This window comes from Saccopteryx leptura, chromosome 1 (assembly GCF_036850995.1).
Source record: "Saccopteryx leptura isolate mSacLep1 chromosome 1, mSacLep1_pri_phased_curated, whole genome shotgun sequence".
Classification (NCBI taxonomy): Eukaryota; Metazoa; Chordata; class Mammalia; order Chiroptera; family Emballonuridae; genus Saccopteryx; species Saccopteryx leptura.
The window spans coordinates 284,043,245-284,331,602 of NC_089503.1; the positions used below are offsets into that span (position 1 = coordinate 284,043,245).

General features: G+C 40.3%; 2 protein-coding genes, 2 non-coding genes and 2 pseudogenes across 4 annotated transcripts; 3 read left to right on the forward strand and 3 right to left on the reverse strand.

Annotated features, from left to right (window-relative positions):
* Positions 1–52,096: 52,096 nt before the first annotated feature.
* Positions 52,097–206,363, reverse strand: DERA (deoxyribose-phosphate aldolase). Its single transcript, XM_066355140.1, has 9 exons — positions 206,085–206,363; positions 135,698–135,795; positions 134,419–134,566; positions 132,483–132,578; positions 120,737–120,871; positions 106,627–106,755; positions 57,205–57,317; positions 53,085–53,234; positions 52,097–52,768 (listed from the first exon to the last, which is right to left on the reverse strand). Exons 1-9 carry the CDS (start codon positions 206,113–206,115, stop codon positions 52,712–52,714), a joined length of 957 nt encoding a protein of 318 aa, XP_066211237.1. The 5' UTR covers positions 206,116–206,363; the 3' UTR covers positions 52,097–52,711.
* On the forward strand, positions 101,929–102,004 carry TRNAP-GGG (transfer RNA proline (anticodon GGG)). The gene has a single exon. It is a non-coding gene; the product is annotated as a tRNA-Pro (tRNA).
* Positions 177,415–177,521, reverse strand: LOC136390207 (U6 spliceosomal RNA). Its single transcript, XR_010748639.1, has one exon. It is a non-coding gene; the product is annotated as a U6 spliceosomal RNA (small nuclear RNA).
* LOC136384669 (60 kDa heat shock protein, mitochondrial-like) lies at positions 187,163–189,307 on the forward strand (annotated as a pseudogene).
* On the forward strand, positions 194,929–195,086 carry LOC136390085 (U2 spliceosomal RNA; annotated as a pseudogene).
* Positions 206,364–217,361: 10,998 nt separating the features above from the next.
* On the reverse strand, positions 217,362–237,611 carry STRAP (serine/threonine kinase receptor associated protein). The gene is made up of 10 exons (XM_066355150.1): positions 237,181–237,611; positions 236,310–236,445; positions 227,935–228,016; positions 226,996–227,068; positions 225,858–225,954; positions 225,113–225,250; positions 221,812–221,948; positions 219,590–219,739; positions 218,407–218,472; positions 217,362–217,454 (listed from the first exon to the last, which is right to left on the reverse strand). Exons 1-10 carry the CDS (start codon positions 237,290–237,292, stop codon positions 217,393–217,395), a joined length of 1,053 nt encoding a protein of 350 aa, XP_066211247.1. The 5' UTR covers positions 237,293–237,611; the 3' UTR covers positions 217,362–217,392.
* Between the last annotated feature and the right edge of the window lie 50,747 nt (positions 237,612–288,358).

The following is a 288,358-nucleotide window of genomic DNA, read 5'->3' on the forward strand; positions in this document are numbered from 1 at the left end:
ATCTAAACTCAAACGGGGTTCCCTAAATGCGGGGTGCCCCACCAAAGTTTCCGAACCTCGCGTCCGAGGGGAAACCGGCCACCGGCTCCTTCCCGGCTCGTCAGCCAGAGCGCACGTGGCAACCAAACGGTCACGACCTTGTTTCCACTTACCCGGGGTTGGACAATAAAGCTCCAATGTGCAGTCCGACGGCTCCTTCCCGGCCAACGCACCAAATGTTAATCCAAATTCGGATGGACCCGAATTATGGAAGACAGAAGAAAGGTCCGTCGTTTACACATTAAAGCTTTATTGTCTAGCTTGGCCAAGCAGCGGGAACTCCGACAGAAATCTGACGGAGAGCGCGCCGGCCCTTTGTTCTACTTAGTTTTTATAGTTTTGTAAGTGGGAAGTACAGAAGCAAAAATTGCAATTAGGAGCCCCTTACCGCTATTGGTTATAGTCATATGTCCTTTAACATGATAGGACCACGTTCAATTTGCAAACCATACATCATTTTGGAGAGAACAAAATTTACAAGTCAACACAATGGTAGAAAGATATCTCTTTACATATTAAAAGGCCTTCCTATATTTTCTAGTGTTCATCCACCATCTCTCTGTCCAGAGTCAGATGTATTAACCACATGCATTTACATAAGAGAGGTAGTTTCCGTGGGGACAAATGCCCACAAATGGCTCATTGCTATAAGAAAAGGTTTATTTTGGCTTTTCCCTTCCTGCACCTGGCTAGCCATTCACTCCTTTCCCCACAGGTGTGGTGGAATGTCAGGGAATCTATGCTTCCTTCCCTTTTCATTTACAATACAATGGCAAGAGCCATCCTAGTTATGCTAATCACACAGCACAGAGACTATTCTCACAATTTCTCTTAACCCAAATTAATAAAATGTTCACCAAGCCTCCTAAAATATTAATATTAATTCTGTAGCCTTTGGTACTTTACAACACCTGTGGGTGAAATGGCTCAGTGGCTCCTCAGAAGCCAGTTTGAACAGAGTTTGTGCAGGGAGAAGGAAGGAGATGGGGAACAGAGGTGAATAAGTCTGGTGAGCTAGAAACCTTTGATTCTAGGAAACTCGGATAAGTCAGTAGCTTTATGAGCACTGAATGTGAATGGGTTTTGGAGCCCAGTGTGTGTTTTTACTTGCCCGCTGGGTGCAAGCTAGGATTAAAGATGATGGCCCATCAGTTTTTGGCTCCGTTGTTTCTTTACTGACTGTCTGAATCCAATGCGAACCTGCATGGGCCAGGCTGTTGTGATAGTGGCCGTGGCAACTGGCCATACACAGATCAAACAAAAAAGTACAAATGATGACAATCTCTGAACAATATTCAATGAATGGGTAAATGTAGTTAGTGCTCAAGAGTTTAAAAAATCCATCAAGACACCTCACATCCATTGAGTACCCCCTTGATTCTAACTCAAGCATTAAAACAAGCTTTTAGTAACCAGAAAGCCAGAAAATACTGGGTCCTGCATCCTAGGGTCATTTCAAGAATTAACCGTATAAACCAGTTTATGCTAAACTGCTTGCTTTCCCAAAGTGAAAGTAAGGACTTCATCAATTGTTTGGGGTTGCTGGGCAAATGAGTTTGTAAAATTTGTATTTTTTTTAAGCTTGCACACGTTTAATGTTAAAAGGTCGTGCTGGGTAGCGCCAGGTATGTGATTTGTGAAATTGCAAATTACCTTCCTGCTTGGGAAGGGCCACTGTCTTGCTAATGTTTGCTGGAGGAGGGGTTTTCATGCCAGAAAGTATTGAAAAGAGAAGGGAGGAAGCTGTGTTTTTGCAGAGTTTGTGCAGAGAGAGAAGGAAGAAAATATGCAGATGAAGAACCAGAGGTGCAGGGCTTTTGGGAGTGCCGCTGAGACTGGTGGGGCCTTTGATTCTAGGAGGAACCGGAGAAGATTCTCCTGGTTGAGGAACCAGATAATACATCAGTGGCTTTGGGAGCCCTGAGAGAAAGAGAAGAGTTTTACCTGTTTGTGTTTGCTCATCAGCCGGTGCGAGACTTTAATAAAGGAATAGCCCACCATTTTTTGGCTCCGCTGTTTCTTTACCGTCTGCCTGAATCTAATGGGAACCTGTATGTGAATGGTGACAACGGCCATGACTGCTGGCCATACAGGGGTCAAAGAAGGACATGTACTCTAAAATCATCAGCACTAAATCAAATTCAAGAACATTTATTAAACAGGATTGCAACATACTTAGAAGTCCACATATAGGAAAGATTCTTCAGTTATCAAAGATTGTATAGGCAACTACAACTTAATTATGGCAACTCTACACAGTCAGGATACTGACTACATTAGGAAACACAGATGCACCATCTGTTAAGGAAACACAATTGAACTGATTTTTTTTTTTTAGAGACAGAGACAGAGAGAGGGACAGATAGGAACAAATAGGGACAGATAGACAGGAAGGGAGAGAGATAAGAAGCATCAATTCTTCGTTGTGGCACCTTAGTTGTTCATTGATTGCTTTCTCATATATGCCTTGATGGGGGAGGGGGGTTGGCTACAGCAGACTGAGCGACCCCTTGCTCAAGCCAGTGACCTTGCGCTCAAGCTGGTGAGCCTTGCTCAAACCAGATGAACCCGCATTCAAGCTGGCTACCTTGGGGTCTCGAACCTGGGTCCTCTGAGTCCCAGTCCAACTCTCTATCCACTGTCCCACTACCTGGTCAGGCTAACTGCTTTTTTTTTTCCACTAGACTTTAATCTTGTAAACATTAACTCTACATTGTTTAGTTCTGATGAGAGTCTCCATGAAAAACACTGCTGATGGGGCATCTATAAATTCTATCCTCTATATCCAATTCAATTCAATTTTAGGAGCATTTACTGAATGTCTCCAAAGTGTCAGACACAGTAAAATAATCTCTGCCTTCAGGGAGTTTATACTGTTAAGAATAAAACATTTATAAGTAAGATGCATGGCAAAATTTGGTGTAGGAAAGGGTTTAATATTACATGGATTCGAAAGAAAAGAAACTCTGGAGAAAGAAGGGAGGTCTTACGAAGAAGAGGACCAGGAGAAGTTTCAGAGTGAATTGACAGGAAAAGAGAGAAGACAGCTGTCCTGGCCCATGACCTAGCGTGAACAAGGAGACTGGGACAAAACTGAATGGAGGGATAGGGGCTTAGGAGGCCAAGTTCGCCACAGGGGTTAAAACTAGGAGTCCATGGATAAGATTCAGCCTGGAAAGTTCATTTTCTTTTTGAGTTTACATGGCATTTTTAAAAATTTGAATCAATTTCTACATTCAAAAGTTGGAAATTTCACTTAAGAGTTATATTTCTAGCTCCTCTTAAAGAATTTTAAGAGCTAGTAACCAAAGGCATCATGACTGCATGCCAATCAATATCAGAGCTACATAGAAGCTGACTCTCAGACGGGGCCCCTCCCGCTTGTCTGATCCCCTCCAGATCCACGGTAGCTATTGATGTTCCCGCCACACCCTCGATAGGCATTTGAATCTGCACCAACCAGTCCAGAAGAAACACATGAGCTATCTTCTAAGAACTTGAAACAATTTCAATATGATTAGAAAGGTGCTTAAAGTTATTCTGTTCTCTTCAAAAAGAAGTGATCAACTATTAAGCTATAAGCCAGGAATTAAATGGAATAGGAAAAGTAAATTGAGTAATCTGTACTGTATAAAAGATTGGAAAAGATAATTGAGTTACCTATAAGCTGAAAATTGTTCATTTGATTCAATAAACAACAGTGAGCAAGTGAAGGTTTTTGTTCAGAGGAATGATATGATTGTGGCTAATTCTGGCTTTTTCAAAAGATGTTAATTCTGACTAAAGTAAATTTAAAATTTTATATGCTTTGTTTCCACAAGTAAATAGGTTATTTTATGAATTATGTTGAAAATAAATGTACTGTGAAGTACATTTATATTTTGATTTATAACTTGGTTAACCCCAATATGAATCATTTGTCCTGTCACTGTTTTTCAGTACACTCCATGAATTTCAAAACATTTTTTATAAACTCAAGCATAAATATCTGTGGAACCAAATCATTAAGATATTTTAGTTTTACAAGTTCTGTGCTTGCCTATAACTTTCCTTTCCTTTATAGCCCCTCTAGCCAATTATTTCCAGATGAAAAATAATTCATCCTGAATTTATTCTAAAGCCTGTTTATAAATAAAATGTAATCATTTCTGAGATATATGTATTTTAAAATTATTTACATTTGCTGTTGACTTTTTCTGCAGTTCACTATATAAAATGCCAAAATGTCAGTTGATTACATAAGGAATTTAAAGTTATTTCTTCCATAATGTTTATATATGCATAGTCAGACTTTTAAGTAAATAGCACCTGCAACAAGGACTATTTTTCCCTACATTTAAAATATTTATGTTTTCTTTATATGTCCATATAATAAACTCAGTAATTTTTAAAATAATACAGTTATTTCTTTAATGAATAAAGGTCATTTTAAGCACCTTTCTGATCATTATTAAATTAATTCAAGCTCTCACTTTTCCTAAAACTATGTCACTGAGGGCACATCTCATTTTTCAGCCTTTTTCTTTTCATTTCTTTTTTCCATTCTATTACTTCTTCTCTCCTAAGGTTATTAGTCACCTCTCCCTTTAAGATTATATTTATAAAATTTTAAACTCTGCACTTGGACTATTGGCCAAGAATTAATCCAGCAGCAACTACTAGTTATCTGTCAGCTTGAATATTTCTCATTTCTATTGCCTGTAGAGCCATTTGTTTTTAGATCTACTGTCTCTAGTTTATTACAAATGAGCTTGAATTTTACAACTGTATGGGAGTTTCACATAATTTTATTTCTTGAATAGGGCCTGCCTGATGACAAAGTTTAAAATAATCACCTCTTCAAGGCAAAGGATCTTACTTAAGCCAACAAATGCTTATCCCTGACAAGAGAACTGCAAAAGAAGATTATCATGATTTCGATAACCATTTAGTGTCTCTAAGAGATGCACACATATATGCACATATTTAGGTGATTGTTGTGCCTTTCATACCTCATAAATCAATCTGGCAGGTCCTTCTAATCATGTGTGCTTTTCGCATCTGAATCTCTTTTGTTTTCAATGTCTTCCTCATGCTGCAATCCTGAGATCGTGTGTATTATTACAAGAGTGCTTCGCAAAGGAGATATAAGCAGGCTTGCCTATATTTTTCTTGATCTATAATGTGATTTCTTTGCTTAGTCTACCGAAAGTCATATTGCCTTTTTTTTCTGCACCTCCTTGCATTACATGTTCATATGAATTTGCTACGAGTTATCACCCCAGGCCATTTACCATTACTACGTTCCAAGTTTTTCCTCCTTTATGAGCCTCTGTGTTTCATACCACATTTTCCAAATACATTAGCTCCATTTATTGAAACATCACTATTTAAAATAATTCTGTGTATATCATTAGTCAGCAAATTTTCTATTCACATTTTATGCTCATACAAACCCTGTAGAAATTTGGTAATTTTAAGAGCCCTTCTAACAAATAATTGCATCAATTTCCAGAAATATAATTGATACCGAATTTCCTTCATGTAGATTTCTAACTTACTCTTGCATAAGGTATTATGTTCATTTTGCATCACTAGAATTAGGTAATTTTCACCTCTTCATGATCTATAGGGTAAAGCTATCTCTATGTGAAAGAAAAGATCAAAAGCTCTAAATTACTAACAGCAGAGATTGAATGTGTAAAATGCTAAATTTATAAGGAATATCATTGCTCACATATCAAAAACAGTACATCTTACAATAGTGTCTTGTATAGACATTCAACTCATATATTTAAGATTTTATACCTGTCTCTTCAGATAGATTCATAAATACTTGAGAAAATGGAGTGCGCATGTGTGTGTGTGCATGCACACACCACTCAAGATTTCCACAGCTTCTCACACTATACAGAGGCTTAAAAATATGTGAAGAAGGAAAGAAAGCAGGAAAAGAGGAGGAAGTGAGCAGTGAGAATAAATGCCCTTGAATAACCTGCCCAAGATGGGAAAGGCAGGTGATCCAGAGCTTACTGGTCATCCTGCCAACACACTTACCAATAAAATGTCTACAGGCAAGGGGAGCAATAGATTGGAAGAGGTACCCCAATCATACAGTGTTTTTGCTTTTTGGAAGAAAAAGTCATTGCTATTGTAGAGAAAAAGAAAACTATCAGCTTTTAAAAAGGGTGAAATAAAAAATATATAAAGTATTGTTACAGAGTTCTAGCTGGATACTCAGCAGATTATCAATAGTCACTCAATCCATAGCAGGGACTCAGCACATGTTTGCAAGATCCATTAATAAGAAAGTTCTCGAGATGACGTCAGAGTAATGGCGGGGTAGGAAGCGATACCGATAAATCTCCCCCAAAACTCAACAAGATCTTCAACCAGAAACAGAAAAACCTATACTTGGAGCTTCCAGATGCTTCGCAATACACCCAAAGATATGATTGAGTGAAAAATTGGCTAAATATATAACCAAACCCCGAAGGAAATAGGGAGTAAGAAATGCTCCGCCTTCCTCACTAACCTAAACAGGGCGACTTTCTCTGGTAACTGAGAATATAGAAACTGAGGCGGGCAAAGGGGGTGAATACATCAGGGCCGCGACACAAACGGCCGAACCAGGCTGTGGCACGGAGATCCAAGCCGAGGAAAATCTGATCCTGTGGCAACCCGGGCAATACAAGCTAACACTCGCGCCAAACCCAAACAAAGAAAGACAAGCGGGGCAGCCATTTTACCCGGTCTCCTGGTCGGTGCGCAGTTAGTGGGCGAGAATTTCTTCCTAGGCCCCGAGAGCGGGTGCCCGTGTTGCCCCACGGAGAGGCAGGGTCAGAGGCCTTTCTGTGGGCCGAGGGCAGAGTCTCTGGGCAGCCCCAGCGCCCTGGGAAAGCCACGCACGGGAGGGAGTGAGAACTAATTCCAACGGTGGAAATTTTCTGTGCTGCTGGGGGTTTCACTCAGAGGGAAACGCGGCCGGCCTCATATCCGGGTTTGCGCGCGCAGATAGTGAATGAGAGATTCCTCTGAGTGCCTCGGCAGTGCGCGCCCGTGTTATCGCACAGAGGGGCAGAGTCAGGGGCCTTTGTGTGGGCCAAAGCAGAATCTCGGGCCGCCCCAGCGCCTTGCAAAAGCCGCACACGGGGACGGAGCGAGACTCAATTCCAACGCTGCAACTTTTCCCTGCGGTTGGGGGTTTCACTCAGAGCGTGAGACTGCTGGCCGGATATCCTGGTCGCAGACAGTGAGTGAGAGTTTCCTCCAAGCGCCCCGGAAGTGGGCACCCGCTTGTGTTACCGGACAGAGTGGCAGAGCCAGAGGTCTTTGAGTGGGCGGAAAGCCCGCCTGATTATGCTAGCAGCTCTGACTGACTGAGCCTTACCCAGAGCCCTGTGCTGAGTGGAAATAGAGTGGGGAGTTGCCAGCTCTTTGAGCCTCTTACTATCCAGGCAGAGGCAGCAGCAACCCCATAGCTGGATTATCAGGCTACTAATTGAGGAAGGAAAGACTAGGAGAAAGGCTCCAGAAACACGGACTCTCTCACTGTCGGAGCCTATAAATGCTAATGAGCTTCGACTGCCAACGAGACTAAAGCACAATACATGACATTGCCATAGAGACTTATCAACTGCAAACCTCCACCTGAGAGTGCCAAACGGGCAAAACCCGGGGTACAGAGTCACCGACCAGGAAGAGGGAGAGAAAAGAAAAAGCAAGAAGATAACCTCTCAAAATCAAGAATAATCTGCAGACTTTATAACCTATCCCATTTTATTATATTTGTTCGTTTGTTTCTCTTATCTTCATTCTTGATACTTTTTTTTCCTCCTCCAATTTGGCCGATTAACTCTCTATTGGTCTTACTCTCTCCTCTCCTTGAACTACACTACCCATAAGTGTTACATCTCCCATTATCTTTTCTCTTCTCTTCCTTTCTCTCTATGAGGGTTGCACGCCAAAACCCTTAACTCTCTCTCTCTCTCTCTCCTTTCTTTTTTCTTCTTTTAGTGGTTCCCTCTTTTTTTCTCTCTCTCTCTTTCTTTTCTCCCTCTATATTAGTTTCTTCCTTTCTCCTTTACATCTCCTCTCATTCAAACCTCAATAACAAACAAATTATCTTATCTGGGACTCAAACTTATGTTTGTGGCATTTTGGGGGGTTTTTACTTCACCTTTTTAACTCACTAGCAGTGCTCCCATCCCTGGCTCTCCATATTATCTAGTTCTTGTTCCACTAAATACAATAGTAATTTTTTAATTTGTCCCCCCATTTTTCCATTTTCCTCTTAATCCTCTCATCATAACTCTTAGACAACCAACACCTAAAAGCAAATCATTTTATTCTTGACCCAAATTTTTTCCTTATTTGCTTTTTGTGGGTCCATACACTCTTTTTTTTTCTTTTTTCTCTTTTTTTCTATTTTTTTTTCTTTTTTTTTTTTTGCCCCTTTATTACTTTTCCCCAATTCAGGCCCTCAATCACAGGCATTGTTTGTTATAATTCACAGTCCACCACAAGATTTTCTCAAGAAAGAGGGGAGAGGAGAGGAGAGGAAAAAAGGAGGGGGGGAATAATTTCCTTTTTTTTTTAATTTTTATTTTATTTTATTTTTCTTTATTTCATTATTAATTTTTTTTAAAAAAACAACTCTTTTCTATTTTTTATTTTTTTATTATTTTTTTAAACTTTTTATTCTTTATTAAATCTCATTAATACTATCAACAAAACCACCCTCAGATACCATTAAGGAAGAGAAAATCGAATATCATGGATACAAAAGAAAGAGAGGTAACACAGCTAGATGAGGAAAAATCTATGGAGAAAAAATTTAATATATTGGAAACCTTGGAGCTAAATGACAGAGAATTCAAGATAGAAATCCTAAAAATCCTCCGAGATATACAAGAAAACACAGAAAGGCAATTTAGGGAGCTCAGAAAACAACTCAATGAACACAAAGAATATATGTCCAAGGAAATTGAAACTATAAAAACAAATCAAACAGAGATGAAAAACTCAATTCACGAGCTGAAAAACGAAGTAACAAGCTTAGCTAATAGAACAGGTCAGATAGAAGAGAGGATTAGTGAAATAGAAGACAAGCAACTTGAGGCACAACAGAGAGAAGAAGAAAGAGACTCAAAAATTAAAAAAAATGAGATAGCCCTACAAGAATTATCTGACTCCATCAAAAAGAATAACATAAGAATAATAGGTATATCAGAGGGAGAAGAGAGAGAAAATGGAATGGAGAACATACTCAAACAAATAATAGATGAGAACTTCCCAAGCCTGTGGAAAGAACTAAAGCCTCAAGTTCAAGAAGCAAACAGAACTCCGAGTTTTCTTAACCCCAACAAACCTACTCCAAGGCATATCATAATGAAATTGACACAAACCAACAGCAAAGAAAAAATTCTCAAGGCAGCCAGGGAAAAGAAGAATACAACATATAAAGGAAGGCCCATTAGATTATCATCAGATTTCTCAGCAGAAACTCTACAAGCTAGAAGAGAGTGGACCCCAATATTTAAAGTCCTGAAAGAGAGGAACTTTCAGCCATGAATACTATACCCATCAAAGCTATCCTTCAAATATGAAGGAGAAATAAAAACATTCACAGATACAGAAAAGATGAGGAAATTTATCATCAGAAAACCTCCACTCCAGGAATTACTAAAGGGGGTTCTCCAATCAGATACAAAGAACAAAAAAAATAACAGAGCCACAAGTAAAAGCTCCAAGAAGAACACAATAAAACCAAATTTAAACTGTGAAAACAACAAAAAGAAAGAGGGGGAGAAGATGGAGATTAACAGTAGCAAAGGACAATGGAGTGAAAAAGTACTCACAAAATAGTTTGCTACAATGAATAGGGTAGGGACCCTTTTCATTACTCAAAGGTAACCACCATTGAAAAAACCACCACAGAAGCACATGAGATAAAAAAGATAGCAACAGAGGAAAGATGTATGGAATACAACCAAATAAAAACAAAAGATAGAAAAACAAAAGAGAAGGATCAAACAAGACACAAAACTAACAGAAAGCAAGATATAAAATGGCAATAGGGAACTCACAAGTATCAATAATTACACTAAATGTAAACGGATTAAACTCACCAATAAAAAGGCACAGAGTAGCAGAATGGATTAAAAAAGAAAATCCAACTGTATGCTGCCTACAGGAAACTCATCTAAGTAACAAGGATAAAAACAAATTCAAAGTGAAAGGCTGGAAAACAATACTCCAAGCAAATAACATCCAAAAAAAAGCAGGTGTAGCAATACTCATATCGGATAATGCTGACTACAAGACAGGAAAAGTACTCAGAGACAAAAATGGCCATTTCATAATGGCTAAGGGGACACTGAATCAAGAAGACATAACAATTCTTAATATATATGCACCAAACCAAGGAGCACCAAAATATATAAGATAGCTACTTATTGATCTTAAAACAAAAACTGACAAAAACACAATCATACTTGGAGACCTCAAAACACCGTTGACGGCTCTAGATCGGTCATCCAAACAGAGAATCAACAAAGATATAGTGGCCTTAAACAAAACACTAGAGCACCTGGATATGATAGACATCTACAGGACATTTCATCCCAAAGTGACTGAGTATACATTTTTCTCCAGTGTACATGGATCATTCTCAAGAATTGACCATATGTTGGGCCACAAAAACAACATCAGCAAATTCAGAAAAATTGAAGTTGTACCAAGCATATTTTCTGATCATAAAGCCTTGAAACTAGAATTCAACTGCAAAAAAGAGGAAAAAAATACCACAAAAATGTGGAAACTAAACAACATACTTTTAAAAAAATGAATGGGTCAAAGAAGAAATAAGTGCAGAGATCAAAAGATATATACAGACTAATGAAAATGACAATACAACATATCAGAATCTATGGGATGCAGCAAAAGCAGTGATAAGAGGGAAGTTCATATCACTTCAGGCATATATGAACAAACAAGAGAGAGCCCAAGTGAACCACTTAACTTCCCACCTTAAGGAACTAGAAAAAGAAGAACAAAGACAACCCAAAACCAGCCGAAGAAAGGAGATAATAAAAATCAGAGCAGAAATAAATGAATTAGAGAACAGAAAAACTATAGAAAAAATTAATAGAACAAGGAGCTGGTTCTTTGAAAAGATCAACAAAATTGACAAACCCTTGGCAAGACTTACCAAGGAAAAAAGAGAAAGGACTCATATAAACAAAATCCAAAATGAAAGAGGAGAAATCACCACGGACACCGTAGATATACAAAGAATTATTGTAGAATACTATGAAAAACTTTATGCCACTAAATTCAACAACCTAGAAGAAATGGATAAATTCCTAGAAAAATACAACCTTCCTAGACTGAGTCAAGAAGAAGCAGAAAGCCTAAACAGACCTATCAGTAGAGAAGAAATAGAAAAAACCATTAAAAACCTCCCCAAAAATAAAAGTCCAGGCCCTGACGGCTATACCAGCGAATTTTATCAAACATTCAAAGAAGACTTGGTTCCTATTCTACTCAAAGTCTTCCAAAAAATTGAAGAAGCAATACTTCCAAACACATTTTATGACACCAACATAACCCTCATACCAAAACCAGGCAAGGATGGCACAAAAAAAGAAAACTACACACCAATATCTCTAATGAATACAGATGCTAAAATATAAACAAAATACTAGCAAATCGAATACAACAACATATTAAAAAAATAATACATCATGATCAAGTGGGATTCATCCCAGAATCTCAAGGATGGTTCAACATACGTAAAACGGTTAACGTAATACACCATATCAACAAAACAAAGAACAAAAACCACATGATCTTATCAATAGACGCAGAAAAGGCTTTCGATAAAATACAACACAATTTTATGTTTAAGACTCTCAACAAAATGGGTATAGAAGGAAAATATCTCAACATGATAAAGGCCATATATGATAAACCATCAGCTAACATCATATTAAATGGCACAAAACTGAAGGCTTTTCCCCTTAAATCAGGAACAAGACAGGGTTGTCCACTCTCTCCACTCTTATTTAATGTGGTACTAGAGGTTCTAGCCAGAGCAATCAGACAAGACAAAGAAATAAAAGGCATCCATATCGGAAAAGAAGAAGTAAAGGTATCACTTTTTGCAGATGATATGATCCTATACATCGAAAACCCCAAAGAATCCACAAAAAGACTAGTAGAAACAATAAGCCAATACAGTAAGGTCGCAGGATACAAAATTAACATACAGAAGTCAATAGCCTTTCTATATGCCAACAATGAAACAATTGAGAACGAACTCAAAAGAATAATCCCCTTCACGATTGCAACAAAAAAAATAAAATACTTAGGAATAAACATAACAAAGAATGTAAAGGACTTATATAATGAAAACTATAAACCATTGTTAAGGGAAATCGAAAAAGATATAATGAGATGGAAGAATATACCTTGTTCTTGGCTAGGAAGAATAAATATAATCAAGATGGCTATATTACCCAAAGCAATATACAAATTTAATCCAATTCCCATCAAACTTCCAATGACGTTTTTTAAAGAAATAGAGCAAAAAATCATCAGATTTATATGGAACTATAAAAAACCCCGAATAGCCAAAGCAATCCTAAAGAAAAAGAATGAAGCTGGGGGCATTTCAATACCTGACTTCAAACTCTATTATAGGGCCACGACAATCAAAACAGCATGGTATTGGCAGAAAAATAGACACTCAGACCAATGGAACAGAATAGAAAGTCCAGAAATAAAACCACATATATATAGTCAAATAATTTTTGATAAAGGGGCCAACAACACACAATGGAGAAAAGAAAGCCTCTTCAATAAATGGTGCTGGGAAAACTGGAAAGCCACATGCAAAAGAATGAAACTGGACTACAGTCTCTCCCCCTGTACAAAAATTAACTCAAAATGGATCAAAGATCTAAACATAAGACCTGAAACAATTAAGTACATAGAAGAAGACATAGGTACTCAACTCATGGACCTGGGTTTTAAAGAGCATTTTATGAATTTGACTCCAATGGCAAGAGAAGTGAAGGCAAAAATTAATGAATGGGACTACATCAGACTAAGAAGTTTTTGCTCAGCAAGAGAAACTGATAACAAAATAAACAGAAAGCCAACTAAATGGAAAATGATTTTTTCAAACAACAGCTCAGATAAGGGCCTAATATCCAAAATATACAAAGAACTCATAAAACTCAACAACAAACAAACAATCCAATAAAAAAATGGGAAGAGGATATGAATAGACACTTCTCCCAGGAAGAAATACAAATGGCCAACAGATATATGAAAAGATGCTCATCTTCTTTAGCTATTAGAGAAATGCAAATCAAAATGGCAATGAGATACCACCTCACACCTGTTCGATTAGCTGTTATTAGCAAGTCAGGTAATAGCAAATGTTGGAGAGGATGTGGAGAAAAAGGAACCCTCATACACTGTTGGTGGGAATGTAAAGTAGTACAACCATTATGGAAGAAAGTATGGTGGTTCCTCAAAAAACTGAAAATAGAACTACCTTATGACCCAGCAATCCCTCTACTGGGTATATATCCCAAAAACTCAGAAACATTGATACGTAAAGACACATGCAGCCCCATGTTTATTGCAGCATTGTTCACAGTGGCCAGGACATGGAAACAACCAAAAAGCCCATCAATAGATGACTGGATAAAGAAGATGTGGCACATATACACTATGGAATACTACTCGGCCATAAGAAATGATGACATCGGAACATTTACAGCAAAATGGTGGGATCTTGATAACATGATACGAAGCGAAATAAGTAAATCAGAAAAAAACAGGAACTGTATTATTCCATACGTAGGTGGGACATAATAGTGAAACTAAGAGACATTGATAAGAGTGTGGTGGTTACCGGGGGGAGGGGGGAATGGGAGAGGGATAGGGGGTGGGGAGGGGCACAAAGAAAACAAGATAGAAGGTGACAGAGGACAATCTGACTTTGGGTGGTGGGTATGCAACATAATTGAACGACAAGATAACCTGGACTTGTTATCTTTGAATACATGTATCCTGATTTATTGATGTCACCCCATTAAAAAAATAAAATTATAAAAAAAAAAAAAAAAAGAAAAAGAAAGTTCACCATTTGTATGAACTCTGTCATATGCCAGTCACTGTGCAAAGGGCTTTATGTGAATTTTCTGTTTGAAAAAAACCTCATTAAATTTATATTAAAGGTAATCAATTTCTTTTATATAAGTACTTATTTGATGTATATGGCTCACCTGATTGAATTCTTGCTACAGCTCTATTATGGAAGTACTATTATAATTCCTACTTGTACATGTATACAGATAAGAAAACTGAAGCTAAAAAGGATGACTAGCTGACCATCCAAAGGGTTGGGAACCCTTTTGGCTGAGAGAGCCATGAACGCCACATATTTTAAAATGTAATTCCATGAGAGCCATACAACAACCTGTGTACATTATGCATTATCCAATAAAAATTTGGTGTTGTCCCGGAGGACAGCTGTGATTGGCACCAGCCACCTGCAACCATGAACATGAGCGGTAGGAAATGAACGAACTGTAATACATGAAAATATTTTATATTTTAATGTTATTTTTTTTAATTAAAGATTTGACTGCGAGCCAAATGCAGTCATCAAAAGAGCCACATCTTGCCCGCAAGCCATAGGTTCTCACCCCTGACCTACACTTTTACAGCCAGCTACTAAATGACCGGATGAATTTCAAACTCAGGTCGTCTCACTCCAGAGTCTGCATTTAGGTACTATTCTAGAACTCCAGGGACTTTGATACTTAAGTAATATGCCCTACTAAGACAGAATTATGCAATTCTGTTGACCTGTTCTTACCCATGCTTTGTACCATACGTTAATTCTAACAGATGAGTCCTACATATAACAATATCCAAAAGAATGATATAGCCTCAGGACATCATTAAAAGATTTCTGTAGAATGCCTGAATCCATATACGTGTCCATTTGGCTATTCCTGGGCCTACTTATAGACAACAAATTTTAAAATCTGTACAGTGAAGATGACATACCAATTTCTCTGAGGAACATTAAGTTATTGTGAGCAAAAGAATGGCATATTTCTGCTTTGTTCTAGTCTTGTCTCTTCTCTGTGTGGTGTCCCCATTCTTCTACATTATTTTTTTTATTATTGATTTTAGGGGGGAGAGAAACAAACAGAAACACCAGTCTGTTGTTTCCTTATTGATGCATTCATTGGTTGATTCTTGTATGTGCCTTGACTGAGGATCCAACCCTTGACATTTAGGAACGACGATGCTCTAACCAACTGAGCTACCTGACCAGGGCTCTTCTACAATTCTTTGTTCTGGGAATGTCTTTATGGATTTTGAGATCTCTGGTACAAACTCTTGATATTTTTATTTGTAAATGCCTACAGTTTTCTTTAACTAACCCCTTTACGAGAGGTTTCTTCCCCTCCAAGTTGCAGAGTTCTAAATGCCTATCTTCCTCAATATTTTTTGTCCTGCTAGAGCCCTCTCTGCCATAGTCTCTTAGGCAGGTATGTTCAAACTGTAAATTTCAAAGTCCACTCTCCTTGGCAACAAGAACGGCTTTCTGTTTTGAACACGTATTTCCCAGCGTCCCACGCATGATCCTCTCTGGCAGTCTACACATCCTGTTGGAAGCGTGGCTCAGAGACATTACTCTCCAATCATTTCAGAACCCTGTGTCACACGAGCTCCCTTTCTAGTTTGTGATCCACTTTTCACATCCCCAAATCCTTCCCTTGTGTTCCTTAGGAATAGGTTTTACCACTGGTCACATCAGGGCTCTTTGTTTCTTTTTTTTTTTTTTTTTTTTTCTTCATTTTTCTGAAGCTGGAAACGGGGAGAGACAGTCAGACAGACTCCCGCATGCGCCCGACCGGGATCCACCCGGCACGCCCACCATGGGGCGACGCTCTGCCCACCAGGGGGCGATGCTTTGCCCATCCTGGGCGTCGCCATATTGCGACCAGAGCCACTCTAGCGCCTGGGGCAGAGGCCACAGAGCCATCCCCAGCGCCCGGGCCATCTTTGCTCCAATGGAGCCTTGGCTGCGGGAGGGGAAGAGAGAGACAGAGAGGAAAGTGCGGCAGAGGGGTGAAGAAGCAAATGGGCGCCTCTCCTGTGTGCCCTGGCCGGGAATCGAACCTGGTTCCTCCGCACGCTAGGCCGACGCTCTACCGCTGAGCCAACCGGCCAGGGCTGTTTCTTTTCTATCCTTTGAGATTTCCCAGTTCTCTGATAGTGGGTCAGAGAATAAGCCTTATTTAGATAAACCTAAATTCTAATCTGTTCTCTCATTTACGTTTTAGGTATCACAAAAATAGGAAGTCCCCCCAATGCTTTATTCTGAAAGGTGAGTGAGAATATTTGTGATCTGAACTAGAGAACTTTCAGTCACTCAACAAAAAATTCTTTAATACTTTCTGTGCAATAGAGAAATAGCAGTGAACAAGATAGGCAAAGGCCCATTTTTGTGGAATTTACATTCTGTGACTTTGTCATTAGTTAATATTTATCAACTACATTTTCTATGGAAAATATATGTTAGGGGGTTGGTGGTGGCCGATATATAAAATCTCTTTCCCAATTGAATTCAGAAACAATTTTGAGATAGAAGAGGTAGACACATGGAGATCAAACAAACAGCTTTATTATTGTTAAAGCTAATTGGAGAATGTGATTTTAGATCTTCCTCTACTGCTGAATTTAAAACACTTATTCACTGGTATCGTTTGACAACTGCAGGCCATTTTTCCCTAAAAAAGAGCTCTTACTACAGAAGGCTGACAAGAATGCATAAATCCTGTGGACATGTTCACTCTGCAAAAAGTCCAGAAGAGGCTGAGTCTAGCATGTTCGGTTTCTTCTTTTGAGCTCAACAAATCAGAGTAGCTGAAGGAAGAGGCTAGTTCAGAGTTTTGCTCTAGTAGAAATCCTATCACACGGTGAGACCAAAGTGATTGTTTATACAAATAATAAATGAGACTCAGAAAACAAGTAGACTTGACTCAGGGAAAACTTATTTGTCCTTGGAACACTGAAGATTTATTGAGACTTACCAAAAACTCTCTGAGAGTTGTGGGTCCACAGGTTAACTAACACTGATTTTGAGAGTTTGTACCATGTAATGGTTTCAGTAAGTGGTCATAATACTAACAGTAACTTTTATTCTGAAAGCAAATTTTGCAGGCAAGGTAAAGATACATAGATCAGAAGTTGCAAGCTTTCCATTCACATCTGAATTCAAAAAAACAGCAATGTAAAATACAGCCTATATAACAGTGAAGACTAATTATGACAGTAATTGGAGGAGATATTTTTTTAAAAAGCATTACAAGTTGTTTGAATAAGCCTATCATTGAAAGTTTAGTATCACCTTCTTGCAGGTTTGGACTTATTAAACTCTTTCCCAACATAATACAAAAAGAAACAAATGCTTTTCAAGCAGAACAACTAGAGTAACCGGAAATAAGACCTCAAATAACTGAATGATAACTCTCACTCCAGAGGCTGCTGCAAACACAAGACTCGGTCGGTCGGTCGTATTACAAAGCTGTTGCTTGTTCCTAAGAGATCAGGTCACACTGTAGAGTCCTCCAATTTACTTCAATCTGTTATTTTATTTCAAATGCTAATTGTCTCTCACAACAAACAGAGACTCCTCTCAGTTGCATTATTGGTATTATAATAGATAATCAACAGGAAAGCCTGAACACTGGAGGGAGGTGTTGCCTTGGTTACAAACCTGAGATGCTTTTGGTATTACAGTTTAGCCATGTTTTAACATTTCCTAAAACACCTCAAGAACAGTGTTGCATTTTTTCTTTGTGGTCCATCCAAGAAGTTTCTAATATGGAGTCCTCGCCTTATACAGATATTTGTACAAGGTCTCTTCAAAACAGGGCTTTCATTGAGAACACTTATATATACAAGTTTGTGCACTTCAAAAATAATGAGAAAGAATCACTGTTTTATGCAAGAGAAGCCTATTATTATATTTTCTCTATCCAAAGTCATACAATGTAGAGATTACTCTACATTATACTCTCATCTCTTTTTTAAAAAAACAAACAGAAAAATAAATCACCTTATAGCCCATTACTATCCGAATCCCAAAATTATATTTCCCTCTCTTCTTAAAATTAAAAAAATATTTTTTTAGTTAGCAAGCGAGGGGGGAGAGAGAGAGAAAGAGGGACAGACAGACAAGAAGGGAGAGAGATGAGAAGCATCAACTCATTGTTGTGGCACCTTAGTTGTTCATTGAATGCTTTCTCATATGTGCCTTCACAGGGGGTTGGGGGGTGCTCCAGCCAAGCCAGTGACCCCTTGCTCAAGCCAGCAACCTTGGGCTCAAGGCAGTGACCTTGGGATTCAAGCCAGCGACCTTTGGGCTCAAGCCAGCAACCACTAGGTCATGTCTATGATCCCAAGCTCAAGCCAGCAAATCTACGCTCAAGCCGGATGAGCCTGAGCTCAAGCTGGCGACATCAGGGTTTCGAACCTGGGTCCTCGGAGTCCCAGGCTGACACTCTATCCACTGCACCTCTACCTGGTCAGGCTATTTTCTCTCCTGAGTGCAGATTGAGTATGGCTAGTAGGGCAACCAAAAGGTAGCCACCTATCAAGGCTCTGTTAGTAATTTTTTGGTGTTTTTTTCCTTCCTCATTTATTTGGGAAATTGAAGTTTTAAAAGTTAAGATGGTTATTCAGATAGTGATCTATTAGTATAACTAGCCATATAGAAAGCACATAGAGAAATCCATGCTATCCTTCACAGTACATCTTGTTCATCTGGCTGTATTAGTTATGATCTTTCCTTTTACTCGTTAATCCTGATTATAGGAGATAAATATTTTTGTTATTTCTAAAATATCATGTGTACCCCCAGATGATTTACATTTCACCTGTCTCAATAAAGATATTCAGAAGTATAAATGACAGCTATCATTTTTAAAAGAATTTATACCTGCCAAATTCTGTACTAGAACTTTTAACAAATACTCTACTATCTAAACCTTACAGAAATCCCATCATGCAAAAATTATCATCATGACTTATCGTAAGAAAATTAAGGATTACAATATGACAAGGGATATTTTTTAATCTAAAAATGTTTTTACTAAGGATTAGCATGAAATGCTTAAGAGTCAGAATACTGGATTAAAATCCCAGGTCTGCTACTTAGGGCTGTGTGATTACCAGCAAGTTACTTAACTTCTCTCTGTCATAGTCATTTTATCAATAAGATGGGGAAAATAAGAGAAAATTACAGTGAAAACTAAGTGAATTAATACACACAAAGCATTTAAATATTGCCAGGCAATGTAATGGTAATTATCTAATGTTAACTCTTTAAGTATTTTGAATATTATAAAATTACCCAAAGTTCTAATGTTCTAATGTTTCAGTTATATCACTATCATTATTTCCTATATTTATAATAAGTTTAATTTTTTTATCAGTCATTGAAGATTACAAAGTATCAGTGTGGGTATAAAGTATTTTTATACTGTGCTTAGCAGAGTTAGACAGCAATACAAATTTTAAATATAAATGTATATTATTATTTTGCTATTTATATATTTACTAATATTTACAACTAGCCTAAACCCTTCTTTGTTACCATTACCTAGAGACATCCTATATGTATGTCAGTCAAAGCTGACCCTGCGCAAAACTGTCACAAGGATACCTTCTATTCTGTCTACCTTCTTAGTGATTTCATTTATGTTCCCCTTCATTTCTATTAGATCTTATTCCCCCAGGTTTTCTTATATATCAAAACCAGTTTTCAAATCTTTCCATTAAAAATAAGTGTGCTGGTGGCCCTGGCTGGGTAGCTCACTTGGTTGGAGTGTCATCTGGATGCACCAGGGTTGTGGGTTCGATCTCCAGTCAGGGCACTTGTAAGAATCAACCAATAAGTGCATAAGCAGGTGGAACAACAGACTGATGTTTCTTTCGCTCTCTCCCTCTCTTTCTAAGTTCAGTAAGTAAAGTAAAATAAAATGAAATAAGTGTGCTGGCTATTAAACTACTGTCTTTCAGACTAAAATGTATCCCTCTGTCCTGTATGATGCTAGGGCGAGGACTTGGCAAAAACTTATTTTTCCTTTGAACTAATAAAGGGCGGTAGAGAGAGAGGGATCGAAGGCTTGATATTTTGCAGGCTGTTCTGTCTTGCCAGCAGTTGCCTGGTGGTAGCAGCGGTCCCAGTCTCCAGCTGGTTTCATCATTCCCAGATACCTTACAGGCGCCAGCTGGGAAGTACCTCCCCTCAGGCTTCTCTGTACTAAATTCATGGGGCCACTCTTCTTACTTCCTGAGGTACCGGAAGCTGCTAAACAGCTCCCCCTACTGAGAGGGTAAATCCCAACTCTGCCAGGCCTCCTCCCTAAGCTTCTAGATTTAGATAAATCCAACCTCTTCCCTTTGTTTCTGGGTGCTGAGTGTACTTACAGAGATATCTTTACTTAATATTTCTGTGTTACTTAAATGTTCACTTTTTAATTTTTTTCATTTTTCCAATGTTTGCTTAAGTAATTCTTTATTTTAAATTCCCTCTACTGAAATACCTAACATTGTTTTTAATTTGCTGTCTGGACCCTAAATGATCCAAAAAGTGATATAAATAACTTTTGAATGCTATATTATTGGAAGTCTTGGAAGCACACCAAGAAAAAAAAAAAGATGAAGAAGAATTTTAGGTACCTTTCAGTAGACAGAGAAGACTTTTATGGGGGCAGAGAAAAGTTTCCCATAGCCTAACCCCCCAAATAATTATATTTTACTTAGGTAGCTAGTTCTGCCCACAGGAAGGAAGAATTCTCTCTTACCTGAGGGAGAGTCAGCCTTTTTGGTCTAGTCAAGTCATCAACTGATTAGATGTGGCCCACCAATTACAGAGAGCATCTGCTCTACTCAGTCTATCAATTGAAATGTTAACTTTATCCAAAACATCCTCAATGTAATACCCAAAATGTTTGACCAAATATTTCGGCAGGTCCAGTCACATGACCCAGTCATATTGACACATAAAATTAACTATCACACTTGCCAGCAACCAGTTGAAATTTGGTCCATGGTCAACTCAAATGCTCTAATTAAGGAAGGAAACTTTGGGGTGATTCAGTAATCTATCATAGCTTTTCCTTTCCACCCTGCCCCTGCCTTGTGACCTCCATTTGTCTTCCCTACTTGGGACTTTTGTTCCTGTCAGCCAGGCCTCCTGTATCTTTCTTGGCTGTAGAATAGTTCCTCAGTCTGGGGCATCTGCAGATCGTGAGCAGTTTGTATCAGTAGCAAAGCACTAAGAAAACATATAAGGAACCAAGAAATACCTTGGGGAGAGTGGACTGAATGGAAAGTGCAATACCCAAAGATAATCTTTAAAAGCAATTATATATATATATATATATATTAATGGCCAGTGAATTTTTTTTTTTTTTTTGTGAGAGAGAGAGAGAGAGAGAGAGAGAGAGAGAAGGACAGACAGGAATAGACAGACAGGAAGGGAAAGAGATGAGAAGCATCAGTTTCTTGTTGTGGAGTTTTAGTTGTTCCTAGATTGCTTTCTCATATGTGCCTTGACCGGGGGACTCCAGCTGTGCCAGTGACCCCTTGCTCAAGCCAGCAACCTTTGTGCTCAAGCCAGCAACCATGGGGTAATGTCTGTGATCTCATGCTCAAGCCAGTGACCCCACACCCAAGCTGGTGAGCCCACGCTCAAGCTGGCAATCTCAGGGTTTCGAACCTAGGTGTTCAGTGTCCCAGGTCAATGCTCTATCCACTGTGCCGCTGCCTGGTTAGGCTAATGTACGGTGAATTTCAAATGTGTATAAATTTTCCTAAGAGCTATACTAATACTGCAGGAGTACTTCTGGAAAAAAATTAAACCAAGAATAAATAATATGGATTTTCTCTTCACTAAGAGTTTTCTGATGATACTTGTCTTTGTTTTCTGACTTATGTCAATAGCAAGTAAAATGCTGGGTCTGGTAGTACATGTAATTTTAAATTATTCAGAGACTGATTATACGGCTTGTGGGTTACTGTATCTCTTTTCATATCTCACACTTCCCACACCCACTTGTACCTCCAATAAGAGTGTGGCTTTGAAATATGAAATTCATAAAATGGGATCTTCATAATCTGGAAGAAACTTAAAGGCTAACCATGCCTATTCCTTAACTTTGTGTGTTAGCCAATTGTCTTAAGAAGGGCAAATAAATTATCGAGGCATGTGAATGAGTTAGTGAAAGGGACTAAATTAGGCAGTTGGTTACTTGTAAACTGACTTGCTTACACCTCTAAGGTGCTTCGAGAGAAAAATATGACAATTTTAATGAAAGTAAGATTGGGGAATTATGTAAGGATTTTAATTTTCCTTCTTACTCCTTTTCCTTCTTTGGAAAATTAGAAATTAATTTTAATGAATTGCTTATGTTCCTGGAAGAGACAGGTAATGTTTCTCAATCCTGAGTTCTAGACCTAACACACACACATATCTATATGTATGTATATGGGCATATATATATGTTTTTCACCTTTCAAATGTTAATGCTGACAGCATTATTTTTCTGGTTTATAATTACAGCTGAAAAGACTGAAGCATCCCAGCTGATCTGTCACACTGACACATGTATAAAATGTCCTTTCAGAGTGATGATGTCCCTTAACCCAAACACTGTCACTGACTAAGGCTGACATCACTTAGTCTGTTTTTTGTTTGTTTGTTTGTTTGTTTGTTTGTTTAGTGAGAGGAGGGGGGACAGAGACAGACTCTCGCATGCAGGCAGACTGGGATCCACCTGGCAAGCCCACTAGGGGGCGATGCTCTGCCCATCTGGGGCCCTTGCTCCATTGCAACCAGAGCCATATTTTTTTAGTGCCTGAGGTGGAGGCCATGGAGCCATCCTCAGCACCTGGGGCCAACTCGCTCCAATTGAGCCATGGCTGCAGGAGGGGAGGAGAGAGAGAGAGAGAGGGAGAGATGGAGGGGCAGAGAAGCAGAAGGGTGCTTCTCCTGTGTGCCCTGAACGGAAATCAAACCCACGTGCTGGGCAGATGCTCTACTGCTGAGCCAGCTGGCCAGGGACCACTTAGTCTGTTTTCAATCAGAGTCCCTGCAGCACCCCACAGCAAGCCTGCAGGCCTGTAAAGGGGACTTCCCAGGAAGATTGGAAAAAACGGGAACATAACTTGGCAGTTCACCCAGCCATGCCTCTAACATTTCAGAGGCCTTTAATGAGCAGAAAACTGGAGAAGGCAGGAGGTGCACACCGAGGGCATTGGACTGCTTCTACGAAGTGTTGGAAATAAACAGTGCAACAGGTGCACTGAATCTGGATGGCTTCCTTTTGAGACACAAGTATTGTATTAAGAATCATTATTCTGATCAAAATTTTTCTATGGCTACCCATTTCCTCTAAGTGAAACGCCAGACAAGGTTCTTGATGATTATACCTTTGAGAGTTTATCCAGCCTCATTTCTCGCTGCATTCACCCAGCACCACCCTCCTACCTCAAAGCCCTGAGTCTTACAGCTGAGTGAAACATAAACACTCCCCTTGCCCTTTTATCTTCCCAGGCCTTTTCACATGCTGATACCTTGTCTGGGAACATTCTGCTACCCTTTACCTTCCAATGCAACCTACCAGCCTCCCTCCAATGGTCGCTCCTGCAGGAAACTGTCTTCCTTCTAGTCTGTCCTAGGGGGGCTGTGGTAGCCTGCCTTATAGTGGCCCCCTATGAGTTTACCTCTAGGTGTTTGCATTCTTTTGGTCTCATCCCACATTGAATAAAGTTGACCAGCGTAACCTATAGGAGCTTGTCGGATATGTGACTTTTGAGGCAACGTCATAATAAAAATAGTAAATCCTACCTGTTCTTTCTTTTATCACTTACTCTGGAAAAAGCCCACTGCTGTATCTTGAAATCATTCAGTCAGCCCTATGGAGAGGTCAATGTGGTGAAGCCTTGAGCCAGCAGCCAATATCAACTCTCCAGCTACATGGATGAGCCCTCCTAACAGCAGATTCTCTGCCCCGTTAAGCCTTCAAATGACTGCAGTCTTGATTGACACCTTGGCTGTAATGTCATGAGAGACCTCAAGCCAGTAACATTCAGCTTAGCTACACCCAAATTACTGATGCATAAAAGCTACATAAGTATTTATTGTTGTTTTAAGCCTCTCTGTTTTGGAGCAATGTGTTGTGCAGCATTAGATACAGGGTCTCTCTCATCTATTTTTCCATAGCACTCTCTGTTTCCCTCCATTGAAACCTACTTCCCATTGTGTATTTACTAGTGTGCCACTTCCACTAGCCTGAGGTCATCTTGAAAGCAAAGACACAGCAAGTTATCTTTTAATTTAATGTACAGAGCTTTAGTGGTCCAGAGAAGGACTACACCTCGTGACTGTACAGGGTGCACAACTGCTCCAAAGTGCCTACCCAATGTGCAGAAGCAACGAAGCCCTAGCCCTTGCTCACCCAACAATTTGAATGTTCTGGTCAAGGCTGCTGCTACTGGAAGAGAGAAGCACTTTTTCCTTTGTACAAAGAAAAGCCCCTTTAGTCGCAAAACCTTGTCAAAGGGCTACTATTCTTATTAGCCCCCTATGTCAGTCGGGGTTCAGTCAAGAGACAGAAACCATACAGGGAAAGCCCTGGCCAGTTGGCTCAGTGATAAAGCGTCAGCCTGGCGTGTGGATGTCCTGGGTTCGATTCCCAGTCAGGACACACAAGAGAGGCAGCCATCTGCTTCTCTACCCATCCCCCTCTCGCTTCTCTCTCTTTCTCTAGTGCTCTCCCCTTCCTGCAGCCATAGCTCGACTGGAGCGAGTTGGCCCCCAAGAGCTGAGCATAGCTCCATGGCATCTGCCTCAGGAGCTAAGAAGATCTCGGTTACTGAGCAACAGAGCAATGCCCTAGGCAGAGCATTGCCCCCTAGTGGGCTTGCCAGGTGGATCCTGGTCAGGATGCATGTGGGAGTCTGTCTCTGCCTCCTCTCTTCTCACTGAAAATAAATAAATAAAAAAAATAAAAAAACATACAGGGAAAGTTTAATGTAAAGAATGATTATCTGCAAAAGTGGATTGTAGTATTAGGAAGTTAGCTATTTAAGGTAAAGAGAAATCTCAACGACACGAAGATAATTGATAAAGGGATCAGCCACTACCTCTACAACTGAGGCAAAGTACCCTAGTAAGGAATAAATTTAAAAGAAAGACCGCTGTCCACCAGGGCCAAAAGATAGGTTTTGCTGGAGATGCTGGAGACAGCTCGTTGGGGTCCATTAAGTGGCAGGGAAGTTTGTAGAGGTTTAGCCAGAGCAGAACTTGCTAGGAAGCAATCCTGTGGCAAACTGGAGGAAGACCCTAATGGGGAGGGCCCCTCATGCCACAAGAGCATATTTTGGAATTAGGAGAAGTCACTTATCCCTCCTGCGTCCCTCTGGCACCCTCTGTTGATCTCATTGAAGGCACTCTATAGCCTCAGTAGTTTTTTAAAAAGTCAAGAAAACATAGTTTAGAGCAGTGGACCCTAAACCCCGGGCCGCAGACTGGTACTGGTCCATGGGCCATTTGGTACCAGTCCACAGAGAAAGAATAAATAACTTACATTATTCCCGTTTTACTTATATTTAAGTCTGAACAATGTTTTATTTTTAAAAAATGACCAGATTCCCTCTGTTACATTCATCTAAGACTCACTCTTGATGCTTGTCTAGTAAGTTCGACAATTATATTTAAAAATACCACAGTTTTTATGCCGGTCGCATAATTTTATGTTGTGCATTTATCCGTCCCACCCTAAAGGCTGGTCCGTGAAAATATTTTCTGACATTAAACTGGTCCTTGGCCCAATAAAGGTTGGGGACCACTGGTTTAGAGTACTTGGTGTCTCAGGGTTGTTCTTAGTCTGTTTTGCTCTCAGCAGCTGTTTGGCTTAGAGGGCTGCTTCTCAGAGACAATGTGTGCTAGTGTCATCTCTTAGTTATTTCGGTTGACCATGCCTTCAAACGGGACTTAGGAGCCTCTTGCCACTCCTTCATGTCTCAAGACTGACTGAGTTCATCTACATGGCAATTGATTCCCGAACTTAGTGGCTTCATTTCCAACGACATAGCAGCCCATACTGTCTGAGCATTGATGTCAACAGAACACCTGGACCTGTGGTTATTACGAATGTGGGCCTTGCTGCTGAGGTTACATATACCGAGTAAATGTGATGAATGAAAGATGAAACCTTTCCCAATGCTGAATCTAATGAGGATACAAGACTTCTATCATTTTAAAGCTGACTGGCTCTTAAAAGCATTTTGGTTTACAATATCTTTACAGTATCTGTCATCTGTCATAGAGGGGTAATGTTTTGTGGCATCAAATCACAATTGTATCTTTACTAAGAGTCATGCAATAGTATTATAATAGATATTGCATGGAGTTACACAGCATGAAACTATGGCTTGTCATTTCCATTTGTGTTATTTTTCTATAAAATGATAAACCATCAATATAAATATCTAGCAGTCTCTGTTTATTTTTTTTCTCTAAAGAAATATTCTAATTACATGTTGGGAGAAAAAAAAGTTCTGTTTCTAATGTATTAAGGGCAGAATCAATGTCAGTTCAGTCAACATTTTTTGAGTTACATTTTTTTGAAGTTACATTTTTTGAGTCTGGTGAAGTTACTGGCCCTAAAGTACCATACAAATTATTTCCTGCCATGATTTCTCTAGGATTCTATGTATTACAGTTTTTTTAATAGTATTTCTTCTCCTTTTCATGATACTTTAATATTAAATGAAAGCAGCAAACTGGAGAGCTGTACCATATGACTGTCTGAATGTTGTTGAGCATTATTGCAAACGCCATCTCCTTAATCCTGAGATGCACAGCCTCATTTACTGAAGAATCTTGGAAAACATAAACAGTGGGAAAGTAAATTCAAACCTAGTTCTATTAACATACTTTTGGTAATCAATTTTTATATGTTAGAGAAGTGTCACAAAAAACAAAAATCTGCACCACAGCTGTGAATGTTCCACAGTAGTTCTGGGAGACTTAAAGAAAAAAGTGAGATTTGCAAGCAATAAAACATAGTGGGCCTAATAACCATTACTTTTTAAAAAGAAACAGACAGCTACTGTAAATCAAACTCATTCTGCATGATGTCTTTCTACAGAATTTAGAGAATAAGCTTGATTAGTATTAATTCAAAGAATGTAAGGAATGATGCTGTTGGGAAAAAAGAAGGGTCAGAGGTACAATGATGATAATAAAAATGATAATTATAATGCTAACTAGCTCTCCCTGAACTCTATCAATGAGTCAGCCTCTATCACTGTTCTCAGTCTCTAGGTAGTATATTAGTCAGGGGTCTCCAGAAAAATAGAACCAAACCGTGTTTCATATGTGTGTGAGTGTGTGTATACATATACATACACACACATATATAACATATATGTTATATATAACATATATGTGTGTATACATATATGTGTATATATGAAGATAGAGAAAGACAGAGAAACTTATTTGTAAGAATCGGTTCAAGCAATTATGGAGGCTGAAAAGTCCCATGTTCTGCTGTCTGCAAGTTGAAACCCAGGAAAACTGGGGTGTAATTCAGTCCAAGTCTAAATATCTGAGAACCAGCAGAGCTGTTGTCCAAGGGCAGGAGAAGACAGACATCTCAGCTCAAACACAGAGAGTGAATGTGTCCTTCTTCCATCTTTTTCTTATATCGAGGCACTCAACGGATTGGATGATGCCCACTCACATTTGTGAGGTTTTTCTTCTGTAGTCAGTCTACCAGTTTCAATACTAATTTTTTCTGGAAACACCCCACAGACACACTCAGAAATATATTTTACCAGTTTCCTGGGCATCTCAGCCCAATCAAATTGACATAAAATTAACCATCGCAGGATACTGTTATTATCAACCAGTCTGACTCTGCTTTTAACCACACTGCTTCACTGCCTATTTCCCCAGCTGAAAACTGAGACACACACTTTAACATGTGTTAACATATTTATGGAAGAGATGAGATTTCCACTGGTATTAAACTATAAAATATAGAACCCTTAGTTGCTATAATTTTTACTAAATAAGAACAAAAAAAACAAATATTTAAGAGACTGATTTGCCAAGCACCATGGTAGGTGATTCGATATATACAACCTTATTAAAATGCATTCCCAATGTGGGTGGTAAGCAGCACTGGGTGTCAATGCATTCCCAATGTGGGTGGTAAGCAGCACTGGGTGTCTTTATTTCTACCTTATGTCAGTCTTGCCCTCTGATGACAGGATCAATGCTAGAGGAATGAAACAGATGTCTTGGAAGCCTGGGAATAAACATGTGTTGTGATGTAGCAGCTCAGGGTGGTGTTGATAAAGCAGAACATAAGCCCCTCAAAGAAGAATAATAGTTTTCTTAAGAATCCTTTGGTTCTGTATAACAGAAACTCATTCAAGGACAGTTAAAAAAAATAAAAAGGTTTTTCGTAGAATGTTCCTCCCATTGAACTCAATGGCAAGAAGTGCACCCAACTCTCCTGTAGATAAGAACCAGGGAAGAAAATGTTCATGGTTTACTCTTTCCTTCTCACCAATGGTCTGTCTCTCCCACTGCTCTCTATAGTGATTCTTCTCTGTGTCAGCCTACTGGCCTGTTCTCTTTGCTCAGATGCTTCTGGGACAGCCAACACAAGATGCTTTCAGAAGCTTAGGGACAAAGCCAGTGATTGGCCCAATCCAGCCTTTGGATGATTCACTCTTATATCCAATTATCTGTGACCTGAGAGGGAGGGTCACAATCATAAAATATGAATGTGTGGCTGTAATGGCTCAACCTAGGGCTGAGGAATAATGTATAGGAGAAAGGGGGCATTGAAGGCCATTGAACCAATATTTATTCCACATCAATACTAGAAGAAGGTTACTGCTACACCACTTCCCTTGGGAACTTGAGTAAGCTTGACTTCCGTGTGCCTCAATTTTCTCAACTGTAAAATGGGGGTAGAAAATTTTTTGCAAAGATGATGTGATTTAATTCACATGACATGCTTAGAATGCAATACATTTTACCTATTATTATTGTTGTTGTGGTTTGTTGTTATTATCTGGGGTCCTAATACCTCTAAGGTCAATAACCTAGAGATTAAATACCATTCAACACACTCCTTTATTAACTGGGATAATCTCTCTTTTCCCACATGAAAATTTTAATATTCTGTAGATTTGGGCATAAAAATATTGAAAGATTTCAGAATAAGAAGAATGGGAGGCTTAACTCTTTTAGAAATACATAATTTTAAGTCATTCACACTTCAGCATTCTTTAGGCATAAATAAAACAATTTTTGTTCTTGATAAACGATGGAAATATTTTGGATTCCAAAGAGGAACATATAGAAAAATGAGTCTAGGGCAGTGGTCCTTAGGGCAATTGGCTGAGCTACTGTAATGGAACTGTCCAGTCAATTAGTTCCAGCAACCAATTTCACTGGCTTTTCTATTTAATTGGCTGGTAGCTTGACCACTGTATAGAAATGCTCTGGAATGTGGGCGTTATTGAACAAAGCAAAACAAAGTGACTCATTAAAGAGGTTGCAATAAAGAAACAAGGCTCTGTTGGGAGCTGGTTTTAAATAAGTCCATTTTGTATAACAGAAACTTTCTTTTCAAATCTTCATTATTTGGAGTCATTTTGTGATTTCTGGTGTAGATATAATTTTGGGACCAATTTCCATCCCTTGAAACAATCTCCCTTCCATGTCTAGGCTTCTGTGTAACACTGTTGATGATTATTCTAATTCTAGTCAGTATCTTAATTCTTGTTCTTTCTCTGAAATCTAAAATTATACACTTCGTTTAAAGAATTTAGATAATTTCCTGGTTTGTCCTATAAAAGAGAAAACTGTTTCATTTTTTTCTTTTTTTTTTTCTTCTTTTTTTTCTGCTAGATTGGTGCCCCTATCCCTCCACCACCTTACATTAATGTATCATTTGTTCTGCCTTCGCACTGTCAAAAAAAAGAGCTATTTTTTAGTTCTTTCCCTCTGGACTGTCACTTCAGATTCGCAGTTGCAAAGTGTTTCAGGAACCTACCAAAGGGACTTGCTCACGGTGTGATTTGCAAACTTTGAAATAACACCCACCAGCCAAAGCACCATATGCCATAAAGTTACACAGTAAACTGACAGGAGCATCTCATTTGTCATTTGAAATTCAGAAAAATGTCAGCAATTTTCATACCCGGCAATTGCCTAAATGCCTCTCTGGTTAGCAAGGAGTAACACTGACTATAACTGCACATGAAAATATGAAATTTTATATTCTGATTCTAGAGGAACAGTAGTAGCAATACCAATATTAAGACCCACATGACTTGATGAGCATATGGACAGACATACCAAATTTCTATACTCATTTTATATTCTATGTGTGTATCTCTAGATGAATGATTTTATCTGTAAGGTTTATGGCATTTGCACTATTCACATTTTATAACATTGCCAATTCAAATGTGCTTTTTTATGATAAAATATAATATCACAGAATATTTTTAATCCATTAAAGGAAAATTTGATATAAAACACAAGCCATTCCCTTTGTGATTAAGCTGAACCTTCATCCAGCTGCATTTAGCTACAACAGAGCCAAGGGAGAAAGTAACTTGGCAATTCTTTCTAATTAAAGGATGTTAATTACTGCTAAATACCATACACTTTCCAAGTAATAAAGGTTCCTTTAAATCAATGTTATTACAATACTAAAGAAATTAGTAATACTTTCAAATCTAGTAAGTATGGCCAAAGTACCCATTAGTTCATAATTTTAAGACTGCACAATGAAATTTCTGTCTCAGTATTGTATCAAGACTGGAATGGCCTCACACATTCAGCTCATCTTTTACATATTAATCATGGTACCTGGTGGTGTCTCTTCTTTTGCAGAAGCTGAGGATGTGTGAAAATGAAGCATGGAACACAATAAGGCTCTAAATGTTTCCTGCCTGTGAATTTGCTTTTGGCCAGCATGGCCTCTCTGAAACAGAGAATGTAAGAGTAAGCACTCCACTATCTGTGTGACCAGTAGATCATGACAGGCAGGAACAGGGAAATGAACATATACTGAGTCTTGGAAGCTTTTCCTTTGATACAATGGTCCTTCAGGGTAAATATAAACACCCTTGTAGCATCTGAGGATTTGAGAGCAAGAAGTGAAATCTGCCAAGTGCACTCAGTTAACAGGTGGCATAGTCGTACTTACAACCCTTTCTCTCTGACTCAAGTCACAGGGTCTTCCCATTTGTTTCCTGTTACATGAGGGAAATCTGAAAACATTTTGCTTTATAAGCCAATATTCTTTCTTCCTTTATCATTTGGACACAAGTCCTGCTATACATATTTGAATTGTAGCTCAAGAGGTGACTTGTAAAAATAACTCCAGACTTGCTCTACCGTTGATGGAAAGCATGACCTAGAAAAGTCACTTCATGCCTTTGAGCCTCAATTTTCTCACCTACAGAATGAGTAATGACCCTAAGTCTCTCCTAAGATTGTGATGATGATCAAATAAGGTAATTAGTGGGAAAGAAGGTATCTATAAAACTATAAATTGTGATACAAGACAAGGTACTTTGTGTACAGAGGAAAAGTATTTTGGACTCTTCAAAACCCACAGTTGATAATTATATCTATTTATTTTTTGATAATCATTTTTAAATTATTAAAATCCACTAATGGTTATAAGCAGTTGTATAGCTGAATTATTATAGTACTAAATACTTAAAGTATCAGCTCTTGGATCCCACAGATAGACCTGAGTTCAAAACTACGCTTCTCCAATTTGTTTGCTTGAGCTTCAGTATGTTACTCAACGTCTCCTACCATCAGTGTCTCATCTGAAAAGACAAATGATAAGGTACTATATTATAGCCAGGGCTGACTTTATAGACATGCAACCTCAGTACTTACTCACGCCCAGAAGGGCTCCACACATGGTTTAAAAGTTCTACCGTTACTCAGTTAATATTCTCAACAGTTTTATCTTTGAACTTGTGTTTTGTATGTGAAGTCTGATGAGATAGTGGAGCATGCATGTGATAAGAGGAGATATGCACAATATGTGTGTTTACCTGCATTCCTAGCTACTCCATTAGCATATAACACTGAGGATGTCCCATGAGCACAGAATCCCAGGGACCCTTCATGCATGGGAGTTCAGTGAGATTCAAAGCAAGTACAAGATAAGCATGTCAGGTCTATGAGTGAGTAAACGGGAGCAATGACCACTCGAGAGCCTATTCTTGCCCTTTGGACCAGACAGCCTTAGAAATAAAGAAGGCAAGTGCATTCAAACAAACAAAAGCAACTGAAGAAGCCTATCATACGCTTTCTCATGTGAATCCTACTTCCTGTATAAACCAACCACTTATTCTGAAAATGATGACACTGAGGGAAGGAAAAGACAAGGCAACCCACAGGGTCTCTTTTTTTGAGTCCTTCCTTACTCATCAATAAACCAAAGGTAGAGATGTGAAAGAACGTGCATATCTCAAGAAGTGACATAAAAACACTCTACTTAGTTTTGCACAGAATTCTGTTTTCTAATAAAAACAAAACAAAATACATAGACATGTGTGAAATACACAACACAAACTGTATAAATTTCGTAATAAATGTTTATATTTGCATTTTGAAAAGCTTATAAATATGAAGATGAACGCAAAATGTGTTAATAATTAATAAAAAAATTTAGAATGACATGAAGTAGCAAATAAAAAATACCATGCCCAAGTCAAGAGACCATGGAACAAAAGAAAAAGCTTTATATTTCAGTACTTTTCTGAATAAAGGTCTCTGTATTTTCATATCCCCACAAACTATGTACCCATCTCTGCTCTTGGCATTTGTGATTGTGAAATCATTTGGCTGCTATTGTTAGAATTGTTCCTAAAGTTTATGCTGTTAAAAGTGTAGAACAAATGCAGTTGAAAGTAGAAGTTAAAATGCATGCACTTGGCTCACCAGCTTGAGCCCAAGGTCGCTGGCTCCAGCAAGGGGTTACTCAGTCTGCTGAAGGCCCGTGGTCAAGGCACATATGAGAAAGCAATCAATGAACAACTAAGGTGTTACAATGCGCAACAAAAAACTAATGATTAATGCTTCTCATCTCTCAGTTCTTGTCTGTCTGTCCCTATCTATCCCTCTCTCTGACACTCTCTCTGTCTCTGTAAAAAAAAAAAAAAAAATGCATGCACTTGGGCCTGACCGGGCAGTGGTGAAGTGAATAGAGCATCAGACTGGGATGCAGAGGACCCAGAGTCTAGACCCTGAGGTTGCCAGCTTGAGCACAGCCTCATCTGGCTTGAGCAGAAAAGCTCACCAGTTTGGATCCAAGGTCGCTGGCTTGAGCAAGGGGTTACTTGGTCTGCTGTAGCCCCATGGTCAAGACACATATGAGAAAGCAATCAATGAACAACTAAGGTGTCGCAACATAAAACTGATGATTGGCCTGACCTGTGGTGTTGCAGTGGGATAAAGCGTCGACCTGGAACACTGAGGTCACCGGTTCGAAATATTGGATTTGCCTGGTCAAGGCACATATGGGAGTTGATGTTTCCTGCTCCTCCCCCTTCTCTCTCCTCTCTCTCTAAAAATCAATCAATAAAATATTTTTAAAAAAGAAATAATAAAAAAATAATAAATAAATAAATAAATAAATAAAAACTGATGATTGATGCTTCTCATCTCTCTCCATTCCTGTCTGTCCCTATCTATCCCTCTCTCTGACTCTGTAAAAATAAATAAATAAATAAATAAATAAATAAATAAATAAATAAATAAATAAAATACATGCACTTGGCCTTGGCCCTGGATGGATGGCTCAGTGGTAGAGCATTGGCCCCGCATATAGATGTTCTGGGTTCAATTTCTGGCCAGGGCACACAGGAGAAGCGCCCATCTGCTTTTCCACCCTTCCTCCTCTCTTCTCTCTCTATTTCTCTTGTCCCCTTTCACAAGCAAGGCTCCATTGGAGCACAGTTGGCCTGGGTACTGAGGATGGCTCCATGGCCATCTGCCTCAGGGCTAGAATGGCTCCTGTTGCAACAGAGCAATGCCCCAGATAGGCAGAGCATCGCCCCCTGGTGGGCATGCCAGGGCAGGGGCAGAGAGGGATCCAGGTCGGTGGCATGCAGGAGTCTGTCTCTCTGCCTCCCTGCTTCTCATTTCATAAAAATACTAAATAAAATTTAAAAATGCATGGGCTGGACAGGCATTCTCTAGGTTAAAATCCATGTTCTTTACTGTGTAGCTATGTGATCTTAAATCTTCTGAGCCTCAGAAAATGACAGTGCAGACATCACAGGGTTTTTATAAACATTCAGTGAGTGGCCCTGGACGGTTGGTTTAGTGGTAGAGCATCAGCCCGATATGTGGGTGTACCGGGTTCTATTCCCAGTCAGGGCACACAAGAGAAGCAACCATCTGCTTCTCCACCCTCCCCTACCCCTTCTATCTCTCACTTTCTCTCTTCTCCTCCTGCAGCAATGGCTCTATTGGTTCAAGCACATTGTCCAGGGATGGCTTCATGGAGCCTCCACCTCAAGAGCTAAAAATAGCTCGGCAGCAAGCTTGGCCCAAGATGGGCAGAACATTGGCCCCAGATAGGGGCTTCTAGGTGAATCCAGTTGGGGCGTATGTGAGAGTCTGTCTCTCTATCTCCCCTCCTTTCACTTGAAAGGAGAGAAAAAGAAAATAAAAAAAGAACCAGTGAGTCAATATGTCTGGAGTAACGCCTATAGAACACATACATTATATTTTTGCAACTATTAATTTTGCTATTATTTTTGTTATTAGAATACAGAAGAGGGAGAAATTAATTCAATTTTGGAGAAATCAGGTAAGGCCTTACAGAGGAGATAACATCTAAGAAGTCCCTTATGAACTTCACATTCATAAATAAAGAGTAGAAATAAAAAAGCCAGCCTCACAGAAAGGGCCTACATCATTTACTGACTCTGAGGGCTGGGCCGCATTAATCAGAGGCTCTCCAAACTTTCCAATAACTTTTGTAAAACTTATTTAGGCCAGCATGCTATTCTCTTTACATGTTGATTTATGTTCTTAGGAAGACCATTATAAGAAAAAATAAAACTTTTTAAAAACACATAGTTGTCAGAAACAATCCAAGATTCCCTCACTGGAAGACTGCATAAGAGAACCTCTTAGCAGAATAAAATTGCTCCTAATGTGTCGGCACACACAGAAATCAATCAGACTTTCCCGCAGCTCTTGTCTGTTCATTTTATATAGTTGCCCCGTTTGACAAGAAATCCAGAGAAGGCCTGAGAAGTGTTGTCAGCATAAAGATGGGAGAGAAGTGATGTACTAGGCTAATAAAAGGACTCACAAAGGTCCCTGAAGTCATAAATCCTTCTTGCGGCTTTTAAAATCTGTTTCCTTTGTAGTATTGCCATGATGGAGCTTTGACAGAATGCCCTTTCTGTCCCCTCCCCTGCATGTCGGGAACCCTGAGCTAAGCGTGTGGAAAGAAGACAGAATGCAACATAACGTCCTGCCTTAACTGTTCTCCTTTCCGTACAGGCAGCCGGCTGCAGCCTGGCTGATGGAGTCAGGGCTGCACAGGCCTCCCTGGTTTTCTCCTGCCCGGGCCGCGCAGCCTTCCCCATTACTTCTTACAGTGGCCTCTTCCCCGCACGGCACTGGAGAACTACCTGCTTCTCTTATGCTTCAGTCCAGTAGATCTTGGCACTAATCCTTAGCATTTTTAAGTAGGTGCATTTCTTTGGGGTTTTAAGTCGGGTTCTCTGGGTGAATCTGGCATGGGAAATATTGCAAGTCATGCACTGGATTTTGACTTACCACAACATAGGAACAGGATCCAGGAATTCCACAAATAGGTCATCTTTGAGCATAAGCAACGATTCACGTATTGAAAGAAATCATGGAGAACATGTGACCCCCAGCTGACCTGAGAACTGGCCCCGGCAACAGGAGGCTCCTGACTCCCGCCCTGTGCTTGAAACATAGGTTCCTTCCTCGGTTTTTGGTTTTGATCTCCTGGGGCCGTTTCAAGGATGCAACCTTGAGAGAGTAATGTGTTGTTGATAAGACATCCTACATCACTGAACCCAGTTAAGGCCTCTGTGTAAACCTTTAAGATTCTGGCCTGTGGGTGGCAGATTGACTCGTTTTGCAGGCACCCAAGACAAGCCTCTCTTGTTAATATCTTTGTTTATTAAAACTGTCACCTACCAGCCCTGGCCGGTTGGCTCAGTGGTAGAGCGTCGGCCTAGCGTGCAAGGGGTCCCGGGTTCGATTCCCAGCCAGGGCACACAGGAGAAGCGCCCATTTGCTTCTCCACCCCTCCGTCTCTCCTTCCTCTCTGTCTCTCTCTTCCCCTCCCGCAGCGAGGCTCCATTGGAGCAAAGATGGCCCAGGCGCTGGGGATGGCTCCTTGGCCTCTGCCTCAGGCGCTAGAGTGGCTCTGGTCGCAACAGAGCGACGCCCCAGAGGGGCAGAGCATCGCCCCCTGGTGGGCGTGCCGGGTGGATCCCGGTCGGGAGCATGCCAGAGTCTGTCTAACTGTCTCTCCCCATTTCCAGCTTCGGAAAAAAAAAAAAAAAAATTGTCACCTACCAATCAGAAGGGGTCTGCCTCTTTCTTCTGTCTCTCCCTGCCCTCTGTGTCTGGGATATTGTATTTCCCCCAGGGGAACTTGGGAGATTTCAAACCAACACACAGATATACTCAGCTGCTACATTTCTATACTGTATTTGGGATAATCTGCTTTCCCTGACTTATAAAATACAAGCGGTGTTTGTATTAATTCAGGTAAAATGCAATAAAAAAAATTGATAAGTGCCACTATAAAAATGTACTAGCCAAAAGAAAATACTAATGTCTTTTTATTGTTGGTGTTTTTATTTACTTATATATTACTTTTTCTTATGCAATGTAAATATTTCAAAGCTGCTGAAAATTTAAGTGTCCTTCCTCCACTAAGGATATTTAAAACAAAGCAAAAAGAAAAATCTACCATTTTTAAATAACTCTAGATTAGTTTTTCCTTAAACCATCTATGGCAACCAGTGTGTTCATTCCAACTCGACTGCCGGTGCCCTGAATGTCTGTGAGTATGTGGTTCCTTCATCAGGACCCAAGTCCCAGAGTGACAGACCACGTGGAGCAGAACTGCAGCTGACCCAAATGTAGTGAGAGCAAGATCTGAGCCCACTGCATGGGAAGGCACATTCCCTGGTCTATGGTGAGCAATTCAATACAGCATTCAGTGCTAGAGAGAAATCCAGGCTCGCTAGTTTATAGCCACTTTCTCATCCTGTATTTTCCTCAGACAGCTTGAGCCTACATGCCATTTACTACATGTCAGTCATAGGTAAAAGACTTCAGGCTGTTTTAACAAATTAATTTGGTTCTTAGAGGATGAGAATCATTGTCACCCAGTCTTTAGCCACTGCTCATGAAGATGATGGGTAGGTGCATTGGGTGTGTATTCATGTATCTAAGGTCTGGCTGGGATCATGGTTCCCACAGTCAAGCTAGACCAGGAGAGTTTTTGCCTGCGCTGCCTGTAGCACTTTAGGCAAGAGAAAAATAGGATCATGATCAAGCAGAGAAGTGAAGATTAAAGCTAAAATTGTGAAGCTAATTGTCATGTCTGAATTATGAGTTGCAAAAAGAAAATTAAGAAATGAACTCAAAAACTAGGATGATCAGAAGAGAACGAGGATATGGGTAAACAGAGACCCAGGATAAGCAGTCTAAGACTTAGGGTGAGATAAAAGGTGAGAAAACATTTGAAGCACACTTTTTCTTTTATGGAGGCACAGAATCCTGAAGGTATTTCAAAGAAAGTTCCCAAGACTCTATAGACAATATCAATATAGTAATTCCAAAAATGTTTTTATCAGTGACAAGGTGACATCGAAGTGTATAAACATCCCAAGATGCCTACTTTGAGGGGAAAAAAAACACCCGTTTGGGTGTATGAACTCTGGCATATTTGTTAAACATCAGACATACTACTTTAGAGTGACTCTTTAAATATGCAACACTTTCAGATGCAGGAAAACCAACCTGAAACACTAGTGTGTTTTATTTCTGTATTGCTACAGATCCTACACTTTTCTTTGTTGTTTTTCTCAAAACACAGAGTCTTCTTACTTGAAAATATTTATGTGTATATGAGAAGAGAGGTTTTTGTGCATTGTTCTTTGAAACTTCTTTTTCTACATTACTGCATTCTCACACATCTTTTTCCGTGGGGCAGAATGACTCTGTTTTTCTTTATAACCATCAGCTCAGAAATCCACAGGGACCCTCCATGGCACAGCTCATGATGACTTTCTAGTTCTAAAGGATTGGGGGTGGGGGGAGAACTATATTAACTTTATATCAGTAGATGAAATGAGTCAACTTTACTTGAAACCTTTATCAGCCTAACCCCATAAGAAAAAATACCTTAGTTTGCTAGGTCGCAGGAGGTCTAGTCACATGTCTGATGACTATGACTCAACCTATGGTCTGAATTTCAACTGTTTGCTTTGAGATTTGGGCTAAGTCACTCCATCTTCTGGAATTTGTCTCTTTTCTTGGTGTTCCCCACTCTCTTCACAAAGACCTTGTGAATATTAGCATCACAGGCTTTGAGCACTCCCGAACAAAGGCATGCCTTCAAATACGAGGCAGTAAGTAATCTCAAAGTTTCCACTTCATGATCATCATATAAGTAATCAAGAGGATTTTGCCAAGAGAGAAGTTCATTTGTACTAAATCCAGATAAATAACAACAAAAAAAAATTCATGGAAGAGACAGAAACTAACATACATCCTAAAGATGTATATATAACCATACTTAAATCGAGGTGAGGATAAGGGTCAATCCATAAACAAACTGTTTGGAGAAGGCACTTTTTACTGTTGAGGTGCTTGGTTTTAAGTTATTGTCCTTTCTGTTTGATCAAGGACATAGAATTCAGTTCAAGGGACAAAAATCTGACAAAATGCTCAACATCAGTGGTCCCCAACCTTTTTTGGGCCACGGACCGGTTTAATATCAGAAAATATTTTCACAGACCGGCCTTTAGGGTGGGACGGATAAATATATCACATGACCGAGACAAGCATCAAGTGTGAGTCTTAGATGGATGTAAGAGAGGGAATCTGGTCATTTTTAAAAAATAAAACATCGTTCAGACTTAAATATAAATAAAACGGAAATAATGTAAGCTATTTATTCTTTCTCTGTGAACTGGTACCACATGGCCCACGGACTGGTATCAGTCCACGGCCCGGGGGTTGGGGACCACTGCTCAACATCATTAGTCATCAGAGAAAATGCAAATTAAACCATACTGAGATAACTACACACCCAGTTGATAATGGATAAAAGTAAAAAAAACTGACATCCCCAAAGTTGGTGATGATGTTAGGCAGTCAAAAAAATAAATAAATTGCTGGCCTGACCCGGCAGTGGTGCAGTTGATAGAGAGTCGGACTGGGATGCCGAGGACCCAGGTTTGAGACCCTGAGGTTGCCAGCTTGAGCATGGGCTCATCTGGTTTGAGCAAAGCTTACCAGCTTGGACCCAAGGTCGCTGGCTTGAGCAAGAGGTTATTTGGTCTGCTGTAGCCCCACGGTCAAGGCACATATGAGAAAGCAATCAATGAACAACTAAGGTGTCACAATGAAAAACTGATGATTGATGCTTCTCATCTCTCTTCGTTCCTGTCTGTCTGTCCCTACCTATCCCTCTCTCTGACTCTCACTCTGTTTCTGTAAAAAAATAAATAAATAAATAAAAATAATAAATTGCTTTTGGGAGTAACTGGGACTTTTATATAAAGTTAGACAAAACCTACACAGTGGCCCCACAACTGTATTTCTAGGTACTTATCTGAAAAAAAAAATGAAAATATATATCCACAAAAAAGACTTTTGCAAGAATGTTCATAGCAAATTTATTCATAATAACCCTAAACTGGTAATAACCCAAATGTCCATCAACAGGTAAATAAAAAAATGTGATATGGCCATACAATCAAATACTCCGTAATAAAAAGAAGAAAAGTTTTGATACAGCAAGAACATGGCTATAGCTCACAGTATCTGCCTTGTGGGAAGGAAACCACACAACAATGTATCAGGTTGGCATTAACTATTCTGTTCTTACATCCACCAAGAACTACTGTCCATTTCTAGTCATAATACATATCTACTCTCTCTCTCTCTACACACACACACACACACACACACACACACACACAATTTGTAGCATATTAGAATGTTAAATCATTACATTAAGATTAAATCAGTGATAATAATTTTAAATTATTGAGTGATTTCTATATGACAGGCACAATGGTAGGTGTTTAATATGCATTGTATCACTTAATAGGTAAGATACTATTCTTATCCCCATTTTATAGAGATGAAAACTGAGGCTTAGAGAGGGTGATTGCAGTCAAACAGCTAAATATAGAATTGGACTCCAACTCACATTTGAGTCCAAAGCCAATAGGAAAAATCAGTGCCCTCATCTGGTCCTCACTGTTTAGTGCTATCAGCCCTTATTAACCTATGTGATTTATCACATTGTTATAGAGAAGAAATGCATCATGGAGAGATTAAGTGCTGATAAACATCTACATTTATCAGGACCTAGTAGTCAAGAAGGAAGAGAAAGCCCTATTCAATCTGGAAAAAATACAAAACAAAACACAGGTCTTTTGCACGAAAATTTCTGGATGTTGGTGGCACATGAGAATTTATTCTAGTAGTCAAATACATGAGCTGGATTCAATCCATGTGCTGCCAGTTGTGAGGTTTCTTCTACTTACTTAAGTTCCTCACTTCCTGCCTCCCCCAGAAGCTCATAGCTCAGTCCACTCATCTTCATCCTCACACCACACACCTAAGCCAAAGGATCTTTGCTCCCACGTAAGGTACAAAGACTCAGACTTCAGTTCTTCCAGGAATTAAGGCAAGATGTAGTAAGTATTTAAATAGTCTTAACTTCTTTCCTCTGACAACATACATAAACATGTAGGCATACATCCATATGTATGTACACACATATGTACATATATACATGAATATTTAAGTGGGCTTAATATCAGTCATTTTCCCATGTACTCTGATGCTGAACAATGGGACATCCTGTGTCCTTTGCTAACCCTAAGTTCTGGGATCTGGTGGCCACAGGGCAACCACTGGCACCCCTATACTGCCTTGTTTGAAGCTCTCATTGCCCACATGTGTCAGTTTTCAGGAGTGAATTGCCACTTTGATTCTTCTTTCCCCATCCTGCTCTTCCTGGTCCCCTTCTTTGGAGACTAAAGCCTTGCCTCTTAGCCTCATAAAGTGGCTCTTGCTCTGCTATACTATGAAGACACCCTAGTTAGCCACGTTTTCTGCCTACCTGGCCCTGAAACACCACTAACCAGATTCCCGCCATGTCTCTACTCATGGTAAGGTGCTCTGGTTTGGAGAGCAGCAGTGTTCTGGTAACATGTAAAAATGAATTATCCTGGGAAAATGCCCTGATTCATGACATTTATCAATTTCTGTGATATAAATACTTCCATAATAAATAAATTCTAAATTAATTAATTAGTTAATTAATTAAAGCTACCAACATAACACCATTTATCATGAAGTTGGGAAGAGATGAGCAGCTGTGATTATATCATCTACTATATACTATGTAGATACAACAGAATTAAAGAACCTCAAAAAGCACTGGTAAGAGTAAAATGTCATAAATGAATTGAGAATAAGTTTTGAGTGTATATTTTTTCCAAACTTTCCAAGACATACTTCTTTTATTACCACAACTCCCTTTAGTGAAGGAAACTAGCAATTATTGAACATATTCTGTATACTAGCCATTTCTGTACCTTATTTCATTTTATTCTTATTATGACTCAGATGGTGTGGGCATTATTTTCCTCATCCTTAGGTGAGAAAACTGAACTTCTTTTAAATCAGTAAAGGTAGTATTTAAAGCCAGATCTGTCTGACTGCCAAGTTCACATTCTTTTCTTCACACAGACTTCCTCTTAGCTCTCCTATTCAGCTTTACTTGATTACATGTGTGTTTAGCTGTGCCTACCATTTTTATATTAGCGGATCTTTTAGATTATAAGCATTAAAAGTAAAAAAGAGTACTATTCCTGTACCATCTAGAATAATGAGAGTTTAATAAATTTGGCTGCCAGACTTTATACAATTCATTTTATTCATTGCTTTGGTTATTAGAATAATACATTTAAAAACAAACAAAAAAACCTGAAACAGTCACACAAAAAAGAAAGAAAAAGAAATGATAGCTTGACCAGGCAGTGGCATAGTGGATAGAGCATCAGACCAGGATGCAGAGGACACAGGTCAGAAACCCCAAGGTCGCCAGCTTGAGTGCAGGCTCATCTGGTTTGAGCAAGGCTCACCAGATTGAGCCCAAGGTTGCTGGCTTGAGCAAGAGGTCACCCAGTCTGCTGTAGCCCCCCAATCAAGGCACACATGAGAAAGCAATCGATGAGCAACTAAGGTGCCACAATGAAGAATTGATGCTTCTCATCTCTCTCCTTTCCTTCCTGTCTGTCCCTATCTGTCCCTATCTCTCTCTCTCTCTGTCTGTTACACACACACACACACACACACACACACACACACACACACACACACACACACAGATACATGATACCACTACCTCAGGATATCTAATTATTGCTATTTTGTTATTTCCATATTTTTCTCTTTGGCATCGTACTGTACATATTTTTCCATATTTTTTTTACTTTGATTTTTTTATACTCGATACCATTTTTCCCTGGCATTTAATATTCTTCTTCAGTGCTATCTCTTGTGTTTATTTAACCATTTTTCTATTGTTATTCATTAAGATCTCATTATAAATAATGCTTCATTAACATTCTTTTAGATATAGTGGTGCACATCCTTACTTCCTAAAATAAATTCTTGTGCATGAAATTGCAACTTTTGTGTCTTCTTTGGCCTCCTACCAAATTTTGCCAAATTACCCTTCTACTAGAAGTAGATGGAGTGCCTAATTATCCACTCACTTGGCAACATTTGGTATTATTATGTCCATGGTTAATTACTGCAGACTGATAAATAGAAACTGGTTCCTTCTCTTTGCTGTTTCTTTACTGTCCTTGAGTTTGAACAACTTTTCATAAGTTTAGTTACTTGTGTTATACAAAATACCTATTTGTTTTCTGCCCACTTTTCTACTACAATGTTTTATTGATTGGTAAGCATGTTATGCTTGATTTTTTTTCCTTCTTGTATTGTAAATGTTTTTTGTCTGAATTCTTTTACTTTAAAAAACTTTATTTTAAAATATAGATTCACAAGTTGCAGAAAACAGCACCCTTCAACAGGTTCCTGCATTGAGACATCTTACATTAACTGTAGTACTTTATCAAAACCAAGAAATTGACATTGGTACAAACTAGTTATAGACTACAGACCTATATGAATTTCTTCATTTATTTTTAAATCTACTCATGGAGACTTTAGACAAATTTTAAAGCACTCATTTCTTAAAAAACAAAAACAAAAGTCCTCCTCATTTCTGGTTACTGTTTCCACATGTAAGAAGCTTGGAAGTGGCCACTCCATCTTAACGAGTAAAAAGCTAAAGAGACTGAAAAAATCAAAACTGTTAGATCCATAAGAAACAGTAGGACCAAGGGCAAACCAATGCCCCTAAGATTGGAGAGATGGACGAATCGAGTCTTTGCTTACGAGAGCAAAGACTCACAAAGCAGAAACCAGTGGGAACCAGTGCTGGGCTAGGAAAATCTGAATTATAATTGATGAACTGCTGGAGGTTGAATGAAGACAAGTCTGAGAGTTACAAAATCCAGCATTTTCTACCTATAAAACCCCTAGTCATCCTCCAACATTTCCTGTGTATGAAGCTTTAATTTCCTGACATATTTTTCCCTTTGCTTACATAACATCTTTGTACATATAAATAAATTCAACAAGTGATATTAAGACTATTACATGCAAGGTGCAATGGATACGAACACAAATAAGGTACTCTTTCTGCCTTCAGAAACTGGGGGTAATGATATTTTGGGGGGGTAATGATATTTACAACAGCATTTCTGATATAGTTCTTAGATTTTTAGCCTCTGCACTTATTCTGTCAACAAATTTGGAAGCACTTAGTACACAGGCACTCGTTTTCCATGAAACAATTTGCCCGTCATTGCACCATCTGAAATCTGCCTACATCGTTTAACCGTCACAAACCTGTACTTGACTTTCAAGATGTCCCTGAAATCTTTACAAACTACTGTCAAGATCTAAACTAGACCAATGCCACCAGAAACCATCCGTCAAACCTAACAATTTATTTTATCCTTCCCACTTACCTAGTAATTTTATAGTTGGGTGGATGTCTTTGTGCATTTGTGTGTTTCGTATTTATAGCTATAATGGTAGAAACCTACAGTAGTAGCACAGCTCATTATATAAGGATTTGGAAATAAAATGGGCCAAATCCCAGATCCTAAGACCCAGCAGTAAATATAATAAAAGCCTAATATAACATGTTTAACCTATGAGGAGGGCACTGTTTCTGTCCCTGAACAGCTCATTACAGAGATTCCACTGCACTGCGTGGCTATTTCCCCCATATCCACGCAGCCTGCAGACTGCTGGAGAGCAGGACCATTGGCAGGATGGTTAAATGACCACTGGGGATCTGTTTTTACCCGCTGAGATTCTATGAGTTTCCTTTTCTTGGAATTATGGCACAAAGGCTGCCTTTTACCAAGTGCCTGAAACATCATCTGCCTCAGTAGTTATAAGTACAAATACTGAAGCCACAACTAACTAGCCTCAAATCTCAGCTGTTTGTGTGGCCTTAAATCACTTCATGTGTTTCTGCCTCCATTGACTCATCTGTAAAATGTCAATAATTATAGTAACTGTGCCTATCTCATAGGGATGTTGTGAGAATTAAATAGTTAATACATATAAATCACTTTAACACAGTGCCTGCCACATACTCAGGGTACAGTAAACTATAAATTACTAGGTAGTACCAGAAAGTATGTGTTCAAAAATTCTATAATTCCATGAATTCCCAGTAACTTAAAATAAACATTTATTAAAAAAAACAAAACACTGAAGACTAGTCTTGAATCTGAAATTTATACTTATCCAAATCCTTTTAAATACCTTGACTCATTAAATTACAAAGATTTTTAAATTAGAAAAGCAGTCTTTTTTGAAAACTAATTCTCAGCATATATACTAAGCATATATATATATGAAATCCTTTATAAGACCATGCCTGTATACTTTTATTATATTAAAAAATATATCCACTTTTTAGAGCTCAAATCAAGCATTTACAGAACTAGGATATCTCTTCTTTGCAAAAACTTGTTGTAGGTGTGTCAAATGTTCTAATCACTCAACCAGATACGACACTGACTGCAGTCTAAAAGATATAATCAGGCAACACATTAAATATTGCCAAAAGCTTCAAAAATGAAGCTAACTTTCACCCAAGCAATGGCTTAAGCAGCGGGTAAATTTGGCACATTTGCTCTTTAGTCATTTAAAAAGCATTAAACATATTTCAAAGATTTCAAACATGTAATTATTTTTGCTGCCACTCAAACATAAAATAAACATTGCCTTAAAAAGTTGTGCTTTTTTTTTATCTATCAAAACAAAAACCTAATGAATAAAAATTGTTTTCCCAAAACATTTCTCATACATTTGCAACTCACCTGGCAAGTTTCAAGTCTGAAATTATAGAAACCGTCGGTAAAATGCATCATTGTCCTCCCAAATTAAAATGCATTAAAATCAAGATGTGGTTACTTTATTGAAAATTCCTCTGAAAATATGTATCATGCATTTATTTAGAAATTTCCACTCACAGGCAGAGCAGTATTTTGTCCACATGGGTGTCACTGATTTTTTTGTGCTTATCTGGTGACTCAGTCTTATTTTATAATCATACCTTCCTTAAATTCATCTAGAGTAGTATCTTTTAAATTGACTTAATAAATTAATCTGGAGCATCTATTCTCTTCAAGGTATTTTACTGGATATTTTAGGGGTAGAAAGCAGTTACTCCAACAGACTTACCTATTGGAGTTCCCACTCAGGGTGGACATAAAGGCAATACATAGAAGACTATATGCTCTGTCCTCATGTTACAAGCTCTGGGCATAGTGTCATCATGACGAAGGGAGAATACTCAGGCCAACCAGAGCTCTGTCCCAGACCACCTGTTTGCCACCTGCTCCCAATTTCTTATTCTGTGATCTCCTAGTTTAAAATCTGTTTCCCCACACCCACTCCAGGCTGGCACATTTGTTAAAACACACTTAGAGCCTCTTTGCTGACTCAGATTTCTCTCCACTTGCAAAGCCCCATGTAAGAAATCTGTCCGCCAGTCCTGCTTTGTAAGACTGGCATTACCCTGTGAAGACCCCTTCCCCATCCTTGGCCCCTGCCCAGAAAAAACTGACCTGAATCAGAAAAAGGCACAGGGCAATATCATTTTATTATAAGAATAATTTAAAGAATGATAGAAACCAGTCATTACTATGTACTAAGTCAGAAGAGAAAAATTGCCTCCGACTTTGAATCTTCTTTTCTGATGCTGTTTAGTGATAGAGGGGCTCTGAGGGTGCCCAGTCGGACGAACGGGAGCAGGGCAAGCATATTTATACTCATGCAAAGATTATACTTGAATTACCAAAATAGTATATTTTTAGTTGGCTGATTTTCCACCTTTTTTTTTTTGTAATATCATCATGGTAATAGAAAAAAATAACTGGAACTTTTTGAACAGCTTCTGTGTGCCAGACATTTTCCAAGTTCACTGTCACTTATTATTCCCTCCAGACTCCAATGGGGAAGGCTTCATATCGGAGGGCAGGTTTGAATCACACCAGATATCTCAGGCACAACAGCTTCAACCCTCATTTCTTCCACTTTCAGTTTTAGAGTTGCTCTTGTTTCTACTACTAATCCGAAAGTGAATCAGAATTTATCTTTATCCCAAATGCAATGAACAATTCTTTGTATTCAAATCTAACATTTATACAACCTCCAAATCCTTGGCCTTAGAAAAAGTCAGCAGATCAAAGCAGGTGTTACACCCTAGGAAGGCAGACCCATAACTTCGATGGATCCATAGGGACAGGTGAATAGATTGACAGCAGTAGTTTCCCTGGACCCAGTTAGGCACCAAAGAGAAGCAGAAGAGTTAGAGCTAAAAGAAAAATTACACAATGACCCCATATTTGCAGGAAGCAGTGTGTTATTGAGTCAGGGCCAGAGAACAGAACTCCATGTGAGTAGCCCTCAAGCTATTGCTCTCTGGTAACTAAGGATAATTAAAGCCAAAATAATTCACTCAAACACACAATCTGTGTCACAAAGGACTATGTGTTTGTCTGTGGACAGTAAGAATTCCTCTGGCCTAGGTTATGGGCTCTCACACACAAATCTCCTACCAGTAGCTGATTGAGAAAAAAACTCCTATCATCTACACAAAGCTACTACAATAAAATAAGAGAGGAAATAAAAAGAGATAAACTAGAAGACAAGGAATACTTGCCAGAAAAAAACCCTAATCCTAACCCTAACCATGCCTTGCAGAACATATTTAAAAAGCAAAAAAAGTAAATAAATAAAAACAAACTTAAAACATTCTTTTGTGTTAAAAAGAACAAGGACTTAATGTTTTTATTACCCCCAATCTATAGATCACTTATACAGTAATTTCAATTTAAGAAGCCAAGTATCTGTGAAATGTCCCTTTCCTAGAATATTTCATCTATTTCAAATATAAGTTAAAGAAAGGGCTCTGTTAAAATAGGTCTGGTTTTAAGTGTGATTACACTAGAATCACTGTTAAGGCATTCCAAATAGGTAAAAATCACAGATAGCCAAATCTTACTATCTCGGCTTGCTTGAAATCCCTTGGAAGAAGATTTTGTAGATAACGATTCTAACCTCATCTAAAATGTTTATTCGAGGCTCCAAAGCTTGCTTTTAAACCCAAAGTGTAATCAAGTTCACTGTCTACTGTAAGAGGATTAAGGGATAATGTCATCTCCATTGTTCTGTCTCTTGTTCTTGGCTATGAAAAGTAACAAAATATACACATTCATCCTGGAGTCTCTCAACTATGAAGTGCTACAGCTGCCGGGTTTTACAACTGAAAGATGCCTTGACTTAGAATCCAAGTGTTGAGTGAGGCTTTTTAGGCGAGTGGTTCTCCAAGTGTGATTCCCTGGGTCATGGCATTAACATCACCGGAACTTCTTGGAAACTCAAATTCTGGGGCCACAGCTGATTGACTGACTGAATTGGAACATTTGGGGTGGGGCCAGAGTTTTGCATTTTATAAACTTCCTCAGTATTTATTTACAGTTAAGGAACTGCTTTCTTTGGCAGCATTACTAACCATGCCAAGCAAAGGAGAATCTACTTCTGAGAGGGGTATGACAAATGCACCTTCTTTTAACACATTTCAGAGTATTAAAGGAATTCTTTCCTAGAACTAACCTAACTTCATGTGTAGCATAAACTCATTTCTTCTTCCTGAGAGGAAATACAGGGCTCTTGGTTATTAAGATCTAATACAGAAGTGCCTGTTCCAGGGACTGTTAGACATCAAGCACCCTTCAGTCCTCTCCCAGGTCCTTTTACCTTTATTTATAAAGACTCTTTAAAACTCTTCATCATCCTTGTCAAGCTCCAGAATAAAGTATAACCTCATTTAACTGTTCAAATGAATCAAAACACATTTTCTGTCATTGAACTATAGAAAATAATGCCACAAAACCTCAGCTTCCTCTATTCTACCCACATTTCACAGTACAAGATGTACTTCTAAAAATAAAAAATCAAACTTTGTGCTTCTTAGATATTCTGATTCCTCCTCTTCACCCCAGGTCTTCCTATTAAAGAATTTTAGTTCCTCATAAGGTCAGTGAGTATTTCACATATATTACATTAACCATTCTGATCCTCTTTTGTCCTATTAAACAACAATTGACCAGGTGGATATTCCTCTGACTCTCTTTCCTAAGCAAGCTTTAGTTGATTTAAAAATGATTATTTTTACTACATATTTTATATATCAGCCAGATGTTACCTGTGGTCATTTCTGGAAGGGGTTATTTGGTGGTGGTTATAAAATATATGTTCCTTTGGGAAGTAAGACTCTTATGCATGATCAGGAAAACAATTGTAGGAATTGATTTCACCTCATACCTCTTTCATAGTGCCAAAACGGCATGACATTTCATTTCCTTAAGAAAGTACAATCTACTCAAATTCTTTCTTCTTCTTTTTATATCTGCACCCTGGCTCTCTTTATGTTGTGTAAGAAAAATTACAAAGTTCTTGGAAGAGAAAATAATATTGGTCTCCTTCTGTATGAGAAGAGCAAGTTGATTTTTTTTGAAGGAACTGACTGCTTTTTTGTATGGGGCTTAAGGCACATCTGTATGACCTAGCAAACTGTTCTGCTCCATCAGGACAGGCGCTATCTTATGCTACCGTGAGGAGGCCCTTCCAGGTAGATATCTGAAACAGCTCCCACTTTGCATAAATCTCCTCAGATTAGTTTGTATGCAATTTGCCTAAATTTCCCATTAGTGCTAAAATAATCCACAATGAGGCAATAATACTGTAATTATAAAATTGGTTTGTGATTATATTAGTCATTTTCTCTCATTTGTAGGCAAACTAGAATCCAAACAAGCCCTGCTTTGTATTCTTCTTAAGAAAAAAGGAAAAAAGGCTTCATTTAACTTCCTTTAAAAAAAAATTCAGTTCTTGAGGTGACAAAAATTCTGAAAGTCACAGAGAATCTCTGGGACTAGATTTAGATGGTTGGTCTTCTCCAAAACATCATTTGGAAGACTCCTAGAGGTAAAAGTGAGTCTTTCAAAAGTCTAAATTTCACATACTGACAAATATAGTATTAGGCATGGCAGGATTTATAAACAAGAAATTTTCCATTCCAAAGCCCTAGCTGTGTCTTATAGAATATCTCATAGCGTAGTGTGGATTATGTTCTGGGCTCAGCTCTCTCTATGCGACCTTGCATAAATGACTTCCCACCTGGAGTTTCTTTTCTTATGTAAAAGATGATGGCTAGAACTAGGTATTCCCTAAAGTCATTTTTGGCCTGTAAACTTTATGACGGGTTGTTTAAAACCTAATATGCTTTACTGAACAATTGTGACAATTTTTGGAGAGGTTGCTTTCATTAACTTAGAAGCTTTAAACATAAGACAGTACAACTCATTTTCTGATTATACAATGCATCTGCTCCCAGGGTTCTCAAGTAGACAAATCTGCTTGTTATACATCAGTCACCTCACAAATGAGCTCTTCCTCTTATGTTTTCACAGCAATCAACATTTTACTGAGGTCTTCCTATTAAAGTCATCTATGTTACATTTGATTTCAAGAGCTAGGTAAGGTGCAGACATTCCTGATGAAGAGGACAATAGTCCTTGGAATAAACTGTCCCCCTCAAATACAAGATTATTTACCTTGCAATCAGGCCATGCTCATCAGCTTCTAAGAGGTTTGAGGGACTCACCAGTCTTAATTTCCTGTGTGAATCTATAATTGTCTGCAGAGGTCAATTTAAGTGGTTGCCTCATATAAATTAGAATTGAAGATAATGATGTCTGTTCACTTGATCTACTCAAATGACCAGCTAGGTTTAATGGGAGGAAAACAGAAACCCCTGTGAAATTGGAATAGCTTCAAAGGTGATAGAGTATAATTATTTTCTGCAAAGTTTCTTCTCCAAAGCTGACTGACCATTGTGCTGGTGGGCACCTGGGCCAGCATGTTATGGAGGTGGATGTGGCATTCAGGGCCATGGACCACATCCAAAGGCATATGTCAAAAGTCAGCTTTCTGCTAAGGTGTTGGAGGATAGCAGGATTACTTTTCCCTTCTTATTTTAGTAATTTCATCTGCAGTTAGAGATGTGCTTTGGGGGAACTTGCCTAATTAACTCCTGAGGCAAATTCTAATTTTGATTGCAACAATAAATTTTACTCTTTACAGCCATAAAATATTTTCATGGATTTGTTATAATTTTCTTTGGGGTGTTCTACTTTTAGGGCTGAAAGAAGCTTGATATCACCTTCCTCAATCCTTTCTTTTTTCAGATGAAGACACTGAGGTCCAGCCAGAGATGTGAACTCACTAAACCAAGGTCACAAAGCTTGAAAGAGGAAGAGGCCGGACCAGAACTCGTCAGATGAGGAATGCAACCACAACTGATTCCCAGTCCGGGGTTTCTCCTTTATGAGTACCCGGAGATTCATTCCGGAAGGAAAAGACTCCATAAAAACTACCATTTAAAAAAATTGGTTCTTTAATGTGGTAAAGGTGCTAGCAAGCACCTCAGCGGGCAAAGGAAGTCAGCAGCAGACTGCACGCAGACTGTCATCTGCGTAGCTGACAGTGAGCCCGCTTCAGGGTCTGTGCGCGCGAGGGACGGGGGCTCACAGGAGGGACTGCACACACGTAGGAGCCAGGCTCCACCTGGCCCTGGTTCTGGACTGCATCTTGAGCTCTCTGACCTTTGGCAAGTTACTCAAGCTCTCTGTGCCTCAGTCCCTCATCTGTATAAAAAGATGATTTTGTTGTAAGGTTTTAAAACCTCAATGCGCTTACATAATAACGATGAAATAATCTGATATATGTAAAGAGTTTATCACTTACTAATTGCTCTGTAGGTATCTGCTCTTTTACCCTTAGTCACTATACCAGAAAATCTTCAAAGTTTCAGAATATATACACAAGTTGTAGTCATTACTAATGTACTAGAATGCTTTATCTGAGACAGCTAGAGAGATTCAGGATTTAGAAAATCACTGATAAAACCTCTTTATATGTCACACGGTTTAATTTTTCAGTATGTACTGTTACAATTTCAAGTTAATAAAATACACAACTACAGAGATTCTTTTATTTAAAAAATCAGTGATATCCATAGTTTCATATAATAATGACAGAAATTTCATTAACAAGCCAATTAATAAAAGAGCATATCTGTGGCAAAGGAAGGGTGGGTTTTCACGGTAGGAGATTGGAGCCGAGCCAGCGACTCCCACCGGGCGAGCTCCGAGGCAGGTCAAGGACACCGCACTGCCTTTTGCTAGAACACGTTTCCTGGGCAGTTTAACATTTTTGTCCTTAGAATTTACTGTTGTCAAAGCTATCATTAACATTTTACTCAAGAGTTTTTAAGAGAAAATCTTCACAAAATAAACAGTGCAGATCAAGTAATTAAGATCATTTCAGATATACCTGTAAAGTACCAGGTGTGGATTAGCTGGTATTTTTCTTTCATTCTTTGATTTAAATTCAATGGAAATTTTAAGGGAAAAAAGTCAGTTACCTATTCCTTCATTTTTAAATTAAATAATTTTAGTAATTATGTAGAAAAATAATTTTTAAATGTTGTAAAAAACAAAAACTGTCCTAGACTTCGTTGCTGATTCAAGCCATTGGAAGATCATGATAAGCTGCATATCTTCCAGTCACGTGATGATAAATCTGCGAGGAAAGCAGTTTTGTTAATAATTATTAGGTCATTACACATATCAATTAATAATTATACCATTATAGAGTCATTTATAATTTTAATTAACATTTCATTATAAAGTCCCCACTATTCCACACTTCAGCAAAATCTCCAATCGATGTATTTATTTCAGGTGCAAGCTTGCTTAAAAGAAGGCAGAGGTTTGGGGATGATGGCATAAATCAGATGAGTTTTCATCTCTAGTTCTCATAGCCCTAGAGGTGACTTTTCACTTCTTTCTCCCAAACACCCTTTAGTTTGCCCCAAGGACAATGGTCCACCACTCACCTGTCTCTCGATGTCCGAAAGCAGAGCGCTGGCACCTATTCGAAAGAGTTCTGGCTTGAGCCACTCGTCTCCTAGTTCCTCCTTTATGAGAGAGAGCCAAGCCAGGGAATCCTTCGCACTGCGGATGCCTCCTGCTGGTTTAAAGCCTACCTAAAAGAGGAAGGTGGGACAGAGAACAAGGTTTATTGTTCCTGGATGACTTTTCACAATGGTACTGCACAAATACAGGTCTTGATTCTTTCACTTTCTTTTTTTTTGGTCTATTTTAGTTCACCCTGCAAAAGAACTTAGATCACAGACTCACATCCATTAATACTATAAAATGACTTTTCTAAGATTAATGGGAGGAATGTCACTGCTTCTGAGGAGATACTAATGAGAGTTAATAACCCTCATTAACATTGCACTTATTGGAAAGTCATAAACCTCAACCATCTACACTACAGCTGTGAACCTGGAATAAACAAAAGAAGTGTCAATAAACAGGAAAATCAATCACGAAAGCTCCTTCATTCATTTCTACAAGTAAGCCTGTATAGACACCTTTCAGCCCTTGATCTCGAGGTGCAAAAGACACATATCTGTGTATTTAAAACAAGAGGAGCAAATCAGCGAGGTCACAGTAGCCAAACTGGCAGCAATCAGCAAGGAGAGTTGACCGTTGTTTTAATCAGCATAACTGCAGGGACCTTTTCCCCCTAAGTTGTAAGTAGACAGAGTTATATAAAGCAGCCAGACCAGTTAAATGAGCATGGTAAGAAAAGACAGTGTAGGGGCTCTTCACACTTTAGTAGCCTTTGAAGGTGACCATAAAACAGCATGATTCAGCCAATATCTGATGTTTACAAATTATGTCCCCAAGTCCATTAGAAAGTGATAAATGTGATCTATATATAGTAAAACCTGCTTATCTGGATTCACTTGTCTCAGGAACTTGACTATCCAGGAGACTAGAGACTCTAGAGATGGCAGCAATCATGAAAACGCCCCATGGCCCAAGTACAAAAGCTCATGCACTGGACCACTCAGAGCTGTGGGTTCCATAGGCAGCACCAGCAAGGGGTGACTGCTAACAGAACACTAGACAAGGAAGACCATAATAAATGAATGGCCCCGTTATCAAGCCAAGCTAGAAACCTCACAGTGAACCTCACTAACACACCCAATCGATCAACAGTCAAGTCCAACCCATCCTACCTTCTTCGTGTCTCTATGTCCACCCCTCACTTTCCCATCTACTCTCATGTTCACTGTTTTAGTTTAAACCAGGGGTCTCAAACTCGCGGCCCGCGGGCCGCATGCGGCCTGCCGAACAATTTTGTGCGGCCCGCAGACTAATCCACGAAGTTCAAAATATTTTGGATAAAATTAAGTAAGCCTAGGGGCCTACTTGTATTTTTCATTTCTCTAGCATCCTAGCTAGATATTAGCTTAGTTAACAGCAGTTGTGATGCGAACTACAGTTTCTGGTCGTTTAGTGACACTGAGTAAACTACATGTACGATTGTGCTTGTTGTACTGATTATTTTTTGTTTTCAACTGCAGTGAGAAAAGTGTTGCATAACAGTTGCCTTTTGTAGACCTAGTGCGGCCCACCGAAAGGCTGTGATCTTGCTCTGGGGCCCACATGCTGAGTTGAGTTTGAGACCCCTGGTTTAGACCCTTGTCAGTTCTCACAAGGATTATCAGTAAAGGTCTCCCAACTGGTTCCCCTGCCTCAGTCACATGACGTCACACAGCTAAGCAGCAGCTGTGTAGGGATTCTTACCACATCTGCCTATTGCTTTGGGACCCCAGTGACTCTGTAAGAGTGAGGGGAGTTGAGGGAGGAGGGGAGATAAGTGGAATGAGGTTATTTATTGAGAAGAGGCAAAAAAAAAAAAAAATCAATTAGCTGATATTAGCATATATGTTAATCATAGGAGCACATCTATCAATTAGGCAGCGCTACATATAGATTTTCCTATATAACTCAGTTGTGTCAGCAAGTCTGTTTGGCAATGCTTCTGATGACAGTTTCTAGTCTAAGTCTGTACTTTTTTCTTAAGGGAGAGAATATGGAAAACATAAATCTGCAATGAAATCCGTTATGAAATATTAAACCTCTGCTTCTCAGGAGTGACACTAATCACGATCTGGAAGGGGGCTGATCACATTTTAAAACGCCCCTTAAATCAAGAAACTTTACAGTCTATGGGCTGCCCGGGCAACCTGTCAACAACATGAAAGGACGTGGGAGATACCCACACAGCGCCTCACTGTGTGAAATCACACGCGATGACAACGAGTGCAGTTTGACTGGTATCTGTTCGTAGCCTGATAAAACTGGGATGAACTTTGTTGATGAGCTGAGGAGTCAACACAATTAAAAAAAGAAAGTGTTGAAAGACAACAAAATGTCCCTCGCTCTCTCCTCTGGTCTAGAACCACTGAGCACTTCAGACTTTTATTGGAATTCTTTGCTGGCTGTCGAAAGGATCTCCTGGGAAGGGGCTTGTTTGTTTCTGTATCCCTGTCAGGTCACCTAGATTACCACGGCACACATTTAACAACTCCATGAATGTTTGTTGACGCTAGAACAGGATTGAGTTCCCAGTGGAGAGTTTTAGTCCCAACTATGGAGCTTACGAAACGTGGAGATGACTGAGGACTACCCCTGGTAACAATGCAGAGATGAGGGCCCCGGCTTCGACAAGTGTAAAAAGCTTCATATCTATCTGGATGTTCTTGGGCTGAGAATAAGAAGGGCTGGTCTAGTATGTGCTAGTAGGTGGTGGGCCCACTCACTCAAAGGGGTGGGGGCAGGCAAAGATAGAGTTCTCTCATTTTTTTTATAGCTTTACTTAATTTTTTAAAACTTGGATCACTGCGCAAAGGCTACCAAGTAGAGGCTGTTCAAGCTGGGTCAACTTTCATATGTAGTTCACAACAGTTACTTAACTTATTTGTACTTTTTTAAGATATGAAGTTATTCTGAAGGAGAAAATTCTGGAGGGAGTTCATTTCCTCTCACACTCAGTACATTCTAAAAAAGGTCTCCGATTCCAAAATAAACTAAAGCTACAGTCACATATAACATCATCACGTCCAGATGGTAAAAGATTAAAAATCTTCTGGGGGGTTTCTATTCAGCAGAAATCAAGAGATTGGTTTTAAAAGATGTCTTCTGAGGAAGAGAAAGCTTCATTTAAAAAAAAATTACCTTTCCCTCCAATGATATAAAAAAAAAAATCCTTTGAGATAATTTGCAACTAAACAAGCAACTTGAAATGAAAAGGAAAATCCAAACTCATTTTAAAAAACACCTTATACGCATTTTCCTTTTAACTTCATGTTTCAAAAAATATGTATTATTTTTCGAAAAGCTGACAAAAGCTAGCATATACCCTCCTCAGCTTAACAGTCTTCCAAAGAGCACATCTAACTGCCATAAAACGCAAAAATGGATATTTAATTCAAGAGCTATATAACGTCTAGCTACCTTTTCCCTGCTGTTTCACAGCATTTCATTATTTTGTTTAATAAGTTCATCTCCTCAAGAATTTTCTCTTCACCTCATATTATTAAAAGTAATAAGTTTTTCTGGACCGGGGGTTTCCCAACAGAAAAACCAATTTATGTGTGTCCTTCAATAATGACAGGAAAAGATTATTTCCCATTATATTGCATACTTTTCATATCACCACCACAGCTTATCATTCAATAAATGTTACTCTGCAATTCTTTCCATTCCTCAAGGAAGTTTAATTTCTGCATTAACCTGTTTTTGCTGGCCAACGCCTGACCAGAAAGCCTTTGCGTTGCCGCAGAATTAGTTTGTTAAAGAACCCATTTAGCAATTTCTTGTCAGTGATAAAATTGTCTTCAGTTAATAAAAGGACATAGAGTAAGTTTACATCTTGATCACACATACTTGCTCCCACACTCACACTCACTTTCTGCTAACTGCACATTTTTCTCCAGGAATGTGTCCTTTTGTAATGAAGGGTAAATTAAACATTTATCTTAATAAGGGGAACTCATTCACACTTCTGCATGTAAAGACAGTTACGTGGCTGGAACTAGTCTTATAAATAACATTATCTTTACTCTGAAGAAAGATTTGCTGGCAATAATATACCTTGTTTCCAGTTTTCCAGAAGAAATCTCTAATGGACCGTAGCATTACTATGGCTACCGGGAAGGTGGCATTGACCGTTTCTTTTCCAGTAGACGTCTTAATAAAATCTGATCCTAAAACAAAAGAAAGAAACACCACATGTTAATTTTCAAACATTCTTTTTACATTTTTGAGTCAGTGGAAGAAATGAGTTGTGTAAATTGTTTTTCCTGAGGAACACCTTATTTTTCATGAATTAGTTGAAAAAAAAATTCTCCCTTTAAAATAATTCTTTCTATACTTTTTCTTCTCCTTATTATAAGATGAATTAAATTAAGCAACAAATGGATTCTCACAGACCCCTGGGGTTCTTCCCTTATATTTTCATATCACCAATTTAAATCAAGTTGGTTTATTTAATACATAACTGAGATGAATAAAACAATTGTATTCCTTGTGCTTAACATATCATATAACACTTTACTACAAAATTGGAATGCCAACTCCTTTTTCCCCTCATTTCCTTATGTTTAGAGGAAGTACTGTACACGGTCCAGCTATGACAACATAAGATGAATCACCATGAACTGATCTCTACTGAGGTTGTTTGGTAATGAAAGCAGTCTTCCAACTAGATTAGGATTTTCATGAAAGACACCATGCTATCTCATAACTTACAAGTATTTTAAACAACTTCCTGTCTCTCAAAGATATCTTGTATCTATTGATGTGGTTTAAGAGATTAACCCAGAGGAGACAAAGGAATGATGATAGGAACAGTTGAGATTCACTGGGGGCAATGTACCATGCATTCTGCTAGGTGCGCTGAGAGTATTAAGGCAGTCAATCCTCGTGACAACTGTAAAAGTTAAGTACTGAAATGATCCCCATTTTTAAAGAGGGAATTGAGGCACAAAAAGTTAAGTCACTTGCTTGAAATCACATAGTAAGCAGAGGAGGTAGGATTTTAACCAAAGCAATATAGCTTACCCAATATGCTATCGTGTCTACAGAAATTTATCTAGGGTCACGGAGTGAGATAGCCAAATAGAGATTCTTTCATGTGGTTACCTATTCCCAAAACACACCAAGTGTGAACCACAGACCAGCAGCATGGGCACCGCCAGGCAGCTTGGTAAAAATGCAGGTTTCTCAGCCCTACACTAGACCAACTGAATCTGAATGTCTCAACAGGGCTCCTGGGTGATTCCTATGCAAATTTATGGCCCTAGCCCACTGAATCTGTAGATCCAGAGATATGGCAAATCTCTGAGATCCTCTCCACATATCAAAAAAGGGGTCGATGGAAGTCAAGGAAAAGAGTGGCCAAAACTCTCCGCTCTAGTTTTAATTGGGAAAGATACTTCCACGACTATTCTGTGGATCGAAAGGTTCAAATCAATACACCTTTAGTAAGTGCACTGTGTGTAAAGCATCATGAAAAATAATAAAAAAAAACAAATCATTCAAACACTTGCCCTCAAAACCACATACATTCTACATGCAAGTGGAGATGAAACACAATCCTGGATAATCACCCAATGAGCCAGAAGTCAGCAGATCTGGATTCTGGCTCTGGCTCTGGCTCTGGCTCTGAAACGAACCTTGCAAATCCCATCTCCTATTCTCTCTCATTTGTAAAACAGATCACAAATTCTTACTGGCTTCATAGTGTTATTCAAGAAACCAAAAAGAGACATTTTATGTAAAAATGTCAAGTGTCATACAAGTATGAATGGAGCGAAGAGAGTAGGGTTGCAATCTGTAGAAATACCATAGGAATTCTGGCATATAGGAACAGGCGATTGGAAGCCTTCTATTCTTTGGGTCTGTAGGTAGGCCCATGTAGGAGAAAGAGACATACTTGGCACACACACACATTCATTCAACAAATACTCGCTAAGTGTTTACTACGTCTAGAGTGTTCTAGATGCTGGGAATAGACCACTAAACAAAATAGACAAAGTTCCTGTCCTTGTGAAAATTTCCAAAGAGAAAGACAATAAACAAGTTAATATATAACAAAAGCCAGGGGGAGATAAGTGCTATGAGATAAAATAAGCAAAGTAATGAGAGAGAATGATGGATTTGGGGAGAGGTAGCTATATTTATTTAAATAGAGTTCTCATAAAAGCATCTCTGATGAGTGACATTCTGAGACTGAATAAAGGGAATCTGTGAAAAGAGCCTCAAAAGCCAGGAAAAAGCAAGTGCAAAAGCCCTGAAGTGGGCATGCGCCAGGTTGATTAATAAGTGAATGAATGACTATAGAACCTGACTCCTACAGCATCAGAAGACAATCAAAGAGAATAGATCAAAGCCTCCAAACAGATTTAAGAAGGTGAGGGGAACATCCCAAAAGAATTCACGAGACCAAGACATGTTTTCTAATATGTGACACTGTCTTTGGATTCACTAGAAGACTTTTAGATACAGTGCTATGTATCACCTGAATTCTTTTAAGCATCTTGGAGAAGATTATTAATATAAAAGACAGAAACCACATTTGTTGGACTAAAAAAAAAAAAAAAAGGTATGGTCACTTAAAAAGCACACCTTCTAAAGTTAACCAAAAGAGCCAAATTCTGTTCGAGGTTTCTGGAGGCATGGTAAGGAGGAGCCTCTCCTAATACACCTGAGAGGAGCCCAGTAGAACACCTACCAAGGTAGCAACAATAATCCGGGAGAAGCAACAGTGGCCTACACATTATTTGTCTGTCTGCCCCCCATTGTTGACTGTATTGTAAGCATTTCTGGGGGCAGGTCCTATATCCTTCTTATGCCAGTCCCTAGGGTTTAACATATATGAGAAGCTTAATAAATAAATTTTAGATGGATGGATGGATGGACGGCCGGCCAGCCAAAACTACCAAGAAAAAGCAGATTATTTTCCACCTTTAACTGATTAATGGGGAAGGGAAGACAGTTTGGGGTTTCTTTCTAGGTCCACTATCAAAGACTGGCAGGTGACTCAGAAGAAAATATTGTTTTATTTATTTTTAAATATACTTTTAATTTTAGACCAGATTTAATTTATTTATTTATTTATTCATTTTATAGAGAAGAGGGAGAGACAGAGAGAGGAGAGACAGAGAAAGAAGGGGGGAGGAGCTGGAAGCATCAACTCCCATATGTGCCTTGACCAGGCAAGCCCAGGGTTTCGAACTGGCGACCTCAGCATTTCCAGGTCGACGCTTTATCCACTATGCCACCACAGGTCAGGCCAATTTTAGACCAGATTTAGATGTAGAGAAATATTGTGAAGATAGTACAGAGAGTTTCCCCATATATCTCATACCCATTTTCTCCTATTATTAACAACTTACACTACTATGGTACATTACTTACAATTGAGTCAATAGTTATAATTATTAACCAAAATCTATACTTTAGATTTCCTTAATTTTTTACTCAGAATTCAATCTAATTCAGGATACTAAATATAATACACTTGTCATGTCTCCATAGGCTCCTTTTAGATGTAACATTTTCTGACCAGGTGGTGGAGCAGTGGATAGAGCAATACACTGGGACGCAGAGGACCCACGTTCAAAACCCCGAGGTTGCCAGCTTGAGCACGGGCTCATTTGGTTTGAGCAAGGCTCACCAGCTTAAGCCCAAGGTCATTGGCTTGAGCAAGGGGTCACTCAGTCTGCTGTAGCCCCTGGTCAAGGCACATATGAGAAAGCAATCAATGAACAACGAAGATGCGCAACAAAGAATTGGTGCTTCTCATCTCTCTCCCTTCCTCTTTGTCTGTTCCTATCTGCCCCCCCTCCGTTTCTGTCACAAAATATATTTATTAGATAGATGTGACATTTTCTTAACTTTTCTTATTTTGATGACTTTAACAGTTTTGAGGCGTACTGGTTGGGTATTTTGTAAAATTTTCCTCATTTGGGATTTGTCTGATGCTTTTCACATAATTATACTGGGGTTATGGGTTCCTGGGGAGGAATGTTATAGAGCTAATGTGCCATTTCCACAACATCACATCAAAGGTATATACTGTCAACTTGACTTACCACTGGCTGATACTGACCTTGACCACTTGGTAGAGGCAGTATTTGCCAGGTTTCTCCACTGTAAAGTGTGCCCCTCTTCCTATTTCCAGTATTGTACTCTTTGGAAAGAAGTCCTTATGTGTATCTAACACTTAAGAAATAGAGAGTTATAATCCACCTCCTTTACAGGAGAATCATTACATAAACTATTCAGACTGTTTGTATGAGAGATTGGTTTCTTCATTAATTCATCATTCACTTAGAATCATTTATTTATATTAGTATAGACTCAAAAGGTATTTGTTTTATACTTGGGTTTATAATCCAAATTTACTTTATTCTGTTGCTCAAGTGGTTTAACTTCAGCCGTTGAGAGCTCTTTATGTTGCTTCCTGCATTCTTTTGCACATCCCCACCATGTAGACTTTTTGTTTCTCAAGCATTTTCTGTTAACAAACGTTCTAGGCCACCTTGTATGTTTTCTGCCCCTGTCCGGGAATAAGCTACTTCTCCAAAAAGTCCTGGTTTCTTTTATTAGAGAATGGTATTGGAAACCAAGATCTTGGTGCTAGGTGTACTCATTGTTATTCTGAATCTTGATTTTAGGCCCTCTCAGCTGACTCAGCAAAAAAAAAAAATGCATGTATACTAACCCATTTATATGCACATATCTATCAATAATTCCATATCTACATCTCTACTCAACTAAACACGAGTTATGCTGATGTCTCTAATTCTTGACTCCTTACCACATGGACCATTCTAGCCCTCTCACCTGAGTATTTGTAAACTTCCACTCCAACAGTGAGAAACCTGGCACCTGCCATCTGCCATTCATTTATTTGATTTTTCACACCCAGTAACCACGTACAGTGCTATCAGAATTGTTAACCATACCATCAATGGAAACAACTTTATCAGCTCCAGTGCAGTGCTAATGTGCAGTTAACTTGCCTTTAGCTTTATAGACTATACTCATTTATGAAGTCACTTAGGTCAGCAGTATTTTCCCCCAGCTCCTGAATTCAGTGAGGTTGTTTCACAGTCTGCATTCTATCCTGGAATCCCGCGACCTTCTTAATGTTTTTTGTTTGTTCGTTTGTTTTCGTGTATATACATTAAGGTTCACTCTCAAGGGAAACTTCAAGTTGTATGTTTGTTTGTTTTCCATTGATTTGAGAGAGCCAGACAGATAGGAGGAGGGGGAAATAAGAAGTGGGAAGAGGGAGAGAGGGAAAGGCATCAACTCGTTCCACTTATTTGTTCCACTTGGCTGTACACTCACTGACCGCCTGTCGTATGTGCCCTGACTGGAGATCGGACCTGAGACATCTGCACACCAGGATGCCTCTCTATCCACCGAGCCAGCTGGTCAGGGCCAAAACTTCTTTTAACAAATGAATAATGTTTCGTGTATCCATCATTACAGTATCATGTGGAATATTTTAACCACTCTAGAAAATTCTCCTGTACTTCACATTTTCATCTCCCCTTCCCATAGGCAACCACAGATCTTTTTACTATCTCAATAGTTTTGTTTTCTTCAGAGTGTCATATAATGGGACTCAAACAGCCTTTCAGACTTGCTTCTTTCACTGGCAATATGCATTTAAGGTTCACTCATGTCATTTCAATATTTCTTAGTTCATTTCTTTTTATTACTTAATATTATTCCAGTATATAGATGTACCACTGTTTGTTTATCCATTCACCTATTAAAGAATAAAAAGAAAAAGAATAATTGGTTGCTTCTAGTTTGGGGCAACTATCATAAAGCTGCTATAAACATTCACATGCAGTTTTTTGTGTGGACAAAGTTTTCAAATCAGTTGGAAAAATGTTGAGAGGACAATTGCCAGACTGTATGGAAAAACCATATTTAGTTTGACAGAAACTGCTATACTGTCTCCCAAAGCAGTTGTAACATTCTGCACTCCCAACAGCAATGAATGAGTGTTCCTGTTACTCTACGTTCTCACCAGCAATTTGTATTGTCAATTTTCGGATCGTAGCCAACCAAATAGATGTGCATATAGATCTTGTACATATTTTTGTTAGATTATACTTGTTTTCACTTATGAATTGCTATTGTACGTGGTAGATTATGAAATTTCAAATTCCAGTTTATTGCTGGTAAATAGAAAAGCAATAGACTTTTGTATCTTAACCTTATATCAGGAAACCTTAGTAAACTCAGTAGTTGCAGGAGTTTATTAGTTTGGGAGGGGTGGGATTTCCTCCATAGACAATCATGTCATCTATGAACAAAGACAGTTTTATACCTTTCTTCCTGTAGTAATTTCTTATGGGTGTTATAATAAATTATAACACATTTGGTAGCTTAAAGCAACAGAATTTTATTTTCACAATTCTGGAGGCCAAGGAGTACAAAATCAAAATGCCAGCAGAGCAGCACTTGCTGCAGAGGCTCTAGGGAAAATCTGCTTCTTGACTCTTCCAACTTCCTATGGCTGCCAGCACCTCCGGCTGCATCGCTCTAATCTCTGCCTCCATTTTCATACAGCCTTCTCTTCTATGTGTGACTTAATCTTCCTCTGCCTCTCTCTTACAAGAATATTTGTGATGGTATTTAGGACCCACTTGGATAATCCAGAAGGATCACTTCATCTCAAGAGCCTTAATATAACCACATCTGCAAAACCCCTTTTTTCCAAAAAAAGGCAATACTAACAGGTTCTGGGAATTAGAACATGGACATATGTTTGGGAGCCATTATTAGCCTACCACATTTCTCAAATGTATACATTTTATTTCCTTTTCTTGTCTTATTGCACCAGCTAGGATTTCCAGTACAATGTTGAACAGGAGTTGTGAGAAACATCCTTCCTGTTCTTAAGGGGAACTTCAAGGAAAAGCATCATTTCTCATCAAAAGTATGCTAGATTGTTTACAGACGTTCTTTATCAAGCTGAGGATGTTCTCCTCTATTCCATGTTTGCTGAGAATTTTTATTATGAATTGATGTTGAAATTGTCAAATGCCTAATCTATATCAACTGATATGAACACATGAGTTTTCTTTTTTAGGGTATTGATACAGTGGATTATATTACATTGAACCAGCCTTGAATCTCTAAAGTGAATTCTACTTGGTTGTGATATACAATTATTTTTATACATTGTTGGCCTCATTTTGCTAATATGTTGTTGAAGATCTGTGTTCCTGAGTGATACTGATCTACAGTTTTCCTTTCTTTTAATGTCCTTATCTAGATTTGGTATTAGGGTAATGCTGGTCTCACAGAGTCTATTATTTTCTGGAAGAGACTAGAGAACTGGTATTATTTCTTCCTTAAATGTTTGGTAGAATTCTGGTGAACACACAACACAATATACAGATGATGTATTATAGAATTGCCAACTGAAACTTATATAATTTTATGCAATGTTACCCTAAAAATTCAATTTAAAAAAAGAAAAAATGGCCTGACCAGGTGGTGGCGCAGTGGATAGAGCGTCGGACTGGGATGCGGAAGACCCAGGTTTGAGACCCCGAGGTCCCCAGCTTGAGCGTGGGTTCATCTGGTTTGAGCAAAAGCCCACCAACTTGAACCCAAGGTCACTGGACCCAGCAAGGGGTTACTTGGTCTGCTGAAGGCCCGCGGTCAAGGCACATATGAGAAAGCAATCAATGAACAACTAAGGTGTTGCAACGCTCAACAAAAAACTAATGATTGATGCTTCTCATCTCTCTCCATTCCTGTCTGTCTGTCCCTCTCTATCCCTTTCTCTGACTCACTGTCTCTGTAAAAAATAAAATAAAAAAAAAATAAAAAAAAAAAGAAAAAATGTTAGACTTCATCAGTGAAATCATCTAGAGCTGAATCTCCTTTTTAGAAGGTTATGAGTGTGTTTAATTAACAATTTTTAAATAAATAATGATTATTTTATAACATTCTATAATAAAATATTTCATAAAATAAATTAAATTAAAATAATTTCTTCACTGGTTTTAGAACAAAGAAGACCTTTCTTTCTTATGTGAGTTTCAGTTGATTGTATCTTTCACAGAACTGATCTATTTAAGTTATCAAATTGTGGGCATACAGTAGTGTGTATTCCTTTACTATCATTTTAATGTTCATAAAAATGATTCCCCTCTTTCATTTATGACAGTTAATTTGTCTTTTTTTATTTTTTAGATTTTATTTATTGATTTTTACAGAGAGGGGGGAAAAGGCAAAAGAGAGAGAAAGAGAAGGGGGGAAGAGCAGGAAGCGTCAACTCCCATATGTGCCTTGACCAGGCAAGCCCAGGGATTTTTTTGAACTAGCTACCTCAGCGATCCAGGTCAATACTTTATACACTGCGCCACCACAGGTCAGGCTAATTTATGTCTTTTATCTTTTATTCTTGGTTAGTCTGTCTAGAGGTTTATCAATTTTATTGATTTTTACAAATAAAAAAAAAGCAGCTTTCAGGGTTTTTCCATTTCTCCGTTGCTTTGTTTCCAATTTCATTGATTTCTGCTCTGATTTTTGCTGTTGTTGTTATTCTGCTTACCTTAGGCTTGAATTGTTCTTCTTTCTCTACCTTCCTAAAGTAGAAGCTGAGATGATTAATTTTAGATAATTCTCCTTTTCTAATATACACATCTAATGTTATAAATTTCCCTCTAGGCAATGTTTTTGCCTCATCCTACAAATTCTGTAAGTTTATTTTAATTTTCATTTAGTTTAAAATATTTTTCAGTAACTTTCCTTGGGAATTCTTTAAACCATGTGTTATTTAGGAGTACACTGTTTAATTTCCAACTATTTTTGGATTTTTAACTATTGATTATTGATTGTTACCGATTTCTACTTTAGTTCTGTGGTCTGAAAACATACTTTGTATGACTTATATTCTTTTAAGTTTCTTAAGGTGTGTTTTGGATGCCAAAATGTGTCTAATTTTAATGAATGTTCCATGTGAACTTAAGCATATGTATTCTGCTGTTACTGCATGAAATTTCTACAAAAGTCAATTTGATCATGGTGATTGACAATACTATACAGGTATTAATAGTATTATAGTATTGACAATACTATACAGGTTAACTATATCCTTATTAATATTCTGCCTGTTTGAGCTATCAACTGCTGAAAGAAGGATTTTTAAGTCTCCATCCAAAATAAATTTGTCTCTCTTTTTAGTTCCATCAGATTTTGCCTCACATATTTTGATGTTTTGTTGTTAGGACATATATGTTTAGGATTGTTATGTCTTCTTGGAGAAATAAACCCTTTATTATTACAGAATCCCCATTTTATCTCTGATAATGTTACATTTTCTGAAGTCTGCTTTGCTAAATTTAAGAGCTACTTCTGCTTTACTTTGATTATTGTTACCATAGTATGTTTTTCCATCCCTTTACTTTGAACCTACTAAATCTTTATATTTAAGGTAGATTTCTTATAAACAACCTATTGTAGTCTTCTTTCTTGACAATCACTTTTAATTGATATTTCAGACCATTATCATTTATTATTGATTTAGTTGAATTAATATCTACAATGTTTATAACATTTTTGTTGTATTTTTTCTTTATTGGATTTTACACCTCTTTTTCTGCTTTCTCTGGCTTAACTGAACATTTTATATGATCCTATTTTATGTACTTTTGGCGTATTATTTATATTTTTTTATTGGTTGTCCTGGAGTTTTCAATATATATTTTTAAAAATTTAAGTCTACCTTCAAATAACATTATACTACCACACAGGTACTACAAGTACCTTTTAACAAAGTATTCCTAATTCTTACCTCCTGTCCCTTATAACAGTGGTCCCCCACCCCCGGGCCATGGGCCGGTACCGGTCTGTGGGCCATTTGGTACCAGTCTGCAGAAAAAGAATAAATAATTTACATTATTTCCATTTAAGTCTGAATGATGTTTTATTTTTTAAAAATGACCAGATTCCCTCTGTTACATCCATCTAAGACTCATTCTTGATGCTTGTCTCGGTCATGTGATACATTTATCCGTCCCACCCTAAAGGCCTGTCCATGAAAATATTTTCTGACATTAAACCGGTCCATGGCCCAAAAAAGGTTGAAGACCACTGCCTTACAACACTACTGTCATTCATTTCATTTATAAATTTGGTATAACCACCCAAAACATTGTTATTATTATTTGTTATCTTTTAGATCAATTAAAAGAAAAAATTATTTTTATTCTTCATTTATTCTTTCTCTGACATTCTTTTTTTTTTTTTTAATGTAGATCAGAGTTTCTGACATATATCATTTTCCTACTCCCTAACATTTCTCTTAACATTTATTACAGGGCATATCTGTTTGGCAATAAACCTCTCAGTTTTTGGAAGTCTGAGCTCTTTTACTTTTAAAAGATAATCTCACTGAATATATATTTCTAGGTTGGTGGGGTTTTTTCCCTCTCTCAACATTTTAAGTATTTCACTCTATTCACTTCTTGTTGACATGGTTTCTAATGAGAAGACCACAGTAATTATTTCGTTTTCTTCTATAGGTAAGGTATTTTCTTTCTGTTTTTTTATTCAAGATTTTTATTTGCCCTTGGTTTCCTTCAATTTGAATATGATATATCTAGGTGTAATTTTTAAAATATACTACTATTTGTGTGCTAAACTTTCTGGATTGGTGTTTTGGCACCTTTTATTAATTTTGGAAAATTCTTGGCTATACTACTTTAAATGTGTGGTCTGCTCCATTTTCTTTTTTTCTTCTTGTATTCTAATTACATATATGTCACACCTTTTGAAATAGTTACACAATTTTTAGCTATTCTACTGTTTTTTGTTTTCCCAGCCTTTTTTTTTTTCTCTTTATTGTTCACATTAGGGGGTTTCCCTTGACTTATATTTTTAATGTTTTATTTATTTTATTTATTTATTTTTTTTTTACAGAGACAGAGAGTAAATCAGAGAGAGGGATAGACAAGGACAGACAGACAGGAACAGAGAGAGATGAGAAGCATCAATCATTAGTTTTTCATTGCGTGTTGCAACACCTTAGTTGTTCATTGATTGCTTTCTCATATGTGCCTTGACCACAGGCCTTCAGCAGACCGAGTAACCCCTTGCTGGAGCCAGCGACCTTGGGTTCAAGCTGGTGGGCTTTTGCTCAAACCAGATGAGCCCGCGCTCAGGTTGGCAACCTTGGGGTCTCGAACCTGGGTCCTCTGCATCCCAGTCCGACGCTCTATCCACTGCACCACCACCTGGTCAGGCCCCTTAACTTATTTTTATGGTCGCTGATTCTTTCTACAATCCACTCATAAGCCTCTCTACCAATGGGCTCAATCCTGTCTGCTGATGAGCCCATAACACATTCTTCATTTCTGTTCCAGTATTTTTTATTTCCAGCATTTCCTTTTGATTATTTCTTAGAGTTTCCATCACTCTGCTTACATTACCTATTAATTTATCATGCTGGCTATTTTTAATATTAGTCATAGCTATTTTAAATTTCTCCTTCTGATACTGCCAACATCTCTGTTTTATTGGAACCTGATTCTAGTGCTTGTTTTGTCTCTGGAGACTACAGGGGGTCCTCAGGTTACAACAGTCTCAACATATGATGTTTTAAGTTTATGACACTCACTCCATCAAAACTTAAAAAAAATCAAGACGTGAGTGTAATCGTACTTATGGACTATGTGGGCAAACTAGTTTGGTTGCGTGTGGCAAAAGAATATGCAGTACAGTATACAGTACAAAATATTTATGTCTTTTTCCTTTTTCTGTGGCTTAGTTGTGTTTTATGTTCTAAACAACTGTGTTAAGATAGGTAAGTGACTTAGGCTAGTGTGTGTTTCGACTTACACCAAAATTCGGGTTATGTCACTGTCATAGGAATGGAACTGTGTTGTAACCTGAGGACCCCCTGAATGTTTTTTTCTTGTCTTTTAGCATCTCTTATAATTTTAGTTGAAAGCCAGACATGATATAATGGGTAACAGGATATAACTATTATATAAACAGTCCTTTAGTGTGAGATTTTATGTTAATCTCTCTAGAAGTTGGGCTATGCTTAAGGTATGCTATAGCCACAGGTACCAGAGTCTTCAAAGTCTATAGTATTTTTGTTTTTTTTCTTTCTTGCTTACTTTGAGCTTCCTAAATATTCCTCCTCAGAAAATCTATGTCTAATCCACAGGATTACTGGAGCCCTATTAGTGTAGTGGTAATGCATGGGAGAGAGAAAGTATTTTATAATCTTATAATTAAATTTCAGACATTTAGTGGCCTGTATTTTTGGGCTATAACTTTCATAAGTATGTCTTAGCTTTTCTCTCTCACTTTATTGTAGTAGGAAGACTAGAAGACAAATGTCTTTCCAGCTGAGATGACTTCAGTAAAGTTTTTAGGCCTTTGTTAAGAAAAAAGCTTTGGACATATTTCACAATAATTATCTTCCCCTTCCCCTGCCAATGCTAAGAGGGGATCTTTCTTGGTTTTTTACTTTAAGAATCTGGGACTCCTGGGGATAAAACCTACAAAAGTATTGGGGTCACACTCAGCTTCCAACAATTTGTCAAATTTATCATTTAAGTATTCCTAACATTTTATGGCTCTAGCAGGTAAGCAGATCTTGATTGTGACTCTCAGGATTTGCCTGTCTCTCCAGATTTCAAGGTGGCAGTTGCCCTGCTACCTAAGTTATTTGATGGGTCTTAGAAAAGTCATTGGTTTTCTGTTTATTCAGCTTCTCTATGTTTTAAAAGACAGGAATAACAACTTCCAAACTCTTCACATGTTGAAGCTGAAACCAGAAGTCCTTAAATATAAAGACCAGCCTTTATTATCTAGAAATCAGGTATGGATGGAGATACAAATTACATATGGTATTTAAGGTATTTTAGACATAGGTGAAGAAACTATTATGGTCAACTAGGACTGGAAGGATTCAGAGAGATTCACTTTAGCTAGAATGATATGAGAGAGGTATAATTTTGTACAAACCTTGAAGGAGAAATCAAATGTAAAGAAGAGTGGGCAGACAGAGAGACAATACCATTAAAAAGGAACATGACAAGCATTAAAAACATAAGAAACATTTAAAAAGCCTGACCAAGAGGTGGAGCAGTGGATAGAGCATCAGACTGGGACACAGAGGACCCAAGTTCAAAACCTTGAAGTCACCAACTTGAGTGCAGGCTCGTCCACCTTCAGCAAGGGCTCACCAGCTTGAGCACGGGATTGCTGGCTTGAGCGTGGGATCATAGATGTGACCCCATGGTCCCTAGCTTGAGCCTAAGGGTCGCTGGCTTGAAGCCCAAGGTCGCTTGCTTGAGCAAGGGGTCACTCACTTTGCTATAGCCCCCCGGTCAAGGCACATATGAGAAAGCAATCAGTAAACAACTAAGGTGCTACAATGAAGAACTGATGCTTCTTATCTCTCTCCCTTCCTGTCTGTCTGTCCCTACCTGTCCCTTTCTCTGATTATCTTTCTGTCTCTGTCAAAAAAAAAAAAAAAAAAGACATCCAAAGAATAACAAATGGTTCCATCTAAGAAATCTCTATGGGGGCAGGGAGTATAGGGGTAGAGGAACGGCGATACTTGGAATGTGTGTGTCAATGTGTGTTTTCAAACATGTGACTGTAAAAGTCCCTTAGGAAACATGAGGCCTAATCACCTCAAATTAGTGTTTAAGATGCTAAATTTGGTATCTTGCTATATAAGTGAAGAAAGACAACTGTGAGTTAGAGACTACACGGAAGATTGAAATAGCAGCTCAGGCATGAAGGCACCACTGGCTATTTCTTTAAATCTACAAATAAGATCTAGCTTTAATTATATAAAATACTTTAGAAAGGACATTAGTATTTTACTGCTGTCGAAAGAACAACAGATTTTCCAATGGGACTAACTAGGTGCACACTTTAGTTTTACTTACTATTTTAATATTGCTTCTTTTGCCCCTCTGCAAAAACCATAGAGAAATAAATGCTAGATCTCAAATACCCAACACCACAGAACACCACAGACTCTCCTCAGAGTTTATGTAAATCCAACCTTAACCAAGCTCACTTTTGCTCAGCTTGGGGGAAAAAAACCAAAAGCCTTATGAGAAAATATCTCACAATTAAAATAGCTATCCATATAAATATTCTTCCATCAGTGTCCACAATTTTAATGAAATTATTAACTTAGGAGATAAAAGGCCTGGAAAGTCAAAAGTAACACATGAAACAGACTAGTATTCAACTGTAATTAGTTGAAATTAAAATTAATAATAAATTTATAGCATTATATTACATTGTATTTTTTTAATTTTCCTAATTTGAAATCTCTAGCACAATACTTTTTTGTGGTCTAAAGCAACTCAAAGCTTTTCTAAGGCCCATAATTACAAGTCTCCACAGTACAGTTTCATTAAAAACTTTCATTAAACAACAGCTGCCCTTGTATATGGTCTTCTAATCAATTTGGTCAAACAGAATGACTTCTAATCAGCTGTTGATAAAAATAGAAGATGAAATTTTAATTCTAATAGATTAACCACAAACTCAAGACAGTCTTCAAAATCCATCTAGCTCTATTCTCCAGTGGATTTAATGACTATTCAGCAACTCATTACTAAATAGAACAAGATGAACATTTTCCAGTTCATTAAAGAAATGTACTATGTATTTTTGCATTGTCCTCATGATTCGTTACAGGGAGTCTTAATTACAAGATAATGGATAATGGTTATTAAATGCAGGCTGCAGTAATGAAGCTCTATTCATTTGCGAACCTCAGAGACTGCAAAGAGGAAAATAAAATTACTAGCTTCAAAAGATTAACGGATCAAATTATTATTCAATTTTGAAAATCTCATTCAGACTTCATAGAAACAAGAAGAGATTAAAAACTAGTATTAAGACCAAAGTAGTACATTTAAAAAAAATAATATCTTAAGGCTATTATGCATAATAAGCTTCAGATGTGATTATTAGAAAAACATATAGCTAACAATGGGAAAACATACATTTTTATTTCCCGAACAACTCTTATTTATGAGATGGGAGGTTACTCGTAGGACCTTAAACAGAGTGTTGGTGGACATGGAAGAGATATGCTATCATGGAGAAAAGAACAGCACAATGGAAGGTATTATTAACATTTTATACTTTACTAATGAAACAGTATTAAAATCAACTGCTGTTGAGAAAGCCTGTCATGAAGTGAAATTCATGCCAACCCAATAATAAGTGCTCCTGGGCACGTTACTCATTAGCACCATGTTTGCTATCAGTCTCTAAAAACTTACTGATTAAAGTTAGCAAGAGAGTTTTGTATGGTGAATTCTGATACTAATTTACACTTGCAATCTGCAGTGGGACACCTTTTTTAAAAAACAAATATACTGTACAAAAATATGAAGCCCCAAATTAAAACATATTTTCGATACTCTATTCTTTCACTCCACATAGGTCTGAGGATAATTAGAGAAGAGATAAGGAACCAGTGTTGTAGTTGAAGAACTGGCCAGAGTCAAGATGAAAGGAAAAGGCCCCTGTGAAGGTATCAATATGGTGTAGTGCTAATAATACTCAATCTGGAGATGAATTATACCACAAAGACATCCTTCCATGATCCAGAGATAATAGCTAACCGTGTGGAAAAAAACGGGGATGTGTTTTCTGAAAGAGAGATTAAAAAAATATAATAAGGAAAGAAAAAGATAAAAACACCTGCTGTGTCCATTCTTCACTCTGAATAGTGAGCTCTAGCAAAACTTCTCAGTTGGTCTAGTCCATCACATTGAGAAGGCAACAGCGCATCATAATTAAGCTGGAAGGCACAGACAAGCTCAATGGCAATCAGAAAGCAATCACAATCTCAGAGCTAGAAAATATCTCAAATACCCCTAGGGTAAGATTAGCTCCTGATAACCACATTCCTTGTAATTGCCTTCCCTTCAATAAAAATAAAAATGTGGTCATTTAAAATAATGCAAAACAGTATGATTCAAATGGAATACAAGGTGGGGACTCTGACTATATAATACTTGGTAATTGACAGTAATGTCCCTGGGAGAATATTTTAAACAATTATGTTAACCATACAAAACTATGTGGTAGAATCGCTTGACACAAACAAGAGTCGTTCAGTTATGTCTAATATGTCAGAAGTTCCCTTTCACTTCTACAACTTAGATTATTTGAAATGAGCTCCAGAACTGTGATAATGCTGGAGATGATTACCAATCAATGCAAATGTCTATTTTAGAGTGGATTCAAATTGTTTAATTTTTCTAACAACTCTAAGTGTTTATTTCTTTGTTTTTCTACAAATTTGGAAAAAGAAAAGCATTATTTAACTCAAATGTTTACAAGGCTATCTTGTCAGCATTTTGGATCAAAAGTCAAACTGGGCAACAACAGACTCTCTCTCCTAAACAAAGCTCGATGTTGCCTCTAATTTGTAATATTGTGTTGCTGCTCCTGAGGATGTTTGCAAATATCTATTAGAGGTAACAGTTCAGAAATGGGTTCCCAAAATGTCATGCTATACTCTTAGTTCTCACCTTTCCCCTCCCTCCTCCTCCTTTTGAGTAAGGTTATCAAGGAAGAAGAGTTAGGGGTAGTGAGCCCTAGAAGAACTGTAATTAAAACAAAGTTCTGACATTAGCTAGTAAGAAGGTTGCTCAATGTTGTGAATATATTAATGTAAAGCCAGTAGCCACAGCCACTATCACAGCCGCCTGGCCCATGCAGGTTGGCATTGGATTCGGACAGTTAGTAAAGAAACAATGGAGCCAAGAACTGGTAGGCCATCATCTTTCATCCTAGCTTGCACCTGGCGGGCAAGTAAAAACACACAGTGGGCTCCAAAACCCACTCATTCAGGGCTCACAAAGCTACTGAATTATCCCAGTTTTCCTAGAATCAAAGGTTTCTAGCTCACCAGACTTATTCACCTCTGTACCCCATCTCCTTCCTTCTCTCTGCACAAACTGGCTTCTCACTCAGCACTCCACCATCTTGGCTGCTTCTCCTGGCCTCCTCCACATGGCCTCTCTCTGCTCTCCTCTCTAATGCTAATCTCAGGGACCAAGAGAGTAAGCTCCCAGTCTGCCCCACTTTATAGTGTAGAAATCAAAACCTTTAATCCAATATACAAAATAGGGAAGTCTCTAATACAAAGTCACTTATCTGAGGCATGATGGGATTGCACCACCCCACATCAAAAAGGGTGGGAAAGGCTTAGTCCTAAAACCAAGCCCCAGGCTACAAGGATCCTGCCTGCCCACAGCCCGCCCCCAACACGCATTAATATCACCTTGGTGACTGGCTTCCATGTGGGCAGCGCCATCTTTAACAAAGTGAGCATAATATATTTTATCTGCTCAACAACTAATAACCCCAGAATTGTACATTTTCAAGAGTGAGTTTTACTTCATGGTAATTATAGCTCAATTTAAAATTTTAAAAATGGAGTGTGTTCATGAGGGAAAAAGGAGATAAAAACGAAGTAAAACTAATTTTAAGTAAAGTTATCAACTAGTTGACAAACCAAGTATATACAATCACGTGGACCTTCACTTGTTTTCCTGAACTCATGTCTAAAAGCTACTCCTAGTTTTGATTTGAATTTCCCTAATAGCTAGTGAAACATCTTTTTATGTATCTGTTGGCTGTTTGTATGTCTTTTTTTTATAAATGACATCATTTTTTAAATTATTTTTATTTATTTATTCATTTTAGAGAAGAGAGACAGAGAGAGATAGAGAGGAGAGAGAGAGAGAGAGAGAGAGAGAAGGGGGAAGGAGGAGGAACATCAACTCCCATATGTGCCTTGACCAGGCAAGCCCAGGGTTTTGAACTGGCGACCTCAGTATTCCAGGTCGATGATTGATCCACTGCGCCACCACAGGTCAGGCCTGTATGTCTTCTTGAAAGGGGTGTCTTTAAGGTTGTCCACCTTTTATTATTTATTTATTTATTTATTTATTTATTTATTTATTTATTTATTTATTTAATTTTTTGACAAAAACAGAGAGAGAGCCAGAGAGAGGGACAGGTAGGGACAGATAGACTGGAAGGAAGAGAGATGAGAAGCATCAGTTCTTTGTTGTGGCACCTTAGTTGTTCACTGATTGCATTCTCATATGTGCCTTAACCAGGAGGGTTCCAGCAGAGTGAGTGATCCCTTGCTCAAGCCAGCGACCTTGGGTTTAAGCCAGCAACCTTGGGTTTAAGCCAGCAACCTCCGGGCTCAAACCAGCGACCATGGGGTCATGTCTATGATCCCATGCTCAAGCCGGCAACTCTGGACTCAAGCTGGTGAGCGCACACTCAAGCCAGATGAGATCGCACTCAAGCCGGTGACCTCGAGGTTTTAAACCCAAGTCCTCCACATCGCAGTTCAACACTCTATCCTAGGGATCCCTAAACTTTTTAGATAGGGGGCCAGTTCACTGTCCCTCAGACCATTGGAGGGCTGGACTATAAAATAAAACTATGAACAAATCCCTATGCACACTGCACATACCTTATTTTAAAGTAAAAAAACAAAACAGGAACAAATACAATATTTAAAATAAAGAACAAGTAAATTTAAATCAACAAACTGACCAGTATTCCAATGGGAACTATGGGCCTGCTTTTGGCTAATGAATGGTCAATGTCTGGTTCCATATTTGTCACTGCTAGCCGTAACAAGTGATATGATGCACTTCCGGAGCCATGACGTGTGCATCCTGCATCACCGGAAGTAGTACTGTACATGAGCAATGCCGTGCTTTGCGGCGTCTCACTGACCACCAATGAAAGAGGTGCCCCTTCTGGAAGTGCGGTGGGGCACATAAATGGCCTCAGGGGCCACATGCGGCCCATAGGCCATAGTTTGGGGACCCCTGCTCTATCCACTGCGTCACCACCTGGTTAGGCTCGCCCATTTTTTAATTAGACTGATTGTTTAGTGTTGAGTTGTATAAGTTCTTTATATATATATATGTATTTGGGATAGCCTCTTTTCAGAGTTGTTTGCAAATATCATCTCCCATTCAGATGGCTGCCTTTTTTTTTTTTTTTTTTTTTTTTTTTTTTTTAGAGACAGAGTGAGAGTCAGAGAGAGGGATAGATAGGGACAGACAGACAGGAATGAAGATGAGAAGCATCAAGCATTAGTTTTTCGTTGCAACACCTTAGCTGTTTATTGATTAGTTTCTCATATGTGCCTTGACCGTGGGGCTACAGCAGACCGAGTAACCCCTTGCTCAAGCCAGCGACCTGGGGCTCAAGCCAGTGAGCCTTGCTCAAACCAGATGAGCCAATGCTCAAGTTGGCGACCTCGGGGTCTCGAACCTGGGTCCTTGGCATCCCAGTCCGATGCTCTATCCACTGCGCCACCGCCTGGTCAGGCTGCCTTTTTGTTTTGTTGGTGGTTTCTTTTGCTGTGCAGAAGCTTTTTAGTTTGATACACTCCCATTCATTTATTTTTCCCTTTACTTCCCTTGCCTTTGAGGTCATATTCATAAAATGTTCTCTAAGACTAAGGACCACAAGTTGAATACCCATGCTTTCTTCTATGTAATTTATTGTTTCAGGTCTATTTAGGTCTTTGATCCATTTTGAATTAATTCCTGTACATAGAGACAAACTGTAGTCTAGTTTCACTCATATAAATTTTCTAGTATTATATAATACTTTTATTATTTGTCATTACATGTATTTGTCACAGCAGTCAAGAGGGTCATAATACATGATTGTATACTTAAAAGTTACTGAGAGTAGATCTTAAGCATTCTAAACACACACACACACATACACAGTTAACTATGTGAAGTGATGGATGTATCCATTATCTTGATCTTGATAATTATTTCACAATGTATATGTTTGTGTGTGTGTGTATGTGTGTATATTAAATTGGTAACTTGTACACTTTAAACACAGAAAGTTGTATTTGTCAATCATTCCTAATTATTACTTAATAATAAAAAAGAGGATGGTAAGAATAGGGGCTACTTTATAGTATGTATTTAAAAAAATGAATCAATATTTTAAATACAAATATACCCACATATACATATATGTTTTTATAAGATAAACTGTTCTCAAGAAAAGTGTTTCCAGGGAGAGTCCGTGGTTTGTATCAGAGTACGTTAGACATGAGGTAGATAGAGAGAGAACAAGGTGATAAAAACCAAGGACATGATCATTTGACAGATTATGGAGAAATTTATTTCAGTATTTTGGTTTCTGTCAGCTTTTCAGTTCTCAATGACTATTTCTTAAAGTACTATGATCTCATAAACAGATGTTATTGAAGAGCATACAGATCTACATTCTTTTGTCACTTATGTATGATTTTGCAGGACTCTGCTTTTTATTTGTTAATTTATATTTATTCCATGTTTTCTTCCAGAGAATGTTCAAGGCAAAATCTAAATGTATACATGGTCGACACAATAATTGTAAGAGTAGCAATAACCTGTTCAGTGATATGCACAATATATTTTAAACAATAAATAAATTTACTAATTTAAAATAGTACTTTAAATAGAGACAGAGTCTCAAAAGGTAATTCTTCATAGTATGTTGCAAATCTAACTCTATCTAATGAATGTAATCAATAATGCTTTCAAAATATTTTTAAAGGCCAATTATGTAGTGATACTTTAAGATGCTGTAGAAAATTATAGGACACATGCACCCCTACCCATACCTTTCCTCGATTCCATATCTACTGTCACCTTTTTCCACTCCCCACACGAGCTTTCCCAAATGGCTTTTACAGTTCTTAAAACCTGTATACTAACTCTGTAAAAAAAATAATAAAGGCTACCCTTACTCTCCCTTCTGAGTGGTTTCCCAAGTACGACATCCATAATCCATGCCTCCTCTCTAATTGGCATTGATGATTATAACATAACATTTAGCCTTCGCTGGTCTAAACAAACAGGGTTATTTATCCATAATGTTGTCCTCTATAGATAAGGTTAACCAAATGAAGAGCATTCATATTCAAGCATTAAACTACTTAAAGCATTACTTTTTAAGAAAAATACTTCAACAAACTCATCATTATATTTTTTAAAAAAGATTTTTAAAGGGTGGTATCAACACAAAATTTCATGCTGTCCAAAGAGAGAATTCTGGTTAAAGTGTCTTTTAGGACCAGCTCAACGATGCCAGCTAGGAGTCACTGACTCTGCCTCGTGTCTAATGTGGCACTCACCCACTGGTGTGGCCACAGAGCCCTTGAAAAGTGGTATGTCCAAACTAGACTGGACTGTAAGTATAAAATTCACAAAGGGTTTTTGAAAACTTAGTCCAAAAAAGTGAATGTAAAATATCTCACTAATAATTTTATATGGATTACACACAGAATTCAATATTGTGGATTTATTGGGCTAAAGTTTATTATTAAATTACTTTCACCTCTTTTATTTATTTATTTAGTATTTTTCCAAAGTTAGAAGAAGGGAGGCAGTCAGACAGACTCCCGCATGTGCCCGACTGGGATCCACCTGGCATGCCCACCAGGGGGCGATGCTCTGCCCCTCTTGGGCATTGCTCCATTGTGGTCGGAGCCATTCTAGCATCTGAGGCAGAGGCCATGCAACCATCCTCAGTGCCTGGGCCAACTTTGCTCCAATGTAGCCTTGGCTGCAGGAGGGGAAGAAAGAGAGAAAAAGGAAAGGGGGAAGGGTGGAGAAGCAGATGGGTGCTTCTCCTGTGTGCCCTGACCAGTAATTGAACCTGGGACTTCCACACTCTTGGCTGACACTCTACTGCTGAGCCAACTGGCCAGGGCACCTGTTTCTTTTTTACTTTACAATTGTGGTTATTAAAAATTGTTTAATTATACATCTGTACTAGACAAGACCATTCCAGGGCTTTAATGAGACACCAAAATCTGTATTTGCCCTGCCTAAGCTACAATCTGATGTCCGTTTAAACAAATAGCCTTTGAATGTTGGTTTTAATTTGTTTAGAAAAATAAAAGGCGCAAATCTATCCAGAGATGGAGTAAGAAGTTCCCTGGTGACAGTATTTAACTTCTCTCTCACCCAAACAATTCGGTTCTATCCCCATACTTGAACATTTCATTCAGCAAACAAAAGGTCTGTAATTACTGGGCCCGCCCTCCTCAGAGAGCAGTGACTGTCCCTTTGGAGAACAGAAGAACATGTCCCTGTGTCACATGCCCAATTGCAACCACATACAATAGAGGAATTCTAGTAAACACAATTTTCTCTGTAGTGAACATTTTCAGTGGATTAGCACCCTGGGAAACTGGCCAGGTGGCCAGCCCCTTAATCCTGTCTGGACTTGGCCTTGCCTTCCGTTTTCAAACACACGGAAATAACTCTAAAGCACACTTACACACCATGACTGCCTTTGACTTGTGCGCACTCACAGCTCTGTGCCCATGCCAAACACTCTCTTTCCCAATCCTTCAACATCCATTCCACTAATATGCACTGAGCACCTACTATGTGCTAGTACTGGTGTACAAACTGGGGACACAGTAGCGCACAAGACACGGCTTCCTCAACGGGCCACTGCACTGTTAAAGGCAACCCTGACTCAGGTATGGAAGTTATCTGTTTTCTCTCTGTCTGGCTTTCTTAAAAAAAAAAAAAAAAAATCTTTATCTGCCGCTATCACCTTGCCCCCTGGTCTTCAGAGAGCTGGTGGCATGGCTGAAAAGGAAAAAAACGAGATCCATAACATTGCGCTGGTACCCAATAATCAAAAGAAAATGCCAGAAATGCCCCCTTTCCAGGAATTGTTATTGTACAGGTATAATGGCTTGGATAAAACAGCAAAGTGTTTTAGAGTCAACATAAAATGAAAACATCAACCTGTAAATCAAGTTACTGCCACCAAAGGCCTCCAAATCAAAACCACCTTCCTTTTCTGGGCAGCCTGTACGCTGAGCATCCTTGTGCAGAGACTTGTGATGTTAGGCAAATGTCCTCTATTGAAATGGTAGTTTTAAGCCATCTTATCTCAAAACGACACAACCATATCTAACATATTCTCTTTTTTCCTTCTCATTTGCTGGGATAAAGGAGGGAGATGGGACCCCAATATGAGGTAAAATGTGATTTGGTATCACTATACTTCGGCAAAGAAGAGTAAAATAAAGAAGTGTTTTAACAAAATAACAAGCTAGATATGCTTTAAACAACCAAATTTCATTTTGATTGTGCCTCCCATTGTCACAAGCAAGTTTGGCATATATAGTATATATTAACATTAAAAGTCAGGTGTGCTGGTGTGGAATCTATTAACTCTAGAGAAAATTACTCAAATTGAAGAAATAGCTGCTTAAAGTGGATTTAGAAATATGTTTTACTGAACAAAGCAAGCTAGAAAATTAGGCTACTTTATCAGGATTAGAAAGTGCTATAAATTTTAAACACAAAGCTTTTAAAAACAATGCAGAACATACTGAAGATTATCCTACCTCAATGTCATCATAAATCTTCTTTCTTCAACAATTGATGCTGTCTGTAGAGTTACTATTTACAGTGACCTCTCTTTCATTAAAAAAACTGCGTTAATTTTTCTGTAGGGAGTTTGATCTACAGATTCTAGGTGATTCTTTCACTGTGTGCTTTCCAATGGCAGATGTATAGACAGGTGAAACTTGACAAGGCTCTGAACGGAAACTATTCACCGCGTGGAGCGCTCAGGTTGACCATGTGGGTTACTGCAGTTACCACTTACCAACCACTTAGAAAGACAATGCTGCCTCTCTCCTACTGTGCACATTTTAAAGTTAAAATCCTGTCTCTTATTTTTCAACTAGTCATGCCGTCATTTTTATCTGTATTCCTTCTCACTCGGCCACCACCGCAGACCTTGATTTCTCAACAAACTGGTAAAGGAGACCCAGCAACTCTGTACAGGAAAGGCCTAATCAGGAAGATCACCTCAAACTTCTGTCATATCAGGGACGTCATCAGGATATGAGAACCATTCGCAAATTCCCGAATACACATGAGGGCAAGGAAAACGAATGGAAAACTAAGTTTGAGAACTGGGCAGGAAGAGTAGACCTGGACTGAAAAAGTTATGAATTACCACAACATGCCTGCAAGCTAGATCCATTTCTGCATATTCACTAGAAATCATCTAGGGTTTTCCTGGCTACCATACTTTATTTTTCAAGGCACTACCTCATAGCAGATGGGCTATGGGTTCCTTTTCCAAAAGTCTTAAATAGAAATCGGGTATAACTATATGCTAATGATGTATATTTCAGACAAATAGTTGACACAACATACGTAATAGAGAGGTTTTATCTGCCTCTCACAGAACTTCTTATTATAAGATTTATAGGTTTAATTAAAGGCTATTCACTTTTAGGAGATTTCTCTCATCAGAAAACAGACTAAAAACAGTTAATATGTATAGTTAGGTATTTACCTACTTTCCTTTTAAACTCTCATTTAAATTTTTTGATACATATTTACAGTCTTTAATACCACTTGCATAATTGCTTTGAGTGTGGCATTTATTTCCTCCCCTTAAAGTACATGTTATATCACAGACATAATTTCTTCCAGGTATTTCAGGGGAGTTACTAAATGTCAAAATCCAAAGCGAATACATAGGTAACTTAAAAATGTGAAACCTCAGTGAAGAAAATATTACAGCTGTTAAGTTTATTACCAAAAATGAGAAATGGAATTCACAATGATAACCCGTAAGGTAAAAGGCATTTAGAAAATGGAGTTAGAGACAGTGAACAGTGTCAACTTAGGCTGGACATCCATTTACTTATGGCTCTGACACAAATATTATAAATTTACTCTTGAGAAAGAGGTTTTTCTGGGTTGAGTTGGCCCAGCTTTTATATTTAATACATGAAAACTAAAGAGCACAAAAATATGTAAGTATGAAGGGCTAAGAAATGTTGAAATATGGAATTGGACGGATAAGATGGGCTTGCTAATGGCATTTGTTCACCTGAAAACCTTCAACTGCTTACAGGATAAAAGTCTAGAATTCCTACCCTCCAGGGTCTGAAGTTAGCTTAGTGCTCCATTGGTGCCTTCTGCCACTGACCCTAAAGTATCTTGGGCTCTAGCGAATTCTAATGATGATGACGATGATAATGAAAAAACAATAACAACATTAATAGTAGTAGAATGCGTCTCCTTTTTGAGAACTCACTAGGTGCTAGGCTTCAGCTAAACACTTTATATGTCTACTTTCATTTCATCTTCACAGTAACTTAAAAGGCAGGTACTCCATTAACTCCTTTTTTCAAATGAAGAAACCAGGAGTTACAGATACTAAGGAACTCATCTACAATAGCTCATAAGCATCATGTATGGACTTTAAACACAGCTTTTCTAACTCGAAGTCCAGGCTTTTAATTATACCTGCTAAACCAGCGTAGTTAATATTTTGAGGAAACATCCTCTACCTTATCGAATTTGTCCTCTTCATCATTTCTTTCCCTGTTAAAATCCTACCTAGCCCAGTTCAGCTGTTTCCTTCAATATGAAGCAGCACAGACATTGCTTTCTCCCTAGTTTGAATGTAAACATGATGAGTGGAGCTGTGGCAGCCATCCTTCAACCATGAGGAAAATGCCAAGAGAGTAACAGAAGTACCAAACCCGACACTGATGATGAATCAACAGCAGTGACTGACTGTACCTCCAAACATTTTTTATGAGAAAAATAATTCCTTATTTATTTAAGTCACTGTTGTTAAGTCCGGAGCTACTTGTTTGGTGCTATTTGTAGCCGCACTCAATCCTAACTGATGAGGTCCTTGGATTATTTACTTTTGTTCTGTTAAGCTAGAAATCCAGTGGTGCACTACATCTATTAATTTTCCTTGGGCACCACTCTCTGCAATCATGGACACAGAGTATCACCCCCACCCACCCTCTGCTCTGCCTCACTGAGACCCCTGATTCCACCAGCTATGCCTATCCAGGCCCCCAACTCTCCACTCCATCTACATTGGTGTTCAGACAGGAGTCAGAAGACACAATGTGGATGGAAAACAGCAGGTGGGAGGGGATTCTAGTAAGCTGTAGGTGTTATCAGGGAAAGCTAAAAGAGAAAAGCCACAGAAAAAGAGATTTCTGTTGCAGAAGCAACCATTTGAAATAGTGAATGAAGCATCTATACACCAATCTCTTCTAGAAGAAATAGGGGCACTGTTTTACCAACAAACAAAGAATATAAGGAGTTCCAGCAATAGCAGAAAATGGAGGAATAAACTAAGGTATAAGGCCTCAGAAGCTAATTGGAGAATATTCTGGGCCTGAATAAGCTAAGTCTACAGTGGTCGGCAAACTCATTAGTCAACAGAGCCAAATGTCAACAGTACAACGATTGAACTTTCTTTTGAGAGCCAAATTTTTTAAACTTAAGCTATATAGGTAGGTACATTCCTTATTGAGGTGGTGCCCACATGTGGTATTTTGTGGAAGAGCCACACTCAAGGGGTCAAAGAGCCACATGTGGCTCACGAGCCACAGTTGGCCGACCAGGGGCCATTTTTCAGTGCGTATGCCCATCCCAGTGAACTACACACTCATTCAGGGCCACGGCCATCTCATTCATTGGCATTATGTTGACCATATATAGCTAACACAGTGGTTACAATAAAAAATAAATACAAAATCTAGGCCCTGGCCGTGTAGCTCAGTTGGTTAGAGCATCCTCCCAAAATGCTGAGGTTGTGGGTTTGATTCTGGGTCAGGGCACCTACAAGAATCAGCCAATGACAGCATGAATAACTGAATAACTGCAACAACAAATCAATTTTTTTTCTCTCTCTCTCACTCTCCCTCTCTCCACCTCTTCCTCTCTCTTTAAAAATCAATAAATAAAAAAATACAAAATCTAAATAAATTCAGTATTAAGTAAGTTTCAGTGAAGCGTAATGTGTGTACTGAACACAACTAAACTCAATTATTCCACAGCAGTCTACTTTTATAAATAAATGGGTTTTTATTTAATTAATCTTTTTAATTAACACTTATATAGCACTTAGCCTGTGCTGGGGTATTGTTAAGAGAGCTTTATAAATAATCTGACAAATAGGGAAAAATAAAGCAGTCATCTGACACTTCAGGCTCCAACTGAAGCTATCTTGCTGAAACAGTCTGGTGGTAACACGGGGAGTAGACCTGCGTTCAGGATAAGGATTCAAGGAGTAATCTTGAGAAGTCCTGGTGGACAGCACAGGTTTATTTAGGATGGCCGGCTCTAGGGACCTTTCCTCAACCTCGTCTGTCCCACCACAAGTATCTGTGAAGGACTACTGTGTTCTAGGCTGTGTGCTTGGCAGTGATTAATAAGCTCTCCTGATTCCAAAATGCTCCATTCTGAGGGAGAGGCAGACATAGCGCTCAGTGCTGGAGGGGAGAGGGACAGTTAGGAGGTACAATCAGGGCACAGTGACAGTGCTGCAGGCCACAAGGGGGTAGGTGTGAGGAAGTGAAGGGCTGAGCTTTCTTTCTTCAGCTGGGCAGTCACAGGAGCAGTGCATGGAGAGAGGGCAATTTACACAGCACACTCTAAATGAGTAAATCAATTGGTAAAGTTTGGGCTTTGTTTCTCTGATCTTAGTCCTAGTGTCAGTTTGACTGAGTAAATTTATATTAAATTTCCTCAGCTCTCCTTCTCTAAACTGTTGATTTAGTCAGAGCATTAAAACAAAATATCTTGAGGCCCTGGCCGGTTGGCTCAGCGGTAGAGTGTCGGCCTGGCGTGCGGGGGACTCGGGTTCGATTCCCGGCCAGGGCAAATGGGAGAAGCACCCATTTGCTTCTCCAACCCCCCCCCCCTTCCTCTCTGTCTCTCTCTTCCCCTCCCGCAGCCAAGGCTCCATTGGAGCAAGGATGGCCCGGGCGCTGGGGATGGCTCCTTGGCCTCTGCCCCAGGCGCTAGAGTGGCTCTGGTCGTGGCAGAGCGACACCCCGGAGGGGCAGAGCATCGCCCCCTGGTGGGCAGAGCTTCACCCCTGGTGGGCGTGCCGGGTGGATCCCAGTCGGGCGCATGCGGGAGTCTGTCTGACTGTCTCTCCCCGTTTCCAGCTTCAGAAAAATACAAAAAACCAAAAACAAACAAACAAACAAAAAAATATCTTGATGGGCAACAGTTTTTCAGCCGAAAGAGAGGTTTTTCTTTTCTTGAAGAGTTTCTGATTTTGGTGGCACAAATGTCCTGACTTCTTTTCAAGTGGTGGGGGCCAGGGAGGAGTTATAGGGGGAGGAAGAGATTCTAACCTTATGGTTTCAATTCAATGGATATTTTTTATCAAATATTTTCACAAAGTCCACATCTACTTATCATCTGTAAACTAGTTTTGCTTAAGTAATGTTACACAGTCACTGAAACAGTTACTTCTTTTAAATGGATTTAAATGTTAACAGGCTTAAACTGAAGAGCGAAGAGCGAGGATCTAAGAGTGGAATTTCAGGTGTTAGCCACAGGAACAACAGGAAGGGGGCGGTGTTCAAAGAGATTGCAAGGGAGGTTTTCTAAAATTGGACCACTTACACCGACCGGCATGCTTATGCTCCTATAGTTATGCGTTCATTGTAATCTTGTCTGCTTAAAAATTTATATTCCCACAGAGCATAATCTTCTATGTCTACGGGACCTGACAGAACCTAATAATATTCACTCAGTCTATTCTTTGGTTCAATATTAATAATGACACATGAGACACTCTTTGCCATATGTAAAAATAAGTGTGGTATGATAACTTAAAAATACACCATCTTCCTTTCTGTAAACTTGCGGGTCCTTTCCTTAGTGCATGTGCACTGTAAATGGCTTACAGGGGTATACGTTACACAGCGTCCTCAAAGTTGTATGGCCACGTGACCTCTTTTTCAGAGAAGTTTTCACTGAAATATTGTGTCACAGAACATGGTTCATTGTTTTAGCTGAAAACTGTCCAAAAACACACAATGTTTCTTCATTCATTTGGCTAGAGGCGAGCTGGTCTTTGGAATAACCTTTTCAATTCTGACCGCTACTTTTCTAGAACGCCAAATCATCCGAGGGCAAGAGTTGGCAAGTTCATTGTATCGGCTAGCTAATGAAAATGTGTTTTGAAGTAGAGTGAATGAAAAGAAAGACCACAACCTTTTAAACTCCTAAAACTGTTTTTTTTTTTTTTTAGCAAAACATAATTTGAACTCTACAGGGCATAAAACCATATCCTCAGTTGCTATTTTATTTCTTCTTTATCTGGTTATTCATAATCTCTAATTCTTAAAATAGGTTCATAAATCCCATTAAATTATCAAAAGATTTCCAACCCCTTGTACTAAGAAACACACACAGATGATCTTTGTAATTTATAAATTAATGCTTCCTAACCTTGACTTCGGAAACTCCCAAGGTATTTCTATCTTAAATGTATAATAAGATTTCCCTTAAGTCTCAAAAAATTAATAAATGTAATCCATATTAATTTTTGAAAAAAGAAATGTAACAAAAAGCCAAAGCCCCATTAAGTCATTTGTTGCCATTGTACAAAGAAAACATTTGCAAATACTCTTTTGTCTTAAGAAGGGAGCATACAATTAATACACTAAAGAGATTACTAATAAAAATTTAAGAAGATGACAGATTCTTTTCTTTCTCCTTATGTTAGAAAATACTGCCTCCCCCCTTTCCATATTCACTTCACTTTTATTTCAATGCATTAATAAAAATTGAGAATTGTTGCATTTAAAATCAGTCTTTTATTAAAGCTATGAAATGGCTAGATTCACAAATCAAGGTAAAAAACAGGATTTGGTGGGGGAACAGAGTTGTTAGGCAGCAATTAGGTTTTTTTAGTTCAGTTTTGTTTTATTTTGCCTTCTGCAGTCCTTCCTTTGCCGTATGTAAGGTCTCTGGAGGAATTATGTGTGCTTTTTATTTTTTTCTCTGTATCTACATATTTTGAATACTTAGTTTTAGATTCAGATTTAAACGATATGCCTATATGAAATTGCTAATTTAATTAATTGCTACCTTTAATTATTACATCGAGCAGGTTAATACACAATTCTCCAACCTAGAAATAGAATGCATTCCAAAAGGTTGTAAATTCACAGCTGGCAGGAAGTTCAAATGCTCCTCTACAGATAAACAATAATTCACCTGACAGTAAGTCCCAGGTCAGCCCAGGTAAGCATGTTTACCTTCCTTGCACCTAGGTCTTACCAATCCCTCCTAAGTGTTCTGCATAACCATGTTTTCTTAGGAAACAGAGGAAGGCCAGGTGATATAGCTGACTGTCAGTCTCCATAACCCTCAGCTCTATCGTCTGCCAGGTTGGGGAGGGGGTCACTCTGATTCTCTGCCAAAGTTCTGGTTAGTTCCTGGTCACGTGTAAGAGCCACATTTTAAGTCAAGGTGATGTACATTGGCTTTGACATCTGTAATTTCTAGAGCAAACATTAGAGTTATAACACAGTGCCTGGCAACCATTACCTTAATTTTATTTAAATGAACCTATCAGGGGCACTAAAGAAAAGAATCGTTTGACTGGAATTTCCTTTTGAAACACCCAAAGCACCTGAACTGTCAACAAGTTTCCAGCCAAATGCCTCCTCTTCCAACATGCCAGCCATCTCCGACACTGGGAGGAGATACAGCATTCAGTCTTAATATGCTTCCAAGTCATGACCTCGCCCTCCTCAGAAAATTCCTCCTCCAATAACCTTACTCTACTAACATTGCTATCACCATGTAATGGACATAAATTCAGGCAGATCCTGCGGAAATTGGTGCAGTCCAGTATTCCATGTATGTCTAGAGTTACTCAAATACTGCCCACCTTTAATAGCATCAAATACAACATCACGGAAGATCATGAGCCTGTGGCTTCCTAAGCGTCAGTCTATCTCTCTCTGTTTCTGAGCATGAATCTGTTTCCCATCCCAGTGGGAGTCGCTTCTCCTCTGAATCACTTGTCTCGAATAAAAACCCTGAACTTTTCCAGCCTGCTGAAGCAGCCAAAGGAAACAATGGAAAGGGGCGGATTTAACGTAAAAGTATGTTCAATTATAAAGAAATGCCTGGTCACCTCATGGGAGTATGGGCGCTACAACGCAGAGCAGGTAGAAAGAAAATCAGCTATGCCCAGGTGTGTGCTCATGGACAGGAGATGAAAATGAGAAATGTACTTCAAAAATAATTTCAGCAGAAAGGTATATTTAAAAACCACTCAATTTAGGAAATACCATATCTAATAAAAATGCTTCAAGTCATTATAAAGAGTTTTATTTATTTTATATTTTTGAATGGCATTATACTAATAAATCCTATAAAATGAGAACTCTGAGAAAGGCAGAAGAAAATGTGCTTTCTAGTTGTCTTAAATGATCTAATCTGCAATCCCAGATGCCTCCATGTCTGTGAATGCAAATATAGGTAACATCATAAACTCTGAGGTAATTTATGTGCTTTTTCTTTTTATTAAAAAATAAACAGGAATATTTTAATTATTCACTAGAATGTTAATAGCAAACCAGTGTGATAGCAGCTAACATTCTACGAACAGCCTTTCGCTGGCTTTGTGTGACACGGATGATCTAAATTCTTTCCAATCTCATTGCCTATTCAGTGTCTCCTCTGCTGTCCCTGCCCAATTTAGCAGCTTTGCAGCATAGGAAACATACTTGCGAGTGCCCTAGTTGATGACAAATTTTTTACAAAATGCGTACTATCACACTCATTCTTGGGTCATAGCAAAACGAAGCATCACCCCAATAATTCAAGTCAAAGCACGAATTTCCTTTTCCTCTGGAATCACTAAAACAACTGTACTAGTTCTCCATTTTGCTTTGCATGCCGTGTCTTGCTAATGTTCTCTAAATAGAAAGATAGCCTCCTTTCTTCTGTCTTCAGAGCCCAAATCAGAGATTTCTTTAACAATGTTGGATTTTTTTCCTGGTTACAAGAACAAAGAGGGAAAGGGAAGGTGGTGAGACTGATGCCTTCTTCAGTAAGCCAACAACAGTCCGAACAGATGGAGGAGGTGTTAGAAAGGGAAGCAGAGACGGGATTCCTGGCCTGGGAAAAGCCTTGCTTCTCTTGAATTCCCTATCCTGACAAATGGCATCATCAGGAGCTGTTTTGTCCTGTCCCTCCCTGCTCAGGACACACTCGCTGAATTCTGTTCTGCTCCCTACATACCTCCCCCAGGTGTCCACTCCTCTCCATCCTCACGGCACTCACTGCCACAATTCAGCTCCTAATCATGGTCAGCTGGACTGTTTCAACAGCTTCCTCATGGGGTGCCCTGTCACCAGTCTACAATCATGCCCAAAGGTATTGTTTCCAAAATGAAAATCTGATCACTGCTGCACTACACACAGGGTCAGAGTCAGGGTGCTTTGTGGATGACCTTTATCCCCAGTGTCTGGCACAAAGCAGACTTCACTAAATCCTAGTAGAGAAACGGAGGGAGGAATTACAGCAAATCTTCACTTAACATCACCAGTAGGTTTTTTGTTTGTTTTATTCAGTGAGAGGAGAGGAAGCAGATAGTCAGCCTCCCACAAGCACCCTGACGTGGATCCACCCAGTAAGCCCCCTATGGGGCAATGCTCTGCCCATCTTGGGCGTTGCTTCGTTGCTTGGCAACCAAGCAATTCTTAGCACCTAGTAGTGGGGGCCATGAACCATCCTCAGCTCCTGGGGCCAATTTGCTGGAGCCATGGCTGTGCGACAGGGGACAGAGAGAGAGAGAGAAAGAGAGAGAGGCGAGAGGGGCAGGAGTGGAGAAGCAGATGGGCGCTTCCCCTGTGTGCCCTGACCGGGAATCAAACTCTGGACATCCACATGCCACTGAAGCTCTACCACTGAGCCAATGGCCAGGGCCATCAATATGTTTTTGAAAAATGTGACTTTTAGCAAAATGACACAGAATGAAACCAATTTTACCACAGGCTATCTGACATAATTAAGAGTTGGGTTCATATGACATATTTCACAAATGCTACTTCCTTTGAGAATCCTTCAAAGACTTCTCCAAAGAGGGCAAGCCTGGTAATGTAGCATAAGTGTCCCTATGGCTTCTGTCTTTCCAAGAGGGCACATCATAAACCCTAGTTCTCACTGCCTCACCACACGAGGAGTTACTGTCAGTGTCGAAAGGCAGGGGCTATGTCTTACTTCCCCTCCCCCCCTTTTCCCTTTTCTGATCCTTTTCCAATGCCCAGGATAGTGTCTGATAAACATTAGATGTTAATTAAATACTTGCTGGATAAGACTATTCAAGGGAAAGAAATGTCCCTAGGCATGAAGCTGACAGATAGTCTTAGCCCTCCTCTTCTTGACTCACCCCAGGCCTCAGTCTTCACTGCGGTCCTTACCACCTGCCAGTCCGTTGTTTCCTTCCATTCCCAGGCACTGCTTAAAACTGGGGAAGTTCCCATTCGAATCCTAAACCTACTATGTTAAAGATGGAAGAAAAAAAAGCCTCGATCTTACTATCAAGATGGTGGAAGGACAAAAAATGTCCTGAGACCTAGTTAGAAATATAAATTCATGTCCATGAACACCGTTCTGTGCATTGGTTGGGACCTGCAGAGTGATGGATGAAGAGCTCAATTTCAGTTATCCTATATGCCAGGGGTCCCCAAACTTTTTACACAGGGGGCCAGTTCACTGTCCCTCAGACCATTGGAGGGCCAGACTATAAAAAAAACTATGAACAAATCCCTATGCACACTGCACATATCTTATTTTAAAGTAAAAAAACAAAACGGGAACAAATGCAATATTTACAATAAAGAAAAGTAAATTTAAGTCAACAAACTGACCAGTATTTCAATGGGAACTATGGGCCTGCTTTTGGCTAATGAGATGGTCAATGTGCTCCTCTCACTGACCACCAATGAAAGAGGTGCTCCTTCCGGAAGTGTGGCGGGGGGCAGATAAATGGCCTCAGGGGGCCGCATGTGGCCCGTGGGCCGTAGTTTGGGGACCCCTGCTATATGCTAAATTCTGGACTGGCCTAGAGACTAAATATAAACGTATAATCTTGTTTCCAAGGGAATACAGGTTCAGAGTTCCAAACAATCACTCTGCAAAGTAACTACCAGGACACTCGGTTTGTTAATTGTGGCTTGTCTCTACTAAAGGTTTTCCCCCCACTGGAATTTGAAATTCTATCTCTAATTTCTAAACTCCCAGTGTGAGAGGAAAGAACACTTGTCTGAATATCAAGGAACTGAGATTCCAGACCAGAGGTTCCCTCACCCCTGCCTACACAATAGAAGCAGCTGGGGAAGTTTTAAAAAACCAATTCTCTGGGCTTCATTCAAAACCAAGTAAAATCAGAACCTCTGGCCATAGGATCTCCTCAGTCGTTTATTTAAGAAGCTCTTCAGGAAACTCTAATGTGCAGCCCGGGTTGAGAACCTCATTCTAGACTGTGTTTTGACTTTAGCTACTTGTCCCTGAGCAAATTCCTTGTGACTCTGACCTCTCTGGATCTTGGTTTTCCCACCTATAAAATGAAAGATTTGCAATTAATGAGACTTCTTTATACTTTATAATCCTTTTTGGTTTTCAAAGTATTTACAACTTTTCTGAGTTAACTTTTGAATGTTTAGTTGCTCCATTTCTCCTGGCTTGTCTGACAATGTACAAACCAAGGAAAAACGGACACAACTTTGTAAAAACTTTTTAGTGACTTAGACAAAAGGAGTGACAGGCTAAATTCCAATATGAAAAGTATATTTTCCATGTACAAATAGTTCCTGGGAGGACAAAAGTAACATACACAATCACCAAATTTTATGGATTTTTTTTTTGAGGACCATTATGTTTAATTTTTTAAAAAGGAAAAGAAAAAAGTTCCATTCTAGAACATTTCACTCCCTCAAATGTGTCGTTTCATCATTCTAACAATGACTTTTTTGTATATAACTCCATTAAAGTCATGATGCAGAATAAGTTGATCATTTCAATAACGCCCCCTCGCTTCTCAGTCTTTCCACTGCATAGCTTGCTGAGCAATTGAACATACGGGTCCCTAATTTCTTTATGCTGGGGATGGCAATATAACCTTTGTCTTGCTTCACCAATTTTTCCCTCGGTTAACACATCTTTCCAAGTTTAAAAAAATGGTTTTTTCATTTATTTGGCTTATAAAATAAACCCAGAAACCTGAAAATATTTTTTTTTAAAAAAAGCAAATAAAGAAATATTCATGAATGCAGAAGAAAAGAAAACACGGGAGAATCACTGGCTCCGTTGTATAATATTATGGTACATTGTGTAGTTTTCCATCAGTATTTATTATCAGTCATTTAGTTTATGATAGAGAATAACTTTTGATTACTGATGCTTGTAGTATTACTCACTCTGTCTTGGACTGTTTGAAGATCTGTATTTTTATTACAAAGTCTAATAAAAATAAAGTGAAAAACCCACAGGTCCCCAAACGGATTCCTGGCTTGTGCTGTATGTCACTCCTTTCCAATCTAAAAAGTATTTTTTTCTACTGTTAGTCTCTGTCTCTTGCTCATAAGCAAATTTATTTCCTAATGCCTCATTCTTTATTTTAGCCATTAATCTCCCATTGAGAACCTTACCAAATGCTTTTTACAGATAAAAATATTTAATATCTACTAGATTTCCCTTACCCACAACATTGCTTACAGGGGAAAAATATCAATCTTGTGTGCCTGAATTTCAGTTTGCTGGTTTGACTCACAAAGTGTTTTTCTTTAACTTCTTCAGGTCTTTACAGGAAATAATAGAACCACAGTACATGAACCCCATTTCTCTCTGTTATAAGTTCATATGTGCCCCCTCAAAAGACATGTTTAATTTCCAACCCCAATACCTCAGAAAGTGACCTATTTGGAAATAGGGACATTGCTGATATAATTAGTTAAGTAAAGGTTAGTTAGGTCTTACTAAGTAAGGTGGTGCATGAAACAATTGGTGTCCTCAAAAGAAGTGACACAGACACACACAGGGAGAAGATGGCCACATGATGAGAAAGGCTGATACATCCACAGACAAGGAATGCCGTTTTGCGAGCAAACACCAGGAGCTAGAAAAGGCAAAGAAGGAGTCTCCCCTACAGATACCTGGATTTCAGTTACCCTCCAGAACCATGAGAATGAATTCTGTTGTTTTAAGCCACTCAGTTGAAAGCACTTTGCTATACAGTAGCCCTAGAAAACCAATGTACTCCTCTTTTCCATTATTTCCACATTTGGGGGCTTTATTTCACACACGCATGTGTACGCACACAAATAGAAACAAACAGAAAAAGCATCTCTAATGGTCACTGGGTATCACTTAACCTAATAGTAGCTCCATCAGGTGATATCCAGCTCGTGATTTGATCATCTGCCTCCTGATGGAGCCCATCTGATTTCTTATACCAGGCTAAAATTGATCCCTCCTACCTTAGGATAATAAAGAGTAATGACCCTTTTTATCGTGTGTGCTTGTGTGTGTGTGTGTGTGTGTGTGTGTGCGCGCGCGCACATGTGCGTGTACAAGTATTTGAACACAACATCACAGCCCCAATGATTGCTCTCTTCCTATATAAGACATCTGCTTTCCTTTCCAGCACTCTTCAAGGGAAGGTTTCCATTTTCCCCACTCTATGCTGAGAAGTTCCTGTGCACATGCTCCGATACCATTTCCTCTGTCCCACACCATTCATCTCACCCCTTCGCTTCTGCATCCTCAGACTGCCCTCAGCTTGGACATTGCTCCTCCTCCTTCTTCAGATGGACAAGAGAAAGAAAAGTTCACTTTGACCGTCATTCCCGAGCTGTTCTCAGTAACCCAGGTGGGGAAATCCAGAAATAAACAAGAACTTCAGTGCAGAATTCAAGGGCAGTTGTTAAGTTGTGACCCTGCTAGTGTGCCCACTGCATCATCACATCACCATCAGCACCAACAAACACATAAAGAAAATTAAAAAAATAATAATTAAAAAAATAGTGGAAGTTGCCAGAGGTAAGGGTGCTCTTGGCAATCTTTCTGTTCATTTCAACAAGGATTTACTGTGGGCCTGTCATGAGCTCGTTTTTATTTTCTCTTTATGTTTACTGAAGTGTGGAACTTGGAGTCAAGGGTCCTTCAGAATTCTGCCACCTATTCAATGTATGGCCTTGTTCTAGTCACTTGTCTTCAGAGCTTCAAGGTTCTCATCTACTAAAAGATAATGCACTTACCTTATTTCCCTCTTAGGACAAATGCAAAAAAGAATATGTAAACTACTAACTTCACATGATTTATTAACCTTTGTTTATTTCATTATTCAACAAATATGTGTAGCGTGTATACCTATATTCAAGAATTCTAATTCCCCAGCATTTACGAGTTTGCTAGTACAAAAGTAACTACCTGGCATAGACATTAAAGAATAATAACAATAGTTAATGTGTTAAGAATTAAACACAATCTTAGAGACAAGAGCAAATGTCTAGCATCTTTGTTATGTACCAAAATTTCATTAAGAAAATAATTGCTTAAGGTAGTGGGAAAGTACAGATTTAATAAAAAATAAAATTGTATCATGTCATTTACAAATGCGTCTATTGATGCCTTTTACTTGATAACTGAACCTACCAACAAACATTTCCTAGGCACTTACTATATGTTAGCCTGTGTGTCCATGAATTAGGCAAGCTAGGTCTGGAGAACGCAATTATGTGACTTTGAAATAAGGAAGATTACATTTTTTTTTAATTAATATCAGCACATAAAAAAATAAATGAAGCTTACAAGCTTTTCTTTTCTACCTCAGGAGCTCAAGCAAAAAAAGCACTTTAATATTTTTATTAATTTTAGAGAGAGAGGAAGGGAGAGAGAGCGAGAAACATCAATTTGTTGTTCTACTTATTTATGCTTTCATTGGTTGATACTTGTGTGTGCCCTGATCAGGGATCAAACCCACAACCTTGGTTACTAAGATGATGCTCTAACCAACTGAGCTATCCAGACAGGGCAATGCTTTATGATTAAATATATAGGCTTACTCTTTTCTTTCAAATGGTATGCATATACCAAACTCATCATCAATAGTTCCTGCTCTGCCTGCTCTGGTGGTACAGTGGATAGAGCATCGGACTGGGATGCGGAGGACCCAGGTTCGAGACCCTGAGGTCACCAGCTTGAGCGCAGGCTCATCTGGTTTGAGCAAAAGCTCACCAGCTTGGACCCAAGGTTGCTGGCTTGAGCAAGGGGTTACTCAGTCTGCTGAAGGCCCACGGTCAAGGCACATATGAGAAAGCAATCAATGAACAACTAAGGTGTCACAACGCGCAATGAAAAACTAATGATTGATGCTTCTCATTTCTCCGTTCCTGTCTGTCTGTCCCTGTCTATCCCTCTCCTCTGACTGTCTCTCTGTCTCTGAAAAAAAAAAAAAGTTCCTGCTCTGCTGGGAGGCCAGAAAATAGAACCTCTTTTCCACAGAGCTCTTTATTTTAACTCAACAAAGGATGAGAAGGGCGAGAGTGTATGGGGGTAAACTTTCTGAAATTTTTTGCTTGAGGGTCTGTATTTAAATCTACTCTCTGAATAAGATGTCAAAGTAATTAGTTTTTACCTAATAAGTGCTGTAATTTTCAGGGCTAGTTTAAGAAACTGCAAAATAAGGCCCTGGCCAGTGCCTCAGTGGATAGAATGTCAGCCCAGCGTATGGATGCCTTGGGTTCAATTCTCAGCCAGGGAACACAAGAGAAGCTGCCATCTGCTTCTCCCCTCTTCCCTCTCTCCTTTCTCTTCTTCTTCTCCTCCCACAGCCAGTGACTTGATTGGTTTAAGCATTGGTCTCAGGCACTGAGGATAGCTTCTTTTGAAGTGCATCAGCCTCAAGTACTAAAAATAACTCAGCACTTGAGCAACATCCCAAATGGGGTTGCTGGGTAGATCCCAGTCAGGGCACAGGTGGGAGTCTGCCTCACTATCTCTCCTCCTCTCACCTAAAAAGAAAGAAACTGCAAATAAATTTACATTTTTAAATCCTTGAACTCTTAACCTAACACATGTCTGTAAGTTCTGCTTTCCCCAGTGATGAACTTTCAATTGCAGCACAAGTTTTTATAAATTAAAATGCTTTTCCTATAAAAAGCAAATCTTATTTAAAAAAAAAAAAAAGCTGAAACACAGCAGGAGTTTGGATGTGCCATCTGGATCGATATCCCTTGAGTACACAAAGATCTGCAGCCTAAGACAAGGACTTGGTGTGACTTGTAATAGTCTTTAGAAATATAAAGCTACAATGTCATTTAATCTATTATTTGATTCATATTTAAATTTTTTAATTCTTTTTTATCTTAGATGTTAACTTGCCATTAATCACAGCATCTTTTTAGGGTTTGGTTTCCTTTACTCATAGCAAGTTTCCTAATATTTTTTCCCCAGTATTTTTTTTAATGGCTTCCCTTAAATTTTCTTTTACTTCTCTGCTTCATCTCATTGTTTTTGTATTATTTTGATCTTATTGGGTTGAATTTCAAATAGTTCCTCCACTGGTTCCTAGTGAGTTGGGTTTTTTTTTTATTATATTATCATTATTTCCTGCATATAACAAAATCCCAGCCAAGTTCCAAACTCATTTTGCATTCTTTCAAAGTCTGCTGTTCTCAGGTCCTATATTTTTGTGTTAGCACCCTTCCTACAGATCTTCATCAGCAATTCAAACCAGACAACATTATGATTGCATCTTTAGTGTTTTTCTACTCCAACTTTATTTATCAGGCCCGCATTATTTCCAAAGATAAGGTCTAGAATAACTTCAGAGTGGAGCTTGGTAACTGCTGCGTGTGTGCCAACAGCCCACCATTGCCGAAAGATAAAGTCCCTTTTCTATACGTTGGCATTACTCTCAATGTATGCATTTGCCAGGCTGAAATCCCGCAGCTGGAGACTGATCTGCTTTTAGATTTCTCTTTTCTATAAACATGTTTCCCTTTCTATCTCACTTCTTATCACCTTGTTCTTGCATAGTTCAATGAAAAAAATATGGTTCTCCTTTCTCCTCCTTGATTATAGTCCTTTCAAATTGTTCATTCCTGCCTCACCTCCTCCTTTATTTGTGTCTCTCTCACCACATATCCACTAATGGAAATGGAAGATCCATTTTTCTTTGACTGAAAGCCAAAGCAGAATGTTTTCCTTGGTACCTCCATAACTACTTAAAAATTCTCACAGGCCCTGGTCAGTTAGTTGGCTCAGTGGTACAGTATCCGCCCGGCGTGTGGAAGTCCAAAGGTTCGATTTCCAGTCAGGGCACACAGAAGAAGAGCCCATCTGATTCTCCACCCCTCCCCCTCTCCTGTCTATCTCTCTCTTCCCCTCCCGCAGCCGAGGCTCCATTAGAGCAAAGTTGGCCTGGCCTCTGAGGATGGCTCCATGGCCTCTGCCTCAGGCTCTAGAATGGCTCTGATCACAGTGAAGCAATGCCCCAGAGGGGCAGAGCATTGCCCCTGGTGGGCATGCCAGGTGGATCCCAGTCTGGCACATGTGGAAGTCTGTCTCTCTGCCTCCCCAGCTTCTCACTTTGGAAAAATACAAAAATAAATAAATAAAAAATCCTCACAAACCTTTAATATCCCATACCACTTCTTGGATTGCCTAAACAATGCTGGGGATATATAATCTCCTTGTAGAGCTTTGCTCTCAAAATAACATGTCCAAACTCTGCAAAGTGGCATATCTGGAAAGATGAACCTAGATCTTCATATTTCACTTCTCACTTTTCTTTATATCGCTATCATTCTTTCTCATTCATTCATTTGTATAGTCTAAAGTATTTTCTTGGGCTCGCTGAAATGCCACATACATAATAACCACAGGGACTACAGGTAAGTAGGATTTATTCCTTGGTCTCAGGGAGATTCACAGTTATGCAAAAGATCTAAGAGGTAGAACCATCAGTGATAACCCTATGTGACAAATGCTGCTGGTATTTACAACTGTGCTAGGAGCAGGGCAGTATGACAGTGTTAATTAATTCCACCTTTAGAGGGCCGTGGAGAAAAGTGACAGAGTATGGAATTTAAGTTTTTCAAAACAGCTAAGGGGAGTGGAAAAGGTTATAACAGATGGAGAAAATAGTATATAATAAAAGAAGTACCTGGAATATTTCCAAATATCAATAATGACCAATACGTAATAGAAGCAAAAACATTCTTTGAACTGATGTTCTTATTTTATCATAAGAGAGCACCTACCTCACAGAGTTGTTATGAAGAGTCAACATAAATACACACAAATCCCTTTAGTTCCTAGCATGTGGTAAATGCTCAAAATACGTTAGCTGTTATTATTTTATTATAGATGACATCCCATGTACTTCATCTTCTTTTCTTTTTTCCCCATGGTTCATAGCTTGGTTTTGAATCACTGTGGCTGATGAGTAAGTAATCTGCAGCCAAATGACATTTTATTTGGATATATATCTAAAGAGATGAGGTAGCTGCTATAGCTTCCAGTGTAAAAGGATTAGGAGAAATAGCAAATAAACAAACATAGCTGAGAAGTATACCATAAAAAATACTAGCAGGACCACACCTAATTGTTACTCCCAATGAATCTGACTCTGTTTTACACCTTTCTTTTTTTTAAACAGAGTCAAGACTTAACAAAACAATTTCACATCTAAGATTCTACCAATATAGTATGCTTTGGTATAAGTTCAGAATAAAACCAGCTCAATATCTTTTATTTTCTAAAGCTACAGCAAATGGTTTTGAAAATTGATGTTCTGAATAATGCCTTGTAATAGTCTGTGGGATAAAGATTCAATTATGTTCCTTATTGAGGTGGGATGGGGTAGGAAAGTATACTAACTTGCAAAGTCTTTATTTATAGTTTATAATGCAGTCATACATATTACTTTATTTGAATTGATGACCAGGTAAATTTATTTACTCAAGGTCACTAAATGGGAAAGATAAAACAAGAGTGCTGGTCTTCTTACTCCAATGATTATGCTTCTTCTCCTAAGACATTTTAAAGATTCCCAAAGATGCCTGACCAGGCGCTGGTACAGTGGATAGAGCACTGGACTGGGACCCAGAGGACCCAGGTTCAAAACGTCAAGATCACTGGCTTGAGCACAGGCCCACCCCATTTGAGCACGGGCTCACCAGCTTGAGTGAGGGGTTGCTGGCTTGAGCATGGGATCATAGACATGACCCCATGGCATGGTCGCTGCCTTGAGCCCAAAGGTTGCTGGCTTGAAGTCCAAGGCCACTGGCTTGAGCCCAAGGTCACTGGCTTGAGCAAGGGGTCACTCGATCTACTGTAGCCCCCCAGTCTAGGCACATATGAGAAAGCAATCAATGAACAACTAAGGGACCACAATGAAGAGTTGATGCTTCTCATCTCTCTCTCCCTTCCTGTCTGTCCCTATCTGTCCCTCTCTTTGTCTCTATCTCTCTGTCTCTGTTACAAAAAAAAAAAAAAATTCCCAACAGAAATTAAACCAAAAGTAGGCTACTAATCATTTAGTTAATCAAAATTAGCATGGTTAACTAAGTCTTTATACTTAAATGATGTATACCAGACTAAAATAATTATATATTTCTACCTTTCTATTTCTAGAGAGAATTATTTTTGCAATAATCTAAATGGCTATCAAAATTATAAAATAAATTATTAATGTAAATGATAAATTCCTTTTCTTTCAAGATTTTGAGCTAAATTAACAGGAAAACAAAAGCAATGAAGAATTCCAGACATGGTAGAGCATGTTTTACCTTTGTGCTATAAATAACCTTACAACTGAACTAAATATATAAGAGCAACTATTTTTAGGCACTGAAAAATTGGCAGCATAAGCTACATTCCAAAATAATCCAGCTATACATTAGCAGATAAGGTTCAGGATGTAAAGGAAAATCAGCTGTTATAAGTGGTTCAGGACATAAAGGAAAATATAATCTCAGTAAGTGAAAAATGGGAGAGCTTGCCTGACCAGGCAGTGGTGCAGTGGATGGAGCGTCGGACTGGGATGCGGAGGACCCAGGTTCGAGACTCCGAGGTCGCCAGCTTGAGTGCGGGCTCATCTGGCTTGAGCAAAGCTCACCAGCTTGGACCCAAGGTCGCTGGCTCCAGCAAGGGGTTCCTCAGTCTGCTGAAGGCCCACGGTCAAGGCACATATGAGAGAGCAATCAATGAACAACTAAGGTGTTGCAATTAAAAACTGAAGATTGATGCTTCTCATCTCTCTCCATTCCTGTTTGTCTGTCCCTATCTGTCCCTCTCTCTGATTCTCTCTGTCCCTGTAAATAAATACATAAATAAATAAAAATGGGAGAGCTCAGCAGAGAAATGGAAATTATATAAATAATCAAACAGAAATTCTAAAACTAAAAAACATACAATCGCATCTACTAAACTTAATGGGCTTAAAATTTGAGATGGGAAATGAATGTCAATGAACTTAAAGATCCATGTAAATTAGCCAATGGGAAAAACAAAGGGGCAAAAAGATTAAAAATAAACAGGACCTCAGTAACCTGTGGAACAATAGCTAACCTTAATGCACTTGGGGTCCTAGAAGGAAAAGAGAGATAGAATGGGGTAAAAAATATATTTGAAAAATAATTTTTAAAAATTCCTTAATTCAGGTTTGATTTGCCAGTCAGGGCACATACGGGAGCAGCTCTCTCTCTCCCTGCCTCTCTCAAAAAATGAAAGTAAAAAATAAAAAGAAGTCCTAAATTGGATATAAAACATCAATCTACAGACCCAAGAAGCCCAACAAACTACAAGTAGAACAAATACAAAGAAAACCATACTTAGGCACTTCATGATCAAATTAGTGAAAAACAAAGATAAAGAGAAAATACTGATTGACCGTAGTCAGAGTAAAATATTACTTACAAGAAAAAACAAACAAAACAACAAAATACTACCACCACCAACAAAAAGCCAAGAAGGAATAGAATTCCAAGAAATGGAATAAAAGTGCTGAAATAAAATAAAACAGTCAATCCAGAACTCTTTTTTTTTTTTTTTTTTGTATTTTTCTGAAGCTGGAAATGGGGAGAGACAGACAGACTCCCGCATGCGCCCGACCGGGATCCACCCGGCACGCCCACCAGGGGCGATGCTCTGCCCACCAGGGGGCGATGTTCTGCCCCTCCGGGGCGTCGCTCTGCCGTGACCAGAGCCACTCTAGCGTCTGGGGCAGAGGCCAAGGAGCCATCCCCAGCACCCGGGCCATCTTTGCTCCAATGGAGCCTTGGCTGCGGGAGGGGAAGAGAGAGAGAGGAAGGAGGAGGGGGGGTGTGGAGAAGCAAATGGGCGCTTCTCCTATGTGCCCTGGCCAGGAATCAAACCCGGGTCCCCCGCACGCCAGGCCGACGCTCTACCGCTGAGCCAACTGGCCAGGGAAATCCAGAACTCTTTATACAGCAAACTATCCTTGAGACATGAGGGTGAAATAAACACATTTTTGAATGAACAAACCCTGCAAGAATTAATCACCAGCAGACTCACCGGAAGTAATAAAGATGGAAATGACATAGGTGTGGGAAAATATTAAAGACTAGCTTCACTAAGCTTTTTCTTTTAATTTCCTTAAAACACAAAGATTGTTAAAACAAAAATCACATCGTATGGAGGAGTTGATAACATAGGTGGAAGAAAAACATGAAACTGATCCAAAGGACTAGGAGGGTGTAAAGGAAAGTGTAAAATAGAACAATGTTCATTTTAGGTAGCCAGTGATAAGTTATGATTGCATTGTCTAATAGCTAGAGCAATCCCTAAAAAAATTAAAGCAGTTGCATATAAAAAAAACAATAGAAAAGAATAAAATGCCCTGGCCGGTTGGCTCAGCGGTAGAGCATCGGCCTGGGGTGCGGGGGACCCGGGTTCGATTCCCGGCCAGGGCACATAGGAGAAGCGCCCATTTGCTTCTCCACCCCCACCCCCTCCTTCCTTTCTGTCTCTCTCTTCCCCTCCCGCAGCCAAGGCTCCATTGGAGCAAAGATGGCCCGGGAGCTGGGGATGGCTCCTTGGCCTCTGCCCCAGGCGCTAGAGTGGCTCTGGTCATGGCAGAGCGTCACCCCCCCGGTGGGCAGAGCTTCGCCCCGGTGGGCATGCCGGGTGGATCCCGGTCGGGCGCATGCGGGAGTCTGTCTGACTGTCTCTCCCCATTTCCAGCTTCAGAAAAATACAAAAAAAAAATAATAATAATAAAAAATAAAATACTATAAATTATTTAATAAACCCTAAGGTGGCAGGAAAAATGGAACAAAAACCAGGTCACAAGAGGAAATAAATTTCAAGATGACAGAAATAATTCCTACCATATCAATAATATGTCAAATATAAAATGGATAAAGCATTTCAATTAAAAAGTAAATATTACACAATAGATTAAAAGAAGACTGCTTAAAAAATAAACTTTAAATATATAGCCATAGCTGAGTTGGAAATAAAAGGATGGAAAAAAGATATACTATTCAAACAAAAAGCACAAGCAAGTTGGTATGACTAGGTTAATATCAGACAAAGTAGACCTTCAGACAAGGACTGTACCAGAAATAAAGAAGGACACATCATAGTGATGAATGTGCTAATTCACATTTTTAAAAGTACATATACTGTACCTAAAAAGAGTTCCAAAATACATTTAGAAAAGTGTATTTGTATACTCCCAATTGACAAGGAAAAGTAAACAAATCCACAGTCATATTTGTAGATTTTAACACCTCTCACAGTAATGAATAGAACAAGTACACCAAAACAAAATAAAAAGCAGATTTAAAAAATGCTATCAACCAACTTGACCTAGTTGACAGAATTTTAATATCTGCAAAAACACAAATCTTTTCAAGTGCCCTTTAAGCATATACCTAAATATATCTTCAAATGGGCTATTTATAAGTCTCATTGTTTACAAGACAAAAGATTCCTACAATAGATATTCTCTGAACATAACAATTTAAAAATTTAAGCCAACAATCAGATATCCAGAAAATATTATAAATAACATTTTAACATTCTAACTAATAAGAGAAATCCACAGGAAATTAGGAAATATTTTTAGCTAAGAATTTTTTTAATGAAGAAAAAAAGGCTATTTGAAAAGATTAATACAATCAGCAGACCCCTAGCAAGACTGTTTTTCTACCAAAAATAATAATAATAATAACATTAATGACCACTATGAGGAATAAAAAAAGGAGATATAACTACAGACCCTATAGACATCAAACTAATAAAATAATATTACAAACAACTTCATACCAATAAACTTATCAACTCAGTATTATCTGGACAACAGAATACTTCTAAGCAAATTCATACACAGAACAACATAGATTTCATAGCTATTATCTTTGTGGTGGGGGGACAGGGTGTTAAGCACAAAACCTCATGGAATTCTAAACTAGCAAAGCTAATCTGTGATGGGTGACAAAATCAAATCAGTAGTTGCACGTGAGGCAGAAGGTGAGACAGGTGGAATTCACTGGAAGGGCACACATATGATATGTCTGGGATGATGGAATATAGACATAGTCAGAACTCATCACATTGTACACTTTGCACACCTAAACTTTATTGAATAAAAATTTACTTCAATGAAACTGATTTTTAAGACAAAATTTAAAAATACCACAAAATAGGAAGCAATGTAAATTTTGTTCAAAATTTCAAAAACACTCCATTTCTATTATATACTTTCTTAACAGAATAGCAAGAATAAACTGTGGGCCAGGAGATGTGTTAGATGCTTTCACATATGATACCTCACAAAGATTGTGTCTTTAATTCATGAGGAGATCTAGCACAATGCCTTGGGAGGCAGAAGAAGCAATAAAGCTGGAGCCAGAAGACCTGGGTTTATATAATGACTATATGTGATCTCTTAGTTTTGTGACCTTAGGCAGTTCACTTAATTTTAAATTTCATCAACTACAGGTCTGACATGAAGATTAAGCAATATTCTTTTTGGGCCTGATCTGTGGTGGCGCAGTGGATAAAGTGTGGACCCGAAACGCTGAAGTTGCTGGTTTGAAACCCTGCACTTGCCTGGTCAAGGCACATGTGAGAGTCGATGCTTCCTGCTCCTCCCCCACTTTCTCTCTCTCTCCTCTTTAAAATGAATAAATAAAAAAATTTTTTTTAAAGAAATATTATTTTTAGCCCTGGCCAGTTGGCACAGTGGATAGAGCGTCTGCCTGGCGTATGGACATCCTAGGTTTGATTTCCGGTCAGGGCACACAGGAGAAGCAATCATCTGCTTCTCCCTCTCCCTCTTTCCTTTCTCTCCCTCTGCCCCTCCCGCAGCAGGTGACACAATTAGTTCAAGCATCAGCCAGGTACTGATGATATAGCTCAGTTGGTCCAAGCACGTCAGACTCAGGAGTTAAAAATAGCTCAGTTGATTCAGTATCGGCCCCAGAAGGAGGTTGCTGGGTGGATCCCCGTTGGGGCGCATACAAAAGTCTGTCTCACTATTCCCCCTCCTCTCACTTAAAAAAAAAAGAAATATTATTTTAAAGTAGACATTGATGACTGACTTGGGGTGGTGAACACACAATACATTGTACAGATGATGCATTGTGGAATTGTGCACCTGAAACCTGTATAATTTTGTGGTTTTGTCAACCCAATAAATTCAATAAAAAGGAAAAAAAGGAAAGTAGACACTGATTAAATGAAGTAGATGAACAACAATATGGACAGGGATACAGTACACAGGAAGACACAGGGGAGAGCCTGTTTTGAGTCACATGTTTGTCTGTGGATAGGTAGAGTAGAAGGTAGAGTAGAGGTGTCTAAGCACAATGACTTAATACTATGTTTCTGTCATGAGCAGTAGGTACAGCAATTAGGATAGGGTTGACTGATGTTACAGAATGAATATACTTTCACTGTGACCTGAATGACAGCATTCAAGGCTAACAATCCCTTGTCCTGGATAGGGCCATAAAAAGAGAGGCCCCTCGTCCACTTAAGATTCCAAGGGGCTTTAGACAAGTTCCTGAGTTGCAGAGAGTCTTCTATTACTACAGATCTTTGAAGTGCCAACATGACCTATGACTATCCATTCCTTCTTATCCTTAGGTTTTCAGAGATTTTGCTCTAAATAAGACAACCAGAGCAGAGAGCTTCTGGATACAGCAGCAGTAACCAGAGCAATAGCATCATTAGTGCCTACTAGGCTGATCTCCAGGAGAGTTCTAGGTACCACTGTTAGGTCTGACAGAGTATTCTAAAAGTACATGAGTATAAACATCCAGAGGTTGACTACAATAGGGCCCAGTATAAGAACTGAGAAGTCTTGGATTTTCACCCAAATATGGAGCCACTAGTAGGGCACCTAGAAATTCAATACTCAGTCATAGTACACAGTGTGGTAACTTAGGGGCTGGAGGTTTCAACAGAATGCTACCGGGCACACAGTGGAGATGGCGAATCAAGTGGTGGAGGAGGGAGCAGTGCTGAGAAGAAGTGAGAAGAGTGACACCGGTGCAGAATCCAAAGAGGTTAAGTTGTTATTTGGGCAAAAGCTATTTCAAGGCAGGAGACAAAGCACAAAAACTCAAAAAGGTTGGATGGTGCCACGCACAGAAAGCTGCCAGTAATTTCACAGAGGTGGAGGCTGCGGTGCGAAGGGAGAAGGAGGAGACGGCAGAGGGCAGAGGCACGGCCGGGGCTTGGGTAAAACCATTTTTAAAAGCCAGCTGAAGGAATCTGCAGTTTGCCTTGAAGATGAAGGAAAGCCACTGAAGGATTTTAAGCAGGGAGCACCGCAATCAAATTAGCATTTTCTAGAGATCAGTCCGGCAACAGCGTGGAGGACAGACTGGCAGGGAACAAAAGCAGAGACAGGGAAACTAGTTAGGAGACTGTGGAGAGTCCCTGTGGGGAGTGACAGCGGCCCAACACAGCGGCATTCGGAATGGAGAGGAGACGTGTCCGATACAGTAAAGAGGTTGCACTCTCCAGTTTTGTTCACTGGTTTATGTGAAGGTGAGAAAAAGAGAGAGTCAAGCATGACTCCCAGATTTCAACCTGGATGAATAATAAAATAATAAATAAGTCAACCCACATTCAAAAGGATCAAAAAACAGCAGTGCGGCAATAAGTTCAAGAAGAAAGAATTAACACAAAAGCACCGGTTTCCTTAGTGCGAATATGCCATCACTAAGAAAAATCAAACACTTAAATTCACAGAGAGGAGTAAGTCAGAGTTAAAGAAATCCCTGTCTAACATGCTGATGAATGAATAATCAACAACACAGAAAGCAATTCACTAACAAGGGAGCCATCTACTGCCTTCCAAGGATAGTGCAGCAATAAAATGCCATCAAATAATGTGGCAGAAAGCCAAGCGTTTGAACATTTCACATTGTACATGGAGTCACAAAATATCTGACCCCTCCCTCCAAAAAATCCAAGTGGTTAGCACCTTTAGCTAATAGCCAAATGTTTTCACTTACTTGTTTCATCTGAAAACTTCAATTCAATATATACCATCATTTGAATATAATATGCTTACCTGCCATCATTGCTATCATACTGGCTTTATAGACATTAGTAAGAGATCCAAGTTCTCCCGTTGCTAAGATGGTTTTGAGATGAGCCTTCCCACAGGCCTTGCGAAACTGACGAATCTCATCATACAGGGCTGGGAAGGAAATAATTGAGGCAGTTACAAAGAAGGCAAGTGATAACATGACTGGCAGCCGTTTAGAGCTGGTAGAACCCATCTCAGATTTAGGAAACATAAAACATTTGTCACTTTCTAAAAATCACCCCAATTTAATATCGCCTAGAGCATTCTATTGCTGTTCACATCCTGTTACAAGGAATGCTTAGTTTGCTACCAAACAGTCTCCAAGCCCTGGCCCGAGGTCGAGAGCCACGAAGCTTTTAAAATATCATTATAGTGACATGCAAATTACAAATAATTTCTATCTATTCCAGATGATGGTTACGAACAAGAAGAAATTTACCTATCATGCATACAAGGGTATACTACTTTGCAAACTAAAGAAAAAAAATCCTCAGGTTCTTATTAATTCTTCCATTTGCACATAAATAAGTTCTCTTGTTGGAATATAAATCAGGCCTTTCCTGAGAGCTCTGCTAATGACAATAAAGACACAATACCTTGTCCCACTATCTGCCAGGGTGTACGTCTATACATCTGATTAAACAAGCTGCAAGTAGTATTGGATGTATGTGTGCAGAACCAGCTATAGAAGGAGTTATAAATGCAGCCTGGACTCTGTTAACCCCTGACCCTAGAACTACATCTGGCTTTCTCGGGCTCCATATAGCATACTGAAAGCAGCTTGATTATATACATATAAAACAATACACAACCAAAGAAAATCAAGGGGAAAACATTTCATATTCAAAGTAAAAGGATTTTAGTAAACAAAATCAGTATAATAAGTATAAAATTTTTGAAAAATTATTTTACAGTCTTTTGTCCTGACACCAGTGAATTCGGGCTCTCCTTCTGCATCAGGTTGGCCATATTCATTTCTTGAACTTATGCTATTGCAAATTGTCGGGACTAAAACCAGGGTGTTTTCTTTCTTCTGCATGTGTGTTTCCTAAGACACAGTTTCATAAGCACCACAGACTAAACTGAGCAGGAAAGAAACATTCATAATCAGGGTTAGGGTCAGGGTAAGCATTTTTTTCATAAAAAATGAGAGTACTGTAGGCCCTGGCCGGTTGGCTCAGCGGTAGAGCGTCGGCCTAGCGTGCGGAGGACCCGGGTTCGATTCCCGACCAGGGCACACAGGAGAAGCACCCATTTGCTTCTCCACCCCTCCGCCGCGCCTTACTCTCTGTCTCTCTCTTCCCCTCCAGCAGCCAAGGCTCCATTGGAGCAAAGATGGCCCGGGCGCTGGGGATGGCTCTGTGGCCTCTGCCTCAGGTGCTAGAGTGGCTCTGGTCGCAACATGGCGACGCCCAGGATGGGCAGAGCATCGCCCCCTGGTGGGCAGAGCATCGCCCCATGGTGGGCATGCCGGGTGGATCCCGGTCGGGCGCATGCGGGAGTCTGTCTGACTGTCTCTCCCTGTTTCCAGCTTCAGAAAAAAAAAAAAAAAAATGAGAGTACTGTAATTCCTTGAGTTCTGTAATTTATTCTCTTTTTAACTCAGAGACTGAATCTTGGATGGAATGATATTTCCTAAATTAGGAATCTATAAAGAGAAAGTTGTTCTCTAAGAAGTAGTGATAAGGAGGCCCTGGCCAGTTGGCACAGCGGTAGAGCATCAGCCTGGCATGTGGATGTCCTGGGTTCAATTCCCAGTCAGGACACACAGGAGAAGCAACAATCTGCTTTTCTCCCCCTCTCCCTCCCCTTCTCTCTCTCTCTCTCTCTCTCTCTCTCTCTCTCTCTTTTCTTTTCCCATCACTAAAGCTCAATTGGTTCCAGTGCATCAGCCCCAGCCTGGAGCTAAAAATAGTTCGGTTGCAAGCATGGCCCCAAATGAACAAAGCATCAGCCTCAGACAAGAGTTGCCAGGTGGATCCCAATAAAGGTGCATGCAGGAATCTGTCTCTCTATCTCTCCTTCTCTCACTTGGAAAAGAAGAAAAAAAGTACTTATAAGGAAATCTCTTAATCTAAAAATTTAAAAATGCTAATCCAGAGTTAATTTGTGATTTAATCAATGGCTTTTCTTCCACCATATAGTGTTGTCATCAAAAGTAAGCTGGAGAAGGCCCTGGCCGGTTGGCTCAGTGGTAGAGTGTCGGCCTGGCATGCAGGAGTCCCGGGTTTGATTCCTGGCCAGGGCACACAGGAGAAGCACCCATCTGCTTCTCCACCCCTCCCCCTCTCCTTCCTCTCTGTCTCTCTCTTCCCCTCCCGCAGCCAAGGCTCCACTGGAGCAAAGTTGGCCCGGGCGCTGAAGATGGCTCTGTGGCCTCTGTCTCGGGCACTAGAATGGCTCTGGTTGCAACAGAGTGATGCCCCAGATGGGCAGAGCATCGCCCCCTGGTGGGTGTGCCGGATGGATCCCAGTCGGGCGCATGCGGGAGTCTGTCTGACTGCCTCCCTGTTTCCAACTTCAGAAAAATACAAAAAAAAAAAAAAAAAGTAAGCCAGAGAATCAGGCAAACATGGATTTAAAACCCACCTCCACCACTTACTATGTAACCTTGGGAAAGTTATTTCTCTTAGCCTTCGCACCATCCTAAAAGTGTCAATAATAACATTTATTTTATAGGGTTATTATGAGGATTAAAAGAGAAGATATATATATATATATATATATATATATATATATATATATATATATATAAAGTACTCTGTACATTGCCTGGCTTATTATAAGCACTCAAAATGTATCATCGTTATTAAGTTCAGAATTCTAGTAAAATGAGTTTCCATTAAGTGCTATGTGATGGAAGTCAAATCTTATTTCCTGGCCTGATCTGACTCCTTGTACTGCACTGAAAATTTTTTTAATGGATTAGTGCTTACAAACAGTGAGCCATCAGATAAGGCCTGAAAATATTTTTAGTACAGCATTTGTTAAAGTGAACTTTGGCCTATACAACAAAATCTTAAAACACTGATTCCGATCATATTTATAGACAAAACTACCATCCTTTTTCTAAAGATCACTTCGAAATCCAGTGAATTTCTTCACTTACAGTTAGAATCAACCAGAAAACCCAGATGTCTTTCATGGCTCGATTATCAGCCACCTGGAAGTTAGGCTCTTTAATCCACGATCCAAACAGAATGAGCCAAAAAAGATCACTCAGAGCTTAACTGGATTTAGCAAATACACAACAACCAGTACCTTTTCAGTCTTTAACTGCCAACTCCAAAAAGTCACTTTACTGATCTATTTCAGGATATCAAGGGGGTTGAGTTTTTCTGAGCAAATATCTTAAAGTTCAATATGAAGAAAGTTGTTTCTTTCTGTTACCATTCCGCCCAGAGTATACCAGAACAATTAAAGAAAAAGAAAAGCCTATCAAATCTGGCCCTTTTAAAATATGGCATGGGCTCCATCGAGTAAATGCTTCAACCTGAGCCTTCAAATCTTACTGGGCAATACGAAGTTGAAAGTGGAGTTAGAGATTTTATTAGTACTGCACCACCAGCAGTGTTAGCAGACGCAACAGTTCAGCAGCCAGCAGCCAGCAGCATGGTACTGTCCTGGCCAGTGGCAGCAGCCCCAGCAGTGGCCCTGTGACCAACCTCTTCCCATGGCTCAGTCTGGCTCTATCCCCTTCCTCCCAGGCTTTCACGGTCTACTCGTTTTCCAAGCCTGGTTTTCCTGGCTTCCTACTGCTGCAGTGGCTTATGTATATCTTTCTAATAAATCCCTTTCAGTTTAACTTAATCAGAATTGGTTTTATTTGTTTTCAACTCATAAATCTATATAAAATATTTTCTGAGGAAGGATGGTAGAGCGGACAATAGTAGGTACCCTGACTGCCTACCTGTAAAACTAATTTGTTGTTTGATTTGGGCAAGTTTTTAAAACTTTGCCTCAGTTTCCTCATCTATGAAATGGGGATCATCTATAACTCATGGAGTTATTTCAAGCATCAAATAGGTTAGTACATATAAAGTGCTAAGGACAGTATTTGTCACATCGTTAACACTCGAGGAATGGCAGCTACTTGTCTGCCTATGCTGGTGGCGGTGGTGGTGCTGACACTCTACTGCTGAGTGCTTATTAGGGACAGCACAGAGGAACTGATAAAATCAGAGGACACTGATCGGCATATACAACCTCTCTGGGGCACTCGAACAGTAGTCTGGGGGAAGGAGGTTACTATATCACAGAGCCCAGGCTCCTTTGGAGCACACACTCCTAAAATAATAAGACACTTTGTGCTACGTACCAGATTTGTAAACTTGTAAGAATTATTCAATTTTTCTAAGCCTAATTACTTAGGGAGCTGCAGTTTGCTCGCCTATTTTTGTGAAGATTAAATAAAACAGTTTATATGACTAGAACAGCACCAGTCATAAAGTAAGAATTTAATCATTCAATACTACATAGTTTCCCATTATTTTCCTTATGTACGTCCAGGAGTTGAAAAATAACTGTAAAAAGCAAAACAAAGAAACATTGCTCTAATACTTATGGAAGCATAATTAGAACTTACTGACCTTACATATAAGAAAAATAAACCATCTCACTCCAACACAAGCCACTGAAGCCACGGGAAGCATTTTTAGAAGTGTTTATATAGCTTTGAGTACCTTGGCATCACAGTGATAGTCCCCCTGGAACTAGATAGATGATAAATGTAAATCAAATGACTTGGCTGAAATGTAACCCAGTAAATCTCAACTTGTAATGTCCTCTAACATACTCAACTGTCACTTTCTTCTTAATATAAACCAACAGAACAGTGGAAAACCTAATGGGTGGGTTTTCCCCTACATTAGCCAGAATAGACAGCAACAGGATGTGGATTTATATAATTGCTACCGAACTACACATGGGAAGGAGATTACAAGTGAAAGAATAAGTGCAAGCGATTCCCTTTCCAAAAAATTCTTCATGTGGAGAAATTATTCAAAAGAATAAAATATACCCTAAGTTTTCAAAGCATCTTCCTTTAAAAATTCTTAAACTGTTTCCTATGCATCATCTCACCAGTGAGGACTGGGAATTCTGGAAGACTCGGTGAGCGTAACCAGCCTGGGTACACGGTACACGGCCAGGAGACGGCCCACAGGAAGAAGAGATGTGAGGTACAAGGAAATCAATCAAATAAGTAAATACACTGAGAATAACAGGAGCAAGATTTCTTACTGACAAGAAAGAGGGACATAAATATAGAAAGCGAAAGGCGAAAATAAACCCTGTGATGTTGGCTTGTAATAAAAGTTGTCACTACAAACTCATGGGTTCTAGAAAAGATAGATAGAGAGAGGAAGGGAGGGACGGAGGGAGAGGGAGAGAGAAAGAGAGAGAGAGAGAGAGAGAGACGGACAGACAGACATAGATATATATTTTTTTATATGGGTGCATTGCGTATATGTGAACATTCATGTATTTCCTAGACTTGTCCACTGAGAAAGTCTAGAAATAATAAGACTCCTACATAATCTTCCACTGCATGGTCATACACAACTTATTCAATCATTTTTCTATTACTGGATATTTAAGGTTTCAGAATTTTTCGCTCTTATAAACAATACTTGAGTAGTCACCTTATTGTTAAATCTGTGCATACATCATGACCTGATTCCCTAGAGTCCTTATTAACTTTTCTGCTCACATACTCACACATAATCCATATTCATTGTTAAAATTTCAAACATTATAGAAACTAAAATTTCCCCATTAAAAAAAGAAAGAAAGAAAGAAAATACAATTTTTGCTCATACCAGAGAAATAATCATTTGGAAGGCTGTTATAAAAGATGACTGACAAATGAAAATGGAATTCAAACACCACGACTGCAAATTAGTGAGAATAATGTAAAATTTAACAAAACACATACGCCAGGGAAGTGGCTGGCATAGTGATGTCACATTAAAAACCTGATAATAAATGTTTTGGCTTATAATGAGGTTTTCAGGAATAGTGAAAGTGGGTGTACCAGACACTCAGGATATATTACATTATAGATGCTTAATCAATAGTGTCTCAACTAGGAGAAGGGGTTGTCTCCTGTCTGTCCCCCCTCATCCCTCCTACAACTGCCACACTGATGAGAAGAAAGGGAAGTCATAGCCTGACCTGCTCATGACCCCCAGCTGAAAAACAAGTGAGGACGGTGCGTTTGCTGACAGGAGTCAGAGAGCTTGGCCACAAGGAAAGGTCTACGAGCATGACAACACAGATCCGAGGAGCCCAGGGGGACACTCTGCACCTGTTTTAAAACAGCATCCACAACAGTGGAAACTGGCTCTGCCTTCTGCCTCCCTGTGTCAGCAGGAACTTGCATCTATAGCATTTTACTTTTCCCTATTTAAAACTATCTTGAGCCCTAGATGGGTAGCTCAGTTGGTTAGAGCGTCATCCTGACATGCCAAGGTGGAGGACTTGATCCCTGGACAGGGCACATAAGGAACAGCCAATGAATGCATAAATAAGTGGAACAACAAATAGATGTTTCTCTCTCTCTCTCTCTCTCAAAAAAAAACACAAAACATTAAAAAATACTTTTAATTTAAAGAAGTAATAAAATAAAATTATCTGGTTTCTCTCCAGCTTTCACCTTAAAGGAAAATATATACTTTTAATCTTCAGGCCGCTGTCTGTTAAGGTTTCTGAAAAAGCACCTCTGCAGACATAGAAAACTGTGTTAGCAAAGCTTTCATGGATAGAAATTACGACTTAAATAAGAGTCCAAGTGTTTAAAGACTGTATTTCCTATCTAAAAGTCACAAAGTAGATTTCCTTTTATAATTCATGCTAGTCAAAGGCACTTAAAAAAGAACTATTAATGAACATATCTAAGCAATTATTTTTTGAGTACCGGAAAGATGTTCAACACTGCACAAGAATGGCTTGAAAATTAACTCTTAAGATTATTATATGTACAATAAAACACTTAATATAACATTGTACAGCAACCTTTGAAACTAAAAAGTCACAAAATGTTCAAGAACAGTGTTCCTCCACCAAGACATCTAATTAATTTTGTATGAGTAACACTGAGATGAGCTAAAACACCAGGTAGTAAAATAACCTACAAGACATAAAACACACCTTTTCGTCAATAGTATCTGAAGGTTTGAAGAATCAGGGCATAAAAACAAAAACCATAAACATGTACAGATGCCATTAAATATCTCCAGAACTTTTCTGTCATAAACATCCCTAAGACTGCGAACACACAGAACACAGATGATGTGATTCTTCCCCCAAAAGTGTCTCTAGATGTAAAGATGGCTTTTCTCATGTGATATTATGATTAACAGCTCTATAAAATGAAGGAAAACATCAATTTTTCTCAAGGGATTTTTTTCTACCATCCCTCTTATGTTAAAAAAAAAAAAAAAGCAAATAAAAAAAATTGTTGCCCAGATTCAAGATTTTCAGGATCCACTTTCATAAGACACAACAATGGACACTGTAGCTTTGGCCCTAATATTTCACTCTCTCACTCTAAAACTGTTGATAGCCATGAGGCGTGTAACTCCACAAACCAAGTTTAGAAGAGCAACTCAGGGCTGCAGACTGAAGGGAAGTGAGAGGCACATGAGACTCTGGAGCTAGGAGACAAACAATAGTCCCAGTTGCTACGGTGAACATGCTATTCTGGAAAAACGTCACAGATGAAGTCACCTGAGGTCATGTCTGCTGGCGCTGCAGAGTTAAAGGGGTTTCTAAACACTAGTAAAGTCAGATGTAGGTCCTGAGCTCACGGAACTAGAAAACTGTTGAAAGAAGCAGAATCTGATAGGATTTTTGTCACTGGCAATGTAGTAGGTAAATGGATGCAGCAGAGAGAGGTCACAGAAAGGTAAAAAATGAACACTTCTGTACAGTTACAGAGCATGGAATGCAGTTAAATTTCAAAACCTGCTTAGTAAGATTTATGAGATGAAGAATCCCTTCTGCTGAATGCTTTCTTCAAACAACTGTTTAAGGATGCAACTTAGATGTCAACTTCAATATCATCATTAAAAAATACAGTATTACAAGCACTTACCATGGGAATAATACCCACAGACAATGAAAGCCAAATATAAAATCACAGGCCATTATACAGCTCTAAAGAGCTGCAAAAATCCCTATGACTTATCCCCCCATTGGTAGCTTATTTAAACACAGGCAGAGAGAAGTGAAGTGTTTGCCCCAAAATTATGTATAAATTAGCAAAATTACGAAGACTAAAACCAAAGCCCTTCGAGTTCCACTTCACTGACTCCATACGTGTGCTATATGATGGTTCCTTCCCTTGACAACGTCCTATCATCAGCAGGAGGGGGGGGGAAAGAAGAAAATGCCGCAGCCCGGAGGGAGGCATCTGGGCTAAGCAACAAGACGATCAATTTACACACATTACAGAATTTAATTGCTATTCTAACCCTGTGAGGTAGATGTCATTATTGCTACTTTACAGGAGGAACAGAAGGCACAAAGAAGTAACTTGCCCTAGAGAAAAGAGCTACTAATGGTAGTGCCAGGATTTCACCCAAGGTCTGTGTAATGCGGACTCTGCCCTCAACCCTTCCTGTCTCCCAGCACTACCCCGCCCCCTTCCTGCTCCAGAGTGTATGCTCCAGGTCAGTCTGGGTCTGACTGACTCCAGTGATGAGTCAGCCTACCTGCCTGGCTGACTGGGTGCCCCCGCATCACAGTCTAGCACAGCTCCTCTCTATCCCACCACAAGCTGCCATCTTCATCCCAAAGCACAGCCTTCCCAGGGAGAAGAGAGCTGCCTTTAGGAGAATAAATGCACTTTCTGGCTAAACTCACCAAAGTAACACTTTTTTCCTTAAGCCACCTGTTTATAGCTAACTGCACAGCCAGGCAAAATGAATACAAATACATGGAAAATATGATTGTACTAGGTAGTCAGTATGTACCTTCAACAATGCTTCAATCACCCTGCATCTAAAGTATGTGGAACCAAGAACTAGAAGTGAAAAAAAATGTACCAAGTTAGTGCTTATCCACGGAACTATGGGATGGTGCAGGCAGCAATGGCTTACGTATGTTTAGATGCTGATGGGAATGGGCAAGTGGTGAGAAGCTAAAGAGAGGAAGGCCACTGAGAAAGTGGAAGAAAATGAGGCCATGGCAGAACAGGGGGACTGGACTCGGAGGGAGAAAAGGAAGAGGCCTATTGATGTGAGGCTCTCAAGGGAGTCCTGTCTAATGCTTTCTATCTTCTCTAAGAATTAACAGGTAGGTCATTTGCTAACAGTAAAGGAACCTCAAGGTGGGCGGAAGAGTTAAAAGTTTGAGAAAGGTGGAGATTTTACGTCATCACCATGGAGAACCCAAGAGGGAGAATATGAGTCCCCTCCAGTTTCCTCTTTGAGTCCACACCCTAAACGATGGGTCCCTGGGACGATGAGAAGTGGCTAAGGTGCACTTTGAATGCCAGATTTTAAAAATGGGATTCCTTCTTTCTTTAACCAGTATCCTAGAAGCCTCAGCGCACAGAGAAAGACCTAGATTAGAATGTGTAATAGCCCAACAGACATTTCCATCAGCAAATTTTAAGAAATCAATTTTAGACTCATATTTTAATAAACAGCTAATATTAAAACATGACACTGAAAAACACAATATGTACTCAAATTGAGAAAATACGGTAAGACAAGATACTGCCGTGGAAAAAGTTCTAAGTCTTTACTGATTTCTGCTTAGAATTAAATTTTGAACATTAAATGTTCCTTTTTTATTTGTTTTGGGTCAAGAGGTTATTAACACCATAAAAAAGGGTTAATAGAAAAGTATGGTCTAGGACAAAGATGTGTTATTATTATTTTATTTTATTTTTTTAATGGAATGAGGTGACATCTTTTTTTTTTATTTTTTTATTTATTCATTTTTTTTAGAGAGGAGAGGAAGAGAGAGAGAGAGAGACAGAGAGGAGAGACAGAGAAAGAGAAGGGGGGAGGAGCTGGAAGCATCAACTCCCATATGTGCCTTGACCAGGCAAGCCCAGGGTTTCAAACCGGCAACCTCAGCATTTCCAGGTCGACGCTTTATCCACTGCGTCACCACAGGTCAGGCCAAAGATGTGTTATTATATTTTGCATGAATGCCTGCTAATGGGAAATTGACAGTTCTTAAACACAACTATGCTTAGTTCATTAAGGGACTGCCAATTACATCAAAACCCATCCTCTACTGTATTTGATTTTCCAATTAGTAATATTCTAAGGGCAAAAGCACAGGTTACAATATAAACTGTGCTTTTATATCTACAACATTTTTTAACTTTAAGAAACATATTAATTAGCAAGTATTCCATCCATAAAACAAGAGGATGCAATACAAAAAGAATAAAAAATAAACAAGAAAAATCTTGTGCAAATTACAAATATAAAAGTAGAAATTTAAATCAATAAAATAATTGGAAAGTAAAACTGGGAAAATTTCCAGCAAGTAGTACAAAACCATAATGATGAAAAATAAAAAAGTAAAATATTCACACCACGCCATACCACTGTGAAATGTCCGAATACGCAGGATAGAGAAATCCTAAACACTTTCAAAGAGAAAAAACAGAGAATCACAATGGCGGTAGATTTCTTAAAAGTAACACTGGACGCTAAAAGACAATAGAGAAATGACTTCAAGATTCCAAAGAAAATAATTAATTTCTACCTAGAATTTAACAGCTGGACAAACTTTCATTTCCATATGACACTAGAACAGAGGTACTGCCAGGGAAGTGAAGTGTGGAAGACATTACTTACACCACTATTTGTTTTTCCATTCCTTCCTAGGACCCAGAAGACTATTTCCCAGATTTCTCCAAGTTAGGCGAGGCACATGTTCTGATCAAGTGTCTGTACGCAGAAGAGCCATGTGCCACTTCCTGGCCAAAGCGGTAAAGGGAGAGGTGTGAGCTCCACGCTTTCTGAAGAGGCCACATGTTGAGACATGTTGAGATGGTAGAACCACAGGAATGAAGCGGTTTGGATCACTGAGTAGCCAGAGGAAAGACAGCTACCCTAGAGAGTTACCTGACCTCCAGCAGACATGTTTGAGATATAAGAGACTTGATCAATTAAGCCATAAGTTATGAGGCTTAGTTGTAGCATAGTCGGGCCTAACCAATATATAATCTACCAAAAATATTTCTAACAGCACTGGTTCTCAAAAAGTTAATGGCTACGCTGTGACTCAGCAATTCCACTCCTAGGTGATACACCTAAGAGAAATGAATGTATGTGTCCAACAAAAGACAGGTACAAGTCTGTTATTAGTAGCTGCAGTTATAATATCCAAATAGTTTACATTTATAGCACACACCATAGTAAAAAAACAAACAAAAGACTTTATGAAAGACATAAAAGGTATATAGTTTTTTTATGCAACTGAATCAACATAGTTTATTTCCAGATTTGTCTTACATATTATGCTTATTCATTTTTTTCTCTTCCTCGAGCCTTAAATCTTAACTGAAATCTGTCACTAGAAGCAGAAAAGCAAAATTAATATATAGAAACCAGGAGTATCTATTTCAAATAGACCTTTTAAGAATTACTACAATTGGCCAAAACACAGATGGACCATAAAAAGGAGACAAATCAAAAGCACAAAAAGATATTTGTGGACAGTCAAGAATTAAACCTGGCAAATACTGATGAGTATAGAGGAGCGAGTAAGGCAATGAGAATGGCCTGACATTTTTTTCTTGAACACAGTTGTATCCCTGATTATATTATCCTGGAACACAATTACGATCTTAGGGCCTGACATCTCTGAGATGACTTGGCCCATAACTATTGGTCAAGAGGGTTGTGCCTTTTGACTTCATATATCTTTTTATTTAAATATTTCTGTTTTGTTTTGGCCCCTTTGCTTTTAAGCTTTTCGTTGTCATGTCCCTTTTAGCTCATTATCGTGCACTCTCCTTCCCTGCTAGGACTTCTCTTGCTCCTTCCATCTGGGCAGAGAAATGTACACCAGGTAACTTATTAAAAATGTACAGGAATGTAGTTAATATTCCAAGCTAAAAACTACAGAGAATATAAAAAGAATAAAAGAAAAAAAAAAAAGACTACATTTCCTGGCTCACTTGCAGCCATACGTGGCCATGTAGCTCAGTCTGGGCCAATGAGGTATAAGCAAAAGTGTGTAAGATTTGGGGATAGAACAATCCCTTCTTTCCTGTCCTCTAGCAGATGAGTGGAAAGGCCAGCTATGTTCAGAAGCTGTTTTAGACAATGAAGTGCACTTGAGCATGAAAGTAGAAGCCACAGGCTTTGGAAGTGGAAGATAAAAGCAGCAGCCACAAGGGGCAGCCACAAGGCCCCTGAAATAACCTCCAGACTTTACATAGCAGAATAAATCCTCAAGTGTTTAAATCACTGACCAAATCTTTGCCACTCAGTAACCAAAAGCAATTCTTAATGGATAAACAATTTAATTAGGATTTACAGACAATAAGATAGATAGGTTGATAGATAGAAAGAGTCACAGAAAGATAGCCATAAGATATGGGCAAGTCCAATAAGTAGATTAAGGAAGAATACATTAAATGTAATCCTACTTTTTATTTAAACTTTTTAAAAGAGTGGGAGTTGCATGTATAAACATGAAGAGGAAAAAGTCTGGAAAGTCATACATTGCAAGGGTTATTCTTAGGGGATGAGACTGTGTAGAAGATCCACTTTATTACTGGTTGGAATTATTTTTTTAACAGTGAGCAGGAATAATCTCCATATTTAGAATAAAATATACCTTTTATTTGGTATTCACATATCTAAAGAGACAATATGTCATTCTGGCTTTATCTTATGACAGCATTAAAAATTTCTAGTTAAACTACATATTATAATGATTTTTTTAAACAGAGAATTGTACTTATTTTAGCTATTCATGATCTCTACTATACAAAATATATTTAAGCAGAGGTAAAATCTATTTCTTTATTATATAACTATAAAAAACAATAGCATGTTACTGGAATGGGCAACAGCTTATTGTAATCAGTTATAGTAAATCATAAATCTCAAAGGTAAATATGAAATAATATTCATAGGAGCTATGTGCAAGAATAGAAGTAAAAACTTAGCAGACTTATCAGTAATTACACATCTTAAAAATCCACAAAGATTAACATAAAAAAGGGAAATTTCCTCTATCATATTAACATAAACTTTGCATAAAAGACTTGCCTGGAGTGATTATTGCATTGAGTAGCAAAACAATACAGAACAGAATAAAAGTTAATCATCTGTTGCATGAAAATAACTATTCATCTCAAAAGAATCTAAAAAGCTCATGCAGGTAGGTGATTTCCAAGATTTATGAGAGGTGCAAGGATGAGTAACCTTAGCAATGATTTCTTAGATTCACCCTCTGATTCAATGACTTGTGATCTGGATCAATGATTTCCAAAACATGCTGTCTCTTACCAGATCCCCACCATTTCATTCACCAGGTGTTGGGCAGATAAAATATATTATGCTCACTTTGTTAAAGATGACGCGGCCCACATGGAAGCCCCTCGACCAGGTGATTGCTTGGGATGGGTGTGATTTTATTAATGTGTGTTGGGGGAGGGCTTTCACACCAAAAGGTTTTAAAAAAAAAGAGAGATCACGTTGTTCCGGAGAAGAGTGATTGCGTTCTAGGAGGAGGGCAGAGAGCAGGGAGGAGAGCAGAGTAAGGCCACGTGGAGGAGAGGAGACGCAGCCACGGTGGAGGAATGCTGAAGAAGCCAGTTTGTGCAGAGAGAAGGAGATGGGGAACAGAGGTGAAACTCAGATAAGTCAGTGGCTTTGGGAGCCTTGAATGGAAAGGGAAGTGTTTTCCCGCTGTGTGTATTGCTTGCCCATCAGGTGCAAGCTAGGATTAAAGGTAAAGGCCCAACAGTTATTGGCTCCATTGTTTCAATACCCACTGTCCGAATCTAATGCAAACCTGCTTGGGCCAGCCGGTTGTGATGGTGGCTGTGGCCACTGGCTTTACACCAGGGAAGACCTGTGTCTCCTTTGTAAGGACATGCACCTACCTTCCCACTGGCCTGTCAGCACCAAGGTCCTGTTAATTACCACATCAATTTCTGTAGCTCCATCTTCCAAAGCCAATCTGATCTCTTCTAGTCGTGTTTTCAAATGAGTCTGTCCTGCTGGAAAGCCAGTGGCCACTAACAGAGGATGAAGAAAAAAGAAAAGGAAGGAATTTTATTTGGTATCTCAACAAAGATTTCAGACAAAAAAAAAAAGAAAAAAAGTCATCATTATCAGCATTTAGAGACCAAAGTATTAATAATACTTAAGAACTTCATGCATACCCTGAAAAGTTAAGTGTGAAGAAACAGAACGTTATTTCATATAGTATTGGCATTAGGGCAAACATTAGATTATATCCTCTAGAACAGTGGTCCCTAACCTTTTTTGGGCCATGGACCAGTTTAATGTCAGAAAATATTTTCACGAACCAGCCTTTAGGATGGGATGGATAAATGTATCACGTGACCGGCCCTGGCCGGTTGGCTCAGCGGTAGAGCGTCGGCCTGGCGTATGGGGAACCCAGGTTCGATTCCCGGCCAGGGCACATAGGAGAAGCGCCCATTTGCTTCTCCACCCCGCCCCCCTCCTTCCTCTCTGTCTCTCTCTTCCCCTCCCGCAGCCAAGGCTCCATTGGAGCAAAGATGGCCCGGGCGCTGGGGATGGCTCCTTGGCCTCTGCCCCAGGCGCTAGAGTGGCTCTGGTCACGGCAGAGCGACGCCCCAGAGGGGCAGAGCATCGCCCCTTGGTGGGCAGAGCGTAGCCCCTGGTGGGCGTGCCGGGTGGATCCCGGTCGGGCGCATGTGGGAGTCTATCTCTCCCCGTTTCTAGCTTCAGAAAAATACAAAAAAAAAAAAAAAAAATGTATCACGTGACCAAGACAAGCGTCAAGAGTGAGTCTTAGACGGATGTAAGAGAGGGAACCTGGTCATTTTTTTAAAAATAAAACATTGTTCAGACTTAAATATAAATAAAACGGAAATAATGTAAGCTATTTATTCTTTCTCTGCGGACCGGTACCAAATGGCCTACAGACCTGTACCGGTCTGGGGGTTGAAGACCACTGCTCTAAAAGACCTGAAATTAAATTGCTTCAGAGATGCTCATGAGGGTGCTATGAGTAAATAGCAATTTTAAAATACATTATTATTGTTCTGGCTGGTTGGCTCAGTGGATAGAGCTTTGGCCTAGCATGCGGACATCCTGGTTTCTATCTATGGTCAGGGCACACAGGAGAAAAGACCATCTGCTTCTCTCACCCTCCCTCTACCCCAGGGGTCCCCAAACTTTTTACACAGGGGGCCAGTTCACTGTCCCTCAGACTGTTGGAGGGCCAGACTATAAAAAAAAACTATGAACAAATCCCTATGCACACTGCACATATCTTATTTTAAAGTAAAAAAACAAAACGGGAACAAATACAATATTTAAAATAAAGAATAAGTAAATTTAAATCAACAAACTGACCAACATTTCAATGGGAACTATGCTCCTCTCACTGACAACCAATGAAAGAAGTGCTCCTTCTGGAAGTGCGGCGGGGGCCGGATAAATGGTCTCAGGGGGCCGCATGCGGCCCGCAGGCCGTAGTTTGGGGACCCCTGCTCTACCCCTTTCTTCCCTCTTCTCCTGAAGCCAGTGGCTCTATTGGTTCAAACATCAGCCCCAGGCACTGAGGATAATGGGATGATTGGAGCATCAGCCTCAGGCGGGGGTTATCAGTAGGAGAACACTAGGGCATCTGCCTCACTATCTCCCCTCCTCAAACTTAAAAAAATAAAAATATGTTATCATCACACTGATGCTCATAAAATAGTAGCTGTACCCTATCTTAATAAACACTAATTTTGGGTCTTACGCTTGATCAGTTGGCCATCAATGCATTCTTGACTTACCATTCATATTTTTATTTGTGGCAACCGGATTGTAATGTAGGTTCCTCCCACTGCCTCACTTAAAACAACCAACCATGTGAATAGGAATAAAGAAAAGAGAATAAAGGAAAAGTACCTGGTCAGTCTACAAAACTGGGGCAGGAAAACAGCTGGGAAGAGCAGGGCCAAATATAAATAAAAGGAAAATGAAAATACAACTACACTTTTGAAAATGTATTAACAATTTTTACATCTGCATTATTAACTCCATTCTGGTGTCTAAAGATAATCTTTTGTGTTACCTTGAAGGTACCTTGGGTCTGCTACCTTAACGGAAAGCATGTTTCTCTGCTGTATAAAGAGGAAAAGCTGAACAGACTGAGGGTGCTGAAAAATTAATGTTGATGAAGGTGTAGCTGCCGAATACTTTGGGAATCTTCACCAATGGGTTTATATAAATACTATATTGTTGGGCAGATAAAATATATTATGCTCACTTTGTTAAAGATGGCGCTGCCCACGTGGAAGCTGTTGCACAGGTAATGTTAATAATGTGTGTTGGGGGCGGGCTGTGGGCAGGCGGGATCCTTGTAGCCTGGGGCTTGGTTTTAGGACTAAGTCTTTTCCACCCTTTTTGATGTGGGGTGGTACAATCCCTTCATGTCTCTGATAAGTGACTTTGTATTAGAGACTTCCCTATTTTGTAAATTGGATTAAAGGTTTTGATTTCTACACTATAAAATAGGGGCAGAACAGGGGCTTGCTCTCTTAGTTCCTGAGATTAGCATTAGAGAGGAGAGAGCAGAGAGGAGAGCAGAGAAAGGTCACATGGAGGAGGCCAGGAGAAGCAGCCAATATGGCAGAGTGTTAAGTGAGAAGCCAGTTTGTGCAGAGTTTGTGCAGGGAGAAGGAAGGAGATGGGGAACAGAGGTGAATAAATCTGGTGAGCTAGAAACCTTTGATTCTAGGAAACTCGGATAAGTCAGTAGCTTTGTGAGCACTGAATGTGTGCGTTTTGGAGCCCAGTGTGTGTTTTTACTTGCCCACCGGGTGCAAGCTAGGATTAAAGATGATGGCCCACCAGTTTTTGGCTCTGTTGTTTCTTTACCGACTGTCCGAATCCAATGCGAACCTGCATGGGCCAGGCGGCTGTGATAGTGGCCCTGGCTACTGGCTTTACATATATATTATGTATTTTTTTATGTATTTCTAATAAAATAAATTAATAATCTTTATAGACTTCTTTTATATATTTTTATTTATTTATTGTGTTTTATAGATTCTAGTGTTGCCCCAAATGCATCCCCCCTCTCCTGTATTCCCCTCAACATCTTCCTTTCTCCCCTCACCGTAATGCCCTCCCCCTTCCCTTAAGGTTTATCCCAACCTATCATCCCTTTTCCCTCTGTTCTCTTTTCCTCTAGTCTCTTTGATCCTTCTTTTGTCTCTATTCTGTTCCTCAGTTCACATTGTTCATTGGATTCCTCAAATGAGTGAGGTCATATGATATTTTTCTTCCTCTGCCTGGCTTATTTCACTTAACATAATAGTTTCCAGACTTCTTTTTTAAAGCACCAAGATATTCTTCTTTTAAAAGTAGAACCTAATTTTAAAACACCTTATAAAAGCTGAATCTAATTTTCTGTGCCAAATGCCACAGCCTGGCATGGTCTCCCAGTAAGACCTCCAGCTTCAACTCCCACAGCTCCTATTTGGTGCCGCCTTATGCTCTGTTGGTCAAATAAGTTTGTAAATATGATATATATGTTTGCTCGCTTGTGATTTGTATTGGGTGTGGGGGACAGGCTGTAGGCAGGCCAGGTCGTTGTAGCCTAAGGCTTAGTTTTAGGACTGAGCTTTTCCCCACACCCTTGACTGATTGCATGATCTGGGTGGTGCACTCTCATGAGGAATCCAATTATGCCTCAGATAAGTGACCTTGTATTGGAGACTTCCTTGTTTGTATATTGGATTAAAGGTTTTGGTTTCTATACTATAAAGTGGGGCAGACCAGGAGCTTGCTCTCTCTGTTCCTGCTATCACGATTGCAGAGGCTTCCCTGATCCCTTGCCCTTCATGGGAAAAGCTGGTTTTCTGCTTTTCCCTTGTCTTCTTTTGTGGTTTGCCTGTCTCAGTGAGACACCAATAAACAGGATGGGCCACCATCCTCCCACTCCGCCATTTCTTTACCGTCTGCCCGAATTCAATGGGAATCTGCATGTGAATGGCCACTATGGCGGCTCCTGGCCTTACACGCTCTAACACTGCAAACCAGTTGCACCCCTGAACATGCTTCTGCGCCCTCATCTGCACTTGTTCCTCTGTCTAAAATGCCTTTCCCTATCTTATCAACACTGTAACCTTCTCCATACCCTTTATGACCCAGAGCAATTTCTTTTTATTTTTTTTTATTTATTTATTTATTTATTTATTTATTTATTTATTTATTCATTTTAGAGAAGAGACAGAGAGAGACAGAAGGGGGGGAGGAGCAGGAAGCATCAACTCCCATATGTGTCTTAACCGGGCAAGCTCAGATTTTGAACCGGTGACCTGAGTGTTCCAGGTTGATGCTTGATCCACTGTGCTACCACAGGTCAGGCCTAGAGCAGTTATTATTGTCTCTGTGAAGCACTCCCTTGCTCTGTCACCAACCTCTGCAGAGTAATCAGTCCCTGCTCAGAGTTACAACTGTACCATCTGCATATCATTATCATATTTTACATATATATAATTGTTGGTCAAATAAGTTTGTAAATGTGATATATATGTTTGCTCACTTCTGACTTATATTGGGTGTGGGGGACAGGCTATAAGCAGGCCAGGTCGTTGTAGCCTGGGGTTTGGTTTTGGGACTAAGCTTTTCCCCACACCCTTGAATGATTGTATTATCTGGGTGGTGCACTCTCATGAGGAATCCAATTATGCCTTGGATGGGTGACTTTGTATCAGAGACTTCCTTGTTTGTATATTGGATTAAGGGATTTTGGTTTTCTACACTATAAAGTGGGACAGACCAGGAGCTTGGACACACAGTTCCTGCTATCACAATTGCAGGGGCTTCCCTGATCCCTTGCCCTTCATGGGAAGAGCTGGTTTTCTGCTTTTCCCTTGTCTTCTTTTGTGGTTTGCCTGTCTTGGTGAGACACCAATAAATAGGATGGCCCCCCGTCCTCTGACTCCGCCATTTCTTTATCGTCTGCCCGAATCCAATGGGAACCTGCATGTGAATGGCCACGATGGCGGCTCCTGGCCTTACAACTGGCGTAGTCGGCAGGATTCAGAGATTGGTATGGAGCCACCACCCTTGATGGGTGGGATAGAGTACTGGTTGCTGCTCTGGCTCCCCATGGCTGTCCTTTTAGGGGCCATGGGCTACATGTTTTTTACTCAAGAGGAAACTGCCCGAGGTCAAAAGCTTCAGTATGAATTGAAAATAGAACGGCAGAAAAGGCTGGAATTGGAGCGAGCACTGGAGAAGGAATTATGGGTTCGCGAGTTGCAGTTTACCCTGGAAGTTGAACGTGTTCACCGGCAGTTGTTGGAGAAACAACTGCGGATTCAAGAGCTCGAGTCTCAGCTTCTGGCCAAAAGCCAGCAGCCACAGGAGCCTAAACGGTCACCAAAGGAGCAGCAGCATCCGTGCCGGTGGATTGGCTTTGAGTCAGCGGGAGCAGGCGCTTGCGACTCCTCTTCTAAGGATGAGAAGGCTCAGGCTGAAGCTGCCATACGCACACTGAGAGCCTGACCAGTTGTCGCCAAGAAGGTAAAAACCCAGCAACAAAGAGTCCCTCAGGGGCAGCCACAGCCTCCAGCCCAGGTAATGGAACACTCTGTGGTCCGGCCCTATACCCAGGCAGAGCTGATGGAGTTGGGGGCACAATTTAGGCAGAAACCTACTGAATCCCTGGTAGCCTGGTTACTACGATTATGGGATATAGGGGTGGATGGCATCATGCTCTCCGGAACAGAGATGGAGAAATTGGCCGCCATTACCACACACTCTTCCTTGAGGCAGCGTCTTCAGAACTGCCATGGCAACCCAGGAGACCATACCCTATTAGAATGGGTGATGGCTGCCATTCGTATGGTCTGGCAGAATGCTGGAGAACTGCCGGGGGCAATGAGTCGGTGGCAGTGCTACAGTGAGTTAGTAAAGGTCCTTCGAGAACTAGGTATGAAGAATGCTGTTTTCAACCCTGGGTCTCGTGGGCCAGACAAGGAAGTGTTTACGGCCAAAATGAGGGAATTTGTCCTTGCTAGCGCCCCGTCAGCCCTTTTTGGGTCACTTGTGGCTATCTTGGGCCCCTATGTGGGGGAGCCCATCAATGCAGTTACACAGATGGTAGCAGATTTGGGAGAGCTGGAGGCCGCTCGGGATCATAAAGCAGTGAGGGCTGCTGCCTATGTTTCCCCCCCAACTAACAAGGGAAACGGGCCTGTAAAGGTTACCCGAACACAGATGTGGGTAGACTTGATTGCGGCTGGAGCAGATAAGGGGAAATTGGATGGCCAGTCTAATAAAATTCTTTTGGAGCTTTGGCGGCAGCTTAAACCAGAACAGAAGTTCCAGCCACTGAGACGAAAGGCCCCAGCAGCTACCAATAAAACGTTTGGTGCGCGCACAGCTCGGTTACAAGATTATATGATAGAGACGGCCGAGGGAGAGGGGAACTCCCAAGACCCACTGTACCAGTTTGAATAGGAAAAAGGCCGAGGGACCCGTCTAACGGGGATGGGCGGGGACCGGAGGCCACATGTGGAACTGGCTATCCACTGGTCCCCTTCCAATGTACAACAGGTGTTGGCCTTGGTGGATACAGGTGCAGAATGTTCCCTTCTCTATGGAAACCCAGAGCGGTTTGCTGGGACCCCAGTGGCCATTGACGGTTATGGGGGCCAAACTGTTCAAGTGAAGCCAATAACTATTCCATTGGGGATAGGGAGACTGCCTCCTAAGCCATATAAGGTGTATGTATCTCCTATTCCTGAATATATTTTGGGGGTAGATGTCTTGCAAGGACTGTGGTTGGAAACTACAGCTGGGGAGTTCCGGCTGCGGATCAGGGTTGTGAAGGCAGTATTGCGGGGACATGCATCACATTCCCCTTTGCAATTACCCGTCCCTCGGCGTGTGACTAACACCAAGCAGTACCGCCTGCCAGGTGGTTATGAAGAAGTCACAGGGACAATCCTTGAACTAGAAAAGGTGGGGATCATCCGGCCAGCACACAGTCCTTACAACTCCCCAGTATGGCCTGTGCGCAAAGCAGATGGAACCTGGAGAATGACAGTAGATTACAGGGAACTTAATAAAGTTGTTCCCCCTTTGCACGCTGCTGTTCCTTCGATAGCTAACATGATGGATCGGCTAAGCCATGAGTTGGGGACATACCACTTTGTGGCAGACTTGGCCAATGCTTTTTTCTCTATTGATATAGCCGCAGAGAGTCAAGACCAATTTGCCTTCAGTTGGGAAGGGAGACAATGGACCTTTACAGTGTTACCCCAGGGCTATTTGCATAGCCCCACCTTGTGCCATGGGCTGGTGGCTGCTGACCTGGCTAAATGGAAACAGCCAGAGGTAGTCCGCATGTACCATTATATTGATGATATTATGCTAACTAGTGATTCTCTTTCAGAATTGGAGCAAGCAGTCCCTACCCTGCTATCCCATTTGAAAGCATGTGGCTGGGCAGTTAACAAGAACAAATTACAAGGACCTGGGTTATCTGTTAAATTCTTGGGAGTTGTCTGGTCGGGTAAGACAAAAGTTATCCCTGACGCAGTTATAGATAAGATTCAAGCCTACCCCGTGCCCACTACGGTAAAACAGTTACAGGAATTCTTAGGTTTGTTGGGGTATTGGCGAGCATTTATACCGCATTTGGCTCAGTTACTACGCCCCTTGTACAACCTTATTCGAAAGGGGGTTCGCTGGGATTGGACTGAGCAGGCGCAAGGTTCATTTGCAGCTGCTAAGAGAGCTGTCAAGGTGGCACAGGCCTTGAATGTGTTTGATCCTGCCAGGCCCTGTGAGCTGGATGTTCATGTAACCTCGGAGGGGTTTGGATGGGGCTTGTGGCAGCGGACAGAGCGCCTACGGCAACCTATTGGATTGTGGTCCCAATTGTGGAAAGGTGCTGAAGTTCGTTACTCATTAGTAGAGAAGCAGCTGGCAGCTGTGTATGCTGCCCTCCTGGCAACTGAGAGTATTACAACCACAACACCAGTTACAGTCAAAACAACATACTCTATAGCTGGATGGGTGAGAGATTGGGCAACTAAACCACGTAGTGGTATGGCCCAAATGTCTACCCTGGCCAAGTGGGGTGCCTATCTGCAACAACGCTGTGCTCTTAGCACCAGCCCATTGAGGGCAGAACTGCAGGAAGTCTTGGGTCCAGTCACCTATGCGACTTTAGAGTCAGGTGCAACTGGGGCTCAGGAGGCAGAACCTGAGGTCAGTCCCTACCAGGAGGGGCGGGTGCCCATCCCCGAAGATGCCTGGTATACTGATGGTTCCAGCAGGGGCCAACCTGCCAAATGGATGGCTATCGCCTTCCATCCGGCCACTGAGACTATTTGGATGGACACGGGTACAGGCCAAAGCAGCCAATGGGCAGAATTAAGAGCTGTTTGGCTAGTTGCCCATAATGAACCTTCACCTCTGGTGATCTGTACTGACAGTTGGGCTGTCTATCGTGGACTGACCCTTTGGATTGCTACTTGGCACATTAACCAGTGGATGGTAATGCACCGTCCATTATGGGGTCAGGCCATGTGGCAGGACTTATGGGAAATAGGACACCAGAAGCAGGTGACAGTATATCATGTCACAGGGCATGCCCCTCTAGCCCATCCTGGGAATGATGAGGCAGATACGTTGGCAAGGGTGCGATGGTTGGAGACTGCACCTGCAGGTGATGTGGCACAGTGGCTCCACCGGCGCCTGCTCCATGCAGGACAGAAAACTATGTGGGCTACGGTTAAGGCTTGGATCTTGCCTGTGTCCTATGCAGAGGTACTTGCAGCCTGTGAGCAATGTGCAGTATGTTCCAAGGAACACCCTCGGAGACCACTGGTGTCACCTGGACAGATCCAGAGGGGTCATGTCCCACTGACACGATGGCAGATAGACATCATTGGACCCTTACCAAAGTCAGAAGGGTACCAGTATGCAGTCACTTGTGTAGATACTGCCACCGGGCTGCTTGCTGCTTACCCCGCTCGTAACCCTGACCAGAGGGCAGTCATACAGGCTCTGGACCGCCTGAGTGCTGCATACGGGCGACCGCTGGTCCTTGAAAGTGACAATGGTACCCACTTCACTGGTTCAACGGTGAGGCAATGGGCTCAAAAGCTGGGGGTGGACTGGAAGTACCATGTTCCCTACCACCCCCAGGCTGCTGGTATCATTGAGCGTTATAATGGACTCTTAAAGCAGGGACTGCGACAGGAGGGGGGCACCGGCTCTCTTACTGGATGGACACGCCGCTTATGGACAGTACTTCGGATTTTGAATGAGCGACCTCGACGGGGAAGCCCAGCTCCAGTAGAGGCCCTCCTGCATCGGACAGCTGCCCCTATTCAGTTGCAGATACGCACCAAGGACATTTTACTCAAGCCAGGTTTCGGACAGCAGGGCAACGTGCTCTTGCCTGCTCCAACAGCCCTTCTTAAAGGACAACGGCTTCAATGGACTTGGCCCTGGACTGTACAGGCCCCCCATCTGAGATGGGTGGCCTTGTTGGCACCATGGGGAAAGGGATTAGAGGTGGACCTCCAGTTAACTCCTTGGGCAACCAGCACCTGGCCACCTAAGGTAGAAGTGTATTATCCCTTGAGTGCTCAAGGGGACAGCATTTTGAAGGGCACCTTTGTAATTTCTTTATGGCCAATAATGAGTTCCCCTATTTTACTACACATAGAACCAGCAGATGCTGGTGTATTGGCCAATAAGGTTTGGTATGCCCGCTCAGGGCGGCCTCTGGTGCCAGCTACGGTGCTGTCTGCAGACAAAACTCTGGCCTGTATTCTGCCAGAGGGAAAAGATTTGCCTCTCTTGGTGCCACTGACAGCTCTCTCATTTCGCCCATAGTTTTTGATCTGTTAATCCTATTGCTGTAGTTGGTACTATTTCTGTTTATGCAATGTATCCTACTCCTTGCACAGTGACCATCATGGAAGATGCCTGTGGTTTAGATTGTAAAGCGAGCAAAAGGGGTGGAATGTTGGTCAAATAAGTTTGTAAATGTGATATATATGTTTGCTCGCTTGTGACTTATATTGGGTGTGGGGGACAGGCTATAAGCAGGCCAGGTCGTTGTAGCCTGGGGTTTGGTTTTGGGACTAAGCTTTTCCCCACACCCTTGAATGATTGTATGATATGGGTGGTGCACTCTCATGAGGAATCCAATTATGCCTTGGATGGGTGACTTTGTATCGGAGACTTCCTTGTTTGTATATTGGATTAAGGGATTTTGGTTTTCTACACTATAAAGTGGGACAGACCAGGAGCTTGGACACACAGTTCCTGCTATCACAATTGCAGGGGCTTCCCTGATCCCTTGCCCTTCATGGGAAGAGCTGGTTTTCTGCTTTTCCCTTGTCTTCTTTTGTGGTTTGCCTGTCTTGGTGAGACACCAATAAATAGGATGGCCCCCCGTCCTCTGACTCCGCCATTTCTTTATCGTCTGCCCGAATCCAATGGGAACCTGCATGTGAATGGCCACGATGGCGGCTCCTGGCCTTACAATAATATACTACATATTTGCCATTATAATTTTTTAATGTGACTGTTCTTCCAAAACAACTAAGTTTCCCTAAGAACAGGGATGCAGTTCTATATTTTTTTTTTTCTTTTTTCTTTCTTTCTTTTCTTTTTTTTGGTGAGAGAGGGGGAAAGACAGGAGGGAGAGAGATGAGAAGCATAAACTCATAGTTGCAGCACCTTAGTTATTCATTGATTGCTTTCTCATACGTGGCTTGACAGAGGCTGTAGCCAAGCCAGTGACCTCTTGCTCGAGCCAGCATCCTTGGGCTCCAGCCAGGGACTGAAACAAGGCTCTTAGCATAAGTATCTTCATTTAAGCTTCTGACTACCATCTTGAACTCAATATGACCCTGGAACTTGTTTTTCTTAAGGATTCTCTACCCCTGAACTCAGAGCTTATTTGCAAGACTATAGAAATATCCGGAGGAGTCGTTAATAACTAGCATTCCTCCCCAAATTGTTCCTATAGATAAACCTTGCAAAAGGTCAGCAAGAATAACTAACTTGTTTTTCTGCCTTTGTAACTTGCTTTGCTAGGAATCTTTCCCTTCCCCATAGCTCAACCAGGATGTGGTTTATGCCTTTAAAAGCTTGCCCCTGAGGGGCCGCAAGTTCTTTGAAACACTAGTCTACCCCTTGTAGCCAGCTTCTGTTATAAAGACTCCTTAATTTGATTACTTAATTATGTGGCAAACATCTGTTTCTTACTGTTCAAATATAACATGACCTTGGGCTTTAAGCCAGTGATTATGGCGTCATGTATGTGATCCCATGCTCAAGCCAGCGACCTCGGGGTTTTGAACCTGGGTCCTCAGTATCCCAGGTGGATGCTCTATTCACTGTGCCACTGCCTGGTCAGGCTAGTTTTATATTCTTGGGAATTAATATAATTCTCTTTGATTTAGGGAATTAATTAATCAATTTATGTTAATTGCTACTTAGAAGGCAATCAATAAATACTAAAAGAATAAATGCAACCAATCCAACACATAAAACTAATTAAAATCATAGTATAAAACTATATATAATACCCGAGGTGTCTGAGCTGAAGAACTGGAAACACACTGGGAAATAACAACAAAGGCCCACGAGCTTTACCTGACGCCACCGGGATAGTGCAGCCCGTGGCCTTGAGCGCTTTCACCGCGTCACACACGCGGGCAGGGTAGACACAGACGGCAGCTGTCGTAATGCCTAGGAAGAAAGAAGCCACAGCAGCCTTTTGTATGTGAACCTCAATCTGCACACTACGCCTTTAATGATTATTTATACCACAAGATTGGCAGAAATCAAAATGAGAGAAAAAAATAATTCCCCTACTATGCTGCAAAAAAATTAAGAGGTTTTCATTTTCCGCATTCCCTTCCAGTTCTTGACAACATGGATCATTTTCTCAACGTCACAGTCATAGATTAAAACAACTGTGATACATTTGAAGTATCACAAATACTTTGAAGTTAACAAACATAACATTTTTTTAAACTCTTAAACAATAAACTTGGGGGTCTTGGCTCAATTAAAATATCTTCTTTCATGTAATTAACAAAATCCAGATTTGTACAGTTTTCAGACAGTGAACAAAAAAATATATAAGGGAACCTTATAGGGTAGTATAGCAAAATGACATTTAACTAATCCTATCCCTTCTTTTATAAAAAATAGTAAAAAATATATCTGGAATCCCTATTTTAAGAAATAAACCAAAATCAAAAATCAAATAGCCTCTATAAAACAAAATAACATAGGGTCCTGGCTGGTTGGCTCAGCATTAGAGCGTTGGCCTGGCATGTGGAAGTCCCAGGTTCGATTCCCAGTCAGGGAACGCAGGAGAAGTGCCCATCTGCGTCTCCACCCTTCCCCCTCTCCTTCCTCTCTATCTCTCCCTCCTCCCTTCCTGCAGCCCAGGCTCCATTGGAGCAAAGTTGGCCCAGGCACTGAGGATGGATCCATGGCCTCCGCCTCAGGCGCTAGAATGGCTCTGGCCACAATGGAGCAATGCCCCAGGTGGGCAGAGCATCACCACCTGGTGGGCATACTGGGTGGATCCCAGTTGGGTGCATGCGGGAGTCTGCCTCCCCACTTCTAACTTCAGAAAAATACAAAAAAACCCCCCACATAATAACATAAGGCTCATATAAAATTGTTACTCTTTTCATACCCTCTCCCCCAAAGTTGGTACCATTGAGTGCTATTAATAGGTGCCGTTTTATTGCCAACTGAAAAGAAACATCATAAATATTTTTAAAAAGCTGTAGAGTTTTTTAGGTCTATAACATATCTACAATACAAACAGCTGGGCCAATGCAGCGTCCCCATTGCACTCATCACAGACAGTGCTCGGGGTCTGGGAAGCACCCCTGCACTGAAACACCTGGCCCTAAAAGCAGCCCAGCGGAAACAGGGCACATGTTCTTGGAAAGAGCACTTCACCTTCTAGGTCTTGGTTTCCTCATTTAGAAATAAGGAGACCAACTCTCAAAGGTCTCCTCCATTTCTAAAATGTTAAGGTTTTATACTTAGAATAACTTTCTAAAGTTGCTCTAAGTTCTTTCATGTATGCTAAGAGGAGTGAATATAACTTTTTTCAAAAGTTATACACAAGCATGCAATATTTCCCATTTTCATTTTACTTTCAAAAGTATTTCATTTACTCACAGAAAATACTTTATGTATGAGACATGATTATTAAGTAATAAGACTGGCTTTTTCACATATGGCTAGGGAATGTGAATCAGTATTTTAGAGTCACTAGATAGAAAATTTCCAAAACTGAAGAAATGAAAAAAAAAAAAATCAAGAAACTATCAGAAACTTTAATCCAGCATGGAAAGAACTGACCTAAACATGAGACTCAGATGCTCTCCCTGCTGTTTTTAAAAGAAGCGTGTCAATTATTTGTCTAGCTATACAATTTTACCATGCATTATATTGCTGCTCTCATTGTAGCAGCTGAACTTGTCTTAAGTCCTCTTAGATTCAATCATCAGTATTGTAAAGAGGTAAATATCAGAGAGATTATACACAACAACATTACCTTTATCGTGCATATTTAAAGCCTTTAAGAGATCTTCCCGGATTGGATACTTGGCTTTATAACAGAGCCTTTGAATGTTGGAATATGAATCATCACCTGAAAGTGTAGTAAGATCTATAAAGGTAACAGCTTTCAGGAGCCAAGCAGCCTGGTTTGAAGAAAAACAAAAATAAGGTTAAAAGAAAAAAGGCTAACAACCTAGATAACTAGTAGACAATCACTAGACAACCATGCATGCTAACATCTGACATGGATACTATTCTAAGGCTTATCATTCTGTTATGATTTAAACATTGCTCAACAATGACCAACATGAACGTTACATAGAAAAAAATAAAAGGGGGGAAGAGTAGCCTTATATTATTTTTCTCCTATAGATACTGCAATTTGAAATCCCTAGTAGATCAAGTCACCCCCCATCTGACTTCTCTACCTCATTCACCAGGAGTCCCCAGGGCTACCCCAATAGAAGAGAGCACGGGAACAAGAGCGTTTCTACCTTACACTTTACCTCCAGCCCTGGGATGTGGGATGAGACATTATAAAAAGACTCCTTAACTTCTTTGTTTGTTTCAATCTAATCCAATTCTGTTTTTTTAATAATATTCTTATTTTACAATTCATTCAATGAATTTTCTTTCAACTTGTCAATCAGAATATTTCCAAGGAGGAATAAAATGTGAGACGTTACCCAAAAGGATTCAATCACAACTTTTTGCCTCCCTTGTGAAATAAACTCTCAATTGCTCTTAATCCCGAAATGCCTAGCATATCTTCGGTTGGTATCCATGGCAGGACATGCATACCACAAGTACTCCACAAAACATCATTTTTTGAATTTTTAAAAATGATTTATGAAAATTAATGATAAAGGAAACACATTGGTCAAAGGAGGTCACCTAAAGGCCTCAACCGTGGGCGCACCAGGATTAGATGTTATGGTTTGAAAACTAAAATAGAAGACATCCAAAGAAGGTATGTCTAAGAAACTGAATAAATGTGTTGACAAAATATGCCATTTCATCCACTCATGAATAAAGATGACTCAAAATCATTGCAGCTTTGCCACTCAAGAGTAATAACATTTTAACTTGTTCAGATAAATGTGTTATCGTTCTCCAACCCATCATCATCATATATGAATTATTAAAATAAGTCATGGACAGCTGCAATCTTTTAAATTTAGATGCATCTTGAGCAGAATTCAATAGCGTGGCCTTGAGGGAAGAGGCCAGGCGTTGTAAACCACAGGAACAGAACGCTCGAGAAGAACCCTTACCTGCCACTCTTTCTTCACGGTTCTGCGCGCCTGGATTTGCGCTGCCCGCCTTAGAACTGCCGGTTGATTCACTTGTATTTTGGAGATCCAGCTGAGGTCTAAAGGGGAATGAAGAACACTTTTTAAAATGTTAAAGTTTTATTAAATATATTTACCCAGTTTTTTTCACACGGTCCTTGAAAGGATATATAATATTTATCATATGACATCCAAGCTCTTTTAAAGCTTATGTTTCTTTTTCACACAACTGCAGATAAATAACCCTGTTGAAAGTAGCCCAGTCGTGAAAAGGCATACTTCATGTAAAGGTAAGTACATTTGGAAGTAGGAGAACCTGCGCTGATTCATTACACAGACATGTCTAACAGTGGGCGGAAATGCCGTGTTACCCAGGCCTCACTTCTGATAGCAAAGACTTATGTGTGAGCACCCAGTCTGGGAGAACAAATGACTAATACGTACTTAAGTGAATTAATGTTGAGGCTTAAAGGAATCCTTGAGCACTACCCCTTTGTTGACAAGATTAATATCTACTATATGCTGACATGATACAACCCATGCCTTCCTAAAAGGAGAATTTTTCAAAATGTATTAGAAATGACAACATTGATGTAACAGAAGTTAAAAAAGGAAAAGAAACAGGCCACTCAAAGTTCCCGGGGACACCTATCTGTTGCTTTGGTTTTGAAACGCTCTCTCCGACCTCCGTCCCACCTTCCATTCTCTTCTGGTTGACTGAAATCTCTATCTTCAGTCCCAGCCTAAATGTTTTTCTTTGTGTAAACACTGCCAGTTCCCCAGACAGAGCCAACATTTAGATATGCCTCTACCATGGAACTTGTATTTAGTTCATGAGGGAGTTGTGGTAAAACTGTCTCTTGTACTTCCTATAGTGTGAATCAGGACCTTATTCATTTTTTTGAAGTATCTAAACCAACCACACTGTCTGGTGTGCCTGTATTTCAACTGCATCCACCAGCACTCTCTAACATAGCTGGCCTCACAGTAAATTGAGCATGTACCCATTTTACCTCTCATTTATCTTCTAGAAGTAACCTGCCTTCAATATTCACCTAACAACCTCATGTTGTTAAAGAATCTTCTTAGAGCCTTAAAGGATTACGGTGGAAAAGGCTACTCATTAGGAAATATGTCACAATTCAATAATTATATTATTTATAGCCTGACTAGGTGGTGGCACAGTGGATAAAGCATCAAACTAGGATGCTGAGGACTCAGGTTCGAAACCGTAAGGTCGCTGACTTGAGTGCAGGCTCACCAACTGAGGGGCAGGGTTGCTGGCTTGACTGTGGGATCATAGACATGACCCCATGGTCACTGGCTTGAGACAAAGGTTTCTGGCTTGAATTCCAAGGTTGCTGGCTTGAGCCCAAGGTCACTGGCTTGAGCAAGGGGTCATTTTATCTGCTGTAGTGCCCCAGTCAAGGCACATATGAGAAGCAATCAATGAACAACTAAGGTGCCACAATGAAGAGTTGATGCTTCTCATCTCTCCCTTCCTGTATGTCTATTCCTATCAGTCTGTCTCTCAATCTTCTCTTTTGCTAAAAAATAAAATAATAATGATCATTATTATTATTATTTATAATGCGATGGGGAGAACTGCTGCTTGCATGCTGCACTATATAACAATACAAATAATGAAATATTTGCATTCACCACAAAGAAAAACCTCAAAGAAAACCAGTTTCTGTAAGACATTCTTATTTCCATTTGATTCTTCCTGTCAATTTTAATCGTGTAGTAATTCCAAGTTAGCATTTGAGTGATTAGTAATGATATTCTTAGTTAAATATCACTGAAGAAGGAACATAGTCTGGGTGCTTTTTATCCTAATTAAATTATTTTGTTAGCCAAAATTGTTTAACAAACAGATTTTTAACATTTAAATCCATCTGCTCCTCAAAGACATTGTATGTTTTCCTGCTTGTCTGCTGAGCCAACTTTACAAAGAATTGAGAGGCCAAGGTCAGGCATATGAAAGCTGCCTCTTCTTCCCACCCAAAGATGGATTTGGTTCTTGGTAGAGCTCAAGGCAATAACACCAGATAGACACACTGGATTCACCCCAACTTATCTGAGACCTATAAGAACCTACGTCCAACCAAAGGTAGGGGGTTCTTTTTTTTTCTTTTCTTTATTTTTTTTTAATTACAATTATGGTGAACAGGATCATGGTAGAGACAGTTTCAGGCAGATAGTAAAAATGAGTGAAACAAGCAGATGGGTAAAATACAGTGTTCACCACCAGTTGACAGTGATCAAGAGGAAAGCTTATGCTGGTGTGGCAGGTTTTGAGGGGCTGCCCTTTATTTCATATGACTCTTCCTGGAAGCTTCTCCACACAGCTACTCCCCCTCAAATAAAGGCAGATTTAACAGTGGGCCCACTGGGCATGTGCCCTGGGCCCCAAATTCTGAAGGGCCCCGTAAAATCCCAACTTTACACTTTTTTTCTAATGTAAGGGGCCCAATATTTTCTACTGTGCCCGGGGCCTCAATCAACCTTAATCCACCCACGTGGTCCTGCCCCACCCCAACTACTGCTACTGCTGCCAGAGAGAGGTCTCAGGCAATCCCAGCCTTCCCGGTCTGGCTTCCTCGCCTTCTCATGCCCCATCTTCTCCCTCTCTGCCAAATGAACACTCTGCCTTTCCAAGGTACTGGGAGTTCATTAACACACTTCATTATGTTCTATCTCTGGACCTGTGCACGCTGTTGGTTCCCTTTTTATACAATGCTTTTCCTTATTTTGCCTGTAGAGTAAACCTCTAAGACTCAGTTCAAGGAGGTGAATAGACATTTTCACAAAGAGGATGCACAAATGGCCAACAGTTACATGAAAAGTGCTCAACATCACTAATCATTTGGGAAATACACATCAAAATCACAATGTGAGGCCCTGGACAGTTGGCTCAGTGGTAGAGTGTTGGCCCGGAGTGTGGAAGTCCCAGGTTCAATTCCCGGTCAGGGCACACAGGAGAAGCACCCATCTGCTTCTCCACCCTTCCCCCTCTCTTTCCTCTCTCTCTCTCTTCCCCTCCTGCAACCAAGGCTCCATTGGAGCAAAATTGGCCCAGGCACTGAGGACAGTTCCATAGCCTCCACCTCAGGTGCTAGAGTGGCTCCTGCGGAGACACAGCAACACCTCAGATGGGCAGAGCATCGCCCCCTGGTGGGCATGCCAGGTGGATCCTAGTCGGGTGCGTGCAGGAGTCTATCTGACTGTCTCCCCACTTCTAACTTTGGAAAAATACAAAACAAAAAACAATACAAAAAAAAAAAAACCCAACCCCACAATATGATATCACCTTACACCTGGCGGAATGGTTATTATCAAAAAGATGAGAAGTAGTGTTGGGAAGGTTGTGGAGGAAAGAGAACCCTTGTCAACTGTTGGTGGGAATGTAAATTGGTGCAGGCATTATGGAAAACAGAATAAGGTTTACTCAAAAATTTGAAAAACAGAACTAGCAAATGATCCAGCAATTCCACTTGGATTTTTAGCCAAAGGAAACAAAATCACCAAATCAAAAAGGCAGCAGCACCCCCATGTTCACTGCATTATTTACAGTAGCCAAGATATGGAAACAACCTAACTATCCACTGACAAATAAGTTAATAAAGAAAATATGCCTTATATATATACAGTGGTACCTTGAGATACGAGCAGACCAACATACGAATATTTTTAAGATACAAGCTGCAACTTGGTCTGTATTTTTGTTCAAGATCCGAGTGAAATTCTGAGATACGAGTAGTGATTCAGGAAGCTGCCGCTAGTTGGCGTGCTGGCACACAGGTCCAGTATCGGCAGCACAACACCAGCATCTCATTCTTTCTCACGTGTTACCCGCAGAATCAAGTCGAATCTCATACACTGTGCTCATTCTTGCATCATTTTTGCATTTTTGATTAACTTTTTTTGTGTGCTATCATGGGGCTGAAGAAAGTGAGTGTAAAGGACAGTGGTGAGAAGAGAATGATGTTGATAGAAATAAAGTAAGAAGTAATAGAAAAACATGAGCGTGGTGTACAAGTGATTGAACTGGCAAAGCTGTACAACCGCAATACATCTACAATTTGTACCATCCTTAAACAAAAGGATGCCATCAAAAGTGCAAATCCAGCAAAAGGAACTACAATTCTGTCCCAATTAAGGACAAATATCCATGAAGAAATGACGAAGCTTCTGCTGGTGTGGGTGAAAGAGAAGGAGCTGGCAGGAGATACAGTGATGGAGACTGTAATAGGTGAAAAGGCACGTATTATTTATGACGACTTGAAGAAGAAAGAACCATCAACCTCAAAAGAGGCAGCAGAAGATACGTTTAAGGCAAGTCACGACTGGTTTAAAAATTTCAAGAAGACATCTGGCATCCACTCAGTGGTGAAGCATGGTGAAGCTGCAAGTGCTGACGTTAAGGCAGCTGAGGAGTATATCGCATGTTTTGCTGCGCTTATCGCAAAGGAAGCTACATCCCCCAACAAGTGTTCAACTGTGACAAAACAGGATTGTTTTGGGAAAAAAATGCGCCAGAGGATTTTCATCTCCACAGAGGAGAAGCAGCTGCCAGGCCATAAACACATGAAGGACCATCTGACCCTTGTATTGTGTGCAAATGCTAGTGGTGACTGTAAAGTAAAGCCACTGCTAGTGTATCATTCTGAAAATCCTCGAGCCTTTAAGACTCACAAGATTCTTAAAGAAAAACTGCAGGTTATGTGGCGTGCCAATACTAGGGCATGGGTTACGCGGCAATTTTTTATTAAATGCGTAAATCTCATCTTTAGACCTGCAGTGAAGAAATATCTTCAAGAAAATAAACTCCCGATGAAAGCATTACTAATCCTAATGCTCCAGCTCACCCACCTGGTCTTGAAGATGACATTCTCGATGAGTTCAAATTCATGAAAGTCCTCTACCTCCCACCCAACACGACTTCAATCTTGCAACCTATGGATCGGCAGGTCATTTCCAACTTTAAAAAGCTTTACACAAGCCCTGGCCAGTTGGCTCAGTGGTAGAGCGTTGGCCTGGTGTGCAGAAGTCCCAGGTTCGATTCCCGGCCAGGGCACACAGGAGAAGTGCCCATCTGCTTCTCCACCCCTCCCCCTCTCCTTCCTCTCTGTCTCTCTCTTCCCCTCCCACAGCCCAGGCTCCATTGGAGCAAAGATGGTCCAGGCGCTGGGGATGACTCCTTGGCCTCGGCCCCAGGCACTAGAGTGGCTCTGGTCGCGGTAGAGCGACGCTCCGGAGGGGCAGAGCATCGCCCCCTGGTGGGCGTGCCAGGGGGATCCCAGTCAGGCGCATGCGGGAGTCTGTCTGACTGTCTCTCCCCATTTCTAGCTTCAGGAAAAAAAAAAAAAAGGCTTTACACAAACCACTTGTTCCACCACTTCTTTGAGGTGACTGAGAATACAAATTTAACCATTTGAGAGTTTTGGAAAGATCACTACAACATCGTGATATGTTTACGCATTATTGACTTCGCATAGCAAGAGGTTACAAGAAGAACTTTGAACTCGGCATGGAAAAAGTTATGGTCTTATGTTGCAGACAGGGACTTCAAAGAATTTGAACCAGAGACTGAGACCAAGGTAGAAGCATTGGAGGAGATTGTGTCCCTTGGAAAGTCGATGGGTCTGGAGGTAGATGAGGGTGACATAAACAAGCTTGTCAAGGAACACGAGGAGGAACTCTCAACTGAGGAGTTGAAGGAACTACAGATGATGCAACATATGGAGCTTCTGCAAGAGATTAGTAGTGAGGAGGAGGTAGAGTGGGAGGAAGTGATTTCTACACGCTGGCAATGTGGGAGAAGTGAAAGTTTCATTGAAAAGAAACACCCAGAAAAAGTTTCAACAGGTAGTGCTTCAGCACTTTTTAATGACACTTGTTTGTCACATTTCCATAACATTTTAACAGGCAGGCAAAAGCAAACCTCTTTGGATAGATTTTTATTCAAAAGTCCTGCAAGTGGAAGTGCAGCCAAAAAGGCAAAAACAGGTGATAATTAAATAAAAAATACTTAACGTTAACCTTAGGTTTAGTGCATTTTTTACAATTAAATTTTTGTGGTTTCATTTTAAGTAAAGAAAGTGCAGTTTTAGTTTTGCTTAAAGTAAAGAAAATGCAGTTTTAGTTTACATTTAGTGTTAAGAAAGTGCAGTTTTAGTTTACGTGTCTACAGTGCCTGCATCCCTTCCTCCCTCTCTCCTCCTCCGCCATTCACCTTCGTTAGCCGCACTCGTCTGTCTCCAAGGTAAGAATACAGTACTAAATAACACTTTTTTCTTCTATTTCATATATTTTGTTATGCATTGGTAAAATATACATGTGTGTTTCTTAATTAAAAACATGTCTTTCTTCATGATTTAGGATGGTTTGGGGATTTTTCACAGGGCTGGAACGGATTAAAACTATTTCAGTTATTTTAAATGGGAGAGATTTGATATTCAAATTGACTGACTTACGAGCTCGGTTATAGAATGAATTAAACTCAGATCTCAAGGTACCACTGTATATGAAATGGAATATTAGCCATGGAAAAGAAAATCTTGCCATTTGTAACAATATGAAAGGTCCTTAAGGGCATTATACTAAGTAAAATAATTCATTCAAAGAAAGACAAATATTGCATGATCTCACTTATAGGTAGAAGCTAAAAAAATATAAAAAATAAGAAACCCTGAACTCATAGATACATAGAACAGATTGGTGGCTGCCATAGGTGGGGGGCAGGGGCCAGTGAAATGGGCAAAGGGGGACAAAAGGTACAAACTTGTAGTTACAAAATAAATAAGAATGTAATGTACAGCACGGTGACTATAGTTAATAGTGCTGTACTGTATATTTAAAAGTCACTTAAAAGTTCTCATCACAAGAAAAAAATTATAAATGTGTGGTGAAGAAAGTTAAATTTATTGTGGTAATTATTCAATTACATCTCAATTAAGGAAAAGACTCAGTTCAAATGTCACCCTCTCTGTGAACCTTCCCTGAACCACAGAGGTGGAGCTATTTTTGCCTCCACTTCTTCCATGCTCCTTTACAGTCTACCTTTAGGACAGCCTCCTTCATTCTGAATGGCACTAATTTCTCTAAACGTTTATCCTACCCATACCACAGATTTTTTTAAAATTAATTTTAATGGGGTGACATTGATAAATCAGGGTACATATGTTCAGAGAAAACATCTCTAGGTTTTTTTGACATTTGATTATGCTGCATTCTCATCACCCAAAGTCCAATTGTATTCAGTCACCTTCTAACTGGTTTTCTTTGTGTCCCTCCCCTCCCCTAACCCCATCCCTCTCCTCCCCCCCCACCCCTAACCCCCACACTCTTGTCCATGTCTCTGAGTCTCATTTTTATGTCCCACCTTTGTATGAAATCATATAGCTCTCCCATACCGCAGATTTTTAAAGCCAAGCAAAGTGCATAATGCATGGATGGCATTCAATTAGTCAGTTAAATGGTTCCCAAAGTCAAGAAATGGCCCTGGCCGGTTGGCTCAGTGGTAGAGCATTGGCCTGGCATGCGGAAGTCCCGGGTTTGATTCCCGGCCAGGGCACACAGGACAAGCGCCCATCTGCTTCTCCACCCCTCCCCCTCTCCTTCCTCTCTGTCTCTCTCTTCCCCTCCCACAGCCGAGGCTCCATTGGAGCAAAGATGGCCCGGGCGCTGGGGATGGCTCCTGGCCTCTGCCCCAGGCGCTAGAGTGGCTCTGGTCGCAACAGAGCAACGCCCTGGAGGGGCAGAGCATCGCCCCCTGGTGGGCAGAGTGTCGCCCCCTGGTAGGCGTGCCGGGTGGATCCCGGTCGGGCGCATGCGGGAGTCTGTTTGACTGTCTCTCCCCGTTTCCAGCTTCAGAAAAATACAAAAAAAAAAAAGAATTGATCAAATTTTGGCAGTCTTTCCCAGCTGCTTCCTTTGGGGGGGGGGAGTTGAAGTGTTTAATCTTTTTTCCCCCAGCTTTACTGAGGTATAATTGACAAATAAAAATGATATATATATTAAAGGTATAAAGGATAATGTTTTGATATACATTTGAGATATGCTCTAAATTAATCACCACAATCAAGGTAATTAGCATATCCATCACCTTGCACATCTACCTTTCATATGTGTGTGATCAGCACATGTAAAATGTATCCGAGAGCACATTTCCAGTATACAATATAGTATGGTTAACTCTAGTCATGTTACTGCGCAATAGATCTCCAGAATTCATTCACCTGTGTAACAAAATTCTGTACCCCAGCACCTCTGATTAGAAAGGACTATTGGATCTCCACAAGAGAGACGGGGACGGAAACATGAATGGGATACCTGAAGACATTCACCTTGAAAACTAATTTTTTGTACAATTCCCCACCAAAGGTTAGAACCTGCGAGGCCTGCTCTCATATTCCTCAGATACCACTTGCCAGAGGTCCCTGCAAACTATCTATTGGAGGATGTAATAGGATTACTTCTCTCACAATATCAGCCTCCACTGCTAAAAATACCATTAGTGGTCATAAAATTATCCAGCCCGTATTTAATCTAGCCACAGAATTTGCCTCTGTGACCTCCCATGGTAATGAATTATAAGTGACTATTTCATTTTATTAGCACTTAATTTGCTGCTCTTTAATTTCATCAAATAACCCTTGTTCTCATATTATGGGGTCTAGGGAAAAGAAAGGACTGATTGGCCTTTGTTACGTCCTTCATAATTTTTAATATTTTACTCAAGTACCCTTTAGCATTTCGTTTCCAGGAGAAGCGATTCCAATGCACACAATCTCATCAAGACCACAGAATCGACTCTTCTGGGAGCAGGAAGGCTTTCAAGCACACGTGTCTTTGGGGAGAACAGATATGAAACCATAATTGGAAGGTGACAAGACTCTTTTTTTAATATTCTCCAGTGAAGAAAGTCCCACTGTTTCTCTTAGTATATCATCTGGCGACTTTCAGGCTTTCTGTCAGTATGTTCTCAAACACTTTTCTCACAATTCTTGATTATTATTTTTTTTCCTGTTCGAGTCTCAGTGGAGACGGAGATCATTTTCCCCAGAAATCTACTTCATAGCCTTTCTGTGGATATTCTTGTACTTCTTCACAATATCGAACATGTAACACCAAATAGCTCTATCAGAGAAAGTTTACTTTGTATTGTGATTTTACTTTAGTTCCTAATGGAGAAATAAAGAAATGTGATGTTTTATTAGAGACTTTTCCCAAAAAAAACTTTGGAAAAATAAGGAAGGTTAAATTTCCCATATTTTCTCTTTCATTCTTTCTGGGTTTTTATACGTCATTCTACCACCTGAATGTGTTCCCGAGTGTTGTCTCCAGTTGTTGTCTGATATGTACTTGTACAGTTTTAATCCCAGACTCTATTACTGAGATCTTCCTAATTGTGTGTTATTTGTGTTGTTTATTTTCAATTCTAATTTGCAGCTTCCCAGGAATCAGTCACAAACTCTCATATGTACAAATGCCTAGCACAATAATGGCTGCTCAATAAGTCTGTTACATCAGTTATTTTTCTTTACTTCAGACACTGAAATTAGTGAAATGCCAACTTTATCAAGCTTAGTTTTTCAACCTCAGCCATGGAAAATGTTAGCTTGGCTAAGAAAAAACAGCCCTGTACACCAGTGCTAGCCTGATCCAGCAAGGTTCAGAAGATACTCAATTTACACAAATGAGCAGACTCAGCCTTGCCCAGCTCCTAAGCCAAAAAGATACAAGACAGAGACCATGCTGGAAGCCTAAGTCTTGCCAATAGGTGAGGGCTAGAATTAGTCTTCTTCCCAAAGCCACGTATCCAATAAACCCTGAGTGACCCACTATAGGGCATCCAGGACATGAGCCAACTCTTCTAACATTCTACTATATTAACCCAGTTCTTAGAATCCAGAAAGATGCTCTAGAAACCAAGACACCAGAAACCTGACAACATGTATTGCCACAGCACACAGAGCCTTTCTACTGTGTCATCTGCCCAGAGTCACTCTACGTAAATTTCTAATTCCCATCCCACACACATCACCAACCAGGTCATTCTTTAGGATAGCAATTCAAGTCCAGGACAGTAATGAGTTTTTCACGCCTTCTGAAATCCTTTAACTTAAATTACTGGCACACAACTTGATCAGCCAATTTGGTCTCTCTGAACCAATCTTGTCTATTCTCTGCTTACACTCCTCTTCCACCTGGCGCCATTTCTAAATGTCTTGTATCCAGCCCTACATGGTCCATAACACTCTTTCTGAATGTTCAAGTAGTTGGTTAATGTCCAATGGAGGCATGGCTGCCCTAGAGCAGGGGTCCCCAAACTTTTTACACAGGGGGCCAGTTCACTATCCCTCAGACCGTTGGAGGGCCAGGCTATAAAAAAAACTATGAGCAAATCCCTTTGCACACTGCACATATCTTATTTTAAAGTAAAAAAACAAAACGGGAACAAATACAATATTTAAAATAAAGAACAAGTAAATTTAAATCAACAAACTGACCAGTATTTCAATGGGAACTATGGGCCTGCTTTTGGCTAATGAGATGGTCAATGTCCGGTTTCATATTTGTCACTGACACGCTTCCGGAGCCATGACGCGTGCCTCCCCCATCACCAGAAGTAGTGCTGTAGGTGAGCAACGCTGTGCTTTGCGGGACCGCCACATACAGTACATCCGCATCCTGTGCTCCTCTCACTGACCACCAATGAAAGAGGTGCCCCTTCTGGACGTGCGGCGGGGGCCGGATAAATGGCCTCAGGGGGCCGCATGCGGCCCGCGGGCCGTAGTTTGGGGACCCCTGCCCTAGAGGGCTCACCCAGGTCCAACTATGACTTCCATTCATTCATTCAACTAATATAAAAGGGGTACTACAAAGGTGCCAGGCGCTGCTATAGGCTCAGCAGAAGCAGCAGTGAATGAAAAAACAAAATCCTTCTTCTCACAGAGCTTTTTCTAATGAGAAAAAAGTTACACATAAATATATATTGACTATATTATATAATCTATATGGGCTACATGAGTTATGTAGGATAAGAAATGGAGTCTGCAGGATGGACATAATCAGGGAAAATCTCTGAGAAGAATACATTTGAGAGGAACCCCAGTTGAAATAGGAAGCGAGCAATGAGGCCACTGACCAGCATCTCAAGCAAAGGGAAGAGCAAATGCCAAAGGCCTCAAACAAAAGAGAACATGTCATACCAAAGGCAAAGCAGAGACACAGGTGTAAAGGGAGGTGAGCAAGCAAGGGAGGCAGGAAGTGGTAGAGAGAAAGTCAGAAAGGAAGGCAAGGGACAGACCATTTAGTAAAATGTTTCTCAGACTGAGAGTCATGACCTACAGCTATGTCATGAAATCAGTTCTGTCTGTCTCAACAAGCATTACAAAATAAAGAAAGAAAAATAGAATAAGACAGAAACTATCAGGGTGCACCATATATAATAGAGGTAGGGGTCATTTATGGAAGTTCTGTTTTAATTACATGTATACAGACATATACTGTGTGGCTATATATATATATAATACAAAGCCTATTGTAAGGCACAGAGAGGAAGGTTAGAAAGCCCCTTAAGTGAGACTCTTTCAACATGGAAAGGACTTTAAACGTGAAAATGGGGAGGCTTTAGAGAAATCTGAGCAGAGCTAAAAGGATTTGATTTACATTAAAGAGTGCCTCTGGCTGCTGTAGGGACACCAACTAAAAGGCTCACACGAGAGCAGGTAGTAGCTTGGACCAGAACACTCTAGTGACAGGAAGAGAGTAGTCAAGTTCTCACCAGTCTACTGATGGGAGTATTTCTGTTGTGCCTTTATCAGTAGCCTTCAAACAAATAAGAGCTACTCATTCTCTGGTGCCATTATTCCCATCTGGAGAGTCAACAGTCCAAGAAAAGTTGACATTCCAGGAGCAGCTCCAAGGTTCAGAAAGCACAAAATTCCAGGAGGTTTCCTCTGCTCTCTACCGAAAAATACAGTCAGGTAAGTGAAAGAGTTCACATACTAGAACAATCTGTCAGGGCTGGTCTTTCTGCCTCTTCTCCCAAGCTCTCCATGCTTTCTGCCTCTTCTCCCAAGCTCTCCATGCTTTGACTACTGAAGTGAATCTAACAATTCTTCTCAATATCGTTCATCTGTTGAGCTTTTAGTCCTCACTAGGGTGACCATAACATCCTGAGCAACCAGGACATACTCAGTTGACATCTGTCCCATCTGGTTTGGTATTTGTCTTGTATTCATGTCTTGACATTCATTTTAAACAAAATTAAACTAGTTTGAGTTTGGTAGACTATGACTTCTACCATAGTCTTCAGTAACAGTGTGTTAAACAGCGTGTAATGAACAGAGATCTCACCTGAACATGCAGTTTACTCTGTAAGAAACCAAAACTTGACTTTTTTCCACTCTCCCAAACACAACAGACTAACAGTCCCAGTATGCAGGGCATTCACAGATAACGAGGACATCCGGAGTATTTGTGGCTAACAAAAGCTAAATCCGGCCCTGGCTGGTTGGCTCAGCGGTAGAGCGTCGGCCTGGCGTGCGGGGAACCCAGGTTCGATTCCCGGCCAGGGCACATAGGAGAGGCGCCCATTTGCTTCCCCCCCTCCTTCCTCTCTGTCTCTCTCTTCCCCTCCCGCAGCCGAGGCTCCATTGGAGCAAGGATGGCCCGGGCGCTGGAGATGGCTCCTTGGCCTCTGCCCCAGGCACTACAGTGGCTCTGGTTGCGGCAGAGCGACGCCCCGGGGGGCAGAGCATCGCCCCCTGGTGGGCAGAGCCCCCCCCCCTGGTGGGCGTGCCGGGTGGATCCCCAGTCGGGCGCATGTGGGAGTCTGTCTGACTGTCTCTCCCCGTTTCCAGCTTCAGAAAAATAGAGAAAAGAGGAAAAAAAAAAAAAAAAGCTAAATCTTTCCAGTCTTGGGCACTGATAGGAGAAGTTGGTGACACTGTTGTTTCTCTGCAGCCATCTGAGATAGCAGCCAGCTGTGTCCTGGCCTGAGCCCCAAACTTGTAAGAGACGCATATAGAGTACACATCATGCCGACAGTCAGGAGGGTCGTGTGTTTGAACCGGTAGGTCGGATAAACATGGAATATGTATGGGGAGTCTCTAGCTGCCTATAGGAGAATTAACTGAAAGTAAAGCTTTGGTCATTTTTATATTCAATAAATCTAAAATTATTTATTTGGGGATAGGCTTTTTTATTTTGCAAAAGAAAAAATCTGTCAGCAGCAGTAAACTAAAAAAAACCAGTATGCTTAATGAAAAATTAAATTCTGAATTTCCATTTCTCAGGAACATTGATGATCTGTAATTTGCACAAAATGCTTTTCAACAGTTATCACATGCCAACATAGCTCTACAGAGATATCAGTGACTCCAAGAAGAACCACATTTGCTAAAAAGCATCTGTAGGTACTTCAAAAATTAGCCATTATGCTAAGAAGCTACTGCCTAAAGATGACAATTTAATATAGCCTCAGAAGATAGTTCTATAAAACTCTGAAGCATGATTTTCCCTTTAGATAGAATGAGTTCTCTACAGATTGCTCGTTTTACAACCAAATTTCCTGGTGTGTATAAGAAATAAAACAGTAGCTATTCATTTTTTGGCTCCAGAAGCAGAATTTCACAACTAGAAAATCAGTTTTATATCAGAACCATATGAAGATTCATCACATAACTACTATCTGACAAAAAAACTTAAGAAGGGTGGGACATCTGAGGACAAGGAAGGAGGACACAAAAACAGCAAAGGCCATGAAAGAAACGTTCGCATCAAAGGGAAAGGAAGAAAAAAAAATGGGTGATTTAACAACACAAAGAATCCAATTAAAGCAACTACATTATTTTTCCACCCTTAATGAAATAATTGATATCGGCAAGTCTTCTCAGTGGATGAGAAAGACACTGACTGGTTAAGTCCATAGGGAAACTAGATATTCACATGGTATAGAAGAACTGCCCCATACATTACTTGCAGGTCAAAAGAGGTAAGTTGAAACTATATAGTAGGCAGATTTAGCTGCAATCTCCTTAAACAAATAATCAAACTCAACATCAGTAATAGCGAACAAGCAGACACTCATTTTGTGCCTCATGACATGATGTAATATGAAATATACAGCATCACTAATGAAGTACTCCTACCAGAACTGTTTAATCTAAATCTAATCAAGTTTTAGATGTGGGATGGCTAATTTCATGTGTCAACAGACAGGGTCACAAGTATTTGTTTAAACATTACTTCTAGGCATTTCTGGATGACATCAACACTTGAATCTGTAAACTGATTAAAGCAGATCACCATAAGCAGAGTAGGTGGGCCTCATCCAATTCCTTGAAGGCCTGAAAAGAACAAAAGATTCTCTCTCTACCTGACCCAGCTGGGACACCCATCTTGTCCGGACTTGAGACTTGAACTCAAATGGAAACTTACACTATTCACTCTTCTGGTTCTCAGGCCCTCAGACTCAGACTTGGAACTCACACCATCAGTTCTCCTGGGTCTACAGGTTGCCAACTGCAGATCTTAGACTTCTTGCCTCCACAATCACATGAGCCAATTTCTTATACTAAATCTCTTTGTCTACATCTATCTATATCTATGTATATTGCTATAGCTCTATCTATCTACCTACTACTGATTATGTTTCTCTAGAGAAACCAGACTACTACATGATACAACTTGCAGATTAAAGGAAATACAGAAGATAGCGAAATAAGTTAAATGAGATCATGAGAAAATAATCAGATAACCCCCAAATTGGGGCAATCTATGGGTCAGATAACCCAATATCACCAAATTCAGTAAAACAAGGAAATCTATTTCTGATTAAAGGAAATAAATAAAACAATTAAATATAATGCATAGTCCTTATTTGAATCCTAGCTTGAACAAACCAGCCACAAAAACACACTTTGGGGACAATTGGGGAAATTGAAAGATGGACTTGATATCAGATTGTATCAAGGAATTATTTCAAATTTGGTTAATGTCACAATGGTATTATAAGAAAAATTTTTTTTTTCTTTTTTCAGAGACAGAGAGAGAGTCAGAGAGAGGGATAGACAGGGACAGACAGACAGGAACAGAGAGATGAGTAGCATCAATCATCAGCCCTTCGTTGTGCGTTGCGACACCTTAGTTGTTCATTGATTGCTTTCTCATACGTGCCCTGACTACGGGCCTTCAGCAGACTGAGCAACCCCCTGCTCGAGCCAGAGACCTTGGGTCCAAGCTGGTGAGCTTTGCTCAAACCAGATGAGCCCACGCTCAAGCTGGCGACCTTAGGGTCCCGAACCTGGGTCCTCTGCAGCCCAGTCCGACACTCCATCCACTGCGCCACCACCTGGTCAGGCAAGAAAATAATTTTATTCCTTAAAAATGCAAACATGTATTTCTGAGTGAAATGTCATAATTATAATTGTAATTTAAAATATTTCAGAAAAGCATACCAAAGCAAATAGTAAAGTATTAACAACTGTTAAGTCTAGGTGATAGGTACATAAGGGTAATCATTATACTAGTCCTTCTACTTCCCTTGAATATTTGAAAACTTCAGTAATAAAAAGAAACTATAAAACAAAAGCAAGCAAAAGTAAAAAACATAATGAATAAGGGAAACCATAACCATCAGCCTCCAAAATGGCACACTGATTCTCATCTCCTGGCATGCATGCTTCCACAATAAATAGCACTGACCAATAAGATATTGTAGAAAGATCAGTGTGTGACTTCCAACATTTGCTAGTAAAAGACATTGTGGCTTTTGCCTTACTATCTTGGCTCACTCTGTCAGGGAGAAGCCAGGTGCCATGTCATAAGGACACTCAATCAGCCCTGGCAAATACCTACATGGTGAAGAGTGGCAGGCTCTTGCCAGTTGCCGGCACTAACTTGCCAATCACGTGGACTCCATGTGGAAGTCAAACCTTGGCTGACAATTAGACTGCAGCCTCATGAGAGACCTCAAGCCAAAACCACCTGGCTAAGCCACTCCCAAGGTTCTGACCCAGAGAAACTGTGTGAGATAATTAATGATTATTGTTGTTCTATGTCACTAAGTTTGAAGCAGTTTATTTCATGGCAATAAATAGCATACAGAAATCACTATGAAAAGCTTTTCATAGCAAACTTGTTCACAGGGCATATTAGAAGCTATTAGGAGCTTTTTTCTTCTCAAATTTTAAAATGTAAGTATTTAAAACTCCACTAATGTAAATATATAAATCAAATTACATTAAAAACTAAACTGTGTGTGCACACACACATGTAATGCCTTGCTATGATCTGCATGTTAGTACCCACATTGTCCCCCCCAAAAAAATCCTTATGTTGAAACCTAATCCCTAACAAGAGAGTATTTAGAGGTGAAGACATTAGGAGGTAATTAGGTCATAAGCATGGAGCCCTTATGAATAGGATCAGCACTCTCATAAAAAGGACCCAGGGAGATCCTTCACCCATTTGCCATGCGAGGTTCCAGCAAAAAGAGAACCCTAAATAGAGAAGTGGAACCTCACCAGACATTGAATCCACCTGCACCTTGATCTTGGACTTCCAGCCTCCAGAACTCTGAGAAAGAAATGTCTGTTGTTTATGACACCCAGGCTATGGTATTTCTGTTACAGCAGCCTAAGACTGTTATACATCTAGTATAGACTAAGCCATACAGCAATTTAAGATCTATTTAAAAATAATAGTGAGGCCCTGGCCGGTTGGCTCAGCGGTAGAGCATCAGCCTGGCGTGGGGGGGACCCGGGTTCGATTCCCGGCCAGGCCACATAGGAGAAGCGCCCATTTGCTTCTCCACCCCCTCCCTTCCTCTCTGACTCTCTCTTCCCCTCCCGCAGCCAAGGCTCCATTGGAGCAAAGATGGCCCGGGCGCTGGGGATGGCTCCTTGGCCTCTGCCCCAGGCGCTAGAGTGGCTCTGGTCGCGGCAGAGCGATGCCCCGGAGGGGCAGAGCATCGTCCCCTGGTGGGCAGAGCATCGCCCCTGGTAGGCATGCCGGGTGGATCCCGTTCGGGCGCATGCAGGAGTCTGTCTGACTATCTCTCCCCATTTCCAGCTTCAGAAAGAAAAAAAAAATTATAGTGAAATTCTATGTTAGAATAATATAGCAATAGATGCCCATGTTTTTTTATTTAGCTCAATTTGTTTCCAAAGCTAACATATTTTTGGCTTCCCAAAGTATACTTTAACTTGATGTCCATCAAGTGTTTTTCTAAGCTCTTCTCCAAAGAGTTCTGTTAGCATAGAAAATACCATTTGCCATAATAAAACTAGTGTCCAACAATGACAGACCTCTCTAGGGAATGACCAGCGGCTTTTCACTTGTACTCTTTTTTGCTATTGTTTAAATGTAAGGCTAGTAGCCACGGCCACCATCACAGCTGCCTGGCCAATGCAGGTTCATGTTTGATTCAGACAGACGGTAATGAAACAGAGCCAAGAACTGGTGGACCATTACCTTTAATTCTAGCTTGCACCCAGCGGGCAAGAAATACACACAGTGGGAAAACACTTCCCTTTCCATTCAGGGCTCCCAAAGCCACTGACTTATCCGAGTTTTCTAGAATCAAAGGTTTCTACCTCACCTGCCTTCTTCACTTCTGTTCTCCATCTCCTCTCTGCACAAACTCTGCACAAACTGGCTTCTCCTTCAGCACTCTGCCATCTTGGCTGCCTCTCCTTGCAATGCTAATTTCAGGAACCAACCTAGAGAGAGCCTCTGGTCTGCTCCATTTTATAGTGTAGAAATCAAAACCTTTAAGCCAGTATACAAATAAGGAAGTTTCTGATACAATGCCACTTATCTGAGGCATAAATGGAATTCCTCATAAGAGTGCACCACCCCACATCATGCAACAGTCAAAAGTGTGGGGAAAAGCTTAGTTTTGAAAAGATCTTAGTATTAAAAGGGCGGGAAAAGCTTAGTCTTAAAACTAAGCCTTAGGCTATAATGACTTTGCCGGCTTACAGCCTGTCCCCCGCACCCAATGCAAACTATAAGCGAGCAAGCATATATATCATATTTACAAACTTATATGACCAACATTAAATATGTTTAAATCTATGAAAAAAGTAATACTTTTATTCTGTTGGCATTTTTCCTAAACTCTTAGGGACAGCATTTGTTGGGCGGATAAAATGTATTATGCTCACTTTGTTAAAGATGCCATCGCCAGGTGATATTAATGTGTGTTGAGAATCATTGTAGCCTGAGGCTTGGTTTTGGGATTAAGCCTTTCCCACCCTTTTTGCTGTGGGGCGGTACAATCCTATCATGCCTCAGAGGGTGACTTTGTATTAGAGACTTCCCTGTTTTGTATATTGGATTAAGGGTTTGGATTTCTACACTATAAAATGGGGACAGAATGAGAGTTTGGGCTCTTGGTTCCTGTGATTAGCATGAGAGAGCAGAGAAAGTAGAGTCAACAGCAGAAGGCGGCCACGTGGAGGAGGCCAGGAAAAGCAGCCAAGATGGTGGAGTGCTGAGTGAGATGCCAGTTTGTGTAGAGTTTGTATCTGGGATAAGGAAGCAGATGGGGAACTGAGGAGAAGAAGGCTGGTGAGCTAGAAACCTTTGATTCTAGGAAACTCGGATAAGTCAGTGGCTTTATGAGCACTGAATGTGACTGGGTTTTGGAGCCCAGTGTGTGTTTTTACTTGCCCGCCGGGTGCAAGGTAGGATTAAAGGCTATGGCCCATCAGTTTTTGGCTCCGCTGTTTCTTTACCGACTGTCCGAATCCAATGCGAACCTGCATGTGAATGGCCACGATGGCGGCTCCTGGCCTTACAATTGGCGTAGTCTATGGCAGGATTCGATACAGATTGGCAAGGAGCCTTTGAGCAGTGGAGTAGAAGACTGGCTAGTGTTAGGGTTCCCCATGGCTGTCCTTTTGGGGATCGTAGGCTGGCTGACTTTTACAGCCATGCATGAGGAAACTGAGAGCTCTGTGAAAGAGGCTGCCCAGGACCTGCCTACCAAGCAGTGGAAGGAGATGGAGCAAACGCAGGAGAAACCAATGCTGACCCTGGAGCTGGAGGAAATGCTGGAGGAGGAGGCCAACCAGGTGTTCGAGATTCGCCTGGAAATGGAGCAAATGCTGGAGGAGGATTCAGAGGTTCGTGAGTTGCAGCTTGCCCTGGATGTTGCGGAGAGCCAGCAGCAGCAGGAGGCCGGGGCTGAGGCTGAGGCTGAAGCTGAGGCCGGGTCCGGAGCTGCAAGGTCTGCGGAGCAGAAGGCGGCGGCAGCCCGGGGCTTGAGCCTGGCAGCGGGAGCTGGTGTTTTCAGTTCCTCTTTGGAGGATGAGGAGAATTGGGCTGGAGTTGTGATCTACAGTCTCCAGAAGATGGAAGCCCAGCTGGAAGGAGCACCTACTGCGGCCCTGGTAGGTCTGCGATTTTGGGACACAGGGCTGGACACGCTCTCCGGAGCAGAGATGGAAATGCTGACTGCCATTGCCATGTGCTCCTCTTTGGGACAGTGTAAGACCTGTGAGGACGGCAGGGATGAGGGGGGTGGCTGACGCCCCATGTGCGTGGACTGATTTCCTGGACTACGACCAGAGTGGGCATTGGCTCTTTTGTTGGATGGACTTACGGATTACGGATTTTGGACAATGTGAAATACCCTGATGGGGGTGGGGAGTGGCTTTTCTGGAAGCACTCCCCTGCCCTGGGAAGCTTTTCCCATAGGCCGAGGACATTTTGCGCTTTGGGCAAAGTGCTCAAAGACTGGTGAAGTACCTTTGTAATTGTTGAAACTGTATGATTTTTGCTGTTGTAATTTGTGTAATGTTCTAATTTCCTTGCATAGGGATGCCGGTGATGTAAATTGTGGGTAGTAAAGTGAGCATAGGGGTGGATTGTTGGGCGGATAAAATGTATTATGCTCACTTTGTTAAAGATGCCATCGCCCAGGTGATATTAATGTGTGTTGAGAATCATTGTAGCCTGAGGCTTGGTTTTGGGATTAAGCCTTTCCCACCCTTTTTGCTGTGGGGCGGTACAATCCTATCATGCCTCAGAGGGTGACTTTGTATTAGAGACTTCCCTGTTTTGTATATTGGATTAAGGGTTTGGATTTCTACACTATAAAATGGGGACAGAATGAGAGTTTGGGCTCTTGGTTCCTGAGATTAGCATGAGAGAGCAGAGAAAGTAGAGCCAGCAGCGGAAGGCGGCCACGTGGAGGAGGCCAGGAAAAGCAGCCAAGATGGTGGAGTGCTGAGTGAGATGCCAGTTTGTGTAGAGTTTGTATCTGGGATAAGGAAGCAGATGGGGAACTGAGGAGAAGAAGGCTGGTGAGCTAGAAACCTTTGATTCTAGGAAACTCGGATAAGTCAGTGGCTTTATGAGCACTGAATGTGACTGGGTTTTGGAGCCCAGTGTGTGTTTTTACTTGCCCGCCGGGTGCAAGGTAGGATTAAAGGCTATGGCCCATCAGTTTTTGGCTCCGCTGTTTCTTTACCGACTGTCCGAATCCAATGCGAACCTGCATGGGCCGGGCGGCTGTGATGGTGGCCCTGGCCTTGCCTGCTGGCTTTACAGCATTACAAAAAGTTCTTTTTTCTAAGACTAAGTATTTCCACCAGGTTCTCAGTATGCAGCATTTCATTAACTATTTCAAAGAACTCTTAACCTGCCTGTTTGGAACAATGCAGTTTTCTTCAGCAATCCACATATCAGAGCTGTTTGAGAAATGTATTCTTGGCTTAAATCAAGAAGTCAAAGAGTCAGTTAAAAGAGCCAATAGTTTCCCACCCATTTCTTTTTTAATTTTCTTTACTTCCAAGTGAATTAACTGTAAAACTTTAACAGTATAACAATAACATATTCAAGCCAATAGGCCACCCAGTGACACCTAGTACTGAACTGCCAAGGACAGTCCCGAACACGTGGGGCAGCAACTCCAGCTACACAGCACTGCCTGGAAAAAAAGGAATTCCATGTTCTGGCTCTGGAATATGGGTCATCACTATATTTGAAGTTGGAAAACCATAACAACTGTTTACGGAGCAGTGACTCTGTGCCAGGTACCTGTTAGCTTTCTTATTACACTTTTCCATAGTACAGCTGGTATGATGCTGTAGCCCTTCTCTGATTACCTCAACTGTGAGGATAGAGAGCCATCACTGATGAGAGGAATCAGCCAACTTGGTGCAACAGTCATCACTCAACGGATCTGAGCAGCGGTGCTAAACAGAGGGCATGACATTTGTTGGGCAGATAAAATATATTATGCTCACTTTGTTAAAGATGACACTGCCCACATGGAGGCCATCGCCCAGGTAATATTAATGTGTGTTGGGGGCAGGCTGTGGGCAGGCAGAATTATTGTAGCCTGGGGCTTGGTTTTGGGATTAATCCTTTCCCACCCTTTTTGATGTGGGGTGGTTCAATCCCATCATGCCCCAGATACGTGACTTTGTATTAGAGACTTCCCTATTTTGTATATTGGATTAAAGGTTTTGAATCTACACTATAAAATGGGGGCAGAACGAGAGCTTGCGCTCTTAGTTCCTGGGATGAGCATTAGAGGAGAGAGCAGAGCAAAGAGAGGCCACATGGAGGAGGCCAGGGGAAGCAGCCAAGATGGCGGAGTGTTGATTGAGAGGCCAGTTTGTGCAGTTTGACGCTGGAGAAGGAAGGAGATGGGGAACAGACGTGAATAAAGTCTGGTGAGCTAGAAACCTTTGATTCTAGGAAACTCGGATAAGTCAGTAGCTTTGTGAGCACTGAATGTGAGTGGGTTTTGGAGCCCAGTGTGTATTTTTACTTGCCCGCCGGGTGCAAGCTAGAATTAAAGAAAATGACCTATCGGTTTTTGGCTCCATTGTTTCTTTACCGACTGTCCGAATCCAATGCGAACCTGCATGGCCTGGGATGCTGTGTTGGCAGCCCTGGCTTCTGGCTTTACAACATTGCAGGACAAGACAGGAGGTTGGGTTCCAGCTCCAACTCTGTCACTATGAGAAGACTCAGCTGGCCAGAGGTTTCAACAAGCCTACTTGCTCTAACAAATACTGTAGTAAAAATTAACTACAAATCAAAGGGAGGGAAGATGTTTCAAATATGGGGTATAACATGAATAAAAACCAAGTTGGAAATAGGTATGGTCTGCACATAGCAATGGCAAAAAGTTATGCTTGGCTAGGGATCTGAGTGAAACAAGTTAAAGGGATTAAGAAGAGCAAATTGGTAGTTACAAAACAATCACAGAGATGTAAAGCACACCATAGAGAGTACAGTCAATAGTATTATAATAACTATGTATGGTGCCAGGTGAGCACTTGAAATATTGAGGGGAATACTTTGTAAAGTATATCATTATCTAACCATTATGCTGTACACCCAAAATTAAAACACCATAATATTGAATGTAAAATGTAATTGAAAAAAAAATTTTTTTAATTTAAGTTATGTTTGGGAGTAGCAAAATGGTTGTCTAGGTCACGTTGCATCGGTCACAGACAATCCTGAAATATAGGCACAGGACTCTAGACTTGAAGTAGCAAAAGATTACTATTGATTTATTTGATCATTTGGTATACAAGGTGTAAGGCCAGGAGCCGCCATCATGGCCATTCACATGCAGGTTCCCACTGGATTCAGGCAGACGGTAAAGAAACGGCAGAGTCGGAGGATGGTGGGCCATTCTGTTTATTGGTGTCTCACCAAGACAGGCAAGAAATAAGAGAAGACAAGGGAAAAGCAAGTTTTCTGCTTTTCCCATGAAGGGCAAGGGATCAGGGAGGCCCCTGCATTGGTGATAACAGGAACTGAGAGAGCAAGCTCACAGTCGGCCCCACTTTATAGTATAGAAATCAAAATCTTTAATCCAATATACAAACAAGGAAGTCTCTGATACAAAGTCTGAGGGATAATGGGATTCCTCATGAGGGTGCACCACCTCACATCATGCAATCAGTCAAGGGTGTGGGGAAAAGCTTAGTCTTAAAACTAAGCCTTAGGCTATAACGATCCGGCCTGTTTACAGCCTGTCCCCCACACCCAATACAAACTATATGCGGGCAGACATATATATCATATTTACAAACTTATTTAACCAACACAAGGTAAAATGGAAAGAGAAAAAGAACTACAGCTGTAAAGCCAGTGGCCAGGGCCACCATCATAGCAGCCGCCTGGCCCATGCAGGTTCGCATTGAATTCAGACAGTCAGTAAAGAAACAACGGAGCCAAGAACTGATGGGCCATCCTCTTTAATTCTAGCTTGCACCCAGCGGGCAAGTAAAAACACACACTGGGCTCCAAAACCCACTCACATTCAGTGCTCACAAAGCTACTGACTTATCCGAGTTTCCTACAATCAAAGGTTTCTAGCTCATCAGACTTATTCACCTCTGTTCCCCATCTGTCCTTCCTTCTCCCTGCACAAACTCTGCACTAACTGGCTTCTCACTCAACACTCGCCATCTTGGCTGCTACTGGCCTCCTCCACGTGGCCTTTCTCTGCTCTCCTCTCTGCTCTCTCCTCTAATATTAATCTCAGGAACCAAGAGCGCAAGCTCCCGTTCTGCCCCCATTTTATAGTGTAGAAATCAAAACCTTTAATCCAATATACAAAATAGGGAAGTCTCTAATACAAAGTCACTTATCTGGGAGATGATGGGATTGTACCACCCCACATCAAAAAAGGGTGGGAAAGGCTTAGTCCTAAAACCAAGCCCAGGCTACAAGGATCCTGCCTGCCCACAGCCCACCCCCAATACACATTAATATCACCTGGGTGATGGCCTCCACGTGGGCAGTGCCATCTTTAACAAAGTGAGCATAATATATTTTATCTGCTCAACAACAGCCAAGTTTCTATCAATTTTGTATAACATATATTTACTTCTTTTGAAAATTGAGAAGGAGAAAAATAAAAGTTAGTTTAAAACAGTTAAAAGACAGAAGTAAAAAGGGGGAAAAAAACATAGGGCCAAATTGTAAGTTTTTGCTTTTGATATCTGAAAGGCAGAAACCATGGGCCGAAGCAAACACACACACACACACACACACACACACACACACACACACACACACGGCGAGTGTGTTCAAGGAAAATTTATTTTAAAAGTGCCTAGATGCAGGAGGGCTGAGACCAGCAAAGGGTGTCAGCCCCACGGAAGGGATAGGGCAGGGTTAATATGGATTAATCAAAGGGCCTTGGGCAAAGGCAGCTGGCTATTGCTATATCTGATTCAATAGTCCTTTATCAGCATCCAGCTGCAAGGGAGGTCTGAGCCAGATTACTCAGTAAGCAAGTCCTTCTTCTTCCTTAAGGCCTGCATTGTTCTTAAGATGGTGGCTGAGTAGCCATTTCTCAATATCAAATTTTGTCAAATAAATATGTAAACAAAATGGGCATATTCTGAAGGGATATTAGAACAAGGATAACTTAGATCAACTTATAATCATTCTCTAGCATGCACTGAGAGAACTTAAAGATCACAGAGAAAATAACCAGTAATCTGAATTTGACTCAACAAAAAACAAATTGAAATCTATTGCCCTAGGTGCCAAAATAAATTACATAACTTGCAACCAAGAGATATGAAAATAAGAGTAAAAATAAGGACTCTTATGTTTTATTCTGTCTTTTCTTTTACTTATTCCATATTTTTAATGAGAAATCAGAGTAAATAGTGTATACAGTGTTTTAGAAGTCTAAGAGATACAGGGAGTCTGCTGTTGGGCAGATAAAATATATTATGCTCACTTTGTTAAAGATGGCGCTGTCCATGTGGAGGCCATCACCCAGGTGATATTAATGTGTGTTGGGGGCGGGCTGTAGGCAGGCAGAATCCTTGTAACCTGGGGCTTGGTTTTGGGATTAAGCCTTTCCCACCCTTTTTGATGTGGGGTGGTACAATCCCATCATGTCTCTGATAAGTGACTTTGTATTAGAGACTTCCCTATTTTGTATATTGGATTAAAGGTTTTGATTTCTACACTATAAAATGGGGACAGAACGGGAGCTTGCTCTCTTGGTTCCTGAGATTAACATTAGAGGAGAGAGCAGAGAGCAGAGAAAGGCCATGTGGAGGAGGCCAGGAGAGGCAGCCCAGATGGCGGAGTGTTGAGTGAGAAGCCAGTTAGTGCAGAGTTTGTGCAGGGAGAAGGAAGGAGATGGGGAACAGAGGTGAATAAGTCTGGTGAGCTAGAAACCTTTGATTGTAGGAAACTTGGATAAGTCAGTAGCTTTGTAAGCACTGAATGCGAGTGGGTTTTGGAGCCCAGTGTGTGTTTTTACTTGCCCGCTGGGTGCAAGCTAGGATTAAAGATGATGGCCCATCAGTTCTTGGCTCCATTGTTTCTTTACCAACTGTCCGAATCCAATGAGAACCTGCATGGGCCAGGCTGCTGTGATGGTGGCCCTGGCTACTGGCTTTACATCTGCCTTGCTGAGAAAAGTGGGGGGGAAAAGCTGTGTAGGAAGAGTTATGCCACTGGCTGTGAAGAAGAGGTAGAGATGTGGGCAGGAGGTGTGAGGGATGGGGAGTAGGGGGATGAGAAGACAAAAGCAGCATTCTCAGCAAGATCCTGAGGTGGAAAACCCAAATTTAGTTATGAGAGAACCAAGTTTTTGTTGTTGTTATTTCCTGAAGAATCAAGTCCTTCTCAGGGAGAAACAGATACAAAGTCCAAAAGACAGGTTAGGAACATATGAAAGGTAAAGATTGGCAGTTGAAACTTTTAAATCAAATTCAACAGACAAATAAGAGGCACTGAGAATTTTAAACCTAGTGTTCGGCAGATAAAATATATTATGCTCACTTTGTTAAAGATGGCGCTGCCCACATGGAAGCCCATCGCCCAGGTGATGGTATTGGTTGCCCTCCTTGCTTGGGATGGGCATAATTATATTAATGTGTGTTGAGGGCAGGCTGTGGGCAGGCAGGATCCTTGTAGCCTGGGGCTTGGTTTTAGGACTAAGCCTTTCCCACCCTTTTTGATGTGGGGTGGTGCACTCTCATGAGGAATCCCATTATGCCTCAGATAAGTGACTTTGTATCAGAGACTTTCTTATTTGTATATTGGATTAAAGGTTTTGATTTCTACACTATAAAGTGCAGCACACCGGGAGCTTGCTCTCTCTCAGTTCCCAAGATCAGCATTAGAGAAGTGTACAGCCAGGAGGCGCCATCGTGGCCATTCACATGCAGGTTCACATTGGATTCGGACAGTCGGTAGAGAAACAATGGAGCCACAAACTGGTGGGCCATAGTCTTTAATCCTAGCTTGCACCCGGCAGGCAAGTAAAAACATACACTGGGCTCCAAAACCCACTCACATTCAGTGCTCACAAAGCCACTGACTTATCAGAGTTTCCTAGAATCAAAGGTTTCTAGCTCACCAGCCTTATTCTCCTCAGTTCCCCATCTCCTTCCTTATACCAGATACAAACTCTGTATAAACTGGCATCTCACTCAGCACTCCGCCATCTTGGCTGCTTCTCCTGGCCTACTCCAAGTGGCCTCCTTCTGCTCTGCTCTCTCCTCTAATCATCCCAGGAACCAAGAGGGCAAGCTCCTGCTCCGTCCCCATTTTATAGTGTAGAAATCCAAACCCTTAATCCAATATACAAAATAAGGAAGTCTCTAATACAAAGTCACTTCTCTGAGGCATGACTGGATTGTACCACCCCACATCAAAACGGGTGGGAGAGGCTTAATCCCAAAACCAAGCCCCAGGCTACAATGATCCTGCCTGCACCAACACACATTAATATCACCTGGGCGATGGCATCTTTAACAAAGTGAGCATAATACATTTTATCCGCCCAACAAGGAGAGAACAGAGTAAAGCAGATAAAGGCCACATGGAGGACAGGAGAAGCAGCCAAAATGGCAGAATGCTAAAGCAGAAGCCAGTTTGTGCAGAGTTTGAGCAGAGAGGAGATGGGGAACTGAGGAGAATAAGGCTGGTGAGCTAGAAACCTTTGATTCTAGGAAACTCTGATAAGTCAGTAGCTTTGTCAGCACTGAATGAGTGGGTTTCGGAGCCCAATGTGTGTTTTTACCTGCCCGCCAGGTGAAAGCTAGAATTAAAGGTAATGGCCCACCAGTTCTTGGCTCTGTTTCATTACTGTCTGTCCGAATCTAATGCGAACCTGCATGTGAATGGCCATGATGGCAGCTCCTGGGAAGTACAATATAATTTGCCATAGTATTCTAGGAAGCAAATCCAAAAGTGCTTCAATCCATTAGTCTGTGTAAAGCTAGTAGCCACGGCCACCATCACAGCTGCCTGACCAATACAGGTTTGCATTTGATTCGGACAGACGGTAATGAAACAAAGGAGCCAAGAACTGGTGGGCCATTACCTTTAATCCTAGCTTACACCCAGCGGGCAAGAAATACATACAGTGGAAAACACTTCCCTTTCCATTCAGGGCTCCCAAAGCCACTGACTTATCTGAGTTTCCTAGAATCAAAGGTATCTACCTCACCAGTCTTATTCACCGTTGTAAGGCCAGGAGCCGCCATCGTGGCCATTCACATGCAGGTTCCCATTGGATTCGGGCAGACGATAAAGAAATGGCGGAGTCAGAGGACGGGGGGCCATCCTATTTATTGGTGTCTCACCAAGACAGGCAAACCACAAAAGAAGACAAGGGAAAAGCAGAAAACCAGCTCTTCCCATGAAGGGCAAGGGATCAGGGAAGCCCCTGCAATTGTGATAGCAGGAACTGTGTGTCCAAGCTCCTGGTCTGTCCCACTTTATAGTGTAGAAAACCAAAATCCCTTAATCCAATATACAAACAAGGAAGTCTCTGATACAAAGTCACCCATCCAAGGCATAATTGGATTCCTCATGAGAGTGCACCACCCAGATAATACAATCATTCAAGGGTGTGGGGAAAAGCTTAGTCCCAAAACCAAACCCCAGGCTACAACGACCTGGCCTGCTTATAGCCTGTCCCCCACACCCAATATAAGTCACAAGCGAGCAAACATATATATCACATTTACAAACTTATTTGACCAACATTCCACCCCTTTTGCTCGCTTTACAATCTAAACCACAGGCATCTTCCATGATGGTCACTGTGCAAGGAGTAGGATACATTGCATAAACAGAAATAGTACCAACTACAGCAATAGGATTAACAGATCAAAAACTATGGGCGAAATGAGAGAGCTGTCAGTGGCACCAAGAGAGGCAAATCTTTTCCCTCTGGCAGAATACAGGCCAGAGTTTTGTCTGCAGACAGCACCGTAGCTGGCACCAGAGGCCGCCCTGAGCGGGCATACCAAACCTTATTGGCCAATACACCAGCATCTGCTGGTTCTATGTGTAGTAAAATAGGGGAACTCATTATTGGCCATAAAGAAATTACAAAGGTGCCCTTCAAAATGCTGTCCCCTTGAGCACTCAAGGGATAATACACTTCTACCTTAGGTGGCCAGGTGCTAGTTGCCCAAGGAGTTAACTGGAGGTCCACCTCTAACCCCTTTCCCCATGGTGCCAACAAGGCCACCCATCTCAGATGGGGGGCCTGTACAGTCCAGGGCCAAGTCCATTGAAGCCGTTGTCCTTTAAGAAGGGCTGTTGGAGCAGGCAAGAGCACGTTGCCCTGCTGTCCGAAACCTGGCTTGAGTAAAATGTCCTTGGTGCGTATCTGCAACTGAATAGGGGCAGCTGTCCGATGCAGGAGGGCCTCTACTGGAGCTGGGCTTCCCCGTCGAGGTCGCTCATTCAAAATCCAAAGTACTGTCCATAAGCGGCGTGTCCATCCAGTAAGAGAGCCGGTGCCCCCCTCCTGTCGCAGTCCCTGCTTTAAGAGTCCATTATAACGCTCAATGATACCAGCAGCCTGGGGGTGGTAGGGAACATGGTACTTCCAGTCCACCCCCAGCTTTTGAGCCCATTGCCTCACCGTTGAACCAGTGAAGTGGGTACCATTGTCACTTTCAAGGACCAGCGGTCGCCCGTATGCAGCACTCAGGCGGTCCAGAGCCTGTATGACTGCCCTCTGGTCAGGGTTACGAGCGGGGTAAGCAGCAAGCAGCCCGGTGGCAGTATCTACACAAGTGACTGCATACTGGTACCCTTCTGACTTTGGTAAGGGTCCAATGATGTCTATCTGCCATCGTGTCAGTGGGACATGACCCCTCTGGATCTGTCCAGGTGACACCAGTGGTCTCCGAGGGTGTTCCTTGGAACATACTGCACATTGCTCACAGGCTGCAAGTACCTCTGCATAGGACACAGGCAAGTTCCAAGCCTTAACCGTAGCCCACATAGTTTTCTGTCCTGCATGGAGCAGGCGCCGGTGGAGCCACTGTGCCACATCACCTGCAGGTGCAGTCTCCAACCATCGCACCCTTGCCAACGTATCTGCCTCATCATTCCCAGGATGGGCTAGAGGGGCATGCCCTGTGACATGATATACTGTCACCTGCTTCTGGTGTCCTATTTCCCATAAGTCCTGCCACATGGCCTGACCCCATAATGGACGGTGCATTACCATCCACTGGTTAATGTGCCAAGTAGCAATCCAAAAGGTCAGTCCACGATAGACAGCCCAACTGTCAGTACAGATCACCAGAGGTGAAGGTTCATTATGGGCAACTAGCCAAACAGCTCTTAATTCTGCCCATTGGCTGCTTTGGCCTGTACCCGTGTCCATCCAAATAGTCTCAGTGGCCGGATGGAAGGCGATAGCCGTCCATTTGGCAGGTTGGCCCCTGCTGGAACCATCAGTATACCAGGCATCTTCGGGGATGGGCACCCGCCCCTCCTGGTAGGGACTGACCTCAGGTTCTGCCTCCTGAGCCCCAGTTGCACCTGACTCTAAAGTCGCATAGGTGACTGGACCCAAGACTTCCTGCAGTTCTGCCCTCAATGGGCTGGTGCTAAGAGCACAGCGTTGTTGCAGATAGGCACCCCACTTGGCCAGGGTAGACATTTGGGCCATACCACTACGTGGTTTAGTTGCCCAATCTCTCACCCATCCAGCTATAGGGTATGTTGTTTTGACTGTAACTGGTGTTGTGGTTGTAATACTCTCAGTTGCCAGGAGGGCAGCATACACAGCTGCCAGCTGCTTCTCTACTAATGAGTAACGAACTTCAGCACCTTTCCACAATTGGGACCACAATCCAATAGGTTGCCGTAGGCGCTCTGTCCGCTGCCACAAGCCCCATCCAAACCCCTCCGAGGTTACATGAACATCCAACTCACAGGGCCTGGCAGGATCAAACACATTCAAGGCCTGTGCCACCTTGACAGCTCTCTTAGCAGCTGCAAATGAACCTTGCGCCTGCTCAGTCCAATCCCAGCGAACCCCCTTTCGAATAAGGTTGTACAAGGGGCGTAGTAACTGAGCCAAATGCGGTATAAATGCTCGCCAATACCCCAACAAACCTAAGAATTCCTGTAACTGTTTTACCGTAGTGGGCACGGGGTAGGCTTGAATCTTATCTATAACTGCGTCAGGGATAACTTTTGTCTTACCCGACCAGACAACTCCCAAGAATTTAACAGATAACCCAGGTCCTTGTAATTTGTTCTTGTTAACTGCCCAGCCACATGCTTTCAAATGGGATAGCAGGGTAGGGACTGCTTGCTCCAATTCTGAAAGAGAATCACTAGTTAGCATAATATCATCAATATAATGGTACATGCGGACTACCTCTGGCTGTTTCCATTTAGCCAGGTCAGCAGCCACCAGCCCATGGCACAAGGTGGGGCTATGCAAATAGCCCTGGGGTAACACTGTAAAGGTCCATTGTCTCCCTTCCCAACTGAAGGCAAATTGGTCTTGACTCTCTGCGGCTATATCAATAGAGAAAAAAGCATTGGCCAAGTCTGCCACAAAGTGGTATGTCCCCAACTCATGGCTTAGCCGATCCATCATGTTAGCTATCGAGGGAACAGCAGCGTGCAAAGGGGGAACAACTTTATTAAGTTCCCTGTAATCTACTGTCATTCTCCAGGTTCCATCTGCTTTGCGCACAGGCCATACTGGGGAGTTGTAAGGACTGTGTGCTGGCCGGATGATCCCCACCTTTTCTAGTTCAAGGATTGTCCCTGTGACTTCTTCATAACCACCTGGCAGGCGGTACTGCTTGGTGTTAGTCACACGCCGAGGGACGGGTAATTGCAAAGGGGAATGTGATGCATGTCCCCGCAATACTGCCTTCACAACCCTGATCCGCAGCCGGAACTCCCCAGCTGTAGTTTCCAACCACAGTCCTTGCAAGACATCTACCCCCAAAATATATTCAGGAATAGGAGATACATACACCTTATATGGCTTAGGAGGCAGTCTCCCTATCCCCAATGGAATAGTTATTGGCTTCACTTGAACAGTTTGGCCCCCATAACCGTCAATGGCCACTGGGGTCCCAGCAAACCGCTCTGGGTTTCCATAGAGAAGGGAACATTCTGCACCTGTATCCACCAAGGCCAACACCTCTTGTACATTGGAAGGGGACCAGTGGATAGCCAGTTCCACATGTGGCCTCCGGTCCCCGCCCATCCCCGTTAGACGGGTCCCTCGGCCTTTTTCCTATTCAAACTGGTACAGTGGGTCTTGGGAGTTCCCCTCTCCCTCGGCCGTCTCTATCATATAATCTTGTAACCGAGCTGTGCGCGCACCAAACGTTTTATTGGTAGCTGCTGGGGCCTTTCGTCTCAGTGGCTGGAACTTCTGTTCTGGTTTAAGCTGCCGCCAAAGCTCCAAAAGAATTTTATTAGACTGGCCATCCAATTTCCCCTTATCTGCTCCAGCCGCAATCAAGTCTACCCACATCTGTGTTCGGGTAACCTTTACAGGCCCGTTTCCCTTGTTAGTTGGGGGGGAAACATAGGCAGCAGCCCTCACTGCTTTATGATCCCGAGCGGCCTCCAGCTCTCCCAAATCTGCTACCATCTGTGTAACTGCATTGATGGGCTCCCCCACATAGGGGCCCAAGATAGCCACAAGTGACCCAAAAAGGGCTGACGGGGCGCTAGCAAGGACAAATTCCCTCATTTTGGCCGTAAACACTTCCTTGTCTGGCCCACGAGACCCAGGGTTGAAAACAGCATTCTTCATACCTAGTTCTCGAAGGACCTTTACTAACTCACTGTAGCACTGCCACCGACTCATTGCCCCCGGCAGTTCTCCAGCATTCTGCCAGACCATACGAATGGCAGCCATCACCCATTCTAATAGGGTATGGTCTCCTGGGTTGCCATGGCAGTTCTGAAGACGCTGCCTCAAGGAAGAGTGTGTGGTAATGGCGGCCAATTTCTCCATCTCTGTTCCGGAGAGCATGATGCCATCCACCCCTATATCCCATAATCGTAGTAACCAGGCTACCAGGGATTCAGTAGGTTTCTGCCTAAATTGTGCCCCCAACTCCATCAGCTCTGCCTGGGTATAGGGCCGGACCACAGAGTGTTCCATTACCTGGGCTGGAGGCTGTGGCTGCCCCTGAGGGACTCTTTGTTGCTGGGTTTTTACCTTCTTGGCGACAACTGGTCGGGCTCTCAGTGTGCGTATGGCAGCTTCAGCCTGAGCCTTCTCATCCTCAGAAGAGGAGTCGCAAGCGCCTGCTCCCGCTGACTCAAAGCCAATCCACCGGCACGGATGCTGCTGCTCCTTTGGTGACCGTTTAGGCTCCTGTGGCTGCTGGCTTTTGGCCAGAAGCTGAGACTCGAGCTCTTGAATCCGCAGTTGTTTCTCCAACAACTGCCGGTGAACACGTTCAACTTCCAGGGTAAACTGCAACTCGCGAACCCGTAATTCCTTCTCCAGTGCTCGCTCCAATTCCAGCCTTTTCTGCCGTTCTATTTTCAATTCATACTGAAGCTTTTGACCTCGGGCAGTTTCCTCTTGAGTAAAAAACATGTAGCCCATGGCCCCTAAAAGGACAGCCATGGGGAGCCAGAGCGGCAACCAGTACTCTATCCCACCCATCAAGGGTGGTGGCTCCATACCAATCTCTGAATCCTGCCGGAAACTACGCCAGTTGTAAGGCCAGGAGCCGCCATCGTGGCCATTCACATGCAGGTTCCCATTGGATTCGGGCAGACGATAAAGAAATGGCGGAGTCAGAGGACGGGGGGCCATCCTATTTATTGGTGTCTCACCAAGACAGGCAAACCACAAAAGAAGACAAGGGAAAAGCAGAAAACCAGCTCTTCCCATGAAGGGCAAGGGATCAGGGAAGCCCCTGCAATTGTGATAGCAGGAACTGTGTGTCCAAGCTCCTGGTCTGTCCCACTTTATAGTGTAGAAAACCAAAATCCCTTAATCCAATATACAAACAAGGAAGTCTCTGATACAAAGTCACCCATCCAAGGCATAATTGGATTCCTCATGAGAGTGCACCACCCAGATAATACAATCATTCAAGGGTGTGGGGAAAAGCTTAGTCCCAAAACCAAACCCCAGGCTACAACGACCTGGCCTGCTTATAGCCTGTCCCCCACACCCAATATAAGTCACAAGCGAGCAAACATATATATCACATTTACAAACTTATTTGACCAACAACCTCTGTTCCCTATGTCCTTCTCTCTACACAAACTGGCTTCTCCTTCAGCATTCTGCCATCTTGGCTCCTTCTCCTCTCCTCCACGTGGCCTTTCTCTGCTCTCCTCCAGCATGGGCTCCTCTGTCCCATTCTATAGTGTAGAAATCAAAACCTTAATCCAATATACAAACAAGGAAGTCTCTGATACAAAGTCACTTATCGGAGGCATAATGGGATTTCCCATGAGAGTGCACCACCCCACATCATGTAACAGTCAAGGGTGTGGGGAAAAGCCTAGCCTTGGAAAGATCCGAGTATTAAAAGGGTGGGAAAGGCTTAGTCTTAAACTGAGCCTTAGACTATAATAACTTTGCCTGCTTACAGCCTGTCCCCCACACCCAGTGCAAACTATAAGCGAGCAAACATATACAGTGTGTCCGTAAAGTCATGGTGCACTTTTGACCGGTCACAGGAAAGCAACAAAAGATGATAGAAATGTGAAATCTGCACCAAATAAAAGGAAAACCCTTCCAGTTTCTGTAGGATGATATGGCAGCATGTGCGCATGCCAGATGATGACGTAACACCGTGTATACAGCGGAGCAGCCCATGGCAATGCCAGTCGAGATGTGGACGGTACAGAGGAAAGTTCAGTGTGTTCTGTGGCTCACTAAATTTGAATCCATGACCAAAGTGCAACGTGAATATTGGCGTGTTTATAACGAAGTGCCACCACATAGGAATAACATTACTTGGTGGGATAATGTTGGGCAGATAAAATATATTATGCTCACTTTGTAAAAGGTAACGCTGCCCATGTGGAGGCCATTGCCCAGGTGATATTAATGTGTGTTGGGGGCAGGCAGGATCGTTGTAGCCTGGGGCTTGGTTTTGGGATTAAGCCTTTCCCACCCTTTTTGATGTGGGGTGGTGCAATCCAATCATGCCTCAGAGAAGTGACTTTGTATTAGAGACTTCCCTATTTTGTATATTGGATTAAAGGTTTGGATTTCTACACTATAAAATAGGGGCAGAACGGGAGCTTGCCCTCTTGGTTCCTGGGATGATTAGCATGAGAGAGCAGAGGGAGCAGAGCAGAGAGCAGAAAGAGGCCATGTGGCCAGGAGAAGCAGCCAAGATGGCGGAGTGCTGAGTGAGATGCCAGTTTGTGCAGAGTTTGTATCTGGGATAAGGAAGGAGATGGGGAACTGAGGAGAATAAGGCTGGTGAGCTAGAAACCTTTGATTCTAGGAAACTCGGATAAGTCAGTGGCTTTGTGAGCACTGAATGTGAGTGGGTTTTGGAGCCCAGTGTGTGTTTTTACTTGCCCGCCGGGTGCAAGCTAGAATTAAAGACTATGGTCACCAGTTTTTGATTCCATTGTTTCTTTGCCGACTGTTCGAATCCAATGAGAACCTGCATGGGCCGGGAGGCTCTGATGGTGTCCCTGGCCTCTGGCTTTACAGATAAGCAGTTGAAGGAAACCAGCAGTTTGGGGGAAAAAACCCATTCTGGTAGGCCATCAGTCAGAGACGAGTCTGTAGAGGCTATACGGGATAGCTACCTAAGGAGCCCTAAAAAATCTGTGCGTGAGCCCACATCGAACTGCACTGAATAGGTATGAAACTGAGAGAGTTTTCCTTTTATTTGGTGCAGATTTCACATTTCTATCATCTTTTGTTGCCTTCCTGTGACCGGTCAAAAGTGCACCATGACTTTATGGATACACTGTATATCATATTTACAAACTTATTTGACCAACAGTCTGTCACCTAAATTCTTAGGTGTGAGCAATAGCTATCCTAAATTTTAGTATCTACTTAAAACTACTCTCAGTGGTCAGAATAGCATTACCAAAGAAACCCTCAAAGGCTACCTGGACGGCAAAGTCAACAAAGGACTTCAGATAAATGACAAAAAATTTCTTGACTAATGTAAACATTTAACTCTTAACAAAGCAAATGTGGTTATTTTAAATCCTGATTCTTAATCAATAATTTAATTTAGAACCTAATTTCTTTTATTTACTTATCTAAAAGGGACATGGTGTGAATTGGTTAATATACTATTTAACCACCAGCAGAGGTATTTCCTACAATCTACAAACAGCCTTAGGTATTATATCCCTGGTGCTGTTTTTCTAATTATAAGGACCATTATGAAAAACTGATACCTTACTTGCTCCAATTCCCCAAGTAGTACTGACACACCTAGTCAAGTAAATTTATGAACTTCATGTTTAGAACACTATTCCCTCCATTCTCATGGGGCTAGCTCCCTCTCACCCTTCAGTATCAGTTTCAACATCTCTATGAAGCTTTTCTTGATGCCTTATCCATTAGGTGCCGATTAATGTGTGACCTCAACACCCTGTACTACTTCAGCTGTCAGGATTATCATAGAAAAAATAGAAGGAATAAGAGTAAGTCAATAATCAGCGCCCTCACCTGCTCCCTTCTGCTACTCAATTCTGCCTTCTGTTTCCCCAGGCAAAAGAGTGCAGGATTCATCTTGAGACAGGCTAGTAAGCCAGGACAAGGAGAACAGGGAAACTGAGACAGATAGCTAAATGGCCAAGCCGTTCACAGCCATCTAGTAAACTGCAAATTCTATCTTCCCTAACCAAGGACACTTAAGAGTAAATCGTTTACACTTCCCCTCCCCAACCACAAGGTAAATAGCTTACTTAAATCACCCTACTCCAGGAGATAGATAACAGAAATCCTATTAGTGCTATTTGGGCCAACCACACCCAGGACAGATAAAGTCAGGAGAAGAAATCTTATTTTGATTCATCAGCATAAAGCTGATGAATATTCTATTGAGATCTTCCCCTAAGACCTCCCCTAAACCCCTACCTTTAAAAACCCTCAAACCAAATGTTCCAGGGCTCACTCTCCCTCTCAAGAGTATGCCTGTGCCTTTCCCTTCCCTCCTCCTCTTCTTCACCCACAGGCGTGAATCTATCTCCTAAACTCTAAGGGTTCCCATGAGACCTGCAACCGGGGATCAAAGGGAATGGCAGCTCGCCCCAGGCTTACCCCCTGAAGCTGTGTGAAGCCAGTGGCTGTCACCATGGCCATGCAGATTCACATTAGATTCGGGCAGACTGTAAAGGAACTGTGGAGCCAGAAAATGGTGGGCTATTCTATTTACTAAAGTCTCCTAACAGTGGAAGAGCAAACAGGCAGGGAAGACCGCTTCCCTTTCTCTCAGGGCTCCCAAAGCCCTGACCCCTCTGAGGGCTCACCGGACTCACAGGCCCCCACCAGCCTCAGCACCCCCAGCCAAACAGGCCAGGCAAAAATCAGGGCTCCGAAGCCCTGACTCAGTCTCCGGTTCCACAACCCGGACTCATTCTCTGGGCTCACCCTCCAGACTCTCCTGCAAAACAGGCTGGGGGGAAAGCTCCTTCTCCAGCAAACAATAGCAAACTATGGCCCCTCCCAAGCAGGAAGGCAATCTGCAATTTGCAGCCGCAGCCTTCTAGACTATATACACACGGCGCTGCTCCAATACAAATGAGCAAATCTAAAAACATTTGTTTACCCAACAACCTGTCTACAAGGCCCCCTTTTCTCGGACTTCTCAGTGAGCTGACAGCAGCCCCACGATGACACTTCTTTCCCATAAGGTTTCTAGGAGCCAAAGCAGGGCCTCGCCTAGGCTCCCTCCTGTTGCTTCTTCTACCCTAAGCCCTTCCTTTGTTTCACTGTCCCCAGCTTAAAGCATACTATCAAAATCAGCTGCACTTGTGTTGTGAAATATTTCCTGCATGAGCCTGACCAGGCTGTGGCACAGTGCATAGAGCATCGGACTGGGACACAGAGGGCCCAGGTTCAAAACCCCGCGGTTGCCAGCTTGAACACGGGCTCATCTGGTTTAAGCAAAGCTCACCAGATTGAGCCCAAGGTCGCTGGCTTGAGCAAAGGGTCACTCGGTCTGCTGTAGTCCCCCGGTCAAGGCACATATGAGAAATCAATCAATGAACAACTAATGTGCCACAACAAAGAATTGATGTTTCTCATCTCTCTCCCTTCCTGTCTGTCTGTCCTTCTCTGTGTCTCTCTCTGTCTCCGTCACACACAAAAAAAATCTTTCCTGCACAAAAAGCAAGAACCCACACACAACAGGTCAACCCCGAAAGCAGATCCACTCCAGGTCCAGTCCCTTTCTGCTGACAATCTCTGAAGAAGCTGACCAGGCCAAGAAAAAGACCCATAGATATTTAACAACTGGAAGTCTTTCAATGAAACAGCCCAGTAGCATTATCTTATGTTTGCTAAGCCCCATTCGTGCCCAGAAGTCTCCTAATGTGCTTTATGCTGCTACAAAGGTTAGAGGAATTCCCAAGACAGCCTTCACTTCTGATACCAACTAACTGTAAGTCAGGAATAGGGATACCCAAGATTGAAATATAGAAAAGAAAGGCTCTTAGCATGAGAAACTTTTAGCAGAACTTACTTTCTCTAAAACAGAGACTTTTAGCAGAACTTACTTTTTCTATAAAACTCCCTACCCTTAGCTTTGAGGCTAATTTCCCAGGCTGTGGCCTTGGGCTAGCTTTGCAAGGTTGCAGGTGTTCCCAGAATGCTTCTCCCTGAATTAACCCTACAGATAAACATTGTAAGAGAGCTGTTTCACTGCTTTGTTTTACTGCTAGGCTTCCTCTCCTCCTCATTACCCAATCAGTGTGTAATTTTGTCTTTAAAAGCTAGCCCCAAACTGTGTTCAGGGCTGCATGATTTGGATGACTTAGGTCTCCATGTGGTCGCTGGCTTTAAAATAAGGAATGTTTAATTTGGCTACTTAATTGTGTGACAAAAACATCTGTTTCTTGCTGTTCCAATACTACATTTGGAGGCCCCAGCAAGATTGGTGTACTCTGGACACATTTGTTTCTGCCACACACAGGCAACTGGCCTCCTTGGTATGACTGCCAGAAACAGAAACCCAGCAGGGGAGGCACCACCTGTGAAGTTCCAGGACCCTGCTGGCCTTTTCTGTCTGGCCAACAGTTAGCCATGGAAAATTGGCATGCCCATCCACCCATTTAGAAGTATCAGGAAAGCCTCCGGAGGTGAGTAGAGCAGTTTGCTCAATCTGTGGTTTGCTTGTGGCTAGCCATCTGTGTAACTATTGTGATCGAGGATCGAATGCAATCACACTCACACAATGGGCTCTCTAGAGCCAAGACGTTGGCGAAGAGTAATTTGGCAGAAGAGTTTGTGTGTTCTTGGGAAGACATTTGGTGGGACTAAGTTAAGTCTCACTTTAGTCTTCTTGGGAATGTTTGGATTTGCTCTCTCATATGTTTACCCTTGCTTGTTTTGTGGCTTTTATTTATTTTTACAAGCTATCCTAGAGGACATTTCCTAGTTTAATCCCTCTTCAAGATCTCCTTCCTGAATTCTTCACTAGATAGAAGGCCTTTATTTTCAAAGGTCACTCTCTGATTTTGCTCCTGTCAAGATCTCGTTCTTTGCTTTTGCTTTGTTATTCTGTCTCTACCCCGAAAACCCCTGAGTGAATGGTATGTAAATGAGAAGCTTAGGTGCCTGTGCCTGAGTTTCCAGTTTCTGGCTCCTCATGGGGCATCCCCTTCCCTTGCATGTCAAACATTGTCTGAAAGCTCTCTGTCCTTTAATTATCCAGGGTACAACCCAATGGGGGACATTATAGGAAACTGGCACAAACCTCAGTTCTTGATCCTTTTCGTGATCTTGAGGAGCTCATGTGTGCTAATATTGTTTGTAACAATAGGGGAAGGGCAAAGTAAGAGTCAAACTTCTCTTGAGTGTATACTTAAGAATTTCAAAATTGGATTTTCTGGGTTGGGGTTTTTGTTTTGTTTGTTTTTTTTGTATTTTTCCAAAGTGAGAAGCAGGGGGCAGCAGACAGACTCCCACATGCGCCTGACTGGGATCCATCTGGCATGCCCAACGGCTCAGCCCACCTGGGCCATTGCTCTGCTGCAACAGGAGCCATTTTAGCGCCTGAGGCAGAGGCCACAGAGCCATCCTCAGCACCCGGGCCAACTTTGCTCCAATGGAGCCTTGGCTGCAGGAGAGGAAGAGAGAGACAAAGGAGAGGGGGAGGGGTGGAAAAGCAGATGGGCGCTTCTCCTGTGTGCCCTGGCCGGGAATTGAGCCCAGGACTTCCACACATCAGGCAGACGCTCTACCGCTGAGCCAACCAGCCAGGGCCAAAAATTGGATTTTCTAATAATTATAATATAAAAATTGTCTAAAGGTACACTGAAAACTCTCTGTAAATTAAAGTAGCCAACTTTTAAAGCAGACTGGCCAAGTCAAGAATCGCTAGACCCAGAGAAAGTGCGGGCAGTCAGTCTAGAACAGTATTACTGGGCCACTGTCCCAGTGGCCTGCATGCACCTGCCTGCGGGAGGGCCAAGCTACAGCAGCAGAAGCAGTTGCAGAGGAAATAAAAGCGGCAGCCGGGACAGTGCTGCCTCCATAGTGTTTGGGCCTAGCAGGGCCCACACCTGCGGTGGCCCCGCCGGGCTCCAGTGCCTGCCATCTCTCCCTCGGGAACCAGGAATCATAGTCATCCCAACCAATTCCCCTATATTGACCAGCGGCATACTCTAATGAAGAACCCTCCTTCTTGGCTCAAGGGCTGAGCCAGGGATTTAGGACAAAAGGTTTTAATAGTGTGGTCAGTAAGGGACATTTGCATTTCCAAATAGTCTCCTGTTTTACAAACCACCCCAGAGGAATCTGGGCTGCCAATTCGCAGAAAGTAGGTTAAGTACTCCAATCATACACCAGATTGTTTTAACCCCTCCTTTACTCAGTGTTCCAGAAGGATGTACTGTACTTTGCAGAAGTAAAGTTTTTCTGTTATTAATATATAATTATGCAAATGAATGCAACTATGTTGGCAGTGTGTATATATAAATAATATGTGTTTTACCAAATATTTCATAGAAAAAATTTTTCTTAATCTGTTTTGTTCCCTGAACTTTGCTTGTGTATATTTGTCAAAGATGTTTCTAGTATAAGATTTAAGCCTGCCATTTCACCAGCATGATTATAGTTAAATAATCAAATATAGACAGGGATATGTGTATAGTTTTCAGTATTAGTTCTAGATGACACTAAATTAACTACTGTTAGTTTAAGTACAATAAAATCAGTGACCTAAAAAGAAGAAAAGCCTAAGTTAAGCAAAAATCAATATGCTTATTGTAAAGAAGAAGGACATTAGAGGAAAGACTGTCCAAAAATAAAAGGAAAGTCACAGCAGACCCCAGGAGTCCTTAATCTACAGGAGGACTAACGGGACCAAGGCTCCATACCTGTTAGCCCCCCTGGAGCCCAAGGTAATTTTATAAGTAGGGGGCTACCGAGTAGATGTCCTCATTGACACCAGAGCTTCTCACTCCGTTCTCACTGCCCCCCTCAGACTGTCCTCAGGGGAGCAAGTACCCACACAAGGTACTACTGAGAATTCAGTTCTTTGTCCATGGACTTCATGGCAGACTGTCAATTTAGGAGACAATACTGTCACCCATTCCTTTTTGGTCATTCCAGGCTGTCTTTGTCCTTTACTTGGAAGAGACTTATTAAAAAAATTGAAGGCTACCATCTCTTTTAGTCATAGCTCTTAAATCTTATACTAGAAACATCTTTGACAAATATACACAAGCAAAGTTTAGGGAACAAAACAGATTAAGAAAAATTCTTTCTATGAAATATTTGGTAAAACACATATTATTTATATATACACATGTCTACACTGAGGCTAACGGTCACCTGCCCCTTGTCAGAGGAATATCTATTAAATATAGGTACAAAAGAAGAACAAAAAGTTTCAAATGACTATCTAACAGACTTACAGCATGGATTCCCTTCAGTTTGGGCAGAAACCAACCTGCCTGGGCTTACAAAGCATCAAGCATCAGTTAGTTGTGTTCATCTAACTGCAGGTGCCATCCCCATATGGGTGAAATAATATCCTATGTCAAGAGAAGCTAAAAAGGAAATAACCCCCCATGTTAAGAGAATATTAAAAGCTGGTATTCTTGTTCCTTGCCAGTCCCAATGGAATACCCCTTTACTGCTTGTTCAGAAGCCAGATACCAGTTCAGGACTTACGGGAAGTAAATAAGCAGGTTGAGACAATATACCCAACTGTGCATAACCCCTACACACTCTTTTTTTTTTTTTTTTTATGGAACGCTTCACAAATTTGCGTGTCATCCTTGCGCAGGGGCCATGCTAATCTTCTCTGTATCGTTCCAATTTTAGTATATGTGCTGCCGAAGCGAGCACCCTACACACTCTTATTAAGCCTGTTGTCACCGAACTTCAAATTTTACAGTCTTAGATGTAAAAGATGCTTTCTTCAGTATTCCCCTGGCCTCTGTAAGTCAACCATCTTTGCCTTCGAGTAGAATGACCCAGATGCAGGCATTTCAGGACAACTAACCTGACCAGATTACCACAGGGCTTCAAGAATTCACTGACCCTCTCTGACGAGGCACTACATCAGGACCTGCTCACCCTCTGCCAGGAACATCCGGAATGCATGCGGCTACAGTACGTAGATGATTTGCTTCTAGCTGTGGAAATGGAGGTAAGCTGCCGGACAGCCACTGAGGGACTTTTACAACACTGCAGACTCTGGGGTACTAAGTGTCAGCTAAGAAGGCACAACCCTGCACCTCCAAGGTGACCTATCTAGGCTCCCACATTGAGGCGGGGAAGCTTATTCTCTCCTCCAGTTGTATAGAGGCAATCCTTCGAATCCCAACCCCCACTAGCAAGAGACAAGTCCAAAAATTTCTCAGGGCAATTAGATACCGAAAGGCTGTGGATCCCTAAATTTGCAGAGATAGCCAAGTCTTTGTACTCCTGCAAAGCAGGAACCCAAGAGTTAATTTGGACAGATAAGGAACAAGAAGCTTTTGAAACCCTCAAAAAGGCCCTCACTGAGGCCCCTGCCTTGGCTTTGCAGACATTACAAGGCCTTTCCAGCTCTTTGTTCATGAGAGCAAGGGAACAGCAAAAGGGGTTTGGACCCAAACGCTTGGGCCATGGCGCAGGCCTATTGCTTACCTCTCCAAGCGGCTAGACCCTGTTACATCAGGATGGCCAGAACGTCTCAGAGCTGTAGTGGCCACTGCCATACTAGTGAGAGAGGCAGATATATTGACCATGGGGCAAGAACTGTTCCTGATATCCCCACATGCAATAGAGACTTTACTTAGAGGAACTCCAGAAAGGTAAATGTCTAATGCTAGGATCACGCAGTGTCAGGCTCTGCTCATAGATCAGCCTCACATTAAGTCTGTCCAGACGCAGGCTATCAACCCAGCAAGCCTGATGCCTGACGAGGATCCAAGCATCCCCTTGCATGACTGCTCTGAAAACCCGATGTACCCCCCTATAAAGTTAGTTTCACACCTTATAAAATTATATTTAGGAGACCACCACCATTGCTCCTCAAGCTTAGAGCTGAAATGTTAGCAGAATTAAGAAACCAAGAACTCAACCCTGGCCGGTTGGCTCAGCGGTAGAGCATCGGCCTGGCATGCGGGGGACCCGGGTTCGATTCCCGGCCAGGGCACATAGGAGAAGCGCCCATCTGCTTCTCCACCCCCCCCCCTCCTTCCTCTGTCTTTCTCTTCCCCTCCCGCAGCCAAGGCTCCATTGGAGCAAAGATAGCCCGGGTGCTGGGGATGGCTCCTTGGCCTCTGCCCCAGGCGCTAGCGTGGCTCTGGTCGCGGCAGAGCAACGCCCCAGAGGGGCAGAGCATCGCCCCCTGGTGGGCAGAGCGTTGCCCCTGGTGGGTGTGCCGGGTGGATCCTGGTCGGGCGCATGCGGGAGTCTGTCTGACTGTCTCTCCCCGTTTCCAGCTTCAGAAAAATACAAAAAAAAAAAAAAAAAAAAAGAAACCAAGAATTCTTTAAGTCATTACAGGAGCTGTAAAAAACACAGGAGCATATCCATAAGCAGGTGTGAGAAATTCTCCCTTCACCCAGCTCTGAGCCTGCTCACCCGTTCCAGCCCGGTGACATCCTCATCAAGGAGTTCATCAAGAAAAGGCTGACTCTGGCCTGGAAGGGACTTCACTACGTCATCCTGACTGATCCAACTACAGTGAAGGTTGACGACATCCTGGCATAGATTCATCACTCATGGATCAAAAAGGCTGACTCAGGATGTACCGTCACAGCTACCAAGGACCCTTTAAAATTATGATTAACCCATGTCTAGTTGTTTTACTTTGCTTTTTGTATATAATTCCCTACAGTATAGAAGGTTTGTACAAAGGAAAAGAAACGGGTTTAGAGAACAGAATAAACCTCTATTTTATATTCTAGTATATGTTATGCCTCAAGTTTATTTATAGAGGAAATGAAAGAAGGCTATTAATGCAACCACCTAGCACACTGCCTCATTAGAAATGAGTCCCAGTTCTTGTCCCCTTACTAGTAGAATTAGGATTAGCAGGAACAGCTACAATTGGGACTAGGGCCTTAGTAAAAGAAGAAATACAAATAGGGCAATTAAGTAGTCTAATCAATAATGATTTAGAAAATTTAGAGCAATCTATCTCCAAGTTAGAAGCTCAAGTAGATTCCTTAGCTGAAATAGTTTTACAAAATAGAAGAGGCTTAGACTTACTTTTTCTTCAACAAGGTGGCTTAATTGCGGCATTAGGAGAAACTTGTTGTTTCTATGCCAATAATTCTAGTACAATTAAAGAAAGTCTATCTTTAGTTAGGACAAACATAGAAAAGAATTTGAACAATCGAAGAATTAGTTCCAGAAAATGTTTAATTGGTCACCACAGCTAACTACCCTATTGTCTGCTGCAATTGATCCTCTTACTTTAATTTTACCTTGTCTGATATTAGGACCATGTTTAATCAACTTTATAACAAGGTTTGTTTGAGAAAGCATAATCTCTATCAAATTAATAGTAATCAGAAGTCAATATATACCTATACAAGAAGATAGCAATGAAAACACATCAATGATTTGATTAAAATTTCATTAAAACCAGTAGGGAATGAAATGTAGAACAGAAAGGCTCTTAGCATAAGTAACCCTTAGCAGAACTTACTTTCTCTAAAACAAAGAGACTTTTAGCAGAACTTACTTTTTCCATAAAACTCCCTACCCGCAGCGATCATTGGGACTTGTGACAACAATTCCAGTGCCATGCGGACTTTTCCTGGATGTGGACTTTTTCTGGACTCCTGTTCCTTGTGATAGCTTCTAACGGACTCAACTGGGGTTGGGTTGCATTCGCAGGGATTTGGAATGGTGTTGGTACCAACTTGGACTTGGTGAACATGTTAAGGATACTACTCTTTTATGGATTCTTGTTGTATTGGCCAAGAGTTTGCTTAAAGGCTTTAATCACAGTAAAAAAATAAATAAATAAATAAATATATATATATATATATATATATACACACACACACACACACACACACACACACACACACACACACACATATAACCGGATAAAGAAGATGTGGCACATTTACACTATGGTGTACTACTCAGCCATAAGTAATGATGACATCGGATCATCTACAGCAAAATGGTGGGATCTTGACAGCATTATACGGAGTGAAGTGAGTGGATCGGAGAAAGCCAGGAACTGCATGATTTCATGCATTGGTGGGACATAGGAACGAGACTGAGAGACATGGATGGGAGTGTGGTGGTTATGGGGGGGGAGGGAGGGAGAGGGAGAGGGGAAGGGGGAAGAGAGGGGTACGGATAAAATTAGATAGAAGGTGACAGAGGACAATCTGGCTTTGGGTGATAGGTATGCAACATAGTTGAGTGACAAGATAGCCTGGACATGTTTTCTTTGAATATATGTACCCTGATTTGTTGATGTCACCCCATTAAAATTAATAAAAATTTATGTATTAAAAAAAAAACAACCTCCGTACCCTTGGCCTTGAGGCTAATTTCCCAGGCTTGTGGCCTTGGGCTAGCTTTGCAAGGTTGCAGGTGTTCCCAGAATGTTTCTCCCTGAATTAACCCTATAGATAAACATTGTAAGAGAGCTGTTTCACTGCTTTGTTTTACTGCTAGGCTTCTCCTCCTCCCCATTTCCCAATCAGTGTGTAATTTAGTCTTTAAAAGCTAGCCCCAAACTGTGTTCGGGGCTGCATGATTTGGATGACTTAGGTCTCCATGTGGTCACTGGCTTTAAAATAAAGAATGTTTAATTTGGCTACTTAATTGTGTGGCAAAAATGTCTGTCTCTCACTGTTCTGATACAACAAGACCACTCTCAGGTTTGATAATTTACTAGGAGAACTTCCTGAAGTCAATGAAAGCTAGAAAGCTGTTATGCAGCTGTTATGCTCACAGCTTTGGTTTATCACAGAAAAAGACTATGGATTAATATCAGCCAAAGGAAGAGCCCTAGAGGCAGAGTCCAGGTGAGTTCCAATCACAGAACTTCCAACTGTCCTCTGTCAGTGGAGTAATGAACAGTGTTAACTGCTGCTGGCAGCAATGTGACAATATGCACAGAGTACTGCCAACCAGGAAAGCTCACGGGAGCCTTTATGTCCAGAGTCTTTAGTGGGTCTTGGTCACAAAGATGGTTAACCCCCAGTAGCGGAGCTCAGTTCGCAGCCCCTCCAAAGGTCAAGCTAATACCGTATGACCCAAAGTAGTCTCCAGGAACCACACTGTCAAACTATCTGGTATGGCCCAAAGCCCCCCAAATAAACAAAGATATTCTTACCAGGCAGGACAGTAAAGCAGTTTAGAGATTAACCCCCAGGAACTACGGGTAAAAGCCAGACCTCTCTATAGACAAAGCTAAATGCTTTACTACACAAATGCCTCATTTTTAAATACAAAAGAACAACAAAGGGTTACCTGATATATAAGCAAAGGATCTAACAAAAGATGCAGAGTGAAAACAACTGGACAGGAAGGGAGGGAATGGAGGGCAATCTATTGTGGGTGGGGAAAAAGGAGTCCTACGGAAAGTGACCTCACAGGGTGATCTGATCATAAATTCCTAACTGGGCAGGTCCTGGTGGGTAGTCATGCCGCAGGCATATAACTTCTTTAGTAAAACGCTTATCTTTGCCTTAAACAAACCCTGTCCATGTTTCTGTGCATCTACCTTCACACACCTTTGAAACAACCATCCTCAAGAGAGAAGATAAGCAGGAGCATTTGAGATCTTGGTCCCTGGTAATTGTCCTCAATTTGGCTCAAATAAACTCATAAATATTTTTTTAAAAGAAAACAAAATCTTATTAACTATCCTGTAAGCCAGGGGTCCCCAAACTTTTTACACAGGGGGCCAGTTCACTGTCCCTCAGACCATTGGAGGGCCGGACTATAAAAAAAAAACTATGAACAAATACCTATGCACACTGCACGTATCTTATTTTAAAGTAAAAAAACAAAATGGGAACAAATACAATATTTAAAATAAAGAACAAGTAAATTTAAATTAACAAACTGACCAGTATTTCAGTGGGAACTATGCTTTTCTCACTGACCACCAATGAAAGAGGTGCCCCTTCCGGAAGTGCGGCGGGGGCCGGATAAATGGCTTCAGGGGGCCGCATGCAGGCCGTAGTTTGGGGAACCCTGCTGTAAGCCAACCCCACCTTGCTTTCTCAACTTCCATGTAATCTTCCTTACTTTCCCTCCTTAATTGCAAATGCATAAAAGAAGCTGCAAAAACTGTTACTCTCCTAAGCATTTGAGATCTTGCTCCAAGGCATATGATATCCGTTTGGCTCATATAAACTGTTATAAAAATTCCCTACAGGTATGGACATTTCTTAGATGGGCACTATTAAGAAACATTCAGAAAACTAAAGAGCTCTTAGAAATTGAAAATATGATTAGCAAAAATGAAAAGTCCAAGAGAAGACTTGGAAGATGAAGTTGAGGGACATCTCCCTACTCCTCCATCCTCCCATGGGGGGGGGGGGGATGAGACAAGAAATGAGTGGAGTGGGGAATAAAATCGAAGGATCAGTCTAAAAAGTACAATGTCCAAGGAACAGGAATTCCAGAAGAAAGTTAAGAAAATGAAAGGGAAAAATTAATCAGAGAAATAATTCAAGAACATTTTCCAGAACTAAAGGAGGTATGGTTCATAACTAAAAGAGCACATCAGGTGGACATTTTAAAAAGGGGCCCCACACCAAAGCACATCACTATGAACTTTCAGAACTCCAAAGATATTGCGAAAAATTTTAAACTTCCAGAAAGAAAAATAAAGCAGGTCACATTATAAAATGGAGATAAGAAGAGCATCAAATATGTCAAGAGGAACACTGGATGGAAGCCAAATAGAGTGGAAGAAGGCCTTGAAATTCCTAAGGAACTAGAATTTCACAATACTCAGGCAAATCATCAATTAAATAGGACTGAAAAATAAAAGCATTTTTTGACAGTCAAAGCCTTTATTTTCAGAAAGTCACTGATGGTTGTACTCCATCAAATCAGAAAGACATGGAATCCTGGAAGCAGGGGACCCATAACAGTAGTCTGAAAAGAAACCCTGGATGAAGGCACAGGGAGAGCCCAGGGCACCAGACGTGTGGCAGGCCCACAGGGAAGCTGTGCTCGAGCAGGCGCGGTGATGACACTAGGGGTGATGTCGCTGAGAAAAAATACAGAACGAATAAATTACATCATGTCTCTGAATGTACCAAAACAGCAGTTTCATCTCTACAGCTGTTATAGGATTGCATTAGTAATAACTATACTGAAAACTAAACAAATGAGACAATTACAGAGAAAATAAAAATGTATTCAAAAAATAAAACGTAATCATAGTATACCATATGGCTTATAAATTAATACTTACACAGTCATAATAATAGAAACACTGAAAATGTATCTAACTGAAATGATATGACTATAATGAGAGGATGGAAGAGGGTCTCTGGAAAAGGAGGGAGATTAAGTGTGAGCGACCTAACTCTCTATCTTCCACAGCAGAAAGTCGATTAATAAAATTTAAAACTGAAAAATTAAGAATAACAGTACAAGCATGTTATTTTGAAATATGGAGGTAAACACTAGAAGAAAAGGCTCCCTCTGGGGAGGAGTAACTGCATGGAGAAGAGTGGGACAGGAGTTTGCTGTATGAATTCTTACACATATATCTTGTTAAAGAGAATATATATATATATATATATATATATATATAGAGAGAGAGAGAGAGAGAGAGAGAGAGATTATATATATTTATATATATAACTGCTCACAAAAATGAGGGGATATTTCAAAATGAATATGAAGCATTGGAATATCCCCTAATTTTTGTGAGCAGTATACACACACACACACACACACACACACACATATATGATACAATAACAATTAAAATAATTTTTTTTTTAAAAAGGAGAGAAGCATTCTATAATTAATCAGGATAAATACCAGAAGGCTGTGTATACTGTCCAATAAAAGAAGCTGGGGGTACCCTTTACATATTTTGTTCTCTTAAAGGCATCTTCTCCAAAGATTAGATAGCAGTAGGAGTTTGAACTCAAGGTTGACACTAAGGAGCCAATGTCACTTCAGTGTTTATAAACTACTTAAAATCTGTGAATTACTTTATCCCTCTCATCATTCTCCCAAGAGATTTGCTTCCAGGCGTACATCCAACATGAAGAATCACTGATTATCACCCACTGATAAATTCCATCCAGCTCTTTCATTTTCACTCTTTCAGAAACTTCATTAGAAAGTGACCATTATACTCCTTAAAGATGTAGCTTATCCTGTCTTATAGTCATCAGGACAGGCATTCAGGACTTCACATATGGACTTACAGTATGACCAAAATCTCAGCATATCCCAAAGCTTTTGATTTGTACAGACAGAAGAAAGTATCTCAGGGGAAAGAAAACAAAAAGTCCTTTACAGTTTCTTTTATATTCTACCTGGCCAATCCTTCACCTTCAGGAAATAGATTCAACTCCATCAGCCTAAATCAAGTGTTGGTTCTTCAGTCTCTATCTATCTATACCTGATATTTTGCCAGGCAGAGTAAGGGTCTCTATGGGTTCTTATATGCTTGTCAAATTTGGAAAACAAACACACACACACACACACACACACACACACACACTTACATAACAAGAAATATCGCAAATTAATCCTTGATTGATAAAACTTTGAATACTGTCATCTAAAAATTAGTTTTTTCATACTTTTTTTAATTTTAATTTAATTTTATTTTTTTACAGAGACAGAAAGTCAGAGTGAGTGATAGACAGGGACAGACAGACAGAAATGGAGAGATGAGAAGCCTCAATCATTAGTTTTTCGTTGCGCATTGCAACACCTTAGTTGTTCATTGATTGCTTTCTCATATGTGCTTTGACCATGGGCCTTCAGCAGACCGAGTAACCCCTTGCTTGAGCCAGAGACCTTGGGTCCAAGCTGGTGAATTTTTGCTCAAACCAGATGAGCCCACGCTCAAGCTGGCGACCTTGGGGTCTCGAACCTGGGTCTTCCACATCCCAGTCCGACGCTCTATCCACTGCTCCACCATCTGGTCAGGCAGTTTTTTCATACTTTTTAGTCAAATTAACATCTCAAATAAATTTGCTAATAGACAAAATTTCCCATGTTACAAGACATTTTATTGCCCAAATCTTGATTTTTAATATTACACGTTCTCGTGAAGATACACCAAAAGACTTACTAAACCAAATTTGGATTTCTAAATACATAGTCTTTCAATTTAATGTATTCTGGGAAAATTTCTGAGCAGAGTTTCCCAAGCCCCTAAATGTGCCTAGTGTTCAGAAAGAATAATTAGACCTTTGAGAAATTCATCAAGAAGATGGAAAACTTTGGTGCCCTGCTCGGTAAAGATCCAGCTCTCAGCCCTTTGAGAAGATTGATCAATTATTCTAGGGGCCAAGAGCTTCAGAGAAAACCTATTTAAGTCTTTCCTCTTGAAGAGAGACTTGATGACAGACTTTCCTAAATTAAAATCTGAAAATGTCCAAAAATGCCCTGTTATTTATTGATTTCACATAAGTCAATAGAAAATATTATTCAGAAAGCTGCTGCCCAGGCTGGACGCTGAGCTGTTCATACAAGTTAGAGTCTGCACAGACACTTGAATGAGAAAATGGACCTGTACACCATTAATCCTGTCAAAATACCATTAACATAATTTAAATGCTACAGAATAAACTAAAAAATAATAGTAAGTATTTTGGACAAATTTGAATAAGGATGTTAATGGAACGTAATGGTTATAGAGAACATGTACTTCCTTCTCTGGAAACCTGTTTCCCCCATCACCACTACCCGGAAGTCAATGTCTTTCTGCTCTCACCACATACTATCCCGCTTCAACCTCACTTCCGGAAAAATCTGTCCTCAGTCATTTGTACCATACCCATGGACTTAAGGCAACATACTACCTCTCCCAGGAACATTTCCTTTTATGTTTTACATCTAAGGTAAGATATAGGAAATTATGAATGACATATTTTATGAAGAGTTTTAACTTATTTCCTAAAGTTTGTGAGTTCATATTTTTTTATATAAATTTTTATTAATTTTAATGGGGTGACATCAATAAATCAGGGTACATATATTCAAAGAAAACATGTCCAGGTTATCTTGTCATTCAATTATGTTGCATACCCATCACCCAAAGTCAGATTGTCCTCCGTCACCTTCTATCTGGTTTTCTTTGTGCCCCTCCCCTTCTCCCTCCTTCCCTCCCCCCCCCCCCCATTACCACCATACTCTTGTCCATGTCTCTTGGTCTCGTTTGTGAGTTATTATTCCTGACACTTAATCTTTTGGGATACTATTTTGTAAATGACCTACTGAGACTCATTACAATGGTATGATTAAATTTGTATATTTAAATTTTGAAACCAATTACTACTATTACCAAAAATATTGCACCCTCACTTGCTGCCGATGGCCTTCCTTGCTGCTCGCACGCCTAGCCACTGCCCCGCAGAAATGCTTCGATTACATAGAATCCTTCGCCAGATTAGGCCAGTGTCCAGGGCACGGGCTCGTCACCTTGCTCGGGCTTATGCCAAAGATGTAAAATTTGGTGCAGATGCCTGAGCCTTAATGCTTCAAGGTGTAGACTTGTTAGCTGATGCTGTGGCCATTACTATGGGGCCAGAGGGAAGAATGATGATTATTGAACAGAGCTGGGGAAGTTCCAGAGTAACAAAAGATGGTGTGACTGTGGCAAAGTCTATTGACTTAAAAGATAAATATAAAAATATTGGCGCTAAACTTGTGCAAGATGTTGCCAATAACACAAACGAAGAGGCTGGGTATGGTAGCACCACTGCTATGTACTGGCACTCTCTGTTGTTAAGGAGGGCTTTGAAAAGATCAGTAAAAGTGCTAATCCAGTGGAAATCAGAAGAGTTGTGGTATTAGCTGTTGATGCTGTAATATCTGAACTTAAGAAACAGTTGAAACCTGTGACAACCCCTGAAGAAATAGCTCAGGTTGCCATAATTTCTGGAAATGGAGACAAAGAAATTGGCAACATCATTTCTGATGCGATGAAAAAGGTTGGAAGAAAGGGCATCATTACAGTAAAGGATGGAAAAACACTGAATGATAAATTAGAAATTATTGAGGGGGCCCTGGCCAGTTGGCTCAGTGGTAGAGCATTGGCCTGGTGTGCGGAAGTCCCGGGTTCGATTCCCAGCCAGGGCACACAGGAGAGGCGCCCATCTGCTTCTCCACCCCTCCCCCTCTCCTTCCTCTCTGTCTCTCTCTTCCCCTCCCGCAGCCGAAGCTCCATTGGAGCAAAGATGGCCCGGGCGCTGGGGATGGCTCCTTGGCCTCTGCCCCAGGCGCTAGAGTGGCTCTGGTCGCGACAGAGCAATGCCCCGGATGGGCAGAGCATCACCCCCTGGTGGGCGTGCCGGGTGGATCCCGGTCGGGCGCATGCGGGAGTCTGTCTGACTGCCTCCACGTTTCCAGCTTCAGAAAAATACAAAAAAAAAAAAGAAATTATTGAGGGCATAAAGTTTGATCGAGGTTATATTTCTCCATACTTTATTAATACTGCAAAAGGCCAAAAATGTGAATTCCAAGATGCTTATGTTCTATTGAGTGAAAAGAAAATTTCTAGTGTTCAGTCCATTGTACCTGCTCTTGAAATTGCCAATGCTCACCATAAGCCCTTGGCCATAATTGCTGAAGATGCTGATGAAGAAGCTCTAAGTATGCTTGTTTTGAATAGGCTAAAAGTTGGTCTTCAAGTTGTAGCAGTCAAAGCTCCAGGTTTTGGTGACAATAGAAAGAACCAGCTTAAAGACATGGCTATTGCTACTGGTGGTGCAGTGTTTGGAGAAGAAGGATTGAAGATGTTCAGTCTCATGACTTAGGAAAAGTTGGAGAAGTCATTGTGACCAAAGATGATGCCATGCTCCTGAAAGGAAAAGGTGACAAGGATCAAACTGAAAAACGTATTCAAGGAATCGTCAAACAGTTAGATATCACAACTAGTGAATATGAAAAGGAAAAACTAAATGAGCGTCTGGCAAAACTCTCAGATGGAGTAGCCGTGCTGAAGGTTGGTGGGACAAGCGATGTTGAAGTCAATGAAAAGAAAGACAGAGTTACAGATGCCCTCAGTGCTACAAGAGTGGCTGTGGAGGAAGGCATTGTTCTGGGAGGGGTTGTGCCCTGTTTCGGTGCATTCCAGTCTTGGATTCATTAACTCCAACTAATGAAGATCAAAAAATTGGTATGGAAATTATTTTAAAAGCACTCAAAATTCCTGCAATGACTATTGCTAAGAATGCAGGTGTTGAGGGAGCATTGATAGTTGAGAAAATTATGCAGAGTTCCTCAGAAGTTGGCTATGATGCTATGCTTGGAGATTTTGTGAATATGGTAGAAAAAGGAATCATTGATCCAACTAAGGTTGTAAGAACTGCTTTACTGGATGCTGCTGGAGTGGCCTTGCTGTTAACAGCAGAATGTGTAGTCACAGAAATCCCTAAGGAAGAGAAAGAGACTGCAATGGCGGGATGGGTGGAATGTGAGGTGGGATAGGAGGCGGCATGTTCTAGCCCCAGAATAGTGCTTTATCATTATTGATGAGAACTGTGAGAGGAAGCTCGAGGCAGTGCTCCTCACCTATAACTTCAGAGAAGTCAGTGAAGGAAATGACTGAAGAAAAGGCTGGCTGATGTAAGAAAATCACTAATAACCATTAGTTACTGGTTTCCATTGATAACATACAATGGTTTACTGCTGTCATTGTACAGGCCTACAGATAATTTATTTTGTATTTTTGAATAAAAATACATTTGTACATTCCTGATAACTAAGTGCAAGAGCCATGTACCAATATACTGCTTTCAACTTAAATCACTGAGGCATTTTTACTACTATTCTGTTAAAATCAGGATTTTAGTGCTTGCCATCACCCGATGAGAAGTTACGCAGCCTTTCTGTGGAGAGTAAGAATAATTGTGTACAAAGTAGAGAAATATTCAATTATGTGACCTTTATGTAATAAAAATTTGTTTCCAGGTAAAAAAAATATTGCTAGTTCTCAAGTAATGGTTTCTGAGCATATGATTGTGACTGCTTACCTAAAATAGTCATAGAATGGCATCAATAAGACTTATCTAATGAACACTTACTCTAGAGTCTTATTATTTATCAATTTTCAGAAATGTTGATTACAAAGATAAGTTAGAAAAATTAAATGGGTAACCATTCCAACATATATGTTCATTTACAGAAAATTTTATGTATTCTAGAAATACATAACCAAATTCTCAATCTTGAGCAAGAGATCCTCCTTTGAAATCTAAGTGAACTAAGTTTTGAATGAAAAGTAAAAATTTTAAAATAGGGAAATTTATTGTGTAGCTATTATATATGTTATACAAGTTTTATGTTAGCTTACTACCCTTTGATTTGCAGAAAATGTCAAATGCTTTCCAGATCCCTCCTTACCACAATCTCATGCTCTCCAGTATTGCCTTTATCTGTGTTTAAATATGTATTTTAAACACACAGAGAACGAGCCTGGAATGTAGGTGTAGCTCTTAAACAGCAGGCATCCAACATGTGCTAAAATACCCTGACTGTAAACAGACAGGGCTTGAGTTGATATTGTCTCCCAAAACAAACCCCCCCACCCCCACCCCCACACCCCCACCCGCCACATTATGGAGCACAGTGACTGGCAACACCATCTGGGACTATCTCTTCAAAACGGAACTCAAGTGGAAATTACCACCTGCTGGTTGCTGATTCAAAACATAGCTTCTCACAGCACCTAACTTCCGGCAATTTCTCCTTAGGAAGTTCTTCTGTGGCACAGGTTTTGATAAGGTGACTGATTTTCCCTGTGCTTTCAGATGTTCCATGACAAGTCATCAAAAGTGTGAAAGCATCACCACCCTACTTGAAAAAAGAAGTCTGTCCAGTAACATCTCTAGGCCATGCTGGTCTGGAAGTGCTCCCCCTCGTGGAGGAACAGGAACACAGGCTTCCCACTGTCCACTCAGGGGAGCCAGGTGAACCCAAAGCAGTCATGGAAGCCACATGATTGAGTCAGCTCTCTAAAGGAGCTGAGTCTTGTCCAATTTTCAGACAAGACTACTGTCTGCAGGGCAGGATTTCACAGCTACAGATCTAGAAGGCTGAGAGACTTATTTAAGGTCCACTATCCAAAACACAGAGTGGAGAATAATCAAAATGGCAAGATTTTGGCATAGCAAGAAGGCTCCCTACAACCCAACACTGCCTGTGGTTTAAATATTTCAAATTGTACAATTAAAGTGTCATTCATTGGTACTTATTAAAGACACTTTCCCCAGGAAAAGGTAATTCTTTCCACCATCAACTTCTCACATGTTGGTGGGAAGTAGATTTCTGTTCTTCTAAACAGTTTTAGAACAAGGGTGAAAAGCAGCCTCAAAGTAGAGACTTATCTAATCCTCACTGGCGGGGACAGCGTGCAGCAAGGGGGTAGTACACTCTGGGGCAAAATGTGGCATCTCTGACATCAGCTGACTCTCAGTTATTCAAGGGTTAACAATCCAAATAGGTTGATCTGGGCTGCTGGCCTTTTCCTGTTCTTTTCATTGCCTGCCCATGGCGTGTCTACCATATAGTCCAAAATGCAAATATATAAATAGTGGAGTACTAAAGTAGTCATTGATTCTTGTTTAAAAATCCTTATAGGCCCTGGCCGGTTGGCTCAGTGGTAGAGCGTCAGCCTGGCATGCGGGGGACCCAGGTTCAATTCCCGGCCAGGGCACATAGGAGAATCGCCCATTTGCTTCTCCACCCCCACCCCCTCCTTCCTCTCTGTCTCTCTCTTCCCCTCCCGCAGCCGAGGCTCAATTGGAGCAAAGATGGCCCAGGCGCTGGGGATGGCCCCTTGGCCTCTGCCCCAGGCGCTGGAGTGGCTCTGATCTCGACAGAGCGACGCCCCGGATGGGCAGAGCATCGCCCCCTGGTGGGCATGCTGGGTGGATCCCGGTCGGGCGCATGCGGGAGTTAAAAAATTAAAAAAAAAAAAAAATCCTTATAAGTGGCCCTGGCCAGTTGGCTCAGTGGATAGAGCATCAGCCTGGCCTATGAACATCCTAGGTTCAATTCTCAGTCAGGGCACATAAGAGAAGCGACCATCTGTTTCTCCCCCTGTAAGGCTCGTAGCCATCGCCATGGCCATGCAGGTTCGCACTGAATTCAGGCAGACGGTAAAGGAACTGTGGAGCCATAAAATGGTGGGCCATTCCATTTATTAAAGTCTCATAATAGCAGAGGAGCAAACAGGCAGGGAAGACCACTTCCCTTCCTCTCAGGGCTCCCAAGCCCTTCAGCTCTCTCTTGCACATTCTTGGTCTCTCTCTCTCTCTGCACTCCAACAGAACAGGCTGGGGGGAAAAACACTTCTCTCGCAAACAATCATCCCTACCTTCGGAGGCAGGCAGTCTGCAATTTGGAATCTGCTACCTTGAGGGCAAGCACCACAGTCTTTCACAGACTACACACACTTGGTGCTGCCCTGCGCCAATGCAACAATTAGGCAAAATATAAGCAAGCAAACCTGTTACAAACTTATTTTCCCAATATCCCCTTAACAACTCTCCCCCTTTTCTCCCTCATCCCCTCCCACAGTGGCTGGATTGGTTTGAGTGCTGGCCCGGGCATTGAGGATGGCTCAGTTGGTCCAAGCACGTCAGCCTCAGGTGCTAAACATAGCTCGGTTGATTCAAGCATTGGCCTCAGATGGGGGTTACTGTGTGGATCCCAGTCAGGGTGCATATAGGAATCTATCTCACTATCTCCCCTCCTCTCCCTTAAAATGGAATGGAATGGAATGGAATGGAATGGAATAGAATAGAAAAAAAAAAGAATAGAATCTGTGTAAGAGAAACAATGAGCAAGAAATTGAAAATTATTAATAAAAACAACATTTGGAGATTATCTTTAGATTTCTTATGTATCTTCACTTTAGGTTTCCAATTAAGAAGATTAAATTGGCCTGACCTGTGGTGGCGCAGTGGATAAAGCGTCGACCTGGAAATGCTGAGGTCGCCGGTTCGAAACCCTGGGCTTGCCTGGTCAAGGCACATATGGGAGTTGATGCTTCCAGCTCCTCCCCCCTTCTCTCTCTCTGTCTCTCCCTCTCCTCTCTAAAAAATGAATAAATAAAAAATTTAAAAAAAAAAAAAAAAAAAAAAGAAGATTAAATGAGCAATTGGTCATATATGGACTCTGAGGTCATATGAATAATAAAAAATATGAGTGCATATAGAAGCAATGTAATCTTCAGATTAAGAGCAATCTCTAGAGTCATGCAGACCAACAGTGAGTCCCAATTTACCACTCACTTACTAGAAGTATGAACATGGGCAAGATGCCTCATTTCCCAAATTTCAGCATCCTCATTTGTAAAATCAAACCTATTGGGACAACACAGAGCTGTCAAGAGGAGTAAGGAACAGGTATGTACTTAGCATAATGTGTTGCATATTGTAAAAACCAATAAGTATTAACTTTTATTATTTGTTTCACCATCTTCATGATGGCAAGAGGATCTCCCTTTTAAAACCTTTTTAAGTAAATTACTTTTAATTGTTAGCATGACAATGATCAAGCAGTTGTGTAACCATATAATGTTTATCTAGAGATATACTTCAAAGTAGTAGGGATAAACTCATGTGGTGTCATTTTGTATTTACTTTAAAATACAACAGCAAAAAAGGAGGGCTGGCAATGCAAGCGTGGCAAAATTGGTGTCTGTTGGATCTGGGGGACAGGCACATGCATTCTTTACAGCAATCTCTCCACTTCTATAAATATTTTAAAACCTTCACATTTAAAGGTTAAAAATAATCAGCTGGTCTGTCAATATACATTCACTGAGAACACTCTAGGAGAACATATGACTGGTGCCATGAGGCAAGAATTAACCATTGTTTAAAAAAAAAATCAGGCCCTGGACGGTTGGCTCAGTGGTAGAGCGTTGGCCTAGCGTGCAGAAGTCCCGGGTTCGATTCCCGGCCAGGACACACAGGAGAAGCGCCCGTCTGCTTCTCCACCCCTCCCCCTCTCCTTCCTCTCTGTCTCTCTCTTCCCCTCCCGCAGGGAGGCTCCATTGGAACAAAGATGGCCCGGGCACTAGGGGTGGCTCCTTGGCCTCTGCCCCAGGCGCTAGAGTGGCTCTGGTCGCAACAGAGCGAGGCCCCGGAGGGGCAGAGCATCGCCCCCTGGTGGGCAGAGCATCGCCCCTGGCGGGCGTGTCGGGTGGATCCCGGTCGGGCGCATGTGGGAGTCTGTCTGACTGTCTCTCCCCATTTCCAGCTTCAGAAAAATACAAAAAAAAAAAAAAATCAGGTATACATCATCTTTACCTTTCTGCCATGTTCCCAGGAACCAAAGAGTAAGGAAGGAAAAGGACTTTGATCTGTAAAGAGAGATTTCAGAGTCCACAGATGGCTTTATGCACCTGACTCATAAGAAGAGCCCAGCCATCCAGCCATCTGAACCTTTTTCAACCTGGGTTCCTCATCTGAACCAGAGAATTAAAAAAAAAAAAAAAGAATGACTGTTTCCTCATTCCTCACAATGGAAAACTAGAACCCTTCCCTTCCATAAAGAGACAAATTGCTTCATTGTTTATAATAGATGCCCTTGGGCAGGAAGGCTAAATTTTCTTGTAAACCCCAACTATGGAAGACTGCTAGAAACTCCACTTAAAACCTGCTGGTTCTTAGTTCACTCAAAATTCTAGTAATCTTGGTTCTCTTGTTTCTAGCCATATGCATACTAGAAACATCAAACCAGAAGGTCAGAAACTCTACAGGAGAGAGATGCAGACTGGTCACAGGAAAGGAACCAAAAACTGTATTAAAAACACATTCAGTGAACAAACAAGCAGAGCGGCACGCCACTTGATTAGAGCAAAGAGACTCTAAAAAGCTTTCAGGAGTCCGTTTATACCCTTTATCCTAAGTTAATAATTACTGAGTACTTACAATATTGAGCACTTAACAAGGAATTACATGCTTGTGACAATGATCCTCCAAGTCACCAAAAACAATTATATTCTACCCAGTGCATGCTACCTGAGACAGGGACTAAACCTTCAGATTTCTATTTCTTCATAGGACAATACTGAGCAATTTTCATTTCCTTCTCTATATTTATGCTTTCTTCTATCACTTCTCGGCCTTTTGGCTAAGATCAAGTGTAGTATATTTATGCTTTCTAAAGATTTTCTATAGTGACTATGCATTACCTTTTTAATTAGGCAAATGCCATTTTCAAAGATAATTAAATTTAGGAAGATTCATCTCAGCCTAAGTTTTAGCCTTTTTCATTCATATTTAAGAGTAAAACCTCCACATTAATTCATTCTCCACATTTCACAGATAGGTATGAGTCTTATGTCCTCGGTGTTAAGGACCATGTGATCAAAATGGTGAGAAGAAAACTTAAGAGAAAATAATCAAAATCATTAAGTGTTAAAAGACAGATAGTAAACAAGAGGAATAAGACGTGTATTTAAGTTTGATCTCCAACGCTAAAGATCACTTCCCACAGGCAGAGAACAATGTCAATAGGTATTCCGAACAGGAGGAACCTTTGCAAGAAACAAAGACCAAGTTGCCTGCCAGGAGGGGGAGGTGGTAACAGCAATGAGACCAAATGGCCCAGGATCCTCCAAGACAGGGAGAGAGAAGTGTCTGGGGTTGACACTGCAGGCAGTAACACGCCATTCTAAGTTCCTAGAAATGGCAACAATTCTTCTTTATTCATTCATTTAACAAACACCGATGAAAACAATTACTTACATCATGAAAAGTACAGTTCTACATGACATGAGGGAGACAGAGACCTAACAATTATTATTAGCACCACTGCCTGTTGTCCAGACTCTACATGCTAATCATCGCTATGTCCCACAACCTCTGTTATGTAATTACTAGTGTACTATTACAACCAGTCAGAGTGTTCTTCTACAGACTGAGATTGTGATAGTCTTCTTCCTGGTGCCAACCTGCAAAGGTGCTTTCACTCATAAAATGCCACGTTAGACCTTTGCCTAGCTCAGGGGATTTCTCACAGTATTTTTAACTGATCATTGAAAGGTTAATACAAAATACATGGTTGGCTATTTAATCATTTGAGAGAAGGCAACTGCATAGCCCGATGATGTGCAGTCTGCTTTCCTGGACAAGAGTCCGCAGTGTGCCTCCCCAGGGATATGCTAGTGTGACGAAGGGAAGCTTCTCAATGGGACGGCCCCAGACTTCTGCGGCTCATTTCCTTCACGAAGACAGGGAAGGCGCTGAGCACACAGCAGGTACTCTGCATACATGTGCTGGATGGAGAAGTTTGAGATTGCAGTAACCGTTGCCTCCTGAAGAGTCCAAAGATTTTTAAAGAGGATAAAAAGAAAAAAAAAAAAACATTCTGCTTATAAAGGTTCAAGACTAAAATGCAGGTGGGACAAAAGGAGGTTCACGGTTGTGAGCTCGTGAAACAGTTTATTCTTGTCCTATTATTTATTATGGGTTTATTTTACATACAAACAACTGCATACCTACTTTTGTGCTGCCAAGTATGTTTCCAGTTTCTTCTCTGGAAAATTATTAGAAGCGTTTAAGTTTTCCCTACATACTGAAAAAAATAATAATTTCCCTCAAAACACTACAATATACAGCGCTTGAACTCCTTCACAAGTATAAATAAAATGAGGATTGCCACAACCTACGTTCGACCACAGTGCAAACTTAATAATTTCCAAGAAGCATGATCAGGCACTGGCACAGTTGATAAAACGTCGGACTAGGAAGCAGAAGACCCAGGTTTGAAACCCGAAGTTCACCGGCTTGAGCACGGGCTCACCAGCTTGAGTGCGAGATCACTGGCTTGAGCATGAGATCATAGACATGACCTCATGGTCGCTGGCTTGAAGCCCAAGGTCGCTGGCTTGAGTAAGGGTTCACTTGCTCTACTGTAGCCCCCACCCTCATTGCCCCCAGTCAAGGCACATATGAGAAAGCAATCAATGAACTAAGGTGCCACAACAAAGAACTGATGCTTCTCATCTCTCTCCCTTCCAGTCTTTCTGTCCCTATCTATCCCTCTCTCTGTCTTTGTAAAAAAAAAAAAAATTCCAAGGAAACATGAATGTTCCTTTTTCCATCAGAAAATTAACTAAATTACTCTTCCTGGTAAATAATTTCACAGCTTCAGGTAATGGGAGATTTTTAGGGTCTATTCTTTCCAGTATCTCAGACCATGGAGACAATAGGCTCATGTCAATTTCCAAAATCATCATGAAGTACACCGGTTATATTTTTCCATCAGCAATTGGCATTAGTTTAATAAAATTCGCTCCTTTTCAGATACAATGCGCTTTTCCGATATGTGCACCTGCTTAACTGCCTTACCCGCCTTGTTTCCATTTTTTCACACTCATTTTAACACATTTCCTCATTTAATTTTAATCAGAAAATGAAAGGCTAATGTCTCCTCAAATTTTCTTATTGGAATTTTTAAACCAAGTATTGAAGAGTATAATAAATATATTAATATAAAGGTAAAAGTGACTAAGAGGATTTATCAAAAAATAGTGTACAGTAATTTAATATTCCCTGAATCTCTAATCTGGGAAGCTCCGGAGCTTATTACAGCATTCTTCTGAATCTTCAGTGTTCATAAGAACCATCTGGGCCTGACCTGTGGTGGCACAGTGGATAAAGCGTCGCCCTGGAAATGCTGAGGTCGCCGGTTCGAAACCCTGGGCTTGCCTGGTCAAGGCACATATGGGAGTTGATGCTTCCAGCTCCTCCCCCCTTCTCTCTCCTCTCTCTCCCTCTCTGTCTCTCTCTCCTCTCTAAAAATGAATAAATAAAATAAAGAAATTTTTTAAAAAAAGAACCATCTGGGGAGCTTGTGAAAATGCAGATTCCTGGGCCCCTTACCATTAAGATTTATAGGTAAAACTATTGCGGGGTTCAGGAATGTACATTTTTTTAATTTTTTTTTCTTTTTTACAGAGATAGAAAGAGAGAGAGTCAGAGAGAGGAATAGATAAGGGACAGACAGACAGGAACGGAGAGATGAGAAGCATCAATCATCAGTTTTTTTCATTGCAGCACATTAGTTGTTCATTGATTGCTTTCTCATATGTGCCTTGACCACGAGCGTTCAGCGACCTTGGGCTCAAGCTGGTGGGCTTTTGCTCAAACCAGATGAACCCACACTCAAGCTGGCGACCTTGGGGTCTCGAACCTGGGTCCTCCGCATCCTAGTCCAATGCTCTATCCACTGCGCCACCGCCTGGTCAGGCTCAGGAATGTACATTTTTAACAAGCATCTCAGCTGATACTAATTCAGGACCACAGCCCAGTTAAGCTCCTACAAAGCTAATGGCAAGAGAAGTAATTCTGAGTATCATAATAAACCAGCATAGAGAGAGCATGAGTTTCATTCCAATACTGTCTGTCTCTAACCAGCCATGTGGCCATAGGTTTAATTTCCCTGTCTCAGGTGACTCATCTGTAACAGAAGGGTGTGGGAATGATAGCTAAGATGCCTTCCTCCTAAGAAATTGTGTTGTTAAAAAAAAAAAAGAGGAAGTATACGTGTGAATGTGGACACTACTATTCTTCCAGAAAACAAGGTTTGAAATAGTCATAAGAAATGTTTATTCAAGGATCTTTACAATAGAGATAACGAGTCCGTATACTTTAAGGATGCAAGATACCCAGTTGAATGTCATATGTTAGACATTTTAAAGAAATTACTCTCTCTCTCTCTCTCTCTCTCTCTCTCTCACACACACACACACACACACACACACACACACACACACCTATCTTATGGCCATGGGGTAAGGAGTGTGACCACCATGTATGTGTTCAGTACAAAAGCTCATCTGACTGCAGATTACAAAAGCAGTTAATTTGGCTACTTTTACCAGCCTTGAAAATACTACAGTCTTGATATTAACCACATTTCAAACAAACCAAAGCATCAGTTAAGTGGCACCTTTTTAGGAAGTCATTACCAGAGGCTACCCTCATCTGAGACTTTGCTTTAGGGAGGAAGGCCTGACTATAAAAAGAGAGTCAGAAGTTGCAGCCAGTGTCTCAGCATTTAAGAAAAAAAATTGTAGAGTTTGCTGGAGCTGAGATAAAACATTTACCCTTCTCTTGCAACCCCTTTGGTTTCCAGAGCACTGACTGTTCGGCTGAGGCAGGCTGACGAGAGGTACATCCACAGACACGCACGCAACACACACCAAAGTCAACTGAAATTTTTCAAAGTGCCTTTTTATGCCTTTAACTCAAAGATGAACACATTTCAAGGTGACCCAATCCTCAAGTGACAGACAGTGTTTTAAAAGGGCCAGAGCTCTCCACTTAAACAATTTCTAGTGACATGTTCACACTGCATCCTCAAGGGCTCTGGCTGCTGTCTCATTTACGAGTCTTTCTTTCCTGGCAGAGGCATCCCATTTTACATGAGCGCTTGAAGTTCGTCTTCCTTCCTAACAATTAAAATCCACAGGGCTTAGATGCTTTAAAAAAGTTTTTTTTTTAAACTTAGGCACCATGGAGGACTTTTAATTATTCAAACCCAAGTTATAACTTTGTAGTCTTTTTCTGTTTATCAAAACAGTACCAGAATAATAAAGCACAGCCTTATCAGTCATGCTTATAAGCAAATGGTAAAAGACTTCTAAGGTAACGTCAAAGTCAGTGTTCATAAAAGCACGGCCAATTTAAAATCTAAAACACGTACATAAATGTTATATTGACTGTGTATGTATTTCACACACGGAATATGATTTTTCTTCTTTCTTCACTACAATGTCACTCTTCATCATTAATAGCAAAATGAGAAGATCACAAGAGAAATCTGAAAATGGGGTTCCTACAGTGAATGAAACATGCCAGGCTGGTTTTGCTCAGTTCCTCTGCGGAAATTACTCTGTCAAAAATATCCTTTCCCAGAAGACCTCCCCCTCAAGACTCTGACTTCCTCTTCCAATCTGACCACTCCTCTCTGGTTACTTCATCTTACTGCAATGGTTTCATGACTGTCTCCCTGAGCTGACTGTGTGCTCCGGGACGGCCCAGACCGAGTTGTGCTCACTTTGGTGCCTCAGACGTTAGTGTAACAAGTGCCAGGAGCACTGAGCACTCCACTTAAGTTTGTTTTTTAAATATTATACATTTGTATGATATATAAAAATCAATTTACAATTTTATTCTGGTCCCCTCTCACTTCACGAATTGTTCTAAGTGGGGGTGTAGGGTTGGCGAGGATGTGAGCAGGGGAGACATCTGAGGCAGGCCAGGAGAGAAGCCACTGTGGCCTACAGTGTAGTATAAGAACCTGAACAGGAGCAGAGGGCACTCGCACGGGGTAGCCCAGAGTCTAATCACAACAGGGAGAGTATCTGCACAGACAGCCAAACGGGGGACATCAAGGCAAGCATGATAAGGAAGCTATCTACACGGAGAGTAGCCTTTCACAGACTGCTGCTGACCTACTGGGGCATCAGTAAGGGCGGGAGCCTGATGCAGGGAGTTGGAGCCCAAGCAGGAAGAGGATGGCCCCCAGCTTGGGGAGTCAAAGCCTGAGAAAATCGAGAAGAATGTCTACTGGGGTGGGGTATGTATTGAGCAACATGTAAAGCAGGGGTCTCAAACTTGCGGCCTGCGGGCCGCATGCGGCCCGCCGAACAATTTTGTGCACTTCGTGGATTAGTCTGCGGGCTGCACAAAATTGTTCGGCGGGCCGCATGCGGAAGGGAGAAGAAGGGAATACACCCTGTGGTGTTGGACTGGAATTGGAGGTATTACTGTGAACACATGGTTTTCACTATATAGAGATATAGATAAACAATAATGGATAAATACAGAAGCGTGTATGTGTATGTTTGTGTGTGTGTGTGTGTGTGTGTGTGTGTGTGTGTGTGTGTGTGTAGTACATACATTCTCCAGCTTTGCCAAGTAGAAGAGCCTTGGGAACAGACACACTCAGAAGCGTGTATGTGTATGTTTGTGTGTGTGTGTGTGTGTGTGTGTGTAGTACATACATTCTCCAGCTTTGCCAAGTAGAAGAGCCTTGGGAACAGACACACTCAGAAGCGTGTATGTGTATGTTTGTGTGTGTGTGTGTGTGTGTGTGTGTGTGTGTGTAGTACATACATTCTCCAGCTTTGCCAAGTAGAAGAGCCTTGGGAACAGACACACTCAGTCACCATGACTATATCTACTGCCCAGATCTTGGCTTCTAAATACCATTATTCACACTGAACAAACACTCCTTGGAGAAATAGCCGACTGCAGTGGTATGACAGAGAAAGTAAAAAATAAGCCTGGGATACCTGTAAAGCCATAAAATAAGGAAGTACTTTAAAAAGGCATGTCAGCCCTGTCCAGGTAGCTCAATTGATTAGGGCATCGTCATCCCTAGATGCCAAGGTTATGGGTTGGATCCCTAGTCAGGCCACATACAAGAATTAACCAATGAATGCATAAATAAGTGGAACAACAAACTGATGTTTGTTTCTCTCTCTCCTTTCCTTTCTCTCTAAAATCAATAAATTTAAAATAATAATAATTAATGGGATATGTCAAAAAAGAGAAAATCCAGGCTGAAGGAGCTCCCATTAGCAAAATCTGAAATAATTTGAGTATTAAATAATAACAGTAACAATTATAACCCTTTGGAAAACAGTAAACCTCAAATCTATACTAATATAAATAAACATACATAAATTGAAAGTTTGCAGAGTAAAAGGATACCTAAACAGTTTCAAAGTACTACCCCCAAACAGAGCTATCTAATTTCTTAAACAGACAAAAGTGAAAAATAAACACATATCATATTTGTAATTATTTTCATTGTAGCTCTGGCTTGACACTCAGCTCCTGAACCAGACCTAGCTCCTTAGAGGCAGGGACTCTCCCTGTCCATCTTGTAGTCCCAGAGCCCAGAGTAGTAACACACAATACACAAGCGGTACTCAATAACTATTTTCTGAGCCCTGGCCATATGGCTCAGTAGAGCATTGTCCCAAAACATAGACATTGTGGTTTGATCCCCAGTCAGATTGATGTTCTTGTCTCTCCCTCTCTCTCCCTTCCTCCCTCTAAAATCAGTAAAATAAACATTAAAAAAATAAATAACTACTTGCTGCATGAATAAATATGCTTCATAAAGTACAAAATCCACCCTGGTTCTCACTTTGGCAACAAGCCAAAACTGATCTCCTTGATCATGATTTAAACAAATAAGCTAAACTGTCCGATCTGTTTGTTGTGACTTGGATTATAGAAAGTACCTTTACAGAGCAAAACAGTGTTTCCATTCCTCAGTAATCATGAACTCTATAATTTAATGTGTGGATACATGCTTAAAACAATCTCTTGTTAACAAACAGGAAATTAAAGAATTGTCTCCATCCTCTCCAATTAAAAATTAGTCTTCAATTACTTTTTTCCTGTTATTTTTCAGATCCAATTGACATTTTCCTTTCTGTATATAAGCGCTTTCAGGTAGATATATAGAGCGCAAGGAGAGTCTTAGAAGTCACCTAATACAACACCCCCATTGCAACATGCCTAGAAAGAAAATCACATGTAAAAGGAAGCCACACTATCAATATCCTTCATAAGCCTCTGAGGTATCTTTAAAGACAGACAAAACAAAGTTGCATTTCAACAATACTCAGAAAAGAGGGAAAGGATGTGGTACTTCACAAAACTGTGCATGCACAGGGCCCTGTGGTTGCTCCAACTTTCCCAAGCTAGCTCTTTCTTTTATTCAGTGAGAGGAGGAGAGGAAGAGACAGAATCCCACATGCGCCCCAACTGAGATCCACCCGGAAAGCCCACTAGGGGGCTATGCTCTGCCCATCTGGTGCCTTGCTCCATTGCTCAGCAACTGAGCCCTTCTTAGTGCCTGAGGCGGAGGCCATGGAGTCATTCTCAGCACCCAGGGCCAACTTGCTCCAATAAAGCCATGGCTGCAGGAGGAGAGGAGAGAGAGAAAAAAAAAGTGAGAAGGGGAGGAGTGGAGAAGAAAATGGGCACTTCTCCTCTGTGCCCTGACCAGGAATCAAACCTGGGACATCCACTCACCAGGCTGATGTTCAACCACTGAGCCAACTGTTCACAGTCCCCAGCAGTTCTAAATTCATTCCTTCACTCAGTAGATATGTTTGAGGGCCTTCCCTGTGCCAGACACTATTCTAGGTGCCTAGAGTACATCAGTGAAGGAAAGAAACATCACTGCCCATGCTGCCTCTACATTTTAGGTAGAACTTCAGAAGCATGTAGGGGAATAGGAGAACAACAGTCTTTCAATAGAATGCATAAAGCCAGAAGTGCTCCACAGAGCCATAGAGATCACTAGGCCAGTGGTCCTCCAACTGGCTGTTTCAGAACCACCCAGAACACTTGTTAAAACTCTGAATGCTGGCCCCCACCTAGGAGTTTCTGATTCATTAAGATACGAAGCGAAATAAGTAAATCTGAAAAAACCAGGAACTGCATTATTCCATACGTAGGTGGGACATAAAAGTGAAACTAAGAGACATTGATAAGAGTGTGGTGGTTAGGGGGGGGGGGAGGGGGGGGGAGGGAATGGGAGAGGGAAAGGGGGAGGGGGAGGGGCACAAAGAAAACAAGATAGAAGGTGACAGAGGACAATCTGACTTTGGGTGATGGGTATGCAACATAATTGAACGACAAGATAACCTGGACTTGTTATCTTTGAATATATGTATCCTGATTTATTGATGTCACCCCATTAAAAAAATAAAATTATTAAAAAAAAAAAAAAGATGTCAGTGAGGCCTGATAATTTGCATTTCTAATGAGTTCCCCAATAATGTCAATGCTGTTGCTCCAGGGACCTCACTTTAATTTTTTTTTTCTCACTTTAATTTTTTTAAGTGAGAAAGGGGGAGTGATAGACCCTGCATGGGCCCCAAGCAGGATCCACCCAACAACCCCTGTCTGGAGTCCATGCTGGAATCAACTGAGCTATCCTTAGGGTCTGGGGCCTACATTTAGACCAACAAAGCTATCCTCAGTGCCTGGGGCAACACTTGAACCAATCAAGCCACTAGCTGTAAGAGGGGAGGAGGGAGAGAAAGGGAGAGAGGGAGTGGGAGAGAAGCAGATGGTCACTTCTCCTGTGTGCCCTGACCAGGGATCAAACATGGGATGTCTCCAGGGACCTCACTTTGAGAACCACTGATCTAGTTCAAAGAAATCAAGTAGCTTGGTTAGAGACGTGGACTACTACTCAATAGGTGAGCCACACGATTTAGGCTTATTTTTCCTTCTGACTCCAAATTAGTCAAGCTTTCTTTCTATAAGGACACAGCTGAGACCTACCCACATGGATTAAGCATTGTCCAAAGAAAAAAGGATTTTCAGCTTTATGGGTGAGTTGGAGAAAATCAGAAATTAACATTTTAAGTAGAAAATATCTTAAGCAGATAGCACTCATCCATAAACACTGACATAAAAGTTAACATTAAAGGTAGAGGGTTTGTTCTCTCTTTCATATATCCAAATGCTCTGGTGAAAGAGAGTTTTCCATGAAGGCTTTTATCATAGGGGTCAATTTCAAATGAACCGATTTGTTTTTAAAGTCTATTAACGAGAAGTATATACGTTAAAATATAAGTAACTAGGATTGGATTAGTAATAATTTTACAGTATATTGTGCTAACTGTATTTTCTAAAACTTTTGCAATAAACATGAATACTTGTAATAAGATAAAGTAAATGTTAATTTCTTTTAAAAAGTTATATTTATTTTAAAAGACTTAATTAGAAAATTCTATAGAATACATCAGGTAACATATCACATAAATTAATAGTGAATGTTTTTCCTAGTATATAAATAATTCCAGTAGCTTATTTTAGCATTTTAGGCTAAACCTCTATCTAGATTAATGATTAATACCAGTGAGGAAAAACACCCTTGTATATATTATTTAAACAAAGAAAACAAAACTATGAGCATTTACATCACTACATATAAACCACATTTACTATTATTTTACATAGCAATTGTTTTTAATCTATATGTACTGTTTCTTTTCAACAAATGAATGAAAGTGATTCTAAATCTTGCAAGATAAGAAAGCAAAAATGTCATATGTCAATTATATCTCAATTTTAAAAAAAGTAAAAATGGTCTATTTCTTAAAAGAAAAAAAATCACCTTCTAAGTTTAGGGGAAATAATGGTGCATCCTCTATGGGCACAAAGGCACAGTCACATTCCTGAAGATGCGGAGGGAAGACCTGCACCCCATCCCTGTCCCCATTCACCATTTTCAGGATCTTCCCATCGAGGCAAGATTCCTTTATACGAAAGTCCACTAGAATTTAAAACAAAATCTCCTAAAAAGCAGTGACTAAAGGGGAGTCAATTTAGTGAAGAAATCAACTAAAAATATGCTCTTTCCATTCAACAAAAGTTCTGAATCTCCTTTGGAATGTTTAATTAGAAGAGAAAGTACCTGTATGTGTTATATGTAACTTACAGCTAACATTCTATATAATGCTATTATTTATTGACACTTACTAGGTATCTGCAACATATCAGTTTATGAAGTAAACATTTTACAGATTAAGACACTTAAGTACTGAGTGATTAAGTAATGTGCCTAAAGTCACACAGCTAATTGAAGATCCAGGATACAGATATCCAAGTTATAATGCTTAACCAGAGATTCTAAACCTTTAGCCAATATGGTTTTGCTATAAATTACAATTTTTCATATTTTTTGTAAATCAGAACTAAGTTTTCTTGCCAGTAATACTTAATAATATCGATAATTTTCTTAAATGGCGAAATAATTAATTGGGCACTTTTATAAATCTTTGTACCTCTAAAATCATACATTTTCCATAAATAATATAATACAAAGGCCTGACATATTTTCCAAAACAAGGCCACTTTGGGGATACAGCTGTGTGAAAATCATCTGGAAATTCAGCATTAGATCCCACAGGGATTCTATTTAGAGTGGGAAGGTTTTCTTTCGTGAGATTTTGTTTGTTTGGGGTTCTGGGGGTTTGTTTTTGTTCCTTGCAATCAATGAGCTAAAGGTGAACGAGTAAGGGGTAGATGAAATTCTAATTCTTTCCTAGTCCTTCCGCTTAGGAAAAGGCCTGGATGCCCAGACCGGCGGGAACATGCCCAGGAGATAGGTCTCCCCGTTCGGCCTTGCGCTGGGAGCGCCCCGGCCGCGCGGCTCTCGGCCCGCAGGAGGCAGGATCTGGCTGCGGAGGCGGGAGGTGAGGAGAGGGGCCCTTACCGAGCTCCATGCCCGGGTTGTGCGCCGACATGGTGCGGGTCGCTGCAGCGGCTGCTGGCTCTTCCGCCCGGGCTCACCTCTGCCCAGGCCTTCCTCCTTCCGGACCGCCCCGCGATAACGACGCGATCGCTCGGCCTGCGTCCCCTCTCGGGGCGGAGCCCCGCCGCGTGGCCGCGGTCAGGGCCCCAGGCATGGGCTCTGCGAAGAAACCCTGCCGCCTCTGCCGCCCCTCTCCCCGGCCCCTCCACCAGGCGCGGAACTCCCGCACCAGCTCCCGGAAGTAACGCTACCAAAGCTTCTTCTGAAATCCTTCAATTGCTGACTGCACGGAGTTACAGCGTCTAGAAACTTTGAACTCTGAGATTGGTACCGAGAGGAGCGGTGGCTCTGTGGCCTGAAAAGTAAAGGGGTGGGGGAGTTTCTCGGCCTTGCTCCGACACTGTGACACTGGGTACATCAGATGCCTTGCCACGCTTCATTTTCCCCATCTGTAAAAAATGACTTTGACAACAATGCCTTGGAGCTCTAAACTCTGAATCTGTGACACTAAGATTTTTTTTTTAGTCTGACTTCTGTGACCAGAAGATTAAAATTGTCTGGAGTCGCTCAACATAGGCTACTACTAGTCAATTCATCTGAACTCACTCACAATCAGAGGGCCCTCCTAAAAGAAAACTTGGTTATGGCTTGTCTACCATGAACCAGTTACCCTGCTAAGTGCTTTCAGATGTATGCCGGCATTTGAGTCTCAGAACACTTCTGCCAAGTAGTAGTATATCTCCATTGCTCTACCTCCAGATGCCCGAGTTCTGCAGAGAGGCATCCTGGTATAGTGGATACTCAGAAGGCTCAGAATGCATAGAACCCCTTAATGTACCAGCAATTCCACTTAATAAGCAGCTGATTCTAGCAATGTTATTGTTTACTTATCTGAAAAATGGGAATAATAGATTTGCCTGTAAAATTGTACGTGTGTAAAACACCTAGGACACATCAAAGCACATAGCAGGTGATTGGCAAATGGAAGCTGTTAATGATATTGTCAGGTTCACAGGGCAGTTATGGGACTAAAAAAAAAGGTAATCCCAGCCTCACTTCCTTACACGGAGCTGCCTCTCAGCCTTGTGAACACATAACTGTTGTGAATATTTTGGATGTGTCTAGATTCTATTCATACATATAAGAACATTTTTTCTTTATTCTTATTTTAACCGTGAGAAAAAGAAATGTGGGCCTTAAAAGCCTGGAGGTAGCCTGCCACGGTACAGTATTGTGCTCTCCAGGTAAGCATACACAATTTCACAGAACACCAACATCAGCCAAGGCCAATGTGACCATGATGAATTAACAAATACAAGGCCCCTCATAATCATGTCTGAAGACAGGAAAGAAAACATGAACATTGTCCAAACCACAAAATGACCTTACAGCCTCCGCCTACCCTGGCTAATGAAAGTGACTGTCACATCTTTACCCATCAGTTTTAGCCTCATCCAATTCTTCTTATGTTTTAGATAAGAATTAAGATGGCTTGACATATAATTATCATCACTTCCTACCAGCAGTCCAGTCCTTGAACCTTCCCCAAATCACCAAACACAAAATCAAATCCCATGCCATTTCTGACATCCTCTTACTGAGACACCCCACATTTTCCCTTGGTGAGCATTCTCCTTGTTGCAGTAAGTCAATGAACCAAAATTTATCCACTTATCCATTGCCAGTGCTCCTGGTGGTCTTCAAATGGAGAGCACTGACATTCTTAAAAGAAGCAAAGATAACAAATAGAATTCTCTTTTTAGGGACAGATACAGCTCTAAGCCTAATTCCAACTCATTCATTATACATTCATGAATAATGTAAATCAAAACAAAACAAAACAAAAAGCTGTGAGATTCTCAGTTTAGTTGGAAAACCAGAATCAGCGCAGGCTCCTACAGTAAACATTTTAGCATTATATCTGACAAATATTCTCATGGACTTTTTTTCTAAAATTGACCTGTTGTCCAGTACTAATCTGGATTTAATCTCTACAATTGAAAGTATGTTTAATTGGCAGCATTCAGATAAATCATGATAATAAAAAGCAAAAAAACAAGTTTCTTTAAATAGAGAAATGTTGCCAAGGTTCACTTTCTGAGTTTCTCTTTTAAATGTATTGCCTTCTGAAACTTCTGAAGAACCCCTAAGGCAAGGCATCTCAAAGAAAGCTATAGACCACTGCTGCTACACTGGCATCTCCAAAGAGTTTTTTCTAAAGCCAATTCTAGGCTTTCCCACAATCCTACTGAATCAGAATCTCTCGAGCCCTGGAAGCTGTATTTTTAACAAGTTCCCTCAAATGACATTTATGCAAGCTAAATGTAAAGAATCATCAACCCAGACACAGAGGAGAGCAAAGTATGCATGCCAATCTGGAATAATAGCCCAAACTGGCCCTTACAAGAGAAAAACTGACTTTATTTCATTCTTTTTTTTTTTTTTTTTTTTTTTTTTTGACAGAGACAGAGTCAAAGAGAGGGGACAGACAGGGAGAGAGATAAGAAGCATCAATTCTTCATTGTGGCACCTTAGTTGTTCATTGATTGCTTTCTCATCTGTGCCTTGACTGGGGGGCTACAGCAGACTGAGCAATCCTCTGCTCAAGCCAGCGACCTTGGGTCCAAGCTGGCGATCTGTGCTCAAACCCGATGAGCCCACACTCAAGCTGGCAACCTCAGGGTTTTGAACCTGGGTCCTCCATGTCCCAGTCCAACACTCTACCCACAGCGCCACCACCTGGTCAGACTTTCATTCTTTTAATTCATGAAGATTTTGCGTGTCTTTCCTTTTTGTGGATGTCTTTAATATAATTTTTGTTTTTTAAAATTTATTTATGGATTTTAGAGAGAGGAGAAGAGGAGAGAAAGACAGAAATATTGATCTCTCTGTATGTGCCCTGACCCGCAACCTTGGTATATTGGGACAATGCTCTAACCCAGAGCTTATCCATCCAGGAAAGTAAAATATTTAAATTGCCATATAAATTAAAGCCCCAGGAATGTGTCATATTTATCTTCAAGACTCAAGAACCTACCTAGCCTGAGAGATAGGAGTACAATTCCAAAGGACATGGACTATTTGCTTTGTCATATACCTAGCATCTAGTACAGTACTTGGCACATAGTAGGCTGCAAATGTGTTAGATAAATGATTGCATATTACTGTCTGTGCTATTTTCTTTTCTTTTTTTTTTTTTTTTTGGTATTTTTCCGAAGCTGGAAATGGGGAGAGACAGTCAGACAGACTCCCGCATGCGCCCGACCGGGATCCACCGGGCACGCCCACCAGGGGCGATGCTCTGCCCACCAGGGCGTCGCTCTGCCGCGACCAGAGCCACTCTAGCGCCTGGGGCAGAGGCCAAGGAGCCATCCCCAGCGCCCAGGCCATCTCTGCTCCATTGGAGCTTCGGCTGTGGGAAGGGAAGAGAGAGACAGAGAGGAAGGAGGGAGGGGTGGAGAAACAAATGGGCGCTTCTCCTATGTGCCCTGGCCGGGAATCGAACCTGGGTCCCCCGCATGCCAGGCCAACGCTCTACCGCTGAGCCAACCAGCCAGGGCCTGTGCTATTTTCTTATACTGCCTATTGTTTTATCCAGTCCAACTTCATTTGTTGTCTCTATTTCTCAGAGCAGTCATTCTACTTAACTGATCCAGTATGGGTTGTCCACCAGTATTTCTAAGTTAGGTGGGATAAGTATAGAAGCAGGGAGGAGTAGGCAAGGGTATGAATATAAGAACTGAGTTATTTCACTACTGGAGGGAGACTCATAGACTATCTAATTCCTACTTCACAGTGAAATAAGAAAAATAAAAATTTTATTGAGCCTTTTATGAAGCTAAATTTATTCCATTTAAAGAACAGTTCGAGAAAAAAAAAGGGCAGTTCTTCATTCTGAGACGATGTCCTTCACTACAACTTAGATTTTAAAATGTCCTTTATAAAATGAAGACTATGGTGGTAATTTCTGTCTTTTTTAATAACTTCACTTGGCAATATTAGAAGACCATTTTATCTTGCCCACCTCCCTGTTTTTCTAATCTATTGGACTACCAAATCCCAAAGTTAGGGAATTACTGAAAGAATAAATATATAATATTAGCTAAAATTCCAATGGGGTAAGCCCTTTACATCAGTTATTTGATATTTTCCAAAAAAAATCTAAGTGAGAATTATCATCTCCTTTTACAGATACAGAAATTGAGTCTCAGAGCAAGTAGTCTATAAGTACTAGAGGATTACTTAGACCCAGACAATTTAACCCTACAGACCAACCACACTTACTGTTCCCATTATCTCTCTGAAGCTGAACTCATTAGACAAACCACTGAACTACTATGAAATCAGGTCTCCCATAGACAGTCATGCGCCACTTAACAACAGGGCTACATTCTGCAAAATGCATATTAGGTGACTTCATCATGGTGTGGACATCACAGAGTGCACTTTCACAAACCTAGATGGTTCAGCCTACGATACACCTAGGCTGTATGGGGTAGCATATAGCCTAACCAATTGCTTCTACCATATATAGCATGTTACCATATTGAATACTATAAGCAATGGTAACCCAGTCATAAGTATTTGTGTATTTATACATAAAAAAGGTACAGTAAACACATGGTATAAAAGTTAAAATGGTACCTGTGTATAGGACACCTAGCATGAAAGCGCTTACAGTACACTGGAAATTGCTCTGGGTAAGTGGAAAGTGACTGTGAAGACCTAGGACACTACTGCTGTGAACTTTGCAAACCCTGTGCACCAAGACTACACTAAACTCATAAAACACAAGATTAAATCTTGCACAAGAGAAAATGATGCAGTCAAGAGATGTGGTCAACACAGATGAGGCTGCTGCCAGTTACATGGCACACTGTTTTACAGCAAACATTTTTTTAAAAAGTAGAAAGAATACATTCTATTGATAAAATAACAATAAAAAGCACAGTATAGCGAATACATAAACAAGTAATACAGTTCATTATTATCAGGTCTTATGTACTGGGCATAATTGAATGTGCTACAATTATGATTGGCAGGGCAGGTCTGTTGACACCAGCATCACCACAAACGTAATGCATGTGCTAAAGCAGGTAAGACCACAGGGATGTCACTAAGAATTTTTCAGCTCCATTATAATCTTACGGCAATTTTCAACCTTCTTTTTTCTTGGTACACACAAACTAATTACTAAAAGAGAAGAGGTCAGTGCCCCTGACTAAATACAACTGTTTTCATCTCATGGCACTAACAAATTAGTTACAAACAGAGAAGAGGTCAGTGCCCTTCTTTTTCTTTGGAATTAGCTTATGTTTACTTTAAGAAAGAAAAAAAAGATTGCAAATCACTTAGGGGACTATTGTCTTATATGCAGTCTATAAACTAAAATCACTTATTTTCTACTTGACCAAGTTCCATTCTCTCATTAATTATATAAAGTAATTCAACCTATAAAATATTACTCATTAGCTATCAGTCAGCTGCCTACTTGGACCCTCCGTTACCAGAGGTAAATTTGTTAGATGCGTCATTTGTTCCTTCAGGAACTCTATTGGTTTATTTTTTTAATGTTTATTGTATTACCTGAACAGGTGGTACTGCAGTGGATAAAGCACTGGACTAGGACACAGAGGACCCAGGTTCGAAACCCAAGGTCGGCCGGCTTGAGCACCAGCTCCCCACCTTGAGCAGAGGGTAGCTAGCTGGCTTGAGCATGGGATCATAGACGTGACCTCATGGTCGCTAGCTTGAGCCCAGAGTCGCTGAATTGAAAAAGGATTGCTCTGCTGTAGCCCTCCCCCCTCCCATCAAAGCACATATGAGAAAGCAATCATTGAACAATTAAGGTGCCGCAAGGAAGAATTGATGCTTCTCATCTCTCTCCCTTCCTGTCTGTCTCTATTTGTCCCTCTCTCTGTCAAAAAAAAAATTTTTAATGTTTATTGTATTGATTTTAGAGAGAGAGAGAGAAACAGAGAGAGAGAGAGAGAGAGAGAGAGAGAGGAAGGGAGAGACAGGAACATTGGTCTGCTCCTGTGTGTGCCCTGACCAGGGATTGAACCTGCAAACTCTGCGCTTCAAGATTATGCCCTACACAAAAGTGGTCTTAACAAATTTAAGAAGATTGAAATCCTATCAAGCACTTTCTCTGGTCACAATGGCATGAAACTAGAAATCAACCACAACAGAAAAGCTCAAAAATTCTCAAACACATGGAAACTAAATAGCAGGTTGTTAAATTACGAATGGATTAAGAATGAGATCAAAGAAGAAATAAAAAAATTCCTAGAAACGAATGATAATGAGCATACAACAACTCAAAATTTATGGGACACAGTGAAAGCAGTAGTGAGAGGGAAGTTCATAGCACTACAGGCACACTTTAAGAAGCTAGAAAAAGCTCAAATCAACAACTTAACCCTGCATCTAAAAGAACTAGAAAAAGAAGAGCAAGTAAAGCCCAAATGTAGTAGAAGGAAGGAAATAATAAAGATCAGAGCAGAAATAAATGACATAGAGGCTAAAGAAACAATACAGAGGATCAATGAAACTAGGAGCTGGTTCTTTGAAAAGGTAAACAAGATTGATGAACCTTTAACTAGACTCACCAAGAAAAAAAGAGAGAGAACTCAAATAAATAAAATTAGAAATAAGAGTGGAGAAATAACAACTGACACAACAGAAATACAAAATATTATAAGAAAATACTATGAAGAACTGTATGCCAAAAAACTAGACAACCTAGATGAAATGGACAAATTCCTTGAAACATACAATCTTCCAAAAATCAATCTGGAAGAATCAGAAAACCTAAGCAGACCGATTATACCAAATGAGATCAAAACAGTTATCAAAAACTCCCAACAAACAAAAGTCCTGGGCCTGATGGCTTCACAAGTGAATTCTACCAAATATTCAAAAAAGATCTAACTCCTATCCTTCTCAAGCTATTTCAAAAAATTCAAGAGGAAGGAAGACTCCCAAGCTCCGTTTATGAGGCGAGCATAATTCTGATTCCAAAACCAGGCAAAGACAACACAAAGAAAGAAAATTATAGGCCAATATCCCTGATGAATATAGATGCTAAAATCCTCAACAAAATTTTAGCAAACCGGATCCAACAATATATGGAAAAAATCATACACCATGATCAAGTGGGATTTATTCTGGGGAGGCAAGGCTGATACAATATTCACAAATCAATCAATGTGATTCATCACATAAACAAAAGGAAAGAGAAAAACCACATGATAATTTCAATAGATGCAGAAAAAGCATTTGGTGAAATCCAGCATCCATTCATGATCAAAACTCTCAACAAAGTGGGAATACAGGGAACATACCTCAACATGATAAAAGCCATCTATGACAAACCCACAGCCAATATCATACTCAATGGGCAAAAATTAAAAGCAGTCCCCTTAAGATCAGGAACAAGGCAGGGGTGCCCCCTTTCACCACTCTTATTCAACATAGTCCTGGAGGTCCTAGCCACAGCAATCAAACAAGAAGAAGTAAAAGGCATTCAAGTTGGAAAAGTAAAACTATCATTATTTGCAGATGATATGATATTGAATATAGAAAACCCTAAAGTCTCAGTCAAAAAACTACTGGACCTGATAAATGAATTCAGCAAAGTGGAAAGATATAAAATTAATACTCAGAAATCAGAGGCACTTTTATACACAAGCAATGAACAGTCAGAAAGAGAAATTAAGGAAACAATCCCCTTCACTATTACAACCAAAAAAATAAAGTACCTAGGAGTACATTTAACCAAGGAGACTAAAGACTTGTACTCGGAAAATTATACAACATTGATAAAAGAAATCAAGGAAGACACAAACAAGTGGAAGCATATACTGTGCTCATGGTTAGGAAGAATAAACATCATTAAAATGTCTATATTACCCAAAGCAATTTATAAATTCAATGCAATACCAATTAAAATACCAATGATATACTTTAAAGATATAGATCACATATTCCAAAAATTTATATGGAACCAAAAGAGAACACGAATACCCTCAGCAATCTTAAAAAAGAAGAATAAAGGGGGAAGTATCACACTTCCTGATATCAAGTTATATACTACAAGGCCATTGTACTCAAAACAGCTTGGTACTGGCATAAGAACAGGCATATAGATCAATGGAACAGATCAGAGAACCCAGAAATAAACCCACAGCTCTATGAACAACTGATATTTGACAAAGGAGGTAAGAGCATCAATGGAGTAAAGACAGCCTCTTTAATAAATGGTGTTGGGAAAATTGAACAGCTACCTGCAAAGAAATGAAACTAGACCACCAACTCATACCATTTACAAAAATAAACTCAAAATGGATAAAAGACTTAAATGTAAGCCGTGAAACCATAAGCATCTTAGAAGAAAACATAGGCAGTAAGCTCTCTGACATCTCTCACAGCGATATATTTGCTGATTTATTTCCATGAGCAAGTGAAATAAAAGACAGGATAAACAAATGGGAATGTATCAAACTAAAAAGCTTTTGCACAGCCAAAGACAGTAAGAACAGAATAAAAAGACAAACTACACAATGGGAGAACATACATCTGATAAGGGGTTAATAACCAAAAAATGTATAAAGAACTTGAAAATCTCAAAAAAGACAAACAGTCCAATCAAAAAATGGGCAAAAGAATAGACACTTCTCCAAAGAGGACATACGGATGGCCAATAGGCATATAAAAGAATGCTCAACATCACTAATCATTAGAGAAATGCAAATTAAAACCACAATGAGATCACCTCACACCAGTCAGAATGGCGCTCATCAACAAAACAACACAAAATAAGTGCTGGCCAGGATGTGGAGAAAAGGGAACCCTCCTGCACTGCTGGTGGGAATGCAGACTGGTGCAGCCTCTGTGGAAAATAGTATGGAGATTCCTCAAAAAATTGAAAATCGAACTGCCTTTTGACCCAGCTATCCCACTTTTAGGAATATACCCCAAGAACACCATAGAACTGTTCCAGAAGGAGAAATGCACCCCCATGTTTATGGCAGCATTGTTCACAATAGCGAAGATCTGAAAACACCCCAAGTGTCCGTCAGAGGACGAGTGGATTAAAAAGCTTTGGTACATATATACTATGGAATACTACTCAGTCATAAGAAATGATGACATGGGCCATGGCCAGTTTGCTCAGTGGTAGAGTGTTGGCCTGGCGTGCAGGAGTCCCAGGTTCGATTCCCGGCCAGGGCACACAGGAGAAGCGCCCATCTGCTTCTCCACCCCTCCCCCTCTCCTTCCTCTCTGTCTCTCTCTTCCCTTCCCGCAGCCAAGGCTCCATTGGAGCAAAGTTGGCCCGGGCGCTGAGGATGGCTCTGTGGCCTGTGCCTCAGGCGATAGAATGGCTCTGGTTGCAAGAGCCACGCCCCAGATGGACAGAGCATCACCCCCTGGTGGGCGTGCCAGGTTGATCCCGTTTGGGCGCATACGGGAGTCTGATTGCCTCCCCGTTTCCAACTTCAGAAAAAAAAACACATGATGACATTAGATCATTTACAATAACATGGATAGACCTTGATAACATTATATGGCGTGAAATAAGTAAATCAGAAAAACCTAAGAACTATATGAACCCATACATAGATGGGATATAAAAATGAGACTCAAAGACATGGACAAGAATGTGATGGTAACAGGAGGTGGGGTGGTGGGGTGGGGAGGGGGCGAGGAAGGAGAGAGGGGGTGGGGGGAGGGGAGGGGCACAAACAAAACCAGAAAGAAGGTGAGGGAAGACAATTTGACTTTGGGTGAGGAGTATGCAACATAATCAAGTGTCAAAATAATCTGGAGATGTTTTCTCGGAACATATGTACCCTGATTTATCAATGTCACTGCATTAAAATTAATAAAAATAAGATAAAAAAAAAAAGATTATGCCCTAACCAACCCTACTATCCAGCCAGGGCCATATAGTTCAGGGGCACTATATGTCGCACTGAAAATTGTGAATTTCTGTAGGCAAGAAAACCAAACCTCCTGAGAATATTCTTGTTCCGGTAATTCTTCCTCAGAAAGCCCCCTAGTGTAAGAGAACAGGTAATATATATGGTAACCATTAAGAATCAGTTTGTGTTCAAAAATATCCAGGTGTAAAACATAAGGTACCTACTAAAGATATATTTCCGGGCAGAGTGTCACCTGGTAGGGGCTTGCTGGGTCGGAGCACATGCGGGAGTGTCTCTGCCTACCTGCCTCTCACTTAAAAATAAAAATAAAAGTATTTCCAAGCACTAGATTTAATACCCCCTTCAGATTTTAAAAGAGAAATACAAGTCTAAACTCAGTTGATTTACTTCATTGGACAGTTGATAACAATGCTTTTTGAATGCCGATCCGAACTTCAAGGATAAAGTAAATAAACAGGGCGTGTCTACATGACCTCATTTTGATCAAATTTTTTCTATGTCTATATGCACACAGGATGCACTAATGTGTATTAATGTTCACCGAGTTTTAATACATTTTTGGGGTGGTGAGATTTGAGTTATTTTCCTATCTTTCAGCTAATTCTGAATTTTTTTCCTAATAATTACAATGTGTCATTTAAATAAGTCATTATTCTCAAGGTTTTTGAAGGCAGGTCAAGCATTTCTATCCTGTCTAATCCAATTTCAAAATTAGGAAATAATGCTTATTATAGGTTCTTTAATCAGATTGTTTTCATACAGTTATGGTGTGATGCCCATTTACAAAACTCAATTCAATTTTTCCCAAGAAACAAACATTGTTTTGTTTTAGAGACAATTTATTTAGACAACTAAAAACAATTAGATGTTCAGAAGCAGTGTACAATGAAGGAGAAAACAAACTAGTTACTTTGTCACATATACCCTCTTTACAATGAAAGCAAAAAAAAAAAAAGCTTTCTGCTTTAAGGGAAAAGTAAGAAAAATAGGCCAATATATTTTTCTTCTTCATAATAACAAACAGCTACAGAAAATCTAATTGTAGTAGGAGAAAACAGATGTTGGCTTGCACATAATTCGTTACAGACAACATGCCACCGTACCTGCAAGAACACAACTGCACCTGCCTTCATCTGACTCTCTCATTCTCACTTACGGTTGACCAGGTTGGTTAGTTCCAGTACAGGAGCTAATTCTTATTCCTCAACAGTTACTGCTCCATGTTTGTCTTACACAGAGACCAATTCTGGAAGGCTGATACTTTTCTCTGCTTGCTTTTTCAGTCCATAAGTTGTATACTCTTTGTGGCTTATGTATGATACTCAGGCCTTCACTTCAGGAGTTGAACTGTAGATAGAATCTGAGTTCTCTGAAGCAATTTCTTCTACAAAAAAATAAATAAGTAAACCACATCAGTCACCTTTATAAAAGAACCAAATCTACATTTCTGTGTAATGAAGAAATAAAGTGGGTTTTTTGTTTGTTTTAGTGTTCTGGTGTAGGGAAGCTCAAGAGTACATGCACATGCCATTAAAGACTAGACTAATAACATGTTAAATGAAGAAAGTTCACGTGTTTTACCCATGAACTCTTACACTGTAACTTAGCCTCCCGAGGTTGCCCCTCCTCAGCTAAATCTCCAAGCACTCCATCATATCTTTGAAAGATGACTCCTCCTTTATTTATTTGAACTTCAAATAATATACAATCAGGGCATATACAATTTGTAATTCTAGCTTTCAGAAAGAGCACTTATAGTATATAACAGGCACTTCATCAATGTTAAATAACAATTATAATCTTATCAATTTATTTATGTTAGCACCTGCCTCCTAAATTAGACTCTATGTTCAGTAAGTGTAACCAAAGCCTGACTGGTGGTGGCGCAGTGTGAATAGGGACGATGACGACCCAAGTTCAAAACCCTGAGGTCACTGGCTTGAGTGCGAGTTCATCTGGCTTGAGTATAGGATCACTGATATAATCCCCCCACCATCAAGGCACATATGAGAAGCAATCAATGAACTAAAATGATACGACTATGACTTGTTGCTTCTCATCTCTCTCCCTTCTTGTCTGTCTCTTTCTAGAAAAAATAAAATAAAAATAAGAGTTACCATCATTAGTCATGTCCATAATATATCCCTGTGCTTACTAGTATGCAGTAGGTATTTAACTATTTTTATAAACATACATATATCAATACATATTTAAATTGTCCATATTTTAAGTATGTTCATATTTAATAAATTTCCCTTGTCAATGAGTAAACCTCACATAACACTTCAATTCTAAGTTCCCTAAGATTCTACAAAAGTTAATTCATTAGTATTTACCTAGTTCCTCTTCTGTTGTCTCTGGAAAACTGATCTTTGGCTTTGCCAGCTCACCACTATCTTCTTCTATGAAAAGAAAAGCATTAATGATGACGTTAATTACAATATTACTAATAATAAAAAGAAAGAACTTGATAAGCAAGAAGAGTAAGCCAAGACTATTCCAAGCAATCATATATAAAATATAAAAGAAGCCACTCCTTTTTTAGTAATTATAATAGTATTATCTTCCCTCAAAAATTACTTTTAGGCTCATACAACTATGTTGGGACCAATAACTAAGTACTTTTATTAAAAACTAGTCTATCTGCCTGACCAGGCGGTGGCACAGTGGATAGAGCGTCGGACTGCAATGTGGAAGGACCCAGGTTCGAGACCTCGAGCCAGCTTGAGTGCGGGCTCATCTGACTTGAGCAAAAAAAAGCTCACCAGCTTGGACCCGAGATCACTGGTTCGAGCAAGGGGTTACTTGGTCTGCTGAAGGCCCGCAGTCAGGGCATATATGAGAAAGCAATCAATGAACAACTAAGGCGTCGCAACAAAAAACTGATGATTGAAGCTTCTCATCTCTCTCCGTTCCTGTCTGTCTGTCCCTATCTATCACTCTCTCTGACTCTCTCTCTGTTCCTGTGTAAAAAAACAACAACAAAAAAAACTAGTCTACCATATTAGTAAGAATCAGAAAGTTATCTACTCAAAGGTTAAATATAGTTACTTATAAATTATTTATATTGCTCTCTAAACAAATTTTTTAAAATTTTTTTATTTATTCATTTTAGAGAGTGTGAGAGAGAGAAAGAGAGAGAAAGGGGGGAGGAGCAGAAAGCATCAACTCCCATATGTGCCTTGACCAGACAAGTGCAGGGTTTCGAACCGGCGACCTCAGCATTCCAGGTCGATGCTTTATCCACTGCGCTACCACAGGTCAGGCCAGCTCTCTTAACAAATTTTGAATTAGGTCCATTCCATTCACCAAATCTCTCAGTGTAAAAGTTCAGAAATAGAATAGATTATACCACAAAAAAATTTAAACTAACAAAAGAACACAGCCAATTTATAATGATAGGCTTTGCTTTCTGTAAACCATATTATATAATTTAAAATCTAAAGGAGACTAAAATAAAATTGATGAAAAGTGATATAAAATTAGTTTAATTTGATAACTTTGAATAAAAATTCTTACCAGGAAGTACACATTTCCAAAGGCCGTATGTTTTCCCTACCACAGTTTGCCATAGTCTCAAAGTTCCATCTTCAGAACCACTGGCATAGAGTTCTCCATCAGGACTAAACCTCACGCAGTGAATAGGACCAAAATGTCCTTTGTAGGATTCTGAAAGAGGAGAAGGGCTATTAGAGAATTTAATAATTATTAGGCTAGGTATTGATACATTAAAGAAAGTACTATCTATATTACTAGGACGGTGCAAAAGTCATAAGGACAAATACAAAAAACTGTATCTAATTAAAAATAAAATACTTTTCATCACCACGTGGCATCATGCCTACCATTTATTCCTAAATTATCCCTTTCCAATTCTAGTACACATTCTGGTTTCAGATTCTCTCTCTCTCTAAAGTAAGAAAAAATAAATAAAGCTTCATATCACAATAAAGAGAAAAAAGGGAATAAATTTAAACCTCCCCCTAACTTCTACAGAGAGTATATGTAAAATCTGTCAGTTCAATCCCAAAGTCTATACTCTAAACTAGTGGTAGTCAATCTGGTCCCTACCGCCCACTAGTGGGCGTTCCAGCTTTCATGGTGGGCAGTAGCGGAGCAACCAAAGTATAAATAAAAAGATAGATTTAACTATAGTAAGTTGTTTTATAAAGATTTATCCTGCCAAACTTAGCAAAAATCTGATATAAAGTACTTGGTAAGTAATTACTATTATATGCTTTAACTTGCTGTAACTCTGCTTTATAAATTTTATAAAGTTACTTCCCTACTTTATAAATCACCATTACTATAGAACCAGTGGGAGGTTAGAAAATTTTACTACTGACAGAGATACAAAAGTGGGCGGTAGGTATAAAAAGGTTGTCTACCACTGATGTAAACTCACAGCCAATTTAACAAGGAACCAATTCTTAATTATGACCAAAGAGGGCCACTAGATGGAGCTCTTTTACACTTTGACTCAATTTCTTACCAGACTGTATCTAGGGTCCACTAGTCATTCCATCACTATCATTGAGACAGGATCAATATTGATCCTTATATAATTTATGAAACTTAATGAGAAAATGTACACATAAGTAGTGGTCGTGGTGGTCTGTTTAAGTCATATCCTTTTTCATGAACTTTTCTTGTTTACTTTCTAATGCCTCATAACCTTATCAGTTTTCAAAGCTTTTTACTGGACCAATGTTCCAACTGTCTCCATAACTATTCAACTCAGGGACTCTCAAGCACCATCTTCCCCCATCTCAGAAAACTTTGAAAACTGACATTAAGTAAAAATTTTAAAAAAGGAACTCTTTCTTAAAAGCGACTTATATTTAAGCAATAAAGGGTGAACAGTAAACAATTAAAATAGATTCTGTACAGTTAATTCACCAAGGTTCCACTTATCCAACCCAAATCCACCAGCATTCCCAAAGAAACAAAACATAAAATTGTCTTTAGTTCTTTATGTATCATTCTAAAAAGCTTTGTTCACTGGGTAGTAAATCAGGATAGCTAAAAATAAAGTGGCAGCTTACAGACACAAAAGTATAAGAACAAAATACATTAGTTCAAAAAGCAAAAAGTATTTGGGAAGGCTAACATGCATAGTGAGAATCATACTATAAAATACCAAGTCCATCAGATTAAACAAAAAGTTAGGATGAGCATTAACTTCAAATTAATCCTACATGCCTTTCCTTTTCCTTTATTAAGGACTATTATCAAAACTAAAAAACATAATAAAATAAAATAAAAACCAACCCCCCCCTCTGATTCAGATCCTTAGGGTATCCCCACAATAGCTCTAGCTGTTCTCCCCCCGCACCATCCACCACAGAGCCTTAAGGATTACTATGCTGGCAAAGAGAAGGGGAGCTAGGTAGACACACTCCTTACCGGCACTATACTACAGAAAGAACAAGTCTCCTAGCTTCTGTTTAATGTAACTGTGACATAAGATTAATCTCCCCCAATAAATATAGTGCACTACTGTACAGAATGTCAGAATACAATAAATTCAAGTTAAAAGGAAAAGGTAAGTTGAGTTCAGCATACTTTGATTATAGTTCTATAAACATTTCTACCCAAAATGGATAAAAATCCTTTACTTTTTCACTTGGAAGCTACAAGCTTTAGTTAGCTGAAAAATTTGCTGAGGTCTTAATTACTGAACCTAACATTTGGGAAAGGTAACTACGTCGTTTTAAGGGCAGAAAAAAAGGACAACTCACCTAATTCTTCTCCACTGTTATAATCATACTTATAAAGTTTAAAATCTTCACCACCTGCAACAAGAAATTCTTTCTCAGGATGAAGAGATGCAGAGTTGATGGTTGCAGGAGCTTCAAAGGACTTAATTGGATCCAAACTACAAAAATATTTTAATAACAAACACAAATTTTCAATATTCCATAAGTAATACAAGAAAATAGTTACATTTAACTGGTCCTAAATTATGAAACTCAAGGAACAAGTCAACGTTCACTTCGTCAAATACAGTGATGTTAAAAACAAAAAAAAACCCTCTAAATATTAGCAAATAAAGTTCATTAGTGATCAATGTCACCCCATTAAATTTAATTTTCTAAAAAAAAAAAGTTCAAACTGATACTACGCCCAATTTGAGTTCATCCCAGAATACAAACTCATTTCGATAGAGGGATAGTCATTCTGTGCAGTGGATGTCTTCCTGGAAATGTGTGTGCTGGCTTAAACAGAAAAAGTTTTTACAATAGATAATCATATTACAGAATTATTTACATATTATTCACAATTGCTGAGAATTTATAAAACTTCTGCACATGATAAACCTTCAATCCCATAAAATAAAAACTGCTAAAACTGACTCAGTTTTTACTATCAGTCACTAAAAGAGTAACTAAATTTAAGATTACAGCTATATAATAAAAATCAATGCAGCCTGACCAGGCGGTGGCACAGTGGATAGAGCGTCAGACTGGGATGAGGAGGACCCAGGTTCGAGACCCCAAGGTCGCCAGCTTGAGTGTGGGCTCATCTGGTTTGAGCAAAGCTCACCAGCTTGGACCCAAGGTCACTGGCTCGAGCAAGGGGTTACTCGGTCTGCTGAAGGCCCACGGTCAAGGCACATATGAGAGAGCAGTCAGTGAACTAAAGTGTCACAACAAAAAACTGATGATTGATGCTTCTCATCTCTTCGTTCCTGTCTGTCTGTCTCTGTCTATCAATGCATAACATCAGTTTCACCTGAATATCAATGAATTTGGACACTAGCTCTTTTCCAGTCCAACCCTAAAAATCCTGAAAAGCCTCCAACACAAAACAGCGCATAGCAGCTCCTAAATGCCGCCATCCTATTCCCATCGCCACACACTACAAAGTGTGAAAACCAGAGTTAGTCCTGACTTCTAAGAGACGACTGAATAGAACTTTCCAGCTCAAATGTGAGAATATTCAATAGGCCGGCAAACCTCTGCCGCCAAAATGCAGCTTGAGGAGATAGTCTACAGTAGGACCACACATTGTACAGATCCAGGAGTGACCAATTAACACAGCTGTGCAATTTAATGGCTCTGTGAAACAGTATTCTATTTTTATTAATTCACTGTGTGGGTATATCAACTCCTTTACATTCTAATTGCTTTCGTCCAGTTTAACTACTTTTTCTCTCCTTCTGTTATTCACTGCAAGTAGCCGTTTTAGACAAAAGTTTAGGGCTGCTGACCAAAGCAGAATGTAGTATTCTATGGAAATCAATTAAGTAACATGTATACTAAGAATGTTAAACATGTTGCTACCCTTGGAACTGTACTTATACAGTTCTATTTTAAGGAAACCTTCAGAGATGCGCCATAATATTCACTGCAGTGCTAAAGCAGGGAAACTGACACATAATTTAGTAAAACCTATAATGCAACATACCGAGTAAAAAATGCTTTCAAAGAATTTTTAATGGATAAGAATATTTCAAAATAAAAATTATATTCATTAGGGTTCCCATCACCAACGGTGGGAAACCCCTGAAATGTACATACATAAAGAACAAAGAAAAAAAAAAAGACTGGTAGAAAATATAGCTATGATTAACACTCTGGAATCTATAATTACAGCATTGTGAGTACATTTTTAAATTATATTTTCTAAATTTTCAACAAGAACATTTATTATATTTATAGCCACAAAAATTAAGGTTGTTTATGCTAAGTAAAATAAGCCAGTCAGAGAAAGACAAGTACCATATGATTGCACTCATATGTGGAATCCAAAAAACAAAATATACCAGCAAACAAAATAGAAAGAAACTCAGATACAGAGAACAGACCGACAGCTATCAGAGGGAATAGAGGTTAGGGGGACAGGAGAAAAAGTGAAGGGATTAGGAAAAGGAAAAAAAACTGTATCGATACAGACAATAGTGTGGGGACTGCAGGAGAAAGGAAGGTGGGGTGAGATGGCAGAACGTAGAGGAATAGACGGCGATGGAGGGAGACTTGACTTGGGGGGTGAACACACAATGTTATATACAGAAGATGCACTGTAGAATATTGTACCCGAATCCTGTATAATTCTATTAACCAATGCCACCTAACTACAGTATTTCCCCTGTATAAGACACACCAGTTTTCAAAAAATTTGGGGTCTAAAAATTGGGTGCACCTCATATAGTGGTTGCAGATTTTTTTTTCTACTTGCATTTCCCGCTTGAGGAATTGTATGAATTTTATGATGAATAAAACTTGAGTTCAATAACTGTATGCAATCCATTTTTTTCAAATTTCAGACCCCAATATTAAGGCACATCTTATACATGGGAAAATACGGTAAATTCAATTAAAACTTTTTTAAAAGTTGTTAAATTTTAGTCCTGGCTGATTGCTCAGTGGATAGAGCATTGCTCCAGTGCATGGAAGATGTCCCAGGTTCAATTCCCAGTCAAGGGCACACCGGAGAATCAACCATCTGCTTCTCCTCTCCCCACTCCCAACCTTCTCTCCCCCTTTCCCTCTCATAGCCAGTGGCTTGATTGGTTCGAGCATGGCCCAGGTGCTGAGGTGCTGGAGAACATCAGTTCAGGCACTAAAAAATAGCTCGGTACTCAAGCATCGGCCCATGATGGGGTTGCCAGGTGGATCCCATTCAGGGCACATGCAAGGGTCTGCCTCACTATTTCCCCTCCTCTCACCTAAAAAAAAAAAAAGTTGAACATGCAATACCTGACTATTTAGTAAGGGGCATTGACCTCTTTTCCCTTAGCTTATAAAATAAAAAAACAGTCAACACAACAATAGGCCATCTGGTATGAATGAATTAAAATTACACCTATTTCTTTTTTATCAGATTGGCAAAAAATATATATTATTTTAGTGTGCCATAGAATTTTAGTAATTTGTTTGTGCCATGAGATGAAAAAGCTAAAAATCACTTTTATATAGTATAGGTCAAAATTTGCCTTTTCAAGAGTTATGCACCTTTTCATAGACGTCTTCTAATTTGTAAGTACTTGAAGTTATCCTTTGTTGCCAAAAAGAAAATGAAGGTATTTTTTAGACGTACCTTACTGCACTATGAAAAGCAATAGATCGTCCGTAAGTTATTACCAGGATCTCTCCCTCAGGAATATATTCCATACTGCTAACAGACATATTAAAATTTAGAGATTTCACTTCTGTCATTGTAGCATGATCCCAAAGGCTGCAAAAAACAAAAAGAGGAAAAATGTGGTATTTACTTATTTAAGAAAAAAGCTTAAATCCTAATTACATCTGCAGATTAACCAATAATCACAATTGTAAAACAGTCTCCATCCCAACTCATAAAGTACAGATGATACACAGAGTACAAGGCCAAATTATTTGGTAGTTTATTGATGAAGTCAACTTTAGTAGTTAAATACACTTCCCAAGCAATTCAGCAAAATACACCATCAAGACTTTCTGGTCTTAATTTAGTTAACTTCAGTGGTGCTCTAATAATGGCTCCTACATTTTTGTGAACCTGATGACCATGTCACAGAAAATGACATCAGGGGTTTCATGGATCCCTATAGCCAACCTATTCCTGACCCAGGTTAAGAGCACCTGTCTATAAAGATGTTAGTAGTTTTAATTAAGTGTTTTGTGAATTCCACTGTTTACAATAGCAAATGGACACCTCCAGAGAAATGTAACCCATGTGCTGCTGAAGTTTTCATGTTCAGAGACAATTCTTCCTACATAATAGTTAAAAAAAAGATTTAAAATATAAGCTCTAAGGTCACATTTTTTTTTCAACTTTAAATTATTGAAGAAAAATTACTTACTGAACAGTTTTATCATCAGCTGAAAGAATCTGTTTATCTTCACTGCACCACAGAGCCTTTTTAATGCCAGAGGTATGACCACTGATTTCCTTAGGTTCTTAAGATGAAACAATTTAAAATACATTTAATATATGATCTCTAAAACTGAGTAATATTGGAACAATAAGTAAAAAAACCCACATTTTAAATTGGACTGCAACTTTATAAAGCCCAGAACAATTCAAACTAGTTTACATAGAATATATTTAATTTTCCCATATTGAAACAAAAATTTTTCTGCATGAGCAAAAAACCCAAGAACTATGATGTTATATGTAGCAAAGTAAATACGTCCCTCCCTCCAGGCTACTTTTCTGCTTTCAAAAGCATTACTGCATCACAATAAAGTAAAAGAATAAGTAATGCGGCATAATTTAATAAGAATACGGGCCAAGGAACAAGAAAGCCTGAGCTGTTCCTAGTACTATCACTAACCCTGGACCCCTCATCCAAGCCACAATTCTAGTTCTATGTAATCTTACAGAAACAACTGTGTAAATATGTACAACTAAAAGTATGTTAAGCATATCACTGCTTACATTTAAAATTTGCAAACAGCTTAAATAGGCTATAATAAGATTGGTTAATTCACTTATTCATAGGGATAAAGAACCATATAGTCACTAAAAAACTGTATATTTAAATATACAAAAAAATTATTAACTGCATATTTTAAAAATTCTTCTGAATAGTACACTCACATGGTTCAAAAATATAAACAATACAATATATGTACACAGGGAGAATTCTCACCCTTCTCATTTTTTATAGATAACTTTCTTACCAAAAGATAGTAACATTGTTGTAAACCTTTTAAAACTCAGTATCACTTTAAAATTTTATCAGTACAAATTTTTAAACTGTAAGAAGGCTATACAAGCACAATATAGTAAATAAGTCAATATTCAAAAATATATCTGCACAGAAAAAAGAATATAAGCAAAATTAAAGATGTTAACAGCAATTAATACCGGATAATGACTTATATTTTCATTTTTTTCCGTATCTGAGTACTGAACATGAACAAAATTTAAAAACCAGAAAAAGTCATTTAAATTAAAATGAAATAAAACCACAAACATGTATAAATTATGCTTACCTGCTTCAGGTTTGTTCAAGTCATATATACGTAACAGTTTATCCTGTCCCGCAGTTAACAAGTAATTACTATCCTGAGAACATAAACAAGTAAAATGTTACTAGATTAGCCATTTTAATGGTTCTATCTCTGTCAAACATCTTTAGCACCAAACAAAACCCAAACAAAGCTCACAGGTGTCACAAGGAGATACAGTCATTGCTAGCCATATCGTGCTTTTTGTGGACTCACTGTATTGTGGATTTTTAAATTGAATATATCTAATTTTGTATTACAAATTTTTAGCTATATCATGGGATTTTGCGTTATATAGGTATTTTTATATATTTATTATCTTAATTATTTACAAAGTGTTTAAGAGCATAGGAAGTATTTATAAGACTGTGGGAAATAGCAGTGTGGGAAAGGTTTATAAGTGTGGGGAGTGTTTATAAAGCCTTAAAATATATATAAATAATAAAATAAATATAAGGTTGTGCTTCGTGGATCTTCACCTATTTTGGGGGTTCTGGAACCTAACCCCAGGACAGACGAGGGACCACTGTACAACACATGCCAAGTACTTCTGAGAAGACATTATAGAGCATTTTTCATAATGCCAAAGCCCTTTAAACTTCCTAGTCCAAATGTGTTTCACCACCTACCACATAAATTCCCTTAATCCGCCCTGATCCAGCACCCCATCCTACTGAGTAGTTCTTCAGTGAATTCAGATTTATCCTTTCCCTTCTGCAAGTAGTTGGGAAACATTATTTGGGCATTTTAAATGTGTGTTGCTGTTAATGGAGAACTGATACAAGAATTTCAGGCTATTTTAAAAGCCTCATATCATTAACTAAGAAAAAAAACATTTGTACAAATCCCAAATACCCACCCCCCGAACCAAATACACAAACAGCAATTTAAGTCTTTAAAAAACACACTCCCATTTTTTGATACCTGCGTAAAATCCACAGACTTGACAATGTGTTTATGAGCCAGGGTCATCAATTCATCTCCTGAGACAGCATCCCACACTTTGCTAAAAACAGAAAGTAAAATTAAAAGATAAATATAATAGTAATTTTGAGGACTAAGTACCAAATAATTTAGATATGTGAAATGTTACATATTATAAATGCATTATATATCTCCATCATTTCTAATATCCTACCACTGAGTTCATTTGATAAAATATTTAAACAAGTTTAAAGGAAAAGAAATTTCTCTGTAAAAGCCATATAACCAATCTAATTTTGACAACAGAAAAGACCTATGAACTTAAGTCAATGAGATCCATGAACACATCCTTACTTTTATTTTTGCCTATAGCCATATTTTAGCAAGACTACAAAAAACTGTTTAACAAATTTTTAGTTTCACCTTTCCAATATTTTCCCTATTCTCTCATGTACGTGCAAAACAAAAAATAAGGAATCCTTTAAAAAATTTTACAGGAGAATAAAAGGTCCAGATATAAATTACATAACATTTTAAATCAATACAATAGAAAATACTCTCCCCATCACTTCCTCAGAATTGACTCTTAAATTCTCAAATCCTAGTCCAATTAACTTCTTCCCAAAATATCAGTCTTTGATTATATAATGCTATCATTGAGGATTTTTTAAAAATGTTTATTGATTTTAGAAAGGAAGGAAAAAAGAAAGAGAGAGAGACAGGAACATCAATCTACTCCTGTATGTGCGCTGACTGGGGATTGAACTGGCAACCTCTGTGCTTCAGCATGCTACTCTTGTCTAACCAACCAAGCTATCCATGCCCACTGAGAATTTTTCATCTCGGCTGCATGTTTTCTTTCCCTGACTCATCCCAATCAAAAATATATGTGGTTGTGTCTATAAACATGTATTATGTCTATATATGTCAGGGAATAATGAAATATCCCTAAATAAAAATGCATAGTTTGCATACAGGGAAGAGAACTATTAAGAGTGAACAGTTGGCACTGGCCAGTGGCTCAGTGGATAGAGAGTGGACCCGGTATATGGACATCCCAGGTTCAAGTCCCAGTCAGAGCACACAGGAGAAGTGTCCATCTGCTTCTCCATCCTTTCTCTCCCCCTTCTCTTCCCCTTCCCCTCCTGCAGCCAGTGGCTCAATAGGTTTGACCGTGGCCCCAGGCGCTGATGATGGCTCGAAGGGTCTGAGCCTCAGCCTCAGGCACTTAAAAATAGCTCAGTACTTGAGCACTGGCCCAAGATAAGGGTTGCCAGGTGGACCCCAGTTGGGGTGCATGTAGGAATCTGCCTCACTATCTCCCCTCCTTTTGCCTAATAATATGAACAGCTATGATCCCTAAAGGTTTCCATTTTAATGTAATCAACATTTATTTTCAGGAATAAAGTAAAAACAAAGAAAAAAAAAGCAAGGGGCATCTTTCCTTCATTTACTCAATAAACACACAATAAATATGTCAAATATATATTTTATGTGATTCCAGACTAGTGCTAAGGCATAAAGAGAGAAAAGAAATGATCCCCAAGAAAGCAGCTGCCTTAGTAGAGCTTTAGCTGAGGGGAAAATCATCCATTAAGTAATCCATTAAATTCATATAATTAAACAGAAAAAATACACTACTAATAATACTAGAAAGTCCAGAAAAATATAAGCAGTGCAAGCCAATAGTCTTAAAGAGCAAGTAGAAATATACCAGAACAACAAAAAACAGACTATTGCAGAAAAACATAAATAGCATGTACAACAGTTTAAAAAAAACCATGACTGCCCATCTAACAGCAATAAATATGTATAGTAATAATACAAATATTGCCTATTACATTTGAGTCATGAGTAGCTAAATAATATACATATTCTCAGGAAAATAAAGTCAACTATGAGTAGTATTGATATTAAACTGCAAGAAATGAATACTTGTAGTGTATTCATTTCTCTTTGTAAAGCAAACCAGCTCCTATCTCTCCCATTTCCAATTCAATTCTCTCTGGCCCAGACCTACTTTCCCGACATTACTTTGCATGCCCTCTCTGAATCTAGTCATACCAGACTATAAACCATTTCTCAAACAAGCCATGTATTTTCTTCCAATGTCTTTGTTGAAATTGTTCTCAGCTATCCAAAGTTCTACTCGACCTCAGGACTCATTTCAAATGCTTTTGCTTTATGAAACCTTTAGCCATCTCAGCTCCAGCCTCCAGTAACCATTCCTTTCTTTTCTTCCACAGAACTCAGCTTATCCTGATTATGTGTTTTTCTTTTTTTGCTTTGCTTTTGTTTTTAGCCTATGTTTATTAATCACAAGGAAATCAGAGATAAAATCCCACAAAGATTAGGATTCCAGACTGCTGGGATGACAGAAGATGTAAAAAGTGAAGAAAATGGCAAATATACCTAAAATTTCTATCCTAGTTATTCACATAATATTCTTTAAGATACTAATTACAACTACATATTTTTTTTAATGTTTATTGTATTGATTTGAGAGAGAGAGAGAGAAACAGGAACATCAATCTGCTCCTGTGTGTGCCCAATCGGGAATCGATCTGGCAACCTCTGCACTTCGGGATGATGCTCTAACCAACTAAGCTATCCGGCCAGAGCTATTTCAAGTATATTCAATAATCTTCAAGCCCTCCCTAAAATCTTAAGATTCTGCTTATATCATGTCCACTCACTCTGAGGAGGAAAGAACTGGCATGAGTAAAGCAGTATTGTCCAGAGGGGTGCAGTATCTATAGTCTTTCTCCTCTGATTTAGAAACACTACTAAAACTGTGGATGGCATTCTGACAGAGCATGTTCTAATCACTTGTACTAACTTTGGAATATTTTCACTATAGTTCTAAAAAGGGTTTAGAGTCCTCAAAAGAAATTAAAATAGCCTATATGTTTCCTAATGTATTTTTCAATCTCCAGGAAAGAAACTAGGATCAACTAACTGGCTGCAATAAAGCATCATCACCAATACCCTTTCTTTCTTTTTCTTTTCCAGGTGAGAGGAGAGGTCAGTGAGGCAGACTCCTGCATATGCCCTGACTGGGATCCACCCAGCAACCCCATCTGGGGCCGATGCTTGAGTACCAAGCTACTTTTAGTGCCTGAGGCTGATACGCTCCAACGAAGCCATCCTCAGTGCCGGGGGAACACACGAACCAACCAAGCCACTGGCTATGGGAGAGGAAGAAGGAGAGAATGTAGAGAGGAATGGGGGAGGACCAAATGGTCGCTTCTCCTGTGTGCCCTGACTGAGAATTGAATCCAGGATGTCCACACATCAGGCTGACGCTCTATCCATTGAGCCACCGGCCAGGGCCACCAATACCCTTTCATCAGCCGATGAAGCATTTAGTTTAGGCACAACTCATGAAGCACTTATCTTCCTAAACTACTGATACTTCTTATATTTCCAGTTTCTTTCTTATAATAACCACTATCTGTTGAACACTCTTCATATTCTGAGAATAAACTTACAAGTCCCAAAAGAGGGGCTACTTTTTAAAGTATGAACAAACTATTTTAGAAAAAACTGCCTATCTCAATATGTTGACCAAGTCATCAAAAAGATTATATTACCAATGACTAATTGAGAAACTGATCAGAGAAAAACGAGATCTTTCTAATGGTTTTCAAGAGAGAAAAAGTGATCATACACTTTGGTTACCCGTAGTACAGATTGCTGGGCCCCACCCCAGGTCTATTCAAATACTGAGAACAGAGCACAGTCTTCTCTGCCTTTGGAACTCTCTCCACATGACTTTTATGGGAGAAAAGTGGGTGCTAAGAGGATCGTGGGAAGTAATGCTAACATTAGCTTTATGAACTAAAAAAATACAAAGAGGATGGTGTTTCAGAGACAGTGTACTCATCACCTGACTCAACTGCCCAAATCACCTCAAGATAACATCCTAAACTGACCCACAGATCAGCCCTGCTGAATATATTTTCTCCACAAGAAACAGGAACAAAATTTACCTATGGTGCCCCAACCGACTGGCTCAGTGGATAGGGCCTTGGCCCAGCATGCAGACATCCTGGGTTCGATCCCCAGTCAGGGCACACAGGAGAAGCAACCATCTGCTTCTCTCGCCCTCCCTCACCCCTTCTCTCCTCTTCCCCTCTCACAGCCATTGGCTTGACTGGTTCGAATGTCAGCCTCAGCACTGAGGATAGCTCAGCTGATTCCAGCATTGGCCCCAGATGGAGCTGCAGGTTGGATCCCAGTCAAGGCGCATACGAAAGTCTGTCTATTTCCCTTCCTTTCACTTAAAAAAAATAAAATTACCCCTGAATAAACAAGGCATTAATGATTTTTCTGAGAAACATAAGAATAGGGGGATAAAAGAACTTCCTAAAAATGATTTATACAAACTATGACTAATCAGGTAAGTTGAGGGAGCTATTCTTCAGCTGGATAAAGTTCCATAATAGCAAAGCCCCCCACAAGTCACTAAAAGAGGAGAAAGTTTAAGAAGCATCCCATGATCAAACTGGAAATACAAAGTGTGACTAGCACGTGAACTCAGCCCTACCTAGCATGAAGGCTTGTTTATGTCTTTGCCATTGTATCATTGCACCTAAAAGCCCTAACTGAGGGAGAAAAATAGTATTCCTTCTTCACATTTATATGTACTCAAATGTCTTGTAATATAAGTTACAAAATAACATATGATTTTGGTTTAGTAGGGGTGGTAGCTATCAGATTTTAGGCAATGTTCTAAATATTAGGAACATATAAACTCATTTAAGCCTGACCAGGAGGTGCAGCCATGGATAGAGCATTTAACTGGGATGCTGAGGACTCAAGTTCAAAACCACAAGGTCGCCTGCTTGAGCGTAGGATCATAGACATGACCCCATGGTTGCTGGCTTGATTGAGCCCAATGGTAGCTGCCTTAAGCAAGGGGTCACTGGCTCAATTGGAGCACCCCTCCCCCATCAAGGCACAACTGAGAAAACATTCAATTAATAACCAAGGTGCCACAACAAAGAATTTATGCTTCTCATCTCTCTCCCTTTCTATTTGTCTCTCTCTGCTTCTAAAAAAACAAAAACAAACTCATTTAATATTCACAATCAACATATGAGGTAAGCACAATTACTATTCTCATTTTCATAGACAATGAAACTGAGAAAAGGGGAGGTTAAAGTTCCCAAGGTCACAGAGCTCTAGAATTTAAGCACAGAATTCAAGTCTAAATCAGCGTTCATGCTTTGAATACTATTGTACAAATAGAAACAGACTTGAAACAGTAAGAAAGCACAAAAAAACAACACTGCACACCTATCCAGACCTATCTTAAAACTTGTGATTTGGGTTATTAATGCTCTGTAAGAGACCTAAAAACAAAGGTAACTGTTCCGGTGGCAGCAAGAAAAATCCTGACTATTTTCATGATTCTGTTAAGTATTTAAAGTGCCATTTTCCACGCCCTTTTCTTGCTCCCTTTCAGAGTAACTATCACATGAATACTAATTTCTATCTAATAACCTTTCCTTCTTTCCTTGAGGACTGGCATTATAATTTAGCCAAATGTACAAACCGAGAGTCTTCACACATTATACAGAGACAGGCATCCTTCCTAATAAGTTTTTGCTCACATCTTAAAGATCAGAACAAGAACCAAGCAGAGGGTGATTAAACATCTTGCTCAAGTAATTAACAATGTAGGGCCAGATAACACAGAAACTGAGGTTAACAAAAAATGCATCTTTCCAAAACTGCAATGCAAAAGACTGTCTTCTTTACTAAAGTCGTAGTGTCTAAAATTCTGTTCTATTTATAACTTAATTATATTAAATTTATAAAACTACTTTACTAAATATTAACATGTCACCACTACACTGAGACCTAGTTTCAGTAATGACATTTTTAAAATTTACTTCCCAAATATTTTTAATATCGAGTTATTAATCCTAATTTTCTACCTCTTGTATAAAATCAATGAGATTCATTCCAAATGACAATGTTACATTCCAGAAGCAAAATCAAGATCTAAAATTCAGCTCTGGCCGGTTGGCTCAGTGGTAGAGCGTCGGCCTGGTGTGCAGGAGTCCCGGGTTCGATTCCCAGCCAGGGCACACAGGAGAAGCACCCATCTGCTTCTCCACCCCTCCCCCTCTCCTTTCTCTCTTCCCCTCCCACAGCCAAGGCTCCATTGGAGCAAAGTTGGCCCGAGTGCTGAGGATAGCTCTGTGGCCTCTGCCTCAGGCGCTAGAATGGCCCTGGTTGCAACAGAGTAACGCCCCAGATGGGCAGAGCATCACCCCTGGTGGGCGTGCCGGTGGATCCCGGTCGGGAGCATGCGGGAGTCTGTCTGACTGCCTCCCCGTTTCCAACTTCAGAAAAATACAAACAAAAAAAAGATCTAGAATTCATCCATCCTTTGGTCTTTTGCTTTAGAGAATTCCCTCAAGTTATTTAACTTACAAGCATAAGGTACTGAATAAGCAGGGATGCCAAAAATATATGATATGGCTCCCAACCTCATGAAGTAATGACATATAAATTAATTAAGTACTATACAAATGCCAGAAGTTCTAACACAGGGAATGGTGTGAGCACAAAAGAAGAAATAGACACCTTCACCTTCCAGCACTTCCTAAGTCTTCCTTGTCTGAGCATTTCTTTTATTTCCTATTTTGACCTCCCATAATTAACAATCAAAGGAATATCTGTCACATTATACTCATGCATGCTAACATCTAAAGCAACATTTGACCCGAAGCAGTTGACATTAAAAGAACTTATATAAAACCAAGCAGTTTCTTATTTTATCAATATTATACACAATCACAACAAGGCACAGCATAAAGCCTTACAGTGATTATGCACAAAGACACAACAGCAGTCTACTTCATTGAAGACACAGGGAAAGAAGTTCAGACTAACATTTATAACTTTCCTTACTGATCTCTCACCATCTCAAATATAATTCCATGTAATCACTGTTATATCCTTCTTATTTTTGGACTTATTTTTTTTTTTACCGAGTAAAATTCATTCTGTGGTACAGAAGTCTTTTTAGTTTCAACAAATGCATTCATGTACCCACTACTGCAATCTGCCTTTATTTTTCTTAATAATCTTGGCATGTTAATTTGCTTGAAACAAAAGAGCAAAATTGTTCCTCAGTGTGAAATTGTCCTAAAAAAACAGGACCACTTTTACTCTCCAGACTATTAAGTCTAATTAATAAAGTCTATTATAGGTACAATAACTCTTGACATTGTCTTCATTAAACAGTTAAGTGTCTAAGTCAGAAACACAGTTAGAAACTAGATACCAAAATTATACAAAATATGATACATGCCCACAAAGGGAAAGCCGGTCATTGCAAGTCACTCTAATAACATATACAAAAGCCAAAAATCAAAAAAGGTAAAATGTATTCTGGCAACAAGTAATAGCCAGTCTGCAGGGCATATGTGTGGCAGTGTCAGATGATGCTGATGAACTAGAATGAGGCCAAATTTAAAGTGCCAGCAATTGAAATTTAACATTTAAGTCAGTGGTTTAAAGGCTGCCCATCAGAATCACTCAGAGCAACTTTAGGGAAGAAAAAAAAACAAAACAAAAACTAAGCTGGGCACTCCATTCCAGACCAAATCAGAATTTCTTGGACATCTGCATCTGAATATTTTAAATGCTCCTCGAGTTATTCTGATGTACACCCAAGATCATAAACCACGGACAGAGCAGAAGAAATACAGGAAGATTACTAGACAGAGAAGTGACATGATGAAATCTGCTTTTAGGAAGACAGCTGGCAGCATTATGGAAGATGAATAGATGGAAAGAGCCTAATGAAGGGATCTGAACAAAGGCAGTGGTAGAAGAAACATTGTAGTCAGGAAGCATTTCGCTGGGAGAAACATAGATGAAGAAATCTGGATGTTAAGGAAAAACCAAGAACTTTAAAAACTTAGAAAATGAACAGTAATTCAGTTTGGAAGTTTTAAATATGTCTAAAGCCTGTTAACAAAAACTGAAAGTGAGATTCAGCAAAAAATTTAGGGCCACCATCACACTAGAAAGTCATAACGAGTGGTGTCTAGCACTCAGGAAGCACTGTGGAGGAGTATCTGTAAACAAGATCACCAACATTCACTATCTGGAGTGCTTGTTAATAACGTAGATTTCTGGGTCCCAATCCAGACACACAGAATAAATCACTTAAGTCTGAAATTTCTGAGAACTACTTAAGTGAAAGAAGTGGACAGGACCAGGGTGGAATTTTGGTGAGAACAAATATCAAGTCTATATACATTTCACTTCATGAATTTAGAATGAAGTTTGATTATTTCAGAACACAACCCACAGAGACCTTCCAAGTCAGCCATGTTAGCTATACTTACGCTGTGAAATCGGCAGCGGCGGTGGCTGCTTTGGTGGCATCCTTATTCAATGTCGCACCCCAGACAGCACCTTTGTGACCCAAAAAAGTTCCAATCCAGTCTCCTGTATCCCCCTGGCGTAGCATAGGTTTACCATCTAAAAATATTTTAAAAGAAACATGATTTAGAAGTTTATTTAAAATCTTGGATTCAAACATAAAAATGATCATGATCATTAACAAAGTGGAAAACTGCTATCTAACTATTCTCAGTCACTGAGGTCACTAAGGAACACCCAGAAATAAATGAACATAGTTAACAATGTATGTCTAAGTTAACTAAAGTAATTAATAAATTAACTGAAGAACTAAGCTCTCTGGGAAGCATCTGTTAATTCAGTGGGAAGAGTAATGCTATGTATCAAAATCTAGTACCGAGTCTTAACTTGGACAAGCATATTAACCTAAAATCTCAATGTCCATTTGAAAAATGGGGGTAACGCTACAAAGGAATATCCAATGAGGTAAGGGGAGGGACGAGTCTTTGTAAAATAAGGTGAGGTATTACTTGGTCTGGCCTAGTATCTCCATTTCCCAAACCGTTGAAAGGGATTTACAGTTTGCTGGCCGGGCGTCTGGACAAGTGCTCGGTCCCACTTCTCCAGAAATAGCAATAAAAGTAAAATGAGACGACTCAGTTGGAGGAACTACTTGTACGTCAGAGAAGCTGCTCTCGGCTCCAGGTGTGGGGGTCCAAACACTACTGCTCTGGCTCTCAGCTCCCAGGTTGACATCCTCACGAGCCACCCACCCCCGGCACGCGGCGCGCGGGCTCCACTCCCTTCCGGCCCAGCCCCAGCCCCCCGGAGACCCGCACCAGCGGCCCCGATTACCTTTGCACGCACTGATTAAGAAATAGCCATACGGCGTGATACCACTGAAGGCCAGATCAACCACAGGCCGCGTGTGGCCAGAGCAGGTGAGCGGAGTCTGCCTCATCGCCATGGCGGCGGCGAACCGAGCGAGCGGGACGGGGAGCCGAGAGTAGTCTGGTTCTTTTCTCTCAACCGCAGTGCCTGTAGCTCCTCAAGGCCCCCGCCCAGGCACTGGGGCTGGGCCGGGACACGAGAAAAGGAGGCCAACCCGGTGGCACTGAGGTCAGGAAAGGCTTAGGGATGGGTCCGGGAGTCTGCGATGGGCGACCGACAGCCGCTGAGGGAGGGAGAGGGAGAGAGGGAGGAAAAAAGGGGGAGGGGGAACCACACAACCGGCGACCAGGACCCGCACGATCCACGCCGCTACCGGCAGGACGTGACGATTGTAATGACACTAGCGTCCGCCGGCAGTGACGTCTTGGGACAGCAGCGCGCAGGCGCGAGTTCAGCACCCGTAGGGCACGTGATGCTGTCCCTGCGCCGGCTTGCTTTGGCGCCTGGGGGCGCTCTAGGCCTTTTAGTTAAGTCCCTCTTGCAGCGCTCTGACCTGCGCTTTGCCGCGCTGCTAGTCCCCGACCGAGTTTGCCCGATGCACTTCTGCTCCGCTCAGACCCTCTAGCTGGCGGATCCTGTGCAATAACTAGCAACACAGCCATTAGGACTGTGTCGGTATCTGAACAGAGGTGCTTTCAGTGGCGGTCCAAACCAGCAAACAACTTCTAAGAACTTTTTTTTTCAATTTTTATTAACAACTATATAGGTAGCTCCTCTGGGATTGTTTACAAGTAAGACCCTTAAGAAAAATAATTACGCCAGCCATCTCTTCTGTTATGTGACATTCCTGTGTTGCTAGTGTTTCAGACATGAATGTTAGGCGGATTTAAAAATAGTTGAATTTAATTTTTTTTTTTTGAGTTCAGAGGTCGCTAGAGCAGTGATCCCCAAACATTTTTGATGAAATACATTAATAAAACTTGAGCCTGCACTCCTAACATACAGGTGACTTTTAAATTACATACATGTACATTGTAACACATAGACAAAGTACTTACACTAGAAGACTAAAAACTAAATTATAAGTAGAAATTCTAGTAGGGTCTTTCGGCAGTCAGCCCACTTGGGCATCTCTGCTCTATCAACTAGAACTGTTGATTAATTGCACATACAAAATCTTTCCTAAGCAAGAAAGGTCCTCTCTTAGGGCAAGTTTCTTAACGTTGATGATAGAATTTAAGCAGAAAACAGCAGGGATTTTTGTGACTCACTCACTACTTTGTCCCCAAGGTCATGTCTTGGCACATACCAATAAAATATTCAACCAGTACAAATGTATGGGAAAGTTTCCTTATCCACCATCTCCTCTTTTGTGATAAACATGTGTTGGCCTTGAAGATTCAAATGCAAAGACTTGAATGGGGACTTGAAGTGCTTCCCCATTTTATTTCTGTAGCATCTTGTTCATTTATTTATAGTGCAACACTTACTATATACGTTTTCCATTTTGTTCTACTCCCTCTCTGTGCCAACCTTACTCTTTGGTCCAACACACACACCCATATGCACACTCCATACACACACTTAAATTATGAGTTCCTTAATGGCAATGGTTATGGCTTTGTCATGTTTGTACACTAGTACCAGCAGTGTGCATGGCATTCATGGAAAGTGAATGCTCAAAAAATGCTTGTTTATTGATGATAACTGGCTTTCTAATGGAGGTAAATAAATAAAAGATGCAATCAAGTTAAAACGACTTAGTAAAATATTAAAAATTCCTTATGTCGCTCATTTTGTGTAGGTGAATATATGATAATCTGTGTCTAAAGAATTTATATTTCCTGCTCATTTGGATTCTGACTTTAGTATGTGGCATGATCAACTGGCTTCCAAGTCAGTTTAATATTAGAAGATAGATGAAGGCAATTAATATGATTGAACATTAAAAGGCTAATAGAAAAATTATATCAACATACATGTAAAAAATTTTAGATAGAATTGAACGTCATTCGTAATAAAAACTTCTAGAAATTGAAGGGATCTGAGAATATCCTAAAGAAACATCACTCCCTATTAGGTGGGGTACAAGTGAGTGCTGAGAGGGGAAGGGAGCTAGACCTGGCAGAGAGAGCCTTCTGGTGGAGAGTGGGAAACAAAGAGGATTGCATAAAAACAGACTCAGACCACAATGCCAATCTGAAAAAGTCTTGCCCAAGCAAGTACCTTGCATAACTCACTTCCACTCACATTACATTAGAAAGACCTGGGGTACTGGCCGCACGTGTAGTCACAAGGAGTCTGGAAGATATAGTCCCACTGGGCATCATGTACTCAGGAAGTCAAGGAGAATAAATGTGAATGTGCCAGAAAGAGGCTCAGACAGTTATCTACTTTTATTTGCTCTCTTCCCTTTGAGTTATATCTTTTCTACTGCACTCTGTGTGCTTTCTCCACTTTTTTTCTACTTTGTTTTGAGTCAGTTCTCTTTTTTACAGTTTCAAATGTAGTTTTTATATATCATTTGTTAACCTAAAAGTAAAAGCTTAATGTTGGAGGCAGCAAGCCTTTATTTGAAATAAAAAATATATATATATACAATTCTTAGAAGCACTTACTCAGGCAGACACCCAAATAGCATTCCATTTAGGAGGTGAAGGCAAAGATATTTATGACAAAGGGAGGGGAAATAATTACATGGATAAAAGGAAAGATTTCTATTTGTGTTAAAAAGCCAAGGAAGGGATTTCTATAGGTGCAAATAATGGGCTAAGTTGTTCTTTAAATATACATGGTAGTGCTAATTCTAAAGGATGTCTTTAATTTTCAGTCTGATAGTCAGGATGTATGTTTTCTTGTTAGTTTTGCAAACAGCTATTTGGAATACACTGTTCCTTTGGCCCTGGCCAAAGGTTATTTTGCCCCTTTCAAACATTCCAAAGGGTTGAGGAGTAGGAGATGAAAGGCATTTTTTCTGGGATGGCAGCTCTAACTCTATTTTGAAGTGGTTTCTTTTATATTGTTTCTCACATATTCATGTTTTAATTTTTACTTCAGTTTTTTTCCTTAATTCTGCCTTTGCATCTTCATTTGTTTCCACATTATTTCTTATTTTGTCTCTTTTTATAGAGAGTTTATATTTTTACATTTTTAGAGCATGTAGGAAATTTTTTTGTCAAAACATTTCATTTTTTAATAATTCTTTGTCTTTTACATTTATATTTTTTTTTACTTAAAAAAATACATTTTTGCCTGATCAGGCAATGGTGCAGTGGATAGGGCATCGGCCTGAGACACAGAGGACCCAGGTTCAAAACCCTGAGGTCACCAGCTTGAGCGCAGGCTCATCTGGCTTGAGCACAGGGTCTCTGACTTGAGCGTGGGATCATAAACGTAATCCCATGGTCGTTGGCTTGAGCCAAAAATTGCTGGCTTGAACAAGGGGTCACTTGCTCTTCTCTAGCCTCCCTTCCCCATCAAGGCACATTTGAGAAAGCAATCAATGAACTTATAAGGTGCTGCATCAAAGAATTCATGCTTCTCATCTCTCTCCCTTCCTCTGTCTGTCTCTCTCTCTCTCTCACTAAAAGAAAATAAATAAATAAAAATTTAAAAAAGAAATAAAAACAATACATTTTTTAAAATATAGAGATACCATATCACTCATCTTTAAATGATGGCAGTTCTATTAGTTCAGTCTGGTATTTGTGCAAGAACAGTATAAGTGTATTCTTTTTTATTCTCCCCCTCTTTTATTGGAAAATGTTTTGGTTACATACTTAGGACATTAGCTAGAAGAATGAATATCACTTTATGATTTTGGAATGAAATCAGCTGCTTGTAGGGTGAGAAATCTCAAATTATATGTTAAAAGTGAAGAAAAGGGAGATTTAATTTGAAAACTTTTGGTACTAAGCATTTTGAACAAAAAAAAAAGGTCAGCTGTCATGGTTTTATGGGTAGAGATAGAGATAGCGATACAGATAGTTTGGATAAAATGAGACCGCCTCCCCTCGCCATCACCTATGCTTATCTATAAGGAAATATTACATTGTCAGAAAGAAACCATTTGGAGCTGGCACTGTTTTCCCTAAATGATTCCTAGCGAGTGATTCCAAACTAATGTGATAGTTCTACTAATATGGACATGCTCAGGGAAAAAACCCAAAAGATTTATATCCGGGAATTTGAGGGTATTTTTTCTCCAAAAGAATAGAGTCAACGTCACATCAATATGAAGATTATATCTTCCTGCACTCTGTTCACCTGTTGCTGGGACCCTGCCATGTTCTGGCTGACCTGGGGTATGGATGAGCATGGGCCTCTGGTCCATGGACATCCCCTGCACCTCACATTCCCAGGGCCTCCTGCTGCCTCTGTCCCCCTTGGTCCCTGTGCTGGTCTTCACCCCATGCTGAGTCGGTGAGAGCTCAGCTCTGCCTTCCAGTCTGGACAGGAAAGCCCAGAATGCAGTGTGAGCCCAGGGCTGCCATCCCCAGCACCCTTGCCGGCTGCCCAGGCCCCTACAGGACTGACAAAGGATACTCCAACTTTAGAATCATTTAATACTGACTCCTAGACACCATGTTCCACCCTGGGCAAATATGTATTATATTTAGCAGTAAAGGGCTCACACCAGGACGAAGCTCATAACAGGATAAGCACACTATAGCTCGCACTGGCCCAGGAAGAAAGGTAGGCTTGGAGTAGAGGGAGCTGGATGTCCCAGGATGCTGAGTTGTGGGAAGGAACGATGTGCTGGAAGACTTTAGGTTTCATGGAGACGTACAGTGAAGACATCTCAGCTAGCAGCAGACCACGGTCAAACTGCTTTGAACGTTCATCCCCTGTGCAGAGGGAATGGCGAATCCTGATGTTGGGCTAGTGGCCTGTGCCAGCATAGGATGTGTCCTGATGCCCGGGTCTCTGCATGCTAATGGTGTGATAATGGAGGTGAAGATGAGTAAATGGACTCACAGCCCGGGGGCACCTTTATCGTCCCAGCGTTGTGGTCTGGAAAGTGAGGCCTGAGACGGTGAGTGGGCCAAACTGAAGCAAATTCCCCAAAGTCAGAGAGTGGGAGGAGAAAGGATATTCCTGTGGGGAAATGCCCTGCTGACATATCATGTAAGAATTTTAACTCTTATCTGAAATAATATATTGAAGGATATGAATGAATACTGTATTCCTAAGATTTTAGGGAATAATAGCTCCTTAGGCAAGATTTTACTGTAGCCCATTTTTCACCACTGTTTGCATATAGTGTATAACATGCATCAAAGAAATCTAAAATCCTCTTTTAGTTTTCTCTTTCTTTATTTCTTTCTTTCCAAAGTCTGATTGCTTGTCAAAAATTCTTCCTCTCTGTGTTTTCTTTCAGCTGGATGATGACTTGTTCTCCTGGCATTACACTTTCAATTTACAGTAAACAGTACTCAGGGAATGAGGCAACTCGGTAGACTCAGAGCTGTTTTACTGCCAGGTCAACTGGGCCTTTTGCTTTCGAACATGTGAGGTGCATGACTAATGTGTAAAGTAAGGACTGAACGTTATATTCAGGGAGAATTACTGTCTATTAGAAAATAATATATAAACACACTGTAATTTTATAACTTTTATGATTAAAAATATATTCTTTATAAAAAATGTTAAAAGACTCTAAAAGCTCAAAGAAGAAAAATGTGATTTCTCCACTCAAGGCAAGTATCCTGTAAGTGGCTAAAAAAACAACCACAAGGCTTTATATTTAAAGAAGTCTAGTATTTCTGCATTTTCAACATTTTTCCTAGTGAAATTTTATTGTTTGGAGTTCTATTGCTACTGTTAATAATTTTAAAGACAGTAGCAAAAAAAATAAAGTGTGTTTCGGTCTTAAACTGGATGTCAACCTATATTGAAAAACAAACCCCTTTTGTAACTGAACATTTTTATTTCCTTTGTGTTATGTTTAGGTTAGATTTTTTTTTTCTTAATTTACATTAACACTTAGGGCTACAAATGAACCCTGAAGCATAAACTGTAGCCATTTGACTGAATCGATTTTTCTTAGAATAACAGAAACTCCACATGCTGTTCTTGGGACTCCACAATATTCCATGAGGCCTCAGCAAGTTAATTATCTTCTTTGTGTGCTTAATCCTCTTAGAGTGCAGTCCTCATCACTCCTGCGTGCTAGGCCAGTCTATGAGGATGAATGTTTCTCTTTATACTCTGTGTATAGAAATGAAAAAAAAGAGAATTAAACTAAGAGAACAGGGAACCTTAGTTTTGCATCAAACTAATAAATAGGGGTTCAATGTCTACAGAATTCAAAATGTCTGCCTCAGTGCCTTAGCACATTTTAGAGCTTGCTTTGAATTTAAAAATAAGATTACAAGTCAATGAAATGGATTGCTTTTCAATTATTTTCATCTATTATACAAACTTAAAAATAACACCATCTGTGCCTATTAATTGCTATTTAGTATGAGCATAAAGTAAATTTTAATATTTATTTCATTGATTTTTAGAGACAGGAAGAGAGACAGGAAAGGAACATCGATCTGTACCTGGATGTGCCCTGACCGGGGTTCAAACTGGCAACCTCTGCACTTCGGGATGATGCTCCATCCAACCAAGCTATCCAGCCAGGGCTGCATGAAGTCAATTTTAAAATAAATGGAATCATTGTTTTCTTTTCCAAACATTTTATATAATTCATTCAAAGAACATTTCTGTAAGACTGCAATAGATTAATAAGACACAGCTTTTACTTAAAGTCTGGTAAAAGAGTCCAAAAACTGTAGGATATATCAAAATTATTTATTTAGTGCTACCATATTCCAGGCAATTTAAATAGGCATAGAACAATGAACAAAACTTATAAATATCCTGCTTTCGTGGAGCTTACATTTTAGTGGGGGCAGACAGAGATTAGATAAATAATCCAGTAACATATATGGTATACAACATGATGATGAGCTCTGTGGGAAATAATGATGAAATATAGGGAGTGTCATTGAAAAGTCATATTTAGCAAAGTCCTGAAGGAAATAAAGGAATAAGCCCTGTGGATACCTGCAGGAACATTTCACGGCGAGGGAAGAGCAAGGAGGACACCAAAGCTTGAGTGGAGTGATCAGGGTGGAGACTGGTAGGAGATGCAGTGACAGAGGTAGTGGGGACAGGTTCAGATAGGTCTTGTAACATAGTAAGAATTTTTGGCTACTAACTTAGACTGAGATAAAAGCCAACTGGAGTGTTTTGAACAAAAGTGTGAGAGGACCTGAGGCTACCACAGGGACATGAGTTCGGAGGATATGACAACTATCCCCAGACAGAAAATAGAAACTTGTCCTAGAGTGGTAGCAGTGGGGGTAATCAGATTCTAGACATATTTTGAAGGAAAAGCTGACAAAATATGCTGACAGATTAGATGGAGGCTGTAAGAGAGTCATTTTGTTGTTTTTTTTTAATGAAAACATTCACATTTATTAAATGTCCATATTACCTTGTGTAAAATACAGCTCCTATTCTGCTTTGACTAGTGTTTGTTCCAGCAACTACCCTGAGTTGGGTTTTTGGTTTTCTAAAACCTACTTACTTATAGTTCTATGTGTTCCTTTGTCACCTGTTTTATCAATTATTTGTCCTGCTACGCCTTCATCCTACATCAAAATTTTGCCATCCAATGGAATGCAATTGAGAACATGGGGACCTAGCTTTTGTCAGAAAAGACAATAGAATGTAAAATACTTACTCATCAAATTATTTCTGGAAAGCAAATAAACCAATTCTTTTTTTATTTATACCCACCATCATAATAAACATTGGAAGCCTTCCTTTACATGCTTATTTCTGCGATTTTCACAGAAGAAAACAGGCCCAACTACACTCTTCTTTTTATTTTTTTATTTTTATTTATTTACTCGTTTTAGAGAGGAGAGGGAGAGACATAGAGAGAGAAAGGAGAGACAGAGAGAGAGAAGGGGGGAGAAGCTGGAAGCATCAACTCCCATATGTGCCTTGACCAGGCAAGCCCAGGGTTTGGAACCGGCAAACTCAGCATTTCCAGGTCAACGCTTTATCCACTGCGCCACCACAGGTCAGGCCTACATTCTTCTTGATTCTTATTACAGTAAGCAACCACAGCTGAAAATGCATTCAATTCTTCTCCAATAAGAGAAAACCCAGCCACTACAATAATAATAATAATAATAATAATAATAATAATAATAATAATAATCCTCTGAGAACCAAACCGTTTTTGTGCTTCTTTCCCTATGAAGTGAATGTTTTGCTCACAGGAAAATTTTATGACTATTTTATTGGCCCATAAACAGGCATAGCAGCATGTGAGGGAACCTGTCTTAGTTTCTTTGGGCTTCCATAACAAGGGACCACAAACCAGGTGGTTTAAAACAACATAAATATATTCTTTCACAGTCCTGGAGTCTAACAGTCCCAAATCAGGAGATTGGCAAGGGCCAAACTCTCTGAAGTTTTTAGGGAGGAATCAGTTTGCTGTCTTTTCTTAGCTTCTGGTGTTGTCAGCAATCCTTCTTGTTCCTTGGCTCAAAATGCATCACTCGGGTCTCTTCCTGGGTCTCACGTGCTGTTCTCTCTGTGCGTCCTGTGTTTTAGATTACGGGTTTATTATAAAAGGATATAACTCAGGAAAAGCAAGATGGAAAGGTGGTTAGGGTAAGGTATCTGGGAGAGGTGTGGAGTTTTCCACATCCTTTCTAGGCATGCCCCTCTCCCTAGTATCTCCATGTGCACACCAACCTGGAAGCTCCACAGTCGAGATTTTTGGTTCGTGTAATAATATTTTTATTTAATGAAAACCTGAGTTGATAATTTCATGCTGTGACATAGCTCATATAATTTCGTTAATGCCAAGGTCATAGATTTCTGCCAAAAAGGATTTTTTATTTCCTCTCTAAGCCCTAATATAGGTCACACTCTATATAACTGGTAAGGACTCCTGTAATCCTGTCAGGAGAACAAGACACCCTTGTTCCGTAATGACGGTCAGGCTTCAACACTGTTTCTACCACAGATTCTACCAGATCTTGGGGATCAGTTGTCAAGGCACCAGATCATTCACCAGACCCTGATACTAATTTGGAAATGAGCCAAGTGGAAGACCATCTCCATCTATTACATAAAGGTAATTTAAAACTTTGCTGGGCTCATTCAAATGGTGCAATGTCTTAGTTCTTTTCTAGGAAGCCAGAAAGGGCCTTTCATTACCTGCACTGAGACAATGCTTACTTAGGGAGTTTTCTTTGCAGACCCTTTCATGTAAGCAAACCTTGTCAAAACCATCCAGGTATGACTGGGTCCTACTAATTCTGCTTCAGTCATGGCTCCAGCAGCTGCTTCAGGCTTTGTCACACTATGGTTGGTCTGGGAATTCATCAGGCTTAAACCTGCAGGTGGTGCTTCTCGGTGAGCAAAGGTAGCTGGGGACAGCGGAGCAAAGGAAGTGAGGCAAGACTGACACATTATTCACAGTTGTTCCTGAATATCTTTTCAAATATTTGGAGGTCATTACCAGATTTGAGTGTTTTTTGTTTTTGTTTTTGTTTTTTTGTATTTTTCTGAAGCTGGAAATGGGGAGAGACAGTCAGACAGACTCCCGCATGCGCCCGACCGGGATCCACCCGGCACACCCACCAGGGGGCGACGCTCTGCCCCAACGGGGCGTCGCTGTCTCGCGACCAGAGCCACTCTAGCGCCTGGGGCAGAGGCCAAGGAGCCATCCCCAGCGCCCGGGCCATCTTTGTTCCAATGGAACCTCACTGCCAGAGGGGAAGAGAAAGACAGAGAGGAAGGAGAGGAGGAGGGGTGGAGAAGCAAATGGGCGCTTCTCCCACGTGCCCTGGTCGGGAATCAAACCCGGGTCCCCCGCACGCCAGGCTGACGCTCCACCGCTGAGCCAACCGACCTGGGCCTCATTACCAGCTTTACTAGTTTTTTATTTTATCTTATTTTATTTTTAAGACTTTATTTATTCATTTTAGAAAAGAGAGAGAGAAAAAAAGAGAAGGAGGGAAGAGCAAGAAGCATCAACTCCCATATGTGCAAGTTTAGGGATTTGAACCGGTGACCTCAGTGTTCTAGGTCAACACTTTTTCCACTGCGCCACCACAGGTCAGGCCTTTACTAGTTTTTTAAACAAGAGGCTCTTTGACACATCACTGTTACTGCCACTGTCATTTCTGGACCTTAGGACATGTCACAATTCATTTAAGAAATACAGTGTGTCCATAAAGTCATGGTGCACTTTTGACTGGTCACAGGAAAGCAACAAAAGACGACAGAGATGTGAAATCTGCACCAAATAAAAGGAAAACTCTCCCAGTTTCATACCTACTCAGTGCAGTTCGATGTGGACTCACGCACAGATTTTTTAGGGCCCCTTAGGTAGCTATCCCGTATAGCCTCTACAGACTCGTCACTGACTGATGGCCTACCAGAACGGGGTTTCTCCACCAAACTGCCAGTTTCCTTCAACTGCTTATCTCACCGAGTAATGTTATTCCTATGTGGTGGCGCTTCGTTATAAACATGCCGATATTCACATTGCACTTTGGTCACGGATTCGAATTTAGTGAGCCACAGAACACACTGAACTTTCTTCTGTACCGTCCACATCTCGACTGGCATGGCCATGGGCTGCTCCACTGTATACACAGTGTTACGTCATCATCTGCACACGCGCACATGCTGCCACATCATCCTACAGAAACTGGGAGGGTTTTCCTTTTATTTGGTGCAGATTTCACATTTCTATCGTCTTTTGTTGCTTTCCTGTGACCGGTCAAAAGTGCACCATGACTTGATGGACACACTGTACTTCCTGAGCCATTAAACTGATACTTACTGTGCTGGGGACTCAGGATTCAGTGGTAAACAAGGGCTCCACTCTCACAGTGCTTACAGCCTGTCACGAGGGACAAACATAAAACAAGTACATATGTTAAGTAATTTCCCAAAATGATAAGGACTGTGAAAAAAATAAATGGTGATGTAACTTAGTTACTTTAGTAACTAATGTCTAATGAGGAAGATTGACATATATATATTAATAACTATAATTTACAATGGAAGTATAATAAGAAAGAGGTAAACAAAATGCTAAAGTAGCACAGAAAGTGACACAATATTCATGAAACTATTTGGGAAGATTTGAAAGATGAGCTTCACAGATAAGGTGACAGCTGAGCTTGGCAATAGTAATAATGGCTCATAGTCATCAAGTCCTGTCTGTGTATCAGCCACTATGCTAATGGGATTTACAAGACTTCTTTCATTTAATTCTACTAACTCTAAAAGGCAGATGCCATTAATCATTCTGATTTCACAATAAATATATGAAGTGGAAATTGAACTAAGTATGGAACTCAGTCTTGTACAGATAGTATGTACTTAACTAAGTTAATCAGTTGGTTAGCTATGCTTTTCTTTTTTTTTTTTAACTTTTTTTTTAATTTTTTTTTATTATTTATTTATTCATTTTAGAGAGGAGAGGGAGAGACAGAGAGAGAGAGAGAAGGGGGGAGGAGCTGGAAGCATCAACTCCCATATGTGCCTTGACCAGGCAAGCCCAGGGTTTCGAACCGGCGACCTCAGCATTTCGAGGTCGACGCTTTATCCACTGCGCCACCACAGGTCAGGCCTGCTTTTCTTTTTGTAACAGTCTTTTGATGTTGTGTATAATCTAAACAACTCTAATCACATAATTCTGAATAATAGTAACATTCCAAAATATTTGCACAGAATAAAAACATTTAAACTATGAGGGAAATGCTACAACTCCTCAAACTTAAGAATTAATTATTAAAATAAAGTACACCACATGCATCTTGGTCTGCTGTATGTTGTTTTTTGGGGGAAAAAAATCAATAGGCAGTTTGCTGTTTTCAAACAGAATTTTATTTGATTTCTTTCACCTGAAAGCGATATCATAAAGTAAATGTGTATGTATAGACAAAAAGAAAAGTGAATCTTTTTGGAATTCTTTTTTTGTAAACCCATAAAGCCACCTAAAGCTTTATAATCCAGGTGTGGTGCTCGCAGACGGAATGTGGATTCTTACAGGAAACCTAATGTATAAGCTTCAGGCTCCAGAAAATGTTTTCTTGGGAAGACAACATGATATTTTGTATAATTTGTATTTGGAAGGAAATAACACTGACACATATTGTTTCTTTTTTCTTTTGTCTTTTATGAAACAGTAATATATTTGTGACCCTGAGATGTAAGAATGTCACATGTTGATTTATTTGTTATTTTCTGCCTGTGATAAATGAGAAATGATCCTGAAAGTTACATGCTGCTGCTATATTTTAGGTATTGATACTGAGTTGAAGATAAGACTATATCAAATTTTGAAAATGAGACATTGATTATTAATGTTGAAGGTCTCTGGTTTGTTTACTTCAATGCTCATTGTAAATTTTTCCAATCTTTTAAAATTCATCTTCTAGCAGAAATAAATTGAGAAGCATAACTTACTAACACTGTCTGACTGACTCACTTTTGCCAGACTTATTCTTTTATGGCATGTTGGGAAGTTTTTGTTTGCTTGTTTTACTTTCTTCTGTCTTCGATAGCTGGAGAGAAAGATGACCCACTGACGGGTTGGAGATTTGATTATCAATCAGCAATTAACCTCGAAACCTCTATGGGACCTAATTTGATATTGTAATGCATGAAATTATATGCATGATATGCATTATTACATTATGTATATGATCATTCTATAGCACATACATATTACATAATGCACATTATTATAGTATATATAAATATTAGTATATATAATGCATGTTAATATATATTATATACATAAGACATTAATATTATGATATATGATATTATAATATATAATGATTTGATATAATGTAGAAAAGCAATTTCCTCTTATCTTTAAATATCTGAGGAGAGATAGACAAAAAGTTGCACTGATTAGAGTTAGTGAGACATATGAGTTGGCATTTGGATTATGTGGATGATCCAGAATTAACATGCAGATAATTACTTGCTCCTTTTGTCCCTGTAACAGATTGTAATTTTTAAAGACAACTGCAATGCTATCTTCCCTCCATGTGTTCTTCAAGACACTTGCTACTACCCAAAACATGGAGTGTAGGCCTCTTTCCTTTGAATCTTGGCAGGTCATTATGACTACTTCAAGTAAAATAAGGTTATAAAAATATCATCTATATCTACTTGTTTTCTTGGGACATACACTATTGGAACAATATGCTATGAAGAGACCCCAGAGGGCCATGGGGGGGGGCATGTAAAGAGGAGCAGAGGCCCCTGACAGCCACAGCTGAGCTCCCAGCTGAGAGCCAGAACCAACTTGCCAGGCATGAGAGTGAGCCGTGATGAAACTGATTCCTCCAAACCTCAGTCGGCCACCCTGTTGCTACTGCACAGAGCCAAGAGGAGCCACCCAGCTAAGTGCTGCTGGATGGCAGCTTTGTGAGCAAAATGGTTTGTTATTTCAAGCCACTATGTTTTGGTATGGTTTATTATGAAGCAATAGATAACTGATGCAGTGACATGACAGTTACGAGACAGTGTAGGGATAACACTGGACTCCAACTTGACCAAAAGAACTGCATCTTAGAGGCCTGGCTATGACTCCCTACTTTCAATAAAATTCTGTAGTTGGAATGAACCTAACCATATCCTTAAAGGAAAAAATGTATGACAATGACATCCTTTCTTAACATCATGTTCTGCCAAATAATTGTTTTGTCAATTAAATGGTAACTGAAATAATTGTGCAAGCATTATTGTACAGGCCACTGACCATGGCAAACATTTTATTACTGCCCCAGGATCAACTGCCACCGGAAGACGATTGTAAGACAACTGACCTCATTCTCATTCCTGTGCCTCACCCCCACCCCAAGGCCCCTAATAAGCCATCTCCAAGGACCCCTTGGGGAGTTCCCCTTCTTTTTTTCTGGTTGACTCCCTGTGCACAAGCTATTGTCAATAAACTCCTTCTGCTTGATCTTGTACGGAGTTCAGTGCTCATTTCTGTGACATTGAGACTCAAGAACATGGCCTTCAAGGTCTGGGAACAGTTATACTATAACCTGATTTTGGGAAAGAGCCCTGGTTTTTTTTTTTGTTTGTTTGTTTTGTATTTTTCTGAAGCTGGAAACGGGGAGGCAGTCAGACAGACTCCTGCATGCGCCTGCCCGGGATCCACCCCGCATGCCCACCAGGGGGTGGTACTCTGCCCATCCGGAGCCTGGCTCTGTCGTGACCAGAGCCACTCTAGCGCCTGGGGCAGAGGCCAAGGAGCCATCCCCAGCGCCCTGGCCATCTTTTGCTCCAATGGAGCCTCGGCTGCGGGAGGGGAAGAGAGAGACAGAGAGGAAGGAGAGGGGGAGGGGTGGAGAAGCAGATGGGCTCTTCTCCTGTGTGCCCTGGCCAGGAATCGAACCCGGGACTTCTGCACTCCAGGCCAATGCTCTACCACTGAGCCAACTGGCCAGGGCCAAGAGCCCTGCTTTTAGTGCCTAAAAGTGGTAGGTGGTGAACATCAAGGAATTAAGTATTTTTCTATGCAGATAATATTATTAGAGTCCCAATATTTTGACAATATTAAATTAATAAAGAATTTGCAACCATATTTTAAAATCTCCACAACCATGTAGAAGACAATGGAAGCTACAGAAGAAAAATAATCTAAATTGAGAGGAATATGTGAGAAAAGAAGACCTAGAAAAATTCTAAGGAACCCTGGTATTTGATGGCTGGGAGAGGAGAAATCAGTAAAGTTGGTGGAACAAAAGCTATCTAGGAAGTAACAGAGTGAGCGGAGTTTGTAGTAACTAAGAAGCCAAGGGAAGAGAGTGCTTTAAGGATGAAGCCTCTGAGTTGATCATGTTTGTTTTTGTTAGAAGTAAGAATTAAAAGTAGAGATATTGAAAAATATTATAGATCATAAAGATTGCTATAAAATCAAATTAATTTTATATATGAGGGAGATAGTAGCATATATACCAGCCTTCTAAAAGTTTACACATATAGTTGAGAAATAAGCCCTATGTATAATGAGGCAGCAATAACACAGAAGAATATCAGATTTGCAAAGACATGATAGTTCAAAGATACCTAAGAATTATCTTAGTAATGTTGTTGGAGGTGGGACTCAAGTAGTTAAAATGGCAGAGAGCAAGCCAGGGATAGAAGGATGGATATATGCATGAATTGCATATAGATAAATAGCAATTGCAACCAAAGAAGCACATATAACCAAGGACCGATAGAACGGGAATAATGATTTTCAGGGAATTGAAGATCCTATGGGAGATCACTTAATGGAAGATCTTTGAAGGCATGGTAACTTTCTGGTTGAGCAGCTAAAGAATAATAAAAAAAAACCCTGCAAAGAATTAAAACCTGGGCCCTGGCCGGTTGGCTCAGTGGTAGAGCGTCGGCCTGGCGTGCGGGGAACCCAGGTTCGATTTTCGGCCAGGGCACATAGGAGAAGCGCCCATTTGCTTCTCCACCCCCCCCCCCTCCTTCCTCTCTGTCTCTCTTCCCCTCCCGCAGCCAAGGCTCCATTGGAGCAAAGATGGCCCCTGGGGATGGCTCCTTGGCCTCTGCCTCAGGCGCTAGAGTGGCTCTGGTCACGGCAAAGCGAGGCCCCGGAGGGGCAGAGCATCGCCCCCTGGTGGGCAGAGCGTCGCCCCTGGTGGGTGTGCCGGGTGGATCCCGGTCGGGCGCATGCGGGAGTCTGTCTGACTGTCTCTCCCCGTTTCCAGCTTCAGAAAAATACAAAAAAAAAAAATAATAATAATAATAAAAAGAATTGAAACCTGAAATTTTATAAAGACATAATATACAACATCCAAAGGTAGTCTGCATTAATGAAAAGTATATTTTTTCTAGAAACTATTTTAAACATTTTAAAGTTAAATGTTTATTAGTAATTCTATTGTTAATGAACCATCCAGTTTGAGCAGTATCAAATCAACTTGTTCTTTTTCATAGCAAAGTATTATATGATCCAAACGTTCTATGCAACCATTCAACCTTTTATTATATTTGTGCATATACAAGTTTTCACAACTTTTCTAGCTAGCACTAATCCTAACTTTCCATTCATTTTTTAAAAAGATTTTATTTATTTATTTTAGAGAGGAGAGAGAAAGAGAAAGAAGCATCAACTCCCATGTGTCCTTTGACTAGGGAAGCCAGGGTTTCGAACAGGCAACCTCAGTGTTCCAGGTCTATGCTTTATCCACTGTGCCACCACAGGTCAGGCCCTTTCTATTCATTTTAACTGTGAAAAAAAAATCAGAGGTGGATTAAGGTCAGTTGAGGCCCTGACCACTGAAGAAAATATTGGGCTCCTTAAAAAAAAGAGAGAGGCAGGGAAAATAAAAATATATGTTAACCATATATATTTTTTTTGTATTTTTCTGAAGTTGGAAACGGGGAGGCAGTCAGACTCCCACATGCGCCTGACCGGGATCCACCTGGCATGCCCACCAGGGAGCAATGCTCTGCCCATCTAGGGCATTGCTCTGCCGCAACCAGAGCCATTCTAGCACCTGAGGCAGAGGCCATAGAGCCATCCTCAGCACCCAGACCAACTTTGCTCCAATGGAGCCTTGGCTGCATGAGGGGAAGGGAGTGGCAGACAGGAAGGAGAGGGGGAGGGGTGGAGAAGCAGATGGGCACTTTTCCTGTGTGCCCTGGCCGAGAATCAAACCCGGGACTCCTGCACACCAGGCCGATGCTTTACCACTGAGCCAACCGGCCAGAGCCTGTTAACCATATTTTTAAATAAATAAAAAATATTATGTTCTATCAATGTTGAAATTGCACATATGAAATCAAACTTGGTGTCATTAGAAAAAAGTGTAAAGTTGGGGTTTTGCAGGGCCCTTCAGAAGTCGGGGCCCAGAGCCCGTGCCCAGGGTGCCTGCCATTAAATCCGCCTCTGCAGAGTATATTAATTTTTCTTAATTCTTGCATTTTCTCATGTTCCATTCTTTTTCTAGATGTCAGAACTAATATTATTGTTCTTACATTTAACTCAGGACTGGGCTGTGATCCCATGACTTGTCTGGCCAAGGAAACTCCACATTCATTGGCTGCCTTTCAAAAGATCAACAGATGTTCCTGCTAATATTGTTTGTTAATCTCCTAAGTCAAAAGCCATCCAATAGAGACAGAATTAACAACATACTGGCTTTCTAAACCACAACCTAAAGCAGAAGTGAAAGTAAACAATTCCCAAAAATGTGAGGAAAGATAAGTCCTTTGAGTAAAAGCTTCATTTATTTTCTTTAAAGTTAAATTCTAACATCTAAAGAGATACGCGGCCATCTGTGTGGCAAAGCAACACTTCTCAGTTTACACTGGCCTTTATAATACATTAATAAACTTGAGAACTATATTGCTTGAATGATTCAGATTGCTAGCCTAATTATTATATTGACTAAGACATCTTGTTTCAATTGATTCTAAGCCATACCATTTTTAGGGAGTGTGCATTTTCTTTTCAAACGATGGTCAGAGAAACCTTGGCTTTTGTGCTGCCTACGATCAGAAAAGACCTTCAGTGTTTGCTGAATTATAATATTCTATAGTAGATGGTCAGCCAGGTAGTTTTTTAAAATGTATATGAATACATATATTATTAGAATTTATTTTTTAATATTAGAAGCAGTAATATTACTCAAAAGTTTGAAAAAGCAGCAGAAGGATGCCAAAGAACAATATATATAAGCCCACAGATTTCTGAGTAGCTGAAAAATAAAAGCAATTAATTATCCAGGGCTTTGAATCATTTTGAAGGTCATTCTTATCTGTTACTCAAACTCAGTTACTCATAACTTTATAATCTTTCTGGGTGGTTATGATAGCCACTCACTATAATTTCTTATAATGATTCTGCCTTTTCACTTAAAAATACTCATTTAAAATATAAATGCATAATATCATCACTAAAAGATATAACCTACTAAACAATTTTTATAAGTTAAACTTAATAATTTAGTATTGCTTTAATGATTCAAGATTTAATTTTTTTTTTTATTCAGTGAGAGGAAAGGAAGCAGAGAGACAGACTTTCACATATGTCCCGACCAGGATTCACCTGGTAGGCCCACTTGGGGGCAATGCTCTTCCCATCTGGGGTGTTGCTCTGTTGCTCAGCAACGGAGCTCTTCTTAGCACCTGAGACAAAGGCCATGGAGCCATCCTCAGCACCTCAGGCCAACTCACTCCAATTGAGCTATGGCTGCAGGAGGGGAAGAGAGAAAGATAGAAAGAAGTAAGAGGGGGTGAGTTAAGCAGATGGGCACTTCTCCTGACTGGGAATTGAACCCAGAACATCCACAAACCAAGCTGATGCTCTACCACTGAGCCTACCAGACAAGGCCTAAAAATCTTTTAAGATCACTATTTTCAATTTTAATTCTAATTCTACAAAATGGCGTATGGAATATTTATCATCTCCTCAAGTTACTATTGTGTTCATCTAAGTGCTCTGAGAAGCAGATGCTGAGACGGCATTAAATGGGGAAACTTTTTATAGCTGGTGTGAAATGGCTGCGCTGAAGAAAATGGGGAGAGAGCCAGTGAAGGCTACTACACAGACCAGACCTGATGCAAATCTAATAGCAAGTGAGGGAGAGAGAAAGAAAAGGTTGAGAAGAAAGAAGTTTGGGTGGGAACTTTATAGTCAACGAAGGTTTGGCAAAGGTGTTGGTGAGTCCTTGAGCCAAAGTTGGTTGACAAAGGAATCCTTTGTCTTCCTAGGCTGATCTGCTTTATTATTTCCACTGTGTTTACTGGCTGGAAGCCACCAGTGAGATGCATAGCCTCCGTTCAAACACTGAGGTGAGTCTAAAGTCCAATACTGGGCACCTCATTTTCCTGTCATAGGAGATTTGTCAGGCACATTCAGGCCCATTATCATAGTGACCAGAACCACCGTTTCAGCATTTCTAGACCTGATCTTTTTCCTGATTTCTGCTCCTATATTGTGAACTGCCTTCTGGAAAGCTCAATCTAAATGATCTGTTGACTCCTCAAATTCAGTGATTCATTCTAAAATGAACATATTAGTTGTCCTAACTCATCCCACTAACCTCCCAAGTACCGAGGGCAATCTCTACTTCTCTCTTGCCTTCTAGATCCAAAAACCTAACGAATTCTGTTGATCCCATCTCTACCCCATTGTCCTTCCTGCCCCTTTGGCAGGCTCCCAATGTTTGGGCTCAATGTTTTGACCTCATTACCTTTATGATCCATTGTCTGCACTGCTGGCCTCCCTGCAGGTGCCCTCCACCTCCCAGCCCTTCTCTCTTATTCGCTTAGAGTGCTGTTGGCAGGGTAATCTTGCTGAAGGGCAGCCTTGCTTCTATTATTTCTACTCTTAAAAAAAACAAAAACAAGCCCTGGCCGGTTGGCTCAGCGGTAGAGCATCGGCCTAGCGTGCGGAGGACCCGGGTTCGATTCCCGGCCAGGGCACACAGGAGAAGCGCCCATTTGCTTCTCCACCCCTCCGCCGCGCTTTCCTCTCTGTCTCTCTCTTCCCCTCCCGCAGCCAAGGCTCCATTGGAGCAAAGATGGCCCGGGCGCTGGGGATGGCTCTGTGGCCTCTGCCTCAGGCGCTAGAGTGGCTCTGGTCGCAACATGGTGACGCCCAGGATGGGCAGAGCATCGCCCCCTGGTGGGCAGAGCGTCGCCCCTGGTGGGCGTGCCGGGTGGATCCCGGTCGGGCGCATGCGGGAGTCTGTCTGACTGTCTCTCCCTGTCTCCAGCTTCAGAAAAATGAAAAAAAAAAAAAAAAAGAAACAAAATCCTTCAGTGGCTCCCAATTTCTTACAAAATGTACTTCTATATCTATAGCCCATCATTCTAGGGCTTCCATGATTCAGCTTCAATCTAGCTTTCCAATTTTACCTCCTGAAATTCCTTCTATGCACCTCAAAGTCTTCCTGAGTTACAGCAGAACCACAGTTATGCTCTGAACTTTCCTAATGTCATGAAATTTCCTAATAGAATCACTTTTCTATCCTCAGTCGGTCTTGTCTGTGTTGCTTCCAAACCATCCATCACATCTCAGCTCACAGTTTACTTCCTCCCTGGGTCTCTCCCCAACTCCCTTAACTGGAAATATTCTGTTTGCTGGAATATAAAATAAACTTCTAGTTTACAATGAAATTTGTGTTGTGAGAGATGGGGTGAGAGCACAATATCAAAAAAGTATTGAAATAGTTTTTGTGAAGAAAGATCTATTATTTGGTTCATGCAAATACTAAATACTGTAAGGGAGGCATAAAGTCTTAACCTTTAACCTTGAAAAATAGAAATTACAAACTTCAGAAGAAATATTTTGGTGTCATAAAATATTGGCATACAGCAGGTAACTATACAGCAATTTTATTGGTAATTGAATATTGCATAATACAGTATAACAAATGCCACTACAGTATTTCAGTCAGTACTCTGACTAAACACCAAGCCACAATATAAACTAAATGTGGCTGAACTATTGTACAGATAACCAAAGTACATTTAGAAAAAATGTTTTCTTAAGAACCAGAACAAAATGGAAAGCACAATAACAAACCTGAACAAATGTCAATGCCATGTTTATATATGAAGTGGTTGTTGAATTCTAGTACTTAGCAAGGAAAAAAAAGTAAAGAAAAAAAAGTAAATACATTAGCTTGTATGTGATATTATAGCACTACCTTTATTGCATTTAGCTCTGATTTATGTTAGTAATAAATTTAAATATGAAATGTTTGTGAAATAACTGGACCACTATACTGAATCAGCCTCTGGGCTGTGGATTTTAACTTTTTATTGTACAACAGATGCCAATAAGATGCAACTACCAAAACTGCCATTTTGTTTTTGTCTTGTGGACTCCCAGGACACATTCCCATTCATCTCCTGCTGCATGTAGCCATTTCATCTTGCTATTATGTCTCCACTGAACTCCACTGGACTACAGAATTCTTGAAGGTAAGCTGAATGTTGACTCAGTTTATTGCTTCAGTTAATTGCACATAGACAAATGAAAGACATGGGATCCACTGAATAGACAACCATGAAATAGAAAGAAAAGTGAAAGTCAATCAGACATACAAGGGAGCAAAGGGAATTGTTTGTTTTGGGGTTTTTTTTTTGGTATTTTTCTGAAGTTGGAAATGGGGAGGCAGTCAGACAGACTCTCACATGTGCCCGACCGGGATCCACCCAGCATGCCCACCAGGGGGTGATGTTCCGCCCATCTGGGGCGTTGCTCTGTTGCAACCAGAACCATTCTAGCACCTGAGGCAGAGGCCATGGAGCTATCCTCAGCGCCCGGGCCAACTTTGCTCCAATGGAGCCTTGGCTGCAGAAGAGGAAGAGAGAGACAGAGAGGAAGGAGAGGGGGAGGGGTGGAGAAGCAGATGGGCGCTTCTCCTGTGTACCCTGGCCGGGAATCAAACCCTGGACTCCTGCATGCCAGGCTGACGCTCTACCACTGAGCCAACCGGCCAGGGCCGGGAATTGTTGGTAGAGAGAGGACATCATGAGAAAGGCATCAAAGTGTGAGACTATATAGAACAACTGTGAGAAAAGAAAAGTAGAAGCCAAACCGTGAGAACTTTACATGTCATGCTAAAGGGTTTACACTTCAGTCTTGAAGCAATGGGAAGTCATTTCAGCAAATGCAAAGATAAGATTTGTATTTTAGAAAGATCATTCTAGCAGAGTAAATGTTGGCTGGGAGTGTGGGAGTAGGACAGCTGCTGTGACAGTGGGGACAGGAAGAGGCTGCTACAGTGTTTCAGAAAGACGAAGTGATTAGGGTTTGTCTTAAAGCCAGAGCAATGGGAATGAAGCAAAGCAGAGGAATCTGCTAAATTCCTGGAAGCTTTAAGCAACAGGACTGGACTGAGTACACAGGCCGTGAAAGAGAGGGAGTCCAGGAAACACTTAAATGTTTCAGTGTGGTACCGTCCATGAGACGAGTGATTTAGAAAAGATAATAGATTCCGTTTGGGGACCTAAGATATGGGAAAATAATGGAGATCAATAGGCAAATTGAAAAAATTTGATTCAAGAAATAGCTGGGCCCTGGCTGGTGGCTCAGTAGATAGAACATCGCCGAGTGTATGAAAGTCCTGGGTTCAATTCCTGGTCAGGGCACACAGGAGAAGCAACCACCTACTTCTCCCCAGCCTCCGCTTCTCTCCCTCTTCTCCTCCTGCAGCCAATGGCTAGATTGGTTTAAGTGTGGCCCCAGGGGGGCTGAAGGTAACTGGGTTGGTTGGTCTGAGCGCATCAGCCTCAGATGCTAAGGATAGCTTGGTACTCGAGCATCGGCCCCAGATAGGGTTGCTGGCTGGATTCCAATTGGGGCACATGTGAGAGTCTGTCTATCTCCCCTCCTCTCACCTAAAAAAAAAAAAAATAGCTGGAAAACCAAGAAAGAGTTGTGCACAATTCTGTACATTGTGCTGTATTTTTCCATAGCTTGGGCCATCATTCTTCCCTTGCAATCATTTTTTCAAACTTTCAGAATGTCTTAATTGTCATACTATATATGGAAAAATCTCTTCCAGAATTCTCATTTTTTTCCCATTTCTAAATGCCCCTTGATCTGGTGTATGTTCTGTGTATTTTCCCGATCCTACAAAGTCCACCTCTATCCCCTGTGCCCCAAGTATATAATTTAGAAAAAGACCTAGTAGGCCACTAGGTCATTCTAACAGGAGATTATTTTTTAAACATATAATAAGAACATCTTGAACATTTCTGAAACCTCAAAGAGTAACATATTTCCTGTATTTTTTAAAATCAAATTGTGAACTAGGCTTTTTGGTATCAGTACAAAATTTTATAAAATTAAATGTTTAAGTTTCTAGGTCTCAGAATCTCTGAAAATATTTTCACAAACAAATGATGCCCCTCTCCCTAAAAGAGACCAATATAAAACAGCTTACTGTTTCAAAAATTTTACTTTGGAATGTATCCCAAAAGCTTGAAACTAATACTCAAATTATCTATGACACATAGGCCAGAATTTAAGCATTTTAAATTCTCAACACAGGGATCATCTTATATAAACGACAAACAAATTCACAGCTGCCAAGTTTTATGATTCAGTCAGGAGACAATTTATTGAAACCTTTTGCATGATCTCAGTATCCTTGGACTTTAATAAGTGCAAGGCTGGGAAGCCGAAGAAACAGTAAGTTGGAGAATAATTTAAAATATAATATATTAAATTCTACCTCTAAAAATTGTTTTTTAATTGATTTTTTTTTTAGAGAGAGAGGAAGGGAGCGAGACACACACACACACACACAGAGCAGCATGGATTTGTTGTTCCATTTTTTCATGCCATCATTGGTTGATTCTTATATGTGCCCTGACCGGGGATCAAACCTGCAACCTCAGCATGTTAGGTTGACGCTCTAACCAACTGAGCTACCCAGCCAAGGACTTAAATTCTACCTTTTAAAACGAAGATAGTACCTTGAATTCTTTATGCTCCCATTCTAAGGCATGTAGCTAAAGTTTACAGACTTTTATTCTCTTTGTTTTGTTCCCGGATAAACATAGATGTCCAAAAGATAGTTTGGCTGTGCAGTGTTTCAACAGACTATTGCATAGTACTATTCATTTGTTCTAGATGGGGAATTTTTTTTTCTTTTGGAAATGCCGCTGACCACTTTGGCAACGATGGAAGAAATTCTGAGGCTCATTAGAAAAAAATCAGCATGTCATATGTTCCAGGCTTTCACTTTTATTTAATTGAAATGACTCACTTTTATGTCAACGCTAAATATAAAAAGCCTATTAGTTTTCTATCACTGTGTAATAAATTAAACAAATTACCACAAATTTAGCAGCTTCAAACACCACCCATTTATTACTTCATTGTTCTGTAGGTCAGAAATCTGGGCATGATGTGACCAGGCCCTGTGCTCAGAGGCTCACATAGCTAAAATCAAGGCAGGCCAGCCTGTATTCTCACCTGGATTTTAGGGTCCTTTTGCAGGCAGAACCCACTCCCTGTGGCTACAGAAATGCAACTTTCATTTCCTCACTGGCTGTCAGCAGGGAGCTGCTCTCAGCTCAGAGAGACCTTCTGCACTCTTTGCCACGTGGTCCCTTCATCTTCCAAGCCAGCCATGGAGAATCTTCCTTGTGTTGAATACTCCTTATACTTCAAAATTCCCAAGGAAGGTCCTAGACCTAGTCCATTTTACAGGCTCATTTGATTAGGTTAAAACACCTAGGATAATCTCCCTATCTTAAGGTCAACTGATTTGAAATCTTAACTATATGTGCAAAGTCCCTTCACAGCAGCACGTAGAGTAATGTTTGTCTTAATAACCAGGAGAAGATGTGTGTGCACCAGGGGACAGGGAATCTGGAGAATCTAGAGGAATAGTCTTAGTGCTCTGCCTCACTGTCCTACAAGTCTGGCACTAAAGTGTCAGCTAAGCTATGTTATCATCTAGAATCTGACTGGGAAAGTATGTGTTTCTAAGCTGCTTCAGATTGTTGACAGAACTTGTTTCCTTGAGGCTATGTGACAGAGGACCTTGTATATCTGTTGCCTGTTGGGTAGGAGCCACTAACTGCTCAAAGAGGTTACCACATAACCCTCTCCAAAGGCACTTCATAACATGGCTGTTGGCTTCCTGAAGGTAAAGTAGGAAAGTTTCTTCCTTTAGTCTGCTAAGATAGAATCTTATATTACATGAGCTAATCATGGGGGTAATATCCTCTTTCTTTTATCATATTCTTTTGTTTAGAAGCAACTTACGGTTTCCATCTTGCATTCAAGCAGAGGAGACTATAAAAGTGTGTGACCGTAAGCTGTGTCTGCCCCAAAGTCTATGCTTAGAGCAACAATAGAAGGTCAGATCAAAATGATTTTCATGTTTTTTTTAAGAGTTCAGCGGACAGAGCCAGGAGATATATGTTGACTGTATAGTAGTTCACACCAGGATGTCAATTCAAATAATTAAAAGGGCATCCTATGTTCCAACTCCAGATCTGATATCAAATTGTATTGGTTTGAATCCCAAATCTGTGAAACTTTACCTTCCTGTGCCTTAATTTCCTCTGCAAAATAAAGATGATAGTATCCCTCTCAAGGAGTCCTCATTTGAAATGAGACCTGACATGGGTGACAAAGGTAAGGGAGTAAGAAGTACAATTGGCAGTTACAAAACAGTCACAGGAATGTAAAGTACAGCATAGGGAATATAGTCAATGATATTGGAATAACTACGTATGGTGTCAGATGGATGCTAGACTTCTATCGGGAGAGGGGTCACTTTGTAAGTTATATGAATGTCTAACCACTCTGCTATACCTGAAACTAGTATAATATTGAATGTCAATTGGAATTGAAAACATTTTAAAATTTTTTAATAAAATAAAAGGGAGCCTGACATAATAAGTACTCAATAAGCATTAGTCGTTATTTTATATTCCTTAGTTCTCTCTGGAACATCTATATTGCAAGTCATTCATAAATTTATCAAAATCTAGTCTTAAGCCTGTGTATTTTTCTTGATGTGAATGTTTTGGTGTGTTTTATCTAGTCTTCTCAACTTTAAGAGCATCTTCTTACTTCTTTTCAAGGATTTGGTAAGGTAGTCCACATCAATTCTTCTGTTTACATATTATGATGCTGCTTTTACTTCCACAAACGCTTTTTTCCATATCTAAAAAGATATTTATAAAATTGTTTTTCTTTTGAATGCAATCTAATCTCCGCCGTTTAAGACCACATGGGGCAGGATTCTCCCACCTACCGGGTCAGGTGGTATCTGGACAAGTCAGCAGCTGATTCAGGGAACCTGGGTAACAGAACCCAGACACCCTGTTTGGAAAGCTCAGCCCGTGTCACATGGGGCCAGATGCTGCGAGGAATCCTCACAAGTCCATGCTCTCAAGAAGCTTATGCACTTCAGAGTCAAAGAGGAGGCATCCCCACTGCTGAAAGGAACCCTGGCATTGCTCATCAGAGAACTGCTCCCGGGGGGGAGTCTGACTTCACTGTGACCTGCGGGACGCTGGTGGGCTTCTCTGCGCCTGCACCTAAGCGGGGCTTCCAGAGCTAGAGGACAGGAGCAGCCGGAGCGGAGGCTCCCGGTGCGCGACCCCCATCTTTGGCCCTTCAAGGGCCCACAGACACTTTTAATTTCCAAACTATTAATAAGTGTCTTGAGGGAAGTGAATGTTAGTATGCCAAATTTTAACATTTTAATGATATGCATCTTGTTCTTTAGCTGTGGTTGAGTGGTAGACTGTGGTTAAGGAGTGATGAAATCTGGTGAGAGATAGTGGTTTTTTTTGTAGTGGCAGATGAGTTGTGTGTGGGAGTGCGCACTGATCACATAAACAAATATCCTGGAAATGAACACAGTCTGCACATTGAGGGGAAGCTGGATCAAATTTACTGAATTAAAGTGAGTAGTCCCTATTCTGTGCTCAGCTCTACACCAAGTTCTATACAGGAACAAAAGTGAGATAAGCTTCATTTTCTATTCTGGAGCTTACAGTGTTGCTAAGGAAACAAAGCTCATGCATGTTAGACAGACATAACATAAGATGGCATAGGATTGCATTAAAATTAGATAGATGAGTATATGAGTGTAAGTGATATAGGATTTCAAAGGAGGGTGGAGAGATTAGGGAGGTCTTACTAAAGAGGCTTGAGAAAGTTTTGGATTGTAAGTAGAATTGAGAGACATAGAGAGTAATGAAATTTCTCATTCAAGGATGAGAAATATTTGGAACACTAGTTTGCCATAAGAACTGATTCCATCCTCTTTTCAGGACAGCAAGGAGAACAGAGTGAAGGCTTTATGTTAGGGAGACAGTAGTATAAAGCATTTACTCTGTCTAATCTCTATAGGGTTATCACTGCTCCCATTTTGTCTCAATAGACTCTTGGGTAATGGAAAACATTTGAAATATGGAAAACAAAATGCTAAAATGTGAAGTGACGTGATCAATGTCAATGTTATACTGCAAGGTATAAATATAGGATCTATTTGTCTAGTGTTTTTGTTTGTTTTTAACAGAAAACCCTGCCGTGAATTTTTTCAATGTTATTCTACTTTTAAAAAATTGTAACTAGCCTTACATATAATTACAAATGAATATCAGAGTCAACAAAACTGATTATTAATTTCTTATCTAGTTAAAAAATATAACAAAGTGTAAAATTCTTTATCTTGTCTTCAAATTATGTAAATTGAAGTAGTATTTTCAGGTCTATACTTCCTTTAGATCCCCACAACAAGTCTTTGAATAGAGAGCAAGATTTATAGGTAGCTATATTCTATTGTAATAACCAATCCAAAAAGTTATATTTCACTGTGGATAATGGGAAATGTATTTTACGTGGCTATTAAAAAACTGCATTAAATCATACAGGCAATATTATTAGTCAAGAAAGCTGGTAATTGAATGTTATTATCCAATTGTTTATAACCTTATCACTTTTCAGAGTCTCTCATAAACCAGTTTTCTACAATGAGTTATTGGAGTAAGTAGAAAGATAGTTAGAAATTCCTAAAAGCTGAAATCTACTTCTCCCGACTATAAATTCTTTGTCTAGTAAAGAAAAGCTCATCTTGTGCTCATAAAGTAGGGTACTGTAGTTCTTGTCAGCTATTTTGGTACATCTTAAATTTGTTTCCTTTCTAAATGAAATAAGAATTATGCTCATACATTCTCCCTGAACTCCTGAAAGTCATAGTGAGCACTGCCTACAGAGAATCCATTCCAGTAGATATAGTCCTGGGATCAGTATGACTGTGATATTGAGTGGATGGGTTTGATCTTCCCTTTTAAGTACTCAAGGCTACAAGCAATGCAATCTCAAGGAAACAGAGGAGAAAAAGTAGGTGTGTGGCAGTGAGGATTCCAGGCTTATCTGTTTCCCTGCACCAGAAAATAGACTAATTGTCATTTGAAACCTCTAGCTATTCTCAAGTCAGATGGAAGAGAGGGATGGAGCCTCCCACATTCACTTGAAGTGCAGTAGAATTAGAGGTTTGCCAGGTTGTTCAGTGCAGGCTGTACACTACCCAAGGACAGCTGGCTAAAAGGACAAGTGGGGTTAACTTCAGCTTTCATTTGGTTTGTCAGTCTGTGTGCCTGCATGAGAATATATCTGCCTGGATGAGGGGTGTCTTTTTCTCATTCACACAAAAGCTCTGTATGAACTGGCTCTGGCCCTGCTAATGCATTAATTACACCCAGGGAATATTTACCACTGTCATAAATGTTTTCATTTGGTCTATCCTGGTTAAAATTGTGCCTTCCTTTCTTTGTGTGAAGACTATGTGAAAAAGCAGAAAATTCTCAACTCTTTAATAGAGAAGAAAAAAAAATATTTGCTTCATAAAAAGCTATTATAGATGTTCATTCTCCCTTTCTGTCATGAAAAACAAAAACAAAAACAAAAACAACTTAGCTCCAAGACAAAAAGTAATGTCATTAGTCCTTTACAATGACTCTTCATCATCTGCTAACAATTCTGGGTGTGACTTACAAACATACTTTATACATCCATAGACAACATTTTTGTTCAAACTCAGAAAGCTCTCCTTTGTTTTTTCTGACTTTTAAAATCTCCATTCCTCCATTTTTCAAAGCTCAGGACAAATTTCACTTTATTTAAGAATCATTTCATTTTTTTCCCCTATGATAGTATATTTCTCTATCCCATCTGTTCATTTCCATAACAAACAATTGGGTTGATACAGCCCAGGGTTTAAGCTATAGCACAAGATCACATAGCTTTTAGCAGGTTAGCTTGGGTGTAGTAAGGGCAGCAGCAGCAGTCACAGTAAAAAGAGAGATAGGGAGAAGAGGCAAACTTAGTAGCAGCAGCAACATCAGGACAATACAATAGAGACGAGAGCTGAGGCATTTATCATAAGGAAGAGCATTGCTTCAGTCCTTAGACTTCCAGCAGAGACTACTGCCATTAGGGGTGTCTATTGGTCAACTCACTGAGTACTTGATCCTATTGATACAGCCTGGAAAGGCAAAGGAACTCAGGGGAGCTAGGACAACTTATACTTGGTGGGTACTCATCCAGAGACTCTTTCGAGTATTTAATATTCTGTTATTCTCTTCCTCACAGCTCCTGCTTTTACTGCCTTAAGCTGATGCATGGAAAATAATGGTATGCACCATCACCACCAACATGCCCAAATATTCTTTTTTAAACTCTGCTAATCTCTCAAGCTATTTCCTGCTTTATTTTACTGCAGATTTATTTCTATCACCATCTTTATACTTCCTTTTTCCTAGCATATTATTTCTATTATTTATTTATTTATTTATTTTGGTGACAGAAACAAAGAGAGAGGGACAGATAGGAACAGACAGGAAGGGAGAGATATGAGAAGCATCAATCCTTCTTTGCAGCACCTTAAAGTTCATTGATTGCTTTCTCATATGTGCCTTGACCAGAGGGGGCTACAGCAGAGCAATTGATCCCTTGCTCAAGCCAGCAACCTTGGGCTCAAGCCAGCGATCCCATGCTCAAGCTGGCAACCTTGAGGTTTCAAACCTGAGTCCTCTGCGTCCCAGTCCAACGCTCTATCCACTGCACCACTGCCTGGTCAGGCTCTTTTTTATTTTTAATATCAGGGACCAAACAAGCCCAAGCACACTAAATTACACTATTTACTCTTTCAGAAATATGCCATTAGGTTTTCTGTGGTGTCTTTGCTCATACTCATCATCTTTCTACTTTAATTTTTTCTCTCTTGTTCTATTAAAATCAAACCTATCCTTTAAAATTTTAGTCAAATGCTAATTTTATTAGAGTATTTCCTGAAATACTATTTTTTTTACTTCCTCATAGTATACACCTTACAGATTTAGAAGCAAGCTGAGCCACAAAGAAAGCAGTAAAGGCCAAATATATGAGAGTTAAGAGGCCAGAGTTCCTGGACAGCAAATAAGGGGCTAGAGCAGTGTTTCCCAACCTTTATTGTGCCATGCCCCACCTTAACCTTTCTAAAATTTTTATGTTCCCCCCTATGTAACATACATAATTTTTAACATTAAAAAATTGATTTGTTCACTTAATAAACATAAATGATAGGTTCTAGGAAGAAATCACTATGAAATTGTTAACAAAACACAGTAAGTAAAATTTCAAAACATATAATGAAAAACAGAAATTTAAATTACAAATAATTTTAATACAGATTTTTCTATATTAATTTATTATTTTAATTTAGTGTGATCCTTGTGCTTGATGCTTGCTGCACAGAGATTTTATATTAGGTTCCAATTTGGTTAGCTTTAGTCTCAAGTCTCCATGTTGTGTTCTATCCAGCCAATTTCTTTTTTTCACCAGTAAATCATTTACAGCACTAAATCCACATTCAGCTAAAAATAAGATGGAAACGGTAGCAATAGTTTTCTTACATATTTGGTTGAATTTGGGTATTTGATTTCTGTTTCCTCACAAAGCCATGCCATCGCTCCTTTGATATTAAATAAAGCTTTAACTGACTCATCATTTTGCAATTCTGCGAGTTCTTCTTGATACTGCATATTTGATATATCAGACAAATCCACTAACATGGGCTGCATCATCCATGTTGGGAAATCAATTTGTTTTAAATCAGAAAACCTTTCTTTTAAATCAGCCGATAGAATATTCAAATGATTGACAATAACAAGTAAAGTGGTATCAGTTACTGCACATTTTTGGAGCCAATGAAACTGTTTAAAGTTTTTGTTGTTAATATGTTTCTGATATAACTCAATATTGGTAATGAAACCAAATATCTTTGCTTTTGTATCAACAAGAGTTTTATTTGTTCCTTGAAGTTGCTTATTTAATATATTTAGTTTTTCAAAGATATCGGCTAAATAACTCACAAATGCTTTACCATCTATTGTTAACAGATACTTCATTTCAGGTTTGTCGCTTAAAAAATCACTAAGAGTATCAAACAGTTCCATAAATCTTTTCAAACAGTTTCCTTTAGATAGCCATCTTACTTCAGTATGAAGTAAAAGTCTCACATGGTCTCCATTTTGTTCTTCACAAAATAGCTTGAAAAGACGCTCACATTTGGCACTAGCTTTAATAGCATTAACACACTTTATTACTGTATGTAATACTTCACTCAGAACAGGCGAGATGTTTTTAGCTACCAAGTTTTCCCTATGAATAACACAATGCACAAGAATCATTTCTGGATTCGCATCTTTCATCAATTTTAAGCAGCCATTTTTCTTGCCCATCATATTGGGAGCACCATCTGCAGCACAAGATGTTATATTTTTAATTGGTATATCATTCACATCTAAGTAGTTTTTTAGCTTATTATATATATCTTTGGAGGTAGTGGTGCTTTCTAATCTTTTACAGAACAACATTTCTTCAGCAAAATATCCTTTATCAATATATCTTACGTAAGTTATCAATACTGCCTCACTGTCTCTCAAAGTTGATTCATCCATTTGCAAGGAGAATTTTCTTGTTTTCAGCTTTTCAATAAGTTGTTTTTCAATATCCTCACTCATTTCGTCTATTCTTCTGCTAACAGAATTGTTACTGAGTGGCATAGCTTTTACATCTTTGTCATCTTTTTCAAGAACCCTTTTAAGAAATGCTGATATTGACGGTTTTATTAAATTCTCTCCTATAGTGTGATTTTCTCCAGTTTTAGCGATGAATAAAGAAATTTGATAACTAGCCTCAAGAACACGATTATTAGTTGAAGTATGAGCAGTAAATAGAGACTTTAATGTTGTTCTTTTTTCAAAATTTTTCTTTAAAGTTTTAAAGTAACTCAAATCTGAATTAATATGAGCACTACGTTTTGCCTTCAAATGCGCCTCAAGATGACCTCGTTTCATTGATTCGTTGGACAAGTATTGCTGGCATAAAAGACAAAAAGGAATCCGCTCATTGTAAACAGTGGGTATGAACCCAAATTTTAAATATTCCTCTGAATATTGACAAGTTTTTTTCTTGCTTGCACCACTCTTTTTACTATGGGCTATAAGAAATAAAAATAAGATCAATTAAAAACTAATATTAAAATATGTGTTAAAATATATTCAATGTGACATAGAGTAAACGTATACTAAAAATTCATATTTATATAAATGTATATAACACATTTACTACACTACCACCACAAATCAAAAAGTATCTATATTTTTTCCACTTGACAAAATTTTCTGGAAAGTTATGCTTCTAAAATTAAAATTGTCGTGCATGCACTATTATAGCCCCAATAATATTTATAAAATATTAGTGCTTTCTAGCCCTGATGCAAGAAGTACTTAATAAAGAGTTTAATATTGATAAAAATAAAATCAAATACTTACCAATTATATCTATACAATATATATATGTATATTTATTAAATCAACGAGCTTTTACAACAGTTTTGACTGACACTTATTTCAAATTAACACCAACTGAATGATGCGAAACACTACAGAAGTTGTAATGGGCCAATTAGGTGAGAATAACTGCGTTGTTTAGCAAGTTTCTAAAACGTCCGGGGTTCCCCATGGCAGACGGCATGCTCCGCGGTGCTCCCAGGACGAAGTTTACTTGACAACGCCAATCACCCAGTTGATATTTTGGTCTCGTCAAACGAAATTATACTTAATAATTAATTACCGCAATTATTTAAGAATTGCATTTTTTGTTAAATTTGGCACCGATATCTAGCATTGCATTTAAATGGCCCGGGGCAAAAGAGTTAAAGTCGTGTCAAGTCCATTTTCAAATTGCCCCCCTTAACTATCGAATTACCCCCCTGTGGGGCGTGGGCCCCACGTTGGGAAACACCGGTCTAGAGGTTGAAGAGATACATGGACCACCTCCATCATGCTGAAAGCTGAGAATGTAGAGCAAGTTGGAAAGCAGGCCAACGTTCAAGAACTGCAGCCAAAATTTTGGATACAACTGGGGCATTGAGGGCAATGCAAAGGATCAATGGATGATCCAGGAGTAAACATGGAGCATAGCACAGTGGAGAATTATTTTTGAAGTTCACATCTAGCTCTAAATGAAACTTCTTTATTTCCCAAAGAGTTGGTATTTATGAGTAGTTCTAGAATTTTTAATTCTTAGTTTGTATTTTTATAATACTCAATGCTGTACTTTAAAAATGCTCATCATCCTTACTAGGCATTGTGATTTACTCCTGTTCATTTCACCTGTCTTGTCTATTGAAGTGTTTTTTTACACAGAGATGTCTTTTGAATTGCATTTTTGAGATGATGAACTTGTGGAAAACAAAGGGTATTATTTTTCAGTCAAAGGTGTTGATTTGAATAATCTAAATGTTTTGACATTCATTTATAAAGATTGGATTTTAGTGGTCATATTAGTCTAAATCTTGCAGCTCCAGAATCCAATGTGAGTGAATTGTTTGGAAGAATAAAGTGTAATGAGGTTACATCTACAGGGTCCTACTTTATTCCCTCTGTGAATAAAATACTTTTCATCTTTAAGATAACTTTAAACATCTAAGGAAGATTATTTAGTGAGATCATTTCAAGGCAATCACCATTTTTAAAGATTTGATATAAAACATGGATGATCCATTTTGTTCACTAAAGTTTTGTGCTAGTGCTATTTTGTTATTTAGAAGTTCCTGCTAGCAGTAAACAGTTTCACATTATTTAAAATGTGAAGAAAGTTCTCCATTTCAGCAAGACATCTCACCAGGAAAAGAAAGTTGCCTTTCCCATAAATTACTGAGTATTTAGAAAGGTGTGGAGTCCTCACGCAAAAAAGGATTGCAACATATTGAACAAGATACAATGAAGCAGTTATGGACAAGTAACACTGGCCATGCTTTGCTAAGTGAGCACAGAAACTAGTCCACAACACATACCCAGCAAATGTTAGTTCAGCTCCAAACTTTTATTCTTTAGTATATTAGTTGATAAAGATTCTGTTGAAAGGTATTAATCAATGGTTATTTTGTTGATATATCAATTATAGGATGAAGTGAGAAAACTGTCCCTCAGGTCTTCATGGAAATAGCCTCAGAGGATGAAACTAATTGCCTTCCTTAGGGTATAGGACAAAATTAAGCTATTTATTTCTGCATGGTTTTCTCTTCTGAATCCTGGCAAAGTACACTGAGAAATCAATAATGAGAAGTCCTTTTTTATTCCTTTATTGTTATTCACTCTTGTTATTAAATACTTATTTGTATTAAACATATGAATTTAAATATGTTATATAATACAATTTGAGGTTTTGATGTTGTTTCTCAAATATTCCATGATACTGATTAGCATATAATTTTATAAATATTCAGAATATTTTTAAAATAGAAGTCCCATTAACTTCATTTTTTTAAAAAAATTGAATAGTAAATACCTAGCATGAACTTTTGATTTGGAATAAATAACATACCTTGTATTTTCACAAGTACCAATATATATTGACTAATTTAATGCCCATAAATGAGGTTAATAAAAAGATAAGTCAAATTTAAATATTTGTTAAGGGATTCATTTAATCAAATGAATGATCCCTCTTTTCTGGATGTTATTCTAGGTGTTGAGCATAGTAGCTCTGTGAGGAACTGTGAGGTGTCTGGGATTTTACTCTACTCTCGAGCTGATAAACTAGCCTGTTACTGTGTCTTGGATGCTGGCAAAAGACATGAGATTCTTGAGTAAGAGATAAAGGATTTTATTACTCAGGCCACAGCAGGCAGCATGAGCTTCATGTTTGCCTGTGTCAAATTCTCATGACCCCCAAATTCCACAGGATGCCACAGTGGGGCCTACGTGGATGCCTACACAAGAATTGGGTTGTTGCAGGAGAGGAACACTGTGCTTGAAGAATTGGTCACTTTCCAAGTGAATGGTAACAAGCTGCTTTTTTGTCTGGGGAAGGAAGTTATCTTCCCTCCATAGTTGCTTGATACAAACGTAACCCTGAAAACCGGCCCAGGTAAAGGCCAATGAGGACCTTGTAATCTTGCTTGGCATTTTTAGCAAGACTGTGCAGGGACTCTTGGGGCCCATTAGCAGATTACCTCTCCAATAAAAGCTTGAGATCTTTATCCTCACAGAGTTTACATTCTGATGTTAGGATTCTTACTGATTTAAGGGATATCATCCTAGGCTATTTTACTGCTTCTGAACTACTGCCAACTACTGGTCTATTCTTCATTTTTAGTTTTTACATTCATTTTATCTTCCATTGCTATTTATATCTTCTTTGTTCAGTTTCATGCATTAGTCAAGTTTTGCCTATATCCCAGAAGCCACACTGCTGTCAGAAAGGTTGGACTGAGTTCCTCTAGACCTTTTCAGGCAATTTCCTCAAAGCTTTAAACCCATTCAGGGTATCTCTCACGCCTACAGCAGCTATCCTGTGTGGACCTGAAGATCCAGGTCACTCAGTTTTGCCCAGGCCATTATTTAGTCTGGGTCACTCTGACCTGGATCTCAGGACCCTGGGCCTGTGTCTACTAAGTCCAGTTAGCTGTCACACATTTATGGTAGGAGTGGGCTGTCTGAGATTTTTGTTGTTGTTGTTTTTATTTCTTTATTCTTATCCTCAGATCCGATTTCTTTTTTTTTTTTAAGAGACAGAGAGAGAGTCAGAGAGAGGGATAGACAGGGACAGACAGACAGGAACGGAGAGAGATGAGAAGCATCAATCATTAGTTTAACGTTGCGCATTGCAACACCTTAATTGTTCACTGATTGCTTTCTCATACGTGCCTTGACCGCGGGCCTTCAGCAGACTGAGTAACCCCTTGCTTGAGCCAGCGACCTTGGGTCCAAGCTGGTGAGCTTTTTGCTCAAACCAGATGAGCCCTCACTCAAGCTGGTGACCTCGGGTCTCAAACCTGGGTCTTCCGCATCCCATTCCAATACTCTATCCACTGCGCCACTGCCCGGTCAGGCAGATCTGATTCTTTATAGCATAATTGTGCACTGAAATTTTGCTTTGATTGGAGACCTGTCTTAGAAAGAGAAAGGTTTGATGATATAATATAAAAATAAATATTTTGCACTGTGCTCTGAAGTCTTCTGATTAATCACTTCATCAGAATGCTGTTCCAGATAGCATTAAGCACAATAACCAGGTTACTCATCAGTATTCAATGGTCCTGCTGGGAAAGAGCATAGTTAAGAAGAAGCAGAGAGGGAGAAAGTGTAAGAGACTGTGGCTGTATGAACAGGCCTGTATTGTATTTTTCAATCTGCAACAGGAAATTTTTATGTGTGACTATGTATATGCATGAGTCTGTACATGACTCATGCTGTAGAGGTGATTATGTTTTGTAAGTACATCTTGACGTACATACATATCAGTGACTAAAATAACTCACTTATAGTATATTATGTCTAAGATATTATCATGACTTTAGAAAGCTGAATTTGTCGCTTCCTTACCAGTTTCATTATGTCATATAAAAATATATATTCTGTGTGGGAAAGAGAAAATGTTGTATAGGCAAAGGAATTTATATGAGAAAGATACAAAATATTTGAAAGACACTTAAAATCTGTGACTAGATGAGAGGAGGAAATGACATTTTGAATGCAATGCCCTTGTCAGAATACATTAGAGAAAATTTATGTCACTGACAAGCCAAAGAAAGAGGTATTTGTTTGCTACTAACAGTTGCTACAATATGTATGTGGAAATGCATTTAAGTGTGGAGGAGAAAAAACATAAAGAGAAGACTAAAGGAGAACAGACTATGTAGAGAGAACAACTAATAGAAAAAATTAAATGTTTAGCCATATGTAACAATTCTTAAATATTGTAGTTGATTCTCAGAGTTAGGTCTGTGCTGATGCAGTGTCTGAAATTTTAGACCAAGTATTCATATTCAGTTTGGATTAAAAGCATTGCTCCACATCTGAGCCAAGAGCTTACCTCCATCATGGCAACACAACTATTAGCATCATGGAGTATATAAGAATGTAAGTTGATCAGGCAGAAGTCCTACTGGCTTCAAAATAAAACGCCCAAGTTACAGAGGCCCCACGGAGATGACGCTGTAGTCAGAATTGTAAATATTGGCTCAACAGATGGTTTTGATGCAGTTTAAGTCAAAGAAACTGACTAAGTGTTATTATGAGTTAACCAAATTAAGGAAATCTAAAAATGTTTCATGAAGTTGCAGGATGAGAATTAATTTTTTACTACCTTCCACAAATGTCCAGTTTCTTAAGAAATTGCTCTTCTCCTTGGAAAATGAGCTACCTGTTGAATTCATTCAAGCTGCTGTCTTGACCACCAGCTAAAGCTGACTGCTCTGGGAATATGGCTGTGAATGTATAGCTTGCGATTAGTATGCTTTAGACCACTGGTAGGTGGAACTCTGTCCCAGAATCCAGAAGAATCAGAAAACTATGAATCATGTTTGGCACATAGCAAAAAGTGCTTAAGGAAGGTGGACTTTGGAGGCCAAGAAGTGAAGAAAATTAAGTGAGAGTCAACATAGTCCAACATTGGGGATTTTTTGGCTAAAATATACTAAACTCAAGTAGGCTTTTAATAAATACTTGATTCATGAACTCTTCTATTTAATCCTTTCTAAACATCTTATACTCCTCATGAACTGTGGAAGCTAAAACAAGACTTGGTATGTTAATGTCATTCCCAATTATATAAGGCTGAACAAACAAGTTGTTACTTGTTGGTAAGATATAAAACTTCTAAATGACAGAGATAAAAATATATACAGCAGAAATGACCTTGTCATTAAAGGCTTATACTTCAGGAGACAAGACATATCCATAAAAGGAGAAAAACTAAGGCAAGATAGTACCAGATTAGTTCTGAACACATTTACTTCCCTACTCTCTCCAGAGACTTGAGGACAACATTACCCCTTTGAACTAGTTTCTCTTTTCCTTTACACTTTTTTTTTTATCGTCCCTTTGCCATCCTCAATCCTAGGTGTTGAGTTGAAAAATTTAGATCATTTATAAATTCTCACCATAATTTAATTTGAGAAACACAGTGTAGTCAGTAATTATGGGGGAGGAACAATTGTACCAGTAACTGTGTGTGTGGGAGGGTGTTTTCTGGGCTTCTTACAGGAAGAGCGGGATTCAGAAAACTAGATACATGTGTGACAGGTTTCACAGGAAGAAGGAGGGGCCTGAAATGGCCATGTTTCAGAAATTAATGAGTAGTCTTGTTTTGCTGAAGTTGGTAGGAAAAGAAAACATTGGGAAAGAAAAAAATGTTGGAGAGATAACAGGCAGTGGGCAGAATGTAAAAGATCTTTAATAGGGATTTATTTAACCTGTAAGCTATGAAAAGTCAATGCAGGTTTCTACATATGTGGGTAAATTACACGAAGCAGGTTTTAAGAATTGTGGATTGATATATAGGATAGATTGAAGATGTGGGAGGTAAGAGGTAGTCAGACTATACAGTAACCTAACAAGAGCAAGAAATTACTTTGTCATCTCATTCAACTAATTCCTTTTCTTATCATGTAAGTGAATGAGTGTGTGTGTGTGTGTGTGTGTGTGTGTGTGTGTGTGTGTGTGTGTGTGTTGGAGCAGAGGGCAATGAAAGTTTGCACAGAGGTTTCCTCAGTTCACAAGCTGATCAATAGTAGAAATGAACTAAAACTCAGGTATCCTCATCCACGACTTAGGACTATTTCTTCTATATCACTGCTGGAGATCTATTGCATCATCTGGAACTAATGAATGAAGGCTTGAACTAGATACTGCCATTTGAAATTGAGATGAAAGACACTTGAGAGGAAGTGTAAAGTAAGAACCAATAAAGACATGATTGGTGACTGGCTAGTGTATTCAATTCCTATTGCTGCTCTAACAACTTACCGCAAACTTGACAATTTGGAACAACATCAATTTATTATCTTAACCATTCCAGGAATTCAGAAGTCTGTACTGGGTTTTCTTGGCTAAAGCCATGGGGTTGGCAGGGCCAAATTCTTTCTGGAGGCTCTAGAGGAAGATCTGTTTCCTTGCCTTTTCCATGTGCTAGACGTTGCCCACCTTTCTTGTCTTGTGGCCCCTTTCCAACTTCAAAGCCAGAAATGACCTGTTGACTCTATCTGAAGACATATCACTCTAACACTGACTCTTATATTTCCCTCTTTAACCCTTCAAGATCCTTGTGATTACACTGGGGCTCCTTACAAACCAGGATAATTTCCTTGTTTTAAGGACAGCTGATTAGCAACCTTAATTCCATTTGCAACCCTAATTCCTGCTTGCCACATAGGATAATATACCAATAGGTTCTAGGATTAGGACATGGATGTCTTTGAAGGAGGGAAGTATCATTATTCTGCCAGCCATGGATAGATAATACTAAAGTAAAATAAATGAAGGACAGCTCCAAGGTTTTGAACTTGGGAAACTGTAAAGACAATGACACCAATGATAGGAATAAGAAAGCTGAGAGGGAAAACTGATATTTGAATAAATCATTCTGAGAAATGTAGAGTTTTAATGAATGTGTTATATTCAGACAAAATTGCCAAACAGGCAATGACTAAGAACTTGGTGTTCGAAAAGTTGCTATTTGGCTAGTGCTGATTACTACTATGGTAAAATCTTTTTCATGTCCTTAAGTTTTCTATTTGTCTATTTCAGTATATTTGATAATTTTTGCAGTGACACTTAAAGTATATATGGATGTTTTCTAGGCACTATACAAACTCACATTATGATTAATATGCCTTACTACTCTACAATTTATTTATTTTACCTTTAAAATAATTTCCATGCATGCACAGTTTTATATTACATGTTAAAAATGGAAAACAAGGCTCTAATATATTAACATCAGTGTTTCCGTGGAATTCTGTTCAACTTTAGATAAAAGTCCTTCTATATAGCAGATACAGTATTCAAAGTGCTAAGGCAACTTTCCTTTGTAAGCCAAAATTACAGCAATTGGCCATCATTCAAAACATTTTCAGATAGTCGCACATATCACTAAGAGGCACCAATGTGAATTATTCCAAATAACATTCCAGAACCAATGCCAATTTTATTTCACCCAGTACTTTGCTTCACAATTTATTTTGTAATTAGTCAAGGAAATGCTGATAGGGTATAAGAAAGACTAGCAGGAGAGTCGAAGATGGTGACAGAGTAGATGGACGTTCCAACTACTACCTCCCAGGAACAAACTGGATTACAACTTAATTTAAGAACAATCATCCTGAAAAAACAACTTTGGACTAAAAGAAGAGGAGTCTATAACCAAGGATCACAGAAGAAGCCACACTGAGACTGGTAGGAAGGGCGGAGACGCAGAAAGGACTGCCCCACTCCCAAGAGCGAGCGATAGCTGAAGGTCCAGAGGGAGTCTCACTACGGAGAGAGTTGCCTGAGAAATGTGGGTGCTCAGCTCCAGGCCCAGAGCCCCAGCCTAGAGCCCCAGAGCCTAAAAGAGGTGCCCAAACAGCATATGGCAGTGAAAAGAGCCAAGGTTTCTGTCTGCAAAAAAGAGATAGAGCTCTCAGAGATGAAGGCTTCATCTAAGTGCCTGCGCAGAAAATCTTATTCACAGCCACTTACCCAGGGCTCCAGTGGAGGGAAGGCTCAGAGGACTAGAGTTGCGTGAGGAGAGTGTAAACTTGGAGGCCCAGGGAGAGACACTGTGGGGGACAACCACCAGAACCACTGTTCTGAGTCATTCTCCAATATTGCAGTCACCATCTTTCTTGGATGGAGCAATCCCCTCTGAGAAGAGGCGTCAGCCTGGGGAAAATAACTGCTCTGCCCTCAGGAGTCTCTCTTGCTCAACCCATGGTGACAGGTCGTTCTGAGAGGCCAGGAAGAATGAGGTGCATCAGTGACTCAGTTTCCTGGTATTGAGGCCAGAGCATTCCCCCACACGCTCCTGAGTCTAAGACTGTTGCTTCCATGTCATGAGAGACTCAGTAGAAACTGTCTGGAGGGTGGGCAAACCACACTGCTGAGTCTCAGGGGCCACACCCACCAGACTCCTGGGGACACACCCTACTGAGGTCTGTAAAAAAAGTCTGGACAGACTGACACTTGGGTGGGGAGGTGGAGTCACACCCACCACCCTTTCTAATCCCTGAATTGCCAGAAGCCCTAGACTCTATCAGAGTTTTTTTCAGTGGCTGAGCCAAACAAGCAACCAGCAGACAGAGGTTGCAGGAGGCAGGACTCAGGGAACCTTGGCCTTTTTTGCATTTTCTTTTCTTTTTTTGAGATTTTCCTCCCAAACTTCTTTTATTTTATTTTATTAATTTTAATGGAGTGACATAAATAAATCAGGGTACATATGTTCAAAGAAAACATGTCCAGGTTATCTTGTCATTCAATTATGTTGCATACCCGTCACCTAAAGTCAGATTGTCCTCCGTCACCTTCTATCTAGTTTTCTTTGTGTCCCTCCCCCTCCCCCTTCCCTCTCCCTCCTTCCCTCCCGTGCCCCCCCTCCTGCCACCCCTGGTAACCACCACACTCTTGTCCATGTCTCTTAGTCTCATTTTTATGTCCCACCTATATATAAAATAATTCAGTTCTTGTTTTTTTTTCTGATTTACTTAATTCACTCCGTGTAATGTTATCAAGATCCCACCATTTTGTTGTAAATGATCCGATGTCATCATTTCTTATGGCTGAGCAGTATTCCATAGTGTATATGTCACATCTTCTTTATCCAGTCATCTATTGAAGGGCTTTTTGATTGTTTCCATGTCTTGGCCACTGTGAACAATATTGCAATGAACATGGGGCTGCATGTGTCTTTTTTTTTTTTTTTTTTTTTTTTGTATTTTTCTGAAGCTGGAAACGGGGAGGCAGTCAGACAGACTCCCGCATGCGCCCGAACGGGATCCACCCGGCACGCCCAACAGGGTCGATGCTCTGCCCATCCAGGGCATCGCTCTGTCTCGATCAGAGCCACTCTAGCACCTGGGGTGGAGGCCAAGGTGCCATCCCCAGCGCCCAGGCCATCTTTTGCTCCAATGGAGCTTTGGCTGCGGGAGGGGAAGAGAGAGACAGAGAGGAAGGATAGGGGGAAGGGTAGAGAAGCAGATGGGTGCTTCTCCTGTGTGCCCTGGCTGGGAATCGAACCCGGGACTTCCGCACACCAGGCCGACACTCTACCACTGAGCCAACCAGCCAGGGCCGGGCTGCATGTGTCTTTACGTACCAATGTTACTGAGTTTTGGGGGTATATACCCAGTAGAGGGATTGCTGGGTCATAAGGTAGTTCTGTTTTGATTTTTTTGAGGAACCACCATATTTTCTTCCATAATGGTTGTACTACTTTACATTCCCACCAATAGTGAATGAGTGTTCCTTTTTCTTCACAGCCTCTCCAACATTTGCTATTAACTGTCTTGTTAATAATAGCTAATCTAACAGGTGTGAGGTGGTATCTCACCGCAGTTTTGATTTGCATTTCTCTAATAAGTAATGAAGATGAGCATCTTTTCATATATCTGTTGGCCATTTGTATTTCTTCCTGGGAGAAGTGTCTGTTCATGTCCTCTTCCCATTTTTTTTATTGGATTGTTTGTTTGTTTGTTTGTTGTTGAGTTTTATGAATTCTTTGTATATTTTGGATATTAGGCCCTTATCTGAGCTGTTGTTTGAAAATATCATTTCCCATTTAGTTGGCTGTTTATTTTGTTGTCAGTTTCTCTTGCTGAGCAAAAACTTCTTACTCTGATGTAGTCCAATTCATTTATTTTTGCCTTCACTTCCCTTGCCTTTGGAGTCAAATTCAGAAAGTGCTCTTTAAAACCAAGGTCCATGAGTTTAGACCTATGTCTTCTTCTATGTACTTTATTATTTCAGGTCTTATATTTAGGTCTTTGATCCATTTTGAATTAATTTTAGTACAAGGGGACAAACTGTAGTCGAGTTTCATTCTTTTGCATGTGGCTTTCCAGTTTTCCCAGCACCATTTGTTGAAGAGGCTTTCTTTTCTCCATTGTGTGTTGTTGGCCCCTTTATCGAAAATTATTTGACCATATGTATGTGGTTTTATTTTTGGACTTTCTGTTCTGTTCCATGGTCTGAGTGTCTATTTTTCTGCCAATACCATGCTGTTTTGATTGTCATGGCTCTATAATATAGTTTGAAGTCAACTATTGTAATGCCCCCAGCTTCATTCTTTTTCTTTAGGATTGCTTTGGCTATTCGGGGTTTTTTATAGTTCCATATAAATCTGATGATTTTTTGTTCCATTTCTTTAAAAAATGTCATTGGAATTTTGATGGGAATTGTATTAAATTTGTATATTGCTTTGGGTAATATGGCCATTTTGATTATATTTATCTTCCCAAGAACAAGGAATATTTTTCCATCTCATTGTATATTTTTTGATTTCCCTTAACAATGCTTTGTAGTTTTCATTATATAGGTCCTTTACATACTTTCTTATATTTATTCCTAGGTATTTTTTTGTTGTTGTTGTTGCAGTTGTGAAGGGGATTATTTTTTTGAGTTTGTTCTCTAATGTTTCATTGTTGGCATATAGAAAGGCTATGGACTTTTGTATATTAATTTTGTATCCTGCGACCTTACTGTATTGGCTTATTGTTTCTAGTAGTCTTTTTGCAGAGTCTTTGGGGTTTTCGATGTATAGGATCATATCATCTGCAAAAAGTGATACCTTTACTTCTTCTTTTCTGATATGGATGCCTTTTATTTCTTTATCTTGTCAGATTGCTCTGGCTAGAACCTCTACCATCATGTTAAATAAAAGTGGAGAGAGTGGACAACCCTATCTTGTTCCTGATTTAAGGGGAAAGCCTTCAGTTTTATGCCATTTAATATGATGTTAGCTGATGGTTTATCATATATGGCCTTTATCATGTTGAGATAATTTCCCTCTATACTCATTTTGTTGAGTGCCTTAAATATAAAATTGTATTGTATTTTATCGAATGCCTTTTCTGCATCTATTGATAAGATCATGTGGTTTTTGTTCTTTATTTTGTTGATATGGTGTATTACGTTAACCGTTTTACATATGTTGAACCATCCTTGAGATTCAGGGATGAATCCCACTTGATCATGATGTATTATTATTTTAATATGTTGTTGTATTCGATTTGCTAGTATTTTGTTTACTATTTTAGCATCTGTATTCATTAGAGATATTGGTCTGTAGTTTTATTTATTTTTTGCCATCCTTGACATGTTTCGGTATGAGGGTTATGTTGACCTCATAAAATATGTTTGTAAGTATTGCTTCTTCTTCAATTTTTTGGAAGACTTTGAGCAGAATAGGAACCAAGTCTTCTTTGAATGTTTGATAGAATTCACTAGTATAACCATCTGGACCTGGACTTTATTTTTGGGGAGGTTTTTAATATTTTTTCTATTTCTTCCCTGCTAATTGGTCTGTTTAGGCTTTCTGCTTCTTCTTGACTAAGTCTAGGAAGGTTGTATTGTTCTAGGAATTTATCCATTTCTTCTAGATTGTTGAATTTACTGGCATATAGTTTTTTGTAGTATTCTACAATAATTCTTTGTATATCTATATCTGTGGTGATTTCTCCTCTTTCATTTTGGATTTTGTTTATATGAGTCCTTTCTCTTTTTTCCTTGGTGAGTCTTGCCAAGGGTTTGTCAATTTTGTTGATCTTTTCAAAGAACCAGCTCCTTGTTTTATTAATTTTTTCTATAGTTTTTCTGTTCACTATTTCATTTATTTCTGTTCTGATTTTTATTATCTCCTTTCTTCGGCTGGTTTTGCGTTGCCTTTGTTCTTCTTTTTCCAGTTCCTTAAGGTGTGAAGTTAAGTGGTTCACTTGGGCTCTCTCTTGTTTGTTCATATAGGCCTGAAGTGATATGAACTTCCCTCTTATCACTGCTTTTGCTGTATCCCATAGATTCTGATATGTCGTATTGTCATTTTCATTTGTCTGTATATATCTTTTGATCTCTGCACTTATTTCTTGTATGACCCATTCATTTTTTAAAAGTATGTTGTGTAGTTTCCACATTTTTGTGGGGTTTTTTCCCTCTTTTTTTTCAGTTGAATTCTAGTTTCAAGGCTTTATGATCAGCGAATATGCTTGGTACAATTTCAATTTTTCTGAATTTGCTGATGTTATTTTTGTGGCCCAACATCTGGACTATTCTTGAGAATGTTCCATGTATACTATAGAAAAATGTATACTCTGTCACTTTGGGATGAAATGTCCTGTAGATGTCTATCATATCCAGGTGCTCTAGTGTTTTGTTTGAGGCCAATATATCTTTATTGATCTCTGTTTGGATGACTGATCTAGAGCCGTCAGCAGTGTATTGAGGTCTCCTAGTATGATTGTATTTTTGTCAGTTTTTGTTTTAAGGTCAATAAGTAGCTGTCTTATATATTTTGGTGCTCCTTGTTTTGGTGCATATATATTAAGAATTGTTATGTCTTCTTGATTCAGTGTCTCCTTAATTATTAAAATGACCATTTTTGTCTCCGAGTATTTTTGCTGTCTTGTAGTCAGCATTATTAGATATGAGTATTGCTACACCTGCTTTTTTTTGGATGTTATTTGCTTGGAGTATTATTTTTCAGCCATTCACTTTGAATTTGTTTTTATCCTTGTTGCTTAGATGTGTTTCTTGTAGGCAGCATACAGTTGGATTTTCTTTTTTAATCCATTCTGCTACTCTATGTCTTTTTATTGGTGAGTTTAATCCGTTTACATTTAGTGTAATTATTGACACTTGTGGGTTCCCTATTGCCATTTTATAAATTGATTTCTGTTAGTTTTGTATCCTGTTCGATTCTTCTCTTTTGTTTTTCTATCCTTTGTTTTTGTTTGGTTGTATTCCATACTTCTTTCCTCTGTTGCTATCTTTTTTAAATCATGTGCTTCTGCGGTGGTTTTTTCAAGGGTGGTTACCATTAAGTAATGAAAAGGGTTCCTACCACGTTCATTGTAGTACACTATCTTATGAGTACTTTTGCACTCCATCGTCCTTTGCTACTGTTAATCTCTGTCCTCTCCCCTTTTATTTTTGTTTTTGTTGTCAGTTTAAATTTGGTTTTTATTGTCTTTTTGGTGGAGCTTTTACTTGTGGTTTTGTTTTGTTTTGTTCTTTGTATCTGGTTGGAAAACCTCCTTTAGTAATTCCTGGAGTAGGGGTTTTCTGATGATAAATTCCCTCATCTTTTCTGTATCTGTGAATGTTTTTATTTCTCCTTCATATTTGAAGGATAGCTTTGATGGGTATAGTATTCTTGGCTGAAAGTTCCTCTCTTTCAGGACTTTAAATATTGGAGTCCACTCTCTTCTAGCTTGTAGAGTTTCTGCTGAGAAATCCAATGGTAATCTAATAGACCTTCCTTTGTATGTTGTATTATTTTCCCTGGCTGCCTTGAGAATTATTTCTTTGTCATTGGTTTGTGCCAATTTCATTATGATGTGCCTTGGAGTAGGTTTGTTAGGGTTAAGAAAACTGGGTGTTCTGTTTGCTTCTTGAATTTCAGGCTTTAGTTCTTTCCACAGGCTTGGGTAGTTCTCATCTATTATTTGTTTGAATATGTTCTCCATTCCATTTTCTCTCTCTTCTCCCTCTGATATACCTATTATTCTTATATTATTCTTTTTGATGGAGTCAGACAATTCATGTAGGGCTTTCTCATTTTTTAAAATTTTTGAGTCTCTTTCTTCTTTTCTCTGTTGTACCTCAAGTTGCTTGTCTTCTATTTCACTAATTCTACCTTCTCTCTGGCCTGTTCTATTAGCTAAGCTTGTTACCTCGTTTTTCAGTTCGTGAATTGAGTTTTTCATCTCTGTTTGATTTGTTTTTATAGTTTCAATTTCCTTGGTAATATATTCTTTGTGTTCGTTGAGTTGTTTTCTGAGCTCCCTAAATTGCCTTTCTGTGTTTTCTTGTATATAACTGAGTATTTTTAGGATTTCTATCTTAAATACTCTGTAATTTAGCTCCAAAGTTTCCAATATATTAAATTTTTTCTCCATAGATTTTTCCTCATCTATCTGTGCTACATCTCTGTCTTTTGTATCCATGATATTTGATTTCCTTTTCCTTAATGGTATCTGAGGGTGGTTTATTGATAGTACTAATGAGAATTAATCAAGAATAAAAAGTAAAAGAAAAAATAAAAAAAGAGAAAATTTATTGTTTCTCCCTTTTTTCTCTCTCCTCTCCTCTCCCCTCCTTCTTGAGAAAAAATTGTGATGAACTCTGAATTATATTGTGCTAAATAGAACAAAAGCTATCTATAACAGAGGACCTGAGTTGGGGAGAAGTGATAAAGGGGCAAAAAAGAAGGTATCAACTCACAAAATGCAACAAAGGAAAAAATTTGTGTCAAGAATAAAATGATTTGCTTGTAAGTGATGGTCAACTAGGAGATATAATGAGAGGGATAAGAGGGAAACATGAAAAAGGGGAAAAAAATTAAAAATTACTATTGTATTAAGTGGAGCAAAAACTAGATAAAATGGAGAGCCAGGGCTGAGAGCATTGCTAATGAATTAAAAAGTGAAGTAAAAAGCACCCAAAGTGCCACAAAGAAAAATTTGAGTCCCAAATAATATAATTTGTTTGTGATTGAGGATTGAATGAGAGGAAAAGTAAAGGAAAAAATAAGAAACTAATATAGAGGGAGAAAGAAAGAAAGAGGGAAAAAATGAAAAGAAGAAAAAAGAACAAAAAGAGAGAGAGAGAGAGTTAAGTGTTTTGGAGTGCAACCCTCATAGAGAGAAAGGAAGTAGAAAGGAAAGAAAATGGGAAATGTAACACTTATGGGTAGTGTAGTTCAAGAAGAGGAAAGAATAAGATGGGCAGAGAGTAAAACAACCAAAGTGGAAGAAGAAGAAAATAATCAAGACAAGAAGATGAAATAAAGAAACAAACGAAATAAATAAAATAGAAAAGGTTATAAAGTCTGTGGATTTTTCTTGATTTTGAGAGGTTATCTTCTTGCTTTTTCTTTTCTCTCCCTCTTCCTGGTCAGTGACTCTGTACCCTAGGCTCTGCCCCTGTGGCATGCTTAGGTAGAGGTTTGCATTTGATAAGTCTCTATGGTGATGTCATATATTAGGCTTCAGTCTCGTTGGCAGTTGAGGCTTGTTATCATTTGCACGCTTCGACAGTGAGAGAGTCCGTTTTCCCAGAGCCTCTCTCCTAGTCTTTCATTCCTGAATTAGCAGCCTGATGATCCAACTATGAGGTTGCTGCTGCCTCTGCCTGGAGAGTAAGAGGCTCAAAGAGCTGGCAAATCCCCACTCTATCCCCACTCAGCGCAGGGCTCTAGGTAAGGCTCTGTCAGTCAGAGCTGCTCTCATAATCAGGCAGGGCTGGGAGCCAATTGCTTTCAAGGTACCTTTCTATGCACCTCGAGGCATGTCCAGTATGCCTCAGCACTCTGTGGGACCACTTTCCCCAGGCTTTTTGCACTTTGTAACCTGTTTTGTCTGGGTAGAAGATGCCCTAGTCGCTGTTTGCAAAAAAGGAGGTCTTACAAGCTGCCAAATCCCTCTTTTTAATGTATAGCCCTGAGTATGAAAGCTCTGCCAATCAGAAGTTGCCCCCACCCCTACATGCATAGTAAAAGGCACTAAAAAATATCACACCTCTTTTCTTAGATCGCTGAACTGAGAGAGATCTTGTCATTTAGAGTTGCATAGGTCAGTTGGGAGGTGAGCAGACTGTGGGTTAAGCTAATCCTTCATGGGTCAGTTAGTTTGTATAGCTGGGTGAGGCGCCCCGCCCAACCAGAGAAGTTCGAGCATAGGGAAGTTTGCTTTTGCGCATTCCCTGCGCACTGCTGTTCAGTTAGCAGGAACCACACCAAGACTCTGGTCACAGCCCACACAAAGGCCTCTGACTCTGCCCTTCTTTCCTAGAACATGGGCGCCCACTCCCAGGGCACTAGGAGGAACCTCTCACACACTATCCGCGCTTGCCAACCAGGATATCGGGGCTAATGGCTGCCACCACTCGCGCCTGTCTTTGTCTGCGTTTGTTGCGGGCGTTAGTTTGCATTGGCTGGGTCACTACAGGCTCAGTCTTTCCTCGGCTATGATGTCTGTGCCACAGCCTGGCTCTACTCACCCCCTTTGCCTGCCTTAGCTCTTATTCTCTCAGTTTCAAGTGAAAGCAGCCCTTGCTTAGGTTAGTGAGGAAGGCTGAGTGTTCCTTTCTCCGTCTCATTTCCTTTGGGATTGATTATATATTTAGTCTATATTTTGCTCGATCATACCTTCGTATTCAGTGTAGGACTTCTAGGTGCTCCAAGGATAGGTTTTTCTGTTTCTGGTTGAAGAACTTGTTGAAATTTTGGGGAGATTTATCGGTATCGGTCCTCATGGCGCCATTTCTCTGACATCACTCTGAACTTTGGCCTTTAAGTGAACCTTTCCACAGGCCCAGTGTAGGTAAAAGCCAACCCAGGAGTGCAGCTTGGTATTTCCATGTGCACCTGGGTCCAGCAGAGGCAGCAAAATACTCTGGATTGCTTGTAGCTCCAAGAAGATTGCTGAGGGTCAGTTATGGGCAATGTCTCCCACTGATCTATGTCAGGTTCCTGCCAGGCAGCCCAGGGCTGGCACATCTAGCTGCTTCCAGCTGCAGAGAGCATCGTTTCAGGACCTAACAGCCCTTACTAGAGTGGTATTTTATGGAAGGGCTCCTCACACCAGCCCAGGTGAGGAGAGTTCCACTCTCTGTGATCAGCACTGGCTGTGAGCAGCTCATGTGCATTGGATAGGGTAGAGCTTCACAGTCAGCTGGCCTGTGTGCTGGATATTCTGTCCCGCTAGACTAGATTCCATAGGGGGAAGGGAGAGAGGCTTGCAGCATGGACATTTAAAATGTAGGTCCCTGTGAGCCTATTGTTGAGTCTGGTTGAGGCGCTTAGCCACTTTATGGGGGGCACAGTCAGCCCCAAGAGAGGACTCTCTCAGTATTCCTCCCTGAGATCAGGGTGTTGTCAGCTATAAGAACTTCTACAGAGGGAAATGTCTAATCCACTCGATCTGAACCTGCTGCTTACCTTGTTGGGGAGAAATAAAATTTGAGCATCCAGCAGTGGCTGATGAATTAGGCTCCAGAGTAGGGGCCACATTCCCCGTACTGGGCTCCTGACCAAGAGACCACTGAAGTAGGGGGTCCCACTAATGTTGTATTCCCAACCTCAGCTGCCCTAATCCACTAAGCATGCAACCTGAAGAGGGATTAGTTGGGTGAGGTCAGTCTGAGCCCACACTACAGTCTTTCTACAGAAGACTCTGTGGGAATACCAAGCAGCTGCAAGAGGAGATGGAGCAGCTGAAAAGCGAAGGCAAATCTTCCAAATTTTGGGGCTTTTACAAGCTGCTATCATCTCTAAGCAGGAGAAAGCTTATCCTTTTGCACAAGTAGGCCCCTCCCACACTAACAGGCTCCAGAAATGCAGACACAGTGAACAGAGCAGTAGCTGCAGACAGGTAGCCCATAGCAGGTTACAAACAATGGCTGATGCCAACGCAAGAAGATTTAGAACCAACACAACTGGTAGCAGGTGGCAGACAGCACCAGCCCTAGACTCAGCTAGCTACACAAGCAGCACATCCAAAGGAAGAGTCTAGCAGGCACCAGAAACTGTGGTTTATGCCCAGCAAGACAGACATTGCACAGTGTGTAATACACATAATCAAGATTGACCCTTAAAGCCAGCCAGCCTAAAGGGATAACCATACCCATGAAAGGAACAAAAGCATTCAATACTCACATACAATAAGAGAGAAAATAGTACCCTTAAGAACCATTCCTAGACCAAAGAAAACAGGTGGCCTAGAGTTCAGTACCACAGAGCCCATCTTCCTCGTAAAGAAATCACAAAAATTTCAAAGTCAGACAGTGCTACCTAATACACAGACAAAATGGGCAGACAAAGAAATGTAAACCAAATGAATCAACAACAGAAATCCCCAGAAAAAAAAAAAACTATATGTAATGGAGGTAACCAAACTGCCAAATGCAGTTTAAAATAATAATTTTTAGAATGCTCAAGGATCTTAGAGCAACAATGGACGGTCATAATGGAACCCATGTAAAAAGATAGCAAGAATCAAAAAAGGGCCTGACCAGGCAGTGGCACAGTGGATAGAGCATCGTACTG

Coding starts and splice junctions, on each gene's coding strand:
- STRAP (XM_066355150.1), bottom strand. CDS start 237,292: ATGGCGATGAGGCAGACTCCGCTCACCTGCTCTGGCCACACGCGGCCT. Junction 228,017..236,309: donor GCCGCTGCCGATTTCACAGC/GTAAGTATAGCT, acceptor TTCTGTTTTTAG/CAAAGTGTGGGATGCTGTCT. Junction 217,455..218,406: donor GACAACAGAAGAGGAACTAG/GTAAATACTAAT, acceptor ATTTTTTTGTAG/AAGAAATTGCTTCAGAGAAC.
- DERA (XM_066355140.1), bottom strand. CDS start 206,115: ATGTCGGCGCACAACCCGGGCATGGAGCTCG. Junction 120,872..132,482: donor CACTATCCCGGTGGCGTCAG/GTAAAGCTCGTG, acceptor ATCCTCTGTTAG/TGGCCACTGGCTTTCCAGCA. Junction 53,235..57,204: donor TCTGGAAAACTGGAAACAAG/GTATATTATTGC, acceptor TTCCTCTTTTAG/GTAGGCTTTAAACCAGCAGG.